We start from the raw sequence: 288,358 nt of genomic DNA on the forward strand, positions 1-288,358 counted from the left end.
ACATTTGAAGAAAGACCACCATTTTCTCTGACAGTAAATCACTTTTCACCAAAGAACTCATACCATTGGACTGAAACAGTGAGTTATTACAGCTCTAGGAAATCCTCATCACCCTTTCAATCTGAGACTTTGGGAAGCACCATAGGAGATTGAAAGTGGTGTGGGAGTAGGGTGTTTTTATGGTGTGGGAAAGATGGTTTTTGATCAAAGACTGGAAAAATGTGTCCGTCAGTTTGTTCATCCTCTGACTGTAGGAGTTAGAATTCCTGCTTGGATACAGAATCCTTGCTGTGACACCTGAGGAATGCTAGAAGATGAGAGAGCGGAGAAGAACATTTCATTTGCTCAAAAAATGTTCATGTGGCTACAAGATGAACAGCACCTTGTAGAATCAATCCCCACAGCACCAACCAACTTAATGAAGATTATTCCTGAAGCAATCTATTCATTACTGCTGATCAAAATCTTGTGCCTGCTGAATGTATACTGCCAGACATTCTACTCCCCCAGAATCGCCCCGTGCTATCATCCTACACTGAAAGTTTACACTTCCTCGGTCTGCTCCAGTTTATATCAAATGGAGATTATTAAGTTATACACAGGGGAACAGGTGGGTGGAGCAGCTGGCATGAGAAGTGAGCAGCCTGACAACAGAAAAAAAATCAGGGTAGATTGCAGCACAAAAATTTTTCCTAGGAAATTGCAAATTTCACAATCTGTTCATGAGAACTGATGGTATAGCTCGTGTGCCAGGTAACAAGTCTGGGAGACTCTAGACTTCACTGGAAGCAGACTATTCAAGACCTTCAAAGATCTTGTTAGTTTTGGCTTCAGTCTATTACACTATATCAAGCAATCCTACTCATTCTGGAAAGCAACCCTTTATGAATTTCTAAAGTAGATTGAAAAGGTCACAGTGGTTTTTCAGTCTTAATTGACTGGCTGGCTGACTGACTGACTGGTTTACTTGTATTTTTTTTTTTTTTTTTGCAGATGAAACTTTAAAGATAGCTCTGTGAACTCTCAAAGTCATGCAGAACTTGAGAATCTTTGGTTTGATTCAGTGACATGAAGAAAACATCATCTTGAACTGGTTCAAACGAAGACCAGTTAAAGAAAGCTGCCCAACTAAAGAGGCTCCCCTGAATTTGGGTACATTGTGGAGTGTGACCTAATGGAATGAAGTGTTACGCATTCAGAAGTATTCAAAATTTAGATTCTAGTGAACTGGGATAGCCAAGGAGAATGCAGTAGTCAGGACAACGTAATAAGGCTGAAGTGGCAAAGTTTCCAGAATAAGTAAGTGCTTAGATGGCTATGGAGAAAGTAGGTGACAAGATTAGATGTGGAAGAAAAGATAAGCTGCCAGTAAATGTCTAATTCTGTGGCAGTTTATCCTTCATCATTTACAGCGATCCAGAGCAAAACAGCCTCTTAGGCCACTGTCTCAGGACACAGCAGAACAAGGTCTTACCTTTGTGAGCTCAGTGTTGCCATTCTTCATCTCTGGCTGTCTCCTGTTTTGACTTAAGAAGCTTTTCGCATTAAAATTTCATTAAAACACATACATTTCTGCAAAGAGTTGGACTTCTAAGAAATCAGCATTTTTCAAATGAAAAGTGTTTAATCAAAAAGTTTCTAGCCAAGTCTAATTATAGCATCCTTTTTAAATGTTTCAGGATTTCAGACAGCACTTCAAAAAGTAACACAATGAAACGTTCTTCATTACTGGTCTTTCGTATTACTCAAATTACAAGAAACAATTAAATATGTGATAAAAGATATCTTGATAAGCATTTGACATGCCACTGAATAACATTTGGTGTCTCAAGTTTCTAATTTTCTCCTTTAAAATCAAACTTCCTTCTACTTCTTATCTGAATTACCGTTGAAAACAAGCCAAAGTTCACTTGGACTTCCTTTCTACATAAATTCAATTAAGAAATGTAAACATTTGGAGTCTCTCTTGTGGGGGGAGGTGGTGAAAAAAGAGAGAAATAAAAGGAAGACTGTCAGTGGGAAAGATGCATGGAGGCCAAAAGGAGAGAGAACTATTTTTATGTGGATAAAAGAATCAGTAGCAGCTTTTGACATGGACAAAGTAATCTGTTACTAGAGGCAGCTTATGGCAGAGGTCAGTCAGACAGCTGTGCATGAAAGAAAGGTAACCCAGTATAGTCACAGGGAACAAAATGCTGCTAATGGCAGGAGAAAGTGTTTAGCTTTTGGAAATATTTTTACAATTGTGGAACATGCAGTGACTGCTGGTTTGAAACCAGTATATTTTGTTTCTGTTGACAATGCTGCTTCTCACAGGCCCTTGTCCAATAGCTTGCAAACTCCTGATGTAACCTAAAAGGCTGTGATAAAATTTACAAAAGTAATGGTGAAGAGAGAACTATGACAACAATAGCAAGAGAGAATATAGGATCAAAGGCTTGGTGTGGAAGCTCGTCTGTGCATTATTTTAAGGCAAACTTAGTCCAGTAACACGGAAATCATCAATGCAGGTTTGAGACCACTGTGCTGGCAAAAGCTGGATAATACATGCAAAGGCCAACACACTTCTGAGTCATTGTCTAGAGTCTGGTAAAGGAAGTGACAGCTGGTGGTGTTCTTAATATCAGCATCCAATCCAAGGAAACCAGCTGAAGCATGTAGCTGTGAAAATTCATTACCCATTTAAAAAGTTCAAAGGGTATGTGAGGAAAGTTAGAAAAAGAACACTCAGCTCTTTCACAGGAGCTCCAGGAGTTATAAAAACTTGTTTAAGAATGCATGCTGAGAATATTTCAGCTAAATGACTCTTAAAAACTGGGCTTACAGAAGGTATGAATTCCAAGCAAGTTGACAAAATCCTTTTGCTGAGATAGAATAAGCAAAGGACATTAGCAAAGGACATTCCCAAACCAACCAACCCACCACCACCACCCTCCTAAAATTCCTAAAACTCCACTACCAGTGGGTGCTTGACATATATATTTGCTTTTCTTTGATATTCTTTAAACATATTTGTTGAAAAGCATTTCTGGAAAGTTTCTGCAGAACCCAGCCCAAGATAAGCATTTAAACCATGGGATCTCAACATCTTGGTTAGGAATAAACACGGGTTATACCATGGCAAAACAAATATGGAATGGGGCCCTTTGTGATCACAGAGGAGGCTTATTCCATGAAGGGCTTGGAAAGGACACCTCTCTTAAAATCATGTTGCTATTGTTGCTCAAGAACAGAGAGGGTCTATTAGAAAGGCTGACCCCTGGCATGCTGTGAAACCTGACTGTTGCCCAGCTTGGGTGCCCAGCTGAAAGGTAGCTGCAAACTCAACAGGTTGGGACAATCACAATTGAAGAGTCATTTGGGGATGTAAAAGAAGCTCTTTGTGCTGGAAGTGGCCAAGGAGAAGTATTTGACAGCATTTTGGTTTAAAAACAGCAGTGGGCAGCTACTCATAAGAGCAAGTTGGATATTATTACTCAAATGTCAGATGCATTTATAAGATTGATCAGTTATAGCTATCTATTTTGTGGCATCTATGTTGTCTTAGCAGATAGCATTTTTATAATCTGCTTTAAATATAGCTTAAGCAGAAAAAAAAAATAACCTGAATCTAGATGCTTCAGGACTTGTCTAACATTATTAGAATTGTACAGGAATGACTGGACCAAATTTTTGATAGAGTTTTATTATTAGCTCTTAAAAAGGAAATTATTTTCTAGTGGCCCTTATGGCTTCTAACTGTTACACTGCTGCTCTTCTATATGAGCTTTTAGTAGTAGATCAACATAGGCTTTCATAGTTTTTTGATAGCTCATTTCCATGCAGCAGAAATTTTAATCTTCTCTTAAGTCATGGCTTTTCCTGTTGTTGGTGAGCAGAGTGGTTCAATTAATTTATTGCCCTTTTTCTCTTTCACTTTCTCATCTGCTGTCCTTTCCAGAAAAGGGTCTTCATTTATTGCAGATTGACCAAATGTTTTCAAAGCATACTTATATTTTCTATGTTTTACATGAAAGAAAGTGAAACACTGGCAGAAGAAATGTTGTCTGTGGTGACAAAAAGAAGGTTTTGGTCACCTACGGAAATAAAAATCAGCCTTACATCTGGCCTGACGTTATTGTGTGCTGAAAGAAAACGACACCAAGTTTTGTGTGTGCTGTGCTCCTAGAAAAGGCAGGAGCCCTCTTGCTCTTTAACAATTCTATTTTCAGAGTATGCAACTGTCCCCAGTGATTACAGCTCAAAAACCCAGATTACTGTAGTCCTTGGTCTTTTCTTTTGGCCTTGATATTGTGGCTGAATTTACTATCCTGTGCATCTTTTAGATATATATTTTGCTTTTCTAGGTTTTCAGTGTTGGAAACAGACATAGTATGGATGAAAATTGGCAGAAAAACGTGAAAAGCTTCAGGATTTTGAGTCAGGTGGCAGAACATTCGGGAAGCTTCTGGCACACCACAGATGGTCGGTATAAACTGTTGTGGCAGAGCAGCTCTGCCAGGAACCCCATGGAGTTTATTTCTAAAGTAAACTTTTAAAAATACAAAGGATAAAAAATTAATACAACTTGAGATCACTGGTAATATCTTAGTTTGTTGAAATGAAGTTCCGTATTGCCCCATCCTTTGCTCCCCTCTCCCCTAGTTATATAAAATTAATATCCCCATTTTCCTAATTCACCTTCTCTGATCTTTCTACTCTTTCAAACAAATCAAGTAGCTGGACTGGGGAATACAGCATAGTATTAAACTGTATGAGATTATTGTATTGGGTAAGGTAACACATTTTAATTTATCAAATCATATTCTTATTTACATTATGGGCTATGAACTGTGAAAATTTTGGCAGAGGATTGGGAATAGGATTGGATGACTAATACTAAAATACAGAGAAATTTTTTTTTTCGTTGATGTTTTTGGGGGTCTTGGCTTTTTTTTTTAACAAAGGAGAAAATACTCTTAGAGAGGAATAATTTTCTTTCAGCTGAAAAATTCCCAGGCACACAGCACAAATTGGATTAACACAAAGTTTGGGAATTTGATTGAGTTTTTTTCAAGAATATTGGCCATATTTCAGAATTTCTTGCAATCATAATCCATGGTGCTTGGCAAATCTTAGATACAAATTGATATTTCAAGAATATCTTCATGAAGTTAGTGTTAACTTCTTAATCACTTCTTTTAATTTCCTTATGAGCTAGAGAGGTCAACATTTAGAAATGTCAGTCAAAATATATAAAGGGATTCCAAGATGGGATTCATCTTTTAATAGTGATTCCATTGTACACTACTGCAAAAATGTAAATACTACTTTAGCAACCTGAGATACCAGCTAAAACTTTCTATCTCTAAGCAGGTCTTAATAGCAAGTTCAAAATATATTAGTTATCAAAATAAGAAAATATTTATTTTACATACCAGTAAGATAGATCTAAGCTAACAACACATCCTCTCCACCTTAAAGTCTCAAACATTGAATATACCTGTGTTATTTCTGTGACAGTTTGATGTGAAATCTTACTCAAGATTTCATTAAACTGGGTCATAAAGGAGGACAAACTGAGGTTATCTGGGTGAATTTGATTGTTTCTAAAAGTGATGCATCTGTTGAATTTTCAATGAATATTTTTGCCCTCTGTACCTCAGCCTTTCAATCTGGTGAAAGATTCTTTCAGGTGGAATCACTGTGAAGTTAATAGCAGAATTCCATGGGTTGGAGGCTAGACTTTTTAGGTCACTGAATATGGATGTCCTGGGAATTAAATTGTAGGCTGAACAGGATAGTTTGAGATTGAACTATGCCCAATGCTGTTGCTTTTTCTAAGTTTGTTCTCCATTTCCTATGTTTGGAAGTAAGGAAATAAAACCCTTTCTAGGCTAAGTCAGAGAACATAGCCTGTAATTGCCATATGAATGGACACAATGAAGCCAGGTATGAAACTTAGAAGATGCATTAGCAAGAGAGTATGAGGAGTTCAGCTTGAGGGAAAACTGGGCTGGTTAGTAACAGCATACATTCAGCAGTAGTCTTGTGTCTTTTATGTGGGATATGAATGTTATGTCATGTATACAGTGCCATTTTTGTCTTGCAGACTGAATCCAAATCAGGAGAGCACACAAACAGGGTTATATAGCTGCAATGACCTATTCTTGTTATATAATTAGGTGTAATCATTCTATGATTTACTATAATGTTCCATTTCTGGTGATTTTGTACGTGAAGCCATATTTTAATGTTTCAGCCTTGGGGCTGTTAGTTAGGTGTGTATTTGGTTGTTGTACCTTTCCACTTCCATAGTAACAATTTAGCTTTTCTCAGCACATAATAATTGTGAGAAAATCAAATTGCTTCTCCTTTTGCCAAAAGAAGTCTGAATAAACCTTCACTGGCTAAACATCACTTATTTCCACTTGTGGGTTGGTTAAGTGCAGTCTTGCATGTTGGTGTTGCTCCAAGTAAACTGACTGTAATGCAACTCCTCAGGGTCTCTTCAAGTACCCTGATGGTCTGAGAGTTTTTTGCTTTCCTCAGCAGGTTTTTAGTGCCTTACTGCCTTGACACGGTTAGAGAGTCACAGAGATTTTTGGTAGGAAAAGAGCCCTAAGATCATTGAGTCCAATCATTAACCCAGCACTGCCAAGTCCAGCACTAAACCATGACCCCAAGTGCCACATCTATGTGTCTTGCCAGAACCTCCAAGGATGGAGACACAGCCATTTCCCTGGGCAGCCTATTCCAGTATGTGATAACCCCTTAGGGAAAGAAATTCTTCCTAATATCCAACCTTAACCACCCCAAGCACAACTTGAGGCTGTCTTCTCTTGTCCTGTTACTTGAGATGCTCTAGTATTTTCACTAGCCTTTCCACTATTAACAGTACTGGGATACAAAATTAAAAATTCTCTTCCTCTCATGTCTTTAGAAATCTAGAATTCAGTGAGAGCTCTGAAAACAGTGCCCAACCCCCAATCCTTGATATTACAAGGATTTCAGACATGACCTATGAAACATAGGGAGATCTCCAGGCTCCTAGTTTCACTGAAAATCTAGGGTGGTTCTGCTCATCCATATTTTCTTTAACTGTACTCTATATACAACCTCTCTGCCAATGACAAGAATGGAAAACCAAGACTTAACCACTAACTCCACGGCCATTTCAGCCAGGCCATCAGAATTCCTACAGCTGCTCTCTGCTCAGGGCTCATCAAACATCTCTCCCATCACAGTTTATCAAACGCCTCCACCTCAGCATTTCAAGTAACTCAAGCTGCTTCCTTTTCTTGCATGCTCTCCTGCCAAAACCAGAAAGCTTTTATTAAGGGCTTCCCCGTCAATCATTCCAAAGGCCCCTTTGGAGATCTGATTAGTGTTTGCAGCCTACATTCAGGAACAGACTGAATCTGCCTGGTGCAATTCATACAAAGGGATATGGGAGTGATTTAACTAAAGTGTGAATCCTTGTTTCAATGCTGCAAGATATGTCATCATCTCCATGAGCAGTGAGATATTTTCAGGCTGTATGGAGTTTTGCATGCAGGGATTTAGGGTCTGCCATGTAATTTGGAATTGTTAGTTGTTGCAGCAGCCCTCTTATTAGAGAGTGAAAATGTGCTGAGGCACAGACTTCTTGTTAAACACAGCATAAAAAGGGTCCTGGCTTATTCCTCTTCATGGCTTAGTCATCTTAACTCCAACTATTCACTGACTCTGGCTGCAGCAGCTCCTGCTGGAGGTTTCTCTTGCAGCTTCTGACTGTTGGTTATTTCCTGCTGAACTCTGACTGCAGGGATCAGTGTGCAGACTGTGACTGCAGCTTTTACCTGGCTGGACTGTGACTGCAGGTTCCAACACCAGGCTCTGACTGCAGACCCAGACTGACCTCACAGCAGTGATTCTCTCTCCTCAGGATCCTGCTCCATGATTCTCTTCTTCATGCTCCTCAAGGTTCCTCCTCCATGATGATCCTCCCCTTATCAGCCAACCCCCTCTTTTATGACTGTCATCCTTATTGGATATAACTGTTACTCATCAGGGGCAAGGCTGTATTGGTTAATTAACATGGCTGTTACCAGGGGGGAGGTCACCTGTATTCCCTTCCCCTACAGTTAGGGTTTGACTTTATTTCAGAGCCCGAGAAACTGGGTAAATTGGATTGTGCTGGAGCTTGGGATTGCTGTGCTCAAAGTGCTGCTGTGGTGTTGGTAGCTTACAGTTGGCTTAGATGTACTTACATCCTGTGCCATCATATCAGAGCAGGCATTCCCTACATGTGGCTAAGCCCATAGGGGCTGGAAAAAACATTTTAAAGGAAGCTAGAAGTCTTCTGATACTGGTGCTCTGTATCCTATATCTTATGATTCCCCCCTTCCCCCCCCCCCCCCCCCCCCAAATTTAAACATTAGAAGAACGTTTAAAGAGGTTTAAAACTTCTAGGTTTTAACACCTAGAAGAATGAAAAATGGGCTGAATTTCAGTTTTTCAGGCAGTGCTGTAAGAAGTTCTGGGGCTGGGCTGGCTGTGCACTGTTCATGGGGACACCCATCAAGAACTCCCTGTCTGCATAGGCTGCAGGCTCCAGCCCCCTCTGCTGAGTTTGTTGAACAAGAAGTGAACAAAGCAGTCGATTAAAAAAGAAAAAAAAAAAAGAAAGGAACAAGTGATTTATTTGTGATGCCAAAAGCAATCACCTTACATGTTGAAGGATGAGATTTATTTAGATAAATTACTTTATTCATGCAGTCCTGGTTAATCTAATAGCCTTAGTAAAACTGCACTTAAGTTCTTTTGTTGGCCTGTTGCTGCTGTGAATTTTGCATAGAAATCAAGCTGCAGAAAGTTGATTTTAAATGATTTAATTATAAAATAGCTCTCAGAGCAAAGTAAAGAGACTAGCTGCTACCTGCCAGCTCCAGGTGCTGTGGAGTGAAGTCCATGGAGCCAGAGCAGCAGGGCTGTACCTCGTCACAGCCTCAGAGGAAAGAAACTGGATGTTGCCTGGTAACGGGAACTGTTGCTTTCCTTTTTCCAGAGGTTTAGCAAACAGCTGAAGCAACCAATTTGGGGAGCAACATAAGGTTTGAAAAGAACAAATAGCTGTTGAGGAAAAAACAGTCAAAGAGTGAGATCAGAGATTGTTACTTGGATACAGCAAAAGCCAACACAACAGAAGGGCTGAGAGGAGAGGCAATGGCGAAATAACAGTAGACTTATTTGAGCTCTGGGAGTATTTTTTAAAATGGCTTTTTTTTTTTCCCCCTGTGTTTGTACATCTAGTGTCAATGCTCTTCTACACCTGGTGATCCAAAAATGTTTTTAGAAAACTTTTGGTGCAAGGCTTCGCCAAATCAATCACCTTCCAATCACTCCTCCTTGGTCAGATTTTCATGTACATCTTCCACTATATTTTTTACTCTTTATTTGCTCTTCTGAAGGAGTTTCTTTTGTTATACCTCATATGAAGTAAGCATGGGACTGGTTTCAAAAATGGCTATTTTATTGAGACAGCAAGGCCACTTGACACACCTGGGTTACTGATCCTGTGTGCCTGGTGCCTTGTGACCTGCAGTTTCAGATAGAAGACACTATATCATTAACACTAAATAATAATTCTTCTTCATAATCAAAAAGGTTGCAGAAATAGATGGCAAATTTTGTTCATGTGAGCACAGGGAAGATTGGAGGTCCCTTCTTGATCAGGGAACACAGAAATAGTGGTGCTATCTTGGAGACCTCTTCCTTTAGAAGTGCTGGTTTGATTTCTGTTTTACGGGTGAGGGAGATGCATGGAAATTGTCAGCTCATATTTTCACTGTGTTTCCTTTCCATCCATGTGGCAAATGTACATTGCTGAAGTTTCCCTGTAGATCAGGTCACAGAGACAAATGATCAAAGAATGCAGAACAAAAAGATTTATTTTTGATGGCTTTGCCATAAATACACAAGTGTACAGGTGTGAGTTATCCTAGAGAAGACAGCCTGGCTCTTGGTTGCTGGTGGAACCTATATAGATTAGAGTATATGTGATATTATATAGATTAGAATTCAAACATTTTTACCTTTGTTGTATTTACATTTTCACTAACAAGTTGCAGCTTTAACTCATAATTCAACAACAGGTTGTACAACTTCCTCTTTGGTTCCATACAGCATTTCTAATGGAGATCTCCCAAAATATCTTGCCGGAAGGGAAATGCAGCATAAGGAGCTAGGTATGAATACATTTTACAGTACAGCAGGCTTTTTGAGGTAACTTCTTTTGGGTGCTGCCTTGTGATTACCGTGAGCAGATATTTACAAAGATACTCTGCTGAGTTTCCTTAATGTGGGATGCCACTGACCATCATAACCTACACCCAAGATCTGATATCACCATTGTTGTGATACATATGAATTTTTCACTTCTTTTCATCTCTGTTTATGTTAGTTTCCTCCTCTTTCAGTTTTTCAGATTGCACACCATTTTTTTTCCACTCACGTAGAAAATCCCATTTCTGTACAATCATTTTTCTCTTTCCATATTGTTGGGTATGAAAAGATAAATCAAATGTGTAAGGCTTGGAAAACTCTAACCCCTTTTCTAAAGAAACAATATTTAGGTTCACTGCCTAGCTGTCAGATTTATTCATCCCTCTCCTAAAGCTATTTCAGTCTCCTGTAATTCTTTTGAAAATTGCTACCTTTTATTTAAAGTAAAAAACTGTGAAGAAATGTGTCCTCCAAAAAAGAGTAAATTCTTAGAGGACACAAAATAATAATTTCATGATTTAAATATTATTAAAGAAGCAAATGCACATATTTTCCACTGGGTTGTGTAATTTTATATATTATTACAGCTCATTATTTTTGTGTATTACTGTACAATTCACCTGTAGTTATTATATTCGATAATTAAAAGCATCTACTTTCAAAGAATAATGCAAGTGAAAGTGTCAAAAATACTGACATAACATTAAAAATCTTTTGTTGAGAAAATGTGAGGAGTTTATGCTCAAGAATGAAAGTTGCAGCTTTTGGCTTTCCTTCACTTGACATATTTTAGACTTAATTCAGTAGTCATTGACATCTGTGGATCAAGCTTTTTTTTACTTTCCACACTATTCAATGAACATACTGTACATGCCTTGCTTTATTTTAATACACTACTGGCCCCATAAGATGAGAGATTTGCTTTTTTTCTTTCCTTGCTCTGGAACTATCCTATCCTATCCTATCCTATTCCTATCCCTATCCCTATCCTATTCCTATTCCTGAAGTGACAGAATACCTTTATTTGGGAGTATTCCAGTTATTTCTCTGAACTCCTTTAAAGTGAAAGTATTTACTCAGGGGTGGAATCTACCCTTTGTAAATAACCTTAGAATGTATGGAAAAAAGAGTTTGAGGAGTAATTTAAGTCTCCAGAGTTAAATTATATATGGCTATTGTGCAGACACTTCAGAACACTTCTGTGAAAATTTCTCTTTAAATTTTTTGGAAGTTTCTAAAAGGAATATTACTAATCTTGGAAATTTATTACAGTGTAAACTTATCTAGCAGCTGACTCTGCACCTGCATTTTTCTATCAGAGAAATTTTGGCTATGCAGCAAACATAGGTTTGCATCTACACTCTATCTTAAAATGACCGAAAAAATCTATAGATCTTGTATTTTTCATTTCTCAATATGATGAGCCAGCTGGCACAACTGACAGGCTGTTCATGTGGAGTTGTGGTTCTTCCAGAAGATTTCCCGTAAAAATAATCCGTGTATTGAGATGTACTCAACTCAGAGATTTCCGTGTCTCAAACCATTTTCAGTATATGGTATTAAAAGCTTATCTGGTATTTCCAACTTGCTAAACTTTGAGATTTTATTTTAATGACATACAACCTAGGAATTTTGGCTCTGGTGAGTAATCAGCTGTGAGAGTAACCTCTTTTTCTAGATGCCTTGTAAAGCACTTAAAAGCCAATGGAGTGCACTGTTCTATTGGCTTGCTAAAATAATTCACCAAAATAGCAGATGTTCAACCAGCTACAGGCAATCATGTTGTGCATCATAGCTGCATATGCAAACCTACAGACGTGTGGGCCACATTAAACTGCTGAGCCCCTGGTGAACATAATCTCAATGAAAAAAAAATGAAGCAAGATGGAAAGAACTAAGCTAAAAGGAATTCCTTTCAGCAGTCCTCCCGTTGGTGCAGTGCCATTAGGAAGGGCTAAGCTGCTCCTGGGTGTGCAAATGGCTCGTAGGGGCTTTCTCTGTATTGCACTGCCTCGTTGTCATAGGCATGATAGTTTTTCTACTGTTAAATTTGGAACCTTAATCCAAGACCTAGCTGTAAGAATAAACTGGCTAATCCAAGGACTGCCTAGATTTCTGTCAATACAGTCCACATGCCAAGTACAGTTTTACTTATGGTTATGCTGAGAAATGTCAAATTCTGAAAAAGACTGGGGATTTTGTTACTTGAATCTTGCCACCATTCATGAAGAGAGAGTTCCTCTGCCTTTTTTGCTTGGAGGCCAACACTCACTGATGCTGACCCTCAGCAGAGTGGAGCACATGGGCATCCTGTTTAACCAATGGTTTAGTGATCAGGCCGAGTGCCTGGGGCGTGAGAGTCTGTGCTTTAAAATATCTGTCTGCTCTGGAGTCACATCAGAGCAGTTCCACTTTGCATTAAATATTTATTAGGCCCCTAAGTGAAAAAGAGGGAGAGAATGACTGATTCTATTTCAGTAGACAAGAGGCTGGGACATTAAACTGCAGTATAAGAAAGAAAGTTCTGTATAGGTTCTTATTCCAGTGAAAGGGTTTAAGGTAAAACCATCCACAGCATCCTTTTCTTTGTCTGTGCTCTCTGCTAAGCTTGAAATTTGTTCTTCCTGTACATGAACTAGGCCTGTTCTTGCTTAAGATGCTGAGACACACATTGGCTATGGATTTTGCTTTCATGCTTTGGGTGTAGATGTTACTTTTAACACAAATAATAATAATAATATCTAGATTTTTTTTTTTTAAGTTTCTGATCAAATACTGCTATTCTATTTACTATCCAAAAATTGTACCTGTTTATGTTGAGCAGGATAAATGCTCCATGAAACTGATTTCTGGAGTTCTATTGAATTGTGAGTTGACTTTTGTGTTAATTTAAATTTTTCCCCCATACTGATGTCAATGCCTGTGATTTTATTAAATGAAGCAAGTTCTGCTGAAACTCTTTAAGGGTACGAGCCCATATTAAACTGGCAGCTTTCCTAGTGAGGAGAGTTCAGTTCAAGGCTGTAGGTCAATATTTTATATCCTCCAAGAGAACGATTCCATCTTAATGAACCATTGTCTTTCCCTAGGTCGCCTTGAGAGACAGAACAGATAAACAGTTGGCTAAACCAAAAAGGCTCAATAAGACTTCAGAGATGCCTAGGGGCTTAGAAAAGGAAACTATGTTATGGCACAGAAATCGTTTAAAGAGGGGCTAAAACTCACAAACCCAGCGAGTTTCTATGGTAAGTTCCCCAGGAGAGAGGGCAAAAAGGTGGAAAGCACAGTTTCCAGCATCTCCCAGAAGGTCTCAGTGGCTTCAGTGACCTGGGAGCGTGGGCAGTTTAGAAACAGACCAATGAACAAAGGTCAACTTCGGCATCACAGGTTAAATCTCACAAACATCTGCTGCGTTATAAATTTCTATCTTTCAAATCCTGGCTTCCATCCATTTGTAAAAATCCACTGAAGCAGGTGCAGCAGGGGAGGGGAGGGAGGGATCCCGAACCTGAGGGCCAAGGAGGACTTGCAGTGAGAGATTTGTCCACAGCGCTGTAACCTAAGCACTGGGTTTGAGGCGCTTGGCGAAGCTGCTGAGCATCAGAAGGTGGCAGCATTGACGAAGGAAATGAGTAGAGAAGATGAATTAAAGTAAATATTGATATACGTTCTGTCTTTTTTTACTTTGCACAAAAGTAGTGTTGTAGCAAGAAAACGGTAATAAAAAATTGAATGCAAACTAGACCTTTTTGTATCTCTCTTGATGAGCAGAGCACTGAGTTAAACAGTATGTTAATTAAGGTGGCCATCTAAACACTCTTGTGCATTTATTACGGGTGAACACAGTTATTAAAGTCACAACTGTGTGGCAAACAGACTTTTTGCTCATATTAATTTATTTTTTTTGGTCTTGAAGTTAACATCTCCCTAATGAAGGCTAAGTTGAGATCTGCTGGTCCAAGAGAAAGCTCAGTGGGATGTGGTTTTGCTCAAACCATTGACTCTTAGATCCTCAGTAGGCAGGAAGACCTGTGTTTGACATTACTGGCACTGCTCTGGACTGTGATATGATTGGCCTTTTTGATGCAAGACTTGTCAATACCAAGTGTGTACTGAGACCATGGAAGGGACCCCTTGCACATTTGCTCTGGAGTTCAGCTGAAGTCTCTTCAACATGGATTTGTATGTGAATAACACGAGAGCAAACAGAGCTTATGCTCTTCTTCTGGGGAAGTGTGGTATTTGTCTGATTCTCAATGCAGCATCTTGAAACAACAAAGCCCTGGCATTCATGGCTGAGGTAGATTGTTGGTGAGTGTGTGCTTAAGGGCATAGGTATGGAGAACATAACCTTCCTCTTACAGACACAAACAGTAATATAACTTCTATTGGTTTGAAAGAAACTTCCTAATTGGGAGCCTGCTGTGACAGGCAGTTGTGACAACCCCACACAGTATCTCTTGAAGAAAAGGGTTTTTCCATATTTTCTTTATTTTTTTTCTCTCTTTCCTGTTTTTTCCCCCTATTTTCCATTTCCCCATCTTTTCCCATTTTCTTAATTTTTTCTTTTTCTCCCATTTATTTTTCCATTTGTTTTTCTCCTTCTTGTCAAAAGAAAAATAAGCATTTCATTTTTTCTTTTCAACTTTCTCCTGCTTTCTTTTCTCTCTCTGCAGACTTTCAGCCTGGGTGCCACAGACCACAGAATACATTTTTAACCAGTTTCATTTTTACAATTGCACAGGTCCACAACAGGGAAATTGAAAGGAAAATCTGACTTGATGTCTGTGTGACAGCTACTTCCTCAGCTTCTTACCTACCTCCTGAGAGCTCTCATGGATTTATTGTAGCCTGTTCATTGCTTGTTCCAACTTGGTTATTCCTGTTTGCAATAGTCTTCCCCAAAAAGCTTCCTAAAATTTAGGAATACCGTGGCAAGATTTTGTATGTATAATCTATCCCTTTCAGCATTACACTATGAGCTATCAGCCTCTGCAGAGAACTCAGCTTCACCTTTTGTCTTGTTTCCGTTTTCTGCTTAGGTTTTTTCATTCTCTATTGAGACTTCATTTCTTCACATTTTTTCTTATTATCATGTTATGTGTGCATATATACATATCTCCCGATCCTGTGTATAAAAATAGGCATATAAATTCATATCTGTATTTATATATTTCGGATGTCTTGATGTTTACCACATAGAACAAAGAATTGGATTCCTTCCACTTGTGTCCTGTTGAGAATTTAGCACTCAATCATCTTGTCAATGAAAATCTTGTCACTAACTCTAGGAGGTTTGACTCCATAGAACTTAAGGTTAAAAATCTGACAAACTTGCCTCTTGGCAAGGTATTTATTTTCCTTCATATATGCTTGCTGCTGATGGGAAGGGGAAGAGTATCCAAAAATATTTTTCATATCATCCCTATAGGATTCTAGGTTATAGTACTGTTCTCTAGTTTACTCCTGTAGCAGCTGAACAGAAGAAGAAATATAGGGATGATCTGCCTGTTGAAAAGTTTATTTAATGATCTGTGCCCTGCCTTATGTTTAGCTTGCCACCCAGACACTTTACCATTACTCATGTGAGACCATATTCATGATAGAGAAGTGAAAGTCTTAAATCACGTTACTGGCATGACTTAGAAAAAATTTATGCATCAGGTCCAAGCGGGTGATTGTGGCAATCTGGATAGGGTACTTGGGTTTTGTGGTTATGTCAGCACACAGGATGAGTTAATTCTGTTATTCTTTTCTGCAGTTTGGATTTTGCACTGCTTTTTGTACTTCCCTGCTCCCAACTTTTCGAAGGTCATAGTTGAAATGCCTCTTCTACATTGCAATGCCTCAGACTGACTTAGAGAGTTTGTTATAGGTAACTTACAATCATTGAGCTCTTATACATCTGATTTCTCTATTTCCAGGAAACCTGAGCTGGGTTTGTATAAAATACCCATATTAATTTAAAAGAAATACTAAAAGCCTGTTGGCCTTGAAGCCATTCTGATCATCATCTAGTAGTAAAACTTTAAAATTAAATTTCTGTAGGAATTAAGTCCACCAGTAGTGTTATGTTTAAAATTCATACTAACTTCAAACCTTTTGTCCAAGTGCCTCAGCTAGCTTTTCATGCTGCAACTTTTGTGTGCATAATTAGATTTTTATGGATTTTCTTCTGATATTGTGTTTATAATCTTATCAGAGCAATATATTGTGTCATTGTAAGTACTTATTATGTACTATAAGCCACGAACAACGCCTCTTTGTAATAGCCTACTTGTCTGGTAGTCAATGTGTATTGTATGCTGCACACAGCAAAAGGACTCAGCTTTTAGGTTATAAAATTAGCATCCTTAAAAGACGGATTGCAGGATGTGAAGGATTTCTTGAAGATTCCTGGAACATCAAATTACTTTTGAATGAAAATTTTGTCGTAGATTAATCTCTTCACAACGCCTGTCATTTTGCAAGTGTTATTATGGTAGACAAATAGGAGTGGGTATTTCATAGTGAGAATCTTACATTTTTCAGATAATTGGGGCATGTTCACCCATGGAAGTTAAAGGTACAAGACTTGACTCTCAAGAAAGTTAATTATCACTGTGCTATACATGCCCCTTTCCAGTTAGAGCCAGTGGTGCACTGCAATACTTGCTGCAATGGTGTTGCAGCAATAATGATGATAGCTCTTTATGAAGTAGGGGTTGCAGTTTCTCAAGTATAAGAAACAAACTTAGTTGTATCATAATATAGAAATAAAGTGTTTTTAATATGGTACAAACTGGGCATTTTTCTTCTTTTCAACTGTGGCGTGTGAACATGGAAATTGTTTTTGGGAATAATTTAATGACTTACAGTTCACTGTTAGCTCAAAGCTCCTTTGCAATTTCACTTCTTTTTCTGAGTTATGGGGTGAAGAGGAATATATTTTTCTGCTTTTTCTGGTCAGCTAAGTTGCAGGCACAATATTCAATTTTTAAATTATGTCATCCTTGTCTCTTAGCACATTTTTACTTTGAAACAGTGAATCATAGCTTTCTTCATGTTGGTTCAACAGCAACTATCACATTTATTTCATTCTATTCAACATGAAACATGAAATTTGGTTTGCTTGGGAATTATTTTTATCCCATTGGCACATGTAAGCTGTCCTCTTTAAAGTGGGATAGGTGTATTTTCTTTGGTGGTTGTCTCTCATATGATGCTGTTAAGATAGGGATCAAATCAGCCTGTAGAGTGCTAGGATCTCAGTCTAGAACTAGCTTCAGTCTGTTTTAGAGGTGGAAATGCTATAAAGGAATATGTTTCTCAGTGTGTTTCATTGTTTCCATGTGCAAGCATTCCTGTATTCATGTATTCTATTTCCAAGTGCCAGGTCAACAGGCTCCCTGCCTGTGTTACTCTGCTCCAGATGTTAATTGGGATTCCCTTTGTGTAGTCTTGCCTCGTTTTTCCTCCCTTCACTTAAACTAATACTATTTATTTTCGCTTTTTTCACTGGATGATTTGTTCATTATCAGGATGTCATCATGTTAAACTGTCAGGAGAATGGCTAATGATGAAATTATCAGCAGGTGCCATCACCCAGTTCATTGCTGAATAGCTTGACTACACATCTGCTTGGTGACGATAGCTCTGCTAGTCAGGTGTCTGATTCTGTGTATCTCCCAATCCCCTGGCCCATTTTCCTGTTGTTTTCTTTCAAAATCTGTAGGGTTTTGTCAGGTAAAATTTTGGGATTGAACGGATGGGGTGTTTGGGTAACAGTACAACAAAGTTTATGCCACTATGACAAGTGCAGGGATTAATTTTGCTGAGAGGTTTGTGATGATTGTGGGTCAGAGGCTCAGCAGTAGCAACTTTTTCCAACTTGGGCAGCTGTGGTTGAAAGTGAAGTACCTTAAAATGCCCTTCCATCTCAATAGACATGAGTTCTGATCTTGGGGCCATCTGAAGTAAAAAATTATGCCAACCTGTAGTGGTGTGGGTTTGGTTTTATCAGTTTTATGTATGTATTTGTTCCTTGTATTAAGTTCATTTTTATAAGTTATAATGGCTTGCCCCATGCCACCCATGTTCCACCCTTATTGGTTTCATCCCAACCCCAGTTCTATGTCAATCAGAAGTTATCCAGCCCCTGGGCCTTGTCTGTCACTTTGGGGTCTCTCCCAAAAGTCTGGAAAGTTCCATGAAAAACCCCAAGTGATTGGACAAGACTTCAGCTGTCTCCCCACCTGAGTTATTAATTTGTTACTATGTATGTCATTTATCCAGAGAGCCTTGCCCCTTTGGCCCCTGATTTGTCCCCAGTTAGACCCATCCCTGAGTTCCTCCCCCCAATAAAAGGTGCTGCATTGGGGGGGGTTCAAGGAGATTCTTTTCCCTCGTTTTTCCCCAGCTGCTTCTGCTGAGGGGTGTCTGCTGGGGCAGATCCCCTGATGAATAAAGCCAGCAGTTAACCCAGAACAGCCTCCTGTTTTTTCCTGCCGTCGTTGCTTCACTCTTTCAAGCAGGAAAGAACTCACAGGGTCGGTGAGGTTCACCCTGCTACTGAGCTGTGCCCTTCACTGTTGAGGTGTCAGGGCTAGCCGAGGCAGAAAAAGACACCTTAGCACCAACCAAATGAAATAGCCACTGATCTATTCTACAATATCAGAGGCAGAACTAACCATTGTGTTACCAAGAGTTGCAAGGTAAGCTTTTCCTAACACTGGCCCTCAATACCAGTGAGCTGGTCAGCATTCATTTAATATGCTGGACTTTGAGGTCTCCCAGAGTTATTATATGGTTATTCTTTGGTCAGACTTTGCCACATCCAGATGTAAATATTAGGAATAAACATTAGAGGTTTGGTTTTTTGAAGGAGGGGTGGAGTGTTGAAACTTTTTTTACCTTTCTTCCTTTTCTCCGCTTGTCCCACAGTGGTTTAGCTGTCAGCTGCTTTTGTTTCATTAGCAGCTCATTCTTCCACAGAGAATTGTGAGGGGTGCAATGCCCAGGTTGCTGCACTGCTTTTCTTTTAGAAAAGATGCTGCTGCCTGTAATTGAACAGTTAACATAATAGCCAGACCTTGACATCTTACAGCCTATAGATATATTTTGTGTTTTTATTAAAACAAAGTGAATACATTCACAACTTATATTTGTGTTTTATTTATTTACTCTTCAAGCTTCTCTGGTTTTGCAGAGGGAAGCCTTAAACCGCTATTAAAGTCTCAAAGACCACAAAGCAAATAAGGTGATCCGTCAGATTGTTCTCTAAAGCTCAGGACATTGGACTGTGACTCACAATTCTGAGTACTTGAGATAGACAGACTCAATACTGTCAGTCTCACTCCTCTCAGCTGTTAGCTGCTTTGCAGTAGCTAGGACAAACTAGAGAGCTCAATGGTGTGAATCACTAAGTTTTTCCTAGCAGAGGAAGGTCTGAAGACAGTGAACACAATCCTGAAATGAATAGTGGAACATTAATTGACACAGTCATGTTTTCAAGGAGTATTCATGGCATACTGATATCCTGCCAAACAGTATTGCTGTGACTATAAATTGCAGTTACTTGTGGTAAATACACTTTATTTTGCCTGTGATTTTTCTCCTTTACGCCTTTAAAGTCTACTCAGGAAGTGCTTTGCCTTTTTTTAGGACATTTAGCAGTCTTAAACTGAGAGAACAATCACTAATTCCCCTTATGCTTAAATAAAAAAAAAGCTTCTATTTGGCATAAAGTATGCCATATAAATGAATAAAACTGTATTGTAAAGATTCTCATTGAATTTCATTCTACAAGATTGTCTGCAAAGTCCTTTTTTTAAACTTAATATATAGTAGAAAACGATACTTCGCTGTCGAGTGTGTGGGTGCCATTTTTATGGGTCCAGGTCATTCTTGTAGAAAGGGTGGCCTGTTATTCAAAGTCAGAGTAACGTAGTGGAATTATGTGTAAAAGTGGAAACACAGGCCTAAATATTCAAACCTGTCTGTTAAAAAACTAGTGTATGAATTCCTGGTTAGGCATGAGAACTGTGAAGTCTAATATTTTGTTGCACTTAGCAGATTCATTCCAGCCAAATTTGTCTGAAGTAGCAGTCAGCAGATCTAACTCCTACCTGGGCAGGCACTTGGCAAGGGTATTTCAAATCTAGTCAATCTTATTGTGCATAAATATATAAAGGCCAAAAGTTATATTTATGTGATTGCACATCTGAATTTAAGAACTGCTCACAGTTGCTCTGGAGAGAAACATGGAGGTCACTTGTAGCTGTATATTTTTGTTAGAACTAAGCAAATTATTTTGGAACTGAAAATGAAAAGAAGTTTACTGAAAGTTTCATTACTTTTCTCCTCCTTAGCCTTTCTTTCTTAGTGTCAATTAATTAGAATCTTATTAACAAAATAATTCAAGTTTCTTCATGAGGTGCTGTGGTGAGGCGCAACTCACTTTCTGTGCTGTAGCTCCCTGAAAGGGCAATATATTTTATCATGTGAAGAGAGATCCAGCCTTCAATAGTAATTTAATTTTTATATGTGGTCTACAAATGTCTTTCAGAGCAATTTTAAATCAGGACCATTATGTTCCAAATGCATTGCTATTATTTACTATGCATTGCTCAGTGTTTGGTGTTTATCTACTCCATAGCAAGCATAGACTGAAAAAAGCCCCATCATTTAAAATCTATCAGATTTATAAAGCCAATGCCTTAGAGAATCTGCAGTGATCATTTTTTCGACTATGATCATTACCAGATACAAAAATCAAGTACAAATTAACAGCTGTGATGTGTTCCTGTGCTATTATTTCTTTGACAGAGCTACAAGGAAGTTACTTAATGCTGCTGTTCATGTCAAGACTCTGCATAAGTTCCTTCTAAGATTATTTTATGAGAATTTTTTTTTTTTGTAAAATACTTTAAATTTGCCTTTTCCACATATCACTTCTTATGAGCAGGAAGTGCCTCCTGTACAGCTGATATCTACACACATTTCTCATTGCAGAGAAGAGAATAATTGATCTCCTTTTGATGATTTGTTGCTTCACAGAGCTGACATTCCATCTTGAGCATCCCCCCTGCAGCAAGGAGTTGAACGAATTCAACTGTTTCTGTTTCTGCCAAAAAAAAAAAAAAAAAAAAAAAAAAAAAAAGGCAAAAATGCATGCCTTGTCTTATTGGAAGTAAATGCTTCAGAGACAGCTCGATGCAGAACTGAATCTGGATTGATGGGAGAAAAAAGAAGTTTAGGATACTGGTAAGAAAGTTACAAAAAAGATGGACTGCCCTCAGCCTCCAAAAAAAGACAGTGAAAACAGGAGGAGATGAGTAAAGTTTGGAGAATAACAAATATCAAGAACTTGTCTAAATATGACTTAATATCCAAAAAGCAATATTGACTTACAGATATATATGAAAGCAATGAGAAGTGAAGGGAAAAGAGCAAGGACAGGAGCTATACAAATTTGGATATCTAAAATGATTTCTCCAGTTAAATGTTTTTAAACATTAGGGAAATATTAAAATCATATTCATACACTGATAAAAAAGCCCTCGCAGACTCCCCCGTTGGATCACACTGATATACTGTGCCTCAGAGATTAGTGGATGGATAACTAAAATGCCTGACAAAAGCTCAGAGTCTAATAAAAGCCTTCTTTCAGAATAACTTGACGAGTTTGGTTAAGTCAGGAGAGGAATTACTTGGCCACTCTGTTTCTCTGAGAGTTTTGCTACAAACCTTTCCAATAGCCAGCTTATTCCTTCCCCATGCCAGTAAAAGCCTTAGTTTTCATGCTTCATTGTCCTAAAAATAGAATCCTCATTAGTGTTTTGAGATTTATTGAGCTAGAATACAGTTTCATGCCCACAGCTAGGAAGTCTTCCTCTAACATCTTGAGAACTGAGAGAGAGTGGTATTAGCTTACAGAGTGATATGATGGTAAGTTATTGAAATGTCTTTGTATTTTGTATTTGTCATTTATGTCTCTGTCCCTGTCATGGAAGCTGCTGTTGAAATCTTTCAACATCAACACTCTGCCATTTAAAACTTACCCTGCCAGCATGCCATCTGTTTTGATCAGGGAACCACTTTCTACGTGAGCAGACTCCCACACATATTGCACTTTGCAAGAGAAAAATGTGTTTGCTGGAAAGTAAAAAATCTAACCTTCCCTTGAAAAAAAGTGCTCCTTGACTCAGTTTTTTTTTTTTTTTTTTTTAAATCTTATAATTAGATAAGTTCACTTTCTTCCCTCTCTCTCACATTGCTTTATATTTCTAGACAATAGAAAAAAATCGTAATAAAGTGAGTCAAGCCGTCTATGTAGTTGCATTCTGTATCCCCAAACCTGGTTGTACATATTGATATTATATATTTCCAGCTGGGACAGAGACAATGGTCTTAAAGTTTATTTCTATAGTAAGTAAATTTTATAAGTTAAAATAAAGGTATTTTTTCTATGCATGTCTTCTTCAAAGAGCAATGGGAACACATTTCTCAAAGTTTTTCTAGGTTATTGAAAGCAACTGTAATCAATATAACTTACTAATGGTTACATGTTATTTTTTAATAACATATATCTTTAGAGTAGGAACATCTGGATGATATAAAACCTTGATATTTACAACAATTACCCCTTGATAGCTTTTTTTTTTTTTTTTTTTTTTTTTTTTAATGAGTGCATGAAGGCAAGAGAGGGAGATGTGAAGATCTCCAGGTTCAGTTTCTTGCCTCTGCTGAAACAGAGTCATGTAATTCTTTCAATGAAGTTATCAAATTCCATCTTCTAACTGCTTAGCTTCCTTGTCAAGATCTATATCCTTCTATTTCTTGTTTTCAGCCTGAAGTTTTTTCATGGCTATCCTCTAGCTTAAATATATCCCCATCCTGTCTGCAATTTACCATATAAAATAACAAAAATTGCATATGCTATAATTTCACTGATCTAAAATAAAAGACATTCTTTTGGTCTTCCCTTATAGAAGTTGCTGTTCTTACAAGTTGGTAAGATTTATGAAGGGTCCAACACTGGGCAGGTGCTTCTTCCTTGTCAGCTCAACAGCCATGCCTCTCATCACCCTTTTTAGGAAGTAAAAATCAGCAAAAAATTTCCAGCTTTAGATGTTTTAGAACCATGTGAAATGCTGTGAAGGGCATTAGATCAGTATTCTGAAAAAAAAAAAAAAAAAAAAGAACCAACACAACAAAACCCTCTAATGTCCCTCTGATCCTTATCCCTCAAATTCCCCTGGGTGCCTTCATAGACTATTATCCTGAAATTTATTGTTTTCTATAATTAATCTTAGCAGGGCACTAAAATCCCTAATCGACTAGTGATGACACAGATGAAACTCTCCATCCACAGAAATATAAACACTTGGCCTGTGAAGAGTGGCTCAATGTTAGGAAAATCATGAGGCAGGCTGTCAGTGAATTATTGTCAAGGTCAGAGAATGCACATTTATTTTCCTGGTAGTTGTATCATTATCAGGCTCTTATGATATATCCACTTGCACTGCAAATGTAGCTAACTTACCTTGGTGAATTTGATTTATTAGCATTGCAACTGACAAGGTTGCCCGTTTGTTAGTGCTTATTTTATATTTGAATAGCTTTCAGCACATAAATTTGAGGAATTGCTTGAATACTTTAGCTGTTCCATATTTCATGGAGAAAGTTAGACTGGAAGAGTGCTGCTGTTGATATTTCTATCTTGATACTGACCACTTTTTAATATAAATTAAATTATGCCTGTATTTGTACATAAATACTCTGTGAGCAGAATTTACTGCAAACAGTAAAACTCAAATATGAAAACTCATTAGTTTTATTCTGAATAAACTGTGACATAACCTTGGTATAGAGCTTATTTTACATTCAGAGTATAAATAAACGTCTTTTTAAAAAGGCATGGAATTCAAAAGAAAGCTAATTACATGGGTTCCTCCTATTAAACTTCGGATAAAGAATGGATGGAGAAGGAGTAAATGAGTAAGTAAATGGTTCAGGATGGAAGAAGAAGCTCTCAAACAAATCCAGAAATGAGGCTTTAAAGTTTCTTATTGACTTCAGCAGTGTTACATCAGGCAGAGGAGCTCAGTTTATTACAGCCAATATTAGCTCATCATCTTCCCAGAAGGATGCACTTTTAAGTAAACACAATTGTATAAATAGCCAAATAAAGAAAGAAGCAAGACTAATTACTTGCCTTTAATATCTTGTAAAGTTCCTTTAACACGTCTCTATCCTTTCAAGTCACCTTCTTTACTGTGAGGAAGAAATGCTTAATTTAACTCACTTTATTCCCCTCTCTCAGTGTGGGCCATCACCTGCATACCTCCAATTCTATAGATCTCAGGCTGTCCTTATATTCTGGGGCTCGGGAGGAAAGCCAGTCAGAAGCAAAACTTACACAAACTCACAGTGTGATAGGGCCCCATGTCATCTTGTTGACACTCAGGGCTCATGTCCTGACCTTTACCTTTGCTACACAGAAAGTGAAGATACTAATCTAATGTCAACAATTAGCAGTTGACAGCCAGGAGTTGTTTTCTCCTGGACTGTTAGACTTTAGGATGATTCAAGCAAGTGTTATCTGTAGGCTTTACTACGGACATCTATGTGTCAGCTATAGAAATCAAATGATACACATATAAATAGGCAAGATGAGTTGGCCATGAAAGCTCAGGGCTTTTTCTCAGCAATTAAGTCCACCAAGAATATTTAATTGTTGCAGCAGCCCTCTTGTTAGAGGGTAAAAAAGAGCCAAGGCACAGACTTTTTGTTAAAAACAGCAAAACAGGTCTTGGTTTATTCCTCTTCATGGCTTAGTCATCTTAACTTCAACTATTCACAAATTGTGGATGCAGCAAGCTCCTCCTGTAGCTTTCCCTTGCAGCCTCTGACTGTTGGTTATTTCCTGCTGAACTCTGACTGCAGGTATCAGTGTGCAGACTCTGACTGCAGCTTTTACCTGGCTGGACTGTGACTGCAGGTTCCAGCAACAGGCCCTGACTGCAGACCCAGACTGACCTCACAGCAGGGATTCTCTCTCCCCAGGATCTTTCTTCATGATTCTCTCCTTTATGCTCCTCAAGGTTCCTCCTCCATGATGATCCTCCCCTTACCAGTTAACCCCCCCTTTTATCTCACTCATCCTTATTGAATATAACTGTTACTCATCAGAGGTGAGGTCACCTGTATTCCCTTCTCCTACATTTAATCTCATTGCCTTTTTCTCTGAATCCACCTGGTCAAATTCAGGCACTGAATTTTCATAATTTCAGGCCTTTTGCTGTATTGATTCCTGTTAACTGAAAATTTACTGAAAATCTTCTTCTCCGCTGCCTTTGTGCACAGCTTTCACTCCTGTAAGAGCTTTATTCTGGTGCAACAACAGACTAGCCAACATCAGTAGAGATGTTTATGGCCAGAAAGGTCAGAAAGCAGAGCAGAGATTTCAGAATCTCAATGAAACCTCAGTGGAATGCTGGGCACCACACACAAGAGGTTGCCTCAATATTTCTTGCAGGGAAAAGAACATGAAAAAGTATTGTCTTCCTGAACTCATTGGTGGTTGCTGAACTGGTCCATGCACAGAACTGCATGAAAATCAGATCTAAGCTATTTTAATTACAAAATATCCACTGTATAATTAGCAACACTTAATACAAATTGTGTTCAATATATTTTATATGTAATTGAAATTCTGTGAGATTACACTGTAATAATATAAATAATTTTCCATGATGAAAAGTAGGTTAAAATAAGCAAATTTTATGCTTTAAACATTGAGTTAAATAGTCCCTAGTGTTTTAAAATATTGTGGTTTTTTGACTGTTAATCATTTCATTGAATAATAAATATGAGCTTTCTTTTTATGTAATTAATGCAACCCATATTTTTCAGTAGAGAAATGAAATGTTGAATCATACATATAAAGTAGCTATGACTATTTTATTACCAAACTTAATTCAGTCATTTCCACAGTTATGGAAAATGTTACTCTCATCTTGGGGAAAACTTTAGGCAGTGGAAAGTAGTTTTGTTTGGCATACACTTGGAGTTGCCTGAATCTCTGGTTAGGTAGTCCCTTCTGGGAGGGATGTGTGTGAGTGTCAGTATTACACACAGGCTGGTTCAGAACAGCAGTTTGCTCTTCTTGAGTATCGTGCATCTTCAAAATTTTGTTACTAACATTATGAAAGGCATCTTTAATAATTTCTGAAAGGAGTTTAAGAGGTTTACCTGTATTTTCCAATATTTTAGTTTTCACTTATAAAGCTGCAGTCTAACATGCTTGTGTGAAACCTATATGCAGGAATGATGATCCCCAATACATTTCAGGGGACCATGAGTTTCATTTCTCAGGCTATTACTACATTTTCTTGCAGCCTGTGGTGTAAAATAAGGACATAATTTGAAGTATGATTATGCTTTGAATGCCCAGTGAAGCTTTTAAAACAATACCTGACATCCAGCTAGATGTAGGTAGACACGGATTTTTTTAAAAAAAAATCAGGTTTTTTTTCAAAGAAAGTCTGTTAGAATCCTAGAGAAATGGAGGTGAAGACACTTTACTTTCTGTCTTGACATTCACTGCAGCTGTTTTGGTTTAACCCCAGCCATGCAACAGAATGAGTGAGAGAATCAGAGATGTAAAATTGTGTGGTGGTCACTCAGGACAGGAGAGATGGTGTGCTGAATGGAATTATTGGGCACCAAAGCCACCTCAGGTCATGTCACCGCTGCACCTGCACGGCTTCTTGTATCACTTGTCCTCCACTGTGGTTCTCCCTTCCAGAGTGGTTCCTGCTGTAGTAAATCCTACAATGCACAACTCAAATAATGGTTTACAGCAATTTAAATATAAATCCATTACAATCTCCACCCCTGGTCCCGTTGGGCTAAATCATAGGCTTTGACATCACAGAGAACTTGCTCCTACTCTGACTAGAAGCAAGATGCTCCTGCTATGGGAATTCTGAAATCACGGGTACCAGAACTTTAAGATATTTCCACAACAAACTCCACCCTGGTCCCTTTGGACCAGACAAGGTGTAGCATTGCAATGAGCCCTTCCTCTTGCCCCTGCTTGGGCTTGGCTTTATCCACAGAATGCAGCACCTTAGGGTTGTACCTGCTCCAAGCAGAGCCTTATCTACCAGCCACAGTCTCACAGATACCTGTGTCAGCAAGGCCTTCCCATGGCTGCAGGGGTGTACCTGCTCTGCCACGGGATTATTTATGTCAAACTCTTTGAGGTGGCTCAGCACGACCTCAGGCACAGCCACAGGTGTTTCAAGGTGTATCTGCTGCAGAGTGGTGGGCCCAGCACTCCTTCAGGAACTCCCCATCCCTACACAGGTGCTCCCTCACTCCCCACAGCAGGAGAGGGACCATCTAAAGATTAACAGTGAGAAAACTTGTGGGCTGAGGCAAAGACAGGTCAAGCAAAAGCCACATTCACAAGCAAGGGAAAACAAGAAATGAGCCACCACTCCCCATGGAGGGGCAGCCCTTCAGGCCACTCCCAGGAGAGCTGGGCCCCATCACGGGTGACAGGGACTTGGGAAGACAGACACCATCACTCCAAATGTCCCCCACCTTCCTTCTGCTTCCCCCAGCTTTATATACTGAGTGTTCTGGGCTATCTCTTGGGTCAGTTGGAATCCCCTGACCTGGCTGTGTCCCCTCCCAGCTCCTTGAGCACCCCCAGCCCCCTCACTGCTGGCGTGGGGGGAGAGGCAGAAAAGGCCTTGGCTCTGTGTAAGCCCTGTCAGCAAGTACAAAAACATCCCTGTGTTATAAACACTCTTTCCAGCAAAAAAACCAAATTGCTTCCCTATACTGACTAGAGTGAGGAGAATTAACTCTACCCCAGCCAAACCCAGCACAGTAGCTAAGAAAAGCTGCTGGCAATTGTAATTCAATTATACTTCCTTAATTTTGACTTGGCTTTTGTAAGTAAAGCCCTAAGGATTAGTTGGACATAGGTCTTCTTATTAAAAGAACTTTTGTTTTTTTAATAGTGTGGGAGCTGGTATCGGCATCCTTAGGCAGTTGGGAAAATTAGAGGCTTAGAATTATTACTATAGCATTTACTCATCAGAGTGATATAGAACTCCACAGTAGTTTGAAATGGTCTATTCCTGCTTGTGCTGGCAGAGTAGCTGCAGAGACAGTGCACTGTGGACTACAAAAATGTGTTTGAATAGACCTAAAATTAATGAAAAAGGCAGTATTTTCTGAGCTTTGCACTGTTACTGCTGCACAGCTCTCAGGCTAGTTTGGTTACAGCTGGTTCAGATACATCCATCCTAGCAGCAACTGTGCTTAGTGTACAAGTATTCCAAGAGAATCTGATATGTGTGCTCTCCAGAGAGAAAACGTTACAAGATCAGGCCCTAATTATTTTATAATTGTGCAAGGCTTTAATTATAAGACCTTAATGACTGGCTTCATTTAAAACACTTTAGGGACGTTGAGTTAAATAAAATGCTGTTGTTGAATTATTTTCTTTCCCAGCAGTATGAGCACTTTCCATTTCTCTCTCTCCCAGTAATCTGCTGTGCCTAACAGAGGAGATATCCATGTAATTAAGAGATTCTGGGTGCAAGTTGCCTGATTATCCTTACAACAGCTCAACTAGTAGACACTGGGTATCCAATTTTCAAGGCATGCACAATATGTTCCACTTTTCATCCTAACAGAGCTCTAATATTCCATGTTCTTTTCTGTTACAAAAATACAGCTAAAAGAGTTGAAAAGGCCACAGCAGTCTGTTTTGTCCAAACTGGCTGAGAGAGAGAGGGGAGGCAATACCAGTGAAATTTTGGTCAAGGTCACCAGTCAAGGATAACCCGTATGAGATCTCAATAAATCTGCATGGAAAGCAAAGAAAATCTTCTTTCCTATGGGTGTTATCAGAAATAAAAGATCTTGGTTTTTTTTTTAAATTTTAATTTTAATTTTAATTTTAGTTTTAATTTTAATTTTAATTTAATTTTTTTTTTTTTTTAGTATAGCCATTGCTTGGGTAAGTACTGCCTCTTCATATCTGAAGTGTGCACTGGGAGTACTGGAGCTGAAATGAAAACAATGTAAATGAAATGTCATAAACCATTGCAAAATATTGCCAATGCTGGGTAGGGATAGCTTATGAGCCTTTGTAAATACTTTCCTTGGACCTTACTGTTTTGAGGTTAAATTCAAACTTAAAATGCAAGACAGCTTGAAAAATCTTCTTTGAGGGGAAAAAAAAATGTTTGATAAGCTGAGGTTTTTGTCAGTAGATGGGGAAATTATTATGGTGAAAAGTAAAATGGTATTTATACATTTCCTAGTACTTTCTTCCTGGAATAGCTAAAGATATGAAATTGTGATGGTAATATTTAATTATAAGAAACATTATTTAGATATTTTTAAGCTGGTCAAAAATTCAAATAAAAATTTCTCTCTAGTTATCATGAATCAAAATAAAACCTAAAGCCTTAATAAAAAAATTGCATAAACTTTCATTCTGGGAATATTGAAAAGATTCATGAAACATTTCAGAATACTGAAACTCTTTGAAGCATATTTAGATATATTTCATTAAAATATTTTGAATTTGTGTAGTAATCCTCCTCCATAAAGTAATCTGGGATAAAAAGCAATCTGAAATAAAGGACAATAGTATGGGTTTTAGTTGTAAAATGCTATGCTTGGGAAGAGTAAAGAAGTTTTTCTCTCTGGGAAAGAGACAAGTGATAACTGCTTCTCCAGGTGAAAACCTTCCTTTAGCTTGTCAGTTTGAGTATCTAAGCTGGCTGTGGGCAGTGTGTCCAGCTTCTCTGCTGATCAATATAAGTAATAATTGAGATTACTTTGCCACTTGAGATACAAGTGGCAAATGGAAGATTTAGGGAAAATTCTTGGTTGTCTAACAGCAGGTCACATTTTTGTATGAAAAAAAAAAAGACAGATTATGCTATTGTAAAAGTGCTTAAGCTAATAAAAATTCTATCAATAAAATTAAATATTGAGGTAATGGCTAGTGTTATTGAAAAGTATGAACACATTCAAGAAAATTATTTTAAAAACTTACTGTTCTTTAGGTTATGCTAACATGAAAAAAAAGCAAAGTGATTATAAAATCAAACAGCAAATCAGATGCAATATCTAATAGAAATGGAAAAATCAGTCATCCAAACATTAGTTAAAATTCCAACATCATTTTGTTATGGATCTCAAAATTCTAGTCATTGATATGGGTGTTCATATAGCTGTATAGACAGATTTTTAATTTGTATCTGAAGTGTTGTCTTTCACCTTTGTTTTTGTACCTTTCTCAAGTTCAACCCTTTCTCTCTGCCAAAGGAAGGATTTATAATGCTGATCTTAACAGCATAATTACAATTACAATTTTAAGTTTTATAACTCTTGTGTATTAGGAGTTATAGAACATATTAAAAGCAAGCAGAAAAGTCTCTCATATCCCTAGGAACCATCTCTACCTCAGTCCTTAGAGAAGCATAGCTGTTTTCCAGCACTGAGAATTTCACAGCTTCTGAATCCAAGATTGGAAATTATTGTTGTTTATGTGATACATGAATATACCAATTTGGACATCTTGGTATCTTTTCCATGCATAGTGTAAAATGTGCTTTGGATGCCTTTCAGCTATGTTTTCTTTACATCTTTTCTAAGCCATCCTTGGAAGTTTGCAGCTTTGCAAATAAGAGGAATGATTCACTTCAGTTTGTATGATGTTGGATATGTAAGTCATCCTGTTGCGGAGCTTACTGAAATTAGTGTAGATTCCAGGATCAGCTTTTCATCTGTGCTCCAGATAGAGGGAGATTAGTGGCACAAGTTCATCTTTTGATTCTGTGGAAATATGGGAAGGAAATCGGACAGACTTTATGGCATTCCTTTTGATACATTTCATTCTCAGGCTGTTAGAACACAACTGGAGCCCTGCTGCACACTCTTACTAATAACAAAGTAGAAAGAGGTTTTAGACAGAATCCTGAACATCCTGTTTCTTGAACATAGAGGTCTTCTGCCACAGGTAAGAAGAACAACCTCTTGTGTGTAGTCCTGGCATGGTGGCAGTCATTTTGCATGTGCTGAGTCACACTCCAAGACTGTAGACTAGGTGATCCCCAACATGAGGCTTCCATATCCCACCATGATAGGTTTTGGCTGAACTGGGCTCCTCATGGCTGTGGAGATTTATATCCTGATTTAGTTGTGTAGAAAACCATTAGACCAATGTGTTACACAATATCAAGGCATAGAACTTTCTCCATAGAACTTTCTCCAGTTACTTTTATAAGTATTTTGTTAAAGCAAGTTCTTCTATTCAGGTGTGAGTTTTTTTAACAATTAGAAAGTTCTTGGTTTGAAGAGGGGTTGGCTTGTTTGGTTGGTTTTTTCCTTTGTTTAGTTTTTGTTTGTTTTGGTGGTATTTTTGGCATGTTATTTTTCTTTCTTGTTTTGGGGAGAAATCCGTGGTATTAAGCAGTATCTCTTAGATGCCACTTTGCTTGTTGGCTGAAGAAGTAGCAAACTATTTCCTCAAGCACAACAGGAATGAAGGAGATAGCAGTTTATTTTCTGTGTTTCATTCTGATTTCCAAATAGCAGAGTTGATCTGATAGTCAGATGGCAAGTATTTCTCTTGCTGTTCCCCTGACTTTTCTGACTGTTGGTCTGCCTCTCTCCACACATCTGTAGATCTTCATCAAATGATAATCAGGTCATTGCCTTCAGTCCACATGAAAAGCCTCCTCAAACATATAGCTTTACTGCTGGGCAGACTTGTCCACGTGCTGTGTTTTAGGGGGAAAGTCTTACACTTCAGTTGTTATCAGGATTTTAGAGAGCTTAGCTGCCTTGTTTAGTGTGCTCCAAATAAAGGATGTTCATGTGCATCATATTCTCAATGAAGCTTTGCCCAACCCCTGTTTTAGCAATTCCTTCTGAAAATGCCTCTTTTCCTCGTTTGAGAGATAAAACAAGAAGAAATCGTCATTTGATTTATCAGCAAAATAATGATTAATGACTAACCCAATAAGTGATTTAATAATTAATTATTATAGTAATCTAATTATAAAGATTGGATTACTTATTTTTAATTCTGTATCTCATTTGAAAAAGCCCATGAAGTAATCTGTGATGTAAAGTCTGTGCTTTTGCCAACATGAATCTCTTATCAGGAGACTCATCTCTTTAGGAGAGGAATTGATTCTTGTTCCTGGAATCAAAGCATGATTAAAAAAAAAAAAAAACTATGTAAACTGGGTTTTTTATTAGAGCCAAACCATTTATTTTCTGTGAGATCAAAACCTGGATCATGAGACTATGGAAGGAAGATTCCAGCTAGAAGATGCTCAGACTTTAGAGTAAATATACTTGTGATTTAAGGAGCCAGTAAGAGAAAGTAGCCTGTATTTAAAAATCTCTGTTTTCAGATTAACTTTGATATCTTAGAAAATCATCTTTTGAATTCTGGTTTTGCGTGTTTTGGCTCAGTTTGGAGACAGATCTTTCTGTGTATGTGTCTGTGTGTGGGTGTATGTATATGTGTATGTACATGTCTGTATGTGTATATTTAAGACTTGAAAAATGCCGAGCCCGAATCCAAAAACCATTCGTGTTAATATCTTTTGGCTTTGTATCCGTCATTATTTGGAATGTGATTAAATCCCATTTGCTTCACTGGGCCCAAAGCATGTGTTTAAAGTCAAGCATGTGCTTAAGTGATTTCCTGAATAAGTAAACTTAAAGTGAATGAACCCTATGTGAAAAGGAAACATCTTTTTCCACGTAATTGTTCAACATGTTCAATACCAAAATCTGAGCTTTGATTAATATATTTTTATTTTACTTTAGAGAAAAAAATATGGGTCACATGGATTGAATTGCTTTTTTAATTGCATATTCTTTCTTTAGTTGTAGGATATTACTGTTGGAGTAAACCTCTTATTCAGGGCTACAAAGAATAAAGAAATATTCTTTAAAGTGTAGTAACATCTAATCATTGGTCTCTATAAATTTATTAACTTACATGAATATTAGAATTTTGTTTCAGGGAGATTATCACCTTTGACTATTTTTTTGAGAAGCCTCTTTCATTTGTCACCTGTGCAGTCATTTATAAAACATTCAAGGTTATAGCAAAATCAATGAAGGAGAGTTGGTTTTTGTTTTCTTAAGTGCATTTTTAAAGGTAATCTGTTTGTACCTTATTACTACAGAGAAAAATGGCTGTTTAGGATTACCCTGCTCTTTGTATGTTGATAACAATGGCTGTCATTTTTTAAAATTGAAGGCAAATATTTTTAGTGTGAAAAATGAAATATTTTTGGCTGTAGCTCAGCAGCAGGACAATTTTAACTCACCAACACTTTTGCATTATTTTGGGAATATATTGAATCCTTGATATTGTAATGCAATTGGCAATAATAATAATAAAAAACCCCTAATATCAGTATTTCATGGTACAGAAACTTGCATTACCTTGTTGGCACCAGGTTCCCAGTGCAGCAGAATGGTAGAACATTCTGAAGCGTGCAGGTTGCCTTTCAGGAGTTAAAAAATTATGATGCTCCTTTTAAGAGTGTCCATATGCTTTCAAATCCAGTTCAAAAGCCTATTATAAATTTTGAGCATGCTGAGAACTGCCACAATGATCTCATTTTTACAGTTTTCTTTTAGGTTTGGCTTTTCCCCAATTTGCCTGATAGCTGGCATTCTGACATATATATGTGCTCAAGTGCTTTCAAATCCAATTAATGCACAGAGTGCAAAATGTAACTCCTGTACCTTTCAGTAATGGTGGGAGTTACTCACGGCATCAAATGAACAGAAAAGAAACAAGTGTGAGGAGATACTGTGGGGTTTTTTGATGTCTTTATAGAGCATTCAGCATATTTCTCTCTGAAACTTTCAGGAACTACAGTAACGGATGCAGTACAAATAAATGGAATCAAAAATAATATTTTTAGTAATGTGAAAGAATTTAATTTAAATTTTAAAAGTCTTTACCTAAACCACACTGCTAATTACATGAGAAGGAAACAGGAAGAGGATGCTCTTAATCTTCCTCTGGAGGAGGCACCTACATCTCTCTATTAGAGAGAAAATCCAAAGATTTGGCTCCTTAGGGGAACCTCAGCGCTTTGGAACTCCTTGCAAGGCTGCCATGTGATATATATATATATATATACACACAAAGCATTGGCAGCCATTAAATCCATTACTACCTCTGCTGATTATTTTACATTGCAACTGCTTGTTGCTGTTTTCTATTTATATTCTGCTCATTTCACAGGAGTGCAAGGTTATACAGAGAATATTCAGCATCTCTGCAAGTCTATTTTTTGTGGAGATACCAGGCACAGCATTTGATGTTAATCAGAAATGTGCAGATATGAGTTTTTCTGGGGTCTACTGAGTCAGGAGAAAGACTTCAGTGGAGTTCTATGCATTTCAGATCAGTCTGATGGTTCTGAAATTTCACCCTAAACAATAGTCGTCGGCTATTTCATTCCTTGTGAACATCAAAATTTAAGGAAATTGAGAGTTTCAAAAAGAGGACACAGTGTAACAATGTATATGAAATGTATTAACTCTAATTTTTTATAGTTGTTTGCCATTATATGAATGTAATTTATTGTGCCTGCAGCAACCTGAAGACATGCTGGAAAATTAGATGATTCATTTCAAGTGTTTTATCCTAGTGAGCAAAATTTTAATCAGTCAGTTTTCAAATCCCAGCTCTGTTATTGGCACAGTCTGTAAACTTGGCAAGGTCAGAGAAGGACTCCTTTGTAGACAAAGTGTAGCATCTCAGCTAAATCATTACTGCATATATTTTAATTTATCTGCATTACGGGATTTTTAAAGAAATAGAGCACTAGAAAGGTGCTCCTCAGAGGACCTAGGACAAAGGTAATCTAACAACATCAATTATGATGAGTATAAGATTTATCTTGAGCTATGGTTGCTATTTCCTATGCAAATATTTTTACAGCCTCGTCTTAAAAACCCCAAACCTGTAACCTAGTAAAAAAGAAAGTAAAAATTTCATAACACATGGAGCACTATCCTGACACTCTCACAAGTTTATGGCTGCATTGTTCATGGAGAATTATTGATTTTACCATGTAGTGACCAGGACCTGGGCTATCAGTTTGCTCTACCTCAAATCTTGCTGTTAGCTTTCATCAGAAACATTCTACTGATGATGTAGTGTTAATTAAGAAATATAAAGCAGTCCAGTATCCAATAATCACCTGAGTATGTCCAAATGCATGTTAATGACACAGTAGGAAAAAAAAAATCTAATTGCCTTAATTGTTAGGTGGTAGAAATAACAAGAATGATCATGAAATAAAATTTTCAGAAGTATACATTGTCCTAATTTTAAAGGGCATAAAGCAGCCTAACATCAATTGAAAGCAAAAATAATTAGGTTGGAATATTCATTGCTGGATTTGGAAAACGTGACATAGATGCCCCAAAATTGTTAAAAAGCTCTAGCCATGGATGACCATGAAAACTGCAAGCTCTTCAGAGTGATAGACTGATACATCCCAACGTTATACTGGGAGTGGAATCATGAATCACATTGTACAGCGCATTTTTTGAGGTAGGGGTTCAAAATCTTTAGAAAGCAAATAATTTTTTTTCTGATTATGAGAAATCAGAATGCATTAAAAATATCTGCCACATTAAAAAACAGAAACAGAATAAGCCAAAACAGTGAATATTATTAATAAATCATAGAATAAGAGAGTAGAAGCCATAAAACAAAATATGTTTAAAAGGAATAACATTTTGCAAAGACTCAGAAATGTTATTGGAGCGTTAAATTAAGTAAATGTGTAAGGAAGTTGTTACAGACTGAGTGAGAAAGGCACAAGTAAATTAATTCTAAGTAGGGAGGGATATCGAATTCCATATATTGTAATACGTACCTGTATTTTTTGTATAAATATATCTACATAAATGTATGTATAAATAGACATATGTTTTTTATATATATATATATGCATGTATTTATAAATTTTATTTATAAATACACACACACACACACACACATATATATATATATATATATATATACAAACATGTATATGAATATATGGGTATTATAACCACAAAAATCAAATTATTGGAAAAAAAAGATTTCTTAAGTCATAGATACATCCTACAGGTCTTTCCAAATAGAAGTTTGCATTAAGGCAGGTAAGTCTATTGGTAAATTGAAACATCTACACCTTTGAATATTGTCTCATAGTATATTGCTTTTCTATTATCTCATTTGCAAAAGTTTTAAGTGACACTGCTCTCAAGCCTCCCGTTTGCTTTTTTTCTTGCATTATTTATGTGGCACTTGGGGATTTGGTTTAGTGGTGAATATGGTGGGTTAATGGTTGGGTTTGGTGAACAGAAGCATCTTGACAGATTGGACAGATGGGGGGAGAAGAACTGTCTGAAATTCAAATTCAGAGTCCTGCACCTGGGGAGGAATAACCCCATGCACCAGCACAGGCTAGGCATGGACATGCTGGGAAGCAGCTCTGGGAGAAGGACCTCGGGGTCTTGGTGGACATCAGACTGTCTATGAAACAGCAGTGAGCCCTTGTGCCCAAGAATGGCAATGGTATCCTGGGGAACATTAGGAAGAGCATTGCCAGCAGGCTGAGAGAAGTGATCCTGCCCCTCTACTCAGCCCTAGTGAGGAACATCTGGAGTGCTCTGTCCAGTCCTGGGCTCCTCAGGACAGGAGAGAAATGGAGCTCCTGGAGTGGGTCCAGCAGGCGACAAGAAAGATGATTAAACGTCTGAAGAATCTTTTGAGGAGAGGCTGAGGGAGCTGTGCCTGTTCAGCCTTGAGAGGAGATAAAAGGAGCTCTCATCAATGTTTGTCGGTGCCTGCAGGGAGGTGTCAGAGGAGGTTTCCAGGCCCTACTCAGAGGTGCTGAGCAATAAGACAAGAGGCAATGGCAGAAATTGATGCATAGGAAGTTTCGCCTGAAAATGGGGAAGAATCTTTATTGTGCAGTGACCATACACTGGAACAGATCGTCTAGTGAGGGTGTGGAGTCTCCCCTGCTGGAGATATTCCAGACCTGTCTGGACATAATCCATTGCCATGTACTCTAGGATGACCCTGCTTGAGCAGGGAAGTTGAACCAGATGACCCCCTGTAGTCCCCTCCAACCTGACCCATTCTGTGACTCTGTGATCTGCCTGTCTTCTTTATTAAAAGTAAAAAAAAAAAAAAAAAAAAAAAAAAAAAGTAACAGGTGTGCAAATTGGAATCAAGTCTTCTGGAATTGATTTGAATCAATTATTCTGACAGATAATATTTGAATCCTTACAACGGTGCAAATGGACTGATGTTAAGGACACTAACATTCCAGTGTAATAATGAATTTCAGTTTTTCCAGGAAAACATAGGAGGTTCAGTGAACATGGGTTCAAGTCTTTTCTGGAACATTCAGGGCAGATATGCTGGAAGTAGAGTGACAACAGAGTTTTTGAAACATGCAGTTTTAGTTAGAATTCACTGTAAGGATTTTTTGGAGTAATTTTTAATAATGGTAGTTACCTCACTGAAAACCATGTCTAAATAATATTTACAGATATTGGAATCAAAAATGTGTGCGTTATGTATCTTATTCTTACTTTCATTAAGGTCTAGGTTATTTTCCCCCAAATATGAAGTAATTATTTGGGAGTGGTGGTTTTTTTTTTTTTTTTTACCTGTTATTTGTAAAATCCCAGATAAATGCCCACATCTAACTAATAGTGAAGCTGCATTTCTTTGAAAGCCCTAATGATGCCACCCTACCAGCAAAACAGCAGCACACAGAGATTGCCCATTTCTGGTCTATTTTTTACCTGTGTCTCTTGCCTTTCTCTAAAATCTCTGCATTTTTAAAGGATTCTTCAAGAGTTGATATATGAGGTTGTAAGAGCTGAAAAAAATCACTGATCCATTTTAATAAATACTATATTGTCATGCATTTGCTAGCTAATTCATCCAGTGATTCATCAGTTTAGCTTTCAATATACATAATACCATTAAGATTTAGTAGATCATATATTTGATTCAAAAGATGTATTAGATTTGGTAGGTCCTGACTTCCATTCAACGTAAGATGACTTTATCTGTCTTGTGAGGATATATGTGATTTCCAAAAGCAATGTATCTGGTTTTGAAAAATCCTGCAGTGGAAAGGGGAAAAAAACCCCCTTAATTTATTGCAAGGAACGAAACATTCGTTTTAGAAATCTGAATATAGAAGTGACCCACATTTATATTAGAATTTCAGAGCAAAGCAATATACTCTGCCTGTCTCACATTTCCCATACTGAAAGGAGTATTTTGATCATGATAACTTCACTGCGTGTATTGCTGAATTCTGAACTGAAAAGCACTTTGCTCTGTAGAATAGAAAAATCAATTTAGCATAAGGTGATCTCATTACACTCTATTTATCCAAGATTACAACAATTTAGAAGAAGATTGAGAGTGAAAGTAATTGTCCTTTTATTAATCCAAGTAGCTTTTAAAAAGAAATCTACTGATTAGGAAGCTCTGCTTGACTTCTAACTTGAATCTCCCAGGACTTATTCTGGGAGGTTCTGCTTTCAGTGATATGTTCTGGTGATATCATAAGCAACAGTGGCCATATCTGGCTGAAGTTATGGAAACAAGATGGAAAACAGGTTAACATGATCTATTAATGCTTTTCAATGTTAATTCGCCATAGAAATGGTAATTTTAAAAAATTTTCTGCATATATATGCTCTCTTGCCAACTGGTGATTTAAAAGCTGAAGCTTTAGGTAACCCTTTCACTTTTTAGGGATGTAGATTTCTGATTTTAGTTTGAAAAATTAGTACAGTACAGATGTAGTGCAATCCCCTGTGCATCAAGGTTCCATTGCTGACTCATCTGGATGTTAAGTCCCCGCCTCATATCCCTTTACGTGTGATGTTTCTTGCCAAACACAAGAATAAAAATCAGATGAAGAAATTCTTCTTTGGTTTTCAACTTGCAGGTACAAACTTTAGCTTACTGTGCCTGTGAACAGATTCAGTTGGATCTGACAATTTTTGATTCAACTCCAGTGAATCAAATAATGCAGCTGCTGAAGCAGGGTCATCCAGTCTCTACAGGCTTTGCTCATTTAACTTTCTTTTGTTAAGAAAACCCCTCAAAGTGCCTTGTAGATTCTCACACAATACCCAGTCATTTAGGTAAAGAATGGCAAAGACAGCTGAAGTTCTTACGCAGTAATTTAACCAAACATTTTCTTACCTTGTGAGGAAGAAAGGTGCTCTGAAAGTAAGAGTTGCTGATTTATGAGTATAAATAAAAAAAACAAGGATCTCTGTAATGTTTCAAATCCATGGCTTCTCTGTCCTAAATGCCAACATCTCCTTGGACTGGGACCTGTCAGTGCATTCTGTCTCTTTGCAGGCATGTCTCTCTCCAGCTGTACCCCAGCCTGAAGGTGCTTTTAGGAAGCAGAACTTGCATTTTTAGTGAAGTCAGGTGCTCTAGCTACTTTGGTCTTTTTCATGCATTTTGATGTTGGCAAAGAGAAAATTTATGGCAAACTAAGCCATAGTATGACACCAGCAGAGTGAGGTGCATACTTGGTGGTTTAATAAGTGAGATGTAAAATAAATGGAGAAGACTTACAAGGACTGGTTAAATGGAGTATTAGTGTAGAGGTACTGTTCTGTTTATTTGGAGATCTCAGACTGAAAAATGCTCTGCTGCCTTGCAAAGAGAGGTACAGTTTTTTTACATAAGGCATCAGAGCTAGATAAGGGTGTATAAGGCCATGTCCCTGTTTTGTAAGGCTGTACAGAAGATCAGTGACCATGACTAATAGAGTGCTTGTGCTTTTTCATGTTTTTTTTGCTGTCAAAATAGTGCTTTGCTCATATTTTAGATCATGAAAATTCCACTGGAGATAGTCAGCAGGACTAGCAGTGAGTGGGGCCTGCCCTCAGGTATCACACAGAACCTGCAAAGAGGTTCTGAGAAATGAATCTTATCGTATTTGAATTAATTCTTAGGTATTCAGATTTAAATGGCATTTGGCTTTGAGATGTTGAATTGGAAGCTCTTTGTAAGTTAAATTGTTTCTGAGCAATTCAAAATTAAAAGTTGACCACGGTTAAAGCTGTAACAGACGAGCAGGAAAACATTTTTAATTGTTTCTCTCTTTCCTTTCCAGAACTAATTGGAGAACTTTGTGTCTTTCTGAATTTCAGTATCCCACTCTCCCAGTAAAGAGAGGTACTACTGCTGATGTCTTAATCCTCTTTTTTGTAGTTATTAAGAGGTTTTTGGGTGGGTTTTTTTGTTTATTTGATTGGGGGTTTTGTGTGTGTTTGTTTATTTGTTTGTTGTTACAAGGTGTGGGGGAAAATGAAGAATTGAGCTACAATTTTAGAAGACACAAGTTTATCATTCTTGAGAGTATTCCTCAGAACTATGTCTTTAGATAGTTTTGGGCTAGAGGATCTGCTAAGCGAACAATGGATTTATCCAGAATGAATCTACAGCTATTGTAGCTGCATAGAGATGTTTTGATTCCCAAAGAATTGATAACAAAAGTAAATGGAATTTTCCACATTTTATGGTAGGGTAACATGAATGCTCTTTCTTTAGAATGGCTGCTAAAGGCATCCGATTGGCCAAAAACAGATAAATTTCCTTACACATAGTTTCAGAATTAGATTTAAGATGCTTTCTTGTTCCTGGCAGTTTATGATTAACAATTTCTACTTCCTTTAGCAACATGCTTAGTAAGTCTTCAGCTTGTTGATTAGAAGTAGCTAAAGGACTCACTTTGGAGGATTCATCTATTAGTATAATATGTAATCATACTAATCAGTTATGGTACTGTTCTCAGAGTTGTGAAGGTAATATTGCTTTAAATAATTGTTGAACTGATCTGTAAATCTCAAATTCACGCTTAGAACTTCAATTTGTTAGAATATTTAGGCAGACAGAAGCGTTGACTTCAAAAATGGTGCAAAAATGCTGTATCTCAGTATTGGGGTTTTGAAAGGAAGATTATTCTGCACCTCAGAATATTGAAAGAACCCGTGTCAGAAAGGCTTGAGTGTGAACATGGTTTCAGAACAATTTAAATTTAGCTTTTACATGTTACATCATTAATTAAGTGTTTCTTCTTGAAGAACATGTCTGCATATCCCTATGGTATAGATAACAAACATCTATGACAAATAGAAACAACTGCACACATCTGTCAATAGTGACGATTTTTACCATCTGTTAGGAGAGCTACAGAAGTTCTGTTTTGAAAGGTTATACTTCAGATGCTCAGAGCTGCTACTAAAATCTCTCATAGATTTTTTTTTCCTTCAGAATACCTTTGCTTCTCCTTTTCCTCCACTTATCAGCCACATCTATTGTATTTCATATTGTATTTCTCTCATGCTTTTCTTTCCTAGTTATGTGTCTTGTTTCTAACATCATTCCATCTCAGATGTGTCTGTGATGTGGTACTTATTCTGTTGTGATGTTTTCCTGTAGTACTGTTTTTATCCTATATTTTCTTTTCCATAAATACGTTTATCTTTAGACTGACAGGATTCTTTTCTTTCTCCAGCAGCTTCAGATATTTGCAGCTGACCCTACAGTTTCCTCTTTTTTCCTTAGCCTTTAACATTTGCAGTTATAAGTCAAGCTGATATTTTTATTTCCCAAGTGACTACTAGAGCTAATACCATTTTGGGATTGATCTGCAACTTTGCAGAAAGCAGCATTACTATGATGTCATTGCTGTACTTTCCTGCAATGGCCACAGAGTGCTCTTCCCTCTACTTCCCCATTAAAAACAAAAAACCTAACAAACCACCTTACCCCCTAAAACAAACCAAAAAGCTGGGCACAATTTTCTTGGAAGAACCTTTAAGAGAAACCTGACACCCCTTAATTTAAAATATTAGTTGTTTAAATATACTAGATAAGCAAAGCTTTCTGAAAATGTTGCTTTTGTTGTAGAATTTCATTGTTGTTAACTTTCAAACATATTGTGAGAAGCAATAACTTTATTGACACCACTCCAAGGTTATTCCTTGCTATTTACTAACTGGTAGGAATGCACCAGGGAGCACAGACAGAATAAGTCTAACCTGGGTTAAAATAATAGTTTGAAGGTAAGAACAGTGTGGTCAATTTGCAAAGAATTGCAGGTTTATTTCTTGGAGACATCCCAGTAAAATAAGGCCCTGCTTACTGCATCTGCTCTAACAAAATTCTCCTTTGACTAAGCATTGCTCCTTTAATATTGTCATTTTCAAGAATCCTATCAGGGACTCCAGGATCATTTTGATGAAGAAGTCATCTTTTCAATGATTGGAATTAAGAAGTTTCTCACAGAGTCTCCTGCTGCTCGAGCAGTCATTGCTTCTGTAACGAGAGGTTATCCTGCAGTGATGGTATCAAACTTTTCTGCTTCCCACGGTGTGTTCAGAGGTCAGCTGAAATGAGAATACAGATGTCTGTTTGACAGAATAAAAGGGAAACTGCAATCTTATAAATCAACAGGAAAGAGGTAAAAGCTGATGTCTTAAGAAAATACCTTTTCTTTCTTTATTCAGATAGGAGGATAAGTGAACAGGTTATATTTCTGAACATCCTTGGGAAAGGGAGTGGTAAGGGCTCTGCAGAATTCAGTCACAGAGAGTAGTGCTGGTTTTGGCTGGAACTACCAAAATGTGAAGTTTGAAGGGGAACTTTCTTTATGCATTCACATTTTTAAAAAAATTATTTTCACCTGTGCTATAATTCTGAGATGATTATAGATAAAAATAATCTATGAAACTTCAAATGCAGGGCCACTGATATTGACCAAAGCCTCATTTTCAAATGTGGTTAAGTCCATATTCAGGAAGAAAATGGTTGTGCCATACATCTAAATAATTTGATATTTTTTATCTTGGCTCCTTTGTTTCCCTCCAATTTGCTTCCTACCAGCTATTTATCATGGAACCTGGTGTCACAAAAAATATTGCATTTTATATTTTACATAATTATACATTTCTTCTTTGTACATATTTTCTTTCCCTGAAGAAATTATCTTCATTGTTATTATTATTTATTGCAATAAATATTATCCTGTGTCTGACAAAATAAAATCAGCATAATGTAAAGTAAATTACTACAGATTAATATTTCATACTGTTCTCTGTAACAGGGAATGTTTTAAAGATACAAAAAGAATTTATTTGGAAACATCACACAAAATACTTCAGGCTAATAATAAACAATCTTTAAACCTTTAAAAATGAAGCTGATGCTGAAACTCTAACAAATTAAAAGTATTTCTAGGTGATTAGTCACTGTGTACAGCACTTTGAAAGGAAATGCTCTATCCTTGGTAAATTATGAGTGTCCTTGGAATTATTAGATGGAGTCTGAAGAAATATGAAAACATATAGATTTTAATTTTTGATGCCACTCTTACTCTTCTGAGTCTTTCCTCCCCCATTCCTCTTATAAAATGTATTTTCGAGGAAGCTGGGTTACATTGCATGATGACTTTCAAATGTATTTTCTAGACAAAAATCAAATCTTGATTTTAAAATTCCAGATTATGGAAAATCTAACACATGAGTTTTATCTTTTAACAGGTACCTTCAGTGTAAACAAATGCCCTTAATTTTAATTCTATATTTTGGGTTTTGCTGTGATAGAAAAAACAGTTACTGTTTGAAATCTTTTCCTATAGGCTCACACAGTCTGTGGTTTGTTGCACAGAACTTCTCATGATATTACAGAAGATTTTCTCTTTTCCTATAAGTAATGAAATAAGAAATTGATAGTAGACACACTAGGTTTTTGGGTTTTTTTTTTTGGGGGGGGAATAATACAGTAAGTGTTTATGTGTTGCAAGCAAACAAGTAATACAATTTTTATTGAAAATTTATATTGGCTGTATTAGGTAAAGTGGTTCTAAAGGAATCCTCCTTTCAGCTTTCTCTGTATTCTTTATTTCCAATATTGTGGTTTAAAAAACAAACAGGCCCAAACCCCACACCTCCATCCTCTTATCCCCCCATTTAGGGTCTCCATATATAGTTTCATCCTCTTTTCTGGTCTGATTTTATCTTAATCCTTCTTTGATGTGCTGCTCCACATTCCTTTGTCCCTCCTTTATGAAGGAGTGGGGAAAGAATATATATTCTTCATATTGTTTTCAGGTGGTGATCAAGCTTTTATCTTTCCTGTCTGGTCTGAACATGGTTTGTGACAAGGCAACATTTTCTCCCTAACTCCAGCATTGGCTGTTTTCCTGATTTCTTGGAAATTACCACTTTCGATTTCTCATTCTAAGAGCAATGATATCCTTCATCATATTAATAATATTGATATTCACAGGAAGCAAGGGAAAGCACCTTCTACAGATACAGAATCAAACTATTTATGAGTTTAAGTTGCCATCTATCTGCATGAATTCTGTATACATAACATGAACAAGTTCCTCTAAACTAAGCTAAGACTTTTATATCATCTCCTTCCATACATTCTGCTGGTTTACTCTGAGCTTCTTTCAGCATGAACAAGTATTTTCTAGCATTCCCTTGATTAAACTAAGCATATTGATCTTATCTGGCTTTAAGGCAGATTTTTCAGGTGGCAAAATATGCTTTAATTGACTTTTAAATATTTTTACTTTCTTCATATATCTTTAAAAATTCAAACCCCAGACTAAACACAGTGTTCCAACACTGATGACACAAGTTTTTGAAATTGGAAATAATGAAAATAATCTGCTTCTTTTCTATATCCTTTTACTTTCCCAAGGATCAAATTAGTTCATTTAGCCACAGCCTTGCACTGGGAGTTAACAGAAAATTCCTTAGCCCCCTAAAGTTTCAGAATCAATTTTTTTCAGTGTGTCATCCTATAAATATGACCTGCATTCCCTGTGTCTAGATTTATGCCTTTGCATTTCTCCCTATCATAATTTATCTTGTTCAAATTAAGCCACCTAGCCAGTTGAGACAGGTTGTTCTACAGAACATTTGCCTTATTACTTGCCACTCCACCAATTTTAGCATGCTCTTCCAGTTTTACCTGCAATCACTTTGTGTTTTCTTCCAGATCATTGAAGTTTAGATTAAGGTTTAAGATGCTGGCTAGTCCATATTCAAAATGCTGGTTAATTAAAGAGGCATTCCTATAGACTCCTATATAGCTGAAAAGGAATGGAGACTACTATTTTTAACCACCATATATAATAACAAATTTATAATTTTAAAAATGTACAATTAAAAAATTTAAATTATAATTTAAAAATATACCTTAATCATTTAAATACTATTTTAGTTCATTGTGTTTAACACAATTCATATTTTTTTAATATGTGTTTAATACTCCTCGCTCTGAGAAATCAGCAAGAACCTGGTAGTTCAGAATGTGGAAATAAGCCAAATGCTTTAGAGTCATGTAAGTACAGTGTATTAACCAATTTTCTTCTCTCAAGCTTGCAGCCAGAGTGCTCAAGGTACAATCCTCCATTTCCATAAAATCAATTAAACTTTTGGGGAAGATAAGAAAGCCACATTTCACAATTCCTTTTTCTAATAGTAGGATATAAGCCGAAAGAATGTTATTTAAATTTTAAAGCAGCAGTTTATTCTAAGCTTGCAGAAGATTAGTGCATTATTATTTCCCTGCCAGACTGTGAGAAATGAAATTAGAAGCTAGAAAATGGTGTCATGTGCCCTGGTTATGGGGATGGTGGCACCTGGGTCTCCTTGTTGGTCTGTTCCTAATGAAGCTATTCTAAAACAGAGTGAGATGACCTAAGCCAGAGCTGGCCTGAGCCAGAGCTGCTGCTGTCCCTTGTCCCTTGCACTGCCCAGAGCTCTGTGCTCTGTGCCCACCTGTGGAATGCAGACCTGGGAATTAAGCCAGCTCAGAGCTCTGAGGATGGTGATGATGGTGATGAGACAGGAGCCTGGACAGCTGAGCTGTGCAGTGAGAGTGTGAAAGTGTTGTCTGAACTGAGGAGGGTCAGCATCAAATGCAAATTTGATTTAGCAGCCTGTACAATTTTTTTAGGCCATTGTGACTCTCCATTTTGTAAATATCACATAATTTTTCAGTTCTTTGACTGGCAGAGTCTTAAAAAATATTTGGGTTTGTCTTGGTCTGTTTTCTGATGGAGTCAATGGGACTTACCTTCCTGCCAATGATGGGAGAGGAAGGAGTTACTTACTCAACTGCAATATTTCCTTATGGAGTTTGTGCTCACAAAATTGTTCAAATGCATAAACAACTCTAAGGAGAAGAGAAAAATCATTCCTTATCATATTGCACATTAATTTTATCATGCAGGCACAATCTTCCTGATGATTTTTTATTTGTAATCAACAATATTAACCTGTGTGAGCAAACATGAATTACACAGAGATGTGTGATGTAGTGGGCATTTAAGAAGGGAAGTGACACATATTCATAGGTAATTTTTCTGCAGGTAGATGATTAGAAATTAAATACATGTTGTTTTCCATAGAAACCTAAAAAGAGTGGTCCACTCAGATTAAATAATTTATAGATGTTATGAGCCACATAATTACCTACCAATACCTCAAGCTGCAGACAAAGCTCCCTTCAGTAAATCACATTGCTTTATCTTTTTAGAAATCTAAATTCATTGGCTCTGCTAAAAGAAGTATTTAATTCATTTCTGTAACTACATCTTGAGTGACTTCTAATCACCTTTCAGTCTCAAAATTTTCCTGAAACTCCTCTCAGCCAGCCAAATCTTGGGATTGCTTGGAATGTCTTCCACTCTGTTCCTCTCTTTATTCCACTGCCACTTTCAATCATATATTTCCTTTCAAAATACTATCCCTTGCAGAGTTTGGTGAAATTTCTTCTGATTTTCTGCCGACCCCTCTTCTTAATTCTACAGCATCTCTTTCAGTACCTTCCTTTTCACACTGAGAGTGCCATGGGTTTTCTATCTGTTCCCCCTGTACTGAATCCACGACCATTTTATACTGGTGACTTTTTTCTGAACCATCTCCTGCAACTAGCACTCTTGGTTCTCATCACCCATTTGAGCAGCATTCCTTTCTCCAGCGTTACTGACCTCAGACTGTGCATCTCTCCAGATCATCTATACAGACTATCACATCCTTTCAGTCCTTTTATTGTCTCTTTCCTTCTTGCTAAATTAAATTGTTTCTATTCATTACCTCTAAGTTTCTTCCAAAGCTCTACTTCTGTCCTATGTACTTTTACCTCAGCTAAATCATTGGTGATTTCTAAGCCTCTCTAATGAAAAGAAATGTGATGAGTGCTACTTTTGTGCATCTCTTATGCCTGACAAGATCATATCCTTCCTGAGAAAAGCTATGTAGGAAGCTCCTCCCTCTTACATATGCCTCCTAGAGCTGGTGTCAAATAAAATGTCTCACATAAATTATTAATTTTTAATGTTCAGGGAAAAGGCAATTGAGGACAGCTGCATTTTCTTCCTTTTGCCTTCTATTTAATGTCGCCTGTCTTTGATTGAAGGTGCTTTGAATTTGGGATTGAACCTCTACACAAGTTTGGAGAGTGCATAGCCCAGTAGGAAATGATGCTTATAGAAAAGATTCTCTTGATGTATGAAGAACAAACTCCATCACAGTATTTAAGTATTTAAAGTGCTATTACTTGCTGTGTTTAGCACACACAGCCAATAACTGCTAGCTGCCTTCTTCAGGGTGTACTGTTATGGCAATTTGTATTGAAATTCTTGAAAACTCACATGATTCTCCTAATTTACATAGTTCTATTGATTTGGCATCAATAAGCCAACAAAGCTCTAGTAGTGTAAATATCACCTGGCAGCTGTATTTTACGAAGCAGAAGACAACTTTGTTTCTAACCATGGGAAAGATTTTCAGCTGAGCCCCAAAGAAGGATAAAGGAAAGAATGTGGCCCTTTCAAAGGGATGAAGTCAACAGAAGAATGAAAATCTCTTATTGCATCTTGAAACAGAGTGTTGGTGGGAGAGGAAGTCACAAGTTTCAAGAAGCCTTTAACAAATTCCAGTTAAGGAAAAAACTCTTGAGGAAGGTCTCAGATGAGCTTAGTTGTAAGAGACCTTTAGGATATTCTCTCCTACTTGAGAGTAATTGAGGCCCTGGAAACGCACACCTCTTTTGTGGTATAACAGCCTGCAGCAAAAACAGGTTCAGTGTTTAGACGGATGAAGGACTCTCTAAAATACTGTGCAAATACTACAAGTAATTCACCTCTGCTGAACTACATATAGATAATGTCTGTAAAATGATTGTCAATTCAACTTTTCTTCATTAAAGCCCTGGTAATTTTGCCCTTATGAACATTACAAAATGTACCATTACAGTGATCCTTGTTAGAACAGGGATGTACTCCATATGTTCTCTAGAAGAGACAGGGATCTCTGAACCTCATATCTGTGAGCCACTGATAGTGCTGCAGGTGTGACAGAATGCTAAATAGCAGTTACAGATTTTAAATATAATTACAAGTATTTGATGACATTCATCCATGGCATAATGGGGCAGCTGTATGATTAGACTGTCCTTAGAAAATTGAATTACTCTAATAAATGGAAATGGCTGTTATTTAAATGGAAGACTATTTGCATAAAATAGGCAATGTTAGATGACCAGCTTCTAAATAGGTGTAAAGTCTAATCTCAGAGTTTTGGATCAACGATGGATGGGTTCTTGGTAAAAGCTTTCATATTTGGGCACTAACCCTATAAATACAAATTTGGTAGCCAGAAGGGCTTGAAGATCTGAAAGTTGCAGCTCAATTTATTAATTTTTATTTTTCATGGTTTTTTCTATAAGGACAAGCTAATATTTTCCATCACAAAACAAATCAACAATTTCTCATAAACAGAAATAAAAAAAAAAAAAAGTCAGGGAATGACATTCCTTTACATAATGGACTTGTGACATTTCTGAGATAGCTGATTCACCCTTATCTTATTCAATATCAACAGCTTGGAGGTAATTCAGTGCAACAGAAATAAACTATAAGCCCTTTAATAACAAATAGATTCACTTTATCAACAGAAATGCAACAAGCCCATTTCTTTCCAACCACTTTCTGTCACTTACTGCATCTGGGAATCACCTCAAACAGTTGTGAAGGCCCCTACTGTTTTGGAAAACGACACCAACCCTTGTGACACTCAAAGATTTTGGAAAGACAAGCTGTAGGAGTTTCCCAGCAAGAGCCGAAGTTAGAAAAATAGTTGAACAAGTTACCTGAAAGACCACTTTCTGTAACATTCAGCCCTACCTTTCCTGAGAAACCTGTCAAGATTTGCAAGGCTTGCATATACCTATCTCCACAGACAGTTGTGGGCCAAGAGGTAAAAGACTTTTTCTTTCACATGTAAGTTTTTAAACATGAGAAAATTCAGTGCTTTACTCTTTGCCCACTGCTACCTTTTTTGTCATGAGGCCACATTCTCATGTGGCTTGACATTGGTACTTTTCCGTGTCCATTAATAGATTCATGCAGCTCATGAGCTACATCATGATTGCCGTGGTCTGTAAGCTATAATGTAGATTTGCTTATGAATCATAAGCACTAAAAAACCTGCATTCTTTTTCCCTTATTCTTTGGAGGATTGCACCTCATTTCAAACACACTGAAAAAAACCACTTCTCCATAAGTACCCATCTAGATATGAAACTAAATATATTTAACTGATTTTAGAAGGCTGTCTAGGGCCAAACCTCAGCAAATAATAGTGGGTAGAGAAGACTGATACTGTGATATATAGTTAAATATATAAGTGATCCTTTTGTAAAAGGTGATATGGAACTTGCACTGATTCATTTCATTAGCTGAGTTTGGGCCCAACAAGGAGATGTTGACTGACATCTGCCATCTTATTGTATGGTTTGAGTAGTTCTCTCCAGGAATAAGACAAGATGAGAGTGTTTCTGGAGGCCAAGTGTCTAAGGCAAAGTGGTTTCTACAAAGACAATTCCTAAACAACAGAGAAAAGGGAAGAAAAGAATTGCTGAACAGCAACAGCAAAAGGGGAAAAAAAATCTGGTTTCTATTTTCATGAACTTTTAATTTCTTCCAGTTTTGGTACCCTATTCCTTGAGTTAGAAACATAGTGGTAACATAAATTGTCTCTTTTTCAGTGTGTCTTTACCCTTGCACTGGTGAAAATGTAAAATGCATAATGTCAGCTCTACTGTGCCTCAGTTAAAATTACAGTTCTTTAGTAGATAATGGGCCAGGATTCTCTCAAAGATTAAGCTTTCTCCCCTAAAGGCAACTTTCTGAAACCTTGAATTATACTTGCCAAGGTGAACAGTGTTATTAGGTTGCATCTCCTTTAATATTTTCTTAATTTGAGGGCCCTTTTTTCTGTAATAGAAGGGTGAGGTAACTACAGAAAGGTTAGCATGAGCATAGCTCTACCAGCACTCTGTGGTAAATTTTCATGCTCATCATGAAATCCCTGTTTCTACATGGTGGAGTAGGCTTGAGCTGCTACTAAAGTGAACTCAAAAAAGGTTCAGGGACTTCTAAAAAAAAAAAAAAAAAAAAAAAAAGACCTCCTGAGTGTGTTCACTCACCTAACTGAATATTTCAGTAGACTCAATGCAATTATTCATCAGTGCTGGACTGGCACAGAATATGTGAGTAGTCTCCTCTTCTTTGCTATGTTTATAAAACTGTCCAAATTCCATTAAGTAAAATTTTCCCTAAAATAATCAGTTTCATAACTCCCCATAACCTTCAGCACTAACCTTTTTAGATACTTGTGAAATTAGATCTCCTGAGCTTTCCATGAAATCATCAGAAATGTGTAATGCATTAGCATTGTATTTGTTTTACTGCATAAATACAAGCAAGCAGATTTATTCATTTCCAGAGTGCTCTCCTCCCCATTAAGATTTTCTAAAGACACTGTTGTTTTTTTCCTAAATGTAAGTGGCAAAGAAAAGTGTCCCAGGCATGTAATTTTAGTAGCGTCTTCTTCCCTTATGACTCATTACTGCTGAAATCAACACAACTTGGGGATGTGCTCAGGAACTTCAGTAGCTCTTTAATGTTTTCAAATAGTAACATCTGTGCATGTTTATGACTTCATGCTCTGCCTAAGCGTTGGCCTTGGCCAATGTTTCTGGCTGCTAAGTGGTTGTACTTTCAGAGAGCAGGGTCCCTGCACTTTGCAAGAAGCAAGAGAATGCAATTATTGAATATTTAATTGAGCAGAACAGCAGCAATGCTGTAGAAACAGACCTGCTTTTATCAGAGCTGTATGTGTTTGTTTAGAACTTGCATCCATTCAGAGGCAACTGATAAAGCTACTTAATATTTTTTTCCCCACAAGTCATGACCAAATCCTTCCTTTTACTCTCTACCTTTATTTAGAGACAATGATGCTTCTGGATGTGAACACCTCCGCATATTCTCGCGGAGAGTATTATTATTATTAATATTTCAGCTCACCATCTAATATGTTGGCTGGCTGAGGGGAGAAGAGACAGAGGAGCAATAAAGATGAAGAAAATGTTGGCTTGAAGACATGCAGTGAGACTGGGAGAGAACAGATCTCAGGGACCAGTAGTGACCTTCAACATCCTTCTTTAGGAGATGGCTAGAAAGGGATCTAGCAGTGGAAACCTGCAACCACTCTTGCTTGTGCTTAGACAGTATCAGCTGGAAAAGCCACGGAAATAATGCTAATATTAAGTCTAATAACAGATGCGTACCAGATACTCAGAACAGTAGTTTACTGCAGTTTATCCTGGGGAAGTTCTGGATGTCCTGTAAAGCTTTTCTACGTACTTGACGATACATAAAGAAATCTTGAAAGGTTTATGCCAACAACAAGTTTTCTGCTTGATTTCCACTTCTGAAATTCAAAGTCTCCAAGGAAAGTTCTCTGTTGATTGAGGAACTAATGACATGTTACTAATCACAAGAACTAAGAGACTGAAAATTGTACAGCTTGTAGGAGAATGAGTTTAAGGTAACTCTATTTAAAAGAGATTGAAAACCTGAGAAGTATCAGAAATAGAGACCAAAATATGCAGTCTGCCTAGCTTCTCTTGTGGAATGTGTGAATTTACTTTTGACGCTGAAACTAAAACATTTACCTCTGTTAAACATGAAGATATTTTGAATGCAAAAGAGCCATATACGCTTTACTTTCAAATTACAGGTCACGCCTGTATTCCACACACCATTTTACTAAAATTAAAGGGCTTCATTTGTTTTCTTTCTAGTATTTTTCACCTCTGGCAATGTGATGAACTGGCAGGATGAGGCTTATAGGAACGAGCACCTTCAATTATACTTTGCCAGTACTGTAGTTGTGGTATGATTATGTGGATATTAAAATAAATAGAACGCTTCCAAATTCATCAACACAGCACAAGATAACAAATATTGGTAAAGTTTGAATACATTCATTTGAGAAAGTAAATGGGAAGTAAGCTTAGAGAGAGCATTATTGTTTAAGAAAAGCTTCTAACAAGAGTGATGGGAAAGAGGTGGTACTTACACGTACATATTTGAAGGCTATTAAATGTTTTTGCTGTCTTTGGTACTTCTGAAACAATTGCTGAATGTGTGCATTCTTAATGAGATAATTTCTAAAGCAATTTTGGTGCTTAAAAGTGGTCTAGCCATCTCTGGGCTGGTAAATATAAACCAGACCTATGTGGAGTGTGTATACACTTGATGTATACAAGAATAAAAGTATTCTAAATCTGTTGTATCACTGGCTTTTTCATAGCGAGAATAAGTGGTTGCCTGGGATTCACTCTCAGGGAGAGCTTTGGAGAGCTTCCTACCTCTCAAGTAAGACCTGAGATGACAGGCTGCACTATTAATTGTTCTTCCTTTCAAAACCAAATAAAGAATTGACTGTCTTTAACAGGCAATATGCTGTATTTACTGTACACTTCTTAGTATAAACTCTTTGAGAAATCAATGTTCTGCAAAATCTAGAAATAGGTGTTCTTCTGGATTGGTTGTTTACATTTATTTTTATGGAGTTCACTATTGCTTCTTCAATATATAGATTATTCCCAAGACTTCACTGAAAAATGCAGGATGACCTATCTTGGCAATGACATATTTGAGAGACTTACATTCCTACAGATGAACTGAACCTTCCTTTCCATATGTATAAACTCATTAGTCTAAACTCCTGAGGTTTATTTTCTTATTGATTTAGTGGTCAAACTCATATCTAATTCTCTGATCAGGCCTTACACTAAAACATGACTGAAGTGCTGTAAGACACTACTGAAAGAAAACTGAAAAAAAACCAAAACAAAAAAACCCAAAAAAACCCCCCAACCAACCAAACCCAGAAAGAATAATTCCCCTTTTAAAACTATCAGTTATGCAATAACCCACCATATCTATGAAAAAGAGCAAGATCATCAGTTGCCTTGAGCTAAGCAAGGTGGTGATAATTTACAGCAGCTTAAAAGCTAGCCCTTTTTGCTTTTGATAAATTGAAAGATTTATCAAATGTCCTTCCAAACCATTTTAAATACCTTTTTGTAATGTTTCAAAATTGTTGACAAAAACTTCCTTTTACCATCGGAATCCTAGCACTTGAAGGAACATTCTTAGTGGAACATTTTCAATTTCAATTTGATATAAAAATATCAGTAGGAGAATTAGAGGTCTAAGCATGTGGTTTTAGAGACTTATTTTATCTGTTTAGCAGGGTAATTATATTTGCCTTGCATGAGCACAATGAAATGGCTACTCAGAGGAAACATTTTAGCTGTGACACGGAGCTATGGCTTCCTCTTTCCAGATATTCTTAAAAAGAGAGAAAATTCTAGTTTATGCAAGTCCTTTCATTTTCCCCCACTTTCTTCCATCCAAATGGCACAAGCATTTATAATTTTACTAAAATATTTATTTGATGGTTTTGAAGGGTTTCCATTATGTATTATCCTCTCTTTATCCTGCACTTTTTGTATGGACCTGGACAAACAAGAGAAATGGAATCACAATGAGGGGAGGAAGTAGGGAGTAACAAAGATGACCACCACAGAGAAGAAAAAGCAGCAAGGGAAAGCAACTTCATGCAATTTTATACATGAGTTGTGATAGTGTTTTCTTGTCTGCCAATTTCCTGATATCTTTTGATAATATTTGAATCCTCGTGACCATGGCTGCAAAATAGGTGCAGGAAAAAAAGTGCTCCAGTTTTAAAAGCAATTTTTGTTACTGTTGACTACGACAGCTTTCTGTAGCCTTTTTGTAAGCCAGAACTGAAACTAAGCTGTGTTTATCCCATAGAGACTCTTAGCTACTTCACAACAGTTCTAGAAGCTGTCCATTTGAACAAACTGGTTTGCGCGCATGGAGACACATGAGAACGTGTTATGTGTCCAGCTTTAGGCAAAATTAACAATTGTAAGCAGGTAGGTTAAAACATGCTAGATGAACTTATTTATATTATTATAATGTATAATGCATGGAGCCCCAAGGCCCTTCTCCATTGTTGCAGCACCCCTCTTATCAGAGGGTGAAAACCAGCTAAGGCAAAATGACTTCTTGTTAAACACAGCATGAAAAGGGGCCTGGTTTATTTCTGTCTACAGCTCAGCCATCCTGACTCCAACCATTCCCTGACTCTGCCTGCAGCAGCTCCTGCTGGAGGTTTCCCTTGTAGCCTCTGACTGTTTGTTATTTCCTGCTAAACTCTGCAGGGATCAGTTTGCAGCCTCTGACTGCAGCTTTTACCTGGCTGGACTGTGACTGCAGGTTCCAACAGGCCCTGACTGCAGACCCAGACTGACCTCACAGCAGTGATTCTCTCGCCTCAGGATCCTGCTCCATGATTCTCCTCTTCATGTTCCTCAAGGTTTCTCCTCCATAATAATTCTTACTAGCTAACCCACTCCCTTTTATCACACTCATCTTTATTAGATACAGCTGTGACTCATCAGGAGGCAAGGCTGTATTAGGTAATTAACACAGCTGTTCCTTACCGGGGTGAGGTCACCTATATTCCTTTCTCCTACATCCATGAATAAATTAAAATTCAGCTAATATGGGACTGGTATTCATGTACAGTGAATAGCTCTCAGGAATTGATTTTTCGAATTCAAAATGCTTTTTTATTTCTGGAAATTACCCAACACTGTGAGTACAGACCACATTGTTTTAATGATAAAATTAATGAAACATCTGGAAGTGACAGAATTAGTCCGCAGAGCAGCAAGTGAACAGATGAGAAGACAGATTGGAATGGCTGTGCAGAAGCAAAAGCCAGGCCACCCTGATGCTACCATCCAAGAGAGAATGAAACTTCACAAAAGTGGTTCTCCTGGTCCCACTGTCACCCATGATTCACACAACAGCTACAGCATCTCTACAGGCAATGCCACTTGCCCAGTGTTCTTTATCAGTATGGACAGATTTGTGTTTTTCAGTGCTACCACAGAAAATACTTGTTTACTTTCACTCTTGGACTTCCCTACCCACAATGTCAATATGAGCAGCAGCTGACTGCAGTCACAATGACAGAAGTCAGTCTGTGAACAACCAGAAGGAAGCCACCAATTTATTTTCCCTTCTGATAAAGCAATTTTTAGATTGGAATGACTTTAGGCACATTGATAAGAACAGTTAATTTAGAAAATAAAGATTTTAACATTAAAAAATCACAAAACCAAGAGTTGCTATTTATTTAAGTGGTTACTTTTGCCTTTTAAGTTTGTAAAAACATATTTTGAATTGATATTTTACACAGTAAGAGACTTTATCTTACTTTAAGAGACTTTAAGCTTGAAGAGATAGATAAGCATAAAATGTTTCTTTGTTTTTATTTTTATAAAGCAGATCATAGGACTTACTGTGTGCTTCTTCTAGACCATATGGTATTCCTGGATTTCAGATCACATACAAAGGTAAAGAGAAATAATTTCTATTCTGGTACAGAGAACAGATAGAATATGATTAACCTAGAGTGAGTATTAGAAAAGTTATCTTGAGTTTTTGGTGGGAGAGATATTTTTATAAAATTCCTCATGTTGAGTGTATTCTTCCTAACGTTCTGCAAAACTTCAAAGCGTTTCCAACACTGACGCTAGAAAAAATTGTATGTATATATGTTTTTTAATTTTACAATTTTTTTATAAATCTATTTATCTCAGGGGTAATACTCTGTGTATGCCTAATGTCCTCCTGCTGAGCAGGCCATGCTAGCTTACTTGAAACTTTTATGCTGTGCCTTTCAAACCCAGAGTGCAAGGTATCTGTTCTCCTGTGAGTTTTTACATCTGTTTCTTCATAGGCATGAGCATGTACAAAGGTCTGACTGATAGCACCATTTCTAGCAGGAACCAAATCCCTTCCAAAACTGACTTGGATAACCTGGGGACTCCGAGCAGCAGTCAGATCCCCTGGCCGCAGCCTGTCCCTCAGGATTTAGGTACTGAGTTGAAAGCTTAGCTGATGGTTTTCCCATAAGCCAGATTTCCTCTCAGGGCCTTGGGTGTGGTTCTGCTCTGTGATCCAACATCTGCTTCTATCTGCTCCAGCCCTTGATCCTGTCTCTTGGATACAGATCCCTCTGTCCTGCCTGCTGTCCCAGCCTGTTCCTGCAGCTGAACAGTCAGACTGATCCTGCTCCAGCCTTCTTTGACAGCTCCATTTTGCAGGCTGGATCTTGTAACACTCAGCTGAGTCTCCCCTTGTTTTACTGCTTGAATCCTAGATGTAGCTTTTCACTGGCCTAAGGTGCTGTAGTGTAAGGGACAGCTGAGAGCCTGAACTCCTCTTCCCCCACAGAAACTGAGTAAAAATATTGTGCATGAAAAGAGATCTGCGGTAAAAGCTCCTGATGCAAAATTCGAGACATAATGCTTTGGATATCTAAGGAACTTACTCAGCTCCATCTGTTTCAGTCAAAGGGCATTGAGAAACAGATAAAAAGATCTGACTCTTGTGCAAATAAGACACTTATCTGACCTAAGCTTTCCGTGATAAACAGAAACGATAATAAAATTGTGTTTGCCATAAATGCTTCTTGGGGCTTTCACAGATTTAACTAGGCTTAACTGAATCATGATAGCCACTAAACATTTTCTTAATCTACTGCACTTACAAGTCCCCAGATAGGCTGCTGCTTGCAGCAAAATGGTCTGTCTGCTCTGATCTTCCCTTTTCCCCGCACTCCATAATCTTGGCGTAAGGAAATGCAAGGCTGTGAATAGCCAGTGGACTCTGAAGTGATCGGGTAATGAGAGTGAGTTAACATCCGTTCTGTCTCGCAATGCCTTCTGTTTAGGTCTTTTACTCATTTCAGAACCTAAATTCTCACTCAAGCAGACAAAAAAGGAACTGTTTCAAGCTACTATCAATAGGATACTTCTGTCTCAATGAACGGGAATGTTTGGTCTATACCCACATTGTGTTTTTTTGCAAATACTGTTTAAAAAGGCAAAGAAAGGCTCTGAAAAACCTGTGCTCGATTGTTCTTCAGGATTAAATTGCAGCACGACATCTTGCCTTAAGCTGCTTCAGCGGCAGCCTGCGGTTGTCCACCCCCAGCTCAGAGCAGGCGGCGAGGTCTGTGCAGGTCTGTGCTTTGCTCCCTCATTCTTTACAGGAGGAAGCAATCTGTTACAGTCTATTCACACAGGATTACTCTTGCTGTCTGGTCCAGATCTGCTGGCCAACAAGGCTGCGAATCCTCGCTCCCACCACTTGCGCTGTGCACGTCAATGTGCGCGATGGGGAGGGAAAACCTCTGCCGAGTCACTGAGAGCTGTGGTGTCATTCACAGAACAGCAAAAATCTGACACAGTCCTGCAAAGGATAATGAAACAAAAAAAAGTTGCAACTGTCCTTTTAAAAGGACATAGTTGCTTTTAGTTTCTGATACTCTCCTCTTTGGGTCAAAATGGCTGATTCTTATTGGAACTGCCTATATGTTTGTACTATAGGTAGAAGAAGTTGAAGGCGAGCTGTGAGATGATGTTTGTTGCATATCTTTATTAAAAGGCCTTATAATTATGTCCTCACAGCGCTGATTTCAAAGTTCTTTACAAATCTATTTAATACCTGTAAAACTTCTAAGTTTGTGCAAGTGTAAAAATATATATTTTTAATACACTAAAAGAACACAAAATGCCACATTATCTCTCTTTTTGAGGAAAAAGGGATTCTTTCCTGAAGATAAGTGGATTTTATCATTAAGAGCTAGGAACTGATAAACAGGGGTGAAAATGGCTGGGACTGTGCAAGAAAGATATGTTTTCTATTAATTTATTCAATGATTAGTGCCAAAATTCCTCAGAACATATTCAAGCAAATGTTGAACTAGCTGAATACTTAAATCTTCAGAGAAAAAACAAAAAAACAAACAAACAAAAAAAACAACAACAAAACAAAAAAACACACAAAAAAACAAAAAAAAAAAAAAACAAAAACAAAAAAACAAAACAAAACAAAAAAAAAACAAAAAAAAAAAAAAAAAACCACAAAAAAACCAAACAAAAAACCCCCAAAAAAACCACCAACCCAAACCACTAAACAATTCTTTGATTAAAAATGTCAGGATTAATTCTAAAATGTTTTTAGCAAATGACATTAGTTCAGCTGAATTTTAAAGTAAGACAATCAGAGCTTTTTCCATATCTTCAGAGAAGAAAAACTGACTAATTCTGTAAATAGTTGCACAGATTTGGTTGTATTCCTTTGAGTTCAAACTGCATATTAAATTATGAATATTGTGATTCCTCTTGTAGTAGAGACTTGATATACTGTTAAAAAAGCTAAATAATTCATTCAATTAAAAACATGAAGCAAAAGGTCTAAGGCTGTGGACAAATACCAATTGTTTTATGTTAATAGCAATATTTATGTATTTATCACTAGACATAAGTAAAAAAAAAAGAGTTCTAAGATCTACTGAGCCATTTTGCTTACAGATACAGCAAAGTTGGTACAGACACATTGTTGAGAATGGATATGATTTCTTTATTTGCTAATGACAAATAAATAGCAACCTGCCTTTTTTTAGAACTTTCATAATGAGAAGAACTACTCTCACCGCTGTTCTGAATTTATTAACTCAGCTTCTTATGTGGCTCTCTTGAGGCTAAGGAGAGACTGAGGGAAGCAGAGTAAAATGCTTCTTTTCCTGCGTTCTACACATTTTTCAAATAAAGTACAAATGAGTGAGAGGATAGAGGGACTAGATGGCTTTAAGGTAGAGTAAACTGTGGAAAAGCCCTGATTCTTTACTTTTCTTTACTTCTTGCAGTCCACTGTGGCCTGCAAGGGCCTAAAGGTTGTGCAGGTTGATCTGGAGACCATTTTTCATTCCTTCTCCTCACCTCTTATATATATTTTTTTTTTTTTCAAAGATATTTTGAACAAAACTTTAGGGCTGTTTCTTTCTCTTTATTTTCTGCTGTGAGTTATTCCTCATAAAAAGGTGATAGAATGCAGAATGTTTCTCTTTCTGTGAGTGAGATAGTTCAAGATGTGACTTAGTTCAAGGGTCTGACTTATTTCTATCAGCCAAAAAAAAGCCAAGCCAAAGGAACTGATGACAAATATGTGAGAAATCAAACATATTTGATGATAAGGACATAATGCCAGAAACCTTTCATTGACTTGGTTCATCCTTATTCATGAACCAAGATGAGTCACAATCAGGCACTGGTTTGAACTTAGTTCAGCTTTTTTGTTTTGTTGCCCACCTCTATTTCTGTCATATGGAATAATGATTTTCTAGCAGAAGAATGAATTCAGTTTTTGTCTAATAGTCTGTTTTTGAGTTTTTGATTTTTAAAATTTCCTCAGTTGAGTTTGCTTTTCTAAGGATGCATTTGCTCAGCAGAGAAAATGTCAGATTCAATAGTTGCAGTTTCTCGAAGCAGCTGAAAACAGAGGAAAGTAAAAGGAGAGGAAAATCAGTGACCAATTTTGATGGGAAGGGCTGGTAACAGCACTCATGTTCCCCATTCATGTAAAAGCATGGTTGAGAAATATCTCAGTGTTGAGTGAAGTGCTGCAAATTAGGCAGATGATTTATACTTTGAAAAAATAACACTATGCTGGAAACACTTGCAAGACCACTCATCTGTTATTGGCCTGACTCAATAAGAGAGTATTGCTCTCTCTAGAGTGGCTCATTCTGACCAACAAGGCCTGATTCAGTTTGTCCAAGTCAGTGTTAGTATACGTATTTTCATAGTTAGGCTATGACAGATCTGGTGTTGGAAAGAAAAGAGAATTCCAGAAGCCATCCATCTATCAACATGTGCCAAACTTATATTTTCTACCGATAGGTCATGCACGAAATAATACATTAGTATTAGCACTTGTGAATGCCTTGATGAAAATGAGCTTGTACAATGAAAGTCAGTTTTCCTTCTCTGGCTTAACAGATGATGTTAATAGGAAATCTGTTTTCTGAATTAAAGACTTGGTGCAATGGAGGCTAGAAGCTGAAAGGCCAAGTGTTGGATGGTACTGCTTTATCTAGGACAGCTGAATGGTTTTGAAAATCTGATCTTCAGAGCTGAAGGACTGCCAAAAGCTGGAGGTCTCTGCATGTTGCTCAGGCTCATTACTACATGTAGGGATTGCAGAATCACACTCTCTTGAGCTTGCTCGGTATAAAAACATCTGCACCCTTTCTTCCTCTCTAAAGGGACATTGGCAAGTTGCTCAGCTCCAGCAGAGGCATAAGTCTTGCTCTAATTCCCTTTTCCATCACCATTTTAGCTGACCTGTAGTCAGTCACACCTGCCTAGAATGGAGAAAATCAAGGCTGGGATTCAATTTGGATCCTCAATATAGATGGGTTTTTAAGAAACAATGAAATTACTCCTGTCTGCTTCAGGTACATTTACCTATTTTTTTTCGTTACTGTGTAAAAGAAATGACAGAAGAAGAAAAATAGTGTCAGATGAAGAGATGTTACCCTTTTTAGATTCCAGCATAACTGCTTTTCAATTACGTTCTCCTAAAATAGTTGGGCTATTGGTAATTAACACTATTACAAGTGTAATTTCAAACCATTTAGCACAATTTGTGGGGGCTATGTTTTATGATGGCTCACTTCCATTCTACTACAGGAAACTGGAACTGTTTATTTTCTTTCTCTATTCATCATGGTCCATGCTTATACATCTATCAGAAAAAAACCCAAACCCCATACTTATTTAGGAACATGAAGATAGAGAAGTGACAGGGCTTTTTTAAGGGAAAACTTGTAAACTGTTTCATTTCATAAAGGACAGAGTTAGCTGGAAACAAGATTTGCAGAAAGGAAGGGAGAAGAAAGAGCTGTAGCACTGCAAGTAAATAATGTATTTTTAAATAAAGTTAGAATCATTAGACAAAAAAGGTGAGGAGATTTTGCTTTCTAAGACAGGAAAACAATCTGACCTTTAGGAAAGATGTTCACACTATGTATTGTTCAGGCCCTTTGATGCTTTGTTGATAAAATCTAAAGCTGTTTAGAGCAAATTAGAGTTATCTTGATTTTGAAGCAATTGAAAAGAGAATAGTTTGCAGCAGTGATAAAACAGACCTTCACTCACCCATCTACGGCCTTACTTGTTTGAACTACAGTCTTCATTTCTTTCCTCTGTTTCTTCTGACCCAGTATTATTTCCTCATCTTGTCTTTCTGCATTACAGCTGAACAGAAAACTTTGCTGAATGGAACAGAGTTTGGGACCACAGCTTTGTATTTCTGAAGGGATTTTAAAGCAATCTTTATGAGGGCTGCTATATTTTTAGAAGTCCTCTCACTTGCCTATTAAACACAGGGCTGAACAATAGTAATTACTGCACAAATGCCGAGGTCCAAAAGTGGTACCATTCACTTCAATGAAGAGATGCTGTGAAAGCACATTTGAAAAATTACCCATGGTGACAAGGGCTGGGGAAGAAGGGAGAGAAACTGCAGTTCAAAGGGCTTTTTCTGAGGGAGGATAATTCATTCATGTGTGTACAAGATTCTTTTCCCTGTTGTTTGCATTTTCACTACAATAAAATAGGCCCATGGAAGTGCCTGGTGGGCAGAAAGCGAGTCCTTTAATGGAAAGGTTTATATGACTGAAATAAAGAAAGGCTGTGAAACAGGGTATTGCTGGGAGGCTGGAAATGAGCTGGATCAGCTAAGAGAGGATCAGCTACACAAGGAGTTGCAGGAAGAATATCAACTGTGGGATCAGATGTAGAGAGTAGCAGGGGCCAACAAGAGATGTACCAGGAAAGATGTCAAGGAGTGTCAGTGAAGACACTTTTGAAGTGTCTTTTCTGAACTGGAAATTTCAGGGCTATACTCTATCAATGTCACTGTGCCAGTGCATTGACAGTAAGGGATTACCAAGGTATTCAAGTGTGTGCTAATATAACCTCTATTTTTTTGTAAAACAAGTATAGCTTTGGTGGAGGTGAGCCCTTGTAGTGGCATATTTTGATTATTTGCAAGCACTAATTGTACACTGCAATGGAAAAGCCTACATTCATTTCTCAGTTTATGTTTCTACTCATTCAAAACTGCTTCAAACAACGGGCTGTTGATTTTACTAAGCTTTTCTCTTTTTTAGAAACAAAAATTTTCTTGAAAGGTATCACTCTTGGTTTTGGAAAAAAAATCTTTTCCCTTTAATTTATGGAGCTCATTGTCCTTTTCTTTTAGGTTATAGAAGGAATTAGTAAAGGAAGGAATGAAAGAGCAAAAGGAATATGTGCTCTTATGTATCTCAAAAATCTTAGGAATATAGAAAACAAGACATTTGATGCTGTTTTCACTCATTCTAGCATTTCACATTTTTTCTCCATATCTAAACCAAACTTTTATGAACATTCTAATATTGCTTCAAGACAGGGCCATTCGGTTCACTAGACCATGTCATCATTGATAACATTCATGACATTGGGAAAAGAAAAGAGTGGCTTTGTTCATGTTTCTTTTTAAGCAGGATAACTTTGTAGTTCTGCCTTATCCATGTTTAAGCAGTGAAGTAAAACCCATCAGAAATTAAAAAAAAAAAAAGAAAAAGAAAAAAGAAAAGGGTGCTAAATGGGAGCTCTATTTATAACCAGATTCCTGCCATTTGGGTTGAAGACTCCATTCTCTTCCCTGGTGAGGTGTGGGTGTGCTAACCCAGCAGCTGAACCGGGTGAATGAGACTCTGATATTACAGGCACTTGGAAGAGATTTCCAGATTTCTAATGCACAAAAATAAAGCTGATGAGACTATCATGACATAAACACTTAATTTCATTCTTAATATAAGCAGGAAATGAGACCAAATTTCAGATGTATTTCTTGAATTACTGTGGTTTTCTAAGTGCCCTTGAAATGTGTTGCATGTAAACAAACATATCCTCTGGGTTGGATAACCAGGCTAACACATGCATTCTTGATCCTTCCAAAGAGCTTCTTGCCAATATAAAATTAAATTCTAAAGCCTAGGAAAAGCTTAAGAACATATAATTTCAACAGATCTGCCTTTTTTCCCTCTTTTTCCTTTTTTACAAAAATGGAAAATGTTGTCTGAATTCTTTATTATTTTAAACTTGCTTGGAAAACCCCCACAACTTTAATTGAGATCAGTTTATTCTAACCCTAGTATGTGCCTGATCGTCTTTAGCACAGGAACTGTTATCAGAGCTTGTACTAAGGAGACAGCACTATACCAGGAACTCAGTTATCAGAGAGCATTTTTATTTCAAGTATTTCATGAATGTAGATGTTTTCAACATTAGCTGGCAAAATCACTTTACATAAAATGTGCAACAATGCTACTACCTTTTCTAAACAACAACAAAAAATGCTGTTCTGTTTCCCTGTTATGTCTGCTTTAGCAGTTCTTAGAAATGTCATTCATTAAATGTCAAGCTAATTAGTTGTAATATCAACCCTGAAAAGCAAACCTTTGTGGGTGCACTTTCAGAAGCCTTATTCTTTATTCACAGTCTCTTTGGTACATTTCTAGTAAACAAAATGCATGATTTTCCAATGATGTGAAACTATTTGCTAAATGCATACCTGTGTTTAAAATATAGATAGGTATTTCAAAATACTTTAATGAAAGATACTGAAGAATCTATTTTTCATTTTACATAACGAGGTTTTAAAATATGGCTGTGATATACAACAAATGAATTCTAGAAAATACTCCACGTCTGGCAGTGACCAGTTACAGTTCTGTGGGTTAGCAGGGATTGGTTTTGTTGTTGATGTTGAACCTGACACCAAAAGTACAATTACTGCTGATTCAATAGCTATTTCTATACCATGAATCATTGCACCTTACATTGGCTGCTTGGCACTGGAACTGTGCTACCAGCAGTAGCTGCACTATTTAGGAAGAGTAACAGATCTCCTTTTGCTGAGAAAAAGAGGTCTGAGTAAGGAGAACAAATTTCAGTGTTTCAAATCCTTTGTCTGCAGCAACATGTAAATCAATAAAAATGAAGTGAAAGCACAAATTTCACAAACCAGTAGAAATCAAAGAAATGGACTGAGACTTTCTATGCTACTTAGATCACAAAACCAGAATTCTTGCTTTTGAAAACCCTTAAGCCCTGAGATAGCCAGAGAAAATGAAGATGAGCACTGTCATGGTGTGTTAAATCTAGTTTACATAGGCAACCTAAAGTAAAATTGCAGCAGTCCAGAGGAGCTAGGATAGGGTGAAAACTGGAAGTGACAAAGAGTGAAGCTGATAAAAGAGTTTGAGAACAGAAGCAGTAGTTTTCAAATAGGTAGCTGCGGTACCTGCATGTGAGTATAGGCAGTTCCTACCTCAGAAAGTTTGCATTCTGCACATCAAAAATGGTGAAACTAATGCTTTCACAAAATAGAACATAAACTGAAAATAAAATCACAGACTTGGGTAATAATTTGGCATGTCAAAACACAGTCTAAGCATTGGGTATTTTAGGAAAACCCATGAGGTTTCAATTGTATTTATTCATGTGGGAGTAAAGGTTTATAGGTTGCTCAAAATTCCATGAGAGAAGCACCTAAATTTTTGCATACTTTAGAAGTTTCCACCAAACAAACCAAAAATATCCTAATTCTGTTAAGACAGCAGCCACTGGGGACATTCAGAAAATATTTATAGTCATGCAGCTTTATTTAAAATAAATGTAATGAGAGTTGCAATCTAGACATGGAGTTCATTCTCCTATTTTGATGCTTAGATGAAACACAATCTTATTTAAAATATCCTGGCAGCATAAAACACTTTGCATCAAATTGGATGCAAACTTCAACCTTGTTCTATGACTGCTTTATATTTCTAGATTCTGACTATTATTTTTCTTATTCACTGTTTAAAAGCATCCATAGACTGACTCTATAGATAAAATTCAAATGCTTTGAATCAATTATCCAACACAAAGTTAGTAAACATACAAATAAACTATGAACCACTAATTCTATATTCTAGCTATTAATTGCTTGTAAATAGTATAGATTAAAATGAATGTACTATTTTTAAAAAGCCATTAGCAAGCTGTGAATCTTCATCAGCTTCTTTCTCTTCCCTCAATGAGCTCCTTTTTGGAGTTCAATGATAACCGGTAAAGAGGCTTTTGTAACAAGTTTGGTTTAAACTCTGGCTTTTCTCACTGATTTTTCAGATAACATAGATGTATCTTTTGTGGGATTCCTGCAACAGCCTTTGCCTGTAAAAAGTTTAAAAGAACACCTGGCTGACCTTGCAGAAATCTTCTTTATGTGAAAGAGCTAGATGAAAAAGCCTGATATAAAAATGGAACACAATGGCATTTCAGAAGTGAAGTTAATTTGGGACTGATAAAGTCCAATAAGAGTCAGAAAACTTGGAAAGGTATAAAAAAATATTAATTTTCTTGTTTTTAAAATTTGGTTCTGATTCACTGGCACCTGGAATTTCAAAGATTTATAAACATATTCCTTTCCCCCACCAATCTATTTTTGATATTGGTGATATTTATTAAGTTCTCTGGCTCCAAGGTAAGTAGTGTTGTGAATAGTGGAAAAGATTATTGCCAGGCTGTGGGAATATGCAATTGGAGCAGAGAGCCCAGTATATTGGGAACTCTGAACGTCTCTGCATTCAGATATTTACTTGTGATCAGTAGACTGCTCTTTTGTCTTTCATACCTAAGTGTCACAGATATTTTTCAAATATAATTTCTCATCTTAGAGGAGCGATTAATGCCAATACAGGCAATAGCCAACATTCTGAAGTATGTCTGAAATGTTCAAGGTTTTTAGAAGTGACTCAAATAACTGAATTTTTCAGTGGATTGCCTGAGTTAGGCATTCACAGACAGAGTTAGAAGTTGTACAATTCCCCCCACTAATCATAAACGTGCTTAATCAAAGAAATAAAAAAGTGAATAGAAAGAAATATCTTTAAATCCCATTCTTTCTCACATGTAGAGGCTTAAGACTGTTTATCTCCATGATTCCTAATGGTATGGTATGACTCCTCTATGAAATATAGAGCAGAATTTTCTGTGGTGCATTTTGTTTGTTTGTTTGTTTGTTCCAATATATTCTAGGTAGTTATTCAGTCCTAAGTAACTTAGTAGTTAAGGAACTCATCTCTCCTGGTAGCAGCTGTAAGACTCCTGCAGCTCCCTGAAGGAATTACGACTATGTTACATCAGAGAGAATGTTGAATCTAGCAGTCAATGAAGCAAAATCCTACACTGGCAGAGGCTGCAGAAGGCATCTGACAGTAGGAAAATTGATAAGCATGACCTGAGCCTTAAGCATTTTATCACAGAATTCTTTACATGCTCATTTTTCCCTAGTCTTTTTCATCTTTTAACATTAGTGGATATTTGACAGAATTTTTGTTGAGCTTGGGTAGAAGGCTGAGATCTCATATGGTATTAAATGTAAGGGTTGTGAGCAGAAAAGAGAGAGTACAATATAGCAAATACAGCTATTAATGAAACTTCTTCATAAATAACCAATGCAGCCTCATCAGAAATATTGTGCAGTCCTGGTCGCAGCATTCCAAAAGCACATGGCAGCAGCAGGGTGGGCTGTTTACAGTCCAGCACTTTGACAAAATTTATCTGGATAAAACTTCAAAAAAAGAGAACTGACTATACTACTAAAAAAGGACATTTAAACAGGTACCTATGGCTCAGTGTCATGGTTTATCCCCAGCCAGCAGTTCACTCACTCCTTTTTGCTGGGATGGGGGAGAGAATCAGAAGAGTTCAAATAAAGAATCTGGATAAATGTAATTTGGATAAAAGCAATTTGGATAAATGACATATTTTCATACCTTTATAGCAGTTTCAGCAAATATTCTGTAAACAGAGCAGAGATTAAAAATTCTCAAATTCATATATCTAAAATGAGGTATTTTTCAGAAGACAATAGAAAAAATTTAACAAATCTATATGCATTCTCTACACAAGGTTTAGAAACTGTATTATTTTGAGATAAGATTAAGTGTTAAGAGCAATTTAGAGTAGCGAGCACCTGGTGCAGATAATTTACCTACTAAAAGTTTTCTCTTTGATCTTAGAGCTGTATAAATACTATTGTTTAATAGCTATAAACTATGGCTATTAAACATTTAACATATATTATTGAACATATATTAACATATATTATATATTAACATGCAATTGTAAACATATAATATTAATAATAAACATATAATATTATTAATAGACATATAATACTAATATATTAACATATATTATTAAACATATAGTTATATAGCTATAAACATATTTTAGCCTGTTTGAAAAGACTTTTGAAAAATGATAGGTTTGTAAGAAAAGAATGGGAATTTTATTTTCTATTTAATTTTTTTTTGTTCTCAAAAAGTAAATGTCTAACTTTGTCTAGCTTTGACAGAGGGGAAGTCCTGGGGAGCCTAAATAAATCAGGTTACCTCTTCTCTAGAGAGACACCTGATCATTAAGTCTAAGCTAAAACTCCATTTTTTTTTTTGCTTTGAAGTGTGTTATTTCTAATCTGGCATCAAAACGCCTGACCTTAATCTTTCATTAAATAAAGAGTTTCTTAAATTTTAATTTTGCTTGATGTTAAGGATGAGATAAGCATGCAATGCTACTTCCATGGAAAGAGCAGAGTGTCATGAGCAGATATAGCTCAGCCCTAGGGCACTGTCTGCTGTGGGAACTAGAGGAGAAAACCAGAAATTCAAACCCTCCCAGGAAACCAAGCATGCAAGGGGGTGTTCTGTAGAGTGTTGGAAAAGTGAGGTTGAAATCTCTGCTTATCCATTCAAGGTATTTTATTCCATATCTGTTTATGGAGCCACAAGTGGTGGCCTTTGCCACCATGTGGAATCTTTTGATTTTGTTCTGCAGCAAACCAAAACTGAATTCCAAAATCTTGAAATTGCATGTGAAATTACGAGCAAGTCTGAAAAAGACAAATTATCCAGAGACATGAGAGTGCTCTTTATTTGTGTAATTAAATACCTGCTCAAATGAGGATTTGTTGATGGGTCTGTGTTGCCAAAGCAGTTACATTGTTTTCACAACTGAACCCACTACACATTAATTATTTTCAACTCCAACTCAGCTATTTACAGTACCCATGTTCCTGGTAGGTAAGTTACCATGCAAAGTTTTGTGCTTGCATCATGGCATTTTTATGTCATTAAACCCAGCTACAAAGTCTGAACCACCAAGAAGAAAAGGTAACCTGGATTAAAATGCAGACAAGAAGTGGGGAAGAAGGACTACAAAGCATGTTGTGCACAAAGACATCTTTGTTACTGAATGAATGTTTCATGTTAAAGAAAATCACCTTGCAGAGTATTTCCATGTCTGATTGCATTTTGTTTAATGAGAAAAGGCAACAGAGATAAAACAGCGAGTGTGCTCAGAAGACACCTGTAGCTTTGCTTGCATCTGCACACAAGGGGTATTCCTGTTTCAGAATGACTTTCATATATTTCCTGTAAAATTAGCAGAAACAAAAACTGACAATGGTTCATTGAACTTTAAAATATGCTTCATAAAATCTTTCCACAATAGACACATGAGGAGGAATATGTTATAGACGAGGTGTTCCATAGCCAGAATGCTGTTATTTTGAATTATTGATTTATTTTCTTTGGGATGAAATAGAATATATTTGTGATGTTTTAAGAGGTGAGAGAGAGTTGTTTGCTTGTGATTTGCACTTTAGTAGGATTTTGCACTTGACCTAAAACAGGAGGTCATTATTTAAATAAAAGCCCTTCCAAAGCTAGCTGTGAATTTCTGCGTCATGATTCAAGGCTGATAAAGAGTTCCGTTATTTATCATGCAAAGTGCTTGCATAGTTCAAATTCACCAGTTTAGACAGGACGCCACAATAAACTCAACAAAATATGAAGCATCTTTTCCCCTCTATCATCTCTGATTCACAATAGAATGATCAACTTCTATTCTTCCCATTGATGAATGATGACAGTTTCAATATTCCAGCATGGAATTGTAGGTGACTTTTTTTCTCTGCTACCTTGTAGGCTTGGGAGAAACACTTTGTAGACATCCCAGACCATGCTCCTTAATGCACTTTATGCTCATTCTTAAGGTTAATATTTACCATACTCTGATCTAAAGTAACAAGCATTGAGCTCCTGGTGTAGTGTGATATATTTGTGTCATATCATTTGAATCCACTTCATAGTTTCCTTGTATTATTTTATCTGTCTGTCTTCTGTGATTCTGTTGTCTTTTGATCTTTGCTGCAATTGTGAATTTTCTTGGATGGTACTTGTTTTACACTATTTGCATTCAGGCCGTGCCCAGCATTATGGGACTCTGGGACCAATACTAAGGTCCTCAGTTTCTGTGGCAAGGTGCCACTGACCATAATAGATGAGTGGAATTTTTTTCCAGGGTTGAAAACTAGTCATCTCTTCCAGTTTTTCATATAGGAGTCAGTCCAATTTCTGGGCTGTGGTGATCTCTGGTTGGTAGCTTTTTTTTTTTTTTTTTTTTTTTTTTTTTTTTTTTTTTTTTTTTAATAACCTTTGGGAAAGAAGTCTTAGTAGCCTTCTGAAATCAGATTCCTGTACTTCAGCTTCTCCCCAGTTTCAGAAATGTTTCAAATATTACTCTCCAAAATTGTTGTAAATTTTTAAATTCCACTTTGAGTATTTTTCTATTCTTTCTGTAGATTAATGTAATTATTATATCCATATATAACTTGCATGAGTAGGAAAATTTAAGGTAGTCTTGGGCCCTGTACAAAAGAGGAAGCAAACTAGCAGAGGTAGAATAAATTACTTTGCTATCCCTGGTTCTGGAGTAGTTTTCTATGCAGACATCATACTTAAATGAAACTTACTTTTATTCCAGAATAATTATTCTGCTCACAAAGCAGCACCGGCTCGGAGACAAAGCTGAGACTTCTAACACTTGGTAAGTTTATCTCTGAATTCCTGCTGTGCAGATGGCACAGTGGGCTGGCGAGCAGCAGGACTGGGAAACAGCAGAGGAGTTGGCAGGTTGGCGAGGAAGATAACAGGTGGCTTGTGAAGTGGAAGCAAGGTCTTTATTGTAGGCCACCCTTGTCTGCGGCATAATTAAGTTGGGAATTCGAAGGGGGGAGGTAGCCTCACATGAAAGCATATCCAATCCATTGGACCACATACCAGAGAAAGATGGTTTGGGAAGTAAAGGGAAGGAATTGTGAAGTTTTGGATGGCCATGGGTAAAAACTGGAAATCTAGAGGGAGGAATGGCTGTTTGAAGAGTCACTACACACCAGGGTGGTGGTGGGCCAGCACAACTAGAGGACTGTAGAAGAACTATTCTCTGTGAGGTCTTCAGCTAGATGGGTTCGTTGCTGGTTTTTTTTTGTTTGGGTGTTTTTTGGGCTTTTTTTTTTTATCTCTCTCAGCAACCTTATCAGAGTGCAGATTGCTGTTAGAGTAAATTAAATTCCTTTTGCAAGTGGGAGGCAGGAGACTGAACTCAATTGGCAAGTGGCTCATCCTTGTGTAAAGTGGGAACAGCGCATTCCGGGTTAAACACATGCTTCCCTGCACTGTTTTGCCATGGGAGATTCTGAGAAGATAAAGCCATTTGACTCCTTTGTTGCAGCAGAGTATCAAATTGTCTGGCAGTGCAAATGGTAAAAAACCTTTGCATGTATTTCTCAACCGCCACTTCTCAGGGGTTGATGATATGATTTTCCTTATTTTTAAAGGGAGACATACTTCCCAAGTTATGTGGTCAGCTTCAGGAAAGCAAGGTACAACATACTTTATATAAATAAAGAAAGAATACGTAAGAAAGTAAGGTGAAAATCAGTTTTCACTCAGCTGTATTGTCTTTATTGCACCAATCTGCTGATCAATAGTTTGTCATCTCAAAATGATCATTTTTGAAATGAACAACATTTTTATGTGTTTGAAACTCGAGTCATGAATATCAGAGATCTTCAGAGATCTGGCCCATGCTGGTCACTCGCATAGCAGGATTTTAGTTCCTATTATCAGCTCAGAATCAGAATCATACTGATATGCACAGTTGGAGGATATGAGACTGCTTCAAACAATGTCTTCATAGCATTTGGGAAAGTTCATGTGAATTGCTGAAATACTCTGTAACTCTCTCTGTTACTTCATGTGTCTATCCTTTCCTGAATTCATACATTTAAGCCCAGACTTGCAAAAGCCACTCACTGTAGTGCTGGATCTTTGCCCAGAAAGTAATTTTTGGAGAATGGCTCTTGAGGTTTTTATGCAGATCATATGCCTACTGCACCTCTATGTCCACTCTTTTCTCATGTTTTTTTTCCTCAGGCAGCTGGTGTTAACATCCAGACTTCATTATATAACTAGTCACATCTCATTTGCACAAGAAGCATAATTTCATCTTTTTATTAAATTACGGAGGGTGACTTTACTAGGCATTGTTTTGGCTTTAGACCACATGAACAAAAATGTAGATAATCTTCCAGCATGTACCTTACATGGCTGACAGGGTTTCCAAGTAGATGAATGGGGTTGATAAAATGATAGGCTTTATCCACTCTGGTTCAGGGAGGAGCAACATCAAGACTCCAATCCTTAGATCACAACCAGAAGTAAAACCCAATATATAGCCAGCTAATATAAAACCCAACTAAATTAGACAGGACTACTCAGTGGTGACACAGAACTAATTAAATAAATGACCCAAGAATTATACACCTATAAAATGAGGTGCTAAATAGGGCTATTCCTGAGCATCTGGATGTTTTTTAGCTTTCCCACCAGATAACTGTGGTGCCTGATGATCCTAAAATATACAGAATTGTGGAGAGCCAGCTCTTCTATTTGCAATAGCAGTTGCTTGAATTGTATGCTTGGCTTCATGAGAAAAATGTTTAACAGTTGAGTAACCCATTCCTCCCTGCTGGAAACCTGCAATACATGTCAGGGCACTGACTTGCAGCCTTTAAAAACTGCATTCTTTGATTAGAAAAATGATAATCAGCCTCTAGAATTCAGACTCAGTGGGTAAACTTGCTAAATGGAATGCCTGAAAGAATGATTTAGTTGTAGTTGTAATGTAGTTGCTTACATTAGTCTAGCCTGTAGAACATCTGATTTTTAAAACAAAATTTGTTTATCAAAACATGCTCCTAATTGGAAAAAGTAATGAAAATGTTTGGTGGAGAGAACTTCTCTATATATGCACACCTGAATGAGCCCTGAATTTGGCATTTTCACACAGGCAGGAGCTTAAAATCTCCATTTAATCGTACGAAACTGCTAACCCCAAGGAGTACAAAACACAGTAGAACGTTGGGTAGGGAAAGGAAAAGAATTTAGGTCTGAACAGAAAACATCACCATGTCTATGTCCCTCTAGGTGGTGTGGCTGTCTTACAGTCACAACTTAGTGACATAATACCATGTGCCAGTCATGCTGTCCTAAAAAGAGAAGAAATCTAGGAGGTAGTGTATGGGATTGCCAGAGGCCTGGGATAGTTTCTGTCACAAAACAGATTAGATAAGGTGGGAATAATCAGGTAGGAAAACGTTTAATGATAACTAACTAATCCCATTTTAACATCCATTGATGGCAACAGAGGTGATGGATTGGGATACCAGATATCCATTTTTAACATGCTTTGTTTAGTGCTGTGTTTTGGGAACACAGGAATTAAAATGGCAAGGACATGCTTTAATTGTATACTGGGTTATTTTGTTGGGGTTTTTTTCTCCCCCCTTTTTTTTAATAGATGGTGTATCCTTCTTAAAAGGTAGCTAGATCAAAAATACATCACAGCAAAAGCCAAACATCCTGATCTATAAAATTGTAGCAAATGCTTGTGGGATTTGCATTTTCATAATTCATTAAATGAAAACACTGTTAGAATTATTGGGTAGCAGGACAGAGTAGTCATTGAGGAGATGGAAAGAGGAAACTAATATTTTCCTTTTTTGAACCTGTACATTGAAGTTCAAAACAGAGTATTGCTGTATTCATCCTTAGCATTTGTGGTTACCGATTAAGTAGATTTATTTCTCTGAACTTTTTTTAGTTCTGTCTGTGTTTGGAACCTTTTAAAATATATGTAGAGTTCTTGAAATATATGGCAGTCATGAGCTGTCTGAGATTTTATGTATCTAATTCCCAAGGTCTTTTTTTTGTCTTTCCAGACTACAGTAGCCTTCCAAGCCAACTAAAAGTAAAGGTTTACATCACGTGCTAAGTCAGAAAGGAGGAATATGAAGTACAGTTGAAACTGAAGTAGCTGTTTTCAAACTTATTTTTCAATGTTTTTCTTTTGGTGATGACTATTGAAAACTGACCGAGGAATTAGACAGCATAAGCTGGTCACAGTCAAACATTTAGACTATTTCCAAGCAGAACCTTTAGATTCTCAGTGTCATTAAATTGCAAAACCTCAGAATTCTCATGATTCTGGCTTTTGTTTGCTTGATGTGCATATTAACCTCCCCTTAATAACACTGCAGCCTTAGGAAACCAGGCAAGTTTTAGTATCAGGCCCTGAGGCCAAGTAAACTGGTCCCACTGAGGTTTAGATTGGTGTCTTCAACTAGAAGCAAAAGCTGTTGCTGTGCTTGTCCTCATGACTTGTCCTTATGCCTCCATTTTGTTTTACTGTCCTATTTTTATCTTCTGTGTGCATCCCAAGTGAATAATTTGGGATGTATGTTTGAGTTCAAGCAGTGTTTCATCCCCTTATTAATTTATGTCTGCATGAATTGTAATTAGCTGGTCATCAAAATTCTACTCAGCCATACATTGATTATGTATATGCATATCTTCAGATTTTATTTGTAAAGTGATAATTTCTGGATTGAGAACATACTGACACTTATGAGTAATCACTGGGATGCAGTTCAGCACTCCATCTGTATTCAGCAAAATACTTAAGCATATGCTTAATTTTAACTTTAGCTCAGGTAAGCATGAGATTGCCTCCATCCAAATTCAGTATAGCATTTTAAGTGTGTGCCTAACTTTAAACATATCCTTAAGTCCTACTAAAGCTAAAATCAAACACATCCTTAAGTGTCTTCATGAATATGGATAGCTACTGAATGAGGTTTGATGAAATGAACTCTGTTGGCCATTAAATAACAAGGAATGCCTGGCCACGATTCCATTAATGTCCTACAGGCAGGGAAGATATAACAGAAAAATAAAACATTCTTTTTTTGTTTTGAAATTCTAGAAGCTAAACTGTGTATTGTTGAAGATAAAGTATTTTGCAGACAGTGGGAAGTCTTTCTAAGCCTCAAAAGAACTGTATCCATAGGAAGTCAAGGCTTCATTCTCAGTGTTTCATTAAGTTCAGCATGCTCAATAAAATTTTCATTCTTTAAACAAGACATTTCAAATAATGTATCTAAATTTTTCGAAAATTAGAAATGATAATGAGAGTGCAGCCAGTCACAGAAACTTGCATGAGAAAATGCATATACAGGTGTTAAGGATGTTACAGTTTACAGAATATTTTCTGTAATTTTCTTTTATTTCCACTGCTGATGTGTTTGATTCACATCCCCTTTCTTCATTTCAGTCCATTTTCACTTCTGCTGCTTCAACCTCCAACAGTCTTTCTGCACTATTTATGTGAAAAGCTCTTTGCATTTTTATTTCAGATCCTCTCCTATTGCAGTTCACGAAGTCTTTCAACAGTAGGCTGTTAATCCTTTGCAGATTAATATTATTTCAGTGATAATCCTTTCATTTGTTGAATTTTTAAGACATATAATCATTAAAGAAAGTGCTAGACAGATTTTCCATTAAAGCAGTTCGAAGCAGGTGGTATTTCTTTAATGCATGTCGGTAGCACTTCATGTTGCTCATTTATGAAATTAAATTTGCAGATGAAGAGAGTAAGTCTAGAGTTAGTTATTGGTCTTTTCCCTTTGGTATTACAGTTCAAACCCAGTCAAGAAAAAAGTATTCAGGAGTTTGCAGAAAAAAAGGGGGGTAGAATATCTGTATGGATGCTCTTTTCACAACTCCATTGCTACTTTTCATTGGGTGTAAGGGTCAGCTTGGGTTCTGTCCTCATACTGCAAAGCATTAAGTTAAATATATGTGGAAAAAAAGAGCGTAATTTAAATGTGAGCTTTGCCTTCAGGTAGGCCATAGGATGTAAATGGCATGTGGGAGTTATTCCAGCTCTGTGTACAAGGCTAATTCTTATCTTCATTGAATTCAAGCTTATGACTGAAATATTCTTCCCTGCATGGAATTGAAGTTTCTAATTGTCTCTCCATAATGACATACATAAATCTTGTATCATTAGAGGCTTTGATTTTCTGTTGATTCCCAGATCATTGTCCATGACTGTCTTTTTCAATCAAACTATTTATCCTATTTCTTCTTTTTCCTATGGTTTTCCCATTCTTTTGTGCACACAATAGACAGGAAGAGTAGGCACTGGTATTAAAATACAGTGGTACTGAGTACTCTTGTAAGCCCCATTTAAATTAAGCTCTCAGAAGCAATGCTTCAAAGCCAGTAGACAAACAGCAGAAATGCTAGAGATCTGAAAAACATTCAAAGTTCATTAAAACCTCAGTTTAAACAAATAGAGAGAAGATGTAGTTCACCACGGTAGAATGCATTTTTGTTTTTATATACTGAAAACTCAGAGGTGCTTTAGGCAGGAGGGAAAGGAAGCAGACACCACAATGCTTTAAGAAAATCAGGTCCTGAACTTGGCAAACCTTTAGCTGATTTTGTCACATATTTGCAGCTTTAAAATGATTTGGCCTTTGCAACAGCCAAAATAAGTGTCCTTTAATCACTTCCAACCTATTAACAGATGGGCAAACAGCTTTTATAAATGGGGCATACAAAATACTCCAATATCAGCCAAAACTAATTAGTAGCATTATCTGAACTGAAATTTGTAAGTGATGGAATATACATCAATGCAGATAAATCGATAGAAATTCCTTTTCAAATATCATGCTTGTTATTTGTTCTGATTGAGTATATCTAAACATTTTTTAAAATAAAAAGCACTTTTTTCACATTTAGCTATCTTCTTCCATTAAAACAACACATTTTCCTGTAAAAGTTCTTATTAGACATAATGTAACTGAAAGAAATTACACAAGCAAAAGGTAGTTTAGAATACATTTTTTGTGGCATATAATAGAAGAAGTGTAACTTGAATACAGCCTTAAAATTAATTAATCTTAAGGAACAGCACAAAATACTGATATCAAACATTATTTATACAGCACTGCCAGAGCATATTAAATATATCTTTGCACTGCACTATTAATCAGAATATGTAAATTGCATGAAATTAAATTGTGATTTTATAAAAAAAAAAAATAAAATTGCCCCATGTATAATTCAGTAGGAAGAGCCATTCAATGCATTCCCGTCAGATCTGCAGCATGAATTTGATTTTACAAAGACATCTGTAGTGCAGACAGCTGCTGTACCTAAGTGAGGGTTTGATTGTACACTTGATCTTTCAAACAGCCACTTGTCCATATCTTCCACATATTTTTTTTTATCATGGATCTACAAAAAATGTAATGGTAACTTAATCAGAACTGTTCTGAAACACATTTTCCTTAAATAAAAGAAATAATTAAATGTGCTGATTTTCAGAAGACTTTCTCACTTCTGTCCAAGTACCCTCCCTTCCTCAAGGAATTTGTCTCCTCCTCAACTTACATATTGATTTGAAGATTTTGTTTGAAGGGTCAAACTTTAAGTAGAATCTGAAATAAATCTAAAAAATAATGTTATGACACCATTTCAAGCTTTTCTTCATTCAATATAGCGCAATGGGCCCTGCCCTCCCAACAGAGATAATTGCCTTGAATAAACTTTTTCTCAAAATTTGACAAAAAAAATATCTGGAGAAATGCTGTGTGTACTCTATATATCCATGTAGATAGTCAGTCAGGTAGTTCTTTTCTTGTACATCTAAGATAATGTTGTTTCTTGATCTTTGAAGACAGTGGGTTTGATCAGTCCAGACCTGTAGCCCATGAATATCCCCACTCCTGGCACATCCTGCTGTCTTAGAGCAGATATGCATCACCTGGACCTCACTAGGCTTGTCTAGACAGAGCTGTGGTGATGGGTGTCCACTCAGAGTATTCCCTGTGCAACCTAGGAAACTGCAATCTCTCAAAACCCTACAGACAAATTAAAATGTTGTTCTCCGATGGACTCTCTGGGGAAAATGGTGAATGCACAGTCTCTGCAGATATGGAGATGAATAAAGCTGGTAGAGGGTCCAGCTCCTTGTCCAGTGTGAAAGGTCAGAGAGTCTGTCAGATTGTGGGTGAATGATGCAATTGTGGTCCCATATAGCCAGGTTATATGGAATACCTGCAAGATTTTTTAGCCAGTACAGAGATCAAGATTGATGGAACAGATTTGTCTTTGTGGCATAGAGGGGAGTGATGAATAAGTGCAAATGGTATTTTTTAATTTTAAGAAGATGGTCTAATGAGAAATCCTGCAGGCTTTTGGTTACATGGAGAAAGTACTATAGAATGCCAGAAAATGATCACTTTCAGATGAAATTCATCATCTAAGTAATTTTCTTTAAAAAAACCTCGATATATTGTAACATCAAAAACAAACAAACAAATCAAGAGACAATATTTTGAGAAATACCCAGATGTCAATTTCTCAAGAATTTTATCCTACCAGCACCTTGCTGAATGAAGACCAGGCATAAACCTCCATTTTCCTCTTAATTCAAAGCTATTTCAAGCATATTGGTTTAGTCTTGGCACAATCTGGTTGTGTGAAGTAAAATTACAATTGACTTTATGCACACAGCTACTCATGACCTTTAGTATAAAATGACTATTTCTATTCAGAATTGTATCTTCAGGACAGAAAGAAAACCTAAATGTTGAATAGAAAATCCTCAGGTATGGTTTGGTTTACACTTCTGCTGGATGCACTGCTTGAAATGCAAAATCTAACATTTTTTGTTATTTATCATATATATTGTGATCGTTTCCTCAGCTGGGGCATAGTCAGGTAATCAAATAGGAGGACTGTAGAGATGAAATATCAAAGAGCTCCTTTCAACTCATTCTGTATCAAGATAAAATTGAGAGCTTTCAGAGTTTTAAAATTACTTTTAGTAATTTTACTGTAGCAAATACATGTATATTCCAGGATATTGAATATCCTCACTTTTCTGGTATTTCTGTTATCTTGTTTTGACAGGAAAATCTCCAATACAGCATTTCCTGCTGTGTTCTTATGAAAAGGATTGGTTTCAATACATTTCTCCTGTCTCCTAAAATCTTTTTTTTTTTTTTTTTTTTTCTTTTGAGTGTATGTGTGAAATTTCCTGGCAAGTTTAATGAATACACATTAATAAAATCCATGAAAGTTGGCATTCATATGGAAGACACACTTAGAGCTTTCAATGTTTTCAGCTATAGCTTGTATTACCAGTCCAATTGTAAGAGCTGGTAGGTAAAATATTTCTTCAGTCTTACTCAAATTGCAGTGTATTTGCACATAAAAATATGACTTTTCATATTTTATATATAAAAAAAAACCCAAACAAAACCAAAACTGTACAGTTGAATAAGAATTCAAGATGTTAACAATTTTGAAAGTAACTTAATCCTTATAGTTTGCAAAACTGTGGGCATTGTACAGATCTACCCAGCTGCAGCAGAACACTTGGCAAGGAGATTTGGATGCTAATTCTGTAATTGTAGATGGTAAGTGACCAAGAGTTCCTTTTCAATCTTTTCAAGCTATTAATGTAAATAAGAGAATTCTACATGATTCTATAATTATTTTAGGTGCCTTCTAGAATTTTTTATTTGTGGTCCACCAAACTGAAAAAATTAATCTGCTGTCCTTTAACTTCTAGTGACCAACACCTTGACCTTCAAACTCACAAGAAAAATGTAACTCCCTTGGAAGTCTTTGCAGTTTCTTGAGATAATAGAAAGCATCCTGGCAATGGAGAAGTACTTAAAGCTCTTGTTTGTTACTCAAAAATACGTCAGAAGGTGGTTTGAACACAGTGCATTCAAGACAGTAAAGGTTAAGGTTTTATTTTGGTTGTTTAATTCATTCAGCGCTTATATTTTAGTAGCGTCAGAATTCTTGATTACTATTATTTTGCTGTTAAAAATCCCCATGCTCAGCCAGTCTGACTGTCATGGTTGTTCTGCACATTCAAGGTTAGGAAGAATTCAGTGGGATTGAGTGCAGTGCTGGTGCCCATTCCCATCCCTCCATCTCCAGAAGGTTCTATATCAGTTTTTAGAGGAGAATGCCATGTGTGACACTTGATCCCTCTGCCTCCAGAGAGTCGTGGTGTGCCTGAATATTGTACTGTTTATGATGGGGTTTGCAGCTTTTCAGGTAGAGAAATAGCCTGTGACTAACAGAATGTTCATTGCACTGTTTCTCCCACTTTCTTTTACATCTCAACTGCTAAAAAAAAAATTCATATATTCAATAGAATAGAAATACATATATATAAGTAGAGACATGGGCTGCTTCTTCTGCTACATAAGCAGGAGAAGTGTTAAAAGAAGGGGAAATAGTTGACTGATAACAAACCTGCCTGTTCTTTAGCTCCAAGTGCTCTGCTCACTCCCATCTGCACTCTTCTGAACATTTTTCTTTGCGTGGTCCTTATCACCTCAAGGATTATATGACGATACTAAGGAAAACAGAAAAGTTTACACAAAGTTTAATCTAAACTTCCTCTTTGTATCATCCATTGCCCTTCAAATTCTTCTAGAATAAGAGGTGGCCATCTCATCACAGGATATGAGCAAGATTAGTCAGTCGAGAGTATACTAAAAAATAGCTTCCCTCAAGGGAAAAAAAGTGAGAGAAAGAGAATCAACTATACATTCAAACACAATACTGAAACTTGGATGTAGGGAACCATTTTTTTTATGCCTAAGAGTTAGAAACGTACTGAGTTTTTTCATCTTCTTTAAAAAGGCTTTTCAGAGAAATAGAAATGTACCACCCATTAACTAAGATGTTGCAGCCCAATGTATTGTCTTTTTTTCTTTTCTGTCTTTTCTTTATGGTCTTCAAATGTTAGAGTACAAACTCTACTTTAGAAGGCAGATACTAGTTTTCTGAAATGTTAAAATGTCATTAATTTTCTCTGCTTTGAAACAGAAAGAAATGTTATAGATGCTCATGCACAACATGGGATATAATATGATCTAGTGGTGTTAATCCTTACAGAAAGTCTGGTTCTTTTGTTAATCAATGGTACACCAGATAGATTCATAACCTCTGCCTCTCAGGGAGAAAGATTTGCAGAATCTCACCAAATCTGCAAACATCTGTGAGTTACAAGTAGATTACCTGAAATGTTTTGTGGACATGAAGATATAGGAGACTGTGAAGCTTTTTTTTTTCATTTTGTAATTTTCTTTTCCTGAGTAATACAAAATAAATCATACAACACCTATCTCTGACTTACTCTCCTTGACTAATAATCTCCTTGAACTATGTTATTTAATATATTAAATTTTCAAGAAAATGATTGACAGCCTACTGTTATGAGTTGTCCTTGTTTTTGTTTGTTTGTTTGTTTTTTAAAAGTAGTTATGGCAAGGTATCTATGGGCATTTCCATTACAATAATACTGGGGAAAATTTCTTCCACTCTGAGTTTTCCTCTTGCCTTTATCCTAGGGGGAGAGGTTTCATATACTGATTTAGGTTGAGTGTATCTGTCAAGTAAAAAAATACCATTAAACACTATAATTTCTGACTTATCTCAACCTCTTTCTACCAGTTCTGCTGACCATCACCTTCTCATATTGAGAGGTTCTAATATGGGAAAGAGAGATGTTTCAGCACAGCTGCTCTCCTTTTCATCAGCAAGGATGGTGCATGACTTTCTCTTCAGTGCAAGAATAAGTCAGGAGCAATGTACCCCATCATGTAACCTCTGCACAGGCCTATGATTTCATACAAAGCATTTCAAGCATGCTAACTCGGTTTTGAAGAAGTATTTCTAAAAAATGAGGAAATACTTCCGAAAAAAACTTTTTAAATAAAACCTCCAGTACCTAATACCTTATTGTAAAGATATATCTGACAAAAAGCTTTCCTTTTCAGTTTGTGAAATTGTGTTTTCCTAGGGAGACTTTGACAAAAAGATGGGCAGAAATTATCTGTCTGAAGTTTTGAGATACTGTGGATACTCAATACTTCCTAGTGGAATTCAGTATGTCCTCCAGCTGGCCTGTTCACGTAAGTGGTTTCTTGTAAATGCTTTACAATGGTACAAAATTTCACATTCAGATGCTGCTGGCTTTGGGCTTTCTGATTGCTTTTTTTTTTTTTTTTTTTTTTTTTTTCTTTTCCTTGCATGAATAAGAAACTATTATTCTTAGAAGTATAGTCAGGACAGACCCTACCTGATGATGATATTTTTCAAAATCGAGCATTTTATTATTATACTTGAAATAAATTACACATTTTCAGAATTCCACTGTGTCTAAGAATGCTGGAATATAATCCCATACTACTTTAAAACATCCTTAATAGGGTGCACAGCAATTTTGTGGCAGGCCTGCACTTGCAGATGTCTCCAGGCCAACATTAATCCCTTTGTACACTCAGTGGTGTTTGTGGTGTTTGCCTTCCAACACCCTTAAACTGCTGAATGCAGGGAACTTTCAGAAACATTCAGAGATGAAAAGGTTCTTAGATGGCTGTTTGTACATAAAACAGGGTGTGGGAGATGCCACTGGCAGCTTCTCCTGTAGCACACTTTATTAGCCCCCTTTTGGGTTGTAGTGACATATGTTGGTGTTGTGAACCAAAGCTAGGCTAAACATGAATTGTCTTAACTTTGACAGCCACAGTTGGGGGATTCTTGTGGACAGTGTTCTTCTTTGGAGGTTGTGGTTAATTTTATGTATTAGCAGCTCCAAAGAATGCTTTTAAAGTCTAACTTTATTTAGTGAGAGAAACCCACATGTAATTGATGCTTTTGACTTGTAAATGACCTACATGTGGTTTCTCTTGATCATAGTTCTTCGCATGCTTTTTCCCAGAGAGCTTGCTTTCCAAGCTGCATCTTTGAAAAGGTGGTCTCTTTGAGTGCCTGACCACACATGGGACTTGCTTTCCAGTGTTGACCCCTTGTAAATGCCATCAATTTCTCAAGGAAAACCACCTATCACGTGTCATTTAGGTCGCATTCCTAAGACGGTGTGAATAAGACCAGGTATTTTTAGTCGTTTGCTCAGTCCCCATCACTATGGTAACAGGAGATTTTGTGACTGTGAGACAGATTTTTGTCTTATATCCTAGATTTGGGAGACTATCGCTACTTTTCACTGTGTTCACAGACACACCAGGAAAGGTTCATGCTTCCCTAGTCATTATTTAATTTATTTAGAGTCTCTTAAGTGTGAAGTGCTATCAAGACTTGTTCGACCATTTGAGGCAGTGTAGGCTTCTAATGTATTTTGATTTTAAAACTCTTCTAAATTGTGAACATGCAAATGATGAATAATTGCTAAAACATGGAGATGTGCCTGAGTCTAAAGGGCACCCATAAAGTGGTTTTTAACATGGAAGCATTTTGAATAAATTCCACTTATCTGCAAAGTGCCTCTCTTCCTCAATTCTAGAATATAAATGTCATTATTTCTGAAGACAAGTTATGAGCACAGTGAAACCTTGCTAAATTGCTTGGGAGAGACACAGCAACTGGTTGATGTTTGGATTCCCTGAATACTGATTTGATGTAATCATATTCTGATGCAAAAGCATTCCATACCATCAGCCCGCCTGTTCAGGAGTGGAAAGATAAGAGAGAAGAGGTTTATGTGTCTAGGCAGAGTGGTGGAGAGACCTACTGATAGTTCCTGAACTTTTTCAGATTAACACTGCATCCTGCATGGCCATGGACTGATCCAGGGAAGATTAAAACAAGGAAAGGGAACATGTGGCTATTTAGTCTGAGCACAGGTCAAAAAAATTCAGACCTCTTAAGAAGTTTCCCATCTCATTTTACTCTTTCTTACTGGTTTTGCTGTTCTTTTCTTTTCTTTTCTTTAATTGAAACTAGACAATACTGAAAAAGTAGTGCACAGATGTTAAATGTCCTGTTTATTCTCCATTTTCAGTTGTGAATGAATGTTGTCTTTGGCTAATAATAATGTAAACAGGAAAAGCTTGAAGATTTTTAATTTTACATATTCTTTTGTGAGTTTTAATTACATCAGTGTCATTCATAATTCAAAAAGGATCTGCTTATTTTTTGTAAAGGTTAAAGACTGAAGGTAGTAAAATTATCAGAATGAAACCATAATATTTGTAGGAAAAGGATGATTGTCATCATTAAATAATAAAGATCTTGCTGCCAAAATAGGAAAGAAGACTATGTTAGAAAATACCGTGAACTGTGCATGAGAAAAAATAGGTGAAGTTAAAAAAAAAAAAAAAGAGAATATGTGATGCTGTACTCAACACACTATTTTGAGTCTCTGTGTTTGTACAAGCAGAGCTGGTACAATAATTTGCCCAAGCCAGGCTATAATAATGGCACTGTCAGGAACTGAAGAGGAAGGAGAATGATACTTGGAGTGGGCTCAGGAGTCCTGAAAGGAGGCTTATACAGACAAACGTATCTGTGATTTCCTTATGAAATCTGCTTTTCAGCTTCTGGGAAGCCAAGGGAGCTTCCTTTAGGTCAGATGAATGTAACCACAGATGATTCTCTAGACATATCTATACATATCCTGTTCCCCATAGTGTAAGGGAAAATCAGTGACTGTACTAGTACCTAACACATTGCTGGCTGAGGAGTTAGGAACTGCCCAGAAATAATTGAATGAATTTCCATCAGTGGTGAGGTTTAGCTACTGGCTTAGTGAAAAAGCCAATTAAAATCAAGGTCGCGTAGTGCAGTGATTTTGAGATTTCATACACAAGTAATGGTGCTATTTCATCATATTTCAAGACAATTTGTGCTGCTACACCATTCTGCTGTTGAAAAGCAGAATGCCATGCACTATGCAGTCAGGACAATGCCTCAGTGCAGCCCTGCTGTACTTTGTTTGAATATAACAGAAAAAATAGAGGTAATGAACCAATCATTTTTTTTAATGCCAAATTCTTTGAAGCATCCATTGACATCATAGCTAATCATAATGAAAAATATTTCTTTAAGCGTTTTTTGGAAAGCAGTACTGTAGCCTATGTTTAAGCATACCTTTTTTTCTCCTCTGGCTGATCCAAAGTGCTGCATGTTCTATTCAGGTAAAACTTTACACTGAGTTCAGAGGAATCATGCATGCCTGGAGGTTAGGTGTTGGGAGTGCTAGTTATTTCACTCCTATATTTGCTGAAGAGTCCAGCCATAATATCTTGGTATTTACTGTATTCTGCAGTCACTGCAATTGCTGCTATTAATGATGGTTGGGACTGGATTGGGGAAGTAGTTGTAGCTGTTTATATGTTGTGAAGGCAAACTGTTCACAGTTGCAGAACCCTAATAATTGGATTGTTTTCAAATAACATGTAAATACAGTAAGGATTTTCTCTGCAATTGGCCCTTCGGAGTTGCCTCTACTAAAATCCATATTTTTTCATCTTTGTGTTTATGATCTTGTTATCTAGTCCTATATTTACAGAAAATATCTTGTGTTTAGGCTAAGAATATGCAATATTGCATAGAATTTGAATCATTGCCTTTAAGCCATCTCAATTTATGTTGGCCTTGCCTCATTGTAGGTTTTTCTGTATTTGTAGGGAGGCAGTAAACCATTTCTTCATTTAAGCACAGAAGTGCCCATATTTTTCATTTATTTTAATTTACTCACATATTAGTGGGAGGCAAGGTTTTTATAGGAGCTTTTAGGTTGCAGACTGATCTGGCTTGAACTGAAACAACAAATGAGAGTGCAAAACAATGATCTCTAAGAGACATCTCAAAGCAATGTATCCTCATTAGAGTCGATGCCAATTCCCTCTCAAGCTGCAGACAGGCAGGAGAGATGCAGGAGGTCCCCGGGATTTGGTTCTTAGCATGAAGCTGACAGAGGATGTTAGAGCAGTCCCTTGTCACAACCTGTGGTTCAGGGCTTGACTCCTGCTGAACCTTCATCAGTTTTCAGTCCCACTGGCAATTCCATGGCAACTGGTGCCCATTGCTGGGACTTTTGGAAAGCTCTCATGGTTTTGGAGGTTCAGCTCAGAAATGGCACTGGCTGACTGCAGCTCTCACCAATGCACCCTGCAGTTATTTTCTCTCTCAGTTCTTCCTCTACTGTGGTTTACATGTGTAACTATGCATAAATTGTTAAATAAACAACACCTAACAGCAATTTTTGCTGCAGTCATGCCAGGAAAGCCTTATTTATAGAGCAGGACCCCTCTGTGTTGAGTACCCTGCACATTCTGAAGAAAAATATGCTTCCTGCATCACTGGCAGAAAATTGCCTCCTAAAACTGTTTATTTTTCATTAAACAAACTCTTAAAGGACAAGCAGCAGAAAGCTGTGCATACTGTAGTAGGAACAAAGGTGTAATAGCTCTCATGCATCTGGCAGAACACAATACTCAGGAGTTTCTTGCATTCTACTGTTGTTTAATAATGTTCTCCACACCTCTGCAGTAATGAGCCCTGAGGGAGATGAAGGTTATCCTTATGACCATTTAAGCCAAATATAACATCAAGAATTTTAAATTCCACTGTGTAAGAACTCTGCAAGAGAGTTAGTGATAATGAATAGATGCATTAATAAAATGTCTTAATAGAGCTATTGTAAAGCTTTGCATTTCCTTCATAATGGTTTCTGGATCAAGGCTAAATGCAAATCTGTCTAATGATTCCTTCAGGTCTTTAAGACTGTGGGTCATTCACTATCAACTGCAGCTAAAGGAAATAAAATACACGGAGTATACCCTTCTCCTTGACTGCTGATCCTCTCCCAAAAGAATTAGAGATTAATCTGAGTTTAAAAGGTTAAAGAACTCCCACAACATCTGGAATGTTTGTCAACAAGCATGCAAGGATCCCTGCTGGATGCAAAAGCCATCTAATCAATGTTTGTTCTAACCTTCCACATATATACAAAGAAAAGCCTGTGTTTCTCTTTTTGTTGTTTCCCTTTTAAAGCAAGATAGAATTCGTGCTTAAGAACTTAATTTGCTTGAGTATTTTGTTCTTCACTTATGGTCACTATGCTCTTCCTGAGGGTGGCAAATAGAAACAGAAAATGCAGTTTGGGTTACCCACACAGGCCAGTACCCATGTCCAGTCACCAACCCTGCTTTAAACATGGTTAAAATGTTATATCTTATTGACAGTAATAATATTCCAAAGCACCATTATGGCCTTATTAATAATATTCTAAAATATCATTATGGCTTTATTAAGATGTTTTGATAATAATTTGAGAACTAAACAAAACAAATATCCTACTTAATTGATGAAAAGAGTTTTTTCAGATCCGTTCATATTTTGTATCCCATTTAGAATTAATCTAAAAATCTACATAAGAACAACCACCTGAAAAGTAAACTTCCTCCTTAAAATTCTCTTTTGCTACAATGTCTATAGAATAGTTGACAACAGTTGAACAAGCAGTGTTCTGACGCTGCTGCCTGTCATCCAGGCTGATGCTGTCTCTTTTTTTTTCATTCTCCTGTGCTTTCTTCCTGCCATACCTAACCTATAAAATCTTGGACTTGCTTTTTGTTCCAAGTGTTAGAATCTGGCACCGAGGGTCTTGTCCTGTGCCTAGGGCTCCTGAGCACTATCCTTACACTTACAGATTGTACACATAATGGTGCAGCATCAAATCTGCTCTAAAGAAAGATGGGGAATGTTTAAATTTAAAGGATGGATCTTCTCTACATCTATACATGGGATACATATCCTTACATTTGACTAGTTTTCTACGCCAGCTGCGTCTCCCAACCCCCAAATACAAGAAGGATGATTCTTGTCACAGAGAATCCAGCGGCAGGTTGTGAGTGGGAAGCACAGCTGGCTTCCAGTATTTATCCATCAATTTATGGCCAGTAGCGGAAACTGAGCAGTTTGCTTCTGGGACCATCTGACTGAATATCAGGGAGAAAGGACCTCCCTTGGACCAGTATTTTTCATTGCAAGGGATTATCTCAAATCTGTGGGGTATAACCCACTTACTGAAGCTTAAGATGGTTTCTTTTCTTCCTTTTTCCAATTACACCATTTAGGGTCACTGCAATAGGGTGGCTTGACCAAATTTCCTGCCTTGTCCTTTAGCCATTTGGGCTTTCCCATGCCCAGAAGGAGATTTCTCATTACAACCTTTCAGCACTTGAAGGGAGTCTACAAGAAAGATGGAGACAAACTTTGTACCGGGCCTATTGTGACAGGACAAGGAGTAATGGTTTTAAAATGGAAGAGGGTCAATTTATATTAAATACAAGGAGGAAGCTCTTTTTACAATGAGGGTGGTGAAAGACTGGAATGGGTTGCCCAGAAAGGTAGGGGATACCCCATCCCTGGAAACATCCAAGATCAGGTTGGATGGGATGCTGCATGACTTGATCCAGCTAAAGAGGTCCCTGCTCATCGCAAAGGTGATGGACTAGATGACCTTTAAAGGTCACTTCAAACCCAAACCATTCCACCAGTCCATGATTCTCTGATAGACCATGCCAGATCCTTTTCCACCTGGCAGTTTGTGTTTTCATTAATGTCACTACAGGGAATTTGTATTTTTATATAAGCATTAGTGCTTCTGTCTGCTAATATATTTCATGCAATAGTAAGTGTAATTCATTCCTTTGATATGATAATGCACACATCTTAACTGATTTTTAAAGGCATAAGTAAATTAGCATATGTGCCACGCTGAAATGGTTAACAAATAACTATAATGCTGCTTTGTGTATTTTGCATTTGCATTCCCCTTGTGTCTTAATGGCACTAGCATTTAAAACTTGTTTTCATGTAGAATTTGACTTTAGTCCCTTAATTGGAACTGCTCTTTAGGGCTCACCAGAGCTGATAGAACAAGTTCATCACTTCACATACTTGGATAGCAGCATATCAGTTAAAACACCTCAGGATGACACTTGCTTTTTTTGCAGTTATGTTGTTGACTGCTCTTTCTGATGGTTGTTCTCTATAGCACAAATCTTTCCTGCTGCCTAGAGAGTTTTCCCCATTTTTTGGTATTTGAGTATTTCTTTCCAAGTTTACTACTTTGCACTTGTCTTTGAATTGAACTTCCTGTTATTGACTTTGGGCCATTTTTCCAATTTATCAAGACAATTTTGAGTTTGACTGCTCTCCTATAAAGTGCTTGTAAGTGCTTCCAGCATGGTGTCACCTACAAGCTCTATAAAGTGACTTCTCCATTCCATTATCTTTGTAGTCATTAACGAAAATGTTGAAGAGAACCGGACTTAGGACAGACCTCTCTGAGACCTCACTTTATATTTCACCTCAGTTTTGACAGGAAAGTATTTATCCACCCTCTAAGTAGGATATTTTTATCTGTAGTAAGAAAAAATTAGTCAGCAGAAAATATGAGCCTAAAGGTTTGGTAGCTGTTAAGAGATTCACAAATTCCAGAGTACAAGAGCAGCATGTGGGAGAGAAATTAAATGCTCACAATTCCTTGCCAGAAATATGTCATTTACATGTTTCAAGAAGGTTTATTCTTCAACAGCACATGAAAAGATTTATCATTGCAGTATTCTTGGTCAGAAAGAGATATATTAGGTTTCAAAAGTTTGAAGAACTTGCTGGCTGCAAAGAGATGGACCATACAAATTGATTCAACTACGACACCTATTAAAATATATATTGTCATACTTATATTTTATATTTCAGCACATGCACAGTACAATGCACCTACACAGGTACATGGATTTGTATTTCTAGTACATGTAGAATATGAGAGTTGAAATTTTGCATAATAGGTCTTGAAATTAAAAAAAAAAAAAAAAATAGAAAAAAACTGTGAAAGAAATCCCTTGTTAGCAGCAGGAAATGTGAATAATCACAAGTTCCCATGCTTAAAGATGCCTTGACAAGGCAATAAATGTAAAGAGTTTAAACATCTTTCTTGATAACTGTGAAGAAAGGATCATTCTAATATCCAGTTAATGTATTGCTCTATGAATTATTATAGAGTGTCATCTCTCTTTCAGCAATTTTTAGCCATACTTTGAAAGTTCAGTGATATTTCTCATACTATGTTGTAGACAAGTATATATTATTCTCATTTCTTAAATGGAGAAATAAAGAACAGTTAAAGTTATTTGTTTCTGCTTGTATACTGAATTGGTGTTATAAATTTAGGCTGAGTTATTTAAAACTGACTTCTAACTGATTCTTATTCCCATACTGAACAAATAGGTGCTTCCTAAAGGGCAGCTGAATTTTTAAAATGTCTTTTACATGTGTTTGCATACACACTCATACTTAGTCCATTCCTCCAGAAACTTACCTAACACACGTTCTCAACTTCTTGTTGCCTGTTGAACCAGAAAAAATCTTTTCTTGAACTCACAAAAAAAGGTCCTTGAATTCTTTCTTGCAATAGGGAATATGTGCAACAGATTGATTAGATAAAAGAGTTTTTCAACAAAATCTAACTTGCTTTATCTGAAGCAAATTATTTGCCAGTGAATTTACCTAAATTCTTGAATAGAATTGTAAAATATTAATTTTTTTTTTTTTTTTTTTTTTTTTTTTTTTTTCCCATTAGGTTTTGATTATTTCATGCATTTTAGGCAAATTTCACTCTATCAGTAATAAAACACTCAAATTTTTTTCATAGTTACAAAAGCTGGACCACAGGGTCTTTGCTCTGTTAAAATTACTTTGCTGATTATGCTATTACATGGATTTTTTTTTTCAGTTGAAAGAACTGACAAAAAAGCCCTTTCATGCTGTAAAATGGAAAAACTACTATTTGTAATGAAATGTTTTTAACTGTAAAATTTGTCTATACAACTTTATATTTAAAATAACAGGATTGTTATATGCTGTCATCTTGACAGTTTGTTTACTTTTCTCCTTACTTCAGCAAAGGGAGTCTTTGCTTTATGCTGCTACATAAGTTATTTGAGTAACAGCAATTTTTATTTTAAATGTCCTGTCACGCGTTCATTTAATCCATCGCTGTATTTAAAGTTCTCTGAAGTATATGGCATAAAATAAATCAACCATTTAATTTACATAGTATGTTTCTTTTTTTTTTGTACAACAGCCCTCTATAAATCCACCCTTCAAACATAAAATAAAACAAAATCACAACTTCTATAGCAAATTTATTTGCAAAATCATCAAATCAACCATTTGGGATATCAACAATTGATTTTAATTTGAACCATTTCCTTTAATGTCATGTCCAGAAGAATATTTTATAGGTTAAGATTCTGCCTCTTGATTTAATAATGCTACAAAAAATCTAATTAGTGTGCCCTATAGTTACATGAATTCTATAATTTAAGCATTCTGTGTATGGAGACTTATCAAGAGCTTTTTCTTTTCCTTTTGGATTATGATCTTTTTGCATTCTGTTGTAGTAACTCTATATGAAGTATTACTTGAGGTATATGAAGTGATATTACTTGATCTAATTTAATCTTCCTCTAAATTATGTTTTGCATTCTATTCAGCAAAAGCTTTGAATACGTGTCTTGTTATCGACTGTTATACCTGCTTGATCAAAATAAACATGAAATATTGTCTTTGTAACACCCCTAGAGAATTACCAGTCCTTCTACCACTGTGGGATTTGGCCATCAGTATTTGTGTTCTCCTAAAGAAAGCAGACTTGGCTGTCAGTTTTGAGGATGAGTAACATCTAGGTATTCTATTTTTTTTTTCTGGGATTACAGTGGTCTCAGTTCTGCTATTCTATCTGAAACTGAGGTTTAGTGTATTATTGCTGATTTTCTCTGTCACCCAGCAAGAAGGGGACATCTCTCATCATGACCATCATTGCTAGAGTTTTCACCTTTGGGTCATGGATTATTACTCTAATTTCTTTAAGTTGTGCTGAAAGTTGTGTCTCTGTTGGAAACAGCACCTCGAGCATTAGATGACTTTGTGATAACCATCCAACTTCTTGAAACAAAGCCTCTAGAACAGATGTGGAAGATAAGATCCAAGATGTCTCTCTGCTGTAGCTAAGACAGCATCTAATAAATCTCTGTGTGGTAGATGACTGAATACTGTAGAATACTCATCAATAGTCTACACTCTCTTAAAGGAAGTCACCAACACTGTAGGGAAGAAACTGCAGTAAATATATTTTTGCCACTTAAAAAGCTGTGGAAAATGGTGGATTTCTGCATTTGTGTATCAATAAATGTTTCTTGTTAAATGAAAAGAGAAAATACTATTTCCTATGTCTAAGTTATGCTAGTTTCTTATCCAAAAACATGCAATAATGGCTGCAGTTCTTTTGTTAGAAAACATTCCAGAATAAATGATTAAGTCCTGAATAGATACTTCCTTTGAAATGTTGTTGTCTTCTAAATATACAGACAGGGCCTTGCTTGTACTGTTTATACCAGAGGCCAGTGACATCAATAGAAAAACTGATGTGAATTAAGCTCATCACTCCAAATAATTGTCTTAGTCATAGGATTAGAGATATGAGAGCAAACTTTTATTTAAGTGTTGGCATAATGCTGTCACACTGAGTTAAATATTTGTGTGAAAGTAATTAAATAATGACTTAAGTCACTTATATCCCTGTTTTGAAAGAGTTCATGACTGAACCTCTGTCAAAATTAAGTTGAAAGTTTTATGCTAACAAAATGAATACAGTTACTAAATCTGCTTTTGCTATTTGGTTTTCCAGTAGTGGAAGGCTATTTGAATGGAACAGAAAGGGTCTAGGTAAAACCCTTATAATTTGAAAATAAATATCTGTATCCTGGAAAAAAAAGAGGACCATGAGCATTACATAGATTCACTTATGCTCCACTCCATTAGATTCTGTAGAAAAAATTGCAGCAAAGTCCCTGGAAAATTCTTTATCTTATGAAGTTTTATCATTTTTATCCATATTTCCAGGTCAAAGAGAAAACTGGCAATCTAAAATGGGAAAATATTTTGGCAATACTCTGTTTTATTGATGGTTTGAGCACTGCCTTTTTCAGAACTTCTGTAAAAGCACTGGGGGAAAAAAAGAAAAAAAAAAGGTGCTATTACAGTGGTTCTCCTTTTTGCTTTAATATGTAGTATCTTGCGCACTACATCAAGCAGAGGAAATCTGCATCTACATTTTCTGGTTTTAAATTTATTTTCAGTGATACCTTAACGTAATAGATCATGAAATGTACTGGCCACAGATATAATTACAGAAATGACAGGGAAAGGCTAAAATGTAGAAAATGGAGATAACTACCCAAAATTGTCTGAATATGAGTAGAAAGTAAGTAAATAGATTTTGTGGTACAAGATGTACAAAAGTTCAATTTGGAACAATATGAAATTCTTTTTTTTCTTTCAAGTTCAGCCCACATATAATTAAAACTTCCCAAGCACTATCACCTGCAGGAAATTTAATTCAAATAGTGAAAAATTTGGCATAGAACTTATCTTCTAACCGTTTCAAGTGTAGAAATTTCTGTAAGTTTAGAGGATCACTCTCCATAACCTTGGTTCTGTCAAATACAAATATGCATTTATTTACAGTTTCTCTTCAGACTTCACCATAGCCTGCACAAATTTGAAGGCGCACAGTTATCTCTTCACCCCAAGAATACCAGTCGTGTTTGTTTGTGTATCTCACTTAAGATGTGGTAGAGCAAGCACACAGAATTTTTATACTTTTTTCTGTAGCTGCTGTAACTCCTCCTTCCCTTCAAATGAACATAAAGCTGAGGTAGATAACTGCTTAAAAATTCATGAAAATAATGGAACATGGTGCTCTGTGGATAGACTAAGATGGAATAAAATGTGTAATAGATGTTTTCCTGACCAACCCTTTGCCTCTTGGCTTAGGAGAAGCAGCTCCTCTTTGTTTCCCATTTACGCCTTCTCCAATATGTGGTATCTCCTAGAAAGAATACATTTCAGCTTGTACAGTTTTCAAAATACTATACATTATATTAACTATAAATATGTAGAAGTGGCTTAATTGCTGGGAGCTGTTCAATTTCTGAGGCTACCAAAATGCCCTTTGTAGAATATGGTGAGTTTTGGACGGTTTTACTGCACATTGAATACAAAGTCATATTTTAAGATGTATGCCAGGGCCAGCATTAGACCTTTCTGTCTCCAAAAACCGTCAAAAGTTCTCATTAACTGATAGTGGATGATTAGGGAATATTGAATTGGGAGACTTGGAGTCAACTCCCCTATGCCATCTATATGTTCCCCATCATCCTGCTGTCCTCAGTTAATTTTACACAGGAGATGAGGTCAATATATATGAAGTAATAGCTGAAACTTTGAAATTCTGGTGTCTTTTGTTGGTTCGTGTCACAACCTGAGTGTTATTTAAACATCTATTTTTTCACATTTAATACCCGGTGATACTCTAGAGGCCTCTATAAAACAGCTAATGTTCCCTTTGGCATCGAAATCCACTTACCTTAACTGACTTCTGTTATACTTCAACCTGATTCTCAGAGTCACAATGGTAATATTCATTTTAATGTCCCAATAGACTCTTAGTATTCATCAAATATTTGATTTACATTTCTAATAAGGCTTATGGAATGCAGAGACATGAAACCCATACTCTGCCATGATTCTAACTACTGTCTCTTTCATTAACACTGTGAATTATTTCTCCAAAATAATTAAAATCTGTAATTGAATATACTAGAATAATTTTGGAAAATTAGTTTAATTATTCTAGTGCTTCTATTTGGAAAGATCACATAATTTATAATGAGAGAATAGGCAAATATGAATTTACTCTCACAGAGTCCTTTTGTTTATACACACTTACCTTTAAAGAAAACATATATATTTGAAATGCCTTCTAAGCAATACAGTTACAATGTAGATGCTTTGTAGTCCAGAATTCTACTGGAAAATAAATCAGTCTCAGAATTACTTCAACAATCAATAGGTGTGTTTTCCCTTTTAGGAATTTGGGGTTCTTTTTTGTATATCTATCCTGCAACCTAAAAAAAGTACTCTTTACCTGAGCTGACTCTTGCATATCAGCCTCCCAGTACCTGAAGGGAGCCTATAAGAAAGATGGGAGTCTATTTGCAAGGGCAAGAAGTGACAGGACAAGGAGGAATGGTTTTAAACTGAGAGAGGTTCGGTTCAGCTTGGATATTAGGAAGAAAATTATTTGTTGGGTGGGTGGTGGGACACGGGCACAGGTTTTCCAGTGTTGCGAATGCCCCATCCCTGAAAGTGTTCAAGGCCAGGCTGGTTGGGGCTCTGAGCAACCTGGTCTAGTAAAAGGTGTTCCTGCCTGTGGCTGGGGGGTTGGAATGAGATGATCTTAATTAATTTATTCCAACCCAGACCATTCTGTGTTTCTGTGATTTAGGCACAGTAAAACTGAATACAAAAAAGAATCATACATTCTAGGTGAAGAATTACTTATACAGCAGAAATCACTACCTTTTAAACCCTATGTATGCAAAACCATGCAAAAGAATACATAAAAAATACAAAAAAATATACAAAAAAATGCAACTGCAATAACTAGGGGATGAATTGGAATGGTTGAAAATTCCTGGCATATTCACATTTTCCAAGTATACTGCTGTTGTATAGGCAAGTGCCAGCCCTTGTTAGGGTTCATCAGTGGCTTCCTGGGCAAGAAAGTAAGGAAGTTAGTGGTTCATAAGAGGTGTGAACACAAGGTCTGAAAACTGCCTTAAACATCTGGACAGCATTTTCCAGCTGCTAATGCAACATACTGAGTTGTGGGACTGAATGACGTTTTGACCATTATAAACATAATGAAGGGAACAGAAAAAAATGTGCTAAAAGAAGACCTGAACTAGAAAATTTGTAGGAAAAAGCACTGGATTGAAGGACTCCTGGTTGCTCAGCTTTCCCACTGCCTCAGGAATCCCAGTAAGTTTTTTTGCCAAGATGCCAGAAGGTTTCTGGCTAGGGACCTGATCCCAGCAATGGTTATATATAAATTCTCTGATGGAGAAGTGGGTGGGTGTGGTGTAAGCACAGGGAACCTCTCATTCATAACCAGCACTGATTGCTGGATTTTTTTTCAGAATGGGTTAGAGCAGTAGTTTGGACTTGTAAAATTTTAAATGTCATGTGGTTGCTACTTTAGGGGCTGCTCTTGTTGTGTGATGGAATTTAGTTTGTAGCACTGCAGGGTTCGCTCTTCAGCCGGGACAATACCACCGTGTCAGCACACATGTGGAACCTGAACTAATTAACCTTGCTTGGAGACATGGATAATTAGTCCAGACTTAACACAAATCTCATCATGTTTCTGGAAGCTGAGCTGGTAATGCCGCATGATGTATGTCAGCCCACTAATTCATTCAGAGGTCTCTGTGAGCTCTCTGAGCAGACTGAGTCATCAGCTACGCCCTCAGATGGCTCTCTTTTTGGGAGACCTTATGGCACAGAAGCTCTTGGGCTTTCACCAGCTTTAACCTCAAAGGACTGACAAAGGTGTCCCACGCATTTTCCGTATCCTAATTTTTTTCCCCTACTCAATCTGCCAAGTTTTCTGTTCTTTATTTCATGTCAGGGGCTTATTTCCTCATACAGGCTCCCGAGGTTTTCATTCTTCTCTGTCTTGCTGGCTCTGGCAGGTGGATCTTCAAAGTCAAAGTCCTCTTTCCAGTCCTGACAGGGCCCCAGGCTCTGTGCAGGGTGCAAGGGGACTTTTTTTTATTACATTATTCATTACTGCTCCCACCTTTCACACTTTGGAGCAATGCTGAGGTCTGACTGCTGAACCACACAGCTACCACTGCAGCATCCTTCACCAACCACGTAAAAGCGGGATCAGATCTTTTTGTCTAAAGGCAATTATTTCCTGCAGTTGTGATACAAGAAGAAAGGGGTAGAATCAGTTTGATTCCACCTCATTTCAGTTTGTTTCAAATTAATGGCCGGTATTTTGTCACCTGGCCATGCTCAGTTTCATATTTGGCTCCTGCCAACTGTATGAAAATGTTGCAGAGAGAGACTCAGGAAGGACAAATAAACCTGTGTGAGGGGAAGACGGAGTGCATGACAAGAGAGGAATAGTAGATTATTTCCTTGTATTCTTCACTCCAAGCAAACAATGTAAAGTGGTTGAATTGCTTAGTAAACGTTAGTCTTTTCATCTGGTCTTATTCTATACATTTCACCAAACTGAATAGCGATTAGTAATAATAGTTAAGATTTTAATAAGTCTTATAAAAATAATGTTCCATGTAAAGTTTGCTGATTGAGCCCCAAAAGAACTGTTACAACAGCTGTGTATAATAATTTTTTTCTGAAAGAAATACTAGGGTTCAGACAGCTGGGGCTGCATGTGTACATGGGGGGCAGAAAATTGCTTTTATTGTTGTCCTATTATTTCAAAAAGGAGATTATTGAGTAACCTGAGAACTCTTGGAGCTGTTTAGCACTTTCCATGTTCATGCCAGAGAGAATCACACATTTACTGCTAATGAGCAGAATGCAGCTTTATGACTTTGAATATTTTCCCTGAGATGACTTCCTTTACCACTAAAATCATTGGCAGGGCCCCTCCTGTTGGTTTTAATGAGGAAGAATTGGACCTTTAATAAGCATCATGGTCACGTAAGCTTGGGGTTTGTTTTTTTAGCATCGTGCTTTTTAAGTGTTTTTTAGTTACTGCCTGCAGTGTATACAGCTGTGAACTTGGATAATAAATAAGGATTATTTCTATGAAGAAACCTTTGGCAGCAATTTTTGCTTTGCTGAGGTAAGCTGTTAGTCATCTGCCACCAAAGGGTAATCAGCTAGATTTTAAATATTGCTGTGTCTTTCTACTTTTACTGTATTTTTGATTAGTCAATAAATACATGTTCAGTCTCTTTCCAAAGCCCAGCAATCAGTGTAGATGCAAGATACATTGCTGAAAAGGAACAAACCAACACCAGCTAATTGTAAAGCTTTTGCTTGTTCTAGGAGAAGGTCGGGCTCACTTGGAAATTAGTGGAAGGTGGTAAAGCTTCATTATAAAAACATCACAACCAAAAAATGGTGTTGACAGGTGGTAAAGTACATTCTCGAGACTGAATAAACTTATTCATTGATGGTAAAAGTGAAGCCAGAGAAACAGCACTCCCTGATATGAAGGGTGAATTTGAGCTTTGGCACCCTGCAGGCAAATACATTTCAGATTTGAGAGCCTAAATTTAGATTTTTAAACCCGTGTCTCGGAACATGGTGGATTTTTGAAAGATCCTAGTATGGAGTCAAGGAGAATGTCTTGTATAATAAAATAAATACAGAGATAAGAGAGGAATCATGGTTTCCTATTCTTGCTCTCATGAAATAATTCAGATCCAAACATCCTTGCCAACCTAACTCTCCCTCCTGAATCCCCAAACAAAAAGTGCTGTAAAAGTCTAAGAAGTTGCAACAAAATACATTGTGTAATGGAATTTTTTCAGCATATTGAGTAAATAAAAATGGCAACAGCCTGACATAGTTAGGAACCAATAGATATATCCTGGCTTCCAGGTAGAGGGTAAGGAAATTAGCTGTTTGGGTTCTTACTTACCCTGCAAAAAAGAGAGAGTTATTAGTTGCATTACAGGCAAACTGGGTGTGAGCTGTATTCAGTCATTGGATATATTACAACAATTCACCAAATAAAAAAGTAGTGGTTTAGCCATATCTAAAGAAACTCTCCTGATAAATAAGGAACATGGTGTATCAGCAGGTATTTTTCAGTATCTATGCTGTTTTTTGCCTCTCATATGGATGCAGAGAAGGATGTGTGCATTATGCAGATGACTTCTGGTTCAAATTTGGTTTGAATAAACCCCTACTTGGTATTTTCACTTGTCAAGCCTTGAGCTGATAGCAAAGGATTGGGTTGCATGAAATTTCTTCTCAATAAAGCAGTCCTTGCTCTAAAAGTCTTCATTCCTTGGAGTAATCAACATCTTATTTGTTATCATGTAGCAGAGTCTTTCTCTTTTGCACCCATCTCAGTAAGTGGAATTTTCAGTTAGAAGGAAAATAGGTAACATAAAAAGTGCTGTTACACAAAATAATCAGATTTGACTGCACATTCCTGAAAGATACAAAACTGTGAGTGCTTTCAGGCCCATTGATAAAGCTGTCAAGAGAAACTGCTTGAGCAGTTCCCTTCCCAGGTGTCAGTCAGGTGTGTAATGTAGGAATGCAGGATTTCCCAGTGCTGTATCTCCAACACTGCATCAGCATGTATGCCCTACAACATACCAAAGGATAGAATTGAAGGCTTTAAGTACATCACAAGTTTTCCTTTATGCCTCATTTTTTTTTTTTCAGACTATGCCAGTTTTTAGTAGAAAGCTGTCCTTCAGCTCTTTGGGCTATATTCAGTCATTGGCTATATTTCAACAATATATCAAATGGATTGTGCAGTGTGAGCACAGAAGGTGAATTTATTGAGATTGTGCACTACATTGTTCATTCTGCATATCTCTATTCGTTCCTTGTCTTTGGGATATAGTAGTCAGCCTTAGAGGACTCTGCTAGTTAATGGTGGGTCAAAATGTGAATTTGAGAACTTCTGCAAAATAAAAAAAGGGAAATTAAAAAAAAAAAAATCCTAAAATTAAGAGGCATTGCAGAGAATCCAGCAACATGAGTAATTGTGACACATGGCAATAGTTTGAGGAAAACTGAAGCACCTACAAAGCTGGAAAAGGTGGTGCAGCCAGCCAGCACTGAACTGCTCTGGATGGCAGAAGAACACACAAATAGATTATTTTATGGTCAGGTCTGGGAAGCAGAACACAAAAACAGAACTGTAGAGCCTTGGGAATTGTGCCCAACTCTGCCACAGTCTTACTGGGCAACCTGAATAGCTATTTCATATTTTTGTTTGTTTCCATCACTCAGTTTTGACTAATCCTGTCCTGATGTTACAAGATGAATGTTGATGAAATCCAGGTTTGGACTGTAAATCCCCCTGGGCAGAGCACCATCCTGTGTACCTGTACAATGCCTGGCACAATAGAGCCAGTATCTCTGGGGGGGACTGAAGGCCTTACTGTAATAAAAGTATCAATATTTTAATCATCTACCTTATTTAATCTCTTACCTCTCGATTGCTTAGAGTAATTTGGACATTTGTTTCCTTTGCACATTTAAAATAGTCCCAGGGAGACTTCAGTGGATGGAGGTTCAGGGATCATGTGGACCTGATTATTCAAATTCCCTGCACCTGTGGGGGTTTCTTTTGATAGTGCATGTTTCAAACTGAATGCTCGCTAAATACAATGAATTTAAAATATGGAAAAAAATGAATTAAATGAAAACATTAGAACTGCATCTAAGTTTGTAATCAGCATGATGTGGGGGATGGAAATGAATGTGGAACCCAGCTGAACAGTGTGTTGGCATAAGAACTCTTGACTTACAGCTGTTCCTTTGTTCTTTTTTGTTAGTTTTACAGCATTTTTTTCCAGAAAACCTTACTTTGCATGAAAGACAAATTCATATGAGAAGATTGTTTAGCTTTGTGCATCATAATTTAAACAGAGTGAATTGAAATCTGTTAAAGTTGCACAGGATTCTGATGGAGTGGGCAGTTTAGGCTAATAGGTAATTTCTGTCCAAAATTAAAACCCAGTATTTTCTGAAATGTAAAAACCAGCTTAGACAGATATATTCTTGTTGTCTAGTAAGGCTAACAGGTCTTCAAAAACAGAATTACTGAGATAAAAGAAAAAAAAAAAGTCCATTACAAAATCTGTGCATGGAAATTGCCTGTAAATAGCTTTTCTAGCATTGTGAAACAACAAGACAGATGGGTAAGAGTGAAGGGCTCTGTCTGGTGAGCATTCCTACTCTGCTGCAGGTAATTCTGAGGTCCCCATTAAGGCATTTAAGGCATGGCTTTAACTGTTAATTTTTTCCACAGACTCTCATGAGGAAGACCACCAACCACCTTTCCTTTGGAAGCACTTTTCTTGTGAGAGAATAATTCAGGTTGGAAGGAACCCCAGGGTGCCTCTGGTCCCACCTCCTGCTGAACAAAGGCTGAACTGCGAGGTCACATTTGGCTGTTCTGCATTTAATTCAGTATGATCCTGAAAACCTGCAGGGATGGGAGAGCCACAACCTTCCCAGGCAGGCTCTTCCCCTCCTTGACTGCCTTCATGGACAATAGACTTTTCCTTTTATCAAGTTAATATACTTTGTTTTGGTTGTCTAGTGGTTTGGTTTTTAGTGTGGTGGTGTTTTTTTTTTTTTTTTTTTTTTTTTTTTTTTTTTGTTTTTTTTTTTTTTTTTTTTTTTTTTTTTTTTTTTTGTGCGTGCATTTGTTGTTGTTTGGTTTTGGTTTTGGTTGGTTGATTGGCTGCTTTTCAGTTTTTTGAGTTTTTCTTTTCCCTGGAACATGGAATTTCAAGATAGAGACTAGAAAGAAGAGGCATTTGGTGACTGATCCATACTGTAACCATTGTTATTACACATTTCATGCTGAACAGTCACTGCATAAAGTACATGAACAGAAACATAGCCCAGGATTCTTGCCCCTCAACCACTCACACGAGCATCCTGTTTACTGCATTAAAAATCTTATCATGGTGCTGGATTTTGTTTTTTTCCACAGGTTCATCTAATGAAACTTGAATACATTTTGCTGAGCTTAAACAGGAATGGTATCATATCCTGTATAGCCAGGTGCTGAGAGATCTATTCAAACAGATGGACCTTGAGCCTCCTCCCTCTGAGATGGGTTGGCCAATGCTTTAGCATCAGGGCTTTGATCACTTTCCTGTTCCAGAATAGTGAGCACTTTTACTAACCTCTCTCCTGGACATCAGTGAAAGTGCCCTGTTTGTAGCTACTCTCAGCCCCCTGTCAGCTGGCTGCATCTACCACAAGGCAGGTTTATTCCCTGCCTGGACTGTGATGGACTTCAGCTATAAATACTGAAGTCAGCCTCCATTAGCTTTAATGGCAATGGTGTTAGATGAACAGTAGAAGAGCTTTTCCCACCAACATCTGCCTCCAGGTTCTCCAACTTGCAAGGAAATTAGAAAACACAATAAAAATTTCTCTGATTTCTCAGGTTTTCATTATTCTTATTTAATTATTTTTTTTTCTTCTCACCCTTTTTGTTTGCTCCTCCATTTGTTGCAGACTGTAGCATGCCAGAGGCAGAACTGTTCAGGCTGAGGAGTTGTCTCATGGTTCAGGTGGCCAAATGCCCCTGTGAGGGGCTGAGCTCCTCTCCTGCCTTCATCACAATGTTCTTAATGAGATCATCTGCAGATTTCTTCAACCAGAGTTTTCACTGATTTTTTATAGATATTTCCTCATTATGGACATGCTAAATGCTCATCTCTAAAGTACAAGTGAATAGGGGCTGTATTTTAAATGTGTGTACTGCTGCGTGAATTAGAACTTATTTGTATCAAAGCAGGCACCCAAATTACTGAGTATTTAGCAAAGTGGCCTTCATCTCCCTGTGCTTCAATTATATGATTTCTTAGAGGTGTTGGAAGGATAGATTAATTATAGTGAGAGCTGAGAGCACCACCAGAAAAAAAAAAGCTGAGAAAACCACAAAAAAGCCTATGGAGAAATTGGTAATTTTGTATTCAGTGCAGGGTTTTGGTGATGTGTGCTAAATAAGGTCTGGAATCAAACACAGAATGATGAAGATAAAAAGAAAAACTGAATAGCTCCCCATTCAGTTGGTGTCCATTTTATGCACTGAGTCTTGTAACAGGGAAAAATAAATGTTCATTCTCATATTTTATAACTTTTGAGTCCTCAAGTCTGCAAATTTAATATTTGAGTAGCGTGAGATTAGAGAAAATGCACACCAGAAACAGCACAAAGGAGTGCTCCTCCATAAGGACATCTCCCAGGTTTCATTTAAGCCAGATATAAGAGTTTGTGAAAATTTTTATGTACAAAGAGCTTTGGTTATTGTTATTAGCGCCGGAAATGAAGCTGCTTGTTATCAGTAAACTTCCCAGCAGCTCCTAGCCAAGAGGCTCCCACGTTTCCTCATCCAGCAACACGGTGCTGTGCACAGCAAGTACGCCTGGGGGTAGCAAATAAACTTGGAGGAGATCTCATGTTCCTGAGCTGACACGATGGGGCTGCCTCTGTGCGAAAAGGGACTGAAGGGTGGGATTCGGATACCTGGGAGCTTAATTTTTAAGCTTTGTTATTAGAGGTGCAGTCTCTACTGCCCTCACCTGCACTCCTAACTGTTTAAGTCTCCTGTGTGAATCACAGTCCCCTCTGGAATCAAAAGGCAAAGCCAGCCTCAGTTTTTAATTTTTGCCTGTCAGTCACTCGAGCAGAATTGATGACCAATTCTCAGGGATTACTAAAGCTACACAGGCAGGAACCCATTTGAAAGGTAAAGGATAACTCCCTTTTTCTTGGGTACCTTCGTGGCCGTAATTAACATTTCTGTTTTGTTCTAATTATAGTTTTTGTATCTTAGCCATTATGCTAATGGTGTTGTTCAGTAGTATGTGAGATTGCATTCATTATCACTGGTGAATTAAACCTTTATTAAAGAAAAATTCCCCCAGGCCTCATTCTGAAGTTAAGTAATTATTCATTTGGTTTTATCCTGGCAATTAGCTTATATACTGTAGCACTCATGATTGGGTTTCTATACCTCCCCAGATGAGATTAACCCACCATGGTAAATAAATGTATAACAGTGCCCAACGCGTTGCTTTAAGTGCACTATTATATAGTAAAAAACCCTAAAAAACTCAGGAAACTGCAACCTCAAAAAGATTAATTGTTCAGCAGAAGAGCTCTTGAGCTCCCAGCAGACTGTAGAGGCAGAAGGAGATTGTGCTGGACAGTTAGGGCTCTGTGGACCAACAGCAATAACAAACGGGTTTATGGAGCTCTCCAACAGAGCAGTTAATTTTTTCTACAATTGCAATGGCTTCCTTGGTCAATATGCTTCATATCTGAGATATGCACTGTGCTCAGCCACACTCACAGTATAAATCAAGCCCTCGGAGAGCCTCCAGACATACATAAATTTCCTGGGTGATGTAGCCTGGCTCTCGGTCATAAGAGGGGAAAAGATGTCAAGGAAAATCTTATTTGCCCTCCCCTACATGTAGTTTGTGAATACCTCACAATCACTGTTGGATTCAGCAATACTTTCTTGAAGAAAGATGAGATCTTATGCCTGTTTTTCTACTGGAACATGGAGGCATGGGAAAATTAGGGATTTACCAACAGTCACACAAGAAATCATCAATAGAAACAGATTCTGACTGTGGTTTCCCTGTGGCTTAATCAGGTGTTTAACTATGTTAACAGGTTTGCTTTGTGGTTTTTTTTTTTTTTTTTTTTTTTTTTTTTTTTTTTCTCTCCTATCTCTTTTTAGCACACATTAAGTTTACAAATCTCCCACGAAATGTGACAAACACATTTGAAGTCTCTTTTCACCTTATGCTATTCATCTTACGCTTCTCTATGGAGAGAGGGAACCGTTGTCCTGCCTTTAATTACAGCTACAGTTTTCAGAAGTATTTTTAAATGGAAACAACTTAAAGGCATTAAAAGAATCAATCAAGCATCCTTGATTCCATACAAGCCTTCAGTGACGCCTCATATATAATCATTGCAGAAGGTGAAACCTAACGTGCTACCACAGCCAAAACATTAATCAACTACCTGAGAGTTTTGCCTCAAGAAGTAATTTAGGATTTGACCTTGAATTTGGGTAGCTAGTATGTATGGAATGCAGGCATTATCTCCACTGTGTTGTGAACCCAGCAAATTTGCACAGATAGGAAAAAATTAGTATACATTGATTTTTGATAAGCATCATTTAATCTCTTGTATATTCTGGCAATATCTACCATATACCCACAGGATCTAGGAACAACCTTAAACATCTCCACTTTCAATTCCAAATGCAAGCTGCATGTCATTAACCTTGCCTCAATATCAAACACGTGAAGCACAGGAGAAATAAAATAAATAAATGAAAAATAATTTGAAAGCTGCCACATAATTTTCCCATTGGGAAAAAATACTGAGAGAAAGAAGAGGGGAAGCAAAATGCTTGTCCTGTCCTCTAATGCATGTCTTGAAAGTATTTGACTTCAGATTCTCAGAGGTTATCTGCCTCACCTGCACTGCTATCAATGGAAGTTGCATACCTAAATATATTTCAGTTTCTTGCCTTCAGTTCCATACAGCTGAAGGTAGAATGAAAGTATGAATAGAATTCAAGGTCTTTAGCAAATCTTATGTGGACTTTAGCAAATATATGTGGACTTATAGATCACATAAGCCAACACAATATTGCTAACAGTGGGTGTAATCCCACCTCATGGGATACTAAAGAGGTTGCTTGATCAATATTCATAAGGTGTTTAAAATAATGAAGTGATCTATCAGTAACAAATATTGCTACACTGTGCTACATTTCCTCACTGCAGTCAGTCTGAGTTGTGTTCCACAAGACTCCCACACAAAAGTTGATCTCCTTGGAATGTGCTTTGCAGCCCTCTGCATCCACTGAGGGCTCTGTGGCAGCGTGGTACAACAGTCAGGGATGTTCCAACTCCACACTTTGCTCCCAGCCATTCTCTGGAGTAGCAATTACATCACTATGGAGAGAAAGCTCTCATCAATAGAAAGAAAATTGCAGATATGACTTGTTCAGTTCAATAGTGTTAACTGCTGTTCAGGAGTAAAGGGAGGGGTAAACGGATTTCAGCTGAGAAATCATCCTGTCACGTTGCATTAGGAAGGTTTCCACTTTTAATCATGTGTCAGGTATTTGCTGCTTACCTGAAAATCTATTTTTATTTCCCCAACAGCAAAGGAAATCGGAGTTGGATTTTATTCCTCCTGCATTATCATGTGTTCATGGTAAAGAAAATCATGAAGACCAAATTGTTTTTTATTGATATCTATTCAGGTGAAATGCTGCTGTTGGGGTGCCAATAGACATCCATTACAGCTGTGCAAGAAAAAACATGGTATCCTCCAGATCCAAATTATTCACAATATGACAGACCTTTCAATCATGGCCCCTCGAGAAGGTAGAAAACCAAAGACAGGAAGAGAACTAAATTCCAGAATTTCCCACTACTCTAATTCTTTTCTATTGAATTAAAGACCCTTCAAGAATCCTTATTCTTGATTGAAGAGGAAAATTAGAAAAAAAAAGTGTCACAAGTGATATTCACCTACCCTTCGATGGGACATCAGACCAGCTGAGGAAGGCACTGAGCTGTTAGGTAGAACCTACCAATATGCTGATTCTGTTTCCAGACATTTTTTTCTTCATTAGCTACTCTACCTGCTTTTACTATATCAGACAAAGTTTTGCAAGCTTTTTTAGTTAGAAAGGCTGATTATTTTTCTCTTTTGCATAGGGGAAAAAAGTGCTCCTGTTAATTCTTTTGAAATTCACTTTCTTATTGAATTTCCGTTATAACTGTACTCAGTGTAAACAGGAAACATTTGCACTTTAAATCAGGCTATCATATAAAAAGTAGAAGGTATTTCAGTCAGAGAATTTTAGAGGTGATACCAGGAAATTGTGACAGAAACGAGGAGGGTTTGGTTTGAGCTGTTTAGTGCTTCTGGTAGACACCCCAGCAGTGAAACTTGTGCAAAATATTTGAAATCATTATTCCAATTGAAGAACTGTAAAAACCATATCCATTTAGAGAGAGAAGAAATTCTAAATATGTTCAAAAGTTGATTTCATTTGTTGGTGAGCAGGATATTTCTCTTAGAGGGCTTTGTGAGTTTAAATGTTCAAATATATCAGCCTTGCAATAGGGTGATGTCTAATGAAGCTGGAAAGTGGTGCAGCTCCAGATTGTTCTCTGCTCTGCATCACTGTCTTCCCTGGTGATCATAACAACATATACAATCATAGCAACAGTCTTTAATTTTAAATTAGCAGAAAAAAAATCTTGCCAAAAGGAGATAATGTTGATATTCTGTTGGGCTCCAAGTCCTTGAAGTGGTAAACTCTGAAATTATTATTACAGAGGTTGATTAGGAAAACAGGCCTTACTTTACAGGGACAGGCCCCCAGTGCTGTTGCCTTAATGAAATCTGATCATGTTGAGGAAAACTCCCAGATTTTCCAGTAAGAAGGTGCTAAAAATATATTTATTGATGGCCCTTAAAAAAACATTAATTTCATATTTTATATGCCATTACCTCATTCACATCTCAATCACACTGACTCTCTGAACTGTTCAGAATATAAATGTTAGCCCATTAGTTATTTTCACAATTCCTTATACTTCCTAGATCGAGAATTCCTAAACTTGCAAATTCAGGACCCTTTTCATCTGTAATATATAGCAGTTTTTAAAAGAAAAATCAGTAAAACTATCCATTTCAAGAGTATTCCATAATTTACCTCTGACAGGAAATGCCAGGACACCGAGTTCATTTGGGTTTTAGAATCTTTTAAGGTCCTTGTCTGTAGTAATCTTGAAACTTTTTGTTGACCACTTTAACTCAGGGTTCTTTATTCTGCAGGATACCAAACCTGCTATGAATATTTAGGGCGTAGGGAATAAAAGTCAAATATTCCTTTGAAATTTCCTTTGCAAATAGAGTAAAAGTCAGGATATACTCAGATCCTACTCTTGAGAGGAGTTGGCTTGACTGGTCACCATTATATCACACTTTAGAAGACCTGCAAGTTTGTTTCACCTCGATTTTGCTCTGTCTCTTACATTTCCAGACAAACATCCATGCCTTTACTCCCACTGCAAATGGGAAAAGAGTAAAGTTTTAGTAAATTATCAACAGTAATTTTTATAAAATCTGAAAGGTGCTTCAGATTTCTGCTGACATCTGAGACTAATCTCTAAGTAGAGCTCACAAGATGCTGTGCATATGAGCAGAAGGGTTTTATATTCCTGCCTTGTACCTGTTCTTTTCCAGATACCCCTAAAAGGAACTGGGCAGAAATGTCCACATTCTCACATCTTACTGAAGCACATTTGAATTCCATTGTAATGATGACCAAAATAAGCTTTTCCATATTGAGGCTGGGAATGGATTTCCTAAAGAAACAGAGATAAAAACAGTTTCAAATCTGCACAAGGTTTTGCTTACCTCCTCCACAGTCAGGTGAAATGAGACCTCAGGAAGTTCAGAACCAGGAACACAAAACCTGCAAATGACTTTACCACAGTGCAAGTGTTTAGCAATGCTGAAATATTTTTAAAAAGTTTTTGTTATATTATTGCAGGAGGTTGCAGGGTCAAAAATAGAATTTTCAGCAGGTTGGAATACCAAGGCGTATTTTTAAAATCCCTTTGACATATTAGTGTTTTTATTGCACACAGCACAGTAATGGCCTGCTGCCAGTCAGACACATTCTGCTTGCTTTATTTACACATGGAGGTCAATGAAATTCCAAGGTAGGATTACTCATTTCTGCCTAACAAATTTAGATTTGCTGGTGAAACGACCTCTGGTCATCAGCAGGATTGTCTTAAACCAAAGATCTTGAGTCTGTGCTATGCAAGTTACAGGGGTTATGAGTGCAATGATGATGAAAATATCTATGGTAAACCTTCAGACCCTTCAGTTTGCTTAAAGAGTATGGGTAACTATGAAAAAATGGTATTATAACAGTAGTATTGCTTGCAGCATGTAAGGTTGTTGCTGAGATTTTAATGTCCTTTCCATTTCTTCAACCCTGACTCATGGTGACGAGTGGTCAAGCATCTTGCTTTGCCTGACTGTGGCTCCAAGCCGCAAGCTCGGAGTGACTGTGGATCCCTTCATAATTCTTGTCTGCTTGTCTTTTCTACCTTTGTTCCAACATTAGTCAACATACAACAGGAAACGCAAATTCTGGATCACTTTTCTAATTCTCTGTCTTGGGTTTGGTAGTTCCCTAACACTTGGGTTAGATGTTAGGAACCCAAGAGAACCCAGTGTAATTTTTTTTTCTGCTTACCATAAAGATTTTCTTTTCACTGTTTACCCATGGAAGGTAAACAGCTTCCTTTTCGGAGCTGGGTTAATATAAAATGTATATTAGCCTGAAAGAGAGAAATTACTTAATGTAATTCTGTAGCTACAGTCTTTGTCATACTCAGAGGCTTGCTATTTACCCATCCAATTGTATAACCAATTGTTCCCATAATCCTCGGCGTTTAAGAATAATGTTTCCATGGTAATCTTAGATTCTGTAAATGCTTATCATTCTCTAAATGGATAGCTTTAAATAAATAAGTCATCAGTTTTCTAGTAGCCAGAATACCCTTTATTGACTTAAAAAGCTGAAATATACCTCTGTTGTAAAAAGAGACCAGTTTGTTCAGCCATAATAAGTTCACAATCTGCAGAATCATGACCCTACTGATAGTGTTAACAAAAGCTTGCTCCTTAATTATCTGCCTTGCATTCAGCTGCTGTTTCCCTGCTAAACTCAATTATAATTCTAATAGCAGCTGTGCTGCCATTGTTTGTTGCAATTCATTTTAAGGAACTTTGATTGGATGTCATTGGTCTTTTTGACTAAATGTGCAAGGTTCAAAGTATCCACTGCCACTAATAGCCCTCATCTCAAGATTATACTAATTATTTACATAATTATATATTGTACATTATAGAGCTATTATGTATTATTTCTAAATGATAGTTCTCCATCAAAGATGTTGAACAAAAGAATATATATATAGTTTTATTGTCCTTACACATATTTCAGTGTTGATGGAGATATGCTTATGATTACTCTCTGTTTCTCTGTTAGCCAACAATTGAAGTATGCTTCCACTGCACTGCAAATTTATTAGAGCATTCAGGAGCCTCAACTGCTTTCAATTTTGACTCCACATTTATTATTTCTTCTGTACATCTATGTCAGTGCAATTGATGTGATAAGCAATTACTTTTACAGGAACAAAAATGTCCTCATATGTCCTTCAAGTTTTGAGGTCTTATTATATGATAAATCTTAGTTTGATGCAATAATTGCAACAGCTAGTGGAAATAGCACTTCATAATTACTACTTATGCAATTGTAAAAAGCCAGCACATCTCTAGTGTAATATAAGAGTTTATATGATGAAATATTTCAGCTCATTTATACAAGAGGAGACAAAAATAAATTAAGAAACTGCTGCAGGTCTTTTGGGTTGGATTCCACGTGCAGAGCTGGATCTATTGACTTGGTATCACTATGACAAATAGCACTTTATTTCAGAATAACTCATATATTTCAAGAAAAATAAAGTAGTAAAAAAAATGAAAAGTTGGTTATATTAAGAAAAGGCTATCTGTTTAACTATAGAATAGAATTTACTTGGTGTTTATAGAGGAAATGAAGTGCCTTGAAGTGACAGTTTTCATCTGAGGACTGTGGAATAGTGAAGCTGGGTTTATTCACATCTACCAGAAAGGCAAGACCCTGAATTCTGCCTTCTTATCATGGAAATTATAATCAAGGGCACCTACACGTATGTGGGGCAGCAAATGGCTCTCTGCCTGCCAAAAACTCCAGACTGACAGTGCATTAAATCATGAGGGCACTTTTGTTTGTATGTTCTTTCTAATATTTGAAATGCCACAAAAACTCCTCCAACAACAAATCTGCAAAGCATTAGAAGAACCCTGTTGGAGCTGCAAAGGCAAGTGATCTGTACTTTGCACATCAGCTGCACTACAAATGCAAATTGGTCGCTATGTATATACATAGAGTTATGGCCTTCAGTTGCACAATCATGTGCATCTTTGTGGGAAATTGCTGCCCCATCCAGTACAAGAGATTCAGAGTTTGAAGTGAAAGAGATTGCAGTTAGGACTCCTCCATTTTGCTGCAGAAGCTGGAAGGTATGCAGCAAATGATGATGAGAATTGCAGAGAGAGAATGGTTACTCAGAGTATTCAAAAATTGCCCACAGCAGCTCCACAGAGTTTCTTTTTGCTGAGAGTTCATTTATGTAAAAGTGTTTGCAGAGGTCTTCAGTATTTTTGGATGCCTGACTTGGGATCATGTTGACTGATACACAGAAATGCTGAGGATTCAGAGCTACAACTGATATTTAGATTTCTGCTGCAGCTTAAAGCTTGTGTTTCAGGCATACAAAATATTAGAATTCCAAACACACTGAAGATGAGGTCCAAGATGTCAGAGAGCTGGAACTCACAGTACATTGATGCCCTCATCCTTAATCTTTTTTTGCTCAGATTTTAAAATATACTTATTTGCATGGTTAGTGATGGGCACAGTGTCATGGAAGAAACTACAAAAGCGCCCTTGTGCTTTAAATGAAGTGTTTTAGCACTTTTGGGAAAACTATTAGGCTCCTTCATGCATTTTTGAGTACTTATTTAACTGTGAAAAATCTGATCCTCAGTGCCTTAACTCCTAAGCAGTAAAATGGCAGTAATAAAACCTATTCCTCCCAGAGGCTGTCACAAAGGTAAATTTTTTAATGTCTCTGAACGTCTGATGCACTTGTGGTGAATCCTATGTAGAAACGGGAAATTGCTAGTTCTGTCTTCTGCTCAGAGTATGAGTACTGTATGGTAACCAAGCCCTAGGATAACACTGGTAAAGGAGAAAAAAAATATCCTGAATAACTGCTCAAGAGGTGAAGACCATCAGGTAGATGCAGTGAAGGAGACAGGACTGTGAAATTAAGGACTGTATCATAATGCACATGCAAAAGGAGTTCTGATGCCTGAACAGTGCCTGAACTTGGAACCTGAGTATCAACATGAGAACACAGTTCTGCATGGAGGATTCTACAAAGTTTTGGTTGACAGTTGTTTGGGAAAAATACATACATCTAACTTACAGCTCTGCCACCTGTTATTAATAGAGTTTTCCTAAACCAGAGGGAATACAAGCTTTATTGCACCCCAGGCTCTCATATGTCTATATTAGGGGAGTGATTAATACACTTTTTCTTTTTTCAGAGTTGGCTACCAAATACTTACAATTGAAATCTTCTGGAAAACAAATATGAATCTTGTTAATGAGACAAGTCTGCCATGTTGATGAAAATAAATGTAAAGTTTATTCCAACAGAGTTTCAGGAGCACAATCCATTTAGAGGGGTATTGTATATCTGTTCCAACTATCTCATTGTATGAAATGTATTTTAGTTGCACATTGCATTGCACACGTAATCCAAACTTTAATCATGGTTCAAAACCTAAAGAGTAATTTTTGTAAGGAAAAATATATCTACCCTTTTTATGTGAAACCTGTCTTCCCTGCATTTTCTCTCTTACCTATGTTCTTGCCATCCCTTCATAGATGGAGTTCTGGTCTGAAGTTGGAAAATTCTGTGGATTTCCTTAAATCTCTGTCAGGATTCTTTTTTCTTTTTTTTTTTTTTTTTTTTTTTTTGAGTCCTTCATCCTCTGAATGTGTTTCTAAATACTTACAGAAGGCATCAATATGTAGGATTCAGGGTCGTTTTAGTGTTATTTTACCTGCTTCTTTGCTCAGTGGATGAGGAAGGGCTAACAGTTCTCCTATGCTGCTCCATTTTGAAGCAAAATCTTTGAAAGGTCCTGGTTTTGCCCCAGAGAGGAACATTTAAAAGTAATTTAAAATTAGCTGCAGAATCTGTTTGGTTCTACAGGTTATTTACATTTTGACTTGAAAAACTGAGGGAAAAGAAAGAGAGGGGGGAAAAATAAAATCCCTGGGTACACCTTTAAGAAATACAACTTTTGAGATTTCAGCCTAACCTGTGTTTTTTCCCTTGCATATCTTTTGAATTAGCTTGGATCACTCTTACATTCCTGTTTACATTTCTTTTTAATATATTTATAATGTATGTGGTTGGAATCAGAGTTCAGAAAAACATTCAGAAGAAAACCTGGGCTTTCTAACAGCAAGGGTATAACATTATAAGAAAAAATAAAGTCTAGGATGAGAATAATTGTAAAATTTTAAAAAGAAAGCAATAATGGATATTTTTTTCTGATACTAGAGTGTAGTTTTCAAAACAGATGCAGCACTAATGGTAAGCAAATCAAGTATGCATTCTTGTGGGTTTTGTACTATTGGTCTTTCTCATCACCTCTAGTCATTCTAGCTGACTGTTTATTATATTAAACATTTGTTATTATTATTAAGCATACATATCTCTGCACTTCTTTAGATATTCTCATTGAATACAGGATGGCTAACAGAGTGAAGGCAAGTCTTCAAAAGAAGAAGTCTTCAAAAGGAATTATAGTAGATAAAATATTTCAGAGTAGCAGTAAGAAGAAATGTGAATAAAACATTCTGCTGTGACTTTTATAGCCAGGTGATAGAGACCTGATGCCAGTAGTAGGAAACATTTATATTTTATAGAATTACAGAGTAAATGCTCTAGTTCTTGCAAAGAGAGCACTCACTCAATGCCTGTGGAATGGGGCAAAAGATGTTGAGTTAGCAGCAGCATAATTCTCCCTGGTTAAATTTGTACTTTTTAATGATCTGAATAGGTTTCTGTGTTCTTTCTGGTTTATGATATTGCTCATGCTTGGAATTATCTGCCTCACTTGCTTCGAAGAAGAGGAAATTTTTTTTCCTTCCATCAGTCCCCATATGAGATTTTCCACCATATATATGATCCTGGTAAGAGTTAGGATCACAGTACCCAGTCCAGACTGGGTACCTACACACAGGACTTCAGTGTAATAAATACAGGGATATACACTATGCCAGAAAATAGGCTATCAGTACTGAAGAAGCAAAACTAAAATAGCTTGTATGATAGATGATAAAATTCCATGTATGTTCACTAAAAGAATGAGATGCAAAAATTAAGGGAGTTTAACTTTTATATTTTTAAATATATATATATATATATTAAAATAGAAAAAAAATGTTTCCTGAAACTTTGTGATATATTCTGGAAAATACTAACTCATTGTTTATCCAAGTATTTTATGACTAAATTGAACAAGGAAGAGTTTTTGTTTGTGTTTCCTGATAAATCTGGCTGTTCTAGGTACCTCTGTGTTCTCTGGTATCTAGTTCCCATGTTCTGTGGGATTAAAGAGCGATCTATTTTTATTGTTGAATTTTCAAAAGGAGAAGATTTTTGAAACTGTTAGGGACATGACCTTCCTAAAACATGACAAATCAAAACCTCACAATCAATTCTTAAACCATTTTTAGTTACTGTTGAAGGCCTAATCCCTACATGGGAATATTCCATATTCCACATTCCACATCTGAGTGTGATGGATCTACATTCCATCTTCTATTATATGTCGTGAGTATTTTTGTGTTCTCAGCATGCAGTTTAACCTGGACAAATGCAAGGGGGTTTAGTGAAAATATTTAAAGGGTATAAGGGGACATTGACAAAATACAGGTTTCCTGCGCAACTGGTGGGGAGAAATAAAGAATTAGACTGGAAGATTGTTGCTCGTGAAATGCGGTTAAAGTGATTATTGTACTTGCTGCTATGTGTGAAAGTGTCTTAAATTGTTGAGTGATAACAATAGCACAGAACAGCAGACCCATGTTCAATAATATTTATATCATTGGCATGTTTTGTCTTTGCCAATTCTTAATTCTGTTGTTTATCACCATGTTTAACATGCCTTTGTAGCAGGTTGCAAACTGACTGCTTTGCTAGCTGACTTGGCAACTCAAATTTGAAGTCTCTCTTCTGTAATTCCTCTAGTAGGCTGTCTGGCTTTTGTGATTTTTCTCTTCAAAATAGGTAAAACGGTTTGTAGTTTTCCAGCTCTGGGAGCTTGGCTTTTCTTCACTGGTTCTGAATAATAATAGCCAGTAACTCCAACACTATTTCTGCAAATTCCATTAGCACTTTGGGATGTATTCCATCTGATCTCTGTGAATTTACTTTTGTTGCAATAAACATTTTGTACATTAAAAACCAGTTATTGCATTACTTAATAAAGTCTGGGTAAATCTCTTCTGATGGATTATTTAAGAAGAAAGCTAGGAATGTGTTTGTTAGAGTCTAGATGGCAAAGAGGGAGCTGAATTTACAAAGGACAATTCAAATGCAGGGACAGAAATGTAAAATATCACAACACCAGCTCAGCAGAACCAGAACCACCTTCACCAGAACTCATGAAGGGTACCTTTAGGGATGTTGCACACATATGAATTGCCTGTATTATTAATGACTGTTAACCATTACTCTTAGTGAAAATCGTAATAGTTACCAAAAAAAGAGATTTTTAAAATTCTTTTTGTCAAATGGAAAGTGCTTCTTGTTTATAAACTTGAACCTCCCCTAGTACATCTGTTTGATTAGTTCTGCATCTTCATCTTAAAGTCAAGTTTCAATGAACTTTGTTGTCCTTTCTCCTTGTGATGAGTTATGTACATTTAATTATGATATCGGAGATCAATGATCCTTACATTCATTTGCCTAGACTATATCACTCGATGACAAGGTTTTGAAATTCTTTTTTAGCAGTTTTGCCCTTCAGCTGTAAATTGTGATTCTGTATTTCTTCATTAATGATCTTGGAGTGCTTACATAACTACTTAAGAGAAAATATTAAATGTAAGATGATTCCATCAATTTAAGAGCGGGGACATTCTATTTAGACTCCCTTTCCTTGCTCAAGGAGTAAACCATTTTTCATTTTGATAAATGATTTGCCTTGTTATAACTTTTTTAACTAATGGATAAAGAAAAAAACCCTGTTAAATAAAAATGATATGACAAAAAAGTGTGACATTCACTTTATTTTATACAGAAATGAATGTAACGCAAAGTGGTTTTATTGAACTGTAACAACAAAACATTGGAAGCTCAGCGTTGAATTGGCCTTGACATTTATTTCTTGAGTAATATAGATCCATTTTCCTCCAGATGTAGGTTCAGATATGCCCAGTTAAAGACCTGTGCAGTGCAGTGCTGTAAGGAACTGGGTTCATTCTCCTTTTCCAAAGGGTGCTTCAGGTGTTTGAGCACAATTATCACTGTCTTGGCTCTGTATTGCAGTGTGATGTTAATCAGAAAACTGCCTCCCCTCTCTCCTCTGACACTAGAGAGGTTATTCTAGTTGCTGCTGCAAAAAGGTCATATCCAGAAATTTGCATTGCCTGAACTGTTCCTGTGGTCAGGAGCAAGGGAAGTTGTTTCCGTGGAAGTGAGCCCTCCATATGTGAGAGCCACAGCTCCTTGGTCTCATGAGGTCTCAGGCAACCCAGGTGCAGAACTACATGTGAGATACACTTACAGGGGCAAACGCCTTTATGGACTCCTTTTTTTTATCCAATTCATAGAAAAATAAGTCATGATTAGTGGCCATTGAAGACCAGTGTATAAAGTGTGGTGATAAGAGATCCTTACTTGAAATTTTATTTCCTTCTCCTATTTCTTGGTCTTTTTGTTGTTGTTGTTATGGTTCTTGGTTTTTTTTTTTCCGAAGATTCTGTTAACAAATATTTCTTTAACTAAATAATGTAGTGGTCTGACTTCAGATGTGTATCAGTTTGTGATCAACAAGCAGTTAAGTATCAAGACTGAGATTTTCTAATGGTCTGAAGAATACTTACACATTTATCTCCCATTAAGTTCTGAGTGCTGTTGAAAATTTTAGCCATGCTTATCACTGGCCTCTACTCAGAAAAGATTGAATAGTATTATTTAGTGAGTGTCATTTGCATATTGAACTTGCTGAAGTATTAGAACTGTAATCAATTAAATCTCTCCATTCTAGACACCTTTGTACTGTTTTTTAATCATGTCCAGCAGCACCACAACTTATAACCCTACACACATCTCAACCTTTTGACTTACGGAGGCTCCCTGTTCCACCTAATGTGTTTTGCTTATGTAACAAAAGTAAATCTATCTGTACAGGTTATTACTGTGAAAGTCAATTGCATTTATATGTATATCAGAGGAAAGATATTGGTCATTATACATTTTTTCCCTATTCTTCAGCTTCAACTGCTGCTATAAGAAGCATCAAAAATCATCAAGCATTTGAAATGGCTTTCACATTATTTCCTTTTCTTGCTGCAAAACTGAAGAACCTAATTAAAGTGCTGCTACTGTGGGTGCACTGTCTCACGGATGGAAAAAAAAGGATCCAAGATACTGGGTAAAATTTTCAATACCTCAGAAACTTATTTATGAGTGAAGGGCATGAAGTTGTTATCACATCGTCTACTGGAACCTGTGTATGTGGTATATACAGCTCCACAAGGAAATTTGCCATCGCCACTCTTGCTGCTGAAGAACTGTTGGGTACTCTCCAAAACTGAGCTCATTTACCTATTGGCTTTCCATAGGATGAGATAAAATACTTAGCTTGCTGTAGCTTCCGACACAAACCCTATTAATTCAGCAACTGAGCATCACACTTAACCTGTAACAGTTTTTCTCTGTGAGTTAATATTAAGCAGGGCGTGTTCTGTTGTCATCTCTTTGAAGATTCAGATTCAGTGGCAGAGGAGTTTTTATGGCACTTTTCTGTCAGGATCATATGCAAAGTAACTCCATATTTACATCTGGATGTGCAGAAAGAATCCACAGTGTGTGCTGAAGAGAGGAGGTGGGAAGGGTAGAGGAGACAAAGATGCCCCTCCAGACTGAGCTACTCCAAAGTCCAAGCTGATACACTTCCCCTGTCTCAGGGCATGATTCCACTGAGAAGTGGATGATGAATGCAGTCAAGGATTGTGTGAGCAGATGGGAGGGGAAAATAAAAGGAAAAAAAAAAAATTAAAAGCCTCCACAAAACTATGAAGTGTGTAGCAGGCTTTAGTCCTTAGTATCAGAATATTTTTCCTTACAAGAAGTTAGGGGTCAGATAAAATCTGTATGGGAAATGGTTTTTGATTTAGTCCCCTTATACTCTTCCTCCTTACTTTGTCAGTTAATAGCAACTAAACTGTATGTTTTTAGAAATTCAAGATGAAAATCTTTGTTGGTTACTCCCACATCTTCATGGGATTTTCCTGCCGTTCATTTATGCTCTAAACTTATTTCTAGGATATTGGCCCCAAACCATCACTCTCTATAGGTTGCCCAAAAATGTGGAATTTTAGGACACTGAAACAGAAACACATATCTCTACAAGCATGGGGTTTTTTGCTAAATGTGTATATAAGTCAGGAGATTGATGGAAAGAAGTAATAAATGGCAGGGAGAGTGGCAGCCACCCCTTTCCCAGACATTTAGTGTTCTTGTGCTGCATTCAGATGAAAAGAAACATGGATTGAAATTAAGAGAGTTGTGCTCATCTTTGATATGTTAACAAGATAGACTGTTTCTCCCATCACTTTTTACAAGTGTCCTTATGACAGCTGCTGTGCTGAAGAAATTATTATTCAAAAATAACTTCCTATCTCACTCGAAATTTAGGTTGTCAGATATGTTTTAAACATATTCAAAAATAAGTTTTAAAATTTGGGTTAATTTTTTGTGACTATTTTTACATAGGTAATAATTCATGATTCTAACAACTGTAAACCTCTGATAGGAAATGAAATGTCAAAGGATTTTTTGCCTGCAGACATAAAAGATACTTCTAAAATACACTTTTTTTTTTTGCACTTTTTTGCAAAAGTGCAAAAGCTTTTCCCTGTTTATGATATGCCATTAGGACTGCCTTTGACTGTGCTTGAACTGGTGCTGTGGCATGTTCAATTATACTCTCTTAGGGGCAGATCCCTGTCTGCTGGAAGTATTTGTTGATTTTAATGCAGCAGGGCTGGTACGTAACGCTCACAGACAGGTGCCATTTGTGTGAGATTATTGAAGTCTGCCAAGACTTCAAACATTTAACTGCTCACCTCATGCTGGTCAATATTCTAGATACTTTTCATTTAAAATGCTTATTTGGATCTTTGATAGCATATTGGCCTGACAGATTTTGATTGTGACATTGACAAAAATAGCAGAGGAGGCAAGAACAGATATCCAAGTGGGATTATGATGCATATGCTAAGATCTGCCTCTGGAGGCTGTCGAGTTTTTTGCTCAGTGACCAGACTCTTACATCTTCCTGAGTTACAGCAGATATTAAACTGGTTGACAAGAGAGATGTAGTAGTTGCCTTGAAAAGAGATCAGTCTATTGAAGGAGGACTTTCTGTAGCTCAGAGCCTCCTCTTCCAATAGGCATTTTAGGTCTGGATAGGCCTGGAAATTTATTGTGTGTTCCACCACTAATACTCATAAACACCAGAAGAATCCTACATCCCTTATAATTTTGCTTACTGTGACTGGTTTTGTGGCTTCTGAGATGCCTTGAGCTTTTCAGTGGTAACCCTGAAGCAGTGAACATCCCCTTGCTAACTGATCTGTAGGCAAGGCTTTTATTATTTGATACAGATCTAAACCAAGGTAAATAATCCTTCAGCTGTGATTGTATTTAATTCACAAGCGGAAGTTCCCATAGACATATATGGACCTCCCATATGTAAATTATGGATTTTTTTCTAATCTAAGGATTGCAAAGTGTTTAAATGTGCTGGAATTAAGCTTTTTGAAATACAATAATTTTTTCATATCATTGATATACAAGGCATGTTTTCATAACACTTCTGCACTTGTATCAACCATTATCGCTCCTACATTACCAGTAAGTACTGTGCTAACATCTCTTTTAAGGATGAGTAATCTTCAGTGTATTTTTTAACTGGAAAATGAAAGATAAAATTCATTTCCCCTCAGCAAAAATGACTGTATGGAAATGCATCTTCCCACTTAATTTATTTGCCAGCTCTTATGTTCAGATTGCTTTACTGATTAGAGAGCCAGGACATCAAGGTTTAATTCACATTGAATTTTGTCACTGTGATAAGTTTTGCAAGCATTTCAACTTTCTATATATGCCAGTTTCAATATTTGAAAATGGGACAGTATTTCAAATTCACTTTTCTGAAATGCCTTTGGGTGAAAGAAGACAGCATGGTTTCCTTATTTAAATAATGGCGTGGGTGATTGATCAATACTTTTATTTTGCCAGATGAGTAATTTGAAGCAAATACTAAGCAGTATAACACTATCAATGATGATACAGAGTTGGCTGTTCTTCATTAGATCTGTGGTACAATATTTCATCTTGATAGTTAGCTAAAGGAATGACACAATTTTTTTTACTTTATCAATTACAGAAGACTTTTTCCTCTATGGAACCAGACCATGCAGAATTTTGGGTTTGGTTTGGTTTGGGGTTTTTTTTGCTGTAAAATATGACTTTTTCCCAATTTTTTTGCTGCAACAAAGAAGCAATGCCACAAAAAAAAAAAGTTATTTTGCTACCTCTAAATATACATATACCTTGAAATTATGAGTATTGATAGTACAACAATGGGCTAAGTGCGGTTAGTTCAAATGGAGGAGTAATATCGTAAAATGTTTTTGAAGAGAAACCTTTCGCTGAGAAACTGATTTAGAAACCCACTGTTTAGTACCAGGGCCTCTCTGTCTCACAGGTGTTTAGAGTCTCTCCAGGGATGTTTTCCTGGTAATATTCAGGATAGATGCAGTTCTGGCAGCCTTTCCTTTCATTGCTGGACTAATCTGTGATAAGAAGGTCCTGAAAGTCTTGTGTCCTACCAGTTACAGGAATTGTGATGTTGTTTGGTCTTCTGTGTGAGAAGAAGCTTTGGAAACGGGGCTAAAAATCCCATGGGGAAAGAAAGAAGCAGAGATGAAGCAATGTAAAATGAAAGGCTGATGCACTGACACTTCAAGAGGTAGAGTGATTATTCTTCTACCCAAGAAACAGAGGATATGACAGGTTTTTAAAAGTCTGTATGTAGTGCATATTAGTTCTTTCTTTTAGCTTTGATGTCATTTTACCAGTTTAATTTACATGGGATAGCTTCAAAAATAATAATAATAAAAAGATATTGTAGAGCTATCATGGCAAGCATTTCATATGGTGTCAGTTTGGGATAAAGGAATAAAAAGTTCTAATAATATCTTTCAACCATTAATCTCTACAAGATGTCCTGAAGACCAGAATTGGAGCAATATGTAGTCTTTGCCATCATTTGTTGTGACTCAAAGACACTTTTGATCACTCAAAAAAAAAAAAAAAAAAAAAAAGAAAAAAAAAAAAATTCAACTTTTTAAAAGCACAAAAAACCCAATAGAATTTCCACAACAATCCGGTTCCCCCATTTATATACCCCAACAGGCTAAATTGTCAATGCATTTGACATAAGAAAAAATATACTGTTCTCACGATTGTTTGTGTGCGCAGCTCTCTGCACCCCATGCTGTAAACACACTCCATGGTGTCAGATCCATGCTGTGACCAACAATGTGTGCCCACTGGGCTAGACCAGCAAGATCTACTGTGTATTTATGTTTTTTTCCTTTGCATTTTTTCTTGTAACAGCCTCTTCTTCTGTTGTAGCCTGGCAGTATAGTTTCTGTAGTGTGGAGGGTTGTGAAGCTGTCCCTACAAAGCATACTGGAATGCAGCTTTTGGACCCACAAAATGAAAGCTCAAGCTCTCCACTGCAAAGTCTTTATTTTCAAAATGGTTTCAGCATAAGCAGCAGGAGATAAAAGCTGCACATCAACACAAATATTTGTAGAAGGTGCAGATAACACAGGGGCATCTCAGTGCCTCCCTATGGGCGACAACTGTGGCTCTTTTACAGTGACATTTCACATCAGAGCACTCCTTAGCTTCCTGAGCTGTGTTGGATATCAAAAGATTCTGAAGTGAAATTCAGCCTAAAAGTCCTTTAGTAATATTGGAAATGGCAGTTTGGCTGCCCAGAAAGGAAGATTTTCTTTAAAATTGTTTTCGCCACAAAAAGTGGACAGAAGTGTTGGAAATTTCTTTTCAAGAAGGCTAAAGGGAAATGTCCCATCTCTTCTAGTCCTATTTTCATATGATTCTGGGAATGTGGCACTCAGGTTGGTAAGGAACTAGTGATAAAATACACCCATTAATTTCAGTAAAGTCAACTCTTGTCTAACTCTGTTCTAAGAGGTTCCTGGAGTGCCAGAATTTTTCTAAAATTTCATCCATCACATTGCAAAACCAGAGTTTGAAATCAGGGCTGTGTGCATGTTTGTGACTACTCAATTAAACCTCACCTTAAATTCTGTTTTGGTCCTGGTTTGATTAACAGACCCACTGAAACACAACTAATGGAACATGAAGACTTTGTGTTCAGTTTCAAACAGGATTTTCGTTGCTCAGGCCTGTTTACCTGGAAGTTTACTCAAAAGATGTAGAGGCATGCCAGGGTGTAATTATGGAAAAGTAGCACTAAATATTAAAATTATTCCAGGCATGTATTCACGGCATCAGGCCTGAACCATGTTGAAGTGTTCTAGGACTATCTAGAATTCTAGAAATGTACATATAGGATCATTACTAAACTGTTCTACATCTACTGGGCTTAACTAGTGCTTCTTAGATGTAAAGAATAATACATTGCAACATGTGAGGACTGGTGTTTGTGTAGCAATTCAGATTGTTTTTTTGATAACAAACACAATGTAATGCATGTGCTAAGATCAGACTTCCCAAAGCACTTTAATACAGAGAATTACATATTTGTGTACATCCATTTTTATATAAGTATATAATTAACAAACATTGTACATATGTAATTATTATTTATTTTATAACATCAAATTCTTTAAGGAAAGTGCAGCTGCTCATTTAAAAGTATTTTTATTTTTGACTGACGTAGTCAGCACCCTTTTCAGCATCCTTTGAGTGAAAGATGTCAGCAGTCTTCAGTGATACTTCTTTTTTGTTTAAGAATTTCCTTCAATGTATTTGAAACACAAATTTCCAACCCTTCAAAATAAAGGAGAAAAATTTTAATCAAGCTGTCACTTTTAAAAAGTTCTACTTAACTAAAGTGTCATTATTTCCCTGTAAATTAAGACCAATCTTAAAAATATCATATCTAACAGCCAATATTATTTGTATGTTCTTTTCTTAACTGCTGTTTATTACTGGATTATGATTTGCTTATAATGAATCAAGATATAAGCTTTTTCTAAGCAAATTATAAATAATATAAAAAGGATATATATTTTAAAAAATATAATTATATGTTTAAATAAAGTTACGTATTAATCCAGTGGGCCAAGATCTTGAATCCTAATTGAAATCTGGAGTCAACTTGGTTAGAGAGTTTATGAAACCAAAGTGTCTTAAAGGTCTGCAAAAATGTTACAAGGATACCATCAAGGACTGCAGTATGAATCTCACTGGAATTCTGCCCCTGGACTTAAGATTTAAAGTTCTGAGAAACATTGTTGATGAATTAATGGCAGAATAAGAAATATTTGTCCTACTCTGCAAAGGCTCTGCAAGTAATTTACAACCCAACAGTTACACAGAGAAATCTTTGCCATGAAAGAAAATAATTTTTGCTCGCACATTCACCAGAATGATGGAAAGTTAGTTTAATCTAAGAAGCTCTGCTTTTACTTCTCCCAAACAGAAAAGATAATGAAGCTGTCCCATTTATTAACTATGGTTATTAATTATGGTACTGGTCAGTTCAATGAATAGTAGCAAAATATAAGGAGTCTGTTATAGTTCTTGCCTACCATTGCAGAGCTCGCTTGAATAAAGGTTTCATAATTCATATAGAATAATAAAATGCATGTAGTTCTTTATGAAGAACTAGTAGACTAATAACACCATATTATCCTTTAGTCGCTATACTAAAACATCACAGAAGGGAAAATTCAAAATTTGTCTTTTGTGCTTACTGGCATAGATTTGCTATCATTAAATCAACTGTTTTGCTACCATTTTTCTCAGATCAGGGTAGGTAGAGCAAGAAAATTCTGAGCAAATTCTAAAAGGCATTCAAGTTGGACTCCAGTGGTTGCAACAAAGCCTTGACTTCAGAGGACCATAATTATCTCAAAGAAATTACTGCACTGTATTTTATCTATAGCAAACATACAAAGACATGCAATTTTAATGACTTAAAAGCTTTGAAATTCCACAGCAAGAAGAGCTGTATTTCAGCTGCATTTCAAAATACTGCTGGGAATGGGTTACAACTGTAACCCTGAAACCAGATCCATTAAAAACCGAAATTGCAATATTACAGTTAAATAACATGATACTCAAAATCATGAAGCTGTAAGCAAGACAGTCTTTCAAGATGTGCAAAATGGTTTTTAACACCACAATTACCACCTACCCTTCCAAGATAGATATCTGGAGATAGCTTAGCATCTTCCTGATAATTTTAAGAAAACAAGGTTAAGAAAACAAGGCTAGTGGGCATGGGGAGCTGGGGACTGTGTTGGGGAGAAGCTTAATTGCACTAGAAACACTACATTTTTTTTTAAAAAGCACTTATTCAATTAACCAAACACAAATATAGTGTCACATTTGCAGTCAAGAAATTTGCTTCTTTCAAATCTGTGATTTGTGTTTGCAGTCCTTAGAATGTGGAATCTGTTGGCAAGGTTGATTTCTAAAACCCTAAAAGGGTGTTTTATGAAACTACAAATTCTCTCTTGGCTCTTGAAACATATTTGCTCTTAATTACCACACACCTATTTATATTCGTTTTCCCCGTTCTAACTAGCTAGTGTGCTAATTTTCACAAATATATTTATGTTGTTTTTTTCTGTAATACTTAAAAATTAAATTATTTTAAAATATGCAACATATTTGTCTGCTTTTGAAATCAATGTAGAATACATGCTTTTTAATCCTTCTAAAAAGCCTGCTTGCATTTGCTTTGGGTACTATAGGCAAAACATTGCTCACATCCATTTCTTTTGCTGCCAATGGAATTCTTTAATGTAACAAATCAGTCTGCTGAATATCTTCTATGGCTCAGGCATTTCTAGTATTTATAACTGCTCTCAGGATTTCAATCACAAAGAGAAATGCTGAAACTGTTGCTTAGCGAACGCCTCCCTTTATCAGCAGCAAAGACATTTCAAGACATCTAATTCAAATTAAGAAATTTGAACCAATTATTTTGGTGAACAGATTGTCTGAGATCCTGATGACATTCCAATAGCTAGAGAGTACGACAGATTATCCAGAGACACATAAGAAGCTGCATACATGCAGTTATTTTCATTGCTGCATGCCATAAAACCAGGCCCGTGGATTAATAGAATCAAAAATCAATAAAACATTGGCCACATTAAAACACAGTGCTAAGCACCAATGAGAAGACCGTTTCTAGTCAAAGTACTGGGGAAAATAGGAACCTATTTGTGCCAGGGCATTTCTCTCCCCCACCCAGAGTAATTGTTACTGGCCTAGTTCCTTGATCTGGTTGGTTCTCCTGAATAGTCTCCAGCAGGTGCCATATTTAATAAAAATGCTCCCGAGCAACGCACTGGGGTTAATAACTGAGTGGCAAAGTTTTAATGTTCCTTAATCTGTTTTCACTTGGTTAACCTGAAAATAATGTCTGCCTGCCCTACTGGCAGCTCCAAAGACTACAGTGAACAGGTGGGGTGTTTTCTTTCCAGGAAATGTCAGTTTGATGTCTGGAAGCAGATGTAGTTTTCCCCGACTCAGTGCGGGTCTATCTTCTAACTTAATAGGAGCTCTAAATAGCTGACAGGTGATAATACATCTAGTCAGCTCTAACCATATTCTGACTGCACTGCCAGCTAGTAAAGGGAAAACTTTCTCTTCTGCAAAAAAAGTGATCACCTTTCAGAGCAAGAAAGCATGTTTAAAAAACTTTATGATTAGAAAATGAAGTCAGACTGATACAGCGATAGAGCTACGTAAGTGTTCGATCTGCATGCACAGAAACTTTATCTAGATATATTGGTGACCTGATATTAAAAATAGCTTTCAGGGAAGAAGAGATTATTTAAATCTCCATTCTAGGCACCTATATATAAAAGAGGATACAGAAGTGTATATCTAATCTAATCTTTGATATCAGCTCTAAGGCAAGAATCTAAGCCTAAATTCATAAGTAGTATTTTTCTTTCAGAAACCCATTATTGAGCATTTTGGGTTGCTCCAGTGTGGTTCCATTAGTGCAGCTCTCATGGGCTGAAAGCTTTTTCTCAAGGCTGTGGTACTCTTTTGGTGACTTCTGCAGTCACACTAGTTATTCCAGGCTTGCATTACTCAGTTTTTCTGAGAGAAGTGAGGGAGCAGAGAAAAATGAAAGGAGTTCTGGTATTAGTTTTTTCCACTCTCCCTCTCTCAATCCTCCTATTTCCCTTCAGCCTCCCCTGGTCTAAACAAGGACCATCTGTTCCTCTCACCTTCCAATTCTTCACGGAAGTTGATTCAGCATGTAGAAAGCAATATTTTCTTCCATAATAATTTATTCTCTGAGAGCTGCACCACTGATGATACTCAGCTAATACTCAACTTCTATTTCCTATTCCTGATGTTTCTTGGTGTGTGTCATTGCAAATTGTGTCCCCTAAAGTGAATATTTCGTATCATGCTGAGATGGCATCTAACTGCAGGTGATGGCAAATTTCTGGTTTGAATCACTCTACTCAAAGATTGTTTTTGTCATCAGAAATTCAAAATTAATTTGACTGTATGGAAGAGAAATCAATTCCCAAATCTAATTTTTAGGAGAACAGTGATTTTGAGCTGTATAAAGTAAAATTCTGAATAGCTCACCAGGTGGATGGTCCTGTCTTTTGGCATTGTGTACTGCATGAATTCAGATTATGTGTGTATATAATAGACTGACTGGCTGACTGACTGACTGACCAACCCACTGGCCAACTTTATTTGCTAAGCCTGAGATTCATGGAACAAAAATCTCTGGCAACTTAAAACTTCCTGAAAAACAAGATTTAAAATAGAAAGGATGACACAACTCTAACAATAGCATTGTGAATGGCGACATTGTCATTCTGAATGGAGATCTGCTTGAGACAAATTGAATAACAATGCTCTTTTTCTTCATTAAGGCCATTAAAATCTCTAAGGCTATGGGACCTGGATAGACATAAAGGTTTTAAAAAGCAATGAGGAAAGACTAATGCTCATTGCTGAATACTTACTTGAAGAGCCCAATTAGGTAAAAGTTTGTGCTAATTTGTGCTCTCTGAAAAATCTAGGTAGAAAAGCCTCATTTTTGCATTGGTTCAGATGAAAAAAAACACAACTTTTTTCCTTAGTATCACCACATTAATATTATGAATTCTTTTAGAAGTGTGAAATATTTTTTTTTTTGGTTGCAATGGGAGATAAATGTTATTTTTGCACAACGCCAAAATACAGAAATTTGCTAAGAATCTTTCACTGTGCCTCACTGTGCTGTTTCAATGGGATGTCTCTGGGAATATTGCAGTTTTCTATTGTTTTTGGAAGTGCTAATATTAGCACAAGCTGTGATAAGAATTATTTAAGAACCTAATTGCATGCTCTCTATTTGGCATTTGAATTTCGCATCTTTGGAATTCATCTTTTCAGAGTGCTTCATTTAGTTTCTATTAATACCCTGTAATTTAATAATTGTAGTGGGAGGCTAGGGAGAATATGGAACAAGAAAAGATTTGCATATTTCTTTGATACAGTAGTTTGTGATAGGCTCTGACCTTTTTCTTTTTTAGACTGATCTTAAAAAGCAGTTTTGCTAAGGCTGGTGTGAATACCATGGAGCGTGGAGAGACCAGATAGGGAGACTGTTTATTCCAGTCACTTGTCATATGACTCAGGAAAGGCTGAATCAATCCATCAGAGCTCTCAAAACAGTATTAAGCAATGTAATTCTTGATTAAATCTTGCTTGCAATGTAGATATCAGCCTGAACAAATGATCTTCTAAACTAAATCTTACCATGAAAGCAGAAAAAAATACTGCTATTTTTTTTTCTGTTGCCCTTAGACTATGTTGAAAAGCACATCTGAAAAAAAAAAATATGGCTGTGACTTCATGTTTGAGTTTTTGCCTGTTAAAACATATTACTACAGGCCTCTGTTTTTTGCTCTTGTAACCCGAATTAGAAAATAGCATGCAAGAAAGAAATCTTCTGGAAAGATTGGCTAATGGCTGTGTAAACAGCAAATGCTTGCCACATATGGGCATTAGGAGATTTTATTGCAAAGACTCAGTGACTACTGTGAACAGGGTAGAGCTCTGAAATGTGGAGGCAAGGCAGATCTTTTGGGAGAGGCTTGGAAGATGCTTGGCAAAGGCCCTTCCAGAGGCTTTGGGACCTTGGGACTCAGGGCCTATTCAAGAAAAGGACTGCAGCAGCTAAAAGACAAGGCTGGGCTGAGCTGCATGGATTTTCTGCAAGGGCATGGAGTGATGTGAGTGATGGGACATGGAACTGTGGGGCTGCACCTTAAATCCTCTGTTCACTTTGGGGATCCTCACAACAAGGACATTGAGGTCCTGGAGTGTGTCCAGAGAAGAGCAACAGAGCTGGGGAAGTGTCTGGAGCACAGGTGTGATGAAGAGCAGCTGAGGGAACTGTTTATCCTGGAGAAAAAGAGGCTCAAAAGTGACCTTATCACTCTCTGCAACTGGGTGAAAGGAGGCTGTAGCCAGGTGAGGGTCAGTCTCTCCTCCCAGGTAACAAGCGACAGGACAAGAGACAATGGCAGCAAGCTGCACCAGGGAGATTTGCCTTGGATATTAGGAAAAATTTCTTCACTGAGAGGGTTGAACAGTATTGGACCAGATGACTAGGAGTTGCCAGATGTGGAAGTGTTAAAAAAGCATGTAGATGTGGCACTTGTGACACAGTATAGTGGTGGACTTGGCAGTGCTGAATTAATGAATGGACTTCCATTAACTTAGATGGTGATCATAGAGGTCTTTTCCAACCAAAATTATTCTGTGATAGTCAACACAACAGGGCTTAAGCAGAGTCACTCAAGCATTTGCATGCAAGAAAAAAAAAAGCCTGCAAAAGATCATTATGGGGAACCCTTTCCTTACCTGCTCTGTGAAATCCACTTAACACTTCTCTAATGTGAGGGTGTCTGGGCCATGCACCTCCTTCCCTGAGAGGTTTTTGAGCCAGCACCTTCAAAGATATCCAAAAGTCATTGTCCTGGACAATCCACTGAAGATGTCCGTGGCTGTAACCAAGTTTCAACAAGAGGAGCTGCAGGGGCCCTTTCTAGCCTCAGCCACTCCATGATTCTGTGAGGTGATGAGAAAATTGGAAAAGGCTGCCAAATATTTTGATGGTCCTGAAAGAAGTGGGCTCCCTGCTTCATCTTTGGCCAGGGTGGACTAAAAGTTTCAGGAGTCTTCCTTAATAATGAGGACTGGAAAATCTCAGTTTCTTGTCTCAGTCTACTTTTTGACTTTGTAGAACATGGCCAGGATACAGGAAATATTAGTGGGGACTAAAGAGGGTAAAAATACTCACACTCATGGAAGCAGGGATCTGAGAAACTACCCAGTTTACATTTCAGTTATGGTTCCCTTTTCTTTAAATAACATTACCTTCTGTTTTTCTTGTTAATAGGGAAGGACCCTAAATTTTTCTACAGATTTTGCATGGAAATTATTTTAGCAACCCTATTTAAAGGGCTAAATATGGATCAGAATTGGAACGGTATTTGAGGTCAGCTCAAATATACAAAGTGCATCAAGAGGAGAGGTTTGACAAGGAACCCCAGTGTAACATTTTTATTTGATTGCATCACAACCATGCAGGGCTCATAAACATCATAGCAATTCTGTAGACAAATTTCCATCTACTAGTAATACTAGCCTTGAAAAAAACTCCTGGATGCTTTGCACCATGCTGCCATTACTTGTCTTGCTCTGGAAAGATCAGGAATGATAGAATTAATTACCAAATGTCTGTACAGTTTTTACAAAAGTTTCCCTTTTTCTGACAGTGGATGTCTGATGTCATGAATCTATGGGCCATAATGTTTAATCCTCCCACCTTCTCAGAGCAGAGGTATTCTAAGTAAATTTTTGTATCTGTGAAAGCTGACAATACAGAGAATAAGAAGATTTAGGAGCCCGAGAAACATAAAATAATTTTATCTATGGTTATTCATATAGATCAGCTGATTCTGACAGAAAAAGTAAGTATTGAGTTACTTTGTAAGCATTGAGATAAAATGACAAATTCTTACAGGACAAAAGATGTGTTTATTGCTAACTATGTACTGGCTTTCAACTGATCAGGAACTTTTTGCTCCCAGATACAAAAAAATATTGAGAAATACATCTTGGAGAAATGAGTTGTATGCATTATCTCTGAAATTCTTGATTTAGCATTTTTATTTCAACATTTCTATTTCATCACCTGACTCCCCGGCCACTTCCTCTGAAAGAAAATGTTGACTTTTCAGGAAATGATGAGCTTTGTTGAATGTTTGGAATTTGACTAAAGGCTGAGTAAGGATTACTTGTATGAAAGAGTTTTTATAGCAACAGCTTCCCAGATGTGTGGGTATGTTTGAATGTTTCAGGAGTGTTGTATGAGGACATGATCTAATATTCTGTTGTGAACTCCTAACTTTCTCAGTTTCTCAGAGTTAAAGGAATTCTTGCTTCAAACGTAGCAGTAGGAATAATATTGTTCTTTAGAAAACAGTCTTGGACAGATTGCAGAAACATGTTAAATATTAATTACATTAAGGTTGAATATTCAACTAAAATTAATTGCAATGTTATGTAAAATTAATTTAATGAATTTATTTAACAAGGACTGCAATGAAATGTATGGAAATTTTTAATTAGTGTTTTAAATATTACAGTGAAACTTACAACAATTTGTGTATTTAAAGGTAATACAGGTACAACTGGAGAAAAAATATCATATATACATATGTGCATATATATGCTTGGATGCATAGATTTTACACTCACACATACATATTTATATATACAAAAACATGGCTGGTGAGCCAGTAAATAAAGCAGAAATTAAATGATCTTGGACAGCCAGCCTTCAGATTTCCTATCTGTGCTTGTCCAGATAACTGAATTTCTGCACCCAGGTGCCTAAACCTGGTTGCACTTCCATTTCCTTGTACGTGGGTTTTTAGCAGCATGGAATGATGACTGAATTTTTAACCAGTTTAACCAGGCCAATGCCTGATCTGAGCATTTGGGGAAATTGGTTATTGGAGCACTCTGTAGCATGATAAATTAGCAAGGAGGTACAGATGCAGTGGCTGTTTCCTCACCGAATATGATTGGAAACAATAAAGAATTTAGAATATCAGGAAAGAATTACGGTGCCTGTCATCCACTTGATGCACAGTTTTTTAAGGGAAACAAACCTTTTCAATTTATTTCTTTCTCTCTCAATATTTCTCTCTATCCTTTCTCATGTGGTCTGTCAGCCATGTGGATATTTTGCTGAAAGAATAAAGACAGATATATGAGTAAGAAGGGAGAGAGAACTCAGTATAACTACTTTTTCCTTTCATATATGTCTTTTCTTGTGGTATATTTCCCCTCAAGAACATTCACAGGGTGAAAACAACATAAGGGCTACTGAAAATATGTAGAACTGTACTGCATGCTTCTTATCCTCATTAATTCAAGACAGATAGCATTTGAATGTAAAATAGTCCTCAATATCACTACAAAAAATGGAAATACAAGAAGAGCAATGTGGTATTTGTTTCAATGATCTTAGAATGAAGTTCAGTGCACCACAAGGGGCCATGGCTTAAATATTCAGCAGCATTCAGTTTTTCTGCCCCACAAGTGAGAAGGTTCTGGAGAAAGCTCTGTGGGATGGTCAATCTGCTTTTCCAAACCAGGTTGGTGTGTAGACACCGCTTCTAAGCCCTGGCTGAGTAGTTCAACCACTATGGAGAACTACTTGCTGTTCAATCCACCCTTGGGTGAGGTATTAATCTCAGTACTAAGGAAACTTAAAGGAGCCTGAGCACGCCCCTGTGAGAGCACTGAGACCTCACCCACCCCACAGACATGTTTGTTATTGGATGGCAGGGAAGGGTTCTGCTGAATTTGGTGGGCTTATGGAAAGAATCTCTTCTATTTCATGCTGCATTGAGAGGATTTCAAATGAAGATTTGGGTGCCTGACTGTCCAGTTTCAGACATTTTATTGAAAGATTACCTTGGAGCTTGGGACTTTCCTCCTATACTTCCTGTTCTCCCAGACCAGTTGCTATGACCAGACTCAATCACCTTTTTAAGATTCCTGGCATGCAGAAGGAAAGATGAAGCCTTTTCTGTTATGCTTCTATTATTGCAATTATGTGATGAAAAGGAGAATGCAATCCAAACTACAGAAGCCCAAAATCCTCAAATGCAAATGCTCTTGCAAATGAACCCTCAGCCCACATGGCTCAGATTCACAGCCTGGCTCTTATTCTATGTATGAGACAGCTTACTGTAAGACCAAAATCAAATTATCTCTGTGTTCAGAAGATAGTTAACATTAAATTCATCTCTGCACCATCTAATTTCATTTTCAGATTTTTGCATAGTTTATCTTAGCTAATGAAGAATGTTGACACAGCAAATCACGATGTGAAGAGGGGAACTCAACTTTACTGTCTTTAAAATGGTTGTTTTCCAAGCCGTTCTGGGCAGAAAGACACAAACAGAATAACAAAACAGATTTCCAGCTGAAAATCTATATTAGAAAACTTTATGTTAGTGCTAGCATATCAGGGTTGCATTGTCAAGGAAGGGCAAAGATGCTACGAGCATAGGAAAGGCTATATTTTGTGAATATTTAATTCCTAATGAAAGAAAAGTAGCATAGGAAAGGAAGAGATAGTTTTTTATCATTTCAGACTGCATGTAAATGTCAGTATACCCAAATGTGTTTACAATGTGATTTATCCTAAAAGTACAAATTAATTTGTGCTAGAGCATTATTTCAGTAGTTTTCTTTCAGGCTGTTATTTTTATATCAGGGAATCTGAATTAGGAACCTTGTGAAATCTCAGATGTTTCTATTAATTTACATGAGATTCTCTTTTCATAATTCCTTCATGATTGGCTCAGGGTCTTTTGTTTGACCTGGTTCTGCAGAAGATCAGCCCTCAATATTACAAATATTTTCATCAAGACAGGTAAATAAGGGTGCCAAGGCAGCTTGAAAGCTGAGGGAGCCTTACAGTTGTACCTGCAGGAGACAAAATATTCTACTGATTCTGCAATGACTCCTGGATCTGTCCAAATGCCATTCCTCCTTTGCACAGGTAAGGCATCAAGTTCCAGGGACCCTGCTCTTTGCAGCCCTCATTCTGGTGCACCCATCATTAAGTGATCCCCTTTGAACAAAACTCAGGATTCTCCTGTTCTTTCCCCATTGAAATCTCATCTCTTCAGCAAGCTTGCGTTTAGTCTGATAAATTTCTTCTTGGAAAACTGAATTCAGGATCACATACTCAGATAACATTCAGCCTTTCAAAATCAAGTCAATCATCTCCCACTAGATGACTTAGAGGCTGCTCCACAATTAATTTTACCCTGGAAACTGCAAGGATCAGTATTCTCTTGAGAAAAATCTGAGGAGTTTTACTTTAGTTTGGTTTTGAGGAATAGCTGGTACAGGGGAATGTGAATTTGTATCCATTCCACTCCACAATACAGGGTACATATTTGAACAGCAATGTGATGGTACAGAATTATGCCATAGAAAATGTGAGCAATAGCACTTTCAGGACCCATAAGAAAAACAAAGATAATGGCTTCCCATCCTCCTACCAATGTTTATTAGCCCCATAGCAGTAAGATCACCCTTTATTGGCAAATGCAGTTATCTCACTTGGCATCTGAGGAGCTTAAACACCAACCAGGCTGTGGCTCCTTCTTCTCTCTCCTTAATACACAGAGGATTACCCTTGTGAAGGACTATATAAATAGAAAATGTGATGGCTTTGCTTTAACTACACTAAGCCTGTCTCTCCTTTTTTCCTGGCAACAGTCTTATGTGCCAGTGTTGCATCCATATTAAGTGCGAATTCCCTTGTGTAAATCCCATTAAGGTTAATAGAATTTTAGTTTTACTGCTTAATAAATTTCAGAGTGGATTAAGTTTTGAGAAATATGTAACCAGTCATAATACACAGAGCATAATCCCATATCAGCACACATATACTGTAGCTAAGTCTGGGAAGTGCTAACAGAGACACGATGTGGCTTCGTATTATATATAAAGAAAATAGGATAGATTAGTTTCAAGTTTGCAACTTAGATAATATTTCAGGATTATTTATTGGTTTGGGGTTTTTTTTCACCTTGACTCGCTTTGAAATTGCATTCTTTCAGATTTTGTGCTTCTGGATTTAAAATCATAATGGATAATTTCAGGCATCAGCTTTTCCAAGCTGTTAGATCACAGTGCAATACTATATACCTGGTAATTTCTGAACTCTTCAGGGGAACTGCACAGTGAGAGAGTTGGTACTCAAATGCCTGGATTTTAAGGGAATCATATTTTAGGAAGTTCCCATGACATATTTTAGGAAGATCCCAATGACTGACATACATTGTTGTATGCCACATGCATTTAATGATGCATGTACTCAAACTTTGTGGATCTGAAAGTGGTTTATAGTAATAAGTACCAGTTTCCTATAAAATTCTTGTATTTGTCTCTCAGGATCTTTCAGAGACTTGATTGTCTTTCTCCAAGTGCTGTTCCATTGCATTTACCAACTTTAAATGACATTCTGAAGGTATTGGAATGTTTCTTCTCTGGAGGCAGAAAATATTCCTGAACTTTTGGTCATTGGTGCTGCTCTGAAGTCAAGGTGAGGCTGTGTCTCCATGGGCTGGCAGCCTTTCCCTGACCCTCATGCTTCTCAATCCCAAATTTAGGTAACAAAAGCAGACAAAAGGTCTAAGATTTCTATTGTTCTCCCACCTCTGTTTTTGCATTAGAATTCTTTGCTTTCTCCCCACTGCTCACATCCCTCTGTATATCTCATTGTTTATTTGTGTTGCCACTGTGGTGATTTGGGAAATCTGCCTATGTATAGCTGTAAATTGCAGTCAAGGTTGTGAAACAGCAAAGTATCTGGTTATTAGTTATAGACACTGACCAAAAATGTCAGTACACTCTTCCATATTTATTATCTCAGAGAATTCCACATATAGTAAGAATATTATTGTTTTTTTCTTTACATGCCAGCCCTGTAACTCTGCCTGTGATCTGAAAGTCAAACTGTCATCTTTGCTTTTAATGAATTTTTTGCAACAGAAACTTACATTACAATATTGCTGCCTCCTTGAGCCAGCATAGGGCTGAGACTGTTTTCATATCTTCACTACTTCTGTAAAGAGCTGAAGTAAAAAAGGAAAGAACTAAAAAAAACACCCCAAAACCAAAAACCAAAAAAACAAAACAAAACCAAAACCAAAACCAAACCAAAACAAAACAAGCCAACAAAAAACTCCAAAAAACCCAAAAAACCCAACCAAACAAGAAATTATTTATTGTTAAAAAAAAAAAAAAAAAAAAAAAGTTGTGATCCTAATTAGTTACAGGAATGCCAGTGGTTCAAGAATGTCTTTGTTGTCCTTTTTAATGAGTACAACTTTCCTTTTAATGTCTAAGGGCAGCAAACAGGTGCAACAGCATCCTTCTAAACAGACAAGGTGACTTATGCATCTGTATTGTACATAATGCCTTAAAATTCAAAAGCAGCAAATATAGTTCATTCATGTTAACAAGACTTAGCCAGGAATCTCAAGTATCACCAAAGATCTCAGCCTGTAGCTTCTTTCTCATGACAGAATTCCTAGTGATCCTGTTCGCTTTACCTTCCAGCATTCCAGGCCGTACTTGATTTCATCTCAATCTCAGCAGTTTTTAGTGGTCGGCTATTTGAAACCTGAATACCTTCATTCCTGTTTCTACCTAAGCATGTTTTCCTTTACAAATAACCTGTATTCCTTTGTCTTTTCTCTGTGGTTATAGGTTTTGGTTAAGTTTGCAGCCAACTGTGTGATAAAGTCATACAATTATGTCTTTATTCAGTTTAAGGTAATACCCATCAGGGTGAGTTAGGCTGCTATACCTGTGATGCTTGACAAATGAACTCTGTGAGTTTCCTGCTGCAGTTTTAACACCAATTACCTAATGATTTCTTTTTAAATTTTGTCAGTAATTAACTTTTTCAAAACATTATTATCCTAACTTTCAAGATAAGGAAACTGAGGCAGGTGACGAAGACAATGTTACCTTGCCCCACCACAGCCACGAAGTGTGTTCAAGGCATTTTGCAAAAGCAACAGAAGGTCACAGAAATAGCCACTACAAAACCAAATATTGATGTGCTTTAGACTTTCCTAAGTTTTTTTGCCAACAACAACAAAAAAATACTCAGCATCAGGATCCCATCAAAATGTGTCAGTGCTGTTGAGTGGCTGCCTCTGCTGAGCAGTGTACTTGTACCCTGCAAGTCAATTTTCAGGCGGCATGGATTTATCTTAGAGAGCTGGCTTATGACAGCTTTTTCTTTATTTGTTCTGTAATTACCTTGAGGAGTAATTTGGAATATTTTGAGCTTTTGTTGATTTAACAACATGTTTGTTCTTGTGAGTTTTGGATTTTTTAATGAAATGTTTCTGCTGTTGCTTCCTGTGGGTTCCTACTACGCAGCCCCACTTCTGACACACCCCAGTGCTGATGAGACTTTGAGAAGTCACCAGGATAGTATCCAGCAAGGGGAGTTTTGATGGGAGAATCTCCATGCACAAAACCTGAAGAGATTAAGTTTACCCTGCAGAGGAAGAAATCATTTTCATTTGACACTTCCGACACTTCTTATTTTGGACTGTTCTCCAAACTATCAAAGGTCCTTTTTTTTATTGATTTATTTATTTTATTTATTTTTTTTTTTAACTTGGGCAGAATAGGTAATACAAAAGTTTAAAAACATGTATTATTTAAATCTTTATTTGGTAATGGATTATTTTATACAGTTCAACTCTATGGATATGGGTCTATTTTCCACAGATCCTGCCAAGAGATTTTCCATTCTGGGGCTTCCTGCTTATTTCTTCCAGCTGCTTCTCCTTCTTATCCCTTCTGTTGTTATTCTCCTCCTGTCTCCTTGTTTTCACTACTGATGGAGGAAAGGCTCGGTTAGACTTTGAAATCATAATATAAATGTTCTTGGCAATTGTTTCTTTCTATACTCTTTATAATTATTCTCCTGCGATTCCAATTGTATTTTCCAGTTGGAGACCAGCACAAAGAACTGTGTCGCTCAGCCAGAATGTTAAAGGTGCAAATAATCTTTTCAGTGGGTTCATAGAGAACGTGTTTGACATTGAGACGCAGCAGGAGTAACCGAGTTGCCAAAATGGTGTTGGCCGTGATGACGAGTGATGCAGGAAGGAAAACTTCTCACTCAGCTCCACATCTCCTGCCTGGTCCTTAACCTGGGCCACAAAACCTCCTGCCAAACTCGCTCTGGCAGCTCACCATCAGCAATCATGGGATTTGTGGGACCTGTTGGCCCAACATGCTCCAATGGGGTGATACTGGGTAAAAGTGTGAAATAGGAGTGTGCACGTGCCTGCCTGGATCATTTGAATCCTCTGCTGTGGTAAAAACAGTTTTAAAAAAATCCAAAGAACCAAAGAAACCCCCCCAACAAAAAACCAAAACAACTAAACAAACAAAACAAAAAAACCCACAAACACTCCAAACAAACAAACAAACAAATATCCCAAAACAAAGAGGCAAACAAAACTCACCCCTTTTATTTACATTATTTTATGTCTGTGGAAGTCATTTGACTACCTGTTAGTCTGATGGCAATAATGTTAGTCCTGTTTCGGGTCCTAATGCTGGTCCTACTTCCTGCAAAAATAACCACTGTCATGGAGGCAGCAAAATGCTGTTTTCTCACATGTGAAAGTATTTGCAGAACAAAGTCCTTTGTTTGTTTGTTTGTTTGCCTCTGTGTGTGTGTTTGTTTTCTCTACTTTTGGAACATATTAGAAAGCATCCTGCTCTTGTTATTCCTTTTGAATAGTCTATTTTCTGTAGAAAGTAATATCCACATGGTAAACTCCTATTCATCAGAACTGTGCCAAATATGTGCCATTTTAAAGCTAAATATATGTTATTTTATTTTACTTTAAAGTGAGCCAAAATATATACCAAGAACATAGCTCTGGATGGTATCGGTCCTATTTTCAAGTGAGTATTTACTGTGTGAGGCACTTCTGTGCAACAAGCTTAGTTTTCAAGGGGCTGCTTTATGAATGCAAAGCAGAAAGCAGTATTTCTTCCTCCTTCCTGAATCTACCTTTTAATTGTAAAAATATGGATTTTCTTGCTACTCTTGAGGAAGAATGTGAAGCATGACCTTATGTACTTAATGTAATTGTACCTGGCTCCCTAGCACTCCCTTTTCACTTGCATTTTAGGAGTGTTTCTCCAGGGAACATAAAGAAGAGGGTATTCAGTTTGAGGAAAATAAAAGATTAGCACTTAGGACCTTCTTTGTCAACTCTAATATCATTCTGTAGATGACTGGCTGATGTACAATGGTGTATTTTTGGTCCTATTTTTATTCCCTCTCATTGGGAACTAATAAGTCTTTCCTCTTGTCCTGTTCTGGTAGTATTTTTCTTATTTGACTTGGTTAGGGTGAGAAAAATTTCCTATACAAGCTTTCCCATTCCTTCACCACACACTAAAGTAAGACCAAACATCAGGCAAGATTAAATGAAATAGGGAGACTTCTGGAGTTACAGGACCACATGGCAAATTGCTTCCTTTTTCATTATTTTGCTTCATAAAAATGTTAAAATGTTCCCTTTTTCTCTTTGTAAGGATTGCATTTTACATGTCTGACTCCAATTTTCTTTTTCTAAAAACAGTCAGAAACATTACAGAGCAACTGTGTTAGCAAATGCTAAAACTGAATAAACTGATTGTTACAGCATGGCCAAATTAAGGATGTGTTAGGGTGTTTATAAAGTGAAAAAGAAAAGTTTCAAAAATAATTAAGAGCAATCCAAACCATCAATAGCTCCTCTTTGATCACTTGGAAAAGAGTTCTACATGGCCTGAAAACTTACTGATCTGGAAGAATCCAGTAATTGAAACTAGGAATAACTTAAAAACTTCACATCTTAGTTGGGCAGTGGAAATGAAGTTTGCTTGCAAGTACAGCATGGTTCTATAAAAGAAGTCAAGTCATCACTCCAGCTAATAATGTCTTTATTAATATGAGTTTCATCTTATTGAAAACAGCCTGAAAAGTCATCCTGATTTTTCTAAATAGTCTCAGCTGGGGAAAGAAATTTATTATCCCAGTCTAAATAACATAGAATTTGGGGTTTTGGTTTTGAAAAGTTATTGACCTTTGTTATCAAGCTTCTAATTATTAAACCTATGATTTTCTTCTAACTAATAAATGTTTATTGTTTCTTTACTGCAGCATTTTCCCATTGAAAGTCAAAACCAGCTGATTTTCATGTGTCAGCTGCATTAACAACTTCATCAGTGAGAGAAGAAAATCACCTCTCTTATCAGGATTTCTGGTGCCACTGTGTGAAAAGTAACTGCTGAAGTCTTTAGAAATCAATTCCAGTGTAGAGACACTGCTTTGCAGGGAAAAAATACTATATTTGAGATTCAGCAGGGCACAAGACTCCTTCATGCTGAAGACCATCTTAATGAGGACATAAAAACAAAAGTGAAAATTGAAAATTAATTAAAAAATTAATTGAAAATTAATTACAAGTATTAGAGCGCTTAAAAAACCCCACATGTATCAATTTCCATATGATAGGGTGAATCAGTGAGCAATGTACACACTGGGGTCAAAGATCAAAACTCTTATACTGAATTGATAAGGAAAATGTACAGCTCCTAGAGTAACATATAAGTCAGTGAGTCTCTTTATTTGGATCTTTTTTTCTTTAAGCCATATGAGGGACAAATCTTTATTCTGACAGTTGTCCTTCTGTGAAAATGCAGTAAATATTTCAGAATCTGTGGCCTTAAAGAGTAAATGGCAACTCTAATATTTCTCAATGAGTGCAGTTCTACCTCAGTCTCTGAAGCTGTCTGTTGTACTGAGCACTGCAGACAACACAAGTTTGTTTCTTTCTCAATGCATAGCTGATGACTGATGAAAGAAAATTGTTGAAGGGATATTGTTTTCACAGAGTTGTGGGGTTTTTTTTTCCCCATTGCCACACAGGCACACCAGCAGCTGGTTCAGCATCCAACCCACCTGGAGGTTAGAGGCAATGGGAGCTCTCTATAGGAGATGTGCTGCTGAGGGATGAGTGTCTGTCTACCCTCTGCCAGCAGATGCCCTTTAGGAGTTTCCAACTGTCCATCCCCTGCTGTTCATGTTCATCCTGCCAAAACAAGATGCTTAAGCATCTGGCAGAAGGAAATCAATCGATTATCGTTTCTGAGATTAAAAATGACCCAAGAGGTTACCAGTTAACCACCCTCCTGCTGGTTAGTTTGAAGGTGCAAGCAGGTTGCATATCAACTACCAATGCTTCAGTTTTGAGGATAACCTGGGTACAGAGGGAAATTTGGGGGGTAGTTGGAAGCCTTCTTTTCTTCTTCCCTCCATGCTTTTTAAAAGAAATGCAAAATTCAACCTTGTGAATAGGGGCTGCTCTGGAACACATAATCTGGCTCTGTTTGGCTACTAAATGGAGTTTCCTGTTCCAGTCTTTTTAATTATTTTAGTTATTATATTTTCTAATATTTGTTGTTTCCTATTTTTTTACTATAAACCAAAATTTTCTATTATTATATTTCTATTATTTTCTAAAATTTCTGCTGCTGAACTTTTGACCTTGTAAATAATGCCATATTGCCATATCAAGAGCTGAACCCTGTTCTGCATTATCCCCAGCCAGCTGCAGCCCACAGCTGTCTGTCCAGCTGTGCTCAGGGAGCAGCAGCCCCCACAAAACTCTGCTTTGCCTGGTCCAAGTGCCGGGGGTCATTTCCTCCCATTTCCCCTAAATCCAAACCTTACTGGCCTCTTTGTGGTAAATGTGGTGACTTGTGCTGCCAATTAATGCAGCCAGGGTGTGTTTTCTGTGAAATTTACAGTTGTTCTTTACAGTTGATATTTATTGGTACCAGCTTCCTTTACACACCTCTTTGGAGGAATTAAATGGTGTTTAGTGGAATGGCAATATGTCACTCCAGATCTGCAAAAGGCAGTGTAAGGTCAGTGAAGAGAAGACTTCACCTTCCAATAGTCAGTTTCTATGTATAAATTGGCACTTGATGCTCATCAAAGAACAAGAAATATTGGATATGCTCTAAATGTCCATTGTATTTTTGAGCCAGCTACCTGATGGAAGTCATCACTTATATGTAAATGAACTGTCAATGACTTGTCTCTGTTGGCAGTCGCTGGACTGTGAAGGGTATGTCTTAATAAGAACCAAAGCTCTTCACAGACTTTGATTTACTGGAAATAAAATAGAAAAGTCCTCTGAGACTACAAAGGACACTTGTTTCAGATAAAATGTCTAGACAGTAGCAATATATTTGGGGCTTTTATTATAGTGAAACTGCAAATTAGAATGGAGTGCTGAGAAAGTTCCTATGACCCAGCTGAGTTCAAAAACACTGTTTCAGACTGATCTTTGAAACATTTACACTCAAATTAAGTTCATGAGCATTCAAAAAGTGAAAGAAAAGATGTGCAAGGTCAACGTTCAGGTTTGCTAGAACTCTAGAGCTGCCCAGACTTTACATTCTCTCTGACAAGGAGGAATTTGCAATGCAGCTCTGATTTAAATCAGCTAAAGAAAACGAAAATCGTGCATTGTGTTTCACTGCATTAGATAACAGCCTGCTTTACAGTCCATTCCTGCAGGATAGCTTTTTGCTTTGATTATTGAAAACAAAAAATACAAAAGAAAGGTTAATTATGTGAAATGTCATATTTTGGGAAGGAAAAAAGGAAAATGAAGCAGAATTAGGCTCAGACAGGTCTATCTCTTGTTTTAAGGAAGGCAAATCATGCAGCATTTCTGGTATACATTATGAAATTTCAGAACAAACACCTAGTTTATAAAAAAAAAAATTATTTTTCCTCAAACTAATACTTTAATATTATCCTTATTGTCAGTTTGGTTTTTTTTTTAACATCCAGAAGGTTTTGGAAGCTTTACAGATTTAAAAAAAAAAAAAATACAGTAAACCTTATGCCTTTTATTGAGGTCTGTGCAACCTGAGTTCAGTATTTTTGCCCAAGAGAATTTGCATGCCCAAGATAAATATTATACATGAGAGCTTGGGTACTTAAATTAGAACCTTGGTTGCCTGTATAGCTAATGAAGAATCCAGAAGGCAACTCAGTGAAGTATCAATTTCAAGCACCAGAGTGCTCTGAATCATTTTGCCTGTGATTTATCACAGCTTTCCAGGAATCATCCTGTGCTCCTCGTGATCACTTCCTTATCCATCTGTACAGAGATCAAATGGAGACACATGGTGGTGCACCCTACCAGCATTTCTTCCCAACTGCCTTCTTTGGTGTTGGAAACTCTGGCCTTGGAAGAACAACATTAGTCATTAATTTTCAGAGAATTCATGTATCCATGGTCATGTTTTTACATACTTGAAACAACAGCTCTGGGAAGTGTGGACTGTCTGGGAACTGATGTGACACCTTGCAACAGGTAATTAAAAAGAAAAACAAATTTTGTTAGCTGTCAGGTTTTCTTCACAGGGGTCTGTGGTGCTTGGTGAAGAGTAACCTGTCTGTGAGGAGGGTCTGAGAGCAGAGATTTTTGTGGTGCTCTCAGTCTCTTCATGCCAGTTTTGAAGGGGAAGGTCAAGGTGGGATGCAGACAGAAGACTGAATAATTCTGGCTGACTTCAATGAGGTAATCCACTTGCCATTGTTATCCAAATATAAAAGTAGAAACAGTTTAAGAGGATCACGCTGAGCCTGCAAGCAATTGAAATCTTATCTCTGATATATAGGAAAGGGGCCTTCCCATTTGATAGGCTGCTACCCCTGGAAGCTGAACAGTAGCAATTCAGGGTCCTGGGTGCAGGGAAATCTAGATTCAGCTCAAGGCTTGTGTACCTAGGCAGTCTATTAAATGATCGTGGTCTCTGGTTTTAGTTCCACTGTAAAATTAATGTAAAGCCCTAAGGTTAAATGATACACATTGTCAGCATGATGACTGCATTAGCTGTAGCTGTTCCAAAAATAAAATTTATTTGATAGTAACTGAATTTCTACATAGTCCAATAGATGAGTCATCAGATAATGTCCACAGAGATCAATTTTATTTATACTTTCAGAAGATTAATATTCACTGTTTTCTAAATCTAAGGGTATGCATAACACCAGGCTGAATTAAATCTAAGATATGTAAATGGATAATCAGAATGTCTTTTGGGGCTTCCTGCTGATTCAATATTTGATACTCTGATAGTAGCTACAGTGTACCATGTTCTTTTTATCCTGTCATATGGCTGGTAAATACCATTACAAATACAAAATTAACAGGCTCAATCCCATACAAGTATAATTTGATGCAAGTCATAATATAATGTTTACAGACTCCTCAAGAAGGCTTTGTACCCCCATCTACCCCTGCATGCAGTCCTTCAAATATTTGACAAGTCACTGCTGTCAGAGAGTACAAAGGAGGAAAAAACCCACATGTGGTATAAGAAAATCGAGGTGAAAAAGCACAAAGAAATCAGATTTAGATCATCAGCTTTAACTGAACAAAGGGCAATATTCCTACCTATATCCTCATTGTTTTGAAGTATGGGAATCAAACATTACCTGTCGTCATGGAAATAATGAAAAAGGCTGTTTTCTCCATTTCTCTGACATTATAAGCAGCACAGTGTCGTAGTAGTTTCACTACCTGAGGTACTATCCAGAATGTCTATTTTGCATTCAAGTTAGTGCTATATTTAGAACCTATTTTTATTCTGCCTAAAGTAAACAGTACACTAGACCTTAATGTACCCTCGAACTCCAGACATGGGCACAGAGGATGCAGGCTAAAAATAGTTATTACTCTAGAAGCAAGAATTTGTTTGAAAGCCATCACCTGAATTCCCAAGTAGTGAATGATTAGAACTTGCTTGTCTTCTCTGCTGGAGAGAAACCTCCTCAGCAGATCCTGCTTTGCAGTTGGCGAATTTAAAATTTATGCAAAAGTAGTAGTAGAGAAAGTTAGGAGAATTTCAGCATGCCATTAGCTCCTGCAGGAGGACAAGGTACACTCTGTGAATTCCTCCCAGCAGCAGTCACTTTTCAACACTTTATGTTTTCCATTGGGAATAAGGTAATTGTCAGTAGGAATAGCACTGAGGAAGAAAAATAAAATTGTTTGTTATTGGACCAATTGGGCCGAAAGAAATTAAGGCCAAATTGTTTTTTGCTTGTCTGAATTTGATTTTTAGTCAGTCTGGATGTGTTTTTTGTTTAGCACAGAACTTCAGTGTAGAGTATGTTGTTTTATGACTGAGGCCAATAGAAAGTCATTGGCATAATAAAACTGCAGATTTTACAATTTCAACGCAGCTGCTCTGTGACTTTTAAGCAACTGTGAAATCACATTGTTTAAAGTGTGTTTGTAGGGACTGATGCCTGGATCCATCTTTTTTCCTTCCTTCTTTTTTTTTTTTTTTTTTTTTTTTTTTTTTTTTCTGGAGAAGTCAACAGAATCAACAACTGGTGTTGCTGTCTAACCATTTTTGTGAGTGTTCACAAACCTCCATTCAGAAACAACCACCTGGTCGCTCTGTGCTCCACTCATGTATGAAAAAGAGAATGATCTTAACCAGTGTCATCAATTATTATGCTAATACTCTTTCACTGGCGAAAACACATTCATATAATGACAAACACACTTGTTTGGAGACACACCAATTTCGTGCAGACTGGCATTTCAACTTTTTTTACAACTGCTTTCTGACTTCTTAGGCTGCAGCAGTTGGTAATACCAGGACATACTTTTGCACTGCATTGTATCAAGAGTATACAAGAAGTGTTTATAAGAAGCAATTTTTGCTTCTCACAGACTAAGTTCTTTGCAGTGAGAGGTGAATTCAGGACCTATGCCTTCCCTCCCTGAGCCTGTGATCCCATAAGCATCCACAAATGTGAGAATTTATGCAAGTAATATCAAAGTGGATTTGTGCGCTTGCCAGAATGGTGACAAGGAATAGCTTGTATACAGTCAGGGTCACTACTGAGTTACGGGGTGGGAGCTAATTATGGTGGTGATTGACCCTTAAGATTGAGGAGGTCAATAGGTCAAGAGCCCTGAAGAAAATATTATAATCCAATTCAGAGATTTCTCTGTATTTTGTTTGGCTTTTGAGCTGAGCTGAGAGCCTCAAAAAAGGAGTCCAATAACTGCTGCCCTGAAAGAAAAATGGGATGCAGAAGAGGCACTGGAGAGACAGGGAAAATGGGACATTTGAAGAGCATTTGAATTGGACTGGCAGTTTTTTATACATTAGAAAGATATATTGTGATATATTTTACTTCAGAGGAACCCAGAAAAAAGATCACATACACCTTTACTGGGATAAAAAAAACCCAAACACATATACCTTTACTTTCTGGGATAAAAACCACATGGGAATAACTGTGCATCAAAGGACCAGTAATCCAGATTACAACCACCCTAAAACTGACACAGCCAGAAGAAGGTTATTACACAACTCATCAGCCTCTTGTGCAGGGGATGTATATGGTAGCCTGATTTCTAATTCACAGAAAGGAGGTGTCACTTCCTTTGCCACACAGGGTATTCCAGGGTGTGCGTGGGGAAACTGATAAAAAAAAGACACAGTTTTGGATTGATTCATGTTTGCACAGACATTTCTGTGGATGTAGGATAGCTTTTGGAGCTGTAGAACCATCCTTGGATTTTATTAATAATAACTCCCTCCCTGGCATTAATATGGTCATCTGTAGCAGATGTTTATTCCTATATTTGGATTTGAATGATGACTCCTGGACAGGGAAGAGAGAAGTTGGGGAGTTGGAACTAATGATCAAGTTCCCTTCCAACCCAAGTAATTCTCTGATTCCATGGAGCTGTAACCATTTCCCCTGGATACAGTGCTCCTGTGTGACTGAAGAGAGACATAATTTACCTGCAGTGCATAAAAGGAGTGGGTTAATGCATAAAATGTACTGGTTAGATAAAACCTTCACTCAAGCCTGATATCTTTTCTTCATATGCATACGAAAATAACAACTCAGGGATTCAGTTTCTATTTTGTTTATCCACTGCACAAAGAAAACAAAAGGGCATCTGTTGCTCGTCTTTCTCACTCATTTCTTTGCCATCTCAATCAAATTGAGATGAATGGCTTATGCTTGTCCCTTGAACAATAACACTGCTCAAATACATAGACTGGGATCTCCTTCTGACAAGTTTTAATTATGGGATGAGTCAAGCTGGCATTTACCTAGAGAGTTCACACATACAAAGACTCTAGTGGCAGACTCTGTCTATGCTGCATTCTAAAACCAGTAAGCTGAATTTCACAAACGCACTGAAGAAAAGGTGTGGTACTTGCTGGGAGCCTGGAAATTCAAGCACCATAAAACCTTCCCAGCAAGTCATGTAACAAGAGCTTATCAGTTTCCCTTGCAAGGAAGGAAAGAGAAGGCTTCATCCAACTGGCACACCAGGAGTGATCCCTTGGGTTCGTGCATAACAGTTGGAGAGGGGAGAGGACGTGGATGGGAATGAAGAACCCAACAAACTCTCAAACTGGAAGGAGCAGAGCCATGCTGCTTCCCAAAACAAGAGTCTGAAGTGGGTGTTTCCCCAGAGATCCCAGGTTATGAGCATGGTTCTAAAACCAGGATGATGCCCTAATGTTCAGCGCGTTTTAAATAATGTGGATGTCAATTCTATCATAGAGATAGGATGAACAAAGGAGTGACTGAATGAATGTGGTATTGAATATCTACTCCTGAGGGCAGAATTCATCTCTGTTATTGGAAGCTTTTGCATGCTACAAAAATATGAAAACCAAAATTATTCATCAAGTCCTGTAACTACATTCTTTTGAGGCTGCCACCATGCTACAACATAGACATCAAACAGCAAAACCCCATGGCAGCCCCAGAGCTGGGGTGAAGACAAACCTAAGAAGGGAATACCTACAGTATACCTGAAACTTGAGAATAGGGGACACAGTAACACGTTGGCTTTGTGGTCTTGATGAAAAGAATCACATCTTTGATTTGCAGCCTCAAATGTCTTACATCCACAATGAGGTGCTTGATCTTATGATTATTTGTAAGCCTAAAACTTTTGTTACAGTGGCATAAATAATTATTGGCAGAGAGAAATCCTCCAATGTAGAATTCACCCACTTACTGCTGATCTAGGGCACAAGCAATTGAGCTTATACCTTCTGCTCACATCTAATGTCCTGGCTGCAAATATAACCCAAATTAACCACCCTTAAATTGTACTGGGTTCTTGCAAAGGCAACAAAATTTATTCTGGGCTTGACTTGATGTCATGAAATGCAATAGATTTTTGCAATGCCTTGATGTTATGTAACTGACACACAGTAAAGCACACGCAAGAAAGCAAATATCAAGCTGACAGTGCTCTGCAGTATGACATTCATACCCAGCCAGACCTCAGCATGCTGTGTTAAGATGGGGCTGCAGAGCAGGAATTATTCTTGAGTTGGTAAGAAGCACCTTTAAAATACCTCACTGAAACGAGAATGGATTTGTATTTCTTTCCTCCTGTTCAGCAGAAACAGAAAGAAATCAGTAAGTAAGTAAGAAGTTCTGAGACTGCAAGGTTATAAAAAAGAAGAGCAGTAACTTTCCAGTAGAAAGAAAGAAATGGTAGCATTTATGTACTTCACTTTGAGTTTGCAGAATGTGACATGATATGCATGTTGCTTACTGCAAAACAAAGAGAAGGTGGTGATTTATTATTGGGAATTGGGCTACTTTTGTTTCCTCCTGGCTTCCCCATCCGCTTTATTCTTTTTCAAAAACTTGGTGCAAGAATTCAGAGATAAGGAGAAGAGCACTGATGTAATCATAAAATATACATTTCAGAAAACAATAAAAGAAAATGTATTTTAAAAATCAGGGGAATACTTGATAGCCTACATATTTATAATTGAAAGCTGTTCAGGAAGGAATTACATTTTGTTCAGTCAAAATTGTTCTAATCCCAAGACAAAAATCTTCCTGGATTTCAGGAACTAATAAATCCATCAATCAGAAACCAAGGGATAAAAACACCTGCAATTGCCAATAGTATATAAAAATAATAGCAAGAAACCTCTGCCGAAAATAAATATTTGTCAAGTGGAGAAAGGTAAAACTGGTATTGCAGTCCAAAATATCTCTTTTTTTTAGTTTGTTTCTTTTTTTTAACTAAAACCTCTTTAAGTGGCCTCTTTAACCATGGATTTCTGAGCTTTAATTGGTTGGCATAATATCTTAACAATTCTTTAATGAAATTTTGATGGATCAAAAAAAAAAAAAAATTATCCCCACAGTTTGGCTGAACTTTAATCCATGAATTAAAACCAATCTGATTTTGCAGCAGGAGTATCTGGAAGTGGATAGAGCGCAGTTCTTTCATTGACATCACATTTGCTGCTGGAGCTCATCCAGCCTCACTGGAGGTTTACATGCAAACCTGACTCACTGTGGGTCTCCCATTCACATCTGATCTGCTTCCAGATCTGATGTCAATGGAAGCACTGTATACTCTATGCTGATGCTATTCAGCTTGGCCTCCCTCCAGAAACTTAATGTCTTTCTTCAGTTGCATCAGTGCCTCTGAGCAAAAAGAGAATGACATCCGTATGTTTTAAGATTAAAGCCGAGTCAACATTTCCAGTAAAAAAACGTAGGCCCTTGTAGACTCCCAGTTATTCAGTGAAGGGGTAAGTTTCCTGAAATAACAGTTTCAGTCTCAATGGTGCTGAGGCCATTGTGTGTGTTACATTTTCTTGAACGCAATCAGCAGGAAGATACACGACGATTGCCATGGTTTTGTTTTTGGCGGCTAAATTTTGAACCATAGAATTTACTGTATATTTTTAAATCAAAGAGGATGGTTGGACAACAAATATGCCAATAAATTCTCATTTAATGATAGTGAAAGAGGAGCTAACTCAGAAAGCTGAGGAAGAGGACTTGTAATCTATTTCTGCATGTGAGTAGGGCTCAAAGATGCTTTCTGAGGAGAAATTCATATTATTGCAGTTGCATTATGCAAGAATGCAAACAGATCCCAAAAAATTCAAGTCACTTGCATGCACAGTGAGAACAGCCTGGCATTTTAAAGTAATTTATTGAAGGATTCTTAAGACTAGCATTATTTTTCCGAAAGTATAATGTCCTCCAAATATATTTTGTAATAGATCATGAAGATGAAAGCCTAAAAAGAACTCAGCAGGGTAGCTCCAAGGATTTTTTTTTTTTTTAACTATTTAGCATTTTGTCAGTAACAGTGAGCTAGGAAATAATTGGCTCTTGCCAGGTACCTTTATTTGTTAAAAAGCAATCTCTGAATCTTTTTCTCTGTATTGGCAGGTAAAGTGAGCTAAATTCTTAGATCTCTATGAGGTTAAGATGACACGAGCTCTCGTTTGCTATGGAAACTCAACAGACAGGTCTAAGCACCACCAAGTTAGATAAGCACAGCCCTGTCTTTAGCTCATCCATGTGTCCTGACAAAAAATCTGGTCATGGTTATTTGACCTGCTTATTAGTTTCCTTGAGTCTTTTATTCCCAAAACCACCCCCAAACACCATATTCAGGGCATTTGTGTCAAACCAAACTGCTTTGGAATGCATAATATGGAGCAAAACACGCAGCATTCTGCAAGGGTGATCACTTCAGAAATAGCTAGAGCAATTCAGGGTAGGTGCCCATATGTTTCTTCACCTCAGTTCCTGGGGGAAAAACGGGTTGAGGGACTGAAGGAAATGAAGAGTGTGCTGGTATTTTCTTCTCCTTGGTGGGCAGGGGAAGAGCCATGGTGTGCTGAGCTGGGAAAACAGCAATGCCGTGATGTGCCCCTGCCTTCTGGACTGTCTGTAGGCATGTTCAAGGGCACTTAGCAGATACTTTTCATAGCTTTCTAAAGCATTTTCTCTCACTGCTATGCAGAAAAGCCACACATGAGATTTTTTTTTTTATTAAATCTAAACATAAAAAGAAAATTTCACAAATCTGTTGGTCTGGCTGGTTCCCAGTCATGTGTCATCTGAATTACATTACCACAATATTCCAGACGTTAAATTAAAGACAGTAGGAACAAGTATAGTTGACATCTGTGCAAAATTTAAAACTAAGGAACTTCCAGTGGTTTCTTTAATCCCAGCCAAATTATGGCTTTTACCACAGTCTTCCTTCTATGATGCCAATTTTTTTTTTCTTCTCTCTCTCTCTCAAATAGACTCTCAAGATCACAACCATGCAGCTGCAAGGCATCCTATTGCTGTTCCTGTGTGGGCTGGCCATGGCAGCAGTCTCACCAGGGAGAGGATGCTGGCACATCCCTGAGGGGTCTCTGCCATGGTTTCCTTGCTTTTGGTACCACCCGAAATGTGCAGTGCCTGCAAGACATAATCTCTGCTGTGCCAAGAATAGCCTTCATACCTTGTTTTGTCTAGTATTGGAAAGAAGTTAGTAAGAGTTAAACTCCTTGCTGAGAGGAGTGTCCAGCACTGGAGCTTGGCATCCAGGGAGACTGTGAAGTCCTTGGGGATTTTCAAGTCTTGCCTTGGCACAGGTGTGGCTGACCTGAGCTAGAGCCACAGGGGCTTGGATAGATCACCTTCAAGATTCTCCTCCAGTAAATGTTTTTAATAATCACTGCTCCATCCCTGGGGAAATGGACAAAGACCACTGATAGTGGCACAGCACTCATTGCTTTGTTGTAGCTATGACTTCTGACAATCCCTCCATGACGAGGCGGGGGAGTCTGTGTTTCTGCCTACTCAAATTATAGTAAACATGCCTAGGAGCAGTCAAAGATGTGTTTAAAGTGAACGAGCAACCTTTTGTTCAGGGCAACTACACTCGTTGATGAGTGGTGGTAGTGGAGAAAGCCACAACTGAAGGCAAAGCCTGCTGTGGTCTGACCAGCTAGGAGCTAAATCACATGCACACACACAGGGGAAAGAGAGAGAGAGAAACAGAGAGAGAGAGAAAACAACATTGTTTTTGGCTGAGGCTGGCAACTCCTGCCCTAAATCAGCGGTGCAGGCAGAGGCTGCCTGCTCTGGTGCTGCAGGTTCCCCTCTACTGCTGCCCTTCAGTGCCACCACTGTCCCTGGGCTCCTCTCTGCAGTGTGGCATGCTGGCACACATGGCAGCCAACCAGTGTGATTCTCTACATCCCCTTGTTTTCCTCCGTGTTTGTTCAGCTGTGAGTATATTTGGAAACTCATTGGTGGCGGATGGGCTGCTTTGATTTTGCAGAAGGAAGAGTGTGGTGAAGGCACTGTGTTTTCCACATTATCTGATTGATACCAGTCTTCTTTCTTCTTAATTGAAACAATCCACTATGGCTCTGAGATTGCCCTAACCACACAGGCCAGGAAAAAAATAAAAGAATAATTTTCCATTTTGGCTTTGTATGTCTAAACATGAACAGTATTTTCTATGGAGCTGATCAGGCAAAAGTAAATAAAATGTTGCATGTTGCCTCAGAAGAAACAACTCCTCTACCTTTGATACTTCCATCAAGAATTATTTTGGTGTGTAAAAACTGTAATTTTGCATAGTCTTTTCCCAAGATGGAGAGGAATAAAATAATCGAGCAAACACTGATGTCTTCTACTACAACGGAAGGAATACTTTGTATAGAAACACAGGATCTTCTCATGCTTCTGGGAAGTTCTGTTTCCTTTGCATTTGTTATCCCTCAGAGGTGAAAATTGCAACTCAGCTTCTCAGGTGTCATGGTGGGGTGTTTGGTTATGGTCCATGGACAGGGAGGTGACAATCAGTCATAGAGGCAAGCACACCATGAGGAGAAAACTGACACGTGATGGTTGAAGTGCCAGCCTTGATTCTTCCCCACTTTCCCAGCCCACACATTTGTAAGTGAAACTGGGATGAAATACTGGTGCTCTGGCAACTATCACATGTGTTTTGCACCTTGTTTGTTGGGAAGAACTCATCTTCATGTTCTTAGCTTGGGAAGGAAACCACGAGACCTCCCCTCTCCTGAACTGTCAGAAAAGGTGGAAGTTAAAGTAAAGGCTCCACCATGTCTATTATTTGCTTGTTAGGGGCTGGCAACCTGCCCTTGGCACTGCAAGGCAGAAATGTGAATTATGACCATCCCCTGAAACATCTTCATTTTGTGATCCAGACCTTAACTTCTGTATCTACACAGGCCAAGTGAGTTTTAACAGAGTGTGTGGGAAATGTCCTGTGAGTAAATCTGTGCATGTTCTCCCCAAGGGATCACAGTGGATTCAATTATATATGATGGCTTATTTTCTTTTTCATTTACTTGATATTCAATTATGATTTTTAAACAGCTACAACAAACCAGATTCAAATAAATAGTCCAACTGTTCTTTAACATCAACCAGATATGTGATATCTTTTTGGCAATCTGGGATCCAGAAATCAATGAATAAATTGCCGTCATCCAGTGAATAAAATAGTCATCTGAATAAGTAAAACACAGATGTGCCCTTTCACTTCAGTAACATGTACTGTAGGCAGAATACCTTAAACATGATGCATTTTTTACATTTCGTAATACGTGCTTTTTTGTGAAACAGCATGTGTTTCCAGTTGTAATTGTTTGAAGGTACTGCTACAAATGATGGCTATTAGTCTGTTGATGTTGGCTAGTCATCCTAGAAACCTTTTTTCTCCCTGCTAGTAGAAGAGATCACTTTAACACAAATTAGCTCAATAAAAATATTTATTAAAACAACAGTCAACAATCTGCTCCTCCTAGCATGCATCCTGTAGAGTATTAGAGTGAAAGCACATATTATCATGTTGCTAAAAAGAAAACTACTGAAATAAAAAGATTTTAAAAAGAATAACAGTAAACAATCTGCTCAATCAGGCAGCCTAATTACTTAGGTGTGTAATTATAGAAATGACACAATGTTTATGCAAGTGTCTTCAGAATAACAATAAAGTGCAATGTGTTTTCTACCAAGGAAGGTTTACTTGAATAAATATGTGATTAGCCCGGCAGGGCTACTCACATGACAGCAGAAGGGAAAACAGGGAGAGGCATTCCCTCATGCACAGTCAAAGGGCAGAAAGGCAAGGCTATGGAATATGAGGTTTCATCCATGTCTGAAAGGTTAGGGCTCAGTCTCATTATTCTTTAGCTGTGTTTCAGGCATTTGTGCAGAAGCAGTGGGCAGAGTAAACAGAGCTTAAAGCTGTGACACTCAAGGCTCTCCACGGTGTCAGATGAATGAGAAGTTGAAAAGGTGGGAGGATGCCTGTTTGCATTTAGTGAACATGTGTGTCTTGATTTGTCACTGTCTCTGTTCCACATTTTTTTATCTCGTTTGCTCCTGTTCCAAGAAACAATCCTAACCTCTGTGTCTTACTTCTAGATATCTCTCCTAATCACTCAAGTTACAGAGCAAATTCATCCTCTTTGCATCAAATTCTTACTCTTTACAGCCTTCTTTCATCTCTAATCTTCTCACTGTGACAGGAAAATGTGCCCTGCAGCAGAGCCTTATGATGTCAGAATGAGAAACTTCTGGCTGGATGAGCAAAAGAGTATTTAAAAGGCAAATTTAAATGTACAGGTTCTGACCACATAGTCATTGCTGACCTCAAAAATGAAGAGAAAGGCCTTTCTGCAGATTGACCCATAGTTTGCCTTCTCCAGCCTCTAAAATACTAGAGAGTAGAAAATACTGCTGATTTGAGGGGTGGCCTTCTGAGCCACAGTTTGTGGTGGCAGAGTGGCAGTCCCTGGAGTGTTGGGTCCTTGCTTTTTTTTGACCAGCCTGTTGTCTGTGGCATTTCAGCAGACCTGAAGCTGGAAAACTGCTTTAATCTGACAGTCAGCTTGTCATGATATTTCGGTCACTTTAGTAGCTGGATCTCAGTCCAGTTATTTCCCTACAGCGCTATGGCCACCTAGGGGTGGCCCAGGGTGACCTCCTGGCAGGGCTGGTAAAAATGAATCAGGTGGCCTCAAAAACTCAAAAAAAATTTGGCCACTTTTTCCACAGGTGGGAAGTGGAAGATGGGATCTGAGGTCAGCAATCTGGGATGAAATCTCTGAAGACTTGGGTTCAATGCTTCTTCTGTAATAGCATGCTCAGACAAAAAATCAGCAAGTGCTGATGCCACCTGTGAGTCCCTTCCAGGTATTTCTCAGGTCTGTCCCACACTATTCTGCACATCAAAACTCTTTTGACTTTTTCCAGACAGGATTTTGGTTCTCCTTTTTCAATATATTATTTATACTATTATATGGTAGCAGATATGCAGGAAAAATTTTGGCTTTGGCTTAAAGAATTTCCTGGCTGTGGTAGAGGCTTTAACTCCCAAGGAGCCTGAAATTACTCCCACTTTTTACAGCATTCCTCATGTTTCCCTAAACTTTCCAAAGGGGATCCTGAAAACATCAGCTCTGTGTTTGCTTAAAGTCATGCAAGGAATTTAACACACTTACAAGTAATCTAAATTTTAACACAGATGCCAGAAATTACTAGAAATATTTAGGAAATCCATGTGGATTAGGGTCACTAGGCCCCTTGGTGTGAACAGAGACTCTGTGCCCTCTGCTCATAGAGCCTGGGAAGAAAAGGCAATCAGAAACAGCTACAGACCAAAAAAGAGCTAGAATGCAACACATGTAAGTGCAAATCCATGTTCTGAAGAACAACCTCAGAGCTAAGGCTGAGAACTGTTTCAATAGGTCATAATGAATCAAGGCACACAAGGGCAGGGCTGGATGTGAATCAAAAATTAACAAAATCCATCAGATCAGCTGCTCATTTGGCACTCAAAGACACTCCCTCTACCAGCAAAGGTATCCCAAAACACACAAAGAGTATATACAACACTCTTGGGTCCTGGGCATCACGGTGGTGCATGTCCCATCTTAATTACACTGTCTCTGAGACACTTGGAGTGGAGCTGTGGTTTGGCACAGGGTGACAATCCCCAAGCTTTGACCAAGGTCTGAAGTTTTTCAAACCCAGCTGTGTTTGCATTCAGGAGCTGGAGAAGAGTGTTACAGGAGTCTGCATGAGAGTGTTAATCACACTGGGGTGACCCTTGCGGTGTTGGTACACCCAGCACTGCCGGTGCCGAGGTCATGTGTGAGCCTCTCAGTCCCCAACCTGCATCAAACCAAGCCTCGAGTCCTCTCACAGAGGGAAAAATTAAATCACTTTTGGGGCACTTGAGACTGTGTAAAAATATTGGAGGTCTGTCAGCACTTGCATGACTTAGCCTAAATCCTCTGAGCAGAGCGAATGTTCACAGTCTGAGGGGAAATCTTGCCTGTAGCTGTGCGCAAACCAACTAACTTAGTCTGAAAGGACCAAATTAACCTTGGATAAGAGCTTTTTGTGCATGGATGGTTAGTGGATTAAAGGAGATGTTTGAGTGAAAGCCCAGGCTAAGCAAGGCAGGATGGAGTAACCCTGGCCATGCACTTGTATAGCCCAGCCCTGCTTCTCTCACAGGGAATTTCTTGTCTGCAAGAAGGACATCAAGGTGCTGGAGCATGTCCAGAAAAGGGCAATGGAGCTGGTGAAGGGTATGGAGCACAAATCTGATGAGGGATGGCTGAGGGAGCTGGGGGTGTTTAGTTTGGAGAAAAGGAGGCTCAGGGAAGACCTCTACAACTGCCTGAAAGGAGGCTGTAGCCATGTCAGGATCGGTCTCTTCTCCCAGGTACCAAATGATTGGATGAGAGGAAATGAGCTTGAGTTGCAGTGGGAGAGGTAGAGATTTGATATCACGAAAGATGTCTTCACTGAAAGGCTTGTCAAGCACTGGAACAGACTGCTTAGGAAAGTGCTGGAGTCACAAGGCCTGGAGGTGTTTAAAAGACATGTAGATGTGGCACCTGGGGACATGGTTTTGTTGTGGACTTGGCAGTGCTGGGTTAGCAGTCTGACTTGATGATCTGAGGAATTATCTCCAACCCAAATGATTCTATGATTCTCCCATCCCACACCTCCAATCTCAGTGCTGTGGAGCTGCAACCAGCCTGTGCTTCTCAGCCTCTACTTCTTGTGCTCCTTCCAGTAGCAAAGCTCAACAGGAAAACTGGGCCCACAGTTTTATTTACTAAGAGCTGGTAACTCCTTCTAGGTTTTTTTTCAGACCCACCCACTCACACTTGACAGGAAAAAAAGGGACCTTCTGCCATTCTGCAGCACATGGCCACTTTGACTGCAGCCCACAAGGCAACCACCTGCATTTGGAGAGCAGGGATTGGAGAGCCCATTCTGGACATCATCATCTTCTTTCAGTGAGCAGTGATATGTTCCAGCTATACCCCATTCACTATAGGGAGAATAAAGATGACTATGGCAGCTGGTGGCATTTGCAGGACATAGAGGGACTGCTGCATATTGGCTCCATGCTGACACAGGATCAGTGATTGCCTGACAGATTGAGATAAGGCTATCCCTTGTCAAGATGCTTCCAGGTTACTGAGAATATAAGATCAAAGGCTGTCTGGAAATACTGATCAGCACTGCTGGTGCCTTGGAAAAAGCCATACACAGAAAAAAAGACAACAGCCAGCATGAATATTCAGAGAAGAAATTACAGTCAGGACAACTAAATCAGTAGGTCTTTAAGACTCAAAATGAGCTTGAAGCTGCTTTAAGCCATTTCTATCAGGATTCCTTTTGTGTACCTATAGAAAAGAGGGAGTCACTGACTTGCCATTGTACCGTGGGCTCTCCTGTGGTGCCAGAATGGTCTTCTGGCAGTCAAAGTCACACAGGAACAGTCTCTCTCAACTTTCAAGTTGAAATTTGGGTCCAGCCTGCTGTGTAATGAGCAAAGATCAGGGAATCACAAAGATGCTTATGACCATTTTGGATTCTCTGAATTTGACTGGAGACTAAAGAGATTAGACCAGAATCTCCAGTCTGCCCTCATTATTACACTAAAAATATTTTGCTGTAACTCTGCAGATGGCAAGATTGACATAATATCCACTCCTATATAATTAATTTTTAAGTTAATCTTATAAGCAAATCTGTTATTTGCTCTATTATGGAACTAAAGCAATGCAAAGACATTTACAGAAATTACGTTTTGATATATATCAAGCAGCAAAATGAAATTAACATAAAAATACATATATTTTTGTTCTTTGACTAGCAGCTGGAGAATAACAACTGAAGTTTGGAGTTAATTATAAGTGAAGCTTGGGCTATTCATTTTTATGTTTAGGACAAATCCCCGAGGTTTCTGTGACCAGGATTTTATAGCCAGAGACAAGAAATTTCACCACTTCTGGAAACATACATGTTCCTGTCAAGTCAGAAAGAAGAGACAGAAAATACTCATTTTGCAGGAATATGCCCAGATAAACCTAAAAGGCAACTTTAGTTTAGTCATGAAAGATCTCTCTCCTAACTCCTATATGTTGCAGACAATAACAATCACTGGGAAAACTTAAAATGCTCAGATAGAGAGAGAAAATATGGAATAAATGGTTACAATGCTTCCATTCTCAAACCTGTCAAGAGGCACAACTACCACCAAGCAAAACCAGGAAATGGGAGACTTAATTCCTGAGAGATGCAATTTTATTAGCCCGTGTTTGAGCTGACTAGAAAATATTTTCCTACACAGTAGAATTTAAGATTTGTCTTCTCCTTCCCATTCCTTTCATTGGAATGGAATACAAAATTTACAAAAATTTTTGTGGCATGTGAAGGTCATTCCTATCAAGTGGGTCTGTGGAAGATCTCAGTCTTTAGGGAGTCCGAGGTGAAGGGCTGTGCTGTCCTTTTCTGTTTCTCAGGTGGAAGAGGCTTCTGTGTGTGCACTCCACTCTCCCTTTGGCAAACAGTAAACACTGGACAAGAGGGACTATACAGGTTAAAGTTCAGCGGGAAGTAACTCTTGCAAAGCATTTTGATTCTGATGGAAAAGCGTTTTCTTTTGCTACATAAAAGGAAAACACGACCCCCACCCTGTAATGGCTCTGTTTTGTATGCAAGCAAACACAATTCACCCCAACAATAGCTCTATTTTGCATGCAAGCATAGACACATTTCCCTTTGTTATTTTTTTTTTTGTGGAGTACTTTCAATAGAAAAATGGTGTTTGATGCTAAGTATTAGTGCAGATCCCTCCCAAATGTTTGTCACTGGAAAGCATGCACAGAAAGGAGGGACATAGGGGGGTGGGCAAGTAGATGGATAGACAAACAGCTACCTAAAGGCAAGGACAGAAGAGGTAACTGTGGAAAACTTTTGTTTGAACTGCCCTGACCATTATTTCCTGGGGATGTAATCAGAAGACCTTGTGTCCAGTTAGCTGCAGTCTGACAAGAGTGGATGACAGAGAAGCAAACAAAACATCATTCATAAAACATGTCCACAGTACCTGCACTATAACCAAGTGGGTCAGCTGGCAGTGTAGGAAGAGGCAGCTGACAAGACCTGGAAAGTCAGAGCAGCTGCGCTCTAACCCCTGTTGCTATTTATTATTTATTCAATTCATTCTCTTTAAGATGGGACATGCAGAACAACACAAATTTGCTCTGCCTTTTAGAATCTGCTTGAGCAGACCAAGTGGATGCCTATCAGTGGGCTTACTTCATAGGAGAGCACTTGCCATCATCAACAAGGGGGGTGTCAGGGTGGATTTGCAGCATTTTCTAAACTGAGTGCAATCTGAAGCGTGGGCTCACAGGAGAGGACACGTAGCCCTGGGTCCTACAAAGCAGGAAGCCTGTTGGAACAGTGCTGATCTTGCTCGCCTACAGCCATCCCTGAGGGCACCTACCCTGAAGCCAACCTTGTTAGCTGGAATGCTGCCAGGAGGCAAACTTAAACACCCACCAGGATAACCTGCATCTGCAGCAAGGCTTTCTTTGCTTATCAGTTGGCTGTGGTGAGATTTTTCACTGAATAAAGACAGATTCTTTTCATGCTGGAGAGAAATAGCTGGAAAAGAAAAGAAACCCGACATTGCTTTTTGTAGGAAATCATGATTTTATTTATTTTTTTCACTGTTTGTCCTGCAAGTGGCATGATGTGAGCCTTCTCTGAAGAAGAAAGGACATAGTTGCAGTCAGCTTGGGAATAAATATGATCCAGAGATACAAAAGCCTTGTCTCTGCACTAACCACAGCAACATGACTCCTGTTTTGGAGCTGTTTCACATCTGTCCAAATAGAGGCACAGGCAGCTGGAGTTCACATCTGAGTGGAAAATAGCATGCACACATACCCATATGTATGCTGGAGAACGTTTGAAGCACAGACAAAGCCTCTGAGAGGTAAAAGGGAGCACATCACATGCTAGCATCAGCTAGAGGAGTTTGATGCAATCTTTACCCAGCAATGGGGCTGACGATCTAGGTCTGTGGCCTTGCTCAGGAATGTCAGACTGATGCTGAAAGATGAATATAAGTGGTTTGTGTAGGGTAATTTTTTTCTTTTTTTTTTTTTTTAGTGTGCTGTTCAAACTGTTTATGCAAAGGAGGGAATAGGTGCCCTTTCCCTGAATTGGCCCTCATTGTGCATGGCACAACACCTATTTCTCAAGAGAGTCTTAAGATGAATGCACAGGTCTTAGATGGAATAAATTTTAATCTGTTCAACGCTTTTTTCCCAGATTATCTTAGATATCAGTGCCAGACTGGCCCCTGCATGGCTGAGGGACAGTTGACACGTGGAGCCTGAGAAAGCTTCCTGAGAATCTGCATCTTAACCAGCCATGCAAGTTACAGCTTCACACCTGCAACTTGTGACAAAACCCAACACTGCTGGGGATTGATGACATACTGACAGTTTCACTACAAGCTGAATGACCCAACAGCCGCACTTCAGCCTCAGCCAGAAGTTCTTTGATTTGTTGCCTGAGATTTAGTTTTTTCTCTTTGTGCCTAAGTCTCCATGTCTCTGTTTTTGTAGGTGAACAATGAAGCAGAAGCCATAGACTTTGAAGAAGATCCTGCAAGTATTTCAGCCATGGATCACTGCCACGTTGTCACTGGGCTTCATTTTTTTTGTGTAGCTTCAACTCTGTTGTTGTTCCTGATGAAATAAGTGGTGTTACAGAACAAATTCTTTTCAATTTTGTCTGCTCCTAAATGAAGTCTGGTTTTATTTCTCAGCATAATGCAGACCCTACATCTAGTTTACTTATGATTTATATTCTGTTGAAAGTTATGAGCCTTCATGAAGCCTACTGGCTAATAATTAATTAAGCTCATTTAAAGTCATTAATCTATTGTTCTGCATGATCTTTCCAGAAGACATTTAAGATGTCTGATGCAATGTTTATTCTCAGCCCTTTTGATGCAAATCTTCTCTATAAATGCCTGTCTTTATTTTCCATTTGCATCACTTGCAAATGGTTATCTGTACAAGCCTAATGATTTACAGTAACCTTTCAAAAAAAGGTACTTGAGGTGAACCCATTTAAGATGATTTTTTTATAAAAGTGTAGTATTTCACCCAAGCACCTTATGAACAGAGAGCCAAGTGCTCTAAATGCATCAGCATTTATGATAGCCTAAACCCATTTGCTGTGGTATTGAGGACTGACACACAAACGACCCTGGGCCTCAGTACATGGAAATTACTTGTAATTACTCTATATTTTCCATCCCTCAGCATGCCCATCTCATAACTCTTTGGTAGACACTACTTTGAGCTGGCTCTAACATTATCAGGGGAAATTCTGAGATCTCTGCTGGAGCTCTCCAATTTGCAGCTGCGTAGCTGACCCATTTTTGTTTAGGACGACGTGTCTTTGGTTATAAAACCAGCATTCTTTATAAGTCTCTTGCAGGGGGATAAATGGATGGGTTTTTTTTACTCTGTGCGACATTTTTAAACAGGAAGACAGATACTCTTTGCCCAGTGTTTTTTTAATCTCCATTTCATGAAAAATGAAGGTATTTGGCATGGAATTTCAATCTGATTTATATTCAGAATTTCTCTCAACGTGTTTAAGTCCACCTGATATCAAAACATGAACAGCTTCAATCGTTACCAAAGGTTTCCATATGATTTAATAGTGAGAGAGGATGTTGGCTTTCCTTATTATTTCATATCTTCTTATAAACTGCATATCAAATTCACTAACTTTCATCCAAAATAAATTACATTGAAAATCTGTGGGAAATAAGACCTCAAAACAATATCCCACCACAATTTTTTTGGCTCCATCCAGTCTTGGTGTTGTCTCTCATTGCTATACCTTAAAAGTAACAGTGTTGTGGTGTAAAATATCACCAAACTGCTAAGTCTCTCTGCTAGGCAGGAGTCCTCTGAATTTATGCTGCATATTCCACTCAAGTTATTTTGTGTGCGTGTGTTTATTAACACTAGTTAGTCAATAGAGCTTTGAAAATGGGAATATTTCTCTATTTCAAGTCATCAGGAAATAATGTATTTTCTCTTTGGAGACCAAGATCTTTAAGAATGGAGAGAATGCAAATCAGAAGTGAAAAGGATTTGATTCTTACTTGCCAAGAGGAGGTTCCCAATATTTCTCACTGAAGCGCATTAGGATTTTTGCTATTGACTTGCCTGAGAAAAGGGCCAGACCTTAATTCGAGGGAAGGGAGAACATCCAGCCCTTCTGTATTATTAGCTAAAATAAAAATGCTTCAGCTAACTAAGCTTGTGACCATTTGGAGAAGCAGCTTAGCAAGAAATATTCTCAGTTTTACAAAGGTGTTAACCCTTAGAAATGAGGAGCTCTTGCCCATCACAGTGACAAATCTACATAGGTGTATGGAGGGGCTTCAGAACCTCCTATATTATGTGGAAGCCAAATCTGAACTCACAGAGGAAACTTGACAATTTACATCTTGCTAAGAGAAGGATATTCAAACCTTACAGGTTATTGAGATTGTGCCTGTTGCTACCACCTGCCTGGGGAGTCTCCTGGCAAAGATCCAACCAAGCATAACCACCTTCCTCTTTTGCCACTCATCAGTGTGGACAACCTGCTCTTGGATACAAAGATTACATTCTGGTCTGACCACTTGGATTACGTGTTTTCCAGTAGCTTCTCTATTCAGTCAGTCTGAATAGTCACATATTTATGTTGAAGATTTGTTTTGTTACCTTCAATACAGAATTCGAGTTCATGAGGTGTGCTACATGCCAGAACAATACTCTGGATTCTTACAGCTGCTGAATATAAAATTAATAATGGCTACCTTCCAGTTCAGGCAAGACAATTGCAATATTTATTTTCAATGTGCAGTTTGTCACTTTCCCCTTTAAGTCAATCTGGCCTCTCTTCGACTCTTTTCTTTTTGCCTTTTTAGTGGGTAACACGTGTAATGTGAAGGCTGTGTTTAACATCAGAATTTTGTTGTACAGGAGCACTAGGCTCAATGTATAAAACAAAAACACAAAGCAGATCTAATGAATTAGGTAATATACAATGGAAATTAAGATATATTGCAAGAGGAGATTAAAAAATTAAAGTAGTAACCCTTTAAGGTAATTATGAAGCCTATACCATGTTTATACCAATTCAGTGTGATATAAGGACTCTCAAAGAAAGTTGCTAGCTAAACTTGCAGGCACAGGGTTCCCTTTTCTGACTAGTCCCAAAAAATCTGCACAGGAGTATCTGTACTTGTTTTTTTGAAGTTAAGAGTCCTGCCTAGTAATGTTCTGGTGTGGGAATCCACAAGTGGACTTTAGAGCAGTCATGGTCTTCCCTGATGAGCAGACATCCAGTGGACATCCCCTGTGATTCTCATACATTTCAGAGCATCTGCTGGTCACTGAAATATTCACCTGCATACAAGCATAGCACGAGTGTACATTTCTGTCAGCCTGCCACTTTTAAAAGACTCTGTCCCTTCAAATTGCTCATCAGTTTTTAAAAACTTAAAATTCCAGTTGTCAGTAAACACATCAGGTGGTGCATGCAATGTAACCTGCAACTCAGCTGCTGGCAGGGGATATAAAGCTGCATGAAATCTGTCTTTATCACTGCAGGAAGATTTGTGGAGTCACTGCTTTCATCTCATGGTAGTTACTGCATTGACTTTTAAAAGAGTGGATAGTTTTATCTGGCTTTGGTCACTAGTTTCTGAGAAAAACTATTAAAATTCAATGTAGTTTTCCCAGTTGGACCAGCTAAGGATGCTTCCTTCTATTTGCTCTTACAGCTCCTGAAGGATATGCGATTCAAATTCCACTGGGATTTCGCTTTTATCTTTGCAGTCAAAAATATCCCTGTATTTTCTTCCACTTTTCCCAGAGCAACATAAGAGCTGTGTGCTAACATGTGCTGCAAAAATGTGTTTCAAAAAAGTAGATTGTAAATATCCATTTGAATAACTTGGATTTATTTCAGCTACAACTTCAACATCTTTAATTGTATTTTCCAGCAAAGTTCTTAGGACCTTGTTAGCAAAGAAGTAAGCCGGTGTGGCAAACTGCCTTGTAAAATCTGAAGTTTCTTGCATATTCTTGCAAAAACAAGCCCATGAGCTAGCAAGGTTTGAAGTGACAGCTGAGGGGCAAGAACAATATTACGTTAAATCACACAGCAAGAGCAGAGAATTGCCACAGTGATCTATTAAATTTGGAAGGAGTCATATCTGTAGAGGCCTCGTGCTGTAAACCAGAAGCAGCTGGAACAGTGACACTGAAGGGAATAGAGGTGTGTGAAACGCCTTGTCTCCAAGTGGTTGCTGAGCACCACATGGTACCAAAACCAAAAACAGCCTAAGGAGAATGGGGGTCTTCAGGATCTCTCTCAGAGCCAGAACTCTCCAGAAACGTGGAAGGCAACAGAAGAAAATTCAGGAGGATTTTTTCCTTGTATTTGTGAGGAGGCTGTGCCAGTAGGGATGAAGAAATTATGAAGGTAGCTTTGTTCCTGACAGCAGCTGGTTCTCCAAAGCTTTGTTGCAGTCAATAATTTCCTGTTAAGCAGAACAGAGGCTGACTGTGAAGTTGTAGCGTAGAAATGTGAGGAACCCTGAATTCCATGTGAAAATGAAAACATATGTGTAGGATTGGCTCAGAGTAAGCAGACTCTTGCAATTTTGAGGACTGTTTTACAGCAGAATGGGTCCTAATGTGGGCTGGGAAGAAAATTAAGAGAAACTACTGGAAAACCCAGAGTGAAGCTGAACAAAACTCTCTTAAAGTACTGGTTAATGCATGCTAGTGAGGATGGAGGTCACTTGTCACAGTGTCCAGAGTGAACTCCACAATTTTTTGACACAGGATTGGTTTGGTACATGAAGAAGTCACCAGAACCCCAACCTCTCCAGGTAAAAAGGTGTGCAAAGCTCTGTCTTTGATCAAAATGAGAACATGGCAGCTTGCATACATTGGAAAACCAATATGTAAAAAGATGGTGTCAAAAAAACCCCAAAAATCAAAAAAGGCAATGGGTTGCACCGTGTCTTTAACTGATTGTGGGCATCCTCAGAGTGTGGCCAGCACAGGCAAAGGAAGACAATTAATGCCTCTAGCTCAACTGAACTACACAGAGCAGCAATGAATGCAAAGACTGTCAACCTGAAAGTAAATATGACAGCTATTATTTCAATTTCAACACTGACACACAATTCACTGTTCCCAGAAACTATAATAAAAGAGCTTCAAGAAAAGCCTCAAAATACAAGAGAAACTGATGAAGAGGGCTATTTACACATCAGCCAGAGAAGCATTTTTCTGTAGCAGTGCTGTGTGCACTATCCGGCTGCTCTTGGACACTACCACACCAGAGGGATGCTTGTGGTACAATATGGCACTGTCACAACAAATGACCTGCTGCTCCTTGACATTAGTTTTCATGTACCAGAGGACACAAACAAGTTCAGGTGTCAGCAGCATCACAGACTAACTGGACATTGTTGTTAAGGTAGGGTAGCAGACAGGCTTGGATGCTCCTGGACTCCTGTGTTACATGAACTCTTCTCACTTGTCATTCACAGGGAGCTCTAGGGAACACCTCTGTGGCATCAGGCTGTTCAGAGATCTGTGCTCTGCACTGCCTGGGCACTGTCTAGAGCACAGGGGAAAGTGGAAATGAAGCTGTCTTTGCCAAGGTCCTTGCTACAGAGTGGTGACTGAACAGCACAAGGAGCTTGAGATCATTTGAGAAACAGTTCCTATTCTTCCACAGTTCTCCAATCAGTATTCTGCTCTAGCCAGAGTTGGGGTTTTAGAAACCAGATCTCTCTTGCAACTGAAGCAGAGCAGTGACTCTCTCTTGACTGGACAGTAAAGCTAACTGGAAGAAGTCTGCTTTTTGTATTAGAGTTTTTTTTCCAAAATGAAACGCTCCAGTGAAAATACATTGAAAATTTAATGTCTTTATCAACACCTGAAAAGTAGAAGACCAGCTTTCTTTTTTCAGTTATAAGTTTTGGTTTTCCACTCTTTTGAGAAAGATAAAAGTTCTTTTTGGCTACGAAAGAAATTGCGAGAGAAATCATTAGCAGAGATCTTTGCCCAGCTCAAATGCCATTCTTCAAGAAGCTCTGCCTTTTCTCAGCTTTCATCTGATGGCAGTGTTAAACTAGGCAATTTGTAAAATTTGGTAGCTGTTTTCACTTGTGATAGGAATTGTTCAGAGGCATTGTATCTGTTGAACACATCCATTGCTTCTATTAATTAGGATTGATGTACAAGCTGCATCCGGGTGTTGAATTGGTCTCCAGCAGGCTCTGAACTTTTTGAAGTTGTTTACAATGACTGAAGTTCTTTGGCTTGCTCCCTCCAACATTACTTCCTTGCTGGCAGTGGTGGGTTTGAATGAAGCAGGCAGCTGAGTGGATGTTTTGTAAAAATTATGTTGAATGTAACAGAACTGATGAATTCCATTTCCTTTTACAAAAATGTTATCTGGGAGGTGCTGTTCAACAAATATAATGCTGTTCAACCTGATATAAGGCTTTGGATGACATAAAGAATTTTAACAAAAGGCTGGAAAGAGCACATGTGAGCAGAGCATGGCTTTCAATTACATCAACATAGCCACAAAATAATTAAATAATAAAAAAAAAAATACCAGGCCTTAATTTAGCTACTACATGCATGAGGCATGCTGTGGCCATTGGGCTGTATGTTACCTGGAAGTTTATAAAATATGTATTCTGTCAGCCACTGGCTCCTGCTTGGTTTGCAGATAAACATGAAGATGGTTTGGTGAGTAAAACATGAATGACCTGTGTTGCACCTGTCTGACACAGCCTCCCTCAGGTAACAATAAACTGATTGTAACTATACCATGAAGGAGCTGAAGTCCCATCATTATAACAGGGAAGAGGTGGTTGTCAAATTGCTCACACTTGAAAAACCAGGGGTTTTAAAAGACTTTTCTTCCCCTGTTTGATAATAACCACATTTCTTTAGTTTTCCCTGTGAAGTCCTACCTAATTTTTCTACTGGGAAAAAAAAGGATGGGAAAAATGTGAATAAAATCAGTCCTTGTATACTGCTACCAAATTTCTCTCCATAAAACATAGGTCATATGTGACTCTAAAAGGCAAAGATTTGGGCATAATAATTAAGTAGCAAGACTGGATGCTTGGATAGGGTATTTAATCACATAGGAATGGTTGCACACCTCATTGACTATGAAAATGCTCCCTGTGTGCTTTTTGGGGTGTGCCACACATTGCCAAGCATACATCATCCTGTAAATATTGATGGTGAGTAATTTAAGATCAGTAGTTGCCTTCTTTTCAGAACACTTCAGACACGATGGTTACCTTTCCGCCTTATTGGACTTGCCCTTTTGGGGCCATTTACTCAATCTTTGCTTGCTAGATTGGGAACTTCTTGAACAAATACAGTTCACTTTGTTCATCTTGCAACACCCTCATAGAAGCCATTAATTGCCCAATGAGCCCAATGGACAATTAATGGTTTCTGTGGGTATTCCATCAAACTGGTTACATATGAAGTTTCTAAATGGAGCATAGCATGAAGTTCAAAGAATACACAGAGAGGAGGGGTGTTCTGATTTATACTTCCAGCTTTTTTCACTGATTGGAGTCAGGCCCCTGAACCCCAGAGGGCTGCAGAGGGTGACCTCCCACACTGACAGCCTGAGGACCTGTCTATAAGTGTGCCAATATGATGCATGAAAGAGTGAAACCTGGGGGTTTGGATCACAAGGAGGTATGCTGGCAAGAGCAGGATGCTCAGAGGAGCTGCCTGAGGTACCTGGGGCACATTTAATGAAAACTCTGGTATGGGCATTCACAGCATTGGGCAACAGCTGAGTAAGAGTGTTTAGGACCCTGCTTTTCAGTCATTCTTGAAGGGAATGGAGTCAGATCTTAGTCTTGGTTACTCACTTTTGCCATCTGTTGGAATGGAATGATAACTCCTCTATATACAGAATAAAATATGAATACGTATATATATCCATCTATATATATATGATGTGACCTACGGAGTATCATGTATAATCTTTCAACTTGTCTTAATTAATTCAGAAGGAAAAATATATACAAAACAGATGTTATTTCTGATTTAAAATTAACAGTGGTTGTGGTTGTTTCATTACAAACAAAGCAGTTACATATATGCTGCTGTTCTTTTTATCAGCCAATATTTCAATTGCCATTTGTCTAATTCTTCTTCCTCCTTTTTCATGAACCTCTTAGTAGTCACAAACGCAAGGTTTGACTATTTTTTTTCCTCCATCAGGTTCCACTAACACATACCACTATGTTTCTACATAAATTTGTGTATATAAGTTATGTATGTAGAGGTACATCGTACTAAGAGCAAAGAATACAGTAAAGAATAAAGCACAACAACAACAACAACAACAACAACAACAAAAACAAAACAAAAAAAAAAAAAAACAAAACAAACCCAAAAACAAAAAACAAACAAGCAAACCCCCCCCCAAAAAAAACCCAACCTAAAAAAACCCCCAAAAAACCCAAACAAACAAACAAACAAACAAACAAACAAAAAAAAAAAAAAAAAAAAAAAAAAAACGCAACAAAAAAAAACTCACCAAAAGAAACCCTAGAAAACAAACTCCATTCATTCAAAGATGAATAAGTAATTTAATTGCATTTGGGTACTGAATGTCACAAAATTCTGGAATCATAGAACATCTCCATTGTTTATGGTTGAGTAACTTTTCTTTTTTAGCTTATTAACAGGAATAATGTAGATTGATGCTACAGAAATTTACATGTGGAAATACCTTCAGACAAAAATAATAATTTAGTTCAAACAGCACTAGTGAATTCATAACATTACCCTGGTGCCTGTTTAGACCGAGTATCTTTTCAGCTGTATATGGAACATGTTAATATATGTATTTGCACATACTTTCTACCTTTGGTAAAAGCAAAAACTATGTGCAAATACATATATAAAAAAGATAAGAAAAGGAAAAATATGCAAGATGAAAGCAAAACACCTGCTAAATCTTTAGTCTACTATAATAATATTGTTTTAATACGTATTAAACAAAAGAAGCCAAACCACTTTATTTTACATTTTCCTATTTCCCTGACACTCTGCTTGTCCTCATCTGCTTTTTATTCTGAGTTTGAAAACCTGAAAAACTTATCTTCAAAATCGAGATAAATAATGTCTTTGTGTATTGATGGAAAAATGGGCCTCAAATACACAAGGTGTGATAAGTGGGACTACTGCTAAATTCTTTTCTTGGCTGCCATCCCACCAAGTGAGTCATATTTAGTCAAGATTTTGCCTTTATTACACACTTGGGGTCAGTATCCTGGAGATTTAGTGGTTACTAATGGTTACTCAGACAGAGAAGTGAAGGAAAAAGGTAAGGCAGGAAAAAGCATACACATAAGACATATTTTTCCAAGCCCTGCTGCGAGACTGCAAGTGAAAGCCGAAGAATCTTCTCATTCCCTCCCTGCCTTCCAGTATCTGTCTTTTGGGGGCTGAAAAATGCCCTTTTAATGGTCTCAAGAAAGGAGAGTGATGGTAACCCCCTTTTTTTAGTAATCCTAAAAAGTCTTGTGACAACAATCCAGGAAAAAAAAGCAAAAATCTAATTTAGATCCAGCATCTGTGAAATAACAGGTTAGGGACAATATACTCTAGGTGCTCCCATCCTCAGTCCCCTAACATCCAGCTGTATAATGCTGTAAACAAAAGCAATGAAGGATGCAGTCAAAGAAATAATAGATTCTAGATACAGCTAAATCAAATAATTAGTCTAATCATATAATATTAATTTTTCTGTATTTCATGTTATTGTCTCTTCCAAATGTCTGCTCATGTATCTGTCTGGGATTCAGATCATGTCGTCATTTCATCCCACTACCATTTGATCTATTAGCCCAAAAGTTTTATTAATGTTTAAAGGACTAAGTGAATTGGCCACTTAAACACATGCCTCCATTTCAGCAGCTTCACCAGATGACCATTTTACCCGAATGACTGTGACAGGAATTAGAGCTACTGCAGCTCCCTCATTCATCATTGCTCATTGACCTTTAACTGCAGCCAAACTGTATGGAACTGTGGTTAAGGTGTCCAGGGGGATTGTGAGTTGAGAGAGAAGAGGGGATGGAGTAGAGAGCAAGGAGAGAGAGGAGAAGGTTATTCTCTTTTCGGGTGACATTGACCCCCTTTGAAATCAATCACAAAAATACCATGACACCGAAGGTGTGAGGACCAGAATGTCGCTGAGCAATTAAATGCTGGGTCTTGCCATTTGAAAAGAATATATATTTCTCTATTTAGAACACTGAAATGAATGATCTCTGCTAATGAAAGAAAGTTATGTGGGAGTAAAATAGTCTTTGGGACTAGAATCCTGTTGCCAGCTTTGCTCTCTGCTACACAGTTTTGCGGCTAATCTGGGCACACAGAAAGGGTTTCCAGCTGCTCTCTGCTTTCCCAGTGGAGGGATTTTATTGAGTGCTTGTGTATATATGTGTGGCAGCACCTCTTTCAAGCACTGCATGCAGCAGCCAGGGAGGCTTATTGGTGGGTCTGGTTTGTTGATGGGTTTTTGTTTGGTTTATTTGAGGGTTTTGTTTGTGTATTTGGTTTTTTTCTTTGTATCCCAGAGGAAACAGCTGGGGAAAAGATTTTGGTGTAGACCTGCAGGCTTCTTATGTCAGTTTTTTTAGAGCTGTTTGTTATGTTTGAATTAATTTGTCCCATGTTTAGAAAATGTGGACTCCTAAAGAATGTAGATGTGCATGAGAAACATTAAAAATAAACAAATATTTCAGTATTACCACCCAAACTGTCCTCATGTTGTTGGATAAAATAAATCAATGTGGGTATTTTCAGTGTGATGAACCAACACTTGGGAATATATTCCTAAAAGGGACCCCTTAAACATAGGCTAAGACCCACTTTGTTACTTGAAGTCAATGAAAATACATTTGCGAGTAGGAACTGCTCACACACATATGGTCTTCAGTGAGGGAACTTGTACCAGCAGCCCATAGATGAGATAAAACCTCAGACAAGTTGTATTGAAGGTTGGGTTTGTATCTACTAGGAAAAAGATGGAAACTTATTTATGTCTAACAATGTTAGCTTAAAAGTCCAGTTTTTTAATAAGTAAAAGTTCCTGAGAGAAATTATGTAAAATCTCCATCTTTGGTATGGTTTTCATTTACTAAATAGCTTCTTCCCCAGTTGCTCTGTTTGAGCTCAAGGCCTCAAAATTTTACGAGAAGCAGTCATTTTTTTTTGCATGATTAACACACAAAAGGAGCAGACAGGCAAAATGGCATCCTCTGTTCCTTCAGTATTTTAAAATAATTAGTCCATTTGATTTTAATGTAAAATACATTTTTCAATTTCATCTTAAGAACATGATACAGTTATGGAAAAAGCCCATAAGTATAGCTTTTTCTCCAAATCAAGCCACCTATTTCTTCCCTTTTTTTCCCATTCTTTATTAGAGTATTTCTGTACCCTACACCAAAGGACAAGAATCAATCACCTGTTCCATGCTGAAAGCTACATTTCACTATATTAACCCTTTTTTTTGCATCACTTCCAGGGGCAAACCCTGAGTTGGTGTGAGATGATCTCCAGTGAGGTTAATTAGCTGGTGTCTAAGTAGAGAGCTGCAGATCAAGCCTTGCTTTTCCAAGGCCATATAACTGAAGTTGTTTATGATATAAATATAATTCACAGATTGCCTTTCAATTTGCTGATAATTCTGTCACTGTAACTATTGTGTATTAGTTACTGCTTTGTATATACTGATTTTCTAAATTGTTGTTTTACTGTTTTCTTTCCTTTTTTTTTTAATCATTCTTGCTGATTTGATTTTAGTTCTTGCTATATTCCAAAGGCAGGCTTCAGTTAATCATGGCTTAATTTTAAACTTACTTCTCAAATACTTCCTGTAAATTTTGTGGCCAAAATTCCACATTTCTTAGCAGCAGAGTCTTTGCTTTATTTCCATGTACAGGGTTTTTTTGCACTCACATCGGTTTGTTTGCAAACATTAGTACCACCTAACCAAAGACATTCCTAAGAGACCAGAGCTGGGTTTTTTAGTACATCATTATCATGGTTTCACTTACAGGGAGGAGTACAGTTTCATCACCCCAGATCCAGTGTCACTGGACGTGAAAAATCCATGCCTTCAGTTTCAGTGAAGAAACAGAAATACAGTGCCTGCACTGATTCTCAGTGTTTATACTGAGCATAACTGTGACTTTCCATGTAGACATGAGATTCAGTGTGCAGTCTGTGGAAGAGGTTGGGAGACCAAGGCAGGAACCCAAAATCCAAGCCAGCCTGTGGTGCCAAGAGAGAATGAACTCCAATGCTGCAGCTCTAGATGTAGGTATGCAAGAGGATGTATTTCCTTAGCAAATGGGCTAGGTAAACATCTGTATACTGTCAGCTGAGAGTAAAGAGTAGTCTTTAAAGTTTATCCTTAGTGCAAACAGATTAAGTGCAGCTTGATTTTATTTCTGTCATCTACATCTACGTAATACGTGTCATTGCAATTGGGTTTCTGGTTTGGACTTTGTAAGTCTAAGTAATCTCCTTTGAACTTTCACCTAACTTCAATGAGGAATAATTTCAAGGTCACCATCTAGCACCACAGCATTCTGTGGCTGTCCCTACAGCCAGAGGTCTGAATCACCCCTACACACACCAGGCAGTTTCCTCCTCTTCTCCATAGTACTCACAGACAGGAGGAGACAAGCCTGTGTAGGATGCAGTAGTCTGTGTTAAGAGTTAACAATAGGAATAGAACAAGAAAAAAAGTCTTTCTGCAACCAGAAAAACTCTGGCACATGACAGTTAATGTGGCAGTTAATCTGCCTCATTCTGCAGAGCCCTGGCAGAGCTGGGAGGCACCATCCAGGGTACATCAATAACACCTCAACACTTACTATTGATCAGAGAGCAAATCACCAGCTGAAGAAGGAAAGTTTGCATACCTGCTGTTATCAGGCCAGAATGGAAATGAGTAAATGTGCAGAAACAGTGAAATTATTTTTCCTTGTCTTGATTGCATTTTATAAACAAAAAGCCTTAGAAACAAAACCAGCCTATAAAATCCTTTGTCATTATTTCCTTCCTGTTTCCCTTCCAGCCCAGCTAGTGCATTTGCAGGCAGGTGAGCTCTTTGGAATAATTCTCCCATGTAGGAAAGTATGGACGCTATGAAATATTACTGCAGTCCAGTTATCTCTGAAATGCTGATCTGCCTGGCTAACATGGAGCTGAAATTCAGTTATTCCCTTTGACATGGAGTCAGTTGGGAATTTACCAGATGAACTTCCTTGACAAATAGCTACCACCCACTCAATCCATCACTTCAGGGAAGCTGGACTGCCTCACACTTTCTCTTTCCTATGATTTTTTATCTTTTGTTCTGCCTCTCAGAAAGATCAAGGGCTAAAACCCAAACCAATATTCAAAGGTATGTGATTTTGAGCACCAAACATATAACAGAGACATTTCAAAATTGCATATTATACAGTAATCTTGTATTCCAGAATCTCCTCCTTTTTAATACAGAAAAATCAGATAGAACTCTTCATTAATATTTTAATTGGCATAAATGTTGAGTTCCTAAGTATCCACATGGTAATTTACACTTCTACTGTAGCTGGTGGGAGGTGGTTTGTTTTTCTTTGTGCTAATACAAGGATCTCACTTCCTGAGACAGGAAAGCTGCAGACAACAGTTGCACTGCATGGGTGAAAGGCACAAAAGGAAAGAGAAAATATATACAGAATAATTTTTCTAAAATCTAGAAGAAAAATACGTGTTAGTCTAATATCTCTCATGTCAGGCAGATTAAAGTAGCTAAGAAGCATTTTCACTGAACCATGGAATGGCTGACTGTGGATGACATCTTTGGGGATCACCTGGTCTCAACCCCCTGCACAGATGAATGAATAACTCTCAGCCTTGTCTTAGCTAAACTAAGGTGGAAATTTTTAAAGAATTGATATATAAAAAGGAATTCTTCTGTTCAGAACGTAGCCTGAGAAGAGGGAGGGGATTCTCAGCAGACGTGCAACATCTTGGAAAATTAGGTCACCTATAGATTTCCCAACCTGTACACGTGGTACTTTCCCACAAACTCTGGAGATATCCATGAGAGCCACCATTCCAGTGTCCTCTCCTGCAGGGCACTGGAACAGCTGTGGATGAAGCATGGCTGGAAGGGGCTGATGAGGGAAAGCCTGGTCTGGCACAAGACTTCTCCCTTTGGCCCTTGGCACACGGGGAGAGCAGGATGCCCCCGTAAAATTCAGTGAGGGGCAGGGCCCTGGGTTTGGAGACAGGGGAAGCCCAGACCTACAGCTGGTGTGATCCTGGAGAGAGGCTGCCAGAGGAGAGGGAAGGCTCTGAAATCGCTCCCCTTCCAAAGCCAAGGGCTGACCAGTCTCATGGAGCTGCTCTCATACTCTTCCCAAACCAGGTGCCCTCCCCTGCACTTCCCAGACCAGGTGCCCTGGTCCCTTGTGCCTGGTGTTTCAACACAGTCTTTCACTGTGCTTTCCTCAAGAATCATGAGGATTGCTTTTCAAAGCATGTGAGTTTTGTCACTGCATGGTTTTGCTGTTGTTGGTGGCATTGCTGTTGTTTTTCTGGCTTTTTTAAGAGAATAAAGGATAGAGGAGCATGGGGTTTGCCTGGATATCTGTCTCTTCTCTCTTTCTTTTATTCTTTGAGCCCGGTGGCAGATTTCAACCAAATGTGACAGAGGGTTAAAGCTCTCCCAGACAATTAACAAATGCCATGAAAATAGACAAATGGGTAGAGGATACAGATGCTGTAAATGCCCTTACTGTGGGAAAAGCTGCTGAGTGGTATCCCACATCATCAGGCACTAGAACAGCCACATGGGAAAAGGGCCCCTGTAAATGCCCCAAACACAGTTTGCTTCAGCTGCGTTTGTGTTCCATGCATGCCAGAGCCAACCACTTGTAAGACAAAGTTCCAAAGAAAGCAGGATTAATTCCTTCTGTGCACAGCTAGCTATTGGTTTTCAGAGTGGAGTCCCCTCAAAATGTTCCTTGGACTCAAATGTTGACATTATTAAGAGCAGGTATAATGAGGTGATAGAAACAGGAAAAATGACATTAATTCTCGTCAAAACCACTTTACCTGCAGCAAGATCTGTACTTCAAACACTTAGAAAAATGGCCACAGCTACAACACTACCAACCAAACTGTACCTGTTAGGAGAACTGGATGCAGAGCTGCGTATGTTCGGTGTGCAGGACTCAAAAGCAGAGAGTGGAGTCCAACTGAGGAAACAGGAGAATTGGCTCATACCACAGCACAGTGATGCCCTATTCATTATGGAGATGCAACAGTTCCCCCAGATGAAGGAAAAAATGGCTGAAGATAGCACAACCAAGAGCTCTGAATATTTTAAGTCAACCCCTTTGTTAAATATTCAGCTCTCATGGCATCCTGGAATAACACTGAATGAAAATTACACAGGGGAAAAAAAGGCAAGAGAGTCCTTCTGTGATCAAACATTCCAGCTGTGCATGGATGTATCTGAGGCACAGCTGGGGCCCAGTGTCAGATGGTTCTGGCCAGTTTTAGGAATACTCTAAATTCCAGCAGCAGATAGATTATCTGAAAATTTAGAATATGACAGGAAGGTCATTTGCAAACCCCTTCTTGGGGTTCTGAAGCTTACCACCCTTGCTCCTAGATTTCTGTTATGCTGAAAACTTAGGATGGGTTTTGTGGGATTTTAGCCACAGTCCAGAGGAGTAGAGGTTAGAAAATAGACACCTCTTGGCTCTGTAGCCCATAATCTGGGGAGTGTAGTCCATAATCTGTGGCCCAGCCCAAAGTTCAAGGGAGCTAGTAGAGTCAAACTTCCTTCTCTAGCCCAGCTCTCTTTGAAGAAACATTTTAAAATAAAAGCCTTTTCTGGATGGCCTGTGCAAAAGAAAGAGTCAGTTGTATTCATAATATCAACCATGTCTTCAATATTCTGGGCTATTTCCAATATTGCTGCTAAAGGAAGAAAGAGAAAGCCTTCTCCTTTAAGCCTCTGTTTTAGCTCAGCTGGTTGTGCACTCTGAGTGGGTGATTTCAGGTTCCTGCTCTCTGTGCCATGACACGACTACATGAAAATCACTGTAGTATTTTAGCACATGTTCAGTACCAACAAGCCAGCATAAGCAAGTGGAGAAAACAGAAGCTTAATCATTACTCCATGTTCCTGGTGTATAAAGAGAGATACTGTCCACCCACACAGTCTGTGATCAATGCCAAATCTTTTGCAAACTTAGGGCTTTCGTTCAGTTTCTCTGATTTACACTTGTGCATCCTTCCTGGCTCCTGCTGTTTGGGTGATGTAATGAGCTCACTGACCAGGAGCTATTCTGACACAATGCACAAGAAAGAAGGGTTGGGGATGTAAGGCTGAGTGAGAAGGAAGGTCCTCTCACCCAGAGAGGCTGAGAACAAAACCTCTTTGTACCTTTCTGGGCTTCCTGAGGAACTGTGGTGGCTTAGGCTTGGCAGGATGTCACCAGGCTGTACACAGTCACACAGAGATGTCCACCTAGGACCTACTTACTTGTGTTCCCCTGACTTCCTGATTATTTATAATGTTTTAAGAGCTGCTATGTGAGTGCTTCATAATCCCCTGAGCAGAAAATGAGGCTCTTTTGAATGAGACCTGAAATATGGCCATGGTGACATCACTTCACTAAAAAGGTGCCAAGATGAGATCTTCAGGAGATTCAAGAACTCTCCTCTACTGCCCTTGTTAAAAATAGATAACTTAAAATATTGTGTTGGGTTGTAATCATGAACAGACCTGTCTCAGCCACGTGGAGACAGTGGAGAAGTTTCAGATGAAAGCAATTCACCTACTGCAGACACATTGAATGAGAAAATGCTTTTCACTTTACAAAACAAAAACAAAAACAAAACAAAAACAAACAAAAAAAAAAAAAAGAGGGAAAAAAAGGAAAAAAAAAGAAAATAAAAACAAACACAAAACACTGGGATAGGGTGGTGGACCTCAACACCAAAGTCAGGAACCTTACATCAAAATTACCTCATTTCGTAGAACATCAGCAGGCCCTATTCATTTCAAGGGAAAAATCACCTAGTAATATGAATAAAGGAGTATTGGAAAGGAAGTCTGTGTGAAGGAGTGGTAATAAATGAGTGCATCTAAAATAGCTGGAATGCTATGCTTACCCTTTTCTTTGGCCATTATTATAGTCCTGGTTAAACTGTAAATTAGAACATCATAAACTCCCCCCAAAACTCAAAAAAAGTTGAGAACTTGTGTTTCCACAATAACTTTTTGTAGGAGACATAAACTCATTCACTCCTTTTTAGCTGCTACAGCCATAGAATCTGTACTATTTACAATGCAGATAAGTCTTGGAAAAAAAACTTTTATTAGTAAGGCTTTGACTGTCTCATATTTTCTATGGAAAAATGTGAAGACAGGCTTTTCACACTGGAAGTTATGATCAGGAGAGAAAATGATGAATTAAACCAGCCGTGCTGAAGGTTGGTATCTGATGTGCTAGAGGACTAAGGAACCTAATCTTCTTGCTTGTGAATATACAATGGATATAAAGATTATCAGCAAGGACAAAGGAGGGGCATTCTTAATCTGAAATAGATATTATTTGCAGCTTGTCTGCCTTCTGAGGGCTTGAGTGTTCTAGCAGACTTCTACAGGTTTTCTTGAACTTAGAAATATCACTGAGCTTTTAAATATGAGAGTAACATAGCTGATTCATAAGTAAATGGGGTCAGCCATTCAGGACTTATTATTTAATTGTGTTTTTCCTTTTTTGCTCTCTAATTTCTTACTGTTGAGAATATTTTGTTCCTCTGTGGCTCCTGCTGATCAGGGTCATTTTTCTTCTTGCACACTGTGGTCCCTTATCAATACCAGAGTAAACTCTGCCACTGATATCACTGAAGACAGGTTTAGACCTTTATATGTAAGCATATTATTGATCTAGAAAGATAAAACAAGCAAAGAAACATAAAATCTCAGAATACTAATATATATAGTTATAATAATATAATAATATATATAATATAATAATAATATTATAATATATAATAATATAGTTATAATAATAATATATATAATAATATATAATATACTAATAAATATAGTTATATTATATAATAATAACAAATACAGTTTAAAAAAAATCCTAAATTGAGAAAAAAATCTGCTAAAACACTGGTTAGGAAATATGCACTGTTAATTCATATATGCTGAGAGAGATTATGAGGTCACATACAGATCAAGAGGCTATGAGATTATGAGGTTGGGCTAATGATAAAGCAACAATCCAATTTATTATTAATTGGTTTTAATGAGTACCCAGAGAGCCTGCTTTACTGCAGGATCTGATCCTCCTATGCAGTCCTCCTCCAGTACCTTTATATGGAAACTTAGGGAGATGTACATTGCAACAGGATCAAGAAAATTGTAACTCTACCTATTTCTTAGCATCCTGTGGAAAAGGCATTATGGACTGTACATTATACAAGATTGTAAATAATTTTTTTGATTAAATAAATATTAAAATGTAAATGTCTTGTCAATATTGTTGAAAGCATAATTTTAAATGTTTTGGCATTATTATAGTAAATCAACTCCAGTTTGCAAGATCCTTGACACAGATTTTCTTTAATATGTATTAATGTTATGTATTTTGCCATTTAAGGTCTGCTATGAATAGAGTACTATTGTCTCTCTCCCCAGCTAGATACACAGGTCCCATCCTTGAGTATTTTAAGACAACCCTAAACAGTCTCAGAGCCTCTTCTGGCCCATGGTCAGGCAAGAGTTGGAGAAATAAAAGTAGGAAAATATCTCAGAGTGATATTTCCCTCAGCAGCACTGGACAAGACCAGTCAGAGACAGGGCTGGGGAGGTGGTGGCTCGGCTGCTGTGGGACTGTGCAGGATTATAAAAAAAAAAAGATGGTAAATATTTTACTCAGGAATGTTCAGCTGTGATTGGTCATGAAGGTTTAGCTGTTCCTTTTACCCACTGGTTTCCTTCCATGAGTGGAAAATTGTTTTTAACCTTATGTGGTTGTTTTTGTGCTGATGATTGGGTGCAAAACATGAGTGCTTCCATCAGCCTGATCTGAGAGGGCTTTGTGTCAGCTGTGCTCAGGGTGGGCAGCCATGCAGGGGGCAACAAAGAAGAAAATCAAGCCCCTGATGATTCTTTTTTTTTAAAAAAAAGGGAAAAAAAATCAACAGATTCTATCAACTGAGCAGTGCCCCAATCAGGGCAAGTGCTTTTTCCTGAAGCAGAAGTCAAGAGGGCAATCAAAAGGTTATTTAGATGCTGTGCTCTGGAATCTGAGATGCAATTGCCTTTTATAACTAAAAAAGTGTTGGCATTTATAACTAGAAAACACTTTGTTACTGTAAAACTGGTTCTTCTGGACTGGGCTTGGCTGAGTTTTGGTGGGATTTTTTGTTTAAAAGAAAGATTGATAAAATCTGAGTAACAATCGGGATGGTGGGTGCCTCACAGAGTGTTTAGGATTGGGGGCTATGCTGTCTAGGATAGACTTTGAGGCCAGAAACAGGACAATTTTTAGCCCCATTATGTAATATAGAGGATCTACTAAGGGAAGTTTGTCTTGCACTACCCAGGCTACTAAACCTTGTTTTTTAGCAGGCAAGTGATCTCCAGGGATGCTTTAGAAGCACTAGAGAAAAGAGAGTACTTCAACATTACTGCCTGCTTCACTTTTTGTTGTCTGTGAGGGCGCCCATCAGTGCTCAGAAGACAGACTATAAATAGGGGGAGGGGAAACTGGGAAATGCTCAAAACAGACTACAGGCAAAAAGAGGAAGAAAGTATTATGAAGATAACATTTACTTCAGCTTTCCTGCATCAAGGAAAGGGATCTAACAGAGGCTGCAAATGTGTGCTGCAGTCTGAACCCAAGCAATCATTATGGGCTGATACATGAATTGGCTGCTCACGAAAGATGAACTTGTTAAGTATCCAACATGCTCCCAGAAATAGACTCTGAAATACATCTTTTGCTGATATTTTTTTCCCCCAGCTTGAAAAGACGGAGCAGACTTAAACGTAGAAGGCTGGTTAATAAAATATACTTGAAATATTGAAATGAGACAGGAGGATCTTGGGCTGAACTGTTTAACTTTTGAAGTACAAGGCCTAAATTTATTATGATGATTTGTTTCTCTTCCTGCTCCAAGGAGAGGGAGTCCAGATTGTTCCATCTTGTTCTTGGTCTTGTTCTTTTATCAGGATGAGAATGATGGTGAATCTATGCTAATCTTTAAGTACCATTAAGATGAAACTTGCAGTATTTAAGAGCAGAGAGGTCAGTTCAGAGCCTACTTAAACCTCTAAGTCGTGTGGCTAAGGAGCCAATGAAACAACTGTAGGTAACAGTCCTGCCACGTGAAATTTCTGGAGAGGGAGGCAGGCAAAGAGGACACTGGTCTGCTCATCCAAAGTGTTGAGTGGATGTGAAAGATGAAAGCCCTAGCAGGAGAAATGCCTTTCTGCTTTTCTGGCTGAGCTTTTAACAGTGAGCCACGGAGCTGTCATTCAGCCCCTGTCAGATGTAATATGTAAGCCACATGCACGACAGCTCCACACAGCTGAAAGCAGTGCTGCTCGATTGAGGAGTCAGATTTGTAGCCTGCCATCAGGGTGGCCAAACATACATTGCTGAGGTGTGAATTATGAAAGATAGTTTCCAAATGTCCAACGGGCAATAAACATTAATATGAACTAGACATGGGTCCGTGCCAAATAGCCCCAACTCGCAGGGTGTTTGGATTGCAAACATTTGATCAGGATCCAAACTTTGCAGCTGGCCTTATCTCTGCAGTGGCCAAGCCAAACCCTCAGGGTTTGTGGCCACCTGGCACATTCTGTGATCCAAGGATGCAGTATCTGATTACCTGCTCCTTTGCCACCTCCAGCTAACAGTCCTTTTCATCAGCCCTCCCCTGTGCTTCCTGCCTTGCTCTGGTATTCCTTCTCTGCCTTCATGGTCTGTCTCTGACTCAGACTGGAAGTACTCCAAATTAGGGGCACACTTTAAATCTGTTGTGAGCAACTCTGGGAAGAATTACAGGATATTGTGGAAAATCATCAAGGAAAGCATGGGGTCTGAGCATGAGGTTTGCACCTTCCGTGCAAGGCTGACAAAGGGGACTGGACTGCTGTACAGGTGGAAGAGAGGTAGGCAGGAAATACATTCCATAAACGTACCTAGTTCCACTCAGAGAACTTTCTGATGTTTTAAAAGACACAGTAGGGCTGGTGAGCAGCCAGTGCCTGTGGAACACAAGCCAGAACCTCCAGCCATCCCTGGGCTCAAACACCAGACTCTGTAACCATTTGTGTTTTATCTTTCCACCTCAAATCCCACTAACTTTCATATAGGGATTGCCAGTCATATTGCATGTTTTTATTCCCTGGAATGTAATCCACAGAGAATCAACTGGACTGGCTGAAACACACACTTGACCCTCTTGTTTCATCTCCAGCATCAATAAACATGAAAGGAGTTGGGTGATCACCCTGCTCACTGTGAACTGTCCTTTCCTCCCTGGGCCTTGGTAAGGGACAAAATAAAACACCAGACCTTGGCCTAAACCTTAAAGCCAGACCAGCATGGTGATACTACAGTTTCAGGGTTTTTTTCTTTCTGTAAAAGAAATACTCAGGAATGATGTAAATTTCAAAGAATGCTGACTATCACTGAATTCTAAGAGGTTAATTGGCATATCAGTTGCCTGTAATTAATAGATGCATATACAGACAAGAGAAGTGGAGATTTTATAGCTATGAAATTTGTCCATTAGCTACACTTCACACTCATCAAATCCAGTGTTAGTGGAGTAGTAAGACTATTGATCTACATATGGATTCTAGTTGGGTACTTGTGATGTGTATTTAATACCCTTCTCTTAAAACGGAATAAAGGGATGCTGAGCTTGCACCTGGAGATTTCTCAATTTTCTCTTCGCACTTAGTGGCTGAAAAAAAACCCACACAAAATTTAATTATTGTTTTGTCCCCTATTATAACGGTCCCTGTTTTAGCTGAATAGATTTCCCGAGTCTAAATTTCTGGCTATAGTAATTATATTGTTGACTCATGTTTGCGTGAGGAAAAACTTAGTACATTCCAGACTGATGAAATATCTCCAGTGATATTATCTGAATTTCTAGAAAATAAAAGGTTAATAATGATGCCTGAAAGAGTCAAGTGCTATCTTCAATTTCCAGCTTTTTGAGAAATAGCTCTGTTCACTGATATTTAAACCTAGTGCTGTGGCAAGTCTTCAAGGCTTTGTATCTCATCAGTGTAGATATTTTCCCTCTTTTTTTCTGTTCTCATCGATATGGGAACATACCAGACCAGGTTTCCTATACAGACCTGATGGATCAGAAGTATGCCTTCCTTTAGAATTCATTTCTTTTTAAAAATAATCTGGATCTAAGACATCCCTGGGTGTCTAGACTCCCAGGCACAGTCATGAAAGTAGACCCAGCTCTGCCCTGTCAAAGCCCTGCAAGCATCAAGGGCCTGCCAAGATCATCAAAACACAGTTCCTTGAAGTGTGGGTGTAGGTATGAAAATTGCTCCGTTAATACCACCCAGTTTTATGTCTCCACTCACGTGGGAGTGCAGAATATGTCTGACAATGTCTTCAGCTGTTCAGGAATGAGCACTAACCCGCTTGTGTTTTCTGCTTGGTTATGGGATTGGAGTGGGTGGGAAGGGTTCTGTTTCTTTTTCAGCTCACATCTCACAAATCTGCCAATATGTTGTCACCATCTTCTCCACTCAGACTGCTGCAGAAACTCCAGCTTCGTTGCTTATTCTCATTGCTGACTGTTTTTTAGGGGTTTGGGGGCTTTTTATAATGTGTGGTGAGTTTTTTGTTTGGTTAGGTTTTTGTTTGTTTATTTTTTGTTGTTTGGGTTTTTTTTAATTTGTTTGTTTTGATTTTTAAATTAATTCCTTTTTAAAATTACCTCTCTTGCAAGATCCAGAGGTGATGGGCTTCACAAGGGCTGTCCTGGCACAGATGATCCTTGATGGACTCACTGAGACTATGGGCAAGCCAGCATTTGTATGAGGGGCAGTAAGAAGGCAAATTACACCACAAATCTACGACAACGCAGCTTCAGCCAGAGACAGCTCCAGGTTTTGCAGAATCACCTACTGAGACCCCAGGAAAGGTTGGAAGGTCAAGCTGTGAGCTGTCCCACTTTCATCTACTTGTGAAGGCCGTGAAATTCTTTGTAGACATTTTAACAAATAATGCTTCAGAAATATATTTTCCCCTAACATCCTACTCCTTTTTTTTTCTTCACAAGTGTAGAAGCCAACAACAACTCAGCACGCATGTTTTAAGTTAACTAAAAGAAGATAGTAAGAATGCATGTTTCACCCTTCCAGAGGGGTCATTATGAAAGAGTGAGGTTAAAAATAATGTTAACATGATCAGCAAAAAAATGAACTCTTCATTTTTCTGCATCTTTTCAGATGTTCTGGAATGTCCCTCTGTGAGCCCTTCTGTCATCCTCTTTCCTTTCCCTTTTAACCCACACACAGCCTCTACATCATAGAAAAGGAAAGTTTTTGCTACCTCTGGCTGCAGCTGAAGGTCCCTGAATGCTCCAGCAGTTCCATTTAAAGATGAAGTCAAGATGCATATTTTTCTCCCCTCATTTTTTTCCTCTGTGCCACTGAGAAAATCAGGCACCCAGATGTAATGGTTGCAGATATCTTGCAGGATCCACCTCTCTGCTGCTCCAGTTTCCCTCTTTAGTGAATCTTGGAGAATTTGCAGGAAATTTGAATTTCTTTGCTGGTGCTCTATCTTTAAAAAGCAAATGTTACTGAATATTTAAGACTACTTTTTTCTATCAAATTGTTAACAGATTCGGGACTATCTTCGTTAAAAATTGCGGGAGAGTACATGCTGGAATACATCCTTGAAATTGTGTTTATCTTCACCTCCTACTCTTGGTGTCCTGCATGGACTGTGGAACACATGACATGGTGCTGCCACAGGGAGCTTCCTTCTGAACAGCCTTCCTCTAGGAGAATGCTCACCATCACCTTAGGTGCAAGTTTCCTTCAGGTGTCTAATATAGGCAGCAAGACACAAAATCCTGCCCATTTAATAATTAATAATTCCACAATTATTTTGCAAGCCTAAATGTCTCTCAGCATCTTATTTTCAAACGCTGGATCCTGATTGTCTGGAGAGTTTGAAATGAAGAGTTCCCCAGCCTGAAATTTCAAGGTATGATACAAATGAGTTTAACAGCAGAGTTGTATTTCCTGGGTTCATCACACAGGGTTATCCTCTGTGATGGACTGACACTTGCTGGCCCTGGAGTCAAGCAGAGACACAAGAGTAGCTTAATGGTGATTTCCTGAACTTTGATTTGGAAGGGACCCACAGGGATGAATATGAAAATGTCATAGCTCAGGACAACAGAGCATCTGCATTATTAATGGACTTATTAGCATAGTTATTAGCACCATGTCAATAATAATCTTATCATCAAAATGATTATGATAATTATTATTAATATAGTAATGAACATAAGTAACAATGATAATTCTTAATGTTAACACAGTTAAGAGCTCTTTATATATTCTGTGAGATGTGCTCGGGTTTACATAGGGTCTTCTTAGTCTTTCTCATCCTCTTCTGCCTCTCCCCTGGCTCCCACACCTTGTAGCTGCTGTCTTTCCTTTCCTATGTTTAATCCTTCTCCTCTGTTGTCTGAAACATCACTCTCCTCCTTGAATATTCTCCTAGTCAGGGAAATGTGAGTCTCCAATCCCATAGGATTTTTTTACCGGCATGCCATGACTGTTGGAGTTGTGTAAACAGAGCTGGGTTCACAGCACATACAGGACACTGATCTGCACCCCCAGAACCGGGGTAGGAATCACAGAGTCACAGAATCACAAGAGGATGCTCAGTTGGAAGGGCCCCACTAGGATCATCCTTTCTAAAAGCCCCCTTAAGGTGCTGGAAAGCCACAATGATGTGTCCCTCAGGGAGCCTTCTCTTCTGCAGGCTGAACAACCCCAGCTGTCTCAGCCTGTCTTTGTAGGAAAGGTGCTTCAGCCCTCAGATCATCTTCATGGCCATGATCAGCCTTTGGATCTCCTCTAACAAGTCCATGATCTACCAAGGTCAAAAGATCCTCTTGATCTCTTTCTCTACAAACTTCATGGGCAGAGTAAGAAAAAATAGAGCAGAACAAAGCAGACTAGTACTACTGGATATAACTAAAAGTTGAATATACAAGCCAGAACTTTATAAAAATTAATATTAAGAGCATAATTCTTCCCATGAAATAATTTTTCTTATGAAATCTATTCATCCTCATTAAGTAAAAGTAAAGTTCAATGTGGTTATTGCCTTGGCTGCTTACAATTTTTTTTCATGCTCCACTGTGCACTAGCTGGACTTTGAAACAACTAACAGGATTTGCATTGGCTTCAAAGTATAATGCAGTAGCTCATGTGGGAGAGACAAAGTTCCTTCCACTTTAGTATTGACTTTTTCTGCCCTGGGATAGGCAGCTCTGAGAGAGAAGTATGGCAGCTACAGACTGAGGGCTTCTTTTTTAACATCCCTTCTTTTTTAACTCTTACATCAATGGTGAGAAGTCTGTACCTGCAGAAGGACCAGGTACTGAGCCTGGAGCTTCTGAGACAGGTGCAGGGGAAAATTGATCCTTTTTCCTCTTGGTTCAAATGCAGTTCAAAACTGTAAGTAGAAATTGCATTTGCAAAACAGAATAAGTTATCCCATAAAAAATTGACTTCCTGCTTTCCAAGGGTCACCCTTCTGTGACTATTTTGTTTTTGACCACTTCCTCATCACATTCAGGCCAGATCTAACAGAAAATCACAGTGAGAAGAGAAAAAGGATAATGAATTCTAAAACCCATTTATAACTGTGCCATCCATTAGCAACCTCTTTGCATTTCCCAGGTGTTTAAATATCAGGGAGCCCGTCAAGCCTGGCTATTGTGTGAGTAATCCCCAAAAGGGAAAAGTGGAAAACTTCACCTTTCCCAGTGAAAATTCTGCAGAGGATGCTGCCACAGGCGTGACTGGGTCCTACCATCGATGGAAAGGACAGGGAGGAAATGAGATATGTAACAGCAGTGCCTGGCTCCAGCAACTGTGGAAACTTGCCATGTGTTCTGTGCGTCGTTTTTATAGGTCTGATCATGACATATGATAGATGCCAGAAAATAGGCTCTTATCATCATTCCACAGACAGTCTCTCTTTTAGTATGTGCCCTGGGCGTGATCCTGACAGTTTCATTGGCACAGATACAGAAGAAAGTATTTGCTCTTCTCTGTAACCTATTTACAGGGATATCTTCTGAACTCCCAGAATTTCCCCTGGAGTAGGACAACCCCATGCTGTTCTCAGTTAGTGTTATGAATAACATTTTCCAATAAAAAACGTGTCTGTGTTCAGCCTGAAAGATTTCTGTCACAAAACATTTGCCAACTGCAGACCAGAATTTAGTTTGGAATTTTGAATTTTGGGGCAGCCTGCTCCTAAACTAGTGACCTTAGGAGCTCAAGGTCATCTGCTCAGCATGAGCTAGCTCTTTCCTGCTTGGCACAGAGAGCAGAAAAGCCCAGGAAGCCTTGGCTATAAAGTAGGCCACAAACCTTGGAGTTTCAGGCAGCTGTTCAACAGAACTGACTTTCTTTGCATCAACAAAAATGAGGCAAATGGCTTTTTATTTTTGAGTTAATGTAGGCTCCAGGGAAGATATTTAATCTGGGAAGTATCATATGTCTTAGGCTTGGGAAAAAAGAATTCTCAGAATTTCTACTTCATAGGGAATTGTGAAATCTTTTAGGTTCTGGTTCAATTTTGATTAAAGTGAAATTTTGAAAAGATTTTTTTTCACACACACTGAAAAAGCTACTTTACCACCAGTTCTATTTCTGCTCCAAGCTAGGGATAATTAGGCAAAAAGGTGGCCAAATAAAAAGAAGAGCCCTGCTACTAATCTCAAAACGATGAAACTTGAGGAAAGTTCACAGCACCATTGATGTTATTGTAACTGGGATTTGAAAGCAGGAGAGGAAATAAAGTCATTGCCTTGTCAAAGGGATGTAAGACGTATATGAGCTGTATGTTTGCCCTCTGGACAGTAGGAAAGCAGTGGAAAAAAGAATGGAAAAAATAGGAGCACTTGAAAAAATATCATGGAAAAGTAAGGCAAATAGGTAGAACTTCAAAATAGTTTTGGTTAAGAATTCAAATTTCTGTTTTTCCTATCCAGTCTTGAAATAGCAGGGTAAATTTTGCAGAAGTGCTTGGGAACATATTGTAGGAATCTCCACTGAAGATGGGGAATGAAAGGGCTTTTTGGAACATTAGAAATTGCAGCATCTGGTCCAGGGGTTCCTCTCTGGGCAGTCTTAGATAATCAGAATCTTCATCTTCTCCCTGTGCAGGAAAACAGACTTATCTAGCCAAGGGTGGTCAATGACATCATTGCAAGCCAAAAGAAAACAAAGAATTTGTCTTAAGATTTTTATTCTAAATAAAATGAACCTGATCATCAGGGGCTTCTAAAGATATGTAAAAGGAACTCAAATGGAAGGAATGAAGACAAAATACTCTATGCAAAGCTAATTAAAACAAAGTTTTCACGGGAATATGAGACCTTGAATTTTTTTTTTTTTTTTTTTTTTTTTTTTTTTTTTTTTGCGTGCTCTATTTTAACAGAACAGTGGTTTTCTTTTTTCCACTTTGTGGAATAGGGACCAACAGATCGGTTGCACAAGATGTTTGCTGCTCCCATTTTTCCATTTCCTTCGGCTTACAAAAGATTCCTCTGAAAGCCAGATTTGCAGAGCACCGAGCCGGGCCCTGGGCGGCATGGCTGGTCAGCTGGCCCACGGTCATGAACCTCCTCCCCTTGAAACTGGTGTCTTGAATTGCTGAATAAATTCATCACTTTCTAAAGATAGAGGTGACAGAGCGACAGCCCTCGGGCTGGGCAGACAAAATACTCTGTTATATAAGAAACTTGGCCTTCAGGGCGATGTCAAAATTTGCCTGCAAAATGTTTGGCCAAAGATCAACACTAAACTGGAGCTGTGATAGCTTCACTTTGTCTGACTTCTCCATGTCTCTCCCTAGTATATGGTAGTCTAATCTGGTCAAAAGCCACATTTTAATTGCATTTTAGATTTTATAATTATTTACATTTTATCTTTAGTGTCCCTATGAGAAGTAGGCTGAGAGAGTTTTTAAAAGAGGACTGAGCAAAGAGGAAGGAGAAAGGTACCAAAATGTATAGCCTAAAATGATTGTTTTAAATCAGACTCCTTGTGTGAATGTTGATCTTTCCTGATGCAAAGCACAGAGAAATATCTTATTTGCCTTCTTGCTCAGACCTGCAGCTGGTGGGATGAGCATTAGCTGTGGCTGCACACTTTCCTTGGAGGAGTGACCAGGCCCACCAGGCCTTGGAATTGCAAGTACAAATTGCTGAACTTCAACCAAAGCGGGAGATTTTTCTAAAGAGATCAACATGGACCATGCTGCTGAGAGCTCTCTACTGCTTCACACTTGTACTGGAGACCCTCAGAATAACCCGTTTAGCACTTAGCCCAAAGTCTTCACCAGTTCAAAAAATCATGATTTGCTCCGAATACTCTGTGCATCACATTACTGCAGAAGGCAAATTCCAGTGGAAAATAGAAGAGAAGAATTAACAAAATGGCTAAGAAAATTATTCTTTTTTATTTCCCTTTGTAAATCTGATGGCATTTTGCAAGTAGATCCATCTTTGCTAGTAGATTTTTTTTAGCTCTAGTCTCAGATCTACCTGTTCTGATATATGACCAGAGAAAAACATTTTGTAAACCAAAATCCATTTTTTTGTCCCCCAAGATGGCCTGGGGGACTTATGACATAATCTACTGCTATTTAAAGCTCACTTTTTGGAAATGAGTTAGAGTAGTGATCCTGTATCTTTATAACATAGAACAGAAAAAATATTTATTAGCAACAACCCTCTTATGCTTCATTCCAGGATCACGAAAATGATCTTCCTCCATTATGCTCTTAATAATGAACAACGGGCACATTTATTTTCCAACTGCAACACAAAACCACAGAGAAATCCAACTGCCTCAAGCATAGCAGGCACAAAGCTCTTCAAAATCATAAAGTAAAATCCACCTTCAAACAAACTCCCAGTGCAATGACCTTGGTCTGACTCCAGCTTTCATTCTGAATATGTTGGGAACCAAACCCTGGTCTAACAAAGAATGAACTTGTTACCTTGCAAATGGTCAGCAGAAGGCTTTTCCCTCTCTGCTGCCTTACTGAAACTCTGAGCGTGTAAGCAGGGCAGCCTATGCCTGACTCACAGAGCTGAATGATGTCCTGAAAGAGGGGAGAGAAAAAAACAGAGGTGGTTCAGGCTGAGCCTTGCTAGACCTAAATAGTGGTTTTAAATGTTCAGAAGTCAGAGTGCAGCTGATTAAATCTGCAGCTGTCTAGGTGAAAGCAAGTGATTGGTGGATCTCAGAAGGTTTGGGACTGGATTCACCCATATGGTTTGAGTCACTCTGACAATAGAAAACAGCTGTAAAACTGTTTCCCTGGCCAGAAAAAGTTGGGTTTATGGTTGCTTTGCGTCTCCAAGCATCTGATGAATACAGTTCTTTGTCTCAAAAATCATCTGAAAACCCAGATGCTTATCTGCATTTCTCAGCTAAATAAATTGCAGTAGTAATTTTGTGGTGATAGCCCTTTGTGAGCTTTTTCAATAATTTTTGATATTGAGTAATTGGTCAGAGAATATTTGAATACAAATTCTGTCTGTGCCAAGGGGAGGTATTATCTCTTATGGACTCCATCTATTAAAAGGAAGGCTCTGCTCTGGGAAACTCACTGCCTAGGTATAAAACTGCAGAAGGACAATTAACAATCAGTCTAGACAGACAGAACAAGTAAAAGAGGGAGGGAATAAAGCTTAAAAAAGGAAGAGCGACTGAGCGCTCACACTCAGCTCATTTTCATGCCTTAGTAGGTCTGTAGGGGGGTGGGTTTTATCTGTTTCTTTGATGGACTCAATAGAAGCACTGGGGTTTATAGATTTTATGAGACAAGTATTTTGAGAAGAGACTTTAAGGGGTGGAGGCAGACTAGATTAGGTTGGGAAGGAAATTTCAGACAGGGGGGCTCTGTTGAAGAAGGCACCAGAGAAAGAACTGGTGAAACAGATGTGTGCAGCTGGAGCCAAATAGATGAGGCAAAGGTGAAAGGATGGGAACAGAGCTCGTTGAGGAGACATTCCATACTTCTACTTCCACTCCCACTTCAAGCCTGAAATGCATAGAAATGGAGAGAGTGCAGAGGTGCTGATGCAGGAAGGATTGCAGTGGCAAAAACTAACTCAAAATCCTCAAGCTCCACAAAAAACATATTTACCGTTCTGAATTGAGAGCTTAGACTAGAAATATCCATTTCCTTGTGCTGGGCTTTAACAACATTTTCAAATTCTTTTTATAGATTCCTTTGTAAGAAGTCTGCTGTGTTTTCATGTTTGCTTGAGACCACTTGCACACTTGTATCCTTTGAATGCAGACTCTGGAGACCAAGACTGAAAGAGGTGCTTTATTGTTTGCTCTCTTTCTCAGTCCCTCTTTTTCTTCTCTTCACTCACATATATCTCTTCTTTTTTTCCCCCTTCTCCCCTATCTCTGAAGGCAGTATTTCCAAATGTGCACTTTCTCAGTCTTGTCTGAATGCTCTTTAGATTAAAGGTCAAAAATACAATTCTTGTCATTGTGTAGATACCAAAGAAAATGATAAAAATGGAACAGTATCTGTTCTGCGGACTACATTAAAAATAACCGAAAGCAACAGCTTTAGGACTGATTTAAGAAGTCATGCAAATGTGTAAAATCTAACAGCCTTAGGACACAGTTTAACACTTTGAGACATGCTGCATGCTTTTAGAAAGTTCCTTTAAAAGTTGGCAGGAGATAAATCACCTTTTCCAATTATTTTGAAATTATGCAAGCTCGGCACACTACTACTTTTGATCAGAAGTACTTATTGAATTGCATACTCTCCAAATATCACCTCTCAAGGTCACACTCACATCTAGATCATAACAGGCTTGCAGTCCACTGTGGTCTGAGGGCTCTCTGCACTTCCACTGGCAGCAGTGGGAGTTAGACCAGACGTGAAACTCTTAATTGCTTTGGGGATAGTAAGACCTTGCACCCATTTTAATGACTTTACATCACTGAAATGGCAATGACAAAAGAGGCAAGATCAGTGTTTGAAGGGTTTTGCACTCAGGTATGGATATTCTTCTATTCCTCATGATCATAGGAACGTGGTAAAATTTTATCAAGTTAATTAAAGCACTACCCATTAAACAGAATTCAAAAGGTTAAAATGAAATAAAATCGTGCAATCCCAAGAGAAGCCCCTCTGATAAGTATCAATTGCAGAATATTCTTCAGCTTTTCCTATTGACACTATAAGGAGTGCTATGCTCTTTGCCAGTCTGGGATACACATCTACTGGCCATAGGAGTGAAAAACTCCCACCCAGCTGTTAAGTTTAAACAATTCAATAGACAATTACATCCTAACAGTGAAGGAAAAACTTTCGTGTTCTCTGAAAAATAAGCATATACCTACATATAAAGTAATGTATTCTCTACTGCTGTATGAAAATCAACATTCTCTGACTGATAGGGGCACTTCTGAAAGGGTTATTCAGTGCTTAAGAGAGTACTTGTCACTTGCATAATTTTAATAGAATTAGCAGACAGTCTGATAGGATTACTTCTTCTCATGATAATCCATCTTCTCTGTAGTACTGGGAATTTTTGGTGAAAAATGCAGCTACTGGCTTAAAAATATTTTTCTTAAGCCTCATTTTTAAAAGTCATTGTGTCATTGAGCATTATTATTATTAGATATGGACACTTGCCAAAACCCCAGAGCCACACAGTCCCAAATTGGGAGAAATTTGAGACCACAGAGCTTTCCAGTTTGAAACTACCTCTCATTAATTATATTTTTCTTTTTATTATTTGCTTTTTACTGTTGAATCTGGATAGAAGCAAGGAGAAGTATAGAGAATAAAAATGCCCTGAAAAACTTATAAAATAGAGATGACATTGGAAGTATGTAACAGATGACAGGCAAGGAGAAAGCCAGTTAACTTCACGCTAAAGGAAAGCTAGGATAAAAAGGTAGAGGATATTGGGAACGATTCTACCTGGCAGCACAAGTAAAACATTTGACCAAGCTGAGTACTCTAGAATACTCAAGGAGTCTTAGAATCAAAGGCTAAAGAAGGCAGTTGGCAGGGAAAAGGGAAAAACAGCCTTGATAGTCTTCTAGGATCTGTCTGAAGCCTAATTCCTAAGACTCTGTACAACCAGATGGTGGGGAAATGCCTTCTTGACTAACCATGGAAAAAGACCACCATGGTACAAAATTAGAACCAGTTCTAGTTCTTCTACAGCAATCTTCTGCTACTGATTTACAGTCTGTACCTAAAGTAGAAAGGGGAGAGTGAGGACTCATCTCTGCCTGCTCTTTTTTCATCTGCTCTTTTGGCTCATAGGAGTTTTTGTGAGCAGGACTAGAGTAGCCCTCAGTGCTATGTGATGCACAGCTGAGGCAGCGAAGGGAAGGGCAAAAGTGACTCTCATGCTGCCCAGTAATGGCTGAGACTCTGCTCAGTGCTTTGGAGGAATGGAATGTAACAACTGGTACAGAAGGTGGCATCTTAGAGGACCATGGATATGTAAGAGATGAGGAATTAACTGGACCCCTGTGGTATTAAAGAGCCGATAACAGAGTTTTCTGGTACCCAGAAGTAAAGTTTCCATGGTTACCTTCCTATGGAATAGGGAATACAGAATACTCTTCATCCAAGTCTAATACCACTGCCGAGCTGGAGGGTATAAATCAGTAAAGTTTCTTTTAGGATTTCTCCATTGCTGGCTTATTGGCCAAGTCCTTGTCCAGAGGTCCTTTGAGATTTAGATCCAGTCTTCTCTCCCAACTCAGATAATTAAGACCTTTAAGAGAATTCATTTAATTTGGGCTGAAGAATTAATACCAACCTGGAGTCTCAGAGCTTATCTGAGTCAGAGACTGTACCTACCACCAAAGAAAAGGATCTTTTAAAACCATCACAACATATGAAAATATTTCTGAAGTGTCTTTTTGGAATTAACAGAAACAGTTTCACACACGTATCTGAAATTTGTGATTTAAAAGTTCTGGCCTAGCTGAACATCATATTTATTACAAAAAGCTATATTAATTCGTAACTGATTTCTACATTAGCTTGCATCTGTGTGCACAAAAATGAGAGTTTTCCCTAGCCCTGGGGAATACAATTTGTGTAAGAAAGGGTAAGAAAACTGGTTTGAAAATATAAAAGCAGTATACTAACTCCAGGGAATAGAAACAATCTCGATTTTTATAGTACTTTTTTTAAAAAAAATTTATCCACAAGAAAGTAGAAAATGTCCATCATTATTCAGACAGGATATGTTGGGTACTTCTTAGTATGTTCCTTAGTATATTCCAGTATCTTTTCTGAAGAGACCATCAAAATGTGCAAAGAGAAAACAAACATAAACTGAATGTTGAAGACAGAGACAGGTGAGGTTTGTTGAAAGTGTACTGAAAAATGAAGAGAGCAAGGACACTGAAGGATTGCAGTTTTTATTATCTTGCTTGGACTAATGCACACTTCAGCTGTATGTGGTGCATAGCATATAAATGAGATTTATTTGCAACACAGAAAAAAATATAAGCAAAGCAAGATGACTCTCCCAACAGAGGAAATGTGTACCAGGATTATCTCCGCAGCATCCTCACTTCAGGGAGGATGGGAAGGAGTAAAGGAAGAAATCTCTACAACTAGAAATCAGCTTTGGTGAACCAAAACACCAAATCTCCAGGAGACCTGCTGGAAATCTGGACAGTGTTAAGATCTATGTAGCACTTGGGCATTTGTACACTGAGCTTTTCTCTGGATGCTGTGGAGTTCCTAGGAGATGCTGGATTCCTAGGAGATTCCAAGGAGAGCCCATGCTGGCAGATCCAGGGAGCTAAAGCATACTTAGCAGAGAGTGCATCCCAAGTGCCATCATAATCAGGGAAAGCTCCCTTCAGTCTTTCTTTCAACGTGGCATTACACTTAAGCCTGTGGACAAGGTGCTGTGAAACTCTGGGCATAGCAGTGGGAAAAACTTTGAAAAGAACCAAAACAGGAATTTAAAAAAAGAAAGAGAAAAAAAAAAAAGAAAAGAGGAATAAACTGGTGAGTAATCCCAAGTAAACACAATGCAAGTACAGAGAAGGAGCAAATGATTCAATGAACAGGAATAGGACACGGTTGGTTTGGCAAGTTCATGCAACTATCACAGAAAATATAAACAAGTCTCATAGTTTGTATCTCTTTGTAGCTCTCTTGTGTCTGAATGCATACAGACTTCCAGCAGGCAGTTCTATGGACTGTGCACAGGGAAATAGGAACCTGCAATGAGAGTGAAGCAGCTGCAGAGACTCACACCAACACTCTCCCCAAGAACATCAGCTCTCTGGCACCATGGCCCTGTAGGAAGGAGAAGAGCTTCTGAGTGGCACATCTGCAAAAGGAAGGGCACTTATTTCTGATAACTTGGTGTTTCAAGCTGGGAAGAAGTTACACAGTTTAAATGCAACAATACTGACTTTCAGTTTATCCATATGTGTCTCAGTCATGGAAAGGGCCTGTGGGTGAGGGTCAGCATGTTCTCCCCTCTGTTTACCAGTTAACAGAACTTCATTTATTTGCAATTCTGTTTTCAATTAATTTGGGAAAGAATGCCAAACATATGGGGTTTTCAGTAGGTTCGAGTTCTTGATGAGTTTGGTTCACAATGCAGTATTTGTGTCACCTTGTTAGAGCACAACCTTCTTCAGGGCTTGACTCTTCTTTCTGTAGCCCATGGTGTGAAAGAAGAGTCTGCAAGGTTAACTCACAGATTCTAAAATATGCTATTTTTTTCCCTCAGCTACTTTTGAGACTTCATTTTACATCTCAGTGACTTGGTTTTTAAATGTATTCTCTCTCCAATAGCTGTGTGTTATTGTAAATGTAACAACAACATCACTGAACAAATTCAACAGGTTATTAAACCTTTGAAGAAAAACGTTGTTTATCTTTGATCCCATAAATTTTAAAACACAATCTTTTTGAATTTGATTTTGTTTTAACTTAATCTGATATCGAAAAGATCCAGATACTTTACTACAACCAAATGTTTATTCAAGATATCTAGCTGTTGCTTATTTTACTAGCTATTAGGTTGTAGATAACTGCAACTGAACATTTCTTTTCTAGTTTACAGTATTTAAACATGAGTAATTATTCCAACATACATGCATAAGATAGAAAATTAATATATGAACAGCCTTTCCTGTGGCTAAGTTTTTGTCTGGTAAATATATCCTCATGGTAAGGACTTGATGGAATACATAAGGCACAGAACATGGTATGTGTTACTTGCTCTTGGGTGGTCTGCAGCTCAAAGACCCTTGCCATTTAGTGAAGATACAATACAGTATTCTTCCATGACTATTTACATTCCCTATTTTTCACAGCAACTTCAAATACATACATTAGGCATTTCTTCCCTCTTGTCTTTTTTGATCTCCTTGGAGACAAATTTTACTATAGTGTCAAAATATAACACAATGCACTCATTCATTAGGCACAGATCTTATTGACAGAAGTCTTATTTATCGTAGAGTGAAGGACAGTACATTCCTGAAGAATGGTCATGGAAGAAAAGAAAAAAAACAACATGAAAATCAAGATTTAAAATAATAAATCATTGGCTGTTTTATCTCACCAATGCTTTTGTACAGCTGGGGAAATTATTAAGAAGGTACTGCAGAAGAGAAAATCTGAGAAATCCTGCAAAATTCAATGTCGTTGTTTTAGGGCTTTCTGAGAAAGCAAGTTCTACAGTCCTTTTGAAGCTCAATTATAATTCAGCAGGAAGAGGCATGGAAAAAGAGTTTCAGTCCTCACTGGAAATGAAAGTTACAGGAGGACTGGATGAAGAGTAAAAAGAATGGGGCCTTTTTGTCACTGATCTAACCTGGAAAGATGCTGTATACAATTATAATTGAGTACTTACCTCAACCATATTTAAGATAAAGTCCTTCCCACATTTTCATTTGCAAAAATGAAATGGAATTTCATGGAGGGGAAAAGCCTAGATGTTCAAAACCAAAATAAAATAATCAGAGGAACAGATAACTATAACACTCCTTGCATGCTTTCCCTTATAAAGAGGTTCTCCTTTAAAGGTCTCAGAGCACTGCAGCCATAGATCAAACGTCATGATGACTATGCAAAGATTTGTCTTGATAAGGTTGACTGAGTTGGGTTGGTAAGGTTGAAGAGCATGTTTTGACTTTTGCAGCTGTCAGAGGGTATTACATCCCCATACACGAATGATGGAAGTCCAACTGAGGGTCATACAACCGTTTCGATCCTAACACAAGCAGACACCCCATTTTTAAAAAAAAGTTTATTTTGAGGTTTTAGTAGTGAAGATCCTCAAAAATTTGGTTTTGCAGGAACTTCGCTGAGCTATTTACCTTTTTTTTACATTTCAAAACAAAAAAGAAAACTTTTTTAAAACTTCAAAGTACTGGAAGATTTGAGATTTTAGCAAAGGTAATTATGGTATCAGGTTTTCTGAACTTCAACCCTGGTTCTGCAAATGCCATTTCATATGTTAAAATTTGAATACATAAGTACCCAATATATGATTGGCAAACTCATGACCTTGATTATATGTTTGTTTGCAGATATTTAAAAAAGAGTTACAGAAATTTTAAAAACCTGCTCATCTGAAATGAAAACAATATTTTCTGGCACAATTTTGCAATTGTATATAAACCAAACATTCACCACATCAGCCGCTGCCCACAAGCTTAGGCACACAGAAACCTGAACAGAAACGCTGTGGATAAAACAGATAAAGCAGCTTTCTGGTCATTATTCCTCAGTGAGACCAGTTATTTTAGACAGGTTGAACAGATTTAATTATTCAGGGAAATAATGAATATTTATTTATATACTTAAAATGTGATTTTTGAAAACTGGCCAATATGGATAATAGTGTATTTAATACCAAGCAGTGCTGAACTGCAAATTTTCATAGTAAAAAAGAAGAGGTAATGCCACTTGGAGACAGAGTAGAGCCAGAGTGAGAGAGCAGAGTTATCAAGTGAAATTTGACTTGGGCTGGAAACTGTGGTTTAGAGCAGAGCTGAGACTATTAGTGACAGAAATGAAATACACGCATCCAGCAGATGTGCAATAGAAAACTCTAATAAAGAGAAGGATCTCAATGAAGTAATCTAGAATAGAAATTTTGTTTATTAGATTCTAAAGTGAAATAACTGAGGAAATTACCATAAATATAAGTTAGAATAATATTTGCCAGAAGACAAATATTACTGAATATTCAAGCAAATCTTTGAATGCATGTTAGAAATATATTTATGTAAATATATCTACACTAGTAAAGCACTCCAACTATAAAGGTAACTATCAGCCAGCCCAAAATTTAAGAGAGTTAAGCAGCTTTCATTTCCTTGTTAACAAGATAGAGTTTTTATGTGGTACTGAATACATTCAAGACAGATGTAAGGAAAAAAAAGAAAATGTCATAACTTTTTCCTGCACAAACATATTAGGTTACCATTAGAATATATGGACTAATCAAATAGATAACCTCACTAGACGTTTTTTGCTTTTTTAGTTATTCCTCATCTCTATTTTCTTGTTTTGTATTTTATGAAAAAGTTATAAACCCAAAAGCTTCCACAAATTTTCAAAAACTGAAAATTAAATTATACTATCCATGCTTTTACCTTTTAGATGATTTGCAAAACCAGTGTATTTTGATGCTGAAATTAAAACAACTTAAGCAATTAATCCAATGTGTTTTATTAATCTGAATTTGTACACGTAAATGTAACATATGTAATTCACATTACATAATTCCTGCATGAGATAATATAAATTTTCTTCTCCTGGAAGCTTCTAAATCATGATGAAATTTTCTGTGCTGGAAACTGCTCTTGGCTAAAATTTTTTTCTTTTCAAATTCATAAGCTGAAAATTGTTTCACTCTTTGACCTGTGAGCCAAGTTCCCCAAAGCTTGATGAAAATTCAAATAGCTGAGTTATAAATATCTCTGAAACTAGGTTTATAATGGAAACACAACCAGATCCTTCACTAGAGCAGTGCTCATGGGGGCTGTTAGGGCAGTTTACAGAGCAATGAGTGCCAAGCTATAAGTTAATGAGGAAAAGCAATTGACTAATAAAGCACCCCTAAACAAGAAGAGAACACTTAAAAATACGGGAGCTGAAAATTCGTGTTGGGCTTTCCACTGGCTGTGTCTCTGTGTGCAGCTTCTTTGTTTCTCATTCTGCTTCAGGAAACCATTGCCTTGGCTTCCTATATTTTCTTGTGCTGAATTCAGTAACCACACTTTCGAAAAGCTGAGGAAGGGGTGTGTGTGAAACCTATAGATAGAAGCCAGTTGTCAAAAAACAATTTACTATTCTCATCAGTCTCAGCCTTCCCTCTTTTGCATGGGAATGCACCATAGGATGACAGCAAGATAAAATTAGAAATGGCTCCATTTGACTTTGGTGCCTTTTCACATCAATTTACTCCCAGTGAGTTTTATTGTTACCTTTAAACACAGCAGAGGGTACTGGTGTCTGTGGCAGACAATCAGGGCTTGAGAAAAGAGTACATAAAGACATGATTTCATTAATGTTAGGATATAGGGGCAAAGTGGACAAGGGAGACAAGTGCCATTATTCCAGTCATACAAATGTAGCACTAAGTAAATGTAATGCATGCTATGACTGTCATTATACAGTCAGCACTCACTGTGGGAGAGATAACAGAAATACTCTTCCCAGCTGAGAGATGACTGGTGACAGCTCAGAGTGATCAGGTTTTTCTTTTCCAGCCAGAAGTGATTGCACTCCATTTTGGAAAAAATATTTAAAAGATTGAGTGAAATTCACCAGTAAATAGTGGTGCTGAAGGTGGATGCATGCACCTTTGAACTCACCTTGATTATTTTACCCTGGGACATACGTGATGCAGGAAGTGCTAAATGCATCTCATGTCTTGAGACATACACATGAAGAACAAAGAAAATTACAAAGTATCCCCCTAAAAATTTCTTTTTTCCATTCTTGTTGGCTATGTGCACACTCTTCACTGAGCCGCATACATACACTTCTTAGCAAGAGTAATAAAGAGATAATTTGGACAAGATGCATGCTTCATAAAAAGATACATATAGCTTTCATGTGTCTGGATTAAATTAGTGAGTGGTTTCAGAATATGAAATAATTCATTGTGTACAACTTCAACTCCTCCCAATTACTACTATTTGAGATGTAGCAGCATAATGAACTTTCTTAAAAGTAGACCCCTTTTTGGGATCCTCTGTCCTGTGCTTTCTACCTGTCACCTTGGCTCGTGGGATTGTTGTCAATTTGGTTCTCTGTCTCCATGTCACCTTCTGTGACAGTGGACTGTGATAGAGGACAGGTAAAGGTAAATTGAGGATGCCCATATTGTTCCACAGTTTTGCTCTGCAACAAAAACACGAGTCTTCAGAGCACCAGAACAGAAATCTCCTTTGACAAAATGGGAATCTGCTGGAATTTGTTTTCTCCAGTCTAAGCCAAGACATAGCTTGTTATGGCCTCCTTTCCTGCAAGCAGGGAATGAAAAGTGAAAATAGAGAAATGAAGCAACACATATTTCTCAGTTTTGATTGATGAGATCCCACATTGCCCTGGAGGACTTTTGCAGATGGAGGTTGTCCCAGGACTGCAACATCTCCTTGTCTCAGCACTGCTGTTACCAGGGATGCTCAAACAGCAGCAGGCAGGATACCTTGCACGCCTGCTGCCAGCTGGGAGCTGGGTTTGTCACGTCTCCAGTGGCAAAGATGGTGACACGCTACTGATACATAAAGTGCTGTATTGGATCCAGCAGGCAGAACTCCTTGAGATAAGCAGTTTGACTGAATTCCAGCATCACTTTTACACTGCTGTGTCTAGCTGAAGTCTGAAAGACCAAGATGCAAGAGCCTTAGATGTTATTACAGATTCTTTTGATTTTTAATCCTACAATTATTTGTATAATGGCGAGGAGAGAGAAGAATGATCCTTCAGCATGTGTGCTGAGCTCTTCAGACACAGCGTGCTCATAGGCTTGCTCTATATATTCATATGCTGCATAATTGCAGTGGAGGGGAAAAAAAAGAAAATTGCACATTTAAACTAAATTAAATTCAGAACCTCTAATATGCCAGGTCACAGAAGGCATGTACACATTTAAATAGGACTGCTGCTTTGGAAACCAACTAGTTCTGAAGTACATCTACATGTTGGCTCTTGACTCCATGCAGCTCCATTAGGTAACATTTTAAAAATAAAGCCACTTAATGATGAATGTTCATAAATGAAAAATGTATATTCCCCACAAAATGCTTGTCAAACAGCGGTGCCCGTCTATTTTTAGCACACACAGAAAAAAAATCACATTAATCCATATTGTTGTGGAAGTCCTGATCTGCCCTTGAGAGTCCTTCCCAGGATTTTAAATTTAAATGAGGCAAACTTCTTTTTTTTAATAAGTTTCTAATTTTTTAATTTGTAGCTAGAAGGTAGAGGACCAACAAAGGCAGCATATCTTGGGTTTGGGGTGCTTTTATAACAGTGAAGAATTTCTTCACCTGGAGCTGTGTGACTAACTCTTAGGAGTTCTTAATTCCCTAAAGGAAATTTAAGTGTTGGATTGACAAAGATGTGCCTATTACAGAGCCAAAATTTCTACAGTGACAGACCAGGCAGAAGGATTCTCAGTAAGGGACCACTGTTATTAAATACACTGTCACAGAAAATTAGGCCAAAAGCAGATCACACTTAAAGAGCCTGCACAGCAAGGCACACCCTTTTAAATTAGACTGTCCTCCTGCACTACACAGAGTTTGTTCTGTGCTGGAGTTTAATTTAATTCAACACCACTCTTGCTGTAGTCAACCTTTTGGCTTCCACCATCTTTTCTCCCATGTTTTGCATCTTATGGAGACTATTTTTAAAGTTAATTAGCTTATCCAAAATAAAGCAGAAAAAGATGCAAATCCACAACTATCATTTAAAAGCATTATCATGTGAAATAAACTGCACAGTGTTAGATAATTTTCTTCTTTGGTTACTCCTTTTCTAAGAAAAATTAAATTATTCACTTGAAAATTGTTTTAATTCTTTATGTACGTAAGTCCCTTAAAATTCTTTTTTCCCGCCTCTTAAAATTAAGTAGCAAATACAGAAATTAAATATTAGATAATGAGAAAGGCAACTGGAGGGTAGTGGAAACACAAATCATAAGGGAAATGATTTTACAAAGAACAAATCTTTACTAACAAACATGTACCTACTGTCAGAATTTCACCTGGCCACAACCCTGTAAGCTGCTTGCTCCACAGGAACATCCTCTGTGCTCATTAAATATAAAGGAAATCTTCCAGACAAGAAAGTCTGATTACTTAAGGAACACCTTAAGAAAAGCTGTAAATACCATGGTACATGATTTGCCTAATAGGACCTAGCAAAACATTAGGAAAATATAGAGTATTGTGGATTATTATCCATTCAGCACTCCAGTAGCACTTACACACCTCAGCCAGCATTGGTGACCTCTGTGCCAATAACTGCACAGGCAACCCAAATCAGCCACCCGTCTTTTGTACCCAGAGATTTATAATACCAGCTAACAAATTAGGGCTAGACCAGGAGAGAAAAATTTAGATGAAGTCCTAACTAACTGCAGCTCAAAAGGAAAGCAGCATATCCCAAACCTCAGCAAAAGGATAACTTGCTGAATATGACATCATTGGAATTCTGGTTTTATATAACTACCTTTCCTATGGGTACGATGCAAAGAAAACCTTGCTGAAAAGTAGACTTCCTGCCACTTACATGGCAAAAATGAAGGCAGCAGATTTAGGCCAGGCCTCCCATATCTAAGGAGAAGAAAAATCTTCTAGGAAAGCTTTCAGGGTCAAGAGGAACAACAAATAAAACTCTTCCAGAACACCAAAATGAAACTTAATTTTCAGTTTCAGAATCATCAAGTTGCCTCCTATAGCCAGTGTAACTTGACAACATCCTTAAGAAAGCTGGACAAGAATGACCTAGTTGGAACTACTGTGAAATAAAAGCAACATTTTGAAAACTTTAGGCAATAAGGGGTTGATTGTGGTTTGTCGTATATCAACATGTATCAAGTCAGGCTCTACACAGACCTGCCCAGTATCTGAAAAGTGTTTTTATTTTTAGCTAGTGTAGCAAAATACATTATTGAACTTCCAGAGAGCACAAAAGGGAGTAAATACTCCAGTGCAGAGTACTGGGAATTAAATGGTTTTGTCAAATTATTTAAATGATCTTAAATAGGTAAGAAATATGTTAATGGAGATGAATTGTAATTATTCCACTTAAATAAGCATAATCAACTGCATTCGAATACAGTTGAAAGACTGGGGCAACTCTCCACTCTGTGCAAATTTTGTGCCCAAGACTGGCTTAATTGCAACTTTTCTGTATTTTGAATACATCAAGTGCTGCTGGGCTGTTTTAGATCAACTTTTCTTTTTTAACTTGGGATTATTTTTGGAAGGCTGAAAAATATCCAGGGAATATGGTTCACTTGCATTCCCAGGCAGGCTCTTCGTATGTGTTTATTGATCAGTTTAAAAAACACAAAGACAACAAGAACAAAACACTTCTGTATCTTGTCAACTCCACCTGGTATTTACAGAGAAAAGTCCAGATGTGCTTGGAAATATCTGGCCAAGTGACAAGCTTTTGTGTCTTATTAAGCAGCAAAAATACAAGTTCCTCAAAATGCTTAAGGTTTTTTGTTGGTTATTCTGGAAAATACCTGTTCTACTATTCATGTTTCAAAGCATCAAATGGTTCATCCTAGGAAAAGGATAGATTGGCTAAAAATGTTTTCCATTTTTGGTAAAGACAGCACTTTAGATCAACACTTTGATGAGAAAGGAAACAAGATGTGAAGGTACGCCAGGTAGACAACTTGACAAATCATGCAGTCTGCCCCACCAGCTTAGTTAGTTACAGAACTAAATGATGGTGACTGTACCCTCACAATGTCAGCTGAATTTTATTTACACCCACAAGTTGCAAAGTTAAAATAGCCCACTGGAAAAGGAACTGAGCACTGGACTCTGAGCTGCAAGCTGCAACATGAACGCTTAGCATTAGACAGCACTTGACAAGCTCCCCATGCAGGGCAAAGCAACAGAGGCCACTCAGGACAGGCAGCTTCAGAATTTTAAAGCTCACTGAGTAAATATTCTGCTTATTCAGTGCCTGCTAACACAGAGATAATTGCCAGTAGCTGGAATGAGCTGAGGAGTTACAGTAGATAATTCAATGTGCTATACAAATATATGTGTTCTTCTATTATTCATACCATGACATTTGTTGGTTGTCTCAGGAGTACCAAGTGAGGCTCCTATGGTTCATGAATTACTTGAATTATGCATGGTTATGGGTAGGCATTCACCATGTACAAACTGGTTTTGAATCATGCATTTCCTGGGGGCAATATTTCTCATGGTAACTAGCAAACTTTTGAGGTCTTTTGGAGCCTGCTGCGCGTTAGTAATTCCTACTTGTGGCAGTGATCCTGGCACACGTGAGCTGGTAAAGGTGGGAGATAATGAATGTCTACATGCTGGTAGATGGGAATCAGCATTTGTATTTATTCACATTCAAAAGGCTATCTCCCTCACTTGGAATTTAAATGATGACATCAAACTGCTGAACAGCGATCTGCTGTCCGATTGTCACTATAAATAGCAGTCCACAAGGGGGAGGTGGCAGTAGATCATATTTTTTACATTTGGAACTGTGCAGTTGTTTCCCAGCTAACAATTCTGCCTTGGGAAGGTAACTTATATCCTCAGCTTTAGGCTTTTGTTTCTAGGTACCTCTTTACTATGTTTTCAGTTGTTCATTTTTCTGAGCAATACTGCCCATCTTTCAGGAAAATGTACATGAAAGCCCATTAATACACCATGTGCTGCATAAATACATGAGAATGTCTCTACCAAAGCTTATGCTTTTTCTGAAAACACTAAGAAAGGCCTTTTCTTACCCTTAGTAAGAACCCCATTTTTGTCCCAGAATCCATCTTTATAAAGGTAAAAGCTGAAAGGAAACTCAATTGTTGCACAGTCTGTTGCTGTGCAGGGAACATTTCACATCACCAAACTACCTAATTTTCAGTTTTTAATAAAAGTGCTCATAAAACCATGACACAGACAGACTGTCCAAGATTTGGTGCATTAAACAGAGATCCTTTTTCTTCCTGGCTTGGACAGCAGAGTAGCCCCACCAGGAGCCTCAACAAGTCTAAGAATGGAACAGGCTGGTCCTGGGGCTGCCAGGCTTCCATAGAGGAGCCAGCCCGTTGGCAGGGATCCCCACTGGCCTCTCTGCTAAGACTGTATTAAGACTAAATATTCATGTTCAGCAGAAACAAACAGGGCCAGCAATCTTCATTGTCGTGGAGAAATTTAGGTCTGTATAATCATATAATTTTATATGTAAAATTATACACACAGAATAGTTTCTCTGTTTTTTCTTTGCTGGACAATGCGGGCACCCTAACACTGTGAACTGATTAACCACCCATGTACCCAGTATTCAAAAGCTTTATCTAAAGCTCACTGAGTTGAAGACATTCTGTGAATTAAGTACATGGATTTCTCTGCCCTTCTCCCAAAACTTACTGCAACTAAATATGCTATCAGAGAAGCTGGGGATCAGTAAAATACATTAGATCATTCTCCCTGTGAAGAGAGAAGTGCTTATTACATTTTGTTTTGTAGTTTTTTGTCCAAATGAAGCCTAAAATCTTGAAACATGTATGCCTTCAGCATTGGAAAACTTGCTGAATAAACCAGGTTATATTTCCTGAAGTTCCATGTTAATTTGTTTAACTGTTCTCAGTTTCTCTTGTTATCACCACACCCAAGAGCATCTCCTGAGCTCATGTGCCCACCTAGTCCTCACTCACCCAACTCTCGATGTGTGCAGTGAGAGGACAGGTGGGAAGAAGGCACTGTTAGGATTTTTTATCATGTTGGCTCTTAGAACATTCAAGTGCTTCAAAATACTTTGTTAATTTTTCTCTGGCAAGATATATAAAGCACATAATGATAAAGAAAATGACCATGAATTGTTGGCAATAGATGCATAAAATTCCTCTATTTGATAGTCACTGTGATAAGAGGAAAACTGCTCTCTCTTGTAAAACAGTTCTCTAGCCCGAGTAAAAGCACATACCTATTGAGGCCACCTCAGAAAACAAAGTGAATGCTCAGCTTTCTGGATGTTAGATTTGCAGGTTCTGAATTTTATGACCATCATTAATTTGGAAGCATTTTGGACAGTCTGCATTTGTATTTCCAATTCCTAGTTTTAATAATTGCATGATCTCCACTCTACCCTTTGCATTTTTTCAGTGGTTATCTGAAAAGAATACCAAGTATCTCAGAGCCAATATCTTTGTGCACTGAAGCTGCGTTCCCTAATTTTCTTTAAATTCTTAAAATTTCACTAGTTTAATGACATTACAGGAAGTTATTTGTCCATTACAAGGCATTTGAAACAACTAGTTTATTAAAAAATTCTTTTCATTTGTATTATTTTCTCCTAAATTTTTATGGGTCTCATGTATTTAGTTTGAAAATGTATCCCTGGAACAGAAATTTTCAGCAATAAATAATACAAGTAATTGTGTGTTTTACTGGAAGGTGCTTTTGCCATGTGGTTACTAAGAATTTTTTTATGGTTATTTTTTATTTATGACTTCAGTACTGTATTTCATTTTATTATTTTTTTCTAGCTTTTATAACTTTTTAATAATGGGGAAAGAAGTCAGTATCTCCACTACTTCCAAGTATCAGAGATTTTTTTTTCAAATACACTGCAAGCTGATGCAAATTTAATTGTAAAATACATTTCAAATCATACAGAAAATTGTAGATGTATGACATGGATGTATTCATAGCAAACCTTAAAAAAAAAAAAAGCACAAAACAAAACAAAAAAACAAACAAACAAACAAACAAACAAAAAAAAAAAAAAAAAAAAGGCCTAAGAAGAGATAATCTAACATCTCTACTTCTTAAAGGGCTTACTCAGCTGACTTTCACTTCTACCTGCAAATTGGAAAGACTTTGTGTAGGAAAATAAGGAAGACACCTTCTGAAAGTAAAATTTAAATACTTCTCTATTACATTTAGCAGTAAATCACATTAATTCTTATACTATTCATTGTGATAATGATATTAGTCAATCTGCTCCCTGGATACTTCTGTAGTTGTAATATGTAATTCTGTGGAAGCTCCATTCCAATTTAGCAAGAATTAATGTTCACTTATTGCAAAGTACTATGGGAAAATATGTTTGTGGACTTTCCATAGGACCATATTCTTGAACTGTGGAAGAGGCAGAGCAGATAAAGAAGGAGCTGGAATAGAATTCAGGTGCAAAGGAGTAAATGCTGTTGTGTGTAGAGTGCACTTAATAATCTTACTGTGTAAAAACTCCAGGCACTCAGGGCTATTATATTTTCAATGGCTTAATCAAGAAAATGTTGAGAGACTGGCATTGTGGTTGGGATTAATGGAATCCTCAATGTCCTCATTAAATTTAATAAACCCACGTAACAGGAGTAATAATAACATTTCGCATATATATTGCATTGCTCCTTTTATGAAGGATCTCCAAGCCTGTTGTGAACATTCATGAACTGAGCATCACTGTCCATCCCTGTGGAGTGGCTCTCCTCTCCCTGCTGCAGAAAATATTTTTTTCTGGGAGACTCTAGGGAGAGGCTCCTACAGGGGCACACCTGGCTCCAGGCAGATACGTGTCTGTCCTTGTGCCTGCAACTCCACTGGCCACTTTACTTTTTTGTTCAGCACCCTTGAGACATATTATTCAGTCATTTCCTAAGGTCTTTGTGCCATTAATCAGGCCTCCTTTCTACTGTTCCATTTATAGTTTCAAAAATTAACAACAGCATCTGTCTGCACTTTGTAAGTTTATGCTCATCCAAGTTTTCAGTGGTACCTTTATCCTGATATTTATTTCATATTTTTAACTGTATTGTGGACACATTTATGCTGCTTAAACTCTGCTTTGCTTCACTGATAGAGTTTGCTAGAGAAACCATACTACCAAGAGTCCCAGAACACCCATTTTATAAAAAGGCTACTTATTTTTGTTTGACTTTCAGTGACCTGAACAGCTCCCTGACCTGTGGCCCTGTCCTCTCAGAGCAGCCAGTTAGACAGTTTTTCACAGTCTCTTCAGCTGTTCTGCGGCAATAGCAATTGCTTCTCCTGAACAAAACCTAAATCATCCACAGGTCCAGGATTTCACATTATCTGGTGGGTACTGGCCACTTAGATTTTCAAATATAATTCAGTTTCTCAGCTGCTACTGTGTTACTTTTAAATTCCCTCTTCATTTGTTAGGAGTCCAGCTCACTTCTGCTTTATTCATTTTTGTCTAAAATCTGGACAGTGTTGAGCTGTTCCCGTTTCCACTCACTTGGGAAAGGAGAATGACTGGGCACTTCTTTTCAACAGAAGGCTTTGCATGGCCAGAGAACTGCAGATCTGGTGGGAGCTAATTAATCGTTTTCTCTCTGCACACTAGGCATGGTCTTTTGCTTGTTGCTGAAAAAGTTGCTGGAAATGAAAAGCAGGAGGAGGATTTAAAGAGTTTCCTTTTTCTCCTCAAAGCTGTAGATTTTTGCTTTGCATTGGGTGATGAGGACTAGAGTGATGCCCAAGCCCTTATTTAGAAGGAGGAAAGTCCAACTAAGTTTACTTAAAGGAGATGGGTTTTCTTCTCAGCTGCTGTGGACAAAGAATTAAACTCACATTCATGCGCAACACTCTCCCCACCAATGTCACATCTCTCCTAACTTCCTTTGCTGATAAAAACCCATTCTGCTCCTTTTCTACCCCCAGCTTACCTTTTGTGCTGACTTAATTCTTTATTCTTGCTTGATACCTTCTGTCTTTCAGACTACCACTCAAATGCACAAGTTCCTGCCCCTTAACCTCACACAAACACGTGTTTTACTATCAATTAGCTTTGCCTCTTAACTCTGCTTTTCACAATTCAGTAAACAGAGATGTACCTGACAAAGGAGACAAAAAAGGCTGGGAAGCTGGAAGGGGCATCTCCAAGCTTTGCTCCCAGCTGAAATGTGTCCTGACTTAATCATGCTCTGCAAAGTTCTTTGAGATCATTGCTTAAAGGAGCTGCGCAAGTACAGGGCACAGTTAAATATATTGCATTTGTAATCAGGCCATAAAAGAGAAACCCTTGAACCACAGCTTTATTGTTTTAGGCACTGCAGTCTGTGGATGTCTTCCTTTGAAATTTGCTCCATGCCAACTAGCAGTAATAGGTTCTCACTGTATCCAAAACTCCTGCAGTCTTTTTCAGCCTGCACTGGCCATCAGCCCATCAACCATTCCACAAACAAACATGTATTTCTCTCTGGATGTATTTCTTCCTTCTTTTTCATCCCAATGTGCAAGCAATTAAGTATTGAATCCTTAATATGCCAATGTAGACCAGCCCACATGACTATTTTTCTCCTAATCAATTTATTCAGCTCACATTGAGGGTTTTATCATATTTATAATATCACAGTGATTCATGTAGGAGTAATAAAAGGTAAGGAGTAATTTTAGGGAAAGAAAATCCAGTTGCAGAGTTTTGCTGGTTTTGTTGAGCTTCAGTGTGTGTGGGTTCATTTCACCATTTGGGAGGAGAAATTTTGAGTTTCAGTCAGCAGAGTTCAGTTCCAGCATGGGAGGAACAGAAATGCATAATTAAACAAGCTGCAAAAAAATTTGGAAAATGTAATCAGACTCCTGTAAGCTGTCTTTTTTTCAGAAGCCTTTTCTTCTGTTTTATCGCTCTTCTCTAAGCCTTGGAGTTGGACTTCACCCTGCACTGTTATCACATCGGAGTTAATTTATTATCAAAAGGGAAAAAAACCCTGCGAGTCTCAGGGGCTCAGGCCAGAGAGGCACCTTTGCAGCCTGGATATTTATGCAAAGTGACTCTTAAATACCTTCAATACTACATCTTGAAGTCCCTACAGGGTGTGCACCCTATTAGGTCTCCACATTTCCTGGGCCCTGTGTCCCTTGTCGTATGTGATGGTGAATACCTTTGGACCCAGGAAATCATCCATCTCTACTTAAGATTTGACTGTAAATCAAACTAGTAATTTCCTTGGCCTTCAGAGAAAAAGAATGACAGTGCTTTCCCTAGTTAACAAGTTAATTTTTGCTATTTTTATGATTTATTGATATAACTGGAGTTTTAAAAGGCCCAGCTAAAATTTCTGGGTTGAATCTCTCCCCCAGTTCCCCAGTCCCTGCTTTCGTCCCTGATATTTCTATTTCTGCTCCCTAAGTTATATGACTCAGAGTTGAGCACGTTGTACATAATATTATCCCAAAACATGACTGTCATATTCTAATCCTACTGCAAAAATAATTTCTGTACAGAGAAACTGTACACGCTTCTTGTGCAGAAGCAATGGAGGGGTGGTAGAGTCAAACAGCACACACAGAGCACTTAAAATTTAAAATCTTTTGTGTGTAAATTGCAGGGTATGAAAGTGTTAATTTGAGACTGGCTCAGGAGGAAGGCATGAGTTCTTAAGACTTCTACATTAAGAAGCTTGATTTCTGCTATAGCTGCCACATGCGACCTCCAACACATGCTTTGTTTCATTCCCAAAGGAAAAATTCTCCTCTTACAGATTCAAGAGCAAAATGCTTTCCTTACAGGCACTTTCCCTCTAATTCCAGCCTCCTTTCTTCAGTGATATACACATAATTCAAGTTCAAGAAAGACTGACTGCACTAATGGCAGTGTTAATGCACACACACATATGCCTGGAAGTTTTCACTTTTTACCAGTTTCAGATTTTTGATGCTTCATCCGATTATTGAACTTTTTGGGAAGATTGAATGGATCAATTCCGGCAAACAGCACAGAGGAAAGCTGTTTTCTAGTGTTTTCAAGGGCTGAAATCAAATACAAATACAATCACTACAGACTAAGTCCAGTCTTGCAAATGCAAAAAGATCTGAATTTGCTTCTTTCAGGGTGAAACGTATAAAACTGCATGGCCTGTCATCACAAAGTTCTCCGTTATAGCACAATGTATGTATGTATCCCACAGTAGTTGCATTGGACAATGATAAATGTTGGTTCCCCTTTTAGGAACAAAGCTCCCTCAAAGCAGAATTTGTCCAGAATCCTCCTGAGGTGGATGTGGTCCTTGCTCTTTTTCTGAGGGACAAGGGCAGAAGTTCCGGAAGTGCAGCCATGCCATCTCATTTTGCATTTTACCAGTTATCTGAGTTGCATCAACATAGCTTGTCAATGCTGTCACTCATAAGACATGTTCTCCTCTTAATGAGTGCTGTAGCATCTTAGCAGATTTCTGAGCTCTATTTTTGATGATGTCAGGTTCAAAGGGAGGTCTAAGCTGCACGAAGACAGAGATGCCTATAAATGGCATCTGTTTCTCTGTGGCTCCATATACCTTCCCATATAAATGTTGAATAAATCTCCTTATGACAAAGTTCTTTTGCAACTTTTTTTCCACATTCTTCTTCATACATCTTGAAGCCACTTCTTTATCCAACACTGAGAGCTTTAGAATGGTAGGAAAAAAAATCAGAAAATAAAAGAGGAGCATGAAACTAAGGAGTAGAGGCTTCTGAACTGCTGGAAACAAATTGGTCAGAAGAGAAAGAGAAGCGAGGTTTCAGTAGGGTTAAAGTGAGGGAGAAAAAAAGGACGGTTGGGGAGGACACCAATTCTGATAAGTCAAGGATTTTTTTGATGAGGAGATGCTGTTCTTCACTTTAAACTAAGCCCAGCTTGTCCTTAATGACCTAATTATTCTTTCTAGCAGTTGCAGCACTCCAGCCCAGCCCTGAGTCTGTGTTGACTGTAGTTTGCTGCTCACTCTCTGGGCTTCTTTGATGCAGCCCCAGGCTTTACATTTTGTTGATGTGCTGATGAGCCCTTTGACCGTCCTGCTCTCATCACAGATGCTCAGACAGCAGCTGATCTGCACGAAAGGGAGATGAGAGATGTAGGGAGCTGCAATGGAATGTGCTGGGGACTGTCCCTAAGGCACTGGGTGAATGGAGCCCTGCAGGGTGCAGGTATTCACCACAGTGGGGCTGAGTTGCCAACAGAGGCTTCTGAAATCCATAGTTTTAACCAGAAGAGCAGAGCATACAGAAAGGAAATTATAAGTCTTAATGAATGGGTGCTTTGAGTATGGATTATACATAGCAATATGCAACTGTTTATAGCACATCATTAGCCTGCAAGAGCTGTAATGTTTGAACTTTTTGTGTTTGTTTCAAAAGTGCCACAGTACAACATTTTAGTCTTTCTGCTGCAGTAACCACTGGTTGTTACAAATCCCTTCATGAATGCATTATGGAAAACTGGGGCAGAGTTCTTCACTAGCTAGCCAAGTGCATGCCTGCTGGGGCTTTGTACTAGAAAACAGTGAATAATGTTTTTAAAGCCAAAGTACAGTAGAAACCCATTTTACACACATAAGCATGTTGCACAAGACTAATATTCATTGAAGTTCCCTGCTGCAATGTGAAATTCATGTCAGTTTGCAATGCAGAACTTATTTTTCAGGTGTTCCTTTAAGTGGGTTCATTATATCATTTCGCCTGTTAGTGTCCTCAAAATAACTTACCTCTGTAAGTCTATTATTTTATTGTGTATTCATGTAAAAAGGTCCCATTGTACTTTTCTCTATGATCTGGTGCACAGAAAGTGCCTCTAAGGAGAGGCAGCACATGTTTAATTCTGCTCTGCTTTACTTATTGGGATTACTGCAGGCAGAAAATCTCCCTGTTTGACATCCTCTGATGGCTGCCACCCTACATGGCTGTTATTTGCAACATCTTTAGCAACACACCACTCACATGGAGACCACTCTAAAGGGATTAAGATCTTTGCTTTTTTAGCACACCAAAAGCAGTGAGACCTGATGGGTTTGAGGGGGCATCCCTGGAGCTGAGAGCCAATCCATCTACCAAGTCCTGACACTTCTATGGAGACATGATGGATAAGCTTGTGCCTCTACCTTTTGCTTCATTAAGGAGACAGGAGGTATTAATGATAGCAATTATGTATTCTCAATTAATTTAATGCGTGACAATCTAAGAGACCATAAGTAATTACATTATCTGAGGAGTTTGTTAATTTTACTCGGTGGTTAAGGATTTAAGGTACCGTGTAGAAAACTGATCAAATGATAAGCAATAGAATGCCCTATTGTTGAACAGCAGCTCAGTGAAAACCCTTTTAAAAAGCAGTTGACATAGTTATTTGTTTGGGTATTCAGGAACAAGGAGGAAAAAACCATGTAGGCAGCTGAAAGATAGAAAAAAGCAAGGCATTTGGTGCTTTGTGGTTTTTTACATTCTTGGGCCAATCTAAAATTGAGTTGAGTGCAGATGCCTTGCTAGCAACACTCACAGAGGATGTTGTTGGTCTTCCTTTTCACCATTCCATGTGGTTTTTCTCCTGCTGTCCAGCTAAGAAAAGAAAGTAAATGGCAACATATTTTGTTTTAAGAGAAAGGAACATATAAATGAGAGCTCAGGCATTGTCTTGTGGAAAAGTAAAGGCAGCAAAGCAAAGGGAATTGAAAAGTAGGAGGAAGAAAGAAGAGTAAGAGAAAAGGATTCATATTTAACAAAGGAAGGGGGAGAAAAACTAAGAAGTTTGGAAACAAGTAACCCCAGAACAGCCTAGCTATCAATATTTAAACAACTAACCAAATTATTTTATCATTTCATGTGTGAATCTTACAAATAGTTACTCATTTACATTACACATAACTATTCCTCCCTTTCATAGAAAACAATGACTGAAAACCCTGAGGACTGATGCAGGTTTCATATTTTAAGCCTATTCTTGGCACTAAATAAACAAGCTAAATGATTAAAGGGATGAGTGTAGACAAGCAACTACAGCTGGGGCTACAGGCAGAGGAGAAGTTGAACATCACTCATCTTTGAAACTATAACACAGAATTTAGCTCTTCCCCTCCACCTTTTTTTTTTAAACCACGTCTCCATACCCACAGTGATAACCAAAATGAACAGCAAGAAACTTAAAAAGAAATCTGTGCTTCCCAGCTAGAATTGGCAGTTAGGATCAGTAATGTATAGTAGAAATTATTTTCTTTGTTGAAGTGTAAGTTGGATAAACACAATTTAAGGCAAAAAGCTCCAAAGAAATGTAACCAAAACCCGTAGAAGTTTTCCAACCACAGGAGCAGCATTCCTGTGTCAGATTCTGGTACTACATTAGCTGCAGAAAGGACAAGAAGCCACTCCAGTTTTTAGATGGAGCAGGCATTTTAGAGAGCATGGGAGCCTAAGTCAGCTGGGCTTGCTTATCCAGGAGATCTCTCTAGAACCTGATCCAGCTTTTTGGATATCCTAAACATTTATCTGTGTTTTGAGTCAAACTGAAACCATCCTGCCTCGCTGGACTCATCCTCATATTAAAACAGTAGAGCAAACAACATTATATTTTATTTCTTTAGAGAAAATTACCTGAATAAAAAAAGTTATATTGACATTGGTAATTATGTCTGGAGCTGCAAATTTCATTTCAACAACAATATATACCATGTCGGTGAATAATACCCAACGAGTAATTTAACACAATCAAACCTCCAGACATACCACCACCACCACATCTTCTCAAGAATCACGTGGAAAATTGTTGTCCATCATCTAGACAACACTTTGCTACTTTGAAATTTCTATTTCAATGGCTGGAGGTTGCTTCTGGTGGACAGAATTTACTCTTGGCTGGTCAACTAGGGGTTATTTTTATAAAGAAGGCAGTTATAAATGAGAAGATTAAATGTATGCACATTATTCTGAAATAATTTTTAAATTTTATGTGAACAGGTTTAATTGCACTTATTAATTTGGTTTTTATAAGAGAATATTTCTGTCTTTTGTTTTGATTTTTTTCCTTAGGAAAATGCCAATTTTCATTTTCTCTGATGAGTTCTGGATCAGTTAGGATCACTTTTTAAGCTAAACCACTGAGTTTGCAAAATTCTCATTACTTTATCATGCAGGTCTCATGGATATATGAAGGTCAGATTTTACAATAAAGATGTGGAACTTTGCTTCTGCCACTACAATGACTGCTTTACAATTTCAATGATTGCAGGAAATGAGGAGGAGCTTAAAAATAACAACCAACAAACAATTTAGGGAAGGGGGAAGAGGAGAGCTTTAGAAATAGAGACATTGTTTGGGTGACAGGCTTGGGTTACATGCAAAATTTGGGGTTTAGATGAAAAATTTGGACCCCAGAAGAAGGTGCAACACAATGCCTGAGACATTTCAGTTCTGAATTAATTGGAAAGCTGTGTGAGTTCATTCAGGGGCACACAGTGTAGCTCTCCACTGTTTAAAATCCATGTTATCGAAGTGCAGTAAGACACTTTAGTAAAAAAGTGGAGGCAAATGCCAATAACTTTTGCAAACCCCCCCAGTTTTGCTACTGACCATAAGTAGATAGGCAGGACTATCCTTCCATCCCTCTTGCTACAGGCAGATTTGAGTCAGGATTGCAGACAAAGCTGGTTGCTGATTAACCCATTTGACCCGTCACCTAAGAGACTTGTGATATAAAATATGACTTGAGCTTTTCAAACAAATAACTGTAATTTCCATTTAATTGATTTTTGACCTTGCACTGCAATTATTCAATCTTAATTTATCTCAGAATAGAAGAACAGCAATTGCATGTAAACTGAAGGATGCTGTAAAAAGTTATAGGAGAAAGTGCATAAGAAAAAGACTGCAGTTATTAAGTTAGCTTGCACTTGCACAGTAGACAGATGAATAGTGTTGCCTTTTTCTACAATAAAATTATCAGAATCAACTAAATTCATAAGGAATACTTGGAGAAATACATGGAAGTTGGTGCTGCACAAGATATAAAAATCCTCATTTGAAAGCAATTCAATTTCTCTGGGTTCAAGGCTGGTTTTTATTATTTATTACAAGACCTAGGAATGTGCTTGGAATTTTACAGAGCAATGAGTAGTAACAGGTCTTGGCCCCGAGCAGAATAGAACCCAGGAGAATGAAGAAAACAATAATACATGAGAGGCCAAATTTTGCTCTTCACTCACAACTGCAAGAACAAGGTAGTTTAAATTTTATCCTTGATATCGAACACCTGATTTTGGGAAAAAACTTTCTGTTGATCATTCATTATCATCATCATCAAAATTGTCTTACTGATGTGAATATGCCCCTATTATGTTGGTTATGAGGTATATTAATTTCAACTTCTACCACTGTTTTTGCTATCAAGGGCATTACAGTCTATATTGCAGTGTAACATAGGAAAGATTTCTTTTTTGCTATTGAACCAAAACTATTGTAAAATGCAGAGAACTACCTTTTTTTTTTTATTAGGGTATAGAGGGATTTTGTCGTCAGCAGAATAAATAGGAGAAGAAAGAGGAGGAGATGGACAGTGACAGTCTTGAGTTGTTATTCCTCCAAGTGCAGAAGAATATCAGTGGTACTTAAGAACATTATTTACCTATTGAACAAGGTGTTAGTTACTCCTCTAGACTGAACCATCCTGACTTTATGTCACATGTGACATGTTGGGTCACACTAGAGGAACATCTTTTTTTTCAAACATTTCTTCAATGGAAGAACTTGGAAAAAAATAGAAAGTTTCATTGCAAAGAGGTGAAAAAAATGCTGAATTCAACTACATCAATCATGGTCCAGACTTGAACAAAACCTTTTAAATTAACTGATAAAAGATTCGCTGATGTCCTTGAAATCAGCTGTCGGTGACAAGCCCATAATCTCTTTGCAGTAGGATTGAATTTGGGGAATGGAAATTACAGGTGTAGTTCAGAACTGACCTTGATGCTCAGGCACTGCCAGTATCCCAGTTTTAGATTTACTGCCACCACACCAACCCTCATAGTGTGTGTACTGGTGAGGAGAAGGGCTGTTTGCAGGGCCCTTCATTTGGCCTTCCCCTTCCAGCTCCTCTCAGGGAATTGGATGCACAAAAGCTTGCCACACCTAATATTACCACTGCAAGTGGTGGCAGAATATTAAAAAAGCTCTTCCAATTTGCTTCCTACATGTAACGAGGAGGCCAGGGTCAATTTTATCCACACTGGACAATAACACAGAATTTAACTACAGCCTCTCTGCCTGCATATTGGATCTGATTCCCTGATCTTGTGCTCATAACTTCACAGTTAAAGTACTTGGTTTGGGGTGAGAAAGTTCCTGACACTGTATTAAGCATGAATTGTCCCAGTAATGACAGCAAGGGAAGGCAGGAACATCCAAGTGAGTTGAAGTGGAAACATGAGCTTGTGAGAGCTATTAATGCCACCTGCATTGGCGGCAGCCTGCCTGAAAGAAGCTTTCCATAAGTGGTCCATAAACATGACAGTGGTTGAACACTTGACATTTACAGCTCCCTCTACATTTATATCCAAGGAGATAAGTATGGGAGGTTTGTGTTTGTGGTAAGGGAACTGCTTCAAGGAAATTAAAGTCTGAGGGTGAAGCAAACTTGGAGAATGTAGATAACATCTCATTGGAAATGCTGCTTTCTGTAGAGTAAGAAATTCCAGCAAACCTAGGCATAAATACAGTTCAGGTGTTCAGAGCACAAATCCTGAGAGAAGAGGAATTGGAGAACAAAGCTGGGTTGCAGTGCCTCATAACTTTTGTAACTTTCTGAAGAATCAGCTCATCTGTCTCTTTAAGTATTTAAAAAATGCATCCTGCTTGCAATGATGTATAGAGCAGAAATAAAAGGTCTCTACAGAATTTTTTATTTTTTTTTTAGCACAGAGAAATATATAAGGTGCTAAATATTTCAGGGCAAGTCAGGAAGATCAATGAATGGATTTATAACAAACATCCATCTAGGAAATCATTCATCAGTGATACACGGGGATGTAATTGCAATGAAGTAGGACAGCTAGCTCAAAACCAGGACATGCAGTGGACAAAATTAAGTCACAGAATATCAGTCGTGGATGTAGAAGAGAAATGAAGGTTGCCAAGAGATGGCAAATGGATGTGATCACAGCATTTACCTGGACAAGATATATGAGCAAAGTACAAGGCAGAGAAAAATGGCAGTGGCTCTCTTACTCCATCAGTTGCCTTGTATCAGCAGCTGCTCGCATTAATATGTTGCTATCTATGTTATCCATAATCAAAGTTTTATATTTCTAGTTGATTTGCAGTATCAGACAGAACTTCTGTGTAAAAAAAAAATGTGCTCTCATTAGCACCATTGAGAATACATTGTGGCAGAGCTTTGCAAAGAGAATTGCTGCTGGGATTCTAGTATAGCTGCTATGCTGTAGCATAACAGTGAACTAATGAATTAATTCCTGATTTGAAATATTCTCCACGGGATCACTCATAAAACACAGGCCTTGTTTGCACAAGGAACAGAAATAGGTAACAATCATCTGCCTTGAATCTCTATATACTTCACAAAACTGCACGATACTGTTCTCTCTCTGCTGTTTTCACTGGGTGAATAATCATACTCAGCTGCCATAAGCCCATGTATGATTACTTAGAAATTTACAGAGAAAAGGAGAGAAAGAAGTAGCAACTTTTTGGAATGACAAATGGGCTTCAGTGGCTCAGAAAATGTCAGGTTTTTTTCCAGTTATGCCAGCTGATGAAATCAGGTGTGTTATCTCTGTGGGCAAAGCTTGGCTGTCATGTCTAGCTGTGAGGAATAAAGAAAGAAACCAAGAGTTTTCATTTGGACACTATTAATTACATGTGTATATGCATCTATTATGCACTGTATCCCATCCTCAGAGCTGCAATCTGTCTGGTCCCAGTTGTGCTGGCTGGGAAGATTAGTCCAGATCCAGATGCAGCCATCAAAAGACAAATCCCGTGGTCTCATTAACATGCTCAAGTTACAAGCACAGGAGCCACTCACATAACAGGATTCCATTGCCTGCTCCCTTCAAAGAGACAAAAATAAGGCAACCTGCAGTTAAGCAATGCCTGAGGAATACAAGTGTAAAAGAGAATTTGGTGAAGCAATTCTATGAATAAGTGTTCTCCTGCAGCCAGTGCTGCTGTTCAGGGCTGAGAACTAATGACTGAGTGCAAGTGAACAGGTAGGAAACACGACTGTGAGTAGAGTCTGAAGGTAAACATGCCTGGCTGCCCACCTGATTGTGATGTGAGGTGACTGAGGGACTGATCCAGTATGGTTGAGCATGAATAAAAGAGCATGCTGATTTAATATGACTGCAAGGATCAAAGATCATGTGTGTGAATGATTATCTCACTGACTGTACAAGTAGAAGATGAGGTGAAATGACAAGAGACAATGAAGGAAAATGGGAACATCTGAAATTCAGAAAACACTGACAAAATGAGTTGCAGATGGTCCATTGCTGATAATCAATGGAAAATCCATTTTGACAATTGACTTATATGTAGGGTGGAAGTGTAGAGCTGAATGCAAGAATTTTCCAAGCTCTGCTTATCCCCAAGGCCCAACAATTAAATTGGGACATGAGGAATAATTGTAAAGAGTTTTCTTACTATTAACTTATTTTTGAGAGGACTTTCTTAAATAGATGATCTCCTGATTTCTCTAAAATTACTTTATAAGCACTCATGCTGGACATAGGCAAAGGGCCAGCTCTTCCAGACCTCCCTGCAGAATTTGAATGGGAGTGGGGATAGGACACTTCTTTCTGCTAGGGATCTACTAGATTTATAAGCTTATTGATTCATCAATATATATTTTGTTTCAATTTATCTAGGTAATGTAAGTGACTTTATTCTTTTTTGCTCTTTTTTTGGACAGTCTCTTGTGCACGTGGGTGGAGGATATTAAATATGGTTATAAAATACCACTTCATGCATTTTCATCAATGATTTTGTATCTGTTGCATGAGAAGAACTCCACCACAAGGCATAGCAGTGGCAAATAAATCCTCTAACAGAGCTGTCTACCTGAGTAAAGTGCAAAGTATGGTTCACAAGATGACTTGCCTACCCAACAGATTTAACAAGACCAGAATAGCTGAAGTACCACAACTCTCAGCATGTAGTTACTCTGAATAAAAACACATTCGTGCTCTGTGTGTGAATGTAATGGCATAATTACCTTAAGACTGATTTATCCTCCCTCCATAGGTTGTACAGCATTATAACTTCAACAAAATAAGTGCACAAACGTGTGCGTGTGTGTCTGTCTTTCTACCTCACTATAGAAAAGCAGAATTAGTAAGAAAATAACTGAGATATTCCTGCCCTTTGCTATTTGCAGCACTCTTAAACACACTTTGTTGCCTGCAAATTCTTTAACCTGCAAGGTGGTTGGAATTAGGTACTTTTCTTCCAAGTTTAAAACCTTCTAATAGTTTTTTTTTTAATCTGGTTTTGTCTTACAGCAGCAGCTTTCAACATTGTGCAAAATTAACTGCTTCAGGGTATTAAAATATGCTATAAAATCTTCTCAGATCTGAAAGACCAAAAATCAACTTTTCATACTGGGATTACATTTAAATGCCATTAGCATGTTCAGAAGTTACAGAAATACAGATATTCATATGTATACAGTAAACCATCTACTTCTTTTCCAGCTGAAAGGGAGATGGGAGCAGGCTACAAACATAATTTCCTTTGCATTTCAGATGGTTGCTTTGCTGAAGACCCCAATGGATGGAAGAAAATCCCGCCTGACACAAGACAATGGTATGTTCTCTAAATGAAGGATAGCAAGAGCAGTGGAAGTTACATACACAAAACCTTCTGTTCCTGTCATAAATTGATAATCATGCCATTTCAGGTGGGAAGGTTATCCTTATCTCTGGGGTATAAACAGTGGGTTTCTACTGATGAAGTGATTATGAAATTTGACAAGATAAGCAATCATAAATCTAAAATTATAATACTGTTTGTGATATTAGACAAGAGGCTAATCTCTGAGTAGCTTGGTGGACCTTTTACAAGCGTTAGATATAGCAGCAAGAAAAATGGCACAGGAATACATTCACTTTACATAGCTTTTTTTCCCTTTTGCTAACTTTCACATAATGCAGCAGCATAAACTAATAATACAAAAAGACCTAATCCTTTCATTTTCAGACTGTAGAAAAATGGAAATGTGTATTTCCAGTATATTTTTGCAGTATCATAAACGTTTCTGTGGTGTGGCCCCTCACTTCTTCAGAGCAGGCATCCATAGAGAGTGATGCCTTGTCTCTTTACCAGGCCAAGGACTAAAATCTACACTTTGTTACAGGCCTCTTTGCTTCTGCAAACTGCAGATCTTCACTAAACAGCATTTAAGTTGCACAATTTTCCCCTGTATTTGGGTCTGGAAAAAGACACAACTTTTGGGGGTCATATAGCAGCATAATACATACACGTGTCTCTGTCCCTCTTCCTTTTCAACTCAAGAGCATTTTATTTGTATTTTAATTATTGTCACTTTTCACAAAATTGCAGAAAGAGCATTTTCTCACCTCTGTGCAAGGGGCACTTTCCAAAAAAATGCCAACCAGGCATTTGTTTCTGACCAAGCCTCTGAAAAACTTGGACGTAGTCATGGACCACTGCATAGTTAATTTCATGAGGAGTTTGAAAGGAGCAGGACTGCAAAGCTCTGAGTTAAACTTGTGTTGTGTCCACCCTGGAAGCTGAGCAACCTGCAAGTAAAGCTCTCACTGACTGCTGCAAACAGAGTTGCCTGGTCCCAGTGAGAACCATGGAATTGCTCTCCAGTCCAGGAGGAACAATCATTCACCACCCCACCAGCCCCCGGAGACATTTATCTGAGTGTCCTCAGGCTAGCCTCATTTCATCCTCAGCATCCTGGGCTGCTCTTGTCACCTTTTCCTGAGCCCAGATACTAAGGGGCAGTCTCCAAAGTTTCCTTTCTAAAGCTGTATAAAGCATTGTGTTTTAGTCCTAGTGCTTCACCTCCCTCTAGTAGAGCAGCCTCTGCTCTACAACAAACCCAAAAATGAAGTCAAATGTTACCTTAACCATTGTCCAGTCTAAAAAGCTTGCAGAGGCCCCTAAGAGCTACTCATAAAAGAATCTAGGAGGTCACTTAGACAAGATAAAGCCTATCAGTTGATTTATCTTTGTCACTAAAATTCATTTTTTAATTTATTCTGCAGTAGGAGGCAGGTAGAGGTATTCCTCCTCCAATCTTATGACTTCTGTCCCAGTGAGCAGATTGCATTTGCAGCAATTCCAGACTAATCCCATTCTGGTGGGGGAACAGAGATGGATTGTGGTAGGGGCGAGGTGTGAGAGGGGTAAAGAAGAATAAAAATGTTTTCATTCATATTTATGTCATTGGGCTCAGTTTGAAAACTTACATCAACTCCATTATTGCCAAGGACTGCTTTAGGAATAGAAATGATTTCGTTGTCACATTTGTGGGTCAGTGAAGGAGACAGAAATACAGGAGCAATAAAATGCAAGGGGCCTTGTGATTTCATGATTAGGTTTTATATTGTGATTGCAGCAAGTTGCTGTTTAATGGCCAGATTTTCCTTCCATTTAAGTTAATGGGTATTTTCTGCTGATTTCAGTGTTATAGATTCTCAACTTGTTCTTCACTTATTTGATGATTTTAGATTTTATGTAATGTCTGTCAATTGGTGTTTCAGCAAGTCCTTGGTGATCCATCAAATAGACCGATAGGCTTTTACCATCTTGTCAGCGATTTCATTACCTTCTTTTATTTTAAAATATCCAAGTTCACAAATAATAATTCTCTCTCTTTCTGTTGACAGTGGGGACACTCACAACAAATTTTAAATAAAACTTGTGACCGTGCAGCTCTGTTAAAGCTCAGTCTGGGGAGAAAGCAATTATGTCACCTTATCCAGGACATTTCCCTTTGTCTCTTGTTCTCCTTGATGATCTTACAGGGAAAATAATTTATGGAACATTAAGAGTCAAAACAAGCCCTCAGAGATGCAAAGGAGGACTGAGACTAGCAATTAGACAGATCATTCTGTGAGTGTAACTAATCACAGAGGTAGCTTTCCTTCACCAGCAACAGGACATGACCAGAATTGTTGATACCATGAGTCCAACACCTTAAATCCTGACAACATCTGTTCTGACTAACACTCCACACCAGCACTGTGGAGAGTCAGCGGCCTGTCTGATGCTTTTGGTTTAAGAGAAAGCAGATTTTTCATCCTACCACTACAATGTGTGCTATCTTTTCTTTGGATGTTAGTAACAGCTGCAAAGAGGCCGTGAAATCAGCTTTGGGATGTCCTTGTATTTGAGTACTGCAGATTCAGAAAGGATTTCAGTGTTTCAGGTTAAGTTTTGTAAAAGTAGCTAATTATAAATTATGTTGAGAGAGCGTTCAGTTTCCTCTCTGATGTGACTTAACAATGCTTTGTCAAAAATGAGACTTTTTGAAGGCTTCTCAGTGTCTGTGAAAGTCCTGTGACAGAGATGGCACTTAGTGTTAATTTCCTGAAAAATCATGCTTGTATGTTTGTTTGTTAATAATTTCTGGACTGTGAAGTTAGGAGGAGACATAGATTAAGGACCATGTCCAGGCTGAATCCCACTTGAGCCTAGTGATAATGAAGTTTAGAGGAAAAAGTGCAGAAATTAAGAACTCAGTTTGGTATATTTTTTCCTGCTATTTTAATGAATAACATCAAATAACTCACTGAAACTTTTTGTTCTTTTCCATACTGGGATAATATAAGTTTTAGTTTTGGCTAATTAACTCATATAAATAATGCAGTATAAAAAAAAGCCCTTTAGACTATAGTTTGTCTCGAAAACAGGTTTGTCCAGAGAACCTGTGGATCCCCCATCCTGGCAGTGTTCAAGGCCAGGCTTGGTGGAGCTTTGAGAAACCCGGTCTAGTGGAAGGTGTCCCTGCTCATGGCTGGGAGGTTGGAACAAGATGATTTTTAAGTCCTCTTGCAACTCAAACCATTCTATGGTTCTCTAATTCCCTGATTTAATGGTTAAGCAAAACACAGTAGAGGTTTCAGGACTAGAACATACAAAATCACACACTGGGTAGCCTAGACATTTAGCTGAGAGAAGCTGCAGGAAAGAAATATGTTGCCCAAGTGACCTTCTGGGGCTTTTACTGGAAGCTGTCATGGAACAGGCTCTTCACAGATTTCCCCAGGTAACATCAGTCTGAAATAAAACCAGTCTGAATGAAAACAGTAGCAGTCTGGAAAAACCATGGGCATCACATCTAGGATATCCACACTAGGAGGCCTGGCATGCAGATGAATGAGGAGTTTCTAAAATTTTTTTGAAGCTTAAAACCATAATTTGAGCTGAACTGTGTGATTTGAGGATGAATAAATACTCTTTAGTGCCATTTTTGAAGTAGGTTATTGAAACTTTTCTCCATGCCTTCTGGGTCTGGTAGAGTAGTCACTTATCTAAGATGGATGGTACCTGTAGCTGCACTTCACCTGGGGAATAATTAGTAGCATTCAGCTTCAAAAAACTGAAGTCACCACTTCCACCCTTGCCAAGAGCCAGGGGCTAGGCAGGGAATCTGGAGAAACTGCCTCCCAGGGAAACACTGCTGGTGAGCAGGAAACTTCATCAAAGGGAAACATCTCCCTTGGGAACATCTGCACACTGCAGCTCTCTGGGCTTCTCAGGGTGACCTTCAACCATTTGTTGAAGAGATCCCAATAGTGATGCAAGTCTTATTCAGTAATGTTTCTAGTTACTATAATTATCTTCCTCAGCAAAGGGGGAGAGCCCTGGACATGCTGCCCTCACACTCCTGTAATACCTGGCTTGGGGTTTGATGTACATCCAACCATGACTTCTAGGGAAAGGTGTCTCTGCCCCTGGCAGGGGGTTGGAATTAGATGATCTTTAATGCCCTTTTCAAACCAATCCAACCCAACTCAATCCACTCTATGCTTCTGTGACCCTCAGTCTAGCCACCCCAGCATCACCTGGGCTGGGACCTGTCACTCATCACTGGGGAAAAATCCCAAACTTCTCTGGAGGGCAGACAGCCTCTTACATAACAGGCACTGCAGGGACAGGTGAGGTGACTTCCTCCACGCTCTGTTATCACTGTGATAAAGCCTAATGCCAGCTGACACCGCTCTGCCAAGGTTAAAGTGATTTGTGGGGCTCTGTTAAGATGTAGCTCCAATGTCTTTTCTTTCCACAATGTTTTTAAAATAAAACAAAACCACACAACTTTTCATCTACTGCCAGTGAGGAGTGTTTCATCTCAAAGCTACTTTACTTGGTAGGCACATGTATCTCCTGTGCTTATCTCAACCACAATATCTTAGCTTAAATGGAAGAGTCATAAAAATGATTCCTGAACATAAAAATCCTTTGAAATTGGGATGCATTTTGGGAAGGAAACACTGTGTTTATCTCAGGTCTATGAAATATACAGCAGATCATGCAGTTAGAGGCAGTGATGAGCCAGCACAGGATGGGGTCCTCCTCTGAAGCAGCTCTGCTCTGGTCAGCTGTTCTGTGGCTGTGAGGCTGGAAGCAGCTTCACAATCTATATTGGGCAAGTCTAACTGTAAAACTGGAAATAAATAATACATAGCATCTCTCCCTGGGGATGTGTGCCACGTACACATAACAATACTTCCAGCTGAGAAAGCCATTCCCAGTGTGCCTCTTTAATGGAAAGAAACTAGCACTTAATACAAATACTTTAGCAACACACACCCCCCTATCCTGCTTAATCTTAGCAAGTCTTCTTTTTCCTGTTTTAAATTCAGAGCTTCAGTTCCCTTGATCCAAGAGGTTAAATACTTCAAATCACATCAGTGCCCTAAGATTGTGGAGGGCCAGCTCAATGATGATGACTGCAAGTCGAAACATTAAGAATGCAAATTATCAGCCAAGTGACAACTGTTAAGCTGTATTAAAAAGTATGTTGCTTCTGCTTAACAGACACACAGATAGAAATGATGCTACTGTGAAATTTGCGGGGGTAACACAGTTCAAAGTACAGAGAAAGCATTTGTTCTCTTGTCTGTTCAATTGCTGTTTTGAAAACAAGCAACAGTATCACCTCAAGAAATCTGCAGCTGAGATCTGTCACCAGGCAATGTCCTTACTAATAAATACAGAATGTTGAATAATAATAATTAAAAATAATAAAAGAGCTGTTTGTATTATTAAAAAATCACCTTGTTAGACCAGTTTAATGCTTTCTGAGTTATAGGTGCCACTAGAAGTCACTTAAGGTCAAAAGCCTCTGGCTGATGACTGCTTGCTAATACCACATAAATTTCAGAAGCTGATAGAGCCTGTCCAAATAGTTCTGTATATCACACTGATTTAATATTTTCCTTCTATGAGAATACAATCCTAAACTGTAGAGAAATTCATTTGCTTTAAATATGCATAAGAGATTTCTTCACAAAGTCAACAGCCAGCACGCAAGGCAGATAACTTTGCTCATGTCCCTTTGCTTTTTTCACAGTGGTGCACATTCTGCTTTTAAACCTCCAGCCACAAATATGGAAAACCAAAAGTGGCTCAAATTCAAGGAAAATGTATCAGCAAAAAATATGTGCATTTCAACCTCCCGTGTCTGCAATTTACTGCTGCTGGAGGTCAGAGAGTTAAATACTATCTCTAGGGTTTGTTTTTTTTAAATAGCTGGGTGATTTTATGATCAGTGCTCAGATCCCACTCCGGCATGGCACAGTTCACAGTGTGAATTGTTGTTCAGTTCTATATTCTGAACTGTTGTTCAGAACTATATTTTGGCTGTCTCATGGCATTTCACCTTTGACTCCACTAAAAGCAGAATCATACCTCATCTTCTTCCGTAATGAGGGTAATATTGTGGGTCCACCAGAGTGTCCATCCTGATTGTGAAGCATCTCTTAACCAATCTGTCACAGTAAATCCCATATCCCATCTCCATCAGTGTGCTTTTTTAGCAGTGGAAAAGCTGATGAAGGCACTAGTGCCAGCCAGAAACTGAAACCAGTGATGTTACTCACATCATATTTCTGACACTTTCATGGCCTGGGATTAACTCATTTGTCAATAGACATCATAGCTGTGGGCAGTTTGCAATCAGAAGCCCAACCAAATATAAATACAGTCACAGTAGCTAAGTTCATAGAAAAATTGATTTGTAATGCACAGATCTGGGTACTCATCTTTCAGCAAAGAAGGCAGACACAGCACCACTGAGCCAACCAGAAAAGTTTTGCTATTGCCCAGGACTTTAAAAGTTGTTTCTGAAATTCATAAAGGAATGCTTTGCACTCTGGTATCTAAATTAGTCATACACAGCTACTCTGCATACTGCAATTTTATATATATGGCAACTTACATTCAAGCCTGCATTCCTAATAAGATGATTATTCCGTGAATTATTCTCAAATGCACAAACCAACTTGTGATATTTGAATGTTTTATCTCTGGCTACTATCACTGCTGCTTGTAAGTGGTCTTCCAGACAGAAATGGCTCAGAGATCTGGTGCAGTCCATTAATTTTTGAGACACTTCCTTTGGAACTGGTCCATACAGAACTTCTATAATCCAAAAAATATCTTTACTTTCTTGGCCCTTAGTATTTTGTAGACATTTTTCCTTTGGCCTTTTGAACACTAGGTTCTGTGTGATAAAGCACAATATAGCTCTTTTGGACAAGGATCTGGAATTCATCTGTATAAAGAATGAGCATATACTTGTAGAAGACAGTGTTTGTAAAATGATTACCCTCCTTCTTGGTTTAATAACGTTTTATAGAACTCCAAATTCAAGTTAATGCAGCTCTGAAATAACCAGTTGTATTTATCACATAAAGTAACAGCTAATCACAATCCATTTTATTTGCTGCTTTTCATTTGCTGCACCTCAAAGTACTTCACAAAGGAGGAAAATATAATTTTCACTAATTTACAAAGGGCACAACTGGAAGACAGAGAAGTATGACTAACCACCTTCCAAGTTTTTCATGAAGCTTTTATAAACTTTCCAAAACAGATCACACACAAATAGCAGCTAAGCATTGACATCCAGCAGAGCTCAGTCTGAGGTTGGTGGGTAACTGTATCATGCAACCATCTCAAATATCTGAAGTTGTTATTGAAACACAGTATGTTACATAGATTCCCTGTACTGAATTATCCACAGAGGAAGCCACCAGAAAGAGAGAGATCTCTGCTATTTTAAAAAGTAATTCCCTGTTCTTATCCAGAGCAGGACACTGAGGCAGGCAGGGTATTGTGAGAAATGCATCTGCAGCCAACTGCGCCTGCTGAATGCTGTGAGAGTGCAGAGGGACAGCTCTAGCCTACAGAGGCTGCAGTGACCCTTTTGGAATTCTAAGTAGCTTATTTGGGTAATAAAAACCGTGTAATTAGAAGTTGCTCTAAGGATTCATCATCTTCCTTCTTAGTGAGCTGAAGCTCTACCCAACAGCTCGTGTTTATAGGAATGCACTGTTGCACAATTCCTGACTTTCAGGTGGTTGAGACTTTGATTGTATTTTACAGCTGTAATTTGGAGGAAGGCTGATAGGATTAATGAAAAGTCTTTGCTATCTCTAGCCAATAATTCAGCATGAAAACAATGTAATAGCTGCCTTTCCTGAAACAAAATATATATTGGAATGATATCACCACTGTTTCCTGCAGCAAAAACATTATGATGAGCTTTTCTTACATTTGCTATGCAGAAATCCTAATTTAAATACTTCTATTAAATTTCAGTTGGTTAATACAGAAATCTTTCACATTGCTATGCAGCAATTTTAAATTCTGAGCCTGAACAACTATATTTATCACGTCCTCCAGGTATAAAGTGTGTGATAAACTGTTTACACTGCCCCAAACAGTTTCACCAGTCTACCTTTACCCTGATCAAGAATTTACTTATTATTCCAGTTTTAGGCTTTTCTAACTGAGAAACAGAAAATTGTGCCAAATTTGTGTAGCAGTCTCTTCATCAGTAAGAGTACTGTAAGAATTAAGGCTCTGTCATTTTTCAGTTGCAGCAAATAATATAATTTCCAAAGAAAATCAAGGCTGGGTTTCATCCCCAGGTTGGGTTTCGGCATGGTCACAGGCCAGCACCATGGTCTGGCAGGAGAAAGCTGCCAGGTTGACTTTTGAACCTAAATTCCTTCAACGTGGTTATGAATAGAAGTGCAGCCCTAGAGTGGAAAAGAAGGCCCTGAAAAAACACACATATGAAAGAGTAATTGTTGCTTTTGCTGTGAGGAACATTGGCTTGGAAAAGGCATCCTGCGTCATTGTGTCCAATCCCCTGCTGTCTTAGGCAACCACAACATATAATCCTTTTCATAAATTTGTCAAGTTCCATCTTAAACCCTGTTAGGCTTCTTGCTCCCAATGAGAAGGCTGTTCCCAAGCCTCACTGTGCTGAGGGTTAGAAATATTCTTCTAATTTCCAGCTTACATTTATTCATGGCCAATTCAGACCCATTTGTTCTTGTGCCAACATTGTTCTGGAGCTTAAATAGCTTCTCTCCCTCTCTTGTGTTTACCACCCCCAATGAACTTCCAGAGAGCAGGCTGTCCCTTTGGCCTCTCACTGTCATGCCACCCTGTTTGTACATGAGCTGCAGTCCCCCCAAACAATGGATGAGCTATTGTTTTAGGAGGGTTAGCTGAAAATAAAAGCAGCACACTGCCAGTGCTGTCTGGGGTAGGCAAAATCCATCACTGGGGTGTCGGGCGATCAGCAGAGCCCTCTGGAGCTAAGAGCATCCCAGGGTAAACAGAAGCATGAAGTCATAATAGACCAGTCATAATAGGGCCAGTTTGACACATTTGCCCAATTATCCCTTACTACTTCTGAGTCTGAAAGAGCAACAACTGTTAACTGCAAAACAGACCTACTGGTCCAGAGCGACTAGGCAGGGAAAAATTAGCATCAGCAACTGGGCTAAACTCTTATTTTTAGCAATGTCAGTGTGCCTGTGGGAGGAGGAAAACTCATCCACGCTTTTGGGTGTAATGGGAGTAACTGGCCTGAGAGCCTGTGGTGTGTCCCAGCCAAACATTTCCCTCACAAAGGCTCCTCTGTGCCTGTCTGCTTTAGCTCCCTTGCAGCTGTTAACTTGCAGGAGGCAGGTTCTGAGATTTTCTTGACAGCCTCCGATTTCAACATTGAAAGACTAACCATATTTCTTAACATATGCCAGAGCAATTTGAAAAAGGTTCTGGCCCCCTTGTGTTTCTTGCTTGTGTGGTTTTTTTCAGTGCTTTCATGATTAGGGTAGGAATTTCCAGACTATCACAACGGAAATGGCATTTTCTCAATGAGAAAATTCAAGTGATGGCCATGTAAAGGTTGCAGTTTAATTCAAATGTCTTCATCTATGTGTTTTTATGTAATTATATACCATCTCATACCATAAATTTCTACTCTTTTGTGTAGAGTCTTTGAGTTAGGAATGGTAGAGTCTTCTGTGCAGGCCTCATAGCTTGAGGACTGATGACCTTGTAATATAAATCTTGCCAGCATGACGACCCTTGCTGTTACATATATCACTGCATAGCTCTCTTTCAGTTTCACTAAAATATCAGTCTTTTAGGCAAACCACATTGTTAAGGGGACTTTCTGCTTTCCAATATACTCATAAAGGTCAGAAAATTCATCCATATTTTATTTTTCAAAATTATCCATGAGTTAGGTACTGATTCTTACATGCTGCTCTGGGAAAAAGAAAAAAAAAAAAAGGAGAAAAAGAAGACCAAAAAGAAAGCCTTACACTCTCAAAATTTCTAAAGAAGCAGAGCCAAACCTGAATAGAAAAAGGAAGGGTCAAACCTAGATTCACAAAAATGAAGTTACGCTGCAGGACATTCTTGCTTTAACACTTTTTAGAAAGGATTTTGTCCCATCACAGAAAACTTGTTCTTGATTTCATATGCAAAGATGAAGGGCTTCTAGCATGTCATTTCCTGGAAATCACTGGTTGACACATCACACATAACAATACTGGGGTGAGAAGCAGAAGTGGGCTCCTGGGGATAGCATGGATCCATAACATTGTCTCCCTGAGCATTAGCCCAGCTGAAGAGCATTAGAAGAGCCCGGGTGGGGTGCATTGCTCTGCAGCACTGTGTCAGCAGTGCCACAGAAAGCCCCAGCAGCCTCCTCCACAGCAGCCATCCTCACCCACGTCCAGGGCACCCAGTAGTAGCTCAGCCCCTGTGGGTGGATCTGGAAGAACAGAGGAAATGTTTTCTCAAGTTACAACCATCACCTGCTCATGTTTTGGAGTAAAACTGGTCTGTGTGGCTCCTCTTGATCAAGATAACTTTTTGGCATAGGCATCATGTCTGCCACAGAGTCTAACACCAAAAAGAAGGTCCCTGCTCTCGGCGTGAGTGCATCCACTCCCAGCCAGCTCCTGATATTTCATCATTTTGGTTGAAACAGATTTGCTGTTGTCCTTGACACACAACCAGACTCAACTTCTGCTCATGTATATCTCAGCAAGACAGATTTGGCAGTGGGAGCTGGTGTTGGGCTTCCCAATAAAATTAAGCAGTCTGGGTGCAATGGATGACACTATTCCCTTGAATCATCTCACTGTGAGCCTGACTTCCTTTCACAGTGGGTGGGAAGAAGGTCGGTGGTTTGTCAGGGTGCCTTGGACCAGGAAGAACATTAGGAGAGATAGCAGGGATTTATCCACCCTGCTGGAAATTAGTCCCTCAGTGATCAATGCTGATTTGCTGCTTCTCTGGACAGTCTTTCCTGGCTTCATGGATTAGATGCTGGTAGTGTGGGGAATAACAATAAAACCATTCGCTAGCTGCATCTGGTGCAGGGAAAGCTTTCCAAAGATTATTAGTTTAAGCATCCTAGAGAGACATGATAAAAGGGGAATCATTATTATAGTGTGTGTTTTAGGATATCCATTACTGCAGTGTCTTGGCATCATTACATAGTTTAAAATAATAAAAACAGTTATCCTTCAGAATACAGGAGACTGAAGGTGCTGAGTTACAGGTCACTGACTATATATTTGTTAGGATAGAAGCACCCTGACATTTGGAGCAGAGTAAAATGGAAACTCCAGAGGTGAATTCTGGGCAGCAACAGGAAAGTTGCAAGAGTTGGTTTCAACCTTAACCACAGCAGAAGTGACTTCCACACCTCAGAGCTTGCCACTGATGTCACCACGCTGCTGCAGAGCTCAGACTCATCCTGTTTGTCTGTAGCTTTGCATTATTCTGTGTGAAGGGAAGTTCAGAAGTGCAGAGCTGGGTTTTATCCACAGTGGATGCAATTTTACTGCATAGCCACACTATCAAGCCTGAGTTTGCAGATGCAATTGGACACGAAGTTCAAATGAAGAATCCTAAAGTTGTTATTACATTTCAAAATCTCAAACTGGAAAATTTCTTCCACAGACTACTGGAATGCTGTAGGACTCAGTGTTTGAGACTCTTGTAGCAGGTCTGAGATAGCAGCAGTGAAGTTCAAAAGGAAACCACCAAGATCCGTGAGGTATCCAACCTTAAGTTAAAATTATTTTAATCCATAGTAATTGCTTCATAGATATGCATGCGGATGACTTGGGTCTGAACCCGGGGGCTTTTTCCCTCATAGCTTTTACTTCTGTGCCATTGACTTGCTGTATGACTTGCATAATCCTGTAGGTATTGGAAACTCTAGGAACTCAGAAGTAAGAAAAGGCTCTTTCTGAGCCTTAGGTACAGATTTAGTTGCCTAACTTTGCAAATGTCAGCTTTCACTTACTTGCCTCAGAAAAGACTTGGAAAACCCAGTCAATTCATTTCAGTAATATGCCTTACAGACACTGCATAAAAAGTGTTACTTACATGCAAAGTATTAGTGATTATGTATTATTTTGTCTATATTAAAACATATCAACACTGAACATATTGTCGTAGCTACTGGAGGACGTGAGAGGGCTACACAGGCGACTTGTCTTTATAAAATACCATGTGTTTGGCATGAAAGTTAACTGAGGCAAACATTCTGTTTCAGTAGATGTCACACAACCACCAGTGTGTGGAGATGACCCTCTCCCACACTAACACAGCCTTGAAGGACTGGCACTGTGGAAAGGATCCCAGTTTCAAAATGCCTGGACCATTTTCATCTCCCTTGCACACTGCAAGCTCCTCTTGAAGTCAGTGGGTGGCTGGTCCTAAAAGAAAAGCTGTGTTGGGAGCTGTGTTTTTCTTAGATATAAGTTGCATAGAGAACTCACTCTCTCTGTGCCTTCCTCTGCTTTTCCCAAGTATCAACAGCAGCAGCTATTTGTATTGGCCACACCATTATTTTAAACAGAAGGGACTGACTTGCACGCAGCCCACACACAATCAGAATCACCATGTAGCATAAAGCTGATGTCACCTCTTGCTGCTACACACATAATGGATTTTGTTCTCAGTCTGTGCACCAGTACAATTTCTTTTTTTTTTTGCTAGGCAAAATCGTTCCAAAAGAAAGAAATAACCGAATCAAAACAGTCTGAAGGACTACCAAAATTCAAATTGAAATGAAAAATACTAAGATGTTTACATGATTTTTCTTCTTAAGAGATTCTATCAGTTTGATTTTAACAATTCATTTTTCTTTTCAACTTGGGGAACATCCCTCTCCAAGAGCTAAATGTGCATAATTCCAGGCTCTTTTGCTTTTTCCCAAAAACAATCACTTTGTCACCAAGACACATATGAGAAATTTATGCCTGTCTCCGCTTGGCATCACTGCCACCTCATGGATTAATGAATTCTGTGTCCTCTAATTCCCCCACATTATGCACCTCTGTTTTGTATGAGTAGCCAAATGTATCAAGATTCATTTTAATGAATGTGAGTCATTCCCCTTATTCAGAAGGCAGGGCTGCTACGTTGTAAGCAAGCACACCATTAGCTGTGCTAAAAATAAACAGGCATTACCTGCAGGAAAACCTATATAGTAAAAGTACACACCGCTAAGTACATTAAAAAAAAAAAAAAAAAAAAAAAAAAAAAAAGACAGAGACAGCCTGGAAGCCTGGAATGGTGTTTGTTTGCTGTAGACAAAGGAAAAAGGATGGATTGCATAGGGAATCTGCTGCACATTTCCTACAACAGGTCTGAAAGAAGAGTAGGACCAGAAGATTGCTTTACCATGACATTTAAATTCAAAACACTCAATGCCAGCATACATTTTGTCGATGCTTTACTATGCTTAAGGTGATTTAATTGCTAGTGCTGAAAGAAAGCTAAATGGATGGCTTCTTTTAACACCAGTTTTCTTCTGTGTCTTGGTTGGTGTGGAACAAGTATTTCCTGTGTGGTTTGATGGAGATTTCAAGGTTTGGAGAATCAACTATTCCAAGGTCAGCCCAATGTTGGTTAAACAGAAAGCATGCATGACTTTGCCATGTGGTATTTCTGTTCCATTATTTTCATGACTTTTAGTGTGGTTCAATGGGAAAGGCTCTGGTTGAGTCTCAGAAACCAAGCTCATAAATCAGTAAGTCAATCAACAAGTCTGGGGAACAATATGTTCTTCTATTTTAATTTCTTTGTGGGAAATGTGTAAATAGATACTGGCAATGAAGCTGGAATATAATGGGTACTTGCAAATTAAGGCATCCGATGATTTATCTTCTCTACGTGCCATGTAAAAAGAGGTTATACTTTCTGATGTGTTACAATACTATTTTTAAAATAATCAAACATCTTTAGTTTTTAAGAATGAGAATCACTGTCTCCTGACCAGTTTCCAGAAGTGTGGGAAGTTAACGTGCTGAGATGAAAATTCAGAGACTCTCAGCAAAGCATTTCTACATGACTGTACACTGTCAGAGACCTCCCAGCATCACCTGCTGCAGCACCCAGCAGCCTGACCCGGGCAGGTATGGCATTATTTACTGCAGGCTCAGCCTGTCCCTGCAGCTCCCTCGGTGTGGGACCTCTGGGTGTCTTTACCCAGCTGTTTCCCACCATAAAACCAAAGGACGAACAGCAGGCTTGCTGGTTTCTCAGCAGTCTCTGGACATTAATTAGTTAATGTTTGTACAGGACCCATAAAGGCAGTCATAAACAAGGAAATGCAAAGCATTTAGCAAATAAATAAATAAATAAATAAAATGGAGGAAAAGCTTTAAAATCACTTTGTGCCTGTGCCTTTGCTAACGAGGTTTTAGTAGTGTTTGAACAACTAAAGTGCTCTCTGTACAATTGATCCCAAACAGCTAATTTAAGCCCCCTCACTGAAGTCCTTTTAAACAAACCAAACAATATGTATTATATGCTGAAAATTTATTATGGAAAGAAACAGAAGTCATTTATAAAGTTACATCATCTATTCTGGGAAAATAATGCAAAACTTGTGATTTAGGAAGCCAAACACAGACCCTACATCAAAGAGTCAACTAAATGTTTACTGCAAACAGCTGACAAATGGCAATACATAGCTCAGAAATGTCCACAAAACAGCTCGCCAACCTATTTTAAATAATTTTATTACTTTCTTGCTGTTGTTATAAAGGGCCATATTTCTGGATGACTTACAAATGGAAGGAAAAAATTAGCATTTGAGAAACAAATGGTTTGCAAACAGTAGTCTGTCCTGCCCTAAAGACCTGACTTCTGAGGTGCGTTTGGGCAGAGAAACCATAAAGTGGCCTTTTCAAAAGCTTCTAAATATCTAAATGAGGTACCTATGAATTTTTAAAATCTCATTTCTGCCTGTCCACATCTTGGCATGTTTAAATGTTTTAAAAGCTGACCCCATGTTTCTGTAGCATGGAAGGCATTATCTGAAGGCTCCTCTTCACCACAAGAGGCATCTACAATTACTGTACCACAGTCATGTTCCTCAGATGAGGCCAGCAGGAGCAAGCCAAGAAGACCAAGCAGAGAGCAACACAGAGTGAGTTGTGCTGTTTCAGGCTGCTCCTGCCTTTATCACAAGAAAATCATTAGCTTGAGCCTTACCTTCCATATTCAACCTGTCCTCTGAAGCTGCAAACTACATTAAACATGCCCTAAACACAGCAGGATCTGGAAGGCAGTGACAAGAGAGCATCTCAGATTGGAGTTAGGAAGGTTCAAGGGGAAAATATAAATCAGAGAACTTTCAGGCATGACTAAGTGTTTGAGTTCCAATCTAAAACATGGAGCCCATCCTTCTACTTTCATAAGTATATATATGGTATTCCTAAAAACATAATTCCTAATGAAGCCAAATGAAGAATAGGCCCTGAGTGCAGTCACAGTTGTAAAGACTGAATATTGGATTTTTGAATATAAAAGATGTCTTCTCCCTTAGAAAAATATGGAGGCCAAATGTGATGATACTTTTTGAATATTACTCCATCCTATTCTAAAGTGGAGCAGATAAATTTTTATCTGAGAAAAAAGTTGCAGAACAAATATAAGAGTAGTTTAAAAGCTGACCACTTGTACTTGTAAAATAGACAACGGCAATTTTTTTTGGAGTGGGATCTTATGCTTTCATCCATTGGTGAAAGAGATGTTCTCTAGAGAACAAAACAGTTGTCAGCTTCCCTTAGAAATGAAGTGATCATTTCCAACTTAAAAGGAAGGTACAGGAAGACAAAATGGAAGAAAATATAAACAAATTAAATATCATAGATGTCACATTGCAGAAAAATCAGGATGGCCCTGGACCTTGCTGATGATAATACAAAAAGGGACAATAAAATACAAAAAATGAAAAAAATAATAAACCCCAAATGTCTTTAATGAGTTTATTAAATTTTCTTCACTTGTGAGTTTTTCTGGTATTTTTCTTGAATATACCTACTATGTGAAATGCTATTAGGTTTGTAAGAAACTTTATATACAAATATATATCTTGTATATTAAGAGTTTTATAGATATAAGCTTCATAAAAAAACACAGAGCACCCAGCACATTGTGACTGTTAATATCATTTAAATAAGTGGTTTTCCTGGACAAAATGGTCCATTCTCTGTTTCTATTGCAACAACTTAATACTAAAATCCCAGGAAAAATTAGAGCACCTGAATTAAAGGTTGAACTTTCCAACTTATATTTGCAGTACTCTGGAAAACACTCCTTCCATTTAATTAATTTGCTGGGATATTCCTGTATTACAAACACAGCATCAGATGCAAAACCAGATGATGTAGATTGTGTTAAAAAACATCTGAATTATCATCATCACAGCACTTGGTCAGCTACCCAGTCACACTTTCCAGAGCCATAGAGGCTGGCCTCAGGCCTGCAAAAACAGGCAGCTGCACAAGGTGTCTCCTTGCACTGAAATTACTTTCTGGCTGCTTTGTCAACAACGTGGCTTCCCCTAGGCAAGTCTTGCTTGCCCTTGAAAGAGTTGCAAGACTCGTTCTGCACCATAAATATGATCAACGGGGAGTGGGACAGATTTACTGCACCTCAGCCCTGCTCTAATCTCTTCCTACAATATCATCAATACCCTCCGCAGCAAAAATTTCCCAGCGCAGCAGCACAAGGCTGGGAACGATTCCATTTGCTCTCCTGCCACTGAGCTGGTAATTCCTGGCTTCTCCTCGAGGGTGGAGACTGAGGAATACATACAGTAGGTGTGAGAGATGTGGGACTCTGCACAAGAGCTAACCAGAAAGGATTCCCTGAGCCTCCCCAGCTGCCACTGTGACTTTGTCCAGGCCTTGTAACAACACGGTGACATTGTGGGGATCTCAGCTTTATGAGAGGAAGAGCCATTCCACGTAGAAATCAAAGGGCAATTGTGCAATCGCATGACACTGGTGGGAGGTTTGGAAGGTAGAAAAAGAATCACAGAATTCTGATTGCCTTGTGCTTCCTGGATTAACTTAGCTACTGTTGTTTCCTGCTCTAAACCTCCTCTTTGCCAGTGCACTCCTAGCTCCTCATTTGCAGTAGGAGCTGTTGTGCTGTCTGGAACCAATTAGCATAAAAGTGCTATTTTTATTAATGTAGTTTCCTTGTTGCAGCTTCTGCTGTGATTGAAGGCTTTCAAAGGTCAGCCCGAGCATATCAACAGGAGGGTGTATCAGGCAATGTAGAAATGCACTGACAAGCCCTTTAACAACTGCTCCTTAAGTTGGGCAGACAGTGAAAGAAATCTAGTAGGAAACAGCTTGGAATAGAATATGATCAGGACGATGAAGCCTGTAATATCCAACCAAACTCCAGCTGCCTAAATAGAAATCAAACCTCAACAACTTCCACATCATGAAAGACATTTAAAGCCAGTGTGTTGGATTAAATTACAAACTTTTACAGATTACCCCTTTATCTATTTTTTTTTAATTTCTCGGACTTTGCCAGAGCATTTTTGGATTCTACATGAAACTAATTTTATTGGATATTTACTAACAAAATTAAAGAAGTTTTGGTGGCATTTTTCATAGATTTATTTCCTCATATCTATGGGGCCCTAATACTTTTGCAAGTTTTCCCTGATGGAGAGGACAACTGGCCGGTTTGGTCAGAAATCAAACCATGACCTCTGATGCTGAAAGACTTTCCTTTTGGATAGGTTCTGTGACTTAAACTCCACTGCAAACAAACTAAGCAATATCCAAAGGTATTTGTTAAGGATTTCCTAGTATAGGAAACCCACATGTTGCATGTGTAGTACACAAAGTTCATCCTGATGTCTGTACTGAAGTGAGACAGGAGTACCTGAAGGAAAACAAGAAAACAAAATGAAAGTTGATTTCTTTTATGAAAACACAATGAAGAATTTGCAGGTTTAAACTATTCATCTGGACTATTCACTAATGCTCTGACTTGATGATCTCAAAGGTTGTTTCTCACCTATTCAATTCTATGGTCTTTCTGCAGTAAATCAAAACACAGGTAGAAATTTGCCTAGAAAAATATGCAAGATTAATGAAGTCTAGCAGGATGAGTTGTAACCACAGCCCTGTGTTTGGCAGCCTTGTGCTTGAGTTTACCTGGTCAGTAGATGGGACAGGAGCAGTTCTGAAAAGGGATATGCAGAAACACAAACATGTAAAACCTTGACAAACCTAAAATAATCTAAATCCTTCAGCAGACTATGTTGTATCTATCCTGAAGTCCAGCGAAACTACCCTTCTGTTTTTTATTATCTTATATATGTAATCCCATTTACTATACAGGATAATTCTAATAGATTGGTAATACATAGAAGGAAGTCTTCTAGAAAAACTCTGAAGGCCAATATTTAGCTGTCAGCTGCTGTTCCTGTTTTCCAGACCTTGTCAGAAGTGAAACCTCTTTATTTCAGATTGCATCCTGAAAACAACGATCAAGTCTCAAAAAGTGCCAAGGTCCTGACTGGTCACCTTACAGTGTTTTCGTGTCTGACTTTGACTGACATGTATAAAACCACTTCAGTAAGGAAACATAATTTTTTCATATGTTTTTATTTATTTTCTATAGAAGTTTGTGGGTGTATTTAACCATCATTTCAGAATGTTAGCTGTGATTCCAATTATTTGGTATTATTAGCAATGAATTGACCAATCTAATAATAAACAATTTACTTGCTGCATCCTATATCTTAGTAGGAATATTCATAATCATTCCAAAATTGTAGTAACACAATTTTCAGATAAAAGTCTAATTTTTGAATTATTATTTTGTTAAACCCTATTCTTCTGATCATCCATTAGTTGACAACTAATGGCCTTGAAGCTGTAGCTGTATATTTGATCTTAATTAACATCTGATCTCACTGGTAATTATGATTTTTATTGACAATATCTGAATCACAAAATCAATTACTTTTTCTTAAGTAGAGTTCATTTAAGTAAAGTCAGCATTTAATAAAGGAGAAGCATGAATGCATTATGTAGAAGATTTTTTTTCATTACTTTGAACAGCACATCTCTATCTGTACAATTCCATGTGGTTAAAATCCCCAAAGAACCAACACTGCATTAAAAGGGTCATACTTGTGATTTCTTCACTTCATTGTTGCAAAAGTTGTATATATCAACAGAAATTAGCATGAAGAATAAGCACAGATATAAATCACCAAACAAAGGCATTTCTGTGAATATAACAGAGTGATGAGGGGACAGCATATCATGGTTGTGTTATTTGTTAATTTATGTGGACAACAGTGTTCACAAAAAAACATTGGTTTTGTGCTGGAAACATCACTGTGAGTATAGCTGAAATTACATGAAAGTGGCTGAATGTATATTCTGGAAGCAGTTGTCAAATCAAACCATGCCAGTAAGAGGTTTTTAAATTTATTCAAGCACCCCAACAAAAGAGTAGCCCAGAAAAAGTAAGGAAAAGAAAGAACAGAGCCCAAATGAACCACACCCTGCAAGAATTTGATTACAAACAAAATACCATTGCAGATTATTGCAACTGGTTTCAGAACAGGAGCAGTTGCAGTTCTCCATTAAGCAGCCAGCAATGCCTGTCTGGGATAAGCCACTGATTTCCCAACCCATTCCAATTGATTTTCCCCCACAGCGCTCCCTGGGCTCACTGTGCTCCACTTCACCAGCCTCTCACCCCAGACAGAGCTTCATCTGAAGACTGTCAAGTGGGCAAAGATACTACTGGAAGTGAGAAACTATGTATCTCTGTGCCAAAAACCTACAAGGAGAAAAGGTGATTTACATTCTTTTTTTTTTTTTTTTTCTTTCAAGGCAAAAAGTGGAATCTTATTAATAATAAAACTTACATGACTTGTATCTGCTGCTTATCTTTAAATCAGTTGCAATGGCATGGTGATTCCATTGGCATCCATAAAATTTGGTAATCGCCAGAGATGTCACTGGAAGAAAATGGTATTTCAGAACAGGCAGAGCATTTCCAGGTTGGGATCTAGATACTACAGCCAATATCCCTGATAAGCAATGAGAAATGTGACTAGGCTAGAAATCTGTGATCCTGCAATATAACTGACCAGACCATCCTGAGCTGCTTTAGAGAGCACTGCCTAAATTTCTTCTGGCTCTGGCTTATATCCTATTGATCTATCCTGACAAATTTTGGTCCCTTTAGTTCAGCCTCTGGTGCAGATACCACCATGCCTTGAAGTTCTTCAAAACAGAAAGTCTGTCCCTGCCTCGAGGTGCAAGTGCAGCTTCTTCATTCCTCCAAGGGCAGCTCCTGGGGGTTTGCAGCTGGCAGGCAGTACTCTAGCTATTTTTTTTTTTTTTTAACAGAGCTGCTACATGCAAGTGCCCTCTCCAGGTGCTGTGAGTTCAGCAGCTGTAGTCTGGCATCCACAGGCAGCACTGCCAAGCACCCCATTCCTGCCTCTCCATTGCAAAAAGAAGTCCCAGAGGCAGTGCAGGTGAGGTAAGAACCTGTAGGCACTGGATATGGCTACATTAGTTTCATACCTCTTGTGATCCTAAGCAAGGTCCCTGGACTTCCTTATCTGCCTTTAGACCAGACTGTAGCATGAGAGCAAAACAAAACTTTGTAAAGCATGTAATATCATTTAAATGTTGATTTTCCAGTTCTAGGAATATCCATCAAGGAAAAACCCCTAGCACTAAATAAAGCAAGCAAGTAAGGATGAGGCAGAGGATTATTATATGAAGACATAAGTAATACATGGGGAGATATTCTGTAATGACAGAATAAGGTTACACAGTGGCTACCTGTGAGTAAGAGCACATAGAAGAAAAATACCTTTTTCATTCAGGGATTCTGGCAGTGTAGTTTGTTCATTGCATGTTCTGCCATGAATGGAATACACACATAATTATTTTTAGTAGCACTTGGCTTAATAATAGGGGTATGCAGAGATTTGGTGCATAACATTTTATGATAAGTTGCCATATAATTTGAAAGTAATGTGATGCCTTCTGCTTCTTGTGCAATGAGCCTGCTCAGGCTTTGAGAACAGTTGGGAAAATTGTTTCTGCGCACAATATTTTGCTATCTGTCTCCTACAGCTTCTGAAATCAACATGCAGTTTTGCATGCAACATCATCTTAGTTGCAGGGCTGACCATAGTAAAAGATATCTTATTTTTGTTATAATTTTTTAGGCATCCCAGACCTCAGTGGATAACAACAACAGAGCCTTTGTAGACAGCTTCAGGCACTGGCCCCAGGACTGCAATTAACTCAGAAAGACTGCAAAGAAAGGGAGGAAGATGAAGGCATGCCGAGGAAATAAATCAGATGTGGATTTGAATCCTACATCTCAGTGTAGGATGGCAGAGTGAGTCTGGATTCCATCACATCACAGCAGGAGTCTGCCAGAAGCATTTTCGTTCACCCTAAAATCTCCAGTGAGATTCCCTCTAAATATTAGATGACCCTTGCCAGCTGAGAACTGTTACCACGGTTCCCTCCAAATACCATTATTTCACATCCAAGTGATCAAGGGAAACATAAGGTACAAAGACTAGGACGGTTCCATTTAAAGAAAGTGAAAAGGCTTCCCATGCCTTCGTTCACATCCAGTCTGATCCCAAGGGAGCTCTCTCTCCTTCTGCTGTTGCTTCTAGTGACTCTTGCTTCTTACTGCTACTGTGCCTTGAATAGGGGAGAATAAGTGAACATTTCCCATCTCTTTATCAGTCACAAAATGAAAGGCAAAAGCAGAACCTGTGAAATGCACTCTCAGGAGAACACAGGGAAAATGTGACCATTGAAATTGCATTTAATGCCCTGTATCATAATGCCACGTGCTTGCACTACAAGCAGCAAAGGAAGGGACGCCTGAATGATTTCAGGAAGAAATCTCTCCATAAACTGTTGTCAGAAAAATAGGAGGCAGTTTGAATTCATTTCCTATTATTTAAACTTAGCACTACCAGTAAGCAAAAAGCAGAAGCTGATCTGCTGCACTGAGATGTGCTACACTGCTTAAATACCATTTGCCACAAAGCATTTATGTCTAAACTGCTTGATACATGCACCAGCCCAAATTACCTGGGTCCCAGTCCTTGCCCAGCCAACCTGTCACAGTTTCCCCACATATCCTGTGGCTGATTTTCCTCCCTCAGTAAACAAGGAACTGAGGAATGGAGTAGTGTGCATATCCAAACCTGATCCTGCAAAAGGAGGGTGGCATGGGGATACAGGACTTGATCTGTGATCTCGGAAGTACTTCCAGGTGCTGCATACTAAACATGCCCAAAGAGTGCTCTGGCAGAAAGCCTAGATCTCGTGGTATGGAAGAACTGTAATAAGCTGTTGATGATGCATATATGGAGATTGCATATACAAGATTTTCTAAAACTTCTTTAACTCAGCTTCTTCCAGAGCATTGGACACCCCATATGTTTTTTCTTAATTGTTCCCTCAAAACAAATCATTGTTAAATCCATACATATTTTGCATGCATCTTCATAGGGGAGGAGTAGAACAAGCCCATACACAGCATTTTCAGGTTGAAAGCATCTAACAAGCATCAACTAATTATGCTATTTAGAGTAAAAAGAAGAGGGACTCATCTGCATAGCTATAGACAAGCTAGTTACCCTTGTCTCCCCCTCAGTCAAATGGCATCTCTGCAATATAGACAAGAGTCTGGGGCACTGCTCATCTTGTCCTAAAGCAGCTACATAAAGTACATCAGATGTGACCTAAAAATGACCTTTTTCTCTCTAATGACTCTACGGTGGGTCTGCTCTGACTGCCTTAACTGTGGGACAATTTAGATATCCAAGCCTGTCTGAGGATACTTCATGTCCTATATCAATTATATTCAGCTCAATTACATTCAGCTAAGAAAGCAACCATTTCAATAATTTAAATTGCCTGAAGAAGGAATAAGAAATTTCACATGTACAGTGGAATGCATCTAAGTAAGTATTTGTAAAAACTCTGCTTCTCCTGCTAAATTCAGCAAATGGATTGGATATCTGTTGTTCTTACTGTGATTTTTACTTTCTAAAAGACTTGTTTACTCAACTCTGCAGGGATCTTGTTTCATGTTAGAAATGATAACTCTAGTTTCCTCAGACCAAAATGCTGATAACATTAGCTATTTTTACTGCCCATGAAAGGCAATTTACTTGACAGCAATCTGGTGGTCAGAACTGATCATCCCTATATACTTTCAAATTATATCACCATCATCATTCGCATTTTTCCGTGCCATTTAAATATCCTGCTTATCTGCTTCTTCTGCAAGGAATCGTGTTCATTTGTTAGGGAGAAAAAAAAGCCTTACAAAGAGAAGAAGCAGCTGACATGTAAGTTAGTCATACTTCCTTGTGGCTTGCCTCCTGAAGACATACATGGCCAATCTGCTCACAAAATCCTCAGGCACATTGTTAATGGTGAGGGACACAAAGGATGTTAAACTCTTGGCCAAACTTCTCGTAGCTTTCAGGTAACAAATACAATGAGCTAAATATTAATGGCTCATCAATGACCAAGAAGAGAAAGGCAGTGCCACAAAACAGTTTGGTAGCAGATGATCCAAGGAAGCCTCTTGGAGCTAGGGCTGTAGCCAATGCCACAGTGAGCAGCACCATTAGCCATATGGAAGTCAAAGATTTGGAAGGATGGTTCCAAGTACAATCCCACCCCCTCATCTCCTGGCTCCTAAGGGAAAAGGGCAGCAAAGCATCTCAATTTCAAATCTTACCCAGCTTTAAAGAAAACATCCTTTTCTTTTCTTTTCTTTTCTTTTCTTTTCTTTTCTTTTCTTTTCTTTTTTTTTTTTTTTTTTTTTTTTCCAGTCTTTGTGTATGAGTACAGCATTCCCACAGTGAGCCCTCTGCTCCCCAGCGGCATGGAAGAAAGAGTGACTATGACTCAGGATGGTGACTCTGCCTTTGCACTGGTGGAGGCTCCACAGCAAAGCTCAGAGGTGATCCATGGCCCTTTAATACAATTTAGGGCAAGACCAGATGCCTTAAACTACAAGAAGAAGGAGTTGTATGAAGTAGCAATGAGCCGCTTTGTTGAGCAAGAACGATGAACTTTCTATACTGAAAGCTTTGAGAGTCTTCCAGTTCCAGGCTATCACAAAATCCCTCCACGAGGAGACAATTAGCTTAGCTCAGTGTGTTGTTATTGTTTACACACAGCCATAGATAGACAGATACATAAACAGTGCAGCAAAACATTTTCTCTCACACAATGTATTTGTCCTTACATGGCAGCTTACTTCCATGCTTTTTTCTAATAGGGTTGCAAATGAGGGAGGGAAAAAAAAAATAAATAGTGTGATCTTCAAGGAGAAACAAGTTTGGCAGCAAGAAGAAAAGGAGATGAGTAATACTTCTGTTTCTGCTTTTCAGAAGGGTTTATTTGGAAGCTCTCTTGTGCCCAAAGTGTTGACTCACCCATGACACTTTTCAGCATCTACATTTACCCTGAAGCAGAGCAAGCTTCTAAATGGAGGAGTAAAAGAGGGTTGCACTGGGGAGCAGTGAGGGGTTCCTACAGTTTGTACACGGAAGTGTAGTTTGAGGAGCTATATAGAAAATCTGCTGATTTCACAAGTTAAATGAGAAAAGGAAAAGAGAAAGTTTGCTTTCAACTGTCAGCCTGGCAAACTGAATTTAAAATATGAAAGCCAAAAGGGGTTTTCTTTTTCCTGTACATGATTGCTGGTACCAAGGTGCCCGAGAGACAAATTGTCCTAGGAGGAGCTGGCCTCCTAAGCTCAGCTTCTTGGACCACATTTCTCATCAAGGTTAGTAAGTTTAAAGATCAGCAAAACTCTTTTCGTAGCCAAGGTCATCAGATGTAGCTCTGAATGTAGCAAAACTGGAGAAGAACTTGGCATCTTGGCTAGTTCCTTTTCAGAGCAGAGCTACACTTTTCAGAATCCCCTGTTTCCTACTCACATGAAAAGACTTCTGCCTTGTCCCACTCCAGTTCTGCGTAATAAAACTGGGTCCTTTCTGTGAACTGAAAGTAAAATCTCACCTTCCACTGGGACAAAGTTCTTAGAAGAGCCCAGAAAACAGACAGCCATTTCTAAGAACTGATCTGAAAAGTTACTTTCAATTACTTTAGCATACCACACATAATTTTTCTTTCGCTATTATTTGTGCTTAGTAATAGTTTGTTGCTCACTGCAATTAATATTGTTTGCACTTAATTCACTGAAGTGAGTTGAATGCTGAAATGTTTTCAAGTGTTTCAAGTAAAATAGAAACTGACAACTGAGATTAGAAGTCATTCTCAACAAGCAAAACTCAGCCTAATCTTGTGACTACAAGAGCATATGAGTAATTTGACAGAGTATTTAGAAATATTTTGAAAGATCTGAGTATTTTGAAAGTTTTCTTGAACATAAAACATGATACTGGAAATGTATTCAAATAATGTAAAACCAGAAATATGAAACTTATGTATCTGTTTTATCAAATCTTGTCCTATCAAGATTCGAAACCATTATGGCTTCAGTGATCAATAACAAAGCACAAAATTTGAATAATCGAAGCAACCCTATCGTGACTAGCAAGAGGTCAGAGAGGAAGTAAAAAATTACAATATCTGCAAAAAACAAAAATAGTTCTGATAACAATTTTCCAGTGAAAAAGGGAGCCAAAATAGCAAAGCATGAGATGAAAAATTAATAACTAGATGAGATCAAATGTCAAGCAACATACAGGAAAATTAAAAAATGGGAGAACAAGAGCTCGAGATTCAGGCTCCAGGATCGCATATGTAATAGCTACAACTATGGCACGTCTGCTGGGTCTTACAACAGTTCGAATGATCTAGACTGAGTTAATAATGTTCTAGACTGAGCACAAATATTAATTTGTTATCCAAATTATCTGAAAGAAAATATCCAACCTCCTAGACAGAAATATTACCACATTTTATAATTCATTCTGGCAACAGAATTATAATTAATTCACAAAATGCAGATGTAAAGGTGGCAAAATACACATATAAAGATCTATAGATATATGAAAGGCAGTCAGAAAAGAAAATATATTCATGCAGTACAACTAACCACTAGCAATAAAAGTCTCCCAGGGGGAGACTGTAAATCTCCTCTTTACTGGAAGTCTAAAATAAGAAGACAGAGAGGAAGAGTGAGTTACCTTTCCTTCACACTCTTTCCCAGAACACCTGCCAGTGGCCACACGGACTCAGGGATGAGCAGGCCATGAGGTGAGACATCCACTCAAGGTTCAGCTTCAACTCTGAACAACTTCACAAGGTACTGTGCAAAATGCCTGCTCTGCATCCCAGCATGGCAAAGTTCTCACCATGAAATATTCCAAGCTGTTTCTAGAGAAGTACCCAAAATCCTGTGGGGTTGATTTTTGAGTATGGAACTGCACTATAGATCATAATGTCTCTGAACTCACAATGCAGCACTGCTAACCTGCATGAGATCAGCTGTGCTTTATGGGAGCAGCTTACACTGTGCTGCAAGCTGGTTTGTATTTAGAGGTCAAATTACTGTTAGGGAAAATCTATGTTTTCTTCCAGTTTCATTTCCCATGACTGCACTGGTCCTCCAGTGAAGATGTTGGTGAATAGAAGACAGACAGAGTGATACCCAGTCAGATGAGTCCAGCCGGATAGTTGAAGACAGATTAAATAATAAAATTATACTTATTTAAATCAGTTTCTCCCCACCAAATTAAACAGCATACCTCAGTTTTGACAGGAAGAATGAATGTCACTCATGCACAGGAGATAAAACCATGTATTACAGTACCCTCTAGTGACTCCTACCACAGCTGGGTTTCACTAGCATTCAGCAGCATCCCAGGATGGATCCCACCATGGCAAAAGTGCAAGCTCCAGGATGCTTCAAGGTTGCCCTTGAAGGTAGAGAAATTGGTCTCCAGCTTTCTTTCTTAGGAAGAGTAACACTGAGTGTTGAGTGTTCATTCATTTCTTGTTTGCCCTAGGGTTTGACTTTCTTAATTCCAAATACCCAGCTTTTAAAACCTATGTGAGCTAGCAGCTAGACACTCACTATTCTTTGATCTCACAGTATGAGCTTCCTACGCTGCAGGAAGCCGATATTTTTTCATGTCAAAATCCAGTCATATCTCAGAAGGAAACAAAAATAAGCTTTTTCTTCTCTGCCCCAGTTTTCATCACAAAACCTTTGGCCCCTGTTGCTTTCATAAGATCTTTCCTCTCTGTCTGACACATGAACTGTGGGAAATCTTTCCCAAGTGTGATTAAGCCCTTCCCATCAACCCATTCCAAAAGCTGCTTTGGATTCAGTGTCCCTCTATTCAAACACTCCCTTCCCCTCCCGTGGGCTTTAACTCAGGAGCTGGCAAAAAAATATTAATATCACCTGAATGGCCTGGCCTTGAAAGGTCATCTTCAAAGGTATTATAACTCCCTTCTTGACTGGTGTTCTATACAGCAGACTGGAAAGAAAAGGAAACTTCAGCTTTGTGCCAGATTTCCTTACTTTTTAACCACATTTCTTTGTTATTCCAGTTTCTTAAAAATAGTCAAAGAAATCGTCTGACTTAGATCACAGGTAACACAAAGAGATTGGTATTAGCAAAGTGAAAGGGTCTAATATCTGTAGGGTTCCATGTGTGCTATATATTTTCAATAGTTGCAAACTCCACCTGTAATGAGATCTAACTGCTTTTCTCTTCAAAGTTACAGACCTAAGGCTTTGAAACAGTTGCCTTTTAGCTAATGGACCATAAAGGCAGTCACAGTTTCGGCAAGGATGTTTTGAGAGTGAAGAAGAGCTTTTGGGAGAGAGTTTCAGGCTTTCTTCAGAAACTTTACATCTCATGGCTGAACAGTTGTTCCGGCAGGCGTAGCTGGAAAAATGTGCCGAGCAGGCTGTCGGGGAGGCATAAATGCTCCTTGAATGGATTTATGGCTGGATACCTGAGCAGTCAGCACTACATGATGTGGTATTGAGTTATTTTAATCCTTTAGTCTGTCCATTTATGTCTTTGGTCCCATTCCCAGAATGGCTGAGTCACCTTCATGAACTTATGGCAGAGAAAGGCAGTGGCTGGGAAGGGAGCAGGACGCCAGGGTTTGAACCCTTGAGCTGGGTCTGCCAATGTTACGTCCCCAGCATTCCCAGAACTATCAGGGAAAACTGTGCCTGGACTGTTTTATTAAACACAGGAAGCCACATCACAAATAGCTCCACACACCGCTGTCCAGGGCTTGGATACAGTGCCTCCAAATTCTCCAAGTCCCCAGATATCAGCTGAGATATCAGAAGCTTCTCTGAATTTGGTTTTGAGGATGAGCAGACAGCAACATGACAGGCAGCTCTCATGACTCAAATATGATTCTAAGCAAATTGAGTAGTCAAATATTTCACTGTAATTCACCCTAGCATTTTCAAATACCACACACTCCTGATTCCCTGGCAAGCTACATCATGTAGGATACGATATATTTTTTCAGCAGATTCAAACTGCCAAAAAATTTGGTATTATTTCTCAAACAGGAAATAAATTAATGAAGGATATGAGAGGTAAATGAAAACATGTCACAGAATGAAAACATAGTTCAAAAGCTCTTAATAAATTAAAAGTTACAAAAAGCAATTTACAGAGTGTTTTATGTATGTCACTACGATGAGGTTTTATTGGTGTGATATCATAATTTGGCTGTCTCTGATCCCTTTCTTGGCAGCAATAGCTCCAAAGACATTATGTGCTGATCATGCCAGCTCAGAAAGCTGAATGCCAGAGGTCTGCTTTATTTGGGCAGTAATCAAGAGGACTTGTAGGTTTACCTAAGAACTTCCACATCAATTCTCATAGTACCAGATCTTGCAGAATTCCTTGTTTGACTTTAGTAATTGATTTTCTGCAAAGAAACTTAGTAAAGTTGTCAGGATTTTTTGCTGCCTGAATCGCGTTTTCTGTTGTTTTCCAAATTTCCCATGAAATTATCTGTGTTTACAAATATGTCCAGATTTTACTTTGAACATTCTCCACTCCTCCTGCCCCTAAAGATAAATGAATTCCCAAACATATTTGTACTTGCAAATTCATAGATTTATACACTTCATGCCACTTTAATCCCTATTAAACTAATTTGAAGTCATGTCAGGCCAGCTATCCACAGTAAAATGGATTAGATAAGCCAGTTGATCAGATATAGAAAGGACTTCAGGCACTTTTTCTGTCTAGCCTCCATGAATTTAGAGTACTAGTTTCATACAAATAATTTTGTTCTCTTTAATTCCTTTGTGATTAAGCTAATTCACAAATAACATTGGTTCTTGGAGAATCATTAGTGTAAAGCAGAGCAGACAAGGCTTTTAATTAGGGCTTTTCATACCTCCTCTATCCATTTGGTAATAAAATTACTTCTGCATTAATTGGTTAGTTATTTTAATTTACACAGCAATAAGTGCTGATATACACTGGCCACAAACATTTTTGCTAAATAATTTTTGAAGTACAACTGATATTTATTTCCTGGAGAAGTGGAAGATGTTTTGTTTAAAAGCTTTCTGACGTATGTGCTGTAGTTTGACAGTCATTCTCAGTGTAACAAAATAGACTTCCAAGTGAATTTTAAGGAACCTAACATGCATTTCAACTTTATTTTTATTTCTACTACAGATTTTCTTATTTCTAAAGGAATACACAGGTTCTTTGGATGTCTGAAAATTATGTAAAAGACTTTGATGTAAAAAGAGGGTCTTCACTTGCAAGACTGGTTATCTACCAAAACCAAAGTTCTGCGTTCTCAATTTTATTTACAGTGCTGTTAGTTTTTAACACAAAGAAATACATTAAAATACTTCAGCTCACTAAAGTGACTAGTCATTTTAAATGTTTTTTGGGAAATGAAGTTCTCATGCATTTTTAAAATAGAGCAAATTCACATTCATCAGGACATGTTTTGGACCAAGAGGAGAAGAGCTGAGTGAAAGTGAAAAAAAAAAATGAAAGGTCTCAATAAAAATTCAGAAAAAAGGGTTTGATACTCAAAAAAGACCAATTTTGAGCTTAGGCTTATAGTGCATGTTAATCCAGTTCACCACATTTGAGCATAGCTGTTAATACTAGCAGTCATTTCTGAATGCTTGTCCTGCAACAGGGAAGTACAAGTAACTAAGGAAATACAAGGACTAGTGAAATAATCTACAGTGGTATCTCCCATCCCACAGTAAAGCCATAGTGGTTGACATTTGGGGGAGAAGAATGGCAATTACCACTGAACAATTTTATTTCCTCAGCATCAATCATTTAGAAATTTCCAAAGCCAGATATGTGTTTCCAGTTGAATTTACTTGATTTGTTGCTCGAAAAGAGGCCAGAAGACAAAAAAATACTTTTTTTCCCCCCAACTAAAAACAACCTCATTGAGGCATTTATTTTTACAAGTTACAGCACTCTGACACAGAAAAATCATTAAGTGAATGTCACCCATTCTGCTCATTGAACGAGGCCAACATCCTCTGGGAAGAAAAAGAGAAAATAACATGCAATCATGTGGTCACAGGCTGCATATTTGGGACATTTTGCAACTCTGGAATATTTGATTTTTTTGAAGATTTACCAATCCCTTAATACCCATTCTTGGATGCTGTGCTTATAACTCTGCTTTGTCCACCTTTTTCTTTTCCCATACTTTTTGCCTGTCATAGCTGTTGCTTTACATCTGCCATGGGGCTGAAAACCTTTGGAGCAGAAAATACGTGCATGGAAAAGTCTGGATGACTACCAGCATACAAAGAGTATTGCAGCAGGTGGAAGAAGACCAACCTAAGTCACCTTTTTAAGCCATAAAGCAGCACCTTAACAAAGAGGAATCCATTGCATTTGGGAAGTCTATATTGGGCATACACCAAGTATAGAATATGCCAGGAATCTGCTACTGTCAAGGTGAGTTTTGCACTGAGCCTTCAGGAAAGTTCTAACCCAAACAATGATAATCAACAGAGATAGTGACAAATGGAGAGGAAGTGGGGAAGAATAGTGACATTTGGTGCTGAACCATATGTGCGTGGTTTGAAAGACATGACTGAATTGTTTTTGGTGCTCTATTATTCTGACATTTAGAATGAGGCAAGTTTCCATTTCCATTAATGTACTGCCAACTCAAAGGGGAACTGTCGCAAATTTGAGACTAAAGAAAGCTGTTCCTCAAACTTCTCTTGAGCATAATCAATGCCCTCACTAAGCAACAGAGTAGTGTCACAGTGTAGACTCCAAATAATTATTATCCTTTCTGCCTCTTTTATACCTTGTGATTACATGGAATAAGCTGCCTTTGACAAAAGACCATGAATTTATACATAAACGGAGAACAACCAGTGCAAAGGGAGATGATTGACCAAAATTTTCTGATTGTTAACCTGGCACTGAGAAAGTGGTCTGGCCTTAGGTGGAGGATGTTCAGGTGAAAGAATCCAAAAGCCTAATATCTTACAAGTTGGAGGAAAAGTCCAATGACCATCAGTTTCTTTTGCAGATTTTTAAAGTTGCTGCCTATCTTTACCAAAAAAATAAAAAATAAAGAGGGAGAGGGAGAAAAGAGAGAGTGGGTTCAAGGTAAATCTAGGTGATCCAGGATCTGGTGAGGAGGCTCTGGACTCATAGATTTGTCGCTCTTTGAAACATCTCCTGGAAGCAGCTGTTCAGCAGCTTTACAAATAACTTGAATTCAAAGGACTCTCCTGACCTTGCATGATGACAGATGAGCACAATGCCAGTGATATCACTTAGAGATCAAAACTGAAGGGTTGATTTTTCTCAAAATCATCCATTCATGTTTTATTTCCTAATGAACATTTCTGTCTTGTGACTACTTAATCTCTGAAACTTTGGTGGTAGTGGCTCAATTTCATTCTCCCTAGTAGGCAGTGACTGTTCTTAAGTACAGGAAAAAATCAGACCTCCTGTCAGCTCATTGTCTTACTGATTGCATGTAAAATTATTATTATTTGTTTGGCAGGCGGTTGGGGTTTTTTTGTTTAATCCAGCAGGAGTTTGAGAAAGTCTCCAGGTAATGAACTCCAGTGTTATGTAGCAGATTTGAAGTTCAGAGTTTGGTATTTTGCCTAGGAACAGCAGAAGAGCAAATGCACCAAGCTCTGTGCCCTTTTATCACCAATAATGAGTACTAAATCACAACCTCAGGCTGATCCTGCTTCCCAGATCCTCTTGCCACTCATTCCTGAAACTGTCCCTCAGCCTCTCAGAAATTAATTTCCTTCCTCACTTCACAAATTTGCTCATGACCATACATGACCTTAGTGCTAGCCTGTGCATTTTTCTTTTTAGTTTGTACCAATTTCCTCGGTTTTTTATCAACTTGAATCTTTCAGTCCTTGTTGCAGTATTTCTCCATTTTGCTGGGATAAAAGACGATAAGGAAATATATAAGAGTGAACTCACTATGTATATACCTTGATTTTTTATAAATTATTTTATTGCCAGAAAAGGTGCAGGACTGACATCTGAAATTCTTCATTCACTCACAGAACAAGTGATATAAAGACTAAATGCCCTGTAATAATGAAGTGCAAAATCCCTCTAAACACCTCTCCATTTGGCCTCAGTATTGGACCAAATGGAGGAAACAGATCATACCATGAATGAGAACTAAGAATAACCAGTAGAAATGTCAAGAGGCACAGTCTGAGTATAAATCACATCATTTACCTTAAAAGGAATCATAGAGCCATAGAATGGCTTGGGTTGGAAGGGATCTTAAAAATCATCTCATTCCACACCCCCTGCCATAGACGGGCATACTTCTCACTAGACCAGGCTGTTGAAAACCCTGTGCAGCGTCATCTTGAACACCTCCAGGGATGGGGCATTCACAACCTCCCTGAGTAACCTATTCCAATATCTCCCCACCCTCATAGTAGGGGATTTCTTCCTAATATCCCGTCTAAACTTGTTCTCTTTCAGTGTGAAGCCAGTCCTCCTCTTCCTGTCACTCCATGCCCTCATAAAAGGGCCCTCTCCAGCTCTTGCAGCCTCATTTAGGTGTTGGAAGGTGGTCTTAGGTCTCTTCAGGCTTCTCTTCTCCAGGCTGAACAAACCCAACTTTCTCAACCTGTCAGAAGAACGTAAGCACAATTCCTAGAAGTGCTGGAGGTTTGTAAACTGAGCATGGCATTTAACTTTCTTTAGGTACTGGGTAAAAAACACAAATTAGGACCAAAAAAACCTCAAGTGAGATGGGGGAATTAACAAAAGCAGGAAAAAGAATTAGCAGAGAAATGAATGAAGACAAGCAATCCCCCCTCATCCTGTCACTCTGTCTGCAACGACCACTGAAAAAAATAATACCTCACATAGTGATGATGCCTTCTGTGGAAATAAGCTGATACTTCTATGCCATTTGACATAAGAAGTCACAAAAGCATGCTCTGGAGCAGTTTCCCCTAGTTATCATTCTGCTCTGCATTTCACTTGCTGCCATTTGGTCCACAGAAACCACCCACTGAACATTTGCCTTTGAAGTGCACCACCTTCTCCTAAGTAGCATGAGTGACTTCTTGGGTCTCTCTCAATTTGCCACAGACAGCTTCTGAAATCTTGGAGTTGTGAATTACTTTTTTTTTTTTTTTCCCTGTAGAATTGCTGCAACATCTTATGTTCAAACCAGCAAGCTTGGGGGGAAAGAACTGCTGCCTTGGGTTAACGTGGTAAGACCAGACCAAGAGTGAAAATGATGATCATGGACAAATGTTGAGAATATTGATAACCTCTGTTCAGTCCATTTCACAGCTGCAGACACTGACTACCCCAGATTTTCTTTAAAAGGAATGGATTTTTTTTCATGTGCTTAATTCATTATATACAAAACACTGCAAAATTATTCAGATGTACTACTTACTGCATCTCACAGTCCAATCTTTGACTCTCTGGAAAGTTTTCTCAGTCCTCTAAGACCAGTCATTTCTTTTTATAAAAGTTACTGTATTATATATTCAGTGTTTTTATTAGCATTCCAATCAAACAATTTTCTTCCATCTGGCTGGAAGTTCTTATTGCATTATTTGATAAATCTCTCATAAATCCTTTACATTTTGTTTATGTTCTCTTTCATGAAACAATTGCTGCATGAAAACATTTGTTGCTGAATTTAGAGCTATAAAGATCAGAAAATTCACATAAAAAATTACAGGCATGTATTTCTGCCATTCTCAGGAATATAGATGCTAAATATTTCTTTACTGGATTATAGTGGAAGTTGGTTTTTGTTTATTTCAAAGGAAGCCCTTTCTGCCCATGCTTACTGTCTGGGTTATCATTTGAGAGAGACTTTGTGGACACACTAACTTCAATATAATTTGGATGAATTCATGGCACTGAATATTCATGCAGCGTATGATACAGACACTGAACCCAATTTAGTAAATGAATACTTGTAATTTCACCAAAGCCCCTCTGAGAGATTATTATGCAGATTTATGAAGGAATATTGCTGAAGCAATTCTTGGCTGTGTTTTCAGTCACTGAGGACTTAAAGTATGTAAACCTAAAATAATTTCAGACTTATTTACTGTCATTGCTTTCATCTTCTGAACCCTTCTGACATTATTTCTCTCATTGGTTTGTATCCAGAATCCCCTCTGCTATCCTTGCCCTTGAGCAAAGAACCAGTGTTAGAACACCTATGAGCATTGCCAAGTTACTCCTAACAGTATCCTTGCTGCCATAAATGCCAGCTATGTGCTCTAATCCTGCTGCTGTAAAATTGCATTGCAGGCAGAGGGATGTCTGGACACGGTCGTGTGGGCACTATCACCCACCTGGAAACACAGACACAACCACACTGTGAGCAGGCTTTCACACCTCTTGAAGATTACCTCACTCTTTTGGGACCACTGGTGTCATAAAAGGAGGAATAATCAGGCTGAGGAATGATGGAGATACTTGACTCAACAGCATACCACAGTTCTTTATAATTCAACAAGTGTGCCATAGGTTGTTCTCTGTGTTACTGGTTTCATGGGCAATATCTTTTTTAGTACCACAGACCCAGCCTCCCATACCCACAGTAACACCTTCAGTTCCATCCCTCTGTGTCAGAAAGAAAGCTCATTTAGCTACTTCCTGAATGTCTCTCAAAAAATTTAGATCAGTGTCCCTCACTCTAGTCAATGCTGCCTCTCCTACCCCACTCACTGAGGGGATTAGTCATCTCTGGACTAACGGGCACGGAGCCAGAGCCCGAATCCTTATTCATTTTGGTCATCTGTCCCTCGTCAGCTGGAGTCCTCTTACCTCAGAGGACATGAGGTAACACATGGGTAAAGTCTTTGGAATGTGGCCCACAGGCTTCAGAAGGCTACAGCAACAGTTAAATTTTAGCATACTGTAAATACCACGGCTCTTCTCAGTTACATTTCTTGGTATACAGTAGAGTAACATATGCTACATGGAAGTGAATCGTAAAGGCCAACTTCTGCTCTTGGATTCAGATCTCCCTGACTTCAGTGAGACTGAAAAGCAAGGGAGCCTGGTGACACCTGCAAGCAGCAAGTAACCATGGCAAACTCTCCATGGGGGAGTGGAGGGAAAGATCAGCAGAGAATTCCTGAAGGGTTCTCGTACTTCCTATGAGTTGTCACCCTGTGGCTCATTGCAGCCACGTTTTGTGTAGGGAATGTGCATGCTGAACTCCTTCCACAAATTAATATGTATTGTGGTAAAGGCAAGCAAAGCCCACGGGCCAAAACCCAGAAAAATCTGCATGTCAAAGAGACAGCAATGAAAGAAGAGATCTGGAGATAGATGATGATGGGAAAAGCACCCATTTTTCTTTTTTTTGTTTGTTTGTTTTTTAACTAAATGATAGTGTATGAATTTATCTCAAAAAGTTTTCCTGTTTCATTCTTCTTATATTTTTTCTTCGCATTTCTTTCTTTTTTCTTGGATTATCTTTCTGTCTTCATTTCTTCATTCCTTGATCCTCTTTTTCTCCTTGCTCTTCTCTGCCTGATTGACTGTCAAGATAGATATGGGAAGAAGGGAACTATCTTTGAAAATGTCAAAGAGTAGCTGCAAAAAGACATATATTTGCACACTTTACATGAAACATGTTCAACTCTACATGGATAGAATCCAAGACAGAGAGGTACAGAAAAGTAATTAAAGAAATCCTCCTCCTTTCTATTCTGCAGTCACTGAACTACCACTGGCACAAGTAAAACAGGAGATGATTGAAACTTAAGGATGGGTCCAACCACTCAGCACTGTGTGAGGGAAAGTAAACAGATTCAAGCAATTTTTGGAGAGTGAGTCATGGCTCCACTTGAGTCAAGCAGACCAATAAATTGCACGTGGCTTAAGGAAGATTTTCTAATTGTCAGAATATTCCCCTTCTTGCTTCACCCCCTCAACAGTCCCAACAAGCATCACAAGGGTCGGAAGGTTTGAGAGGAGCTTTCCTTCACAGCCTTTTAAACAGAATCAGTCAAACTTTGTGAATGGCAAATAAGTGGTACTACATTTAACACCTAAATGCCAGGAAGTGATGATGTTGTTCCACAAAACATCAACCCAATCTTCTCTTTTGGGAGATCTTTCCGACACAAAAAAACCCATGGCTTGCAGCCTCTGAAGGCAGAACTGGCTGTGCCTGACTCACAGTCACCTTGGCTTGAAGATCATTTTTAGGGGTGTTAAGAAAGAGTTTTAGTTGGTTCTCTCAGATGGCCCAGACATCATTTCCCAGCCTTTTAGAAAACTGGCCATAGTGGGCAGAGCTTATTCAAAAGCATGTAAAGTATTTCAGTAGAGCGTGAATATATTTTATCTTATATTTTTCTTATTTCGTATTTTACCTTCTACTTCATCTTATCTCTAGTATATTTTTATGGTGCAGTATTTTCACAAGGGGTGATGAAACTTTTGAAATACAGAAGTCCTGAGTAGTAATGGAAAGGTAGTATGTAATTCTTTCGTTTGTAGCAGAGGTCATGCTTTAGGGCTTCCAACATCTAAACTCCCAGTACAACCTGCTTTCTTGCTGCTCTTCCATTGGACCACGGAAATTTTTGAAAATTTCTTCAGCTCTTCTAGAAAATTTAATTTGATAAAGGTGTTTCTGTAATGGATTCTTTTAAATAAAGCACAGCAAGTTTAGTTCTAACAAGAAGTTTCTTTAAAACCCCCAAAAATTCATTGATATCTAAAAACCAAGTCTCCAAGTCTGAGGCATCTGAAGCAAAAATTGTTACAATAGATTCCTTGGCAGTGTTTGTAATATAAATGTAATTTTCCTTTTGTTCAAATGACCAAGAAATTGGATGCAAGTACTGGACACAAAAGGTTCAGAGTCTTTTCCATGTTGTATAATATCCCTTGAGATCTGCTTTAAGTTCTAGCTGAGGGCTTTAGAAACCTTTTCCTTCTGTTTTTACAAATTTTCTCACATAAATAGCATGCTTCTGGGTAGAAATGCACAAGGCTCTAGAACATGCAAGCCTGACGCTTGCACCTCTTCATGAAAACTTTAGAGTGTAGAAAAATAAATCAGTTACGAAAGGATTTCTGAAAAGTGGAAAAAAGTGATGTGAGTACAGCTGCAGGAAATTCATTTTATAATCTGAATAGCTGCTTAAGATTTTTTAATAATAACCACCTAGTTTTAATGGGGACATTTTCATATGGCTCATTCTGTATTCCTGAATACCCATCTGATACTTTGTTAGAAGCACTTGCAGTATCATTTAGATGAAGCAGAACTATTCATTTTCCTTCTTTTTCACCTCCACAAGATTTGCCTTTTTCTGACTCTGAAAAGCCCATCCCCTTCTGCTTGTCAGTGCTCTCAAAACACTGTGGGAAGATATTCAGTAAATCCCAAACACACCTTACTGTCCTGCTAACGACATCCATCATCGTTCCCTCTCCAGTATCAATCTTCCCCTGTCTCTGCTTGCACTTGGTACCAGAAGGAGCTTGGAGAAGGTGACCTGCTTGACTCCTATCTTAAGTTATCTGCTGTGGTCTCCCAGAAGTGATTCATGATCATATCAAATCCATCTCCCCAGTGCTGTTTTGTCCTCAAGGCTTCGGCAATCGCGGAGACTGACTAGAGACTCCAATCAACCATCTGGTGTCTGCCAACTGGAGTGTCTAGTCAGGTTACACGGAATGCAGGGAGAAATGTGCTTTGTATCTACATCCTCAATACGCTCCTCTCTCCCCGTGGGCCAAGCAGAATATTAAGCTGTTGAAACTCTGAAAGTCTGGGATGGCAGCAGAGGAAAAACCTTAGATTTAGGAAGGAAATTTAAAGTCAGCTTTAAAGCTTGTCTGCATGGAAGCGCTTGTAGAATGTGTGCACTAGCCCTGTACTGGCAAAAGATGGATTTATTAGGTGACGGGATGTTTTTCATCAGTTCCTTCCACAATTCTGTTTTTTTAATAATAATTTTCCTATTTATAAGTGATTGCAATGCTGTTAAAGGAGCTCATTTTTTACTTTAAACCCTGATTGTCCTCTAAAAAAATAAAAACCCCAAAACATTAGAAATCTGAAAAACCCATTATATGCTTTTTGCCAAATATTTTTCAGAGCAGTCTGCCTCGAGCTGTGCTTTTGCATAGACTCTTTCACTCCATATATTTTGCAATGAGCCCTTCCCCTTAGATATCTCCCTTTCATTTCTCCCCTCCCAAAGATACCACACAACTGGAAGTACAAATGTTTTGGGCAGACCTGGTCTTACCACATTACTGAATCACGTGAAAAGTCTTATTAGTTATAAGCCCTTAATAACAAGCTTCTTACTCAACTGGTTTCCTTCTACCATGACAAGTTTTATCACAGCCTTGCACAATCACAGCGCCTAAAGTGGTCATTTGGGGAATAACTTTCCAAAGGTGGCAACACTGTCTGCCTTGGCACTATGTGCTTCTAGGCTGAGGGCACTTGAGGGCACGTCCTTTGCAGCATCTTGGTGCCTCAGTGTCCCATACTTGAGCACCAGAAGCAGTCAAAGTGTCCCTGAAGAGCAATTTCATAACATCACTCAGTCCTGAGTTATGTGCATCAGCTGTTCATGGTCTGCTTTCATGGGTAATATCACCCACAGCCTTGAAACTGGACAGGAAATTTCTATAACTTTCACTGATTTCAATAGGAGCCATAAACTGGTATTAATTTCACCATTTTGTTTCTACAAACTAAGAGAGCAGACACAGGGGAGTTCTGAAATTTCTCAGTCAGAGGGTTGTTTGCATATGTGAGTGTGTGGCTTGAGGTTTGGTCTATATTCTATATTCTATTCTATATTTGGTCTAAAAAATGTGCTTTCCCTCAGAAACTGGAGTTTTATACAATTACCTGAACAATCTTATTCGTGTTTGAGACCACAGATAAAGTGTAGGTTCCTCTTTATACCTGTTGTTCAATGAAGTTTTGCCCTTTACATTCCTCAAATAAGGAATATCATTGCCTGTCAAAGGAAATTAGTCCAGTGGAAGCACAAATGGAACAAGAATAAACAATTTCTCATAAAAATACGAAGGGAAAGCAGAACAGTCTGCTGTTCTATGTGATTCCCTATAAATTCTCCTTTAGAACATCCAGAGGCTTGAGTTTTGGATTGATCTTTATTTTGTTTTCTCATTTTGCCTGTTCCTTTTAAGGAAAAATGCCTGCAGTGAAGTCTAGCTAGAAAAAAAGAAACGAACTATGAATTTTAGCCAAGGACAGAAAATCATAAGAAATCAAGTCCTTAACTTCTGAAAGCCATCTCCTCAAAACCAGCATGTTGAGATCAGTTGATCAGACCTCTTAATTTGCTCAGTTTTAGCCAGGACTGCCCACGTGTTACACACTTCCAGAGCACAGCTTTGTCTAAAAGCACAGCCCCAAAACAACACAAGGGAACAATAATAAATCCTGGGGAGGCAGTTCAGACTATATTTACTATATACCATCTGCACCGAGCCCAGAGAGACATTATGTTCCACATTCCCTGTCTGTGCTACGGAGAGCTTTTCTGATGTGTAAACCATCATTTATCTTGTCTTTGATTCCCTTCATGTGACCTTTTCCAGAGCATGGCAGTATAACATCCTCGCTATGGCAGGCTCCGAGACCATTTGAGGACAGGCCTCATAAAGCCTGCCTTTAACATTAATCGATCACTTTATTATGGAAGTAAATCAAAGCAGTTAAACTCAGGTCTTTGGAGAGTTGAAGGTCAAACAGGGAAAAACAAACTTTATCCTGGGAAGAACACAGAAAAATTCTGTCAGCCCCATCCCTTTGTTCTTTGCCTTAGAGGCATGACAAAAGCACGTACTACACACACCAGTTCGGCAAGCACGAAAGCAAATATATATTAATATACACAAAGTGTTTGACTGCTTCTCACTGCCTCTTCATCTCTTTATGCCAAGCAGTTTTGCAAAGCCTTTCTTTCATGTCCTAGAAAGCAGAGGCTGAAGAGGGGGGTGGTCAAGAGGTGAATACAGACACACTTGCCTTCCTGACAGCTCAGCTGGAGAGGGAGAGGAAAGGAGGAGAGGGGTGGTGCAGAGGAAGGTTCCAACAGATCTGGTTTTTATTCATCCTTGCCCCACGCTGTACCCTCACTGCTGCATTCTGAGAGGTGCAGAAGGCCCTCCACACCTGTGAGCACAGGGGCTGCAGGGGCACAGGTGCAGCTGTAGGTGAGGGTGAACACATCAGTGCTTCAGGGAGACAATTCAGACTGAAGAAGTTTTACGAATAAGAAAATCTTCAACTTCAGTCCTCCACTCTGCAAGGCTGGATAAATTGAAAGCCAACATCCCTTCTTCCCAACCTCCAAGCAGCCCAGAAGGATATCGCTCAGCCACAGCCCCTGTGGTGCCCACTCTGTGTCTTGAACTAAAGCTGTAAGGCTTGAAAAAGCCCCCCAAGACTGAGTGATAGGGCTTTGTGAGGAGGAGGAGAGCATAGCAGAAGTTACTGCTTCACTGCATGCCCAGCTCAGGGCAATGTTGGTGCCCAGGACTTGCTCCTTCCCCAGCAGTTGCGGTGCCTGAGGGGCTGCCCACGGCCCCCAGCCTGCAGGGAACACCAGCTCTGCTTGGCAAGCACATCTGGAACTCTGGAAAGCTGCCTCTTCCCAGGCTGGCAGCTGGACAAGGGTGCAAGGGCAGCTTCAGAGGTTAGGATGTCCTGTGAGTGTGGCAGAGAGCTTCTGCCAAGGGCGCACAAGCAAAACCTCAACAGCACCTTGGACCGGCCTCTAATTTCTGTGCCTCAGTTTTCCCTCACTGAAATGAGACATATCAATTTTTCTTTTCCTGTTTAACCTGTTTCATTTATGTTGTTTGTTTTAAAGAAAAAAGTCAGCACTTACTTTGCCTTTAGCCTTGCATTCTTCTAGCCCTGTGATCTGCTGTTGAAGTGTTCCCTTGACCTGTTTTGCTTTTTGAGTTACCTTGGATTTTTCAGGGCTTTACACACACATGGGCACACCCAAATGACACAGGAGGGTGTTGGTCAGTAATGAGCTTTCTAGTCAGGGGAATCTGCCAGTTGAATTTATTTCTTTGTAAGACACAGCCATTTTTTAAAGACAGAAATTTGCTGACATAGTAATTAAGGGTGCAAGGACTGATCAACTCTTACTTACAGTTTTTGTTGTGGTGAGAAGTGTGCTGGTGACTTTAAAGAACACGTGTGAAGACATTGCCCCTGTCCTGAAGTTTCACAGGAGGGCAAAGCATCACTGGAAGAAGGCAGGGTTAGGAGAGACAAAGGTTACAAAAGAAAATGATGCCACCGATGGCATGTTCTTATCTTGGCATCTCCATTAGAAACATAGTAAATAAGTTTATTTAAATGAGATTAAAGCAGTGGTTGACTCATAGGCAAGGTAACCACTCAGGAGAAGATTTGCATGTGAAGGAAATAATTCCCAGCCCCTGGAAGTAAGGCACAAGTGTTTTTGGGTGAAATGACAAATAGACCACTGTAAGCAAAGCTGTGAGTGGAGTAGGAAACATGGTTGAATTTATGATAGATCACAGACAAAAAAGCAGGCAAGGAAGAGTTCCACAGAATATATGTATCTATTGTATCTATTAATGGAAGGCTGAGGAAGGAAGAGCACTGTCAGTTTGACATATAGTACTTTTCCAGGAGGTATGTTTTCCTATTTTTAAGTGATTTCATCTCTTTTTCTTTTATGCTGTGAATCATCTGAAATGAACAGGGAAAGCTGACTGCACTATTAATTAGAGGAAAATTGAAATGTAAAGTGCTATCAAGTACACAGCACTAAAAACCTAGAATAAGCATACATATTTCCACATTTCTGTCAATTACAGTAGTATTAAGAGTATTACCAGTGGAAAAGGAAATCACAAAAAATATGTTTCAGTATCACAGTGACCCTTTTAGGCCTGAGTTTCTGGTAAAAGAAGTTCACTCAAAGACAGCATAATGCTGCCAGTGAGTGATAAAAGGTCATTTTTCTGAAGAACTCTCTGAAATTTAGCCAGGTTGATTGGAGAGCACAGCGTGGGTCACCAGGTTCAAGAGCAAGACTATGTGAGCAATCCCAGAGTGAGCAGCAGCTATTACTCTAGCCTGGAAAACTGAGGCTGCCCTAGAAATTACCAGCTCTTAGTTATGGTAATTTCTGATGGGAAGCATCCACAGCATCAGAGATGGGATCCTATCCTAAAATGAGCATGGGAAATACAGTGTCCATTTGAAATAAATCAAGGCTCCAGCTCCAAATACCACAGCTGACCCCTCTGTTGAGAAAAGCCCAAGAGACACTTTGGGTCCAAATCCTCCCTCACTTCTAGCATGAACATCAATCTGAACTTGAATTCTATGGCTGGGGCCCATATCTCTTAAAAAGGTTTTCTGGTTTGGTTTAGACAGGCATCCAAATCCCAAATGATCTGAACTTCCAATTAAGTTCTAAATATTTATAGCAGGACTTCCTGAAAAATCCTGGTGTTTTCTGATTCTTAGTAGGTCAAGGAAATGGATGACTGAATATTCTAATATTTCCATCCCACTGAAAACTGCAAATCCATGAGTCCAGGTAAAAGACAAAAATTAAAAGACAAAAATTGAACAGCCTCAAATCTCAACAAAAGTTTCTGCTGGCTTTTTCTTTGAGTATTTGCGTATAAACTTGACTTATTTCCTCCCAACAGACTCGTACACTATGGTAACAGTCAGTCAGTGTTGGAGCGCTTCCCTCTGTATTCACATGTGCATGTAAATAATTCCAATAATTTCCCTGGACACGAATTCCAGCTAATGGTTTGTTTCTAACTATAATGTTTGTGCACACTCTCTCCCCAACCTGCCATTACAGTGATATAAGATATTTTTTTATTTTATTTTATCTTGCAAACTGACAACAAAAATAGATTCCCAGGTTAAAAAAAAAAAGGCCCAAATTTTTCCATCAAGGTTCCCATCTGAAACAGTCCTCTCTACCTGTAAAGGTATAAATATGCATCTATCTGGCTGAGCTAAAACCTATTCAGCATTCAATGTTTGTTCCTGATGGAGCTGCTCTACAAAGACAGAGTTATTTTGTCTAAGCACTCACAGCCCTGACTCCTCAGATTTCAGTGTCCCCCAGACTGCTGGAGGCCAAAGCCTGAACTTACCAGTGAAACTTTTGAAAGATAACTTACCCGGTATCTACATTTAGGTGGTCAGCCTAACTCCTGGCCACTACTCCTAAGAGTATTTGCAATCTTTTTATAGCTGGTGAGTGAAAAAACATCCTCTTTTATGCTGCTCTTTTACATTTGCTAAAATGTCTCTGAGTTACTGGATGAAGCTTAATGAGAAGAATTCGTTCACTTCAGGTTATAGCTTCTTATAAAAGCAGACAGATTTACTGAAGTGCTACCATTCTAGATAGGAAAACTAAGCTTAAATGTCAGCTTTGAGATTGGCAGTCCAAAATGACAATGCATGCAAATGGACTGCTTGTATACCTATGTGCTATAGCTCCACTGGAATAAAATATGGTCAGGAGGGCTATTTTCATGATATACTGCATTCATAATCAATTTTCATATAATGGGTACTTCTGCTCAAAAAAAATAGAACCTTTCAGAAAAGGTAAAACACCATTGTTTAATGAAAAATATATAATAACCAGCTTGGCAAATGTTGTATGTGAAATTTCAACAGAAACCATAAATTATATTAAATGCCCAATAAAAATGTTCAATCAAAAGCTCATTTTAAGATACATTGTTAATGAACTGTATGAAATGATGCTTAATCAAAACTCGACACCTTGCAGGGGAGAGAGATTCCACAGGACCTCAGGAGCACAATTGTTCTGAACAAAAGATAACAATAGAACAGGGTAATTAATAGTCTGCACTCCTGTGGTGTTCTCCAGGGAATTCCAATTTCTAAATGAGCGCCATTGTTTTTCAAGAAAGCAGAAATTATGCTGTATGATACTGTTAATGCCTTGAACTTGATCAAACATTAAGACATCATTTGTCAGGCAGGATTTAGTTGCACCAGAGTATTGATCATTCCCCTGTTTAAAGTTATTGTGTGAAAAGGAGAAAATACTTTTCTTGTAAAAGCTCATTTTGCAAAAGCGTTGCTGTGTCCTTATCTTTTCTGTCTGCAATTCTGCAATTCTCAAATTGCATAAAACTAGTTAAAGAAAACCTCTAGGAAGAGTTCTTCATGACAGTGGTACTAATAAGAAATTTGATGTGGTTATACTGATATGCACAACAGATTTTCATATTTGGTTCCTTTTCAATTGGCACCCTATAATGAGTATGTCATAGTCATCATATATAAATTTCTAAATTTTCCTAGCCAAAGATAGAAAACGCTACTCTTCCTAGCAGAGCAGAAGAGGGGGGTAAAGTACTACAAGGACAGAATACTGAAATGCTCAAGTCATCCTAATTATTGGCAGCACTACAGTTGTAGTTTCAAATTCAGTTCTGTGCGTATATTTCCTCCTCCTAAATCTTCATTCCTTGGAGCAACTTGGAAACATTAATTTTCTACAAATGCAATTTTTCAAAACAGTCATAAGCTGCTATTATTATTAATCACGATATTCATGTTAGTACCAAAATGGATTTACTGAAGAGCAGGGGAAGATACAGCCCTCTCCCCTTCTCTTCATTACAGCCTCCCACTCGGAGCTGTGCTCCTGCTTGCTCAGCCTGCAACGCTTGGGATTAGAAAGAACACAAACATACTATCACCAACAAAGCCTGAGAAAAGTCAATGCCTTCAAAATTAAGTTTCTTAACAGGAAAGTCAAGTTTTCACACTGGACTTGTGCTCCCTGAGTCCACCAGCAGGTTTCAAGGAGAAGCTGAGGTGTGAATTTGTAGCCCACAGCAGTGCCATGGCTGCACCTCACACTGGCACCTGTTTCCCGTCCCCCTGCAGACAGTCAATGACAAGTGACCAACCAACATGCCACAGATTCCTGTGTCCTTATCCCTGGCAACTTTTCTGCATCCTTAATAACTCTTGAGAAGTTGTCCCACTCTCGTGTTTGTGGAGCAGCTCCATTCAGTGGAGTCAGAGGTGAGAAAGCCCCTGTGGAACATTCCTTTTTCTGGTGATCTCCAAGTCTGCCACAGTGTTAAGAAAACGCACATTAAAAAAAGTGGATTTATATTAAAGACAGTTAGATGTGAGACATTCCTACTGTGAGAAGCCCCTTTTTAATGTATTTTCTGCTGGACTGGGGACAGCTGCACTGAGATGAGCAAACCAGGCTGAGCCCAAGGCTGGGAAAGGAAGGTATTGTGTGGCTGCACAGGACAGCTTCCTCTGTGTCTTGGTACATGTGTCTCAGTGCAGAGAAATAGCTCGGGTTATTGAGCTTGGAAAAGCTCTTTTGGATGTTGACTTTTTTGACAGAGGCATTACTTTGTCACTGGCACTTAACAGCTTCAGCAGAAGTGGTTTTATTTTGGTGTCTCTGGTGCTGGGAGGGGCACTTTGGGCCCTCTTTCTGCTGTGGGCCTGGCACAGACAAAGGAGTTGCTTCTTCCACCTGCTGCAGCCACAGCGCAAAACTCAGTCCCTGCAGGGAGAGGGGCTGGCTGGCTCCTCAGCTGTGGTGTGCATGTCAGCAGCTCTGCACTGCTGGCCCTCGGGGTCTCTATTCCACAGACAAGGGCAGGCAAATGAAGTAAAACAATGTGGAATTTCAGGAAAGACAGATTAAGTCAAGGAATTACTGTGCTCATCAATCTTAGTGTGTTTTCTGAGAAGAAAAAGATACTTCTTCTTTGCTTTTTGCTGCTTATAAATGAATGCATGTACACAGAGAACTGTGAAGAGATTAGATATGCAGCCAAGATAAGGTGCAAAAAAGCCCCTCGGAATGTGGGAAGGGATATCTCTTATATCTCAAAACTGTCCTTTAACAAGACCACTTTTTCCTCTGTCCAGCTATCAGTTCCAACTCTTTCCTTCAAATATGATGCCACTGATGTCTTTATTCCTTAAATTTCCAATATAATTGCTGCTTTTATCTTCCCAACTAATAATTTAAATGGTTTTCAAATTTTTTTCTTTCCAGTAATGAATGGCACTACATTTTTTCTTGTTTTTAATTTGAGATATGATGCACCTTCCTCTTCCATTTTAAAACCTTTACTTATGATTTCTTTTTCATACCTTGCAGCATCTTATAAAATATAAAATAAAAAAAATGTAATGAAACATTCAGAGGTTTCTTCTCCTTGTGGGTTTGAGGAGATGCAACATTGTGCTGAATTTCAAGCCTGCATTTTATTACTTCCAAGAAGGTGCAAAGAATAACAATAAACACCTACCTGCACTTGGAAGCTGACAAAGAGAACATGCTCAAAGGTTCTCTCACCTCAATTTCAAATCACAACTGGATGCCTCCAAGGCAGGGATGAGGACATTATGATGTGTTGCCATTCTTTTTTGCATATGGAGGTTCCACAGTGATAAATTTAAATATTTTGTGCTCATAAAGTCTTGATTCATTGTTAAAATAGACCAAAAGCTGTTGTATTCTAACCAGAATGATTTGCTGCTGCCACCACAACCCCCACTAGCACTGCTCACTTTTATATTTTCTTTTAAGGAAAAATGTGATTTACTGCCTGTGGTTGTCTGGGCCTCTGTGGTGATTTCACAGCATATTTTCCCACCTGTCTTGTTCCACTCCCTTTTTCCTGCCCATCAAGATCTTCATTACAACATTCCTTCTCTTAGTTGTATGCATTTCCTCTAGCTTATGTGAGCTGCCCGTGTCCACCAGGAAACTAAATGAGATACCATCAGAAAACTCTGGTTCTGAGCAGTTCTACTCCTCTTCCACAATTTCTTGGGGTGGGATTTTAGGATAAGTACTCCTGTGCAGACAAAACAGACCCTGACAGGGAGCACACCTGTGTATGATGCTGGAAGTACCACCAGGGCACCATCCTCCACAGGAGAGATGGGTCTGAAAAGGAAGGACTCTGGGAATACAGCACTTCCCTCTGGAAAGGAGAGGTTCTGGATGTTTGAAAAGCGATGCTCCAAGAGACTTCCAGATTCAGAAGTGAAAAGGGCAAATGGTTACTCTTTTTTGAAGTAAGGAAAGATATTTACATGTGTATATTGGCTGAAGAGGAAATAATAGCTGGTGAAGTACCATAATAGGCCTTTTAATGATGGTATTATTAATGAATGTATTATTAATAGGCTTAGGTCTGGAATGGAAAAAATCTCTAAGACTCCTTTCAACCCAAACCATTCTATAGTTCTATCTTCTTGTCATCCCAAAGGTAATCCCAGTGTTCAAAAACAAAGAGTCTGTAAGACTGTAACATTTAAGTGCCCCGACAAAATACTTGGGGAGATAATGAAAGTTTCAAGGTCAGGTGTGTGCTTTCATTGATGTATACGAAATACTGTTCACAGAAGACAGGTCCCTTGGAAGTTTATGAGTCAATCATGGACTACTTTGCATTCAAAATAAATCAAGGCTCAAATGCAATGGATTTAAATACGCCACTGTTAAAACACGTAGAAATCCACTGAAAATGCAAGTCTAAACAGAAGACAATGCTTTTTGGAGTGTTTATTTAGATTAAGAAAAAAATCTATTCTGAAAGCGAGCAGAAAATGAATCTGAAAACGAAGAGGAGTGAGTGGAAGTATGTGAAAATACAAAACACAGATGAATGTCTAAAAAAGGACTGGTATGTTGGAAATGTGCAGATCTGAGAGTCAACATGGAAGACTCGGGGGTCACAGAACAGAAAGAATGGTTCAGTGGACACACAGTGCTGCATGAAATAGAAATAACAGAAATATGTAGCAGCACATCATAGTCACAAAGGTTAGCAGCATACAGAAATGGCACTAGGATAAATATTAGTCGATATTGAGTGCACATAATGCTTTAATATCCATATAGATATTTGAACAGGTAAAACTATTCCAGCTTACCACAGTCATTGTCTAAAAACCAGCCTCATTTTGCAGATTAGTCATGAATGTGCAAGATGTGTGCATGCATTAAAGCAGATAAAATATTTACAATTCTAAATTGCAGATACAATGTCCCACTACTGCCTGCTTTCAAACCAGGCCTGAATCTTAAATTGATCGTGTAGATATTAAGACTGGGCACTATCTGACTTCCAGTGCTACCAGCATTAAGCCAGAAGATGTAATGGAAGGATGCAGAGATTCACTTCATAAAGCCCAGCAGTTTCCTGGGGAACACAAGATTAAACTGAATGCTCCACTATGAGCACCAATGAAATATTCCTCTTGCACTAAGGCAGATAGGCCAGCAAGACTCTTTGTGACTAAAAAACATACAAAAGGTCCATGCCAAAACCAGGAAAAGGCATTCATGGGAGAGCTGTAACTGCATCTAAGTCCTTAATCAAGAATATGTCTAAATGACGGCACCTGATTGTATATACATTTTTATATGCAATTTAGGCTGTGCTAAATATTTCAGATGATGGATGTAAATACAGCTCTAGTTTATTGTTCTGTGTATTACATGCTCTTAAATCTTATTGCTTGTCTGCACTGAGTCTATAAATTTCCTTTGTCTGCAGTGCACTTTCCAGAGGACACTGTGTCTTAAACACTCAGTTGTGGCAAAGCCAGCTCTTTTTCTCCAAAGGCTGTTGGGTAGCACACCTTCCCTCATCAGAGGAAGGCACCCTCAGCATCCCCATCTCCCCCCAAGACCACATAGCCATCATTTTCCTTTAGGATAATTTAACCAGGCCAAGCTCTTTAAAGCTCTTGGATTATTCACAAACCCAGACTGAGCCATACACTACAGCACTTGTTGGCATCACTTAACAAAAATCCAGCAGCAGGATTGTACCCTGATGTAAGTGAAACCAGAAACCACAAATATAAGATTATTTTATGATAAAATCACAGATAAATAGTGAACTCATTTACATAAGGTCTTGGGAATAAATGGGTCCAAGAGGACAGTCAGTAATTGACATGAATAATTCCCAAATTTTTAGGAAAATATGATGTGTAACAAAGAGGACATTTCAGCTGCACTTCCATCAGCAAAGTTATGCCTGAGTTTGACTAAAACCTTATTCAGTTTGGTGAGGCAACATCCAGTCTCCAGATAATAATCTTATGACTATGGGAATAGAGCAAAGGAGGTACAGCAATGAAGAGAAACTCAGATTCAGGGATGGATATGCCAACTGCTGGCACCTGAAACAGACTGTGGCCAGGCATAATCATACAGAGAAGCAACTTGAGGTAGGTGATGAATGCAGTGTAACTAAGGGTTTAATTTAAGCCACATCATCATTTATGTTCATTTCTAAATATTTTATTGGAATGTTAATCAAAACAAATTTTCTGAACATTGTATTTCCAGACAGAAATTCGTCCTCAAATCTGTGCTAGTTCCAAACAAGGCAGTGATGGATAATGAATTGAATGATACACATGAAAGACTGGTTAGTCCATGATCACTGAAAGTTCATATAGTCAATTTTATTGTAAGTAAAATATGAAAGTAGTCTCAAAATGTACCCTTCTTAATTGTATACAAATGCATTAATATCTTTACCAGTCTTTATATATTACCTGAAAATACCAACATTAAACTGCCTATAGGGAATTTTCTTTGGACTGGAAATAAAATAATATTTTACAATTTTAAATTAGTACCTTATTGTAGTCTACGTACTTCAGATTACTTTTCATGAATCTTTATCTTCAGATTAGGTATGATTTGCCTCTGTCTGAATTTTTCTGGTGCAGTCCACAGAGAAACTGAAAGATTCGGGAAATATCTGTTACCATTTAGTGTTGCTTGTACTCTGAAACCACCTTAAGGCTTGAATATATGAATATTTGCTCTGAAGTCGACATTAAATGTTCCTATTGAAAGTCAAGATGTAGTGCACTGAAATATTAGCAGAGCACTGTCTAAAACCCACCTCGCTTCCAATTTCAAAGGGATTTTCTCTCTCAGGCAGACACTGAGCTCCTGAAGCGATGATAATTTGGCCCCACCAGGGCAGTGGGGAGAGCAGAGGGTGGAGGTAGGTAGGGGTGCAGTATTTTGGGGAGTCACTAGATGGTGGTAATGCTGACACCCAGATACCACTGTCAGCTCTGCTTAGCCAAATGCTGAGTGAAAATCTTCATCCCCTGCTATGGGACCTCTCCTTTCAGAAGCAGTGTGTATTATTAGTAAAACCTTCCTATCGTAACTTTTCTGACTATAAATTATTTCTTAGCTGTAGTTATTACCTCAGGCTAGATCTAAGTTTTGAAATCTTAGTCTAGACTTCCCAGCCTTTCTTCTGGAGCTCCAGCAGACAGGGAGATGCCAACTGCTCCCCTTCCAGTCTTTGTATCCTTGGAGATACCAAATTTCCCCATGACTCTGCCATGGTTTAACCCCAGCTGGGAAATAAGGCACACACAAGAGTTCCCTTACACCCCTTGGTGCCATAGGGGAGAGTGTAGGAAGAATAAATGTGAGAAAACTTGTGGATTGAGAGAAGACAGTTTAAACAGGGAAAGCAAAAGACACACACGTAAGCAAAGCAAAACAAGGAATTCATTCACCACTTCCCAAGGACAGGCAGGTGTGCAGCCATCCCCAGGAAACTGTGCTCCATCACAGGTAACAGTGACTTGGAAGACAAACACCATGACTACTGTGATAAAAATAGGGTAAAAATTCGTGTATAAAATAATAATTCAATGTATAATGAAACAAAGCTAAAGTAAAATTGTAAAATCCAGTAGAAGGGTAACCGTTCTCTCTCAGCCTGCTAATCTCAGTTGCAAAGACAGGACGAAGATCATCAACTTAGACAAAAGACACTGGCCAACCCTGATAAGAATCACTTCCTCGCCAAGGCAAGGAGAAATTCCTTCCTGACAACGATGCCAATTTCATCAACCTTCTGGTGCCACAAGCGGAATGAAATCAACATAAGACGGACTTTTGGAATTGACATAAGAAAGGAGCCTTCCCGGAATGAGACAACTAGACTTGATGAGATCCGGGAGGGCCATCGAAAAGAAATCCGGACTATTCAACCCACCTTGGACACCTGGACTGCCTAAGGGCAGAAAATTCCTATAAAACGGTGGACTGAAAACTGCACTGGCGTGGACTAGGGCGTCTGGTACATCGGTGCGGACCTCTATCCACCCAGCGCGCGCTGACAATTTCCTATTTTTGTGGTTTTTCTCTTTTTCAGGTGCTCGATATTCTGTTATTAATAAATTGCCATTTATTAACCTGAAATTTGCCTTTGCATTTATAACAACTACCAACATCCCCCCCTCTCCCTTCTCCTCCCAACTTTCTATGCTGAGCATGACTGCCTACAGTCAGGAATGTCCCTTTGATCAGGTGGGATCAGCTGTCCTGGATGTGTCAGGGTGGCACAAGAGGCAGAAAAGGCCTTGACTTTTTGCTGTTGCAAGCCCTGCTTAGCAATACCAAAATCACCTCTGTATAGTCACTACTGTTTCCAGAACAAGTCTGAAACCCAGCCCCATACTGGCTGAAAAGAATTAACTCTATCCCAGCCAAAACCTGTAGACTCTAATCCAAAAGGCTTCCTGATTTCCAACCATTTGTGAGTCGAGACCAATGGGGGTCCAGAAAACAGTGATGGACACAGCTGTGCATGTGGGAGCTGCATGGTCTGTTCCAGACAAGGCACCACAGGTTGCCAAAGGCCACCAGTTTAACCCCTGAGCAGTGACAGAGGAGGAGAGGGTGACATCTTTGATCAACAAGGTGATGGAGTGCTGCAGCAATATGGGAAACACCAGCAGGAGCTCTGGAGATGGTGCCTGCCTGTGCCCTAGCAGCACGGGAGCCTGGGGAGATCCTCTCTGTGGTGTCTGCATAGCTGTGGGGCACATGGCTTAGACAAGCTTCATCTTATGCACAGATCCCATTACTGCAACAGGAAGGTACAAAAGTCTGCCTCTGCCCTGCACTTTGCTTGGGGGATTCATTCTTTTATTGTTCAACTGCACCAAAACCTCTTGTGTTTGAAGCTGGTGGTGTCTTTGTTGTTTCTGTTGGCCACGACTGTCCTTCTGGACTGGTACAGAGAATGAAAAAAAAGGAATGTAATGTATTGATTTTTTGAAACTTATTTATGATCTCTTTCAGCATACTATAATAAAAGTTCTGCATCAGAAGACCATACTTTGCTTTTCATTCCTTTCACAACTCAAAGAACTTGCTGCACCCTTTGCAATGAAGGCAGTGATCAGTCTTCTTGCTTCTGCTACAGTAGCTCCAAAGTAATTGGTTGGTTTAATCCTCCATCAACAGGCAGAGTATGAAATATGCTATGAGGAAACAGTGTGTCTGGAAATGTATTTATAAATATTCTAAGTACATCCTCAGAAATTTTTTTTCTGAATTTTATTTTTAGCATTGTTTCAAAAGCAGTAGTCTCCTTCATTGTTTCTTCAGAAATGCGCATGTTTACCTTGAATAACTCATTATGAACTTCTCCACAAAGACCTTCAGGAGTTAAAGAGGGAAAAAAAAAATCTGTTATTCAAAATAACCTCATCTCAGTAGACAGTTTTCCTGTAGCCAGTCTGGGTGCAGTGTGAGTGTTTTGCAGGTGCATTCTTGCTGACCTTGGATGTAGCAAATAGGTGTAAATGACATTCAGGCCCCTCTGCTGCTGTCATTATGGGTTCTTTGTTATACTGCAGGAGTCACATTAGCATTACACTGAGAGTACAGTATTGCAGGTGAAAGAGAAAACTGAACCTCATGGATATTACAGTATAACAGCTTTGGCTCAGACTCCTGAGGCACTGAGCCAAGCGCTAACAAAATGTAAGTCAAATTAAATACAAAAAACCCTCCTACATTAACATTAAGGATTTGACTTGCACTCCTTAAGAAAAAGTGTTCTGGCTTAAGTCTGCTTCTGTCTAAGTTTGGAGTTAAAGCAATATATGCAACTTAAACTTTCATAAAATGGACAGTTGCTTGCTTGGTTTTGTGTTGTGTTTTGTTTTAATTCTGCTTTGGACAGTTTGTAAACAGCACATATTAGACTTTGGGTTTAAACCTTTATTTGTTTAATCATAATATTTTTTCAGCCAGGAAAAAATTAAGGGTCCGATCTATGATTTTTGTAATCAAATTTAGTAGACTTTGAAGAAGGAGGTGACAACTCAAGAATACACATTAAAAAAAAATAAATTGCCGAATGCATGAAAAGAATATATGCTGGAATATGGTTTCCAAAATAGCCTTTTCACAGTGTTGTTCAGCTTGCATTAATCTCCAGAACTGCATTAATACATTGTAGGTTCACATTTTTGCAGTAAGAAATATAATTTTCTAGTTGATAGAGTCTTGCTTAACCATATAATTAATTGGTAAACTTTAAAAATGAGCTTATGTTTTAAAAACCAGGGAATGCAAATTGCTAAGTGTCTACAAATACTCCTAAAAAGAATAGAAGGACTAAGATGAGCAAAGAACAGTGTCAGGCTTGTTGCAGAACTGAACTATATACCTGATCTGCCATTCCTTTTTAAACACAGTTGCATGCATACAGTACAAATAACCTAGACAGCAAGCTTTCACTTGGAATATTAAAAAAAAGGGGCTGACAAAAAGGCCTTCCTCTTCTTCAAAAGACAGAATGAAGAAAATACCAAAAGCTACATAATAGTCTATTCTGGTGGTGGAGAAGGGGCAGGACAAAAAGTCATACTTCATCCACAGGCATGGCAGAACTAAAACAGGATGCAATCAGATTATAATTCTAAATGTGAGGGATTTTTTAAATATTCTTAGTTCCCTCTTTTATTAATTACCAGATCTTGTGAACCGTTATATTTCAGAGAAACGAGTCAGACAAGATGTTTGCTTATAATTAAAGTGATGCAGAAACATCGAAATAATGTCCCAATTTAATAAAACTTAATATAAATGAAAATAGAATACATGTGCTGACAACAAATAATGTGAACATGCTTGAAATACATCAGGCAGGAGTCGAAAAGGACACTGAAAAACCTGCAGCCTACTGATAGCCTGAATGGCCCTGCACAGAGTGAAATGTCTACCTATCAACCTCTGCTATGGAAATTTATGTATATGAAGCCTATGGGAAATGATCTTAGCTTAAATTGAAATTGTCACATCCATGGGGACACAAAAGTGCCCATGGGGTTTCTTTTGTTTATTTCTTATTAATTGAATTCTAAGCAGAAATTAAAATGGTTGGCATATATTAAAAAAAAAAAAAAAAAAAAAAAAAAAAAAAAAAAAAAAAGGATTGACATGAATAGAAAGAAATTTAAAACCAAAATCAATTTCTTATTGATATTGAATAACATCATTTCTCACAACAGTGTATGTATCTTCAAATTAGTGAAATATTTCTTTTTCAATATTTTTACTGTTTAAAATTTTGCTTTTTCTGACTGTCACAAACTCTCAAAAGTGACAGAAAAAAAATAGTTCTTTCTAACCAACCCTCTGTTTCTCCAATTGATCTTTGATCTCTCTTTTTTTTTAAATTGGGACCTAGCAGCAGACAATAAAATGAAAGTCAATAAACAGGTCAGCTTCTCTCCAGCCCTGTGGGCATTCCTGCTTTTGTCTAAAGAAACCCTAAACCTCCAGTCATATGGCAAATGTCCTGGCAAAAAATAATGATGACAAGTTATAAAAAAAGATTGAAGTGCTAAGAGAGTTTGAAAAACAGTCTTAGTCCTTGCAATAAAAAAATTCAGATTGGTGACTGTAAAATGAAAAGGCAGCAGGTATTTTTCATGTAGCGTGCACAATGAGAGGCAGAACCAGGTGCCTGAGCTTGAAGCCATCCTGGGGCTACCTTAGGCTCCTTGCCCATGGTCACATTCTCATTCAAGGGAGAATCCATAGCAACCTATGGGGTTTTGTCCATTTTTATAAATGCCTGCCATTTAACCTCCAGGTGAATCAGAGCACCCCTGCAGCACGCTGCCCAAATACGCACTGAAGGTGAAGTTGCACTGACATCTCATAACAGTTGACAAAAGCCCTGATGTCCAGGGAAGTGGTGGAATTCTTAGGTGAGCTCATGTTTCCAGCTGGCTCAGGGGCTGACACGTCCCAGGGCATGTCTTAGATGCTTTCCTGTGTTTGGTATCCCTGTGCCACAGCGGCTGCTGTCCTTGCTCATGCTGATTAGTGTGTGGGACAAGTCCATCCGCTGCACGCTGAGTCACCACATTAATCAGTGGTTTGCTGCCTCTTGTCTCCTCCCTGCAGGGAGGCAGGAAATGCAGTTGGTATCCTTGAAACTGGGATCCAGGATGTTGAGCTACTCATACTCTGAGAACCCTGATGCATACAGTCTCCTGAGAGCATCAGCTGCGTGTGAAAATCCCTTTGCACCCACGTGCTTCAAGTGGGTGAGCACTGAGATCTCACTGATCTCATTGCTCCGGAGCCAGATGAGATGCACTGTTTGGCTGAAGGAAGCCTCTTGGTTGCCAGCTGATTTGCAGGTAGCACTGGCCTACAAAGACCCAAACAAGGCTTCTCTGTGTTCACGTCCTCTTCTCTCCCTCCACGAGTCAAGGGCAATGAAATAGTTTAGGCACACAGTTAAGGAGAGCTTCTGGTCTTGAGCAGGCTTTTTTACTCCTTTACACAGGGATACTTTAATAATTTATACAAAACAAGGGAAGGGACGGGTATTTGCCGAACTGAAATAGTGGCATCATTAAAAGTACAGTATACATAGATTCTTGCTCTGAATAGGTCAAGCAGGATGCAAGTTCTCTCCAAAAAGCACAGATTTTGGGGAGCTGTTGAGCAGTTGGGTTCAAGGTCTCTCTCAGAGACCAAGTGAGAGCTGCACAGGGGAGATTGGGCAGTATGGAATCTCTCATTCTTCTCCTGGCCTGCATGGAAGGTTTCCCAACTAATAATCCCATTAAAGGAGAACCTTTGAGCAGCTCCATCTACAAGCTTTGGGCTGGCCCAGGAGGCCATTCAGCTGTGTCACGTCTCCAGGCTTTCTCCCCACACAGCAGTTGCTCTTGTAGGTACAACATGCCAAGCATAATCAGTTAAACCAACCATGAGGTCTTCTGAGTGACTATCAGGCTCTTTCCTCACTTTCTTTCAGCAGCAACCACAGTGTGAACAATCCTGCCAAGAGGAGGTGGGGGAGGCTACACAACTTCAAGTTGCTGCTGATAAACTATTAATTCTCCAGGAGTCTTCTGAGAGTTGAAAGTTGGAGAGGAGACGTAGCCTCCAAGCATCTAGGGATCATTTAAGAAGGACTTGCTCCTTATAGGGACAGTGGGAGAGACAAGATTATATGCAAAGTGCTGACCTGGCGGCAAGTTGAGCACGTCTTGCTTTCCTGGAAGGTTCTGAATTTGCCAGAGTTGTGTGCAACCATATTAAAAAAAAAAAAAAAAAAAAAAAAAAAAAAAGTCTTACAGACTTTGGCCAGAAATGATGCTAAATCAATCCTGATATAATTTCCTCAACAGACTACGGCATAATTACTTGTTTCCCCCTTAACAGTAACTGAGAAATCCCCCAGGTAAAGAGCACCAGAAGCTGCTCCTGTGCAAGCTGTCCATCAAGGCAGACTGGCCCTCCTGGCTCAGGTTCAACAGCCTCCAGTCCTGTATTCCTTGGCACTACAAGACAATAAGGTTTAGCAAAATAAGGCTGATGGCAGCAGCTCTGGTAATCCTGCCCTAACCTGTGCTAAAATGACACCGTGTGAAAATGCCAGCCCTTGCAGGCACAGGGCAGAGTATTTAATGCTCTGTTAACACCAGACTGTAGGAATTCAAATTAAAAATGGCTGGAAAAATCTCCATTATCATTGTAACTGAGAAGTAGGAGGGTCTATGCTCATCACTTCCCACCTCACCACCCCCAGCCTCATGTTGTCTAAAGCCCTCATTAAGACTTCTTTTGAACAGCATCGTGGGTCTGATGAATTAGAGTATTTATATTTCCAAATAAAGATTTCAGGGCTACTAGGCAACACTAGGAATTTAATTTGGTACATTGTGCCATATCCGGGGTATTCCCACCAGTTCATCAGAAATTCAGGTCAAGGCCCCTGCAGGAGATAAGGTTTTCTGGTACATGAAGTCACCTTCATGTGTTGATGCACCACTTAAAGTTCACTCGGAGGAGCACAGTAGAACCTGTGTTACTCAAAGAGAAACAATAGAGCTAAGGCAGAAAATCCAGATTTGCCACTAATGTAAATGATGAACTCTTCACTGGAGCACTCTAAAACAAAGGCAGCTTTAAAATTCCAGATCACAAAGCCACACCCAGCATTAGTTTTCATCCTCTAAACAATGAGCCACTGTCACCCTCTCATCATACCCAAAGGAGAAGAGAGGAAAGGAGAGTTCTGGTTGCAGAGCAATGCTTACATTTGTTTGTATATCCCTAATCTGGAGACAGATGGTATGTTGCTATACATTCACCATATTCAATTCTTTACCTTTCAAGGTCTCCATGAAATAAAAATGTCCTCTTCCTGGTTTGTACAGATGCTGAACTAAACAGCAAGTATAAGGCTTTGTAAATTTAATCTAGAGGAGGCAGCTACTAAAAGAAATATTCAAAATGCATTTGGAGGGATGGTACAAACTAATAATACAGGCTAAGGTTGTTACACGCAAATATTATTTCTCTTAGAATATCCATGGCTTATAGCTGAATCGACATTCCACTCATAACGATTGGTTTGACCAGGCCAAGTCAAGTGGTTCATTGACCTGTGGCTCAAGAACTGAGCATCAATAAAAACAAGAGCATCATCAAGTGGGTGAGGGAATTCATGGTCTAGGTCTGTTCTGTCACTCACTCTGATGGTGGAATCACTCCTACAGAGGGTGTTTCCTGACTATCAGGATGAATTTAAAATCCTGCACACCTCCAGACCAGTTTAAGGTTTGTTTCCAGCAAAGGTAAGAGAAAGGTGTGGTTTTAACCCTGTTGAAAAATAACAGCAGATCTCCACTGCAGCCTCAGGTAGGCTCCAGGGCTGCTGCTAAGGTGCAATATCCCATCTCAGTCTCTCCTACCATGCCCTTGCCTAGTTGTCAGCCACGTTAATAAAGCACACCTGAGCACAGAGGCACATCCTGCCCTCAGGCATGCCCTTACACACCAGTGTGCAGCTACGTGGCCAGCAGAACAGGGCAGCTGGCAAGTCAACAGCTCCTTTAATGTACCTGTTGGCTGAGCACAAGCTCTCTGAGCCTCACAGGACGGGTCAGCTGGAGAGCTTCCTGCACTGCACCAGCAGGTGCCCAGCAGAGCTTGAGAAATGTCAGCTCTGCAGAGCGACCTGGCAGGACAAAATTGTTCAATTCTGGCACAGGAAGAGTTTGGGATGAAGGCCTGACTGATGCTCTTTGTGCAAAGCCGAGCAGAGTCTAATGTCTTTATAAATCCTCTGCATGATCTGATGAAAGCTAGACTGTCAGTTCAGCACAGGAAAAATTCATCCATGTGCAGGAGTATTCTATGAGGTCCTGTGCCTTCATGCCAGAACATGGCTTCAGTGAGACTCAGAGTCACATTGGCCTTTTCCAAGCACTCTGCCCAGGGAAGAATTCCTCTCTAAATGGAAAACAGCTCTCCAGTAAGTAAAACCTCCTAGAAATAGCTTGCATGACTGATGTGTCACATGGTACATCATGTACTCTATTTCCCCCCCAGGTAATCTGCCTGAACAAAGACTTGCTTTTGTCCTCAAGTTCTTTCGCCTCCTTGTATCTCTCATTCTTCAGCAATGCCCTCCATGCTAGGAGATCCTGTGAAGCTTAGCTAGATTGTGCAATGTTGTCAAAAAAATTTATGGTCCAATATTTCGGTTTTTTGGAAGGCTGCTCCTCCCCTATCTGCTTTAGCAAAGAATTTACTCTGGTCAAGGTCATGTGAATTTCAGTAGTGGGGATACCTGACTGACAGGATGCCACGGTGTGCCCCAGAAATGTATTGCCTTTCAAAATACATGACAACAAGGTATTAAACCCATACTCAGACTGCAGCTTTTTAATTCCAGGTTTGGCTGCATTTGCACGCTATACAGACAGAAATTTGGTAGTTGCTTCAGAAAGAAAAAGACAAAAATTGATAAGTTAGAATAAAAGCATGAATCCATATCAATCACTCACAAAGGTTTATACACAGATAGGTGTGTGGGAAAACTGGAAGAACTCAATCAAAACTGATGTGGAGAAGAAATGACTGGCTATATTGACAATGAGGGATAATAACTATAGAGATACATGGCAGGAAGACTCACAAAAGGGAGCCTCAGAACTAGTGACATAATTTGAATGAGAAATGTCTCAGGAAAACTTAAATGTCATTGCTGTTCAGGTTGTCAACAGTAATGCTGTCATTTAGGTAAATGCTACATTATTTCATTACAAGCCTTTAATTACTGCTCTTGCATTCTAAATATGTTTTGTTAAACTCAACGTTAAGGTGACCCATTATTATTTATTAAAGGCAAAATGGCAGCATAATAGCAGGCTAGACCAAAAAAATCCTCAGCATTGTGATGCATTCATGGAGCCCATCCTCCTGGACAGCCACACTCAGTGCTCCAGTAACACATCAGGTCTGTTGTTTGGTTTGTCTGCTCCTGTTTGTCACACTTCCCCACAAGTATGAGGTCCAGCTTCCCTACATACATCAAGGGCATGATGGTGTATTTCTAAAGACTGTGGAGAACTGACTAAAAATCAGTGGCCATTAGTTCCAGGATGGACTCATGGCAGGGCCCTAGCCCTCCAGAACATAGATTTGATGGAAGGATTGCAGTCAGTGCGCTTTTAAAACGGAGCCTTCACATGTCAGCAAGTACTCCTTAAGGAGAGGCTTCATCCCACAGCTTTCCAGAGAAGGCTTCCTTAAGGACATTAATTCATCAGTCTACTTCATAACTGACAGCTGAACTGTGAACTTTGAGGCTTTTTGCACTGTCTGTGAGATTGTGCTTCCAAACCTTCAGACAATGCAGTGGAAAAAAACTGGAAAATGCAGTTATGCCTTGGTCCCATCACATGACTCGTCTGTTCTTGACCCCAAGTTCACATTCAACTTAACTAAGAAAATGAAACAGATATATAACAAGGGAAATGGGCCTGGGGGAGGAGAGTGATAATGGCCACATGCTGCAATACAGAGAAGAACTGGAGCAAAGTATTAACACGTGAAAATCACAATTCAAGGCAGGAATAAATCAAATGGGCTGCAAAGACTGCAGTGTATCCAAGATACTTTCTGTGAGGTGGAGAAAAGAGGCCATCCAGGGATTTGTAGAAGGGACAGGTTTCAGTCCTGGAAAAAAACAAAAACATTCTATTGAACAAGTAACAAACATCACCCTCTGATCTAGATTTCTTACTTTGCCATTTTTTTTTCTTGACCTGCTGCAATTTTACAATGAGCTCTACAACTTTGTGGCTGGTCTGTTGCTTGAAACAAACTGACTCATCGAATGATGCACTTTTACTGCTGTTTGCACTACTGTAACAGCCTTATCTACAGTACAATAGTTCACTGCACTACCTGAATAAATAAAAGGAGCTACCAAGTCAAAGCTACCAAAGACAGAAGGATATTTTCACTTTAGGGGTCCATAAGAGAACTTGCATAGTGTACTAAGTCCTTAATAGACTTGCTGTGTGTTTTCCATCCAAAGTACAAAGGATTCAATCCTTGCTGGATTTACAGATAGGGAAGATTGCATATGAGACTGCTTCTGTCTTCCAGAAGACTCAGTGCGAAACACAGAATTCAGACTGGAAAGAGAAAGAATGTCAGGGAGAAAATAACCTGAATTTGATCATAAAACTGCTTTGCACAGACCATACAGAAAGGACATGGCAAAGTGGTGAGAGGAACTGCAAAGAAAGTATTCAAAGAGTTGACACAAGCTGATGTAAAGAATATACTAAAGTCCCTCCAAAATTTGTTCCCCAATCTCTGTATGGAGACTGCTTTTCAGGAACATCCCAAATACCGTATAAGACTGTTTGAGCATAATTCCTGCATGTAGCTCTGCCCTGCATATTTCAGGTTGTTTTGTTCAGTGCTCAGCACCAGGCAGGCATTTCAAGTGTACATGAGCAGAAGTAGGAAGAGGACTAAGTAGCTAATGGGAAGGATTTGTTATTGCCTAATTTCATCAAATATATCAGTATTTAAGAAAGCAAATTATGGATATAACTGACAGTCAGGGATTTGTTCAAGGTTGAACACAGCCCTGGAGTCAAAGATTAAATAGCCTTTGCCTGACATGATTCATCATCATGAACCTGTGGATATAATGGCAACCCAGGAGTTTTTGGCCAAGGAGAAAATCCATAATATACGACAACTCAGTGGAGTTCCAGTTACTTTAAATGTCTTTTTTCTTTAAATATAGACCATCCATATGAATATATACTCATTGTTCCATAAGGGTCAATTATCAGCCCTTTGCAGTTATTCTTCCAGCCTGTGGGGCTCTGTGATGCCTTTTTTCCTCCCACATTTGGAGCACAGTTCTCAAGTGATCATTTACAGAGAAACCCTCCGTAGTGAACAACCACATGATTTAATATCACATCCAGGGCTGAACTAGACACACAAAAAAAGCAGGTTAGCAAATACAGGTTTTACACATAATGATGGTAATGATCCATGTAAATGGGACTTGTAACAATCAATTACTTTGATCAGTAAGTTTTTTAGAAAATCAAAATCATTATTGATATAAAAAATAAACTAGAATCTCTTTGCTCTTGAGAGAACTGACTGCTAAGGTCTCTGGCTCCTGAAAGCAACAATACTATTCCTTGCTTGGAAAAATTTTGCTCCATGAAATGTAGCTACCCTCCATGCTATGAATAGCTATGTTTCTTCTTAATTTGCATAAAGGACCTCTCTTAAAAACACAAAATACACAAAGAAGAGTAACAAAAATTACAGTGGAGACAAAAAAACCCCCAAACATTTAAATTTCTAAAATACCTTAAAATTAAAACTGAGCAGAGTTCACACAAAGTAAGCAATTTTCATTAACAGGAATGAAACCCAACTTGTTGAGCTGACACCACTAAAAAACATCAATAAAGAGATTTTCATGCAGGGTACACTAGAATATGATGTATTAGGACATGCATGATGGAACAAGCCAGTTCTAAATGTATGAAAGCATTACTGCAGTCTTCTCAGATGTTCATGCTGACTTTTGAAGGGGGTGTTTTCCCCTCCCAGGGCAGCCTGAAAATATTGCTCTATCTAGTACAAATAGGCCATGATATACAGTATTAAACAAATCCAGCAGTGTTTGGTAGACTTGATCATCGCCTGCTTTTGTGTCCTTTGGAGGATTTATGCCATAAGCTCTCATTTTCCCAGCACTCCAGGAAATGTCTCCTCCATTTATGCACTGAGTTACTTCAGAGGAAACTTCTGTGTGAATGCCTAAAGAAGCACCAAAACTCATTTTGATTCTGTCTCGATGTGCAGTGGGCTCTGACATAAGTTCTCACAGCCATTTCAGCATAAAGAAAAAGATCATTCCCATGTCTGCTTTTTTTATTACATTTTAAACCTCAGCTCCCAAAAGTGTGATCAGAAATAGAAGCAATGACCAATTCTGCTACGTGTCTCTGATAGTAATGGAAAAACAGAAGCCATAGATACATAGATGCATTTGGAAAGAAGAAAGAAAAAAACAGAGATGTTCTTCTGAGTCATTTGGGTAGAATCATGTTTTGCAATATTAAAAAAAAAAAAAAAAAAAAAAAAAAAAAAAAAAAAAAAAAAAAGAAGAAGATATTTTGATTCCATTGTGTAGACTGGAAAAAATATTCACCGGGTGCTCACATTAAAATTCAAGCTGACATGGCTGTTTAATTACTTACGGTGAATTAAAGGATCAAAGTCCTGAGGAACAGAAAATAAGTTCTTTTGTGCTTTAAAATTATGGATTTTACTAAAATATGCTGAAATATTCAACTTCATTCCTCTTGCAAGTCAACAAACAAGGTAGGGGCAAAAGCTCTCTCTCACAGGCATTTGTTCTTTAGTATGAAATTAGTTTTCATTTACCTTAATTTGTTCTGTTTGCTGAGAATTACTGGAGTTATTAAAGCTCAGACTTGAATTTTAAGATCAAATGGCTTTCTCATTAATTTAGCAGTATAATAATCTCACACACCAGTGGCATTTTCCTTTACCAACATCTACATATCTCCTGTTCATCTCTGGAGTGGCAAGCTGCCTATTCTGTCTGTGAATATATACATTTGTCTGCAGTCTGGGGGGTGCACATAACATTCCTTGTGACTGGGCCATCCCAATCCTCGGTCTCAACTTTCAAGTCAAGAAAGTCACTGGAGAAGTAAATTATGTGTACAATATCTGCTTCCCAGACTTATTAATGATAATATTAGAAGGATTTTTCAAAAGCAGTTGAATGCAGGGCACAATCTTCTCCTGAAACTGGACATCCTGAAGTGAGAGGCATTTGAAAGTTTTGCTAACAAAAAGTTTCTGCTAATGACCTTAGCTATTTTGTTTGCTCTAAATCATTTTTGATAAACCTTTTACTGTCTCAAAAAAGACATTCCCTGTCAAGAATGCTGACTGAGCTGGTCAAGGACTCCTTATGAATTAAGAAAGATCTCTTCCAACATCAGAACAGGACACAGGAGCTGCTGGTGGGTTCCCACTTCAGCATAATGGGAGTAGGGAAGCCCTAGTCAGGTTTTGATTGCAAAAGACGGACTTTCAGATAACAACTGGGATGAAAGCCCCACAAACAGACTCATTTAATTAATTCATAGAGTGTTTGAATACTGTGACCTAAAGCAAGTGCTCTTACCATATACCCATCAACATCCAACTACTCCTGCACAGGGGGATGACAAAAGAGTTAAAATAAACTCCTGAACTCCCAGGGAAAAAAAAAAAAAAAAAAAAGCATGAGAGCATGATAGAAACATCAGAGACAAGAAAGCGCAAATCTGATCTCAAAACGAACATGAGCATCAAAAACAGTTAGTATATGAAATCAAAGGATTTTACTATTGTCCTACGCCACTGGAGAAAACGGATGGATTTGCAATTCCTGTGGGAACAGATAAGCATTAATGACAGCACGGGAAAGATGAAAGAGATTAACTAAGTATTCTGGCAATGTGTCCTTCTCACCTTGACCTACAGTGCAACGCAATACAACTCATTTTTTGCATAAAATACTTAACATGTCTCATAAAATGTTTATGGGGAGCGTCAGCCAAGGTGGAGGAAGACTATGGAGAAAGGCAATCCCCAGAGCAAGTCACAAGTAGTTGAGATAAAAGTTTGCACAATTTCCTGATCTCCCTTTTCTGTCCCCACCTCTTGTAAAATCTGCAGATTTTTCTTCTTGTTTTCCATTCCTTTATGCCTGGTTTCACACTTTAATGTCACAAGCTAATGTGAGATGTCATGTATTATTTTAATTTACTTATCACAGAAATTTATTCTTCTGGTTGCTGCTGAGTTGAGTTTACAGCAAAAGGAAAGTCAGATCTCCTGCACCTGGCAACCTCCCAATTTTGTGTGACCCTGGTGAATTCAATGCTGAAATATTCTCAACATAAAGGGGAAGTTATCCACTATTCTGCAAGTGGAAGTCTTACAATTTTCTTTGGTATCTCCTCTGTACTCAAAACCCAGAAAACAGACATACTTGGTTTCTTCTGAGGAGCAACCTAGCCTTTCTACTTCTGCTGATTCCTAAAACTGGAAAGAGAAAGGGAGAAATTGGTGAGGAGAGTGTTAGGAAGGCAGTCTTTTTTCACTGAGAGGGTGCAGGTAAATAGCAGCAGACAGGTCAAACTGCCTCAGCTCCCCAGGTCCTTTCAGTGAGACTGTGGAGGACACCACCAGGAGGAGCAGGAATCTGAAGCCATTCCAGCAGCAGAGTCATGTGGAAGGAGCTACAGGAAGTTTTCATTTTTACAAGATCCAAGTGCGATTTTACAGTTGGGTTTAGATGCAGCAGCTGTGTGGGAAACAAATAAAGGAGATAACAAAGCCTTGGGAGGTGCAGTGCATCCACAGTGCCAAGTCTATCCTGTTACAGTGTCCCTGACTCTGATGCCAACGGAGCTGTGCTTGCAGACACCAAGACTGACTTAGGCCCACTTACAGCTATGGAACATGTCAAGCTACACCTGAAAAATGGGAAAATAAGGAGGAAAAAGTGACAGGAAAGGTCACAGGCTACCATTAAAAAAAATTTAAAATAAATAAATAAATAAATAAATATATGTAGCTGAGCAAGGAGCAAAAGCCAAAAATCCAGCAGGGTGTTGAAACAAGTAAGAAGGCAATGGGCCAGGGCAGGGGAGAGCTGTCCCCATGGTCTGTGGAGTCAGGCTGCAGGGATGCAGGGTGACTGACCCCTGCTCTTGTGTCAGTACCAGCCAGAAGAGTGAGCACAGCTCTGGGAGGTGACCCGGGCAGAGGAACTCTGCTGCAGTGTTAGGAAGTCTTCCCCTAAAAAGAGAAGGGTGTTTTTCACCTGAAGTAGTTTAGTTTGGATGGATCATCAATGGGACCAGATTGTTCCTCATGCAGCTGCAGAGTTTGGGTTAGAATTTCCAAAAATCAGGTTTCATCATAAAAGGAACCAAAACAGCCCACACCATGTGTAGGGACATACCTCAACACAACATGCTCCTCATCCTCCTGGCCCATCAGCAGGATTGACAAGGGTTTGCCTGAAATCCCAGTCTTGACAGATACCAGCCATCACATCCTTCTGGAACAAGATCTCTGCAGTTGCTGGTCATCATTCTGGGAGGTAGGTGGTCTGTAATCCAGCAGTTAGCTCTTCTAAAGTAGAGCAGCAGCTCCTTGTTAAATAAACTCTGATGGCTGGAGGAAGAAGGAGAGAAAAGATTTGTATCTTTGCACTCCCTCCATCTAAACAGGAAAGACTTTGCATCAAAAAATGCAGGGATCTAACCAGGAACCAAAGCTACTCCTCCATTTCAGGGATGCATATTTTGCTAATTCTACCTGCTTAACTTTCCTGTATTGAGTGGGGCAGGAGAACCTTCTGAGTGGGACAGGGTGTGTCCAAGAACCACAGAGTTAGACTAGTTGCTTAATTTGTCAGATCATCTAAGAGCATGAACTGGGGGAATTGAGTCACAGCTAATTTCCACAGTGGGCTGCAGAGCCCTGATTGTGGTGCTGTAAACAAGAACTGAGCACCAGGTGGGATGAATACTAGAGCATTAAATGCACTCCTCCACTTAAAGCTCACAGTCTTTTCAAGGATTTTGTTCTGAAAAAAAAACACCTTTGCAATGTCTACTGGAGATATTAACGCTGAATAATTTTGAGATTTCATGACTTTTGTGTTGTTTTATTGGAAAATAAAACCTCCTTTCAGCCACTAATGAGAATGAAGTATTTATATTTAATAAAGTTTAAGTGGTAGTGGAGAAAAACTGTGTCTTAAATTGAGACTTCAGCTCCTAATTGGCCTTCTCAAATTGTATGAAACCATTTATATGCTGAAGGAAGTCACTGCAGTACCTAGCCATCTGTATAACCCTCCATCTTTATTTTGCTTATGTGAATTATAATGGAGATTTACAGGAAGCTGTGGTCTGCAGAATATGTTTGTTTAAAAAATAATTGCCATGTATCAGCATGAGTTCTCCTCTGAAGGGGTCCGAGCAGCCAGTGCAGATAAATATTCTGGATGGTACTCTCTTTTCCACCTGACATTTTCCTGCTTGGGTGCATGGAATGGGACAGACCAGGAGGTATTTTGTGAGGCAGCAGAAATTAGCTGGCCAATTTAGTTATCAAATAGCTCTTTTAAACCACAAGTATTGAACCTCTTATGACTTAACTTTTTGGTGAGGAGATATATACAAAATAAGTTTTATATGGACAATGGTTCAATGCTTTATGTGTCTGCTGGGAAAATAAAAGGAAATATGTAAAAAAAGGACTCAACACATTTGACAATACTGAGGTTGCTTTCATTTCTCACTTCATGTAGCCTCTGAGGACTTATTTAAGTAATAATGGTATCCCATTTGATCACAATATTCCATCCTTTTTGATATGGGAGTAATAACAACTCCCCAAAAGGTGTCTGGAAAGGAAGAAGTTTGTTGAACAGCTCAGCCATGAGTTCTGCTACACTTTCTGAATGTAGGTCTTCTTGCTAATGCTTCTCATCAAATGGCAATCATCTCATAAGGAAGGGTATGTCCTCTGTATATATATCCCTGCTGGAAACAATTACATTCTTATATCACACAAATATTTGTAAATATATGTGTGTGTATGAATATGTATGTAAATAAACACGTAGAAGTATGTACAAGCTGTAAAACAATGTGATTTCTCCTTTGCCTTCTGAATCCTGATATATTAAGCTTGTGACGGGCTCCTTAGAGGTGAAGAGTTCTGGTGCAAATCTTCAAATAACCTTGTTTTTACTAAGCTGTCTTGCTTTCACAGTGGTCTGTTTGAAGTACCTCATTTTACTAAGAAATTGCTTCAAAGATGGAAGGTCACATTGGTTTTTCTTTCTGACTTGCTAGTTACATGCTGCTCTACTGTAGTAACAAGGTTAAGGCCCTAGAATCAAATATAAGAGCAGAATGTTTTCTATTTGAGGGAAAATGAAGATTCTATTAGATTTGCTACACTGACTTGCAGGGCTTGCACACCAGGGTTTTTGCCATGACATCTGATCCCATTTCATGTATTTGTCAGTGCGGCTCTGCAAAAGACATATTCAGCCTGAACGCTAAAACACACTGATGGCTGCTGAAGGGTAGATTGATTTAGAGTCTCAAGACAGACTTCACATGATTCATAACTCCTACAAAGCAAGAAGGTTGTAGGTCTGTTAAGCCCATGCTAAATCACATACCAATAAGAGGCAATGAACACACCAAGGAGGTCAGATTTTCACTTTTTAGATACTCTTGAGAACATGGTACCAAAATGTTTCACTTCCCCAAAAGAAACCTGGTGGTCAAGCTGTGATTTACAAAGGGAGTAACTTAAAATTTGCACTCACTGATTTGGAGTGCAAAATCACGAATTTGGGCCCAAAGAACAGTGCAGGCATATTTTAAAATATTTACAACTAAATGAT

Source organism: Zosterops lateralis (genome assembly GCF_965231275.1).
Source record: "Zosterops lateralis genome assembly, chromosome: 5".
Taxonomy (NCBI): Eukaryota; Metazoa; Chordata; class Aves; order Passeriformes; family Zosteropidae; genus Zosterops; species Zosterops lateralis.